Here is a 272,519-nt window from a genome sequence, read left to right as displayed (position 1 = left end):
CTCCACGTCCGGCACTATTGTTAGCCATGTACGCGTCCTTAATGGTGCCCTTGTCGTACTTTGTGGCCCATCTGATGGCAGAAATAGCTTCAGGAGCAAGGTTGGGTTGCAGCGAAAGCACACTTGTAGTCTTCTCTGGGACTGATCCATCTGTTCTGCCACGTCGTGATGCAGCCAACTGCTCATTCTCCTTGACGGCACGCATCTGGGCTGCCTTGGCTTGGATTTTGGCATGGGTCTCCGGGCCGACGTTGGTTTTGCTGCCTCCAAAACTCGGGGCGTTCTTATCACCACGACCGAGAGCATGCTTCCCCACCGACTTACGGCGAGCCATATTCCTGCCGCGCTTGGTCCAGCTAAACAGACCTTTCTTTTCCGCAATATAGGCCCCTTCGTCCGGCTCTGGAGCAGCGCCTGCAATCATTTCCTCCATAACGAGCCAGCTACCGCCTGCGATCTTTGTTTCAATAATGGCGCAACGGCCAAAAGCAGACTTGCGCTCAGACGTTTCCTCAGGAGCCAAGCTGCTCATCCATACCCACCAGAACGCGTTGTCAAGGTCCATCAAGGTAATGCTGGCAAGCTCTCCGGGTTGAAGAGTGGTGGTATTCTCCAATCTTGGACGGTGCGACTGTGAGCTATGCTGTCTGATTTGAGTTTCAATGGGAGGCAGCACCTTGTCAGGCGGGAGGAGGACGCTCGAAGGAGCCTGGTTCTCATCAATGAAGCCCGATGACAGGAAGTCAGCCCAGGATGGAGTCGTGGGGCGGCCAAAGTCGGACCCGGACGCAGGTGTGCTTCGAAGCCCTTGTATTTGCCTGTTCTGAGTTGGGAGGCGGCTATCCTCAATTTGAGGCTCTTCCTCAACAGTGCCTGCGAAGCCTATGTCTTCGAACCGTGACCATGATGCATCACGCAGGCTGGTTGAGTGCTTGACGCTGGATACCTGAGATTCGTTTGCAGCAGAAATAGCGCGCAATACTCGAAGACACTCTTCAGTCAATGCCTGTACCGGATCGTTATAGTCGGAGAATTGTTGCAGGGCTGGATCAGAGTCGCGGTACTGGAAATGGCCAGCACGGCGGAGCAGGGCAAAAGGCGTCGGCGAGACAGTGTCGACCAACATGACCAGCTTATTAGTCTTTGAGACAAGTGTCGGCGGAGTAATCGGTGGGTATTCGGTTTCGTTGAGCAACTTCTCCAGTGATCTAGGAAGCAGAGTGATTCCGGTGAGACCTTCTTCCGGCGTAAGAGACCGCAAATAGGAGAAGAAGAGATGAGTGGTGGCATCGGCGGCCCTGACGAAACTGTGTTAGCTTTCGAACCCTTCTGTTGTTTGCATACGACCTTCGCCTCCGACGTGAGCAGGGCACTTACTTCTGCCAGGCCTTGTAGCCACCATCAAAACCACTGCCCGTATCTTTCTGCTCGAATGCCCACCACGCAGCCATTCGAGGCAATTGACGTCCACCGAAACCATTGGTTTTGCCGTGGGCGGCAATGGCTGCTGTCAACTCAAAGAAATCGAAAATGATGCGTTGGCGAGCTCCGCTTTCCACGCTCAGGGGTATAAATGTCTTGAAAGAATCTCTGGCCATACGTGAATCTGTTGGACCCAGTTACATTTGTGAACGGAATAGATAACTTGCCCACAAGAATTTGTACTTACCACCTTCGCCTATCTTGAATAATTCGTAGGCGTCCCAGCCAACAACGCCACCCGAAATGCGGCTCCAGCACCACTTCAAGACACCCGAGATGACCTGGTGCAGCTGTTAGCTATATCTATATGTGGCATGGGGCACAATCCTATGCTCAACTGACCATTGGCTCGGTCATGCGCAGCTCCTGTGCCAAGATGTCCCCCTTTAAGCCATAGCCGTCGTCGAAGAAGCGTCTCATGAAAGTGCGGACGGCGCTGGGATCGGAGGTGGGCCGGTAGGGGAGGAGTAGAAAGGGGATGTCGAGGCCTATTTTTGAATTGAAGATTGAATTAGCCAATTGCCCATGTGCTATTTTGTCTGTGTCAAGGAATATGGAACCAAATAAAGGCAACCGAAATTCCTAAGCCACAAAAATGATAACCATCATCGCATAGCAAGACTCCGAGTCGAATACACATACCCCGCGCTTTAAGCTCTGCCGTGCAAATATGCAACAGCTCGTGAATTTCCTCTGGCTCAACTGACGGCCGTGTGTAGGCGTCATCCCATTTTGGTTGTTGTGGAAGAGAGTCGGTAAACCCTTGCACGTTATTCCTCTTCTTTCGTAGAACCTCACGGCCTTTGAGGCGAGAGAGAAACCCTGGCATGTCGGGCAAATGAAAGGGGGGTTCCCGAACGAGGGGGGATATAATTTCAACGGCGGCGAGAAGGATATGTGGTGTGCCGCCTCGATTTACCTCGTCCAAACCAGATCGTGCTGTGGTGCAGTGTAGGATGCAGGAATCATGCACAACGGCGAGAAACTGTTGCGATCAGGGGCTGCGAAGTCTGAGAGCTGGTGGAAATCAGAAAACGCTCTCGACCACACACTTGAGCGCAATGGCGGAGGTAGGTAGTGTGGGTTTGCTTAGTGCAGTGCTGGACAACAAAAAATAAAAAGCAAGCCCAGCCGAAATAGAGTCGAGGCCTAATGATGAAACAGACAGATGGACGGTGGTCCAGGTGTGGTCGAAAAGGTAGTTCAACTCGCGCTGCGACGTGTAAGTGGTGATGCGGGGACTGGAGACGGCAAGAGAGCGTCGAGAAAGTTAAAGGGGGGGGGGAGGGGTGTGTGTGGAAAGACGAATGGGACTCAAGACGAGGATGGTCTGCAGCCTAATGACTAGAACAAGTCTGCAGAGGGAAGTGAACTAAACAAGGAAGAAGCACAAAAGAGAATCAAGGCAGTGCCCCCAAACGCAAGGCATCTAAAGTGGCTAGACGGCAAGAAAGGGATTGAAGGGGAAAAGAGAGGAAAAGGCGAGCAGCAGAACAGACAGACACAAGTCGAGACGACATGAGACTGGACGGGGTGAAAGACGGGCGGCGACGACGTGGTGTCAAGTGATGGGTTGGCTGCTGGACCAGATATGACATTTGAGCCGGGTTGGACCATGGCGGTTCAGGGGCCAGAGAAGCACTGGGGAGACGCGAGATGATGATGGCCCTCTCGGTCCATGTCTTCTCCAGTTCACGGCGCCCTGTCGCCTGTTGTCCCAAGATCAAGCACTAATAGACGTGCATCGCCACTGAGCACGGCAGCACGGTTGACGCGACCAGGGGTCGAGTTGATCCCGACCTCGGATTGGCCCACGGCCCCTTTAAGGATAATGGGGGGACCGAAAAGTAAATTACAGTTGAGCTCAAGTGGCTCAGGTGGCTCAGGTGGCTCAGGGCCTCGCTGGGTGTGGCAGCGGGTACCTGCGGGGCGCAATGCAGTGGCGGACGAAGCGAAGTAGCATTACGGAGAACTTCATGTCAACTTGTGCGAGTGTCTGTCTGGCGAGAGACCAGACCAGATGAAGAGGCGCACCCCCACCATCTGCAGCGGCAGAGTTCAACCAGCGGCAGACCCGACTTCCTTCTTCTCGAGGGCTCAGGCCTCGTGCGGCGGTGATACTATTTATTGTACGTACTCCGTACATGCTCCGTATTATGCGTAAAACGTTGCCTGCGTCATCTCATCTGCGTCCGACTGCGAGAGTGTCTGCCAATTTTAGCAGTCCCCGTGCGCCCATCACATTCAATCATGATGTCGAATGTCGACGTTGCCATTTCGCCTCCATCCCCATTCGTCACGGCCAGCGACATCCCCCGACGTGGGATCCAGGAGCGACGCTTCACTCCATGATGAGTACATAACATACAATATGATACACACAAACATAACATTGGACAGTTGATACAGCATCTCTGGTGGTTGCCTGACGCTCGCTGAGCGGACGCCTTGACGCCGTCATCGATTAGGCCCACTTCCCCTTTACGGGACCTGGACGGAGTATTAGGCATTGCTTCTTTGGCTTGCGAGGAGAATTAGAGAATCTGGTGGTGGCTGTCAATGCGCAAGGCCGATTCTGATGACTCGCCTTGGCTGAACCGGGAGCCAGCCGCTCCTTGCGATTAATGCGTACTACTATACGGAGTAAGTGGCTCTTCCACTTCGTCGTCGCTGACGGGTAGTAGTATAGTACATATAGATATATTCCGTAAAGTATGTACGGAGTATTGGTGGCATACCGAGTGATATGCGCTGAATCTGGCCGAAATCTGTCCCCGTTTCACACTCCGATTCTGCCGTTTGTCATATCTCTGCCATCACACAATACCCAACATGATCGTGGAGCCTCTCTACCATATAAACAGTCCATCGCCGCGCTCTGCCCTACACACGCGGAGAGGCCATGGCTGCATCTATCAACGGCCGTCCAGGACCGTACGTCATCTGCTTTACCAAAACCATCTTGCTCACCGTGCCTCAAAACCCATCAATGCCATTGTCGACAAGTCCTGCCAGCGTTCACCGCGTGGTTGTGTCGTACCGCTGCCTTCTGAACCAGACTCCCGTCTACCACCGTTTCTGCCGCCTCGCCGCCATGTGCCCGGTGTACTCAGTAATATTTCATTATTCCGTAGCATTTCCTTGGATGAGGTCTGCCGCCTGAGTACTCCGTAGCAGGTTTTACCAATGATAGGCGGGCGCCCAAGGCGATTGCGGTGTGAGCCGTCCAATGTCTCAAAATTTGGCCAAAAACTACTTTCGCTCCAGCATGCCGGCATGGCATTGGTGGAGACGGAGCTTGTCCAATTCAGGTCTAGCCAGTTTGGCGTCTTTGACCCCTGAGCAGGCTAAACCGGAGATCATCTTTGACGGCCAAACATTCAAATGTCGAACAGGGTCGATAACGCCTTGAACGTGTCAGCTCCGTCTTGCCCTGTGTGCCGCTTCATGCGCTTGACGGCCTGCCAGGTGCTCAAGTAGCCGAATGTATTTGCGACTGTTCATTGCAATAGAAGAGAGCCATCAGTTTGGAACTGCACATCTCATCTCATCGCGTGCCGACCCAGTTGACTTGACTGATGACGTGCAGCTACACGCATGTGACGCCAGGACGACCAGGCACCGGAATAGCATAAGTCAACATCTCTGGACGAAGCTACGGCGCATTTCGGCATCGACGATGCCTAACCCGACATCGAGCCGTTTGCAACAGCGCGTCCTGTCATGAGACTAGTCGCTCTCGTAATGCTCGCACGTTGAAGATGCCAACGCACTTCATGCAGCCCTCTTGATCTGCGTTTGATTGGCCAAGCCATGCGGACTAGACACTGCCGCGCATTAGGCTACGGTTTCGGCTGCAGGTGTGCATAAAGTGACTTCTTGGCTGGTGATAATCCATTGCCTGGACACTTTTGGTTGTAAGTCTGCGTGTAAATGATGAGAAAGACGGAGCGACATTCAAGTGACGCGATACCTCCCTCGGATACGTTGAATTTAAAAAAGGGCATCATAATGATACGCATCGTGGTTTGGTGTTTTAACGAGCGAATGCCCGGTGTGTTGCACTGTGGAAAAGCCTGGCCCATCTGCCTCTTGGAGAGTCCAATGGGCATCTGAAAGGACCATCTCCGACAGTCTTGATGGACCGTTAGGCATGTGTGGAACAATTATTTGATTTCCACCCGCTCGAAAAGTTAAAGCTATGGGTACTTAATACATAATATCCTACAAAGGGTTGGAAATGCCTGGGAACGAGTTTGAACAGAATCGGCCACGGAAGACACATCCCCAGCAACCAGCCAGGCCACTCAGCTGTCCATGCTCCCCATCTCATCAGCGTTGTCTTGTCTACTCTGCCTTCTTTACCTCTTCCTCCGCTAATCGAAGAGCTTCCTCTAGCGCGGCCTCGTCCTCCGAATCCACATCCTCTTCTGTTTTGACCGTCTTGGTAACCTTAACTGCAGTAGATCCATTCACTTCCTTCCTCACCTCAGATTTGACTTCCTCCTTGACTTCCTCCTTGACCGACTTGGTCCCGTTGACAGATGCACCAGCGACCGTGGCTGCAACAGCCTTGGTCGTGACGCCTGGCGACAACGCCCAGTCGATTTCGCCCTCATCGCCATACCGCTTGATAAGCCACTCATTCGCCATCTTGAAGTGACCACAGTCAAAGAACCCCCTAGATGCGCTCAGTGGACTCGGGTGGACGCTCTGTAGAATCAAATGTCGCTGCTTGTCGATTTTCTGTACCCTCTTGCCAGCCGGCGTGCCCCATGCCATGAACACGACTCCCCGAGTACGTTTTTGAGCCACGAGATCAATGATCTTTTGCGTGAAGCGCTCCCAGCCACGGTTCGAATGCGAGTTCGCCTCGTGAGCTCGCACCGTCAAGCAGGTATTCAGCATCAGTACGCCGCGGTCAGCCCACGGTGTAAGCAGACCGCCCCGGTTGGGAGGCGGAACAAACGTAGGATAGTCCTTCTTTAGCGCAATATACATGTTCTTGAGGGAGGGCGGTGCAGGTGTGGGAGGTCGCACGGAGAAGGCCAAGCCGTGTGCTTGCCTATCGTTGTGGTAAGGATCTTGGCCGACGATGACGACCTTGACGTTGTGAAAGGGCGTGTGTCTCGACCTTTGTACAAGACGTTTAGCTCATGGTTGCAAAGATGGAAGCCAAGCAGACACACACACATACCAGGAATATACGTCCTCCTTTGGGGGGAACCACTTCCTCCCAGCATTCGTCTCCCGATCCAAAAACTTCTTCAGCTCCAGAAACTCCTTGCTCGTAATGTCATCCTTGAGAAGCGCCAGCCAGCTGTCGTGTAGCGTGTCAATCTCCAGCTTTAGAAGCTGCTTCTGCTCAGCCGTCAGGCCAGCTAGCCATTTTTGCTTGTCGAACTTGACGGCTGGAGGGGCGGGAGCAGAAGCACCCCCTTTGGCGGGCTTTGGTGCGCTGAAGAAGGAGGCGATGGAGCCGTTGGCCTTGGGTTTCTTGCCGTCGGCTCCATTTGTCAGGGACTCGCCTTTGCGTTTGAGCGTGGACATGGTCTGAAGATGTGTGAGGAGCCGGCGAGCTGGGAGGGCCCGGGCCTGGAGGTGACGACGCAGGGCGATTATGAGAGTCGTTTTCAGCTTAGTTTTGGGTATAAGTAAAATACAATACGGCTTGGAATAGCAGAGACGCAGCCCCGCGTTACATTTGTAGCTTTGGAGGAATTGGATGGATGGATGCTGCAGAGTTGTCGTTTGACATATCGGGACGGAGTTTCTTGCTGCCAGGCGCGTGGGAGACGCGGATTTTCAGGGCTGGAAGTGCCGGTTTACGCGACTGAGACCGTTGGGACCATTTTAAGGCAGGCGGTTGCAGCCCCCGCCAGCTGCAGCCACCGCCACAGGGGGGTTGAGGTGCTGAGAGTGTGGAGATGGGAGTTGGCCAATGAGTGACGCCGGCACCAATGATGTGCCTGGGGCTCAAGGGTCTCGCCGTGCTGTGTGAAGATTTTAATACGCCTTGTGACCTAGGTTTTAGGTTGAGTGATGAGTTTAATTGCGTGCCATGCTTCCCGAGTTTTGTTCCGTAGGAGAATTGATGTGGCGCTAACGTAACAGGGCATCACTGGCTTGGATTGTGAAGTTGTGAATGGCTTTGTGGGGGCGTGGACTTGAGCTTTTGTTGAACGGCGGCACTTTCTCACATGTAACGTTAAAATAACTGGCGGTTTTTCGATAATACTAGTACGGAGTAGTACTATCTTTGAACGAGTGTACTCCGTACATACGGAAAAGAGATGTACATGTAGCTTACTGTCTCGCAGTTGATGGGGTTTGTGACTGGCGGGACTAAAGGCGACAGCATGGTTGCACACAAACCTGTTGAGATTGCGACGTCCAGCTGTGCATGCGTATCGTTTCCCATTCTTTGAATTAAACAAGAAGGCTCAACCATTCTTAAATGCCTGGGTATTCGGGTTAGGTGCATTTGCTCATCGCTCAGTGTCCGCGATCGTGTCCTATTCTGGTGGCAGGTCAGACTATGTATTATGTAAGTTACACCCCGGTGTTGCGCGAAACACAAGCACCATCTGTTGCCGGTCAAAATAATAACCAACTAATCCGTGCTCTGCCCCGCAAATTGCTAAAACATTTGCCAGCAAACTAATCAATTTTCTATTCAATATGCAGAGCTTACACCTCGGCCGCACTTGGCCAGCATGGAACAGTCAGCCTAGAATCTAGCCACAAAGTTGAGGCACGCGATCGGCCAAACCGTGTTAGTCAGCCTTTAAACGAACACCCCGCCTCCGCTGCGAGCCGGCAAGACCCCCCGTCACCCTTCGATCTGATTCGAGGACGGAGACTGGTGTACTACGAGAGAAGTGGACAGCTTGTATTAGCTCTGGACCGACAGCTTCAAGGCCACCTTTTGCCAACGTCAACCATCATCACATCGCCACCTTCCCCAATCCCGTGTTGGACTCGCTATGCTTTGCACCCGATCATCGATTTCTGGCCCATAGCATTTGCCCAACATGAGGAGTTCAGCCATATGGCTTCTCCGTAAGTCGCTCTGCCATTGTGTCCGGTACTGCACTTGCCACCAGTTTGCTCACATGTCTCATTGGCAGTGCTTCCGCAGGCCGCTTTTGTTCTGGGTACGAACGCGCAATATTATAAAGATAATCATGCGGACAATACGCTCTGGAAGGAACCGAAGAACCATGGACTTGGTCCCAATACAGATGTTGAGACGGAGCATGTCCAGCCGCCGGTTCGGCAACCAGGTTGGTCCATGAATCCCCGACACACTTATGCCGACGACTGTTCAAGTAATTGACTCAGCATAGGAGCTGAATTCGTCGACGCTGCGCTATCGCAACTGAATAAAGCGTCGCGATCATCGCAACACCGAAGACAGCAGTCATCCGGCATAGTCGGAACCGTTGTCCGATACATCCTAAACACACTACCTACAGGACCTGCGACGGCCCCCTCACAGGAGCAGCAACAGCAATCAAAGCACGTCGCAACCGGTCCTCTCGCAAAGGCTGTTGATTTGTTGGAAAAAGCCGCACACCAGAATAATTCTGATGCCCTATATCTACTAGCAGAATTGAATTTCTTTGGAAACCACAGCCATACGAGAGACCTTCACGCCGCGTATAATTACTACAACCACCTGGCCAGCTCTTATGGCAACACGACTGCGCAATACATGTTGGGGCTCTTTCATTCAACGGGTCTTGGTGACGTAGTTCCGCGAGATCAGGCCAAGGCCTTGCTTTACTACACATTTGCAGCTCTCCGCGGCGATACTCGCGCCGCCATGGCTACCGCTTTCAGGCATCACATTGGTATTGGGGCTTCAAAGAGCTGTGAAGTAGCGGTTAAATATTACAAGCGCGTAGCCGACAAGGCAATTCAATGGCATCGATCTGGCCCTCCCGGCGGCGTGACCTGGATTTACCAGGGATGGCGAATTGCGGACGACGACGGCGGTGTTTATGGCGAGGGCGCTAGTGCGGCAAGCTCTGGACTGAACGCACGCAAAGTGAGCGTACACTCTGATGCGAACGCGGCCATTAGCGATGTCATCGAATACCTGGACCTCATGTCGCAAAAAGGCGACGTCAAAGCCTCTCTGAATTTGGGGAGAATATTTTATGACGGACAGAGGGGTCTCGAACACGACTATGGCCTTGCAAAGAAATATTTCTTTTTGGTTGCCTCTAGATACTGGAAAAGAGATGGTACGCTTGTGGACAACGCAAAGCCGGGCACCGATAAAATCGCTGCCAAAGCTGCGGGCTTCATCGGTCGCATGTACCTACGAGGAGAGGGCCTGCCACAAAACTTTGAGAGAGCTAAAGTATGGTTTGAGCGAGGGACGAAGCTCAACGACGCCCAGTCGCAGTATGGAATGGGGTTGATATTACTAAACGGCCTAGGTGTCAAGGAGAACGTTAAGCGGGCCTCGGAGCTTTTCCAACTTGCAGCAGCGGCAGACTATGCCCCAGCCCAGGTTGAGATTGGGCGACTGTACCTTGATCAGGGCGAAGCTGAGGACCTGCGAGTGGCAAGCAACTTCTTCGAACTTGCGGCTAGATATGGAAACATCGAAGCCCATTACTATCTGGCGGAGATGATATATAATGGCGTAGGGCGCGAAAAGGCCTGCAATATGGCCTTGGGCTACTACAAAAATGTTGCGGAGAAGGCAGAGCCCCTGGTCTCGTCATGGGCAGATGCAAATGATGCCTATGATGCTGGGGACTATGAAGTTGCTTTCCTTGAATATCTAATGGCAGCTGAACAGGGCTATGAGAGAGCACAAAACAATGTGGCTTACATGTTGGACATGACCGAGTCGGAGAAAAAATCGTTGTGGCTGGGCAAGTCACAGACCGAAGGAACTCTCCTCAATAACCCAAGTCTGGCTCTTATCCACTGGACACGATCGTCGAAACAGGCCAACATCGACTCGTTGGTCAAGATGGGTGACTATTACTTCTATGGTATCGGCACCAAAGCTGATGTCGGCAAGGCCGTGCAGTGCTATACCGGAGCGTCGGAGTACTCGCAAAGTGCCCAAGCCCTGTTCAATCTCGGATGGATGCACGAAAACGGTGTTGGCCTTGAGCAAGACTTCCACTTGGCCAAGAGATTCTATGACCAGGCACTGGAGGTGAATGAGGAGGCATACCTCCCTGTAACGCTGAGCCTCCTGAAGCTTCGAATTCGAAGTGCCTGGAACACGATTACACATGGCGAGGTTCATTCCATCCAGGACGAACCCAGTGAGTATAAATATTGTCCCGCAATCTCCGTCTTCTGTTGGGGCTAACATGTGTCTGCAGGCAAAAGCAAAGACTGGTCACTAGCAGAGTGGATTGCCAACTTTATGAAAGACGACCAATACTATGACGACGAAGCACTGTATGGGGATTACATGGATGATGATACTCTGGATGTCGGGGATGATGACTATCTTGACGCGGGCGGTGTTGTAGAAAGCATCCTCATTGTTGGCATCACCTTTTCTCTGGTATTACTTCTGTGGTATCGACAGAGGATGCAGCAAGCTTACGCACAGGCGGAGGAAGCGAGGCGACAGGGTCAAGGCCAAGGCCAGGGCCAGGGCCAGCAAGCGCAAGCGCAACAACCGATTCCAGGGCCGGCTGGGAATCCCGCGAACCGGTTTGATGGGTTTGGCGGGTGGGCTGCTGGGGGCATGGGCTTATAAATACTTTGGACACGTGTATATAGATTATGACTGGGGCGGGCGTTTGGGCAGCATTTCAGCGATGATTCGATGACATTCGTAGAGAATTCATTGGATGGCCACGAGCCGTCGTACAGACTTTTGCCATTTTGGGAGTGAAACGTATAAGCATGCTGAAATAGGGACATACTTGGTCTCGCAGCCCAGCATTGGTAGGTCCTGTGATGACGGATGATATTGACAGTAGCTGCCGACTTTTCCGAAGCTTCAATGTTCGTTTCACCTTGGCGGACGGATGCCAAGTCGAGTGGCGGATAGATCAATTGATCGTCACTACCCCGTAAGACACCAAACATTCTGGGTATGCGTGTAACGGGACATGTTGAGTGAAGCGCATGAATTCTTCCCAAATCGGTGGACGGCGACAGCCAGGGCTGGCCGAGATGGTGATGACATCAAATTGACGGCCCCAGGGGGCCATGGTGTTGGCAATTATGGACTCGCGATATGCGAGACCACTTGGATAAGCTGCTTCCATTTGCTGCAATCCGTGGCAGTCTGTAATTATAATGCAAAACAAGATGCAATGTGCTGAAGCTCGGATTGAACCTCGGCGTGTCATCAACTGATTCCAAAGCTCTCCGTCTTCCGCGGTCACCCTGCAGTAATACGTCTGGTACCTGCCAAGTACCACGTTGGCCAGACAGGCACGTGGTACGTCAGCACTCCACGCTTCCGTGTTCCAAGGGGCCAATGGGCGGCCGCCCGCTGATGATGCGTCAAAATCTGGGACCCCCAAGTGGCCCGATGCCCCCCCGGATGTCTCTGCATTTGGCACAGCAGCCACGACCTGAATTGCGGCCCGCCCCATCAATTCTGCTGTTGCCAAGGGTGAAACACGACACCTCACACCTCTGTGACTTGGAGTGCCGCAGGACGCAAGAGACGGACAAGAGCCCACACAGCCACCACGGCGTTGTTGTGCTGCCGGTGGCCATTACAATCCCTCCGCTCTGTCTTAAACGGAACCTGGCCATCACTCTTTTTACCCTTTTTGCCATTTCGTCTGGCCCCTTGCGTCGAAACCGTTTATCTACGCCGCACCCTCACTGACGAAAACCCCGGCTCCCTTGATCCAACGACTATATATTTTTTATTCTTCTCGCGCGGGACGCAGCACCCATAGTTGGACACATGGATGAAGCGACGACCATGGCGGTGGCTGCGAGAGATGTGGTTTACGCAAATGGGGACTATTTCTACGTCCCGTGGTGGCATACCAAGGTAAAGCTTCCCGTCACCAGAGCCCAGCGACTTGTCGCGTCATGCTGATTCCCCATATGTACAGACCGGCGTCATTGTGCGATGGGTGATTTTCCTAGTCATCTTCGCGCTCGTCATGGGCTACCTCATAGGAGGATATTACCACGCCAAGGCGCGCATTCGAAAGGGCCTCCAGCCACTGGCTTATCACAGAGTACGCACCCCTCGCCGTGACATGACATGCGCGGGAAGACGAAAAGGACAGTAGTACTGACCCGGTCGCAGTGTCTTGTTAGTCGTCGTTCCTACCAACCGACCTACCAGGAGCAGTGGCCGCAGTATCAATACAGCTACTACCCGCCCCAGCAAAACGGCCAGCAAAACGTCTACCCCATGAACGACATGCCTCTGCCGGCGTATGATCCCAACCGTCCGCCCATGTACTCTGGTCCGCCGGGAGGTTCCAAGGTCGATCCCTCACAGAATAGAACGTCGACGCATAGGATGCCGGAGAATAACCCTGCGCCCGAGTATGCGCCTCCTGCTGGGGCGCCTCCTGCTCGGTAGTTTGGCTTTTCGCCGGACCTGACATACGACTTGTTGTTTTTATTGTGGCTACTGCTGGGTAATAATGCCGGCTTTTGCGGCAGACTTGGAAAGAGAAACGCTGGTAGATTGAATATTCTGGGTGTAGCGTTTGGTTTATGTGCTTTTGCCATCAGCGGATTGGAATATTCGGCATTTATATTGACTAGATTATGGGTTGAATTTCTGAACTGCACGCTAACATTAATCGTTACTAAGAATATATTGTACACAAATAGTATAAGCACCAAAACACCTGGTATCCGATATTAACAAAAAAAAAAAAAGGGAAAAAGATAGACCGGTATCAATCCATGTCCATGGCTTCATCGTCTTCACCGTCGCCGGCATCGGTGATAGTAGTGCTTGCGACACCCATCTGCTCGAGTTTCTGCTTCTCTCTCATTCGCTGCCTCGCCTCTAGAACAGCCCGGCGCACGCTATCCTCCTCTTGCGGCACCGACAACGACGTCGGATCCTTGTACAGGACTAGCTGCATGCCCGCGAGCTCTCCGTCGTTATTTGCTAGGACGTGTTTGGGTATACGAGTCTCGCGAAGGTGTTTCTCGATGTCGGGAAGGAAGACGAGTTTTCCTTCCTCGTCCTCGCTTTCGGAAGAGAGCTCGTCGTCTAAGTTGTAGATGTATACTTTATGTTTAGAATCGTCTAGTTCCATGTGTTCGCAGGGCTGGGAGGTAGCTTGTGTCGCGCATGTTGCGCTGGGTGGATGGGGTGTTTCGACGGGAACATAGAGCTTGTTGCCGGATTGTTCTGTGAGATACCCCCATGTTAGATAGAGCAGGAAAGAAGAATAGAGGGAGTTGACATTGGGCGCATACCTAAATTAAGCAGACTTAAGCGCTTCGAAAGCCGTTCATTGTCCTGCGTCTCTGCTTTCCTCTTGCCTAGGGCCGAGGGGGGTTGCACATGCATGTGCATGGTGGTGTCGCTGGCGGGCGCTGGAGTGCCGACGCCGTCGCCCTGAGGCAGCGAGCCTGTAGTGCGGTTGGCGCCTGGGGCCAGGTGGGCTTCGGTGGACACGGCGAACTGGGGCGGGCCTGGGAGCAGGTGAGATGCTGGGCCCCCCTGAACCATCATCCTGATCTCAAGTGCTGCCTCAACTGTTGGAGCTCGAAAAACGACTTTGCGATTTCTTCACCTCCTCCTACGCAAGCGCGGCGCCGCGTCGCAGAGTCAGATTTGCATCTAAACCACGCGCACGCTCTAGGTCGGCCGGCCGATGTGGAATCTGGTTCTCGGGGACGTGCAAGCAACAACAGGCAGGGTGCTGTGGCAGGTTGCGCCTTGGTGAACCCGGCGAGTTTTACTCGGTACTTTTACGACGTTGCTGGATGGGTTGCGGGAAAGTCGTCTGGATTGGGACGATACCGAGGGTGACGGGGGCTGGGGAGCGTCGGGTCTGAGGAATTGGGCTTGTCGTGAGCGGACCAGCGTCGCGCTGCCTGCGTCTTTGGATCGCCTCGATAACTGACTGACTGACTGACTGGTTGATTGATTGATTGATTGATCGGGCAGATGCGCGCGCTTGGGAGCTGCGGCTTCGGCCTTGGTGGTGGCTGCGGGACTCGAGCTGTTGGACGGATGGTGACTGTGACGGCGACCGCGACGGTGGCGGGTGCAGGCGCTGCCGGTCCCTTTGTACCTTTGGCTCCTTCCGCATCCGCCTTGACTCATTCTTGTAGAAGTTTCTACAAAACCCACCCGCCGCTCTGCCGAGTCCGCACTTTGAGATTCCACACGTTACGCGCGACACGCTCGGCATCACTGCAACATCCCGCCGTTGCAATTTCTGACCAGGACCAGCGCCGATTATCATCTTCGTCCAACATGAGCGAGCTCAAATGGCCGTCTGCGCTGGTGCGCAAGGCCTTTTTTGACTATATGCAGCAGCGGGGTCATACAATAGGTACGCAAAATTGCCCCTCCTTCATGAACCTGGCCCAGACGGCCATCGTCGACGAGGTTTTGCCACACGGTCAAATGCCAGCCAAGGCGAACAAGGAATCGTGTCGAGACGTTTTTTGATTGCTTTTGAATACTTCACTCATATGACGATGTCGCTCGAAAAAACACCATGCTAACCAACGCCATGCAGTGCCTTCTGGTTCTGTCGTTCCCTACGATGACCCCACCTTGCTCTTCACCAACGCGGGCATGAACCAGTTCAAGCCCATCTTCCTCGGCACCATTAACCAGTCCGATCCCATGGCCAACCTCAAGCGTGCTGCCGATACTCAAAAAGTCATTCGTGCGGGCGGTAAGCACAACGATCTCGACGATGTCGGCAAGGACAGCTACCACCACACCTTCTTCGAGATGTTGGGCAACTGGTCCTTTGGCGACTACTTCAAGAAGGAGGCTATTGAGATGGCCTGGGAGATTCTCACAAAGGTCTATGGACTCGACCCCAAACGACTATATGCGACCTACTTCGAGGGTAATAAGGAGCTTGGCCTGCCCCCGGACGACGAGGCCAAGCAGTTATGGTTGGATATCGGCATGCCCGAGGATCAGATCGTTCCTGGAGATATGAAGGACAACTTTTGGGAAATGGGTGACCAGGGTCCTTGCGGTCCTTCCAGTGAGATTCATTACGACAAAATCGGCGGGCGAAATGCGGCGCATATTGTCAACCAGGATGACCCCATGGTCGTGGAGATTTGGAACCTCGTTTTCATGCAGTTTGATCGCCAGAAGGATGGCAGCCTGAAGCCTCTACCCGCAAAGCACATTGACACGGGTATGGGCTTTGAGCGAATGGTTTCCGCGCTCCAGGAGACCGACTCTAACTATGCCACCGACTGTTTCACCCCTCTATTCAAACAGATTCAAGAAGTCACTGGCGTAAGACCGTACTCAGATAAGTACGGCAAGGACGATGCTGATGGTATTGACACCGCCTACCGAGTGATTGCGGATCACATCCGAACTCTTTCCTTTGCGATTACGGACGGTGCCGTTCCCAACAGCGACGGCCGCGGCTACGTTATTCGACGAATTCTCAGAAGAGGAGTGCGATATGCGCGCAAGTACCTTAATGCCGAAATTGGCAGCTTCTTTTCCAAAATCCTTCCTGCTCTCGTTTCTCACATGGGAGATCAGTTCCCCGAGCTCGTTAAGAAGCAGCTGGATATTAAGGAAATTCTTGATGAGGAAGAGGAGGCTTTCGCACGCACACTGGACCGTGGCGAGGCCCAGTTTGAAAAGTATGCAGCAAAGGCGGCCAAGGCCGGTGTTAAGAAGCTTGATGGTGATGTTGTCTGGCGCTTGTACGATACCTTTGGTTTCCCCGTTGATTTGACCCAGATTATGGCTGAGGAGCGTGGCCTTGAGATTGATGAGAGTGAAGTCAGCGTTGCCAAGGAGAAGGCCCGCGAAGCGAGCAAGGCTGTCAAGGCGTCCGTTGATACCTTTGCCAAACTTGATGTTCACCAGATCGCCCAGCTTGACCAGCAAAAAGTTGCTCGAACAGACGACGATGCAAAGTTTGTGAAGGGCGACAGCAAGGGCAAGGTTCAACTTATCTTTGATGGAAAGACCTTCCACAACTCTACCAAAGAGTTGCCAGAAAAGACCGCCATCGGTATCCTGCTGGACAAGACCAATTTCTATGCTGAATCTGGTGGTCAAGTCGCCGACACGGGCCGAATTGTGATTGACGACGTTGTCGAATTCAAGGTCATGGATGTCCAAAACTATGGTGGCTTCATTCTACACAGCGGTTACATCGAGTACGGTGCGTTGTCGTCAGGGGATGAGGTTATTTGCGAGTATGACGAACTTCGCCGTTCTCCCATCCGCAACAACCACACCGGAACGCACGTGCTGAATCACTCCCTGCGAGAGGTTCTCGGCGACGACATCAACCAGAAAGGTTCCTTGGTGGACAATGAGAAGCTGCGTTTCGACTTCTCACACAAGAGCCAGGTCAAGATTGAGGAGCTTCGCAAGATTGAAACCCTCAGTAATGAATACATCCGCCGCAACTCAAAGATCTTTTCTAAAGACGTGGATCTAGATCTCGCGCGCCAGATCGAGGGAGTCCGTGCCGTCTTTGGCGAAACGTACCCCAACCCTGTGAGAGTCGTCTCCATTGGCATGGACGTTGACACCATGCTCAAGGACCCCAAGAAGCAGGAGTGGCGTCAATACAGTGTTGAATTCTGCGGCGGTACCCACGTTGAGCAAACCGGCCTGATTAAGGACCTTATTCTTGTCGAAGAGAGCGGCATTGCCAAGGGAATCCGCCGCATTATTGCGTACACTGGCGAGGCGGCACATCAAGTACAGCGCGAGGCGGCCGAGTTCTCCAAAAAGCTAGATATCCTTGAAGCCATGCCCTTTGGCCCTGCAAAGGATGCCCAAACCAAGGTTGTTTCGCAGGAGCTCAGCCAGCTCGTCATTTCCACCCTCACCAAGGACGAGCTCAACACGCGCTTCCAGAAGATTGCGACGTCTGTCATCGCCGAGCAGAAGAAGCGCCAGAAGGCCGAGGCCGGTGCGGCTGTAGGCTGCGTCATCAAGCACTTTGAGGAGAAGGAGGACGTCGACTATTTCGTCGGCCGTCTCCCCATCAGTGCCAACGCCAAGGCTCTGACAGAAGTGTTCAAGCACTTCCAGGCCAAGGACAAGACCAAGTCGGTGTATATATTCGGAGGTAGTCAGGAGGAAGGTGCCGTCGTGCACGGCGTCTACGTCGGATCCGTAAGTTCTCTTACTCATTCACCTGATGAATTTCATGACTGACTTTTTTCTTTCCCACAGGGCCTTGCATCCAAGGGCGTCACCGCCGAGCAATGGGCGTCGGTGGTATCAGACGTCGTAGGCGGCCGGTCAGGCGGTAAGGAGCCCACGCGCCAGGGCCAGGGCACGAAACCCGAAAACATTGATGATGCGGTCGAAGTCGCAAGGAAATGGCTCGAGGAAAAACTTTAAAGCATTGTATGTAGGTGTTGTTGGTGTAGTTGTTTATGGGAACCATGGGAGCCTATGTATTTAACAACGGCATGGATGGATGGATGACTTGGTACAGGGACATGGTAAATACCAATCAAGATTTATGTGAATTTTTTTTCGTCATGTTTCAATGGGCACCATTCGAAACGATAGAAGAGGTTCTATTTGCCTTGCGTACGTGTCGGGTATACGTCTCGGTCTATGATACATATATACAGCGGTCTATTCACACTAGACGGTAACAAGAACACTAGCATTCTTGTAGTAGGTCAACAGGGGATTCTCGCCACTCCTCGTCTCCGTGTCCTCCACGTATGCCCAGCGACGCATGAAATCGCCGTGGGTCATGACGCGCGTGAGCTTGCCCGTCACGGCGCGGTACATGGCCTCGGTGATGCGAAAGTCTGTGGGGAACAAGATGTCAAAGTAGCCTTGGTGAACCTACGACATGATCAGCACACGGCACGGGATGGGTCCTTCTTTGAAATGATGGCACTGGGCGGTTGTACGTACCAGCGGCGTTGTGACGGGCACCATTTTCCGATGGTACCTCGTCTGCACAACGGGGGCGTTCAACCCCTTCACGGCCTGGGGCAGCCAGTCAAAGTCTGAGGTGAGCAGCTTGTGGGCCGGAAAGTACTTTTCCAGCACGTCGAAGAACTGCATCAGGCGGGTGGGAATGTACTCGGCCTCGGAGAGGTTCGCGGCAAAGGGCATCTTGGTGGACAGCCACTTGAGCGCAGGGTTCGTGGGGTACGGACGCGGATAGTTGCCTCCCGTGGCGGCGTGGCGGACGCGGAAGAAGCGTGCGGCCACGGGGTCCAGGTCGTGGACGTAGAACTCGTAGAAGTCGCCGTCGCCGTCGATGAGCACGTGTCCCTGGAGCGGCTCCTCCGTGGCGACGTCGTACCGGATGCAGTCGTGGGAGAAGTTGTCAAAGACTTCCATGGCGAGGAAGAAGCACGGCGAGGGGACGTACTGGTCCCATTCGAAGATGGAGCGGTTCACAATGTCCACCTTGTCCCTGTGGCCGCGCGACTCGGCCGTCGACAGGAGGTGCTTGTTCTGGAGGGAGGCGAGGTTGGTGGAAATCTCAATGATGTTGTACCGCGTGCGGGCGTACACTTGGGGGTCTACTTCGCGGATGTAGTCGAGGATGTTGAGCATGAGGGTGCCTCTGCCGGCGCCCATTTCGTAGATGAGCAGGTCGTCGTAGGGATAGGTTGTTAGGCGGTAGTTGGTGACGAGGTAGCGGGCAATGGCCTCGCCGTAGTATGGGCGGAAGAGCTCCGTGGGCGTATGCCACAGCTGGCGGGTTGGGTTCTCGCCTTCGACGTCGTCGAGATGGTCTTCGAAGGAGGTGTAGCGGCGGCCGAGCTCGGACTGGAAGGCAAGGTCGTCGCGGAGAGTGGTAAAGTCGAAAGGTTCACCCGGGGAGAAGATGACGGCTTGTTTGGAAAAGTACCCGTATGAAGGGTTGTATAAGCTGTCTAATTCAGAGTTGTTAGAAACGTACGTATATGTCAAGTTGCAGCGGGAAAATACAACGCGTGCTTACCGTCGATAAAGTCACGGAGAAGCATCTTGACTTTTCTCGGCCGCTCCTTGCGCTTCTTCAGCTCCGACATGGAAATGTACGGGTACTGCGCAAACTCCTCCCGTCTGTCTTCGGGCAGGAGGTTTGTTCTCTGCTGCCAGCGACTTTCATTTGATTTCATGCCACGGTCTCGGGAGGCTCGCGTAGCGTACGAACTCGCCTGCTGGTGGTGATGTCGATGCCGGTAGCTGCTTGTGGTGGCCGCAGGGAATCCACGGCGTAATTGCTGCACCCGCGCTTGGCATCCTGCAGAACGATTGCGAAACAGCTGCCGGAAGAGCTGGGCCACGATGGGGGAGTCCATGGCTGGCGAGATGCAGGTTGAGCTCTCGTGATGCTCTCGTGAGGTTTTCCAGGGTTTGTCAATATTCGTTCGTCTCTGGCCGCGAAGAGAGCTCCAAGATTAAGTGGGGCTAAGCGCCTTGTTCCAGCATCTGAGTGGCTGCACTGTGGCCTTCCCACGGAACTCACAAACCTTATGCCAATTCTCATGACATCAGATTTGTTCAAGCACACACAGAAAAATATAATAGAAAAGCAACCTCTCGACTTAAGTCAAGTCCAGGGCGCATTCCCATATATTTGAAATGACTTCATGACCTTCCAGCCATGTCATTAAGTGATCACCCCAAGGCCTACGGCTCTGCAGCCGTTGCATTAGCCTTCGGGGCAGGCATCCTCGTCACACTCGGCTTCAAAGACTTATACCCCGATCTCGAATACCGCTACCAGCACACGCGCCGCCGCTCACAAGCTCGTCCCGGCGACCGCCGACGAAGCAGTCTGTTTTGGGGCCAGCCTCTCAAACTAGAAGACCACGAGTCGCAACCACCGTCACCGAGCCGTGGGGATCCCGGCGCCGGGACCGGCATCGCATCATGTATCGGCAACACGCCGCTCATTGAAATCGAGTCGCTCTCGAGAGCGACCGGGCGCGTCATCCTCGCCAAGGCCGAGTTCCTCAACGGGGCCGGGAACAGCCCCAAGGACCGCGTGGCGCTGAACATGATCCAGGAGGCCGAGAAGGCCGGCCTGCTCGTGCCTCACCGCGGCGACACCATCTACGAGGGCACAGTCGGCAGCACGGGCATCTCGCTGGCCACGCTGGCCCGCGCGAGGGGCTACAAGGCACACATCTGCATGCCCGACGACCAGGCGCTCGAGAAGTCGGACCTGCTTCACCACCTCGGCGCCGCCGTCGAGCGCGTCGCCGTTGCGCCCATCACCAGCCCAGACCACTTTGTCAACCTTGCTCGCCGGCGGGCAGACGCTCACACGGCCAGCTCCGCCGACGGGAGCAGGGGCTTCTTCGCGAACCAGTTTGAGAGCGAGGCCAACTGGCACGCACACCTCAACACGACAGGGCCCGAGATCTGGAGCCAGACGGGCGGCGACCTGGACGCGTTTGTTGCCGGCGCCGGGACGGGAGGCACCATCGCCGGCGTGGCTCGCTACTTGAGGCTCGGTGCCAAGGCGAGCGCCGTGAAGATCGTGCTGGCGGACCCCCAGGGCAGCGGCCTGTTCAACAAGGTCAAGCACGGCGTCATGTACTCCAACACGGAGAAGGAGGGCACCCGCCGGCGGCAACAGGTTGACTCCATGGTGGAGGGGATCGGCATCAACCGCGTGACGGAGAACTTTGAAGCGGGGAGGGATCTGATCGACGACGCGGTCAAGGTGACGGACGAGCAGGCCTGCCGTATGGCGAGGTGGCTAGTTGAGAATGACGGCATATTTGTCGGCAGCAGCAGCAGCGTGAACTGTGTGGCGGCGGTTGTTACGGCCATGGGGCTACCGGAGGGCAGTAAGGTTGTTACGGTGCTTTGCGATTCCGGCACGAGGCATTTAAGTAAGTTTTGGAAGAGGATCAAGGAAATGGGGCTGGAGGATGAGGAAGCTTCGGATCTGTTTGGCGAGCTGGGTATAGCGAGGCAGGAGGAGTGAGAAGACGACATCTTTATTCATAACATGATACCAGGAACCCGACTTGAATAATGCCGTCGGTGTCACTGTAGATTCGGCAACGGCCGCCTTGTAGCACAGCTAGGCATTTGTATAATCTACGCACTGATTGTATCCTCTTAGCAAGAGCAACTCTCCATGCTCACAGGTGCCTGGCCCGGGCTGTTTCTCCGACTTCTCTGGACTATCCTCACCAGAGTGTTGAATCTAGGCCCGCCCGCTCCATCATGTACAAAGAAAAATGTTAAAGAGGGAGAAGGAAAAAGATTACGTCTGAACTGGTGTATAGCAAACCTGTAACTCCCGTCCTAATTATATCGTCGTCTTGCAGACAGCCCAACCCGCACTCCTAAATGCAAACCAACACCCGGAAAACTGTAGAACGATAGAAACGCTGGCCTCTCCTAACCCGTTGTCACCTCACGTGCTTTGCGTCCCCTGGTAGAATAGTAAATATTGTACAGCCAAAGTACGGTTTTCTTTTTCCATGGTTTGTATTTAAGAGAACTAGTCGCAAAATGTCAGCACACAGACGAACCTGACTGGGAGCTTGATCTGCAGCTCGACATACCTTCCACCTGTGGCCGCAATTCATGCACTCGCAAAACGTCGTCATCGGTTCATCCGCGCTTCTGGTCTGAGCCTGCGTGTAGCTGACCTTCTTCATCTTGCAACGGCCACATTCCAAACTATCGCTGATGCTCTTCTCGGCCATGGGGACCTGGGCCCTCTTCATGTTCTCCTTCTCCAGCTCAATCTCCTTCTTGCGCTGGTCTTCGCTCTTGAGTTCTTCGTCGGTCATCTTGGCGAATTTTTCGGGCGATATGTCTCCCGACATGACGCGTTTGCCGAGGTCCTTGTTCGACTTTGTCTTGAGATTCGCAAAGAGAGACCGTATCTTCTTCTTATATCCCTCACCTTCGTCTTCCTTGAATTCGATAAAGACGGCGTGTTCCACAGCAACAGCCCTGGCGATGACATCGTCTGGAGACTCGGTCGACCTATACGCGAGACCATTGTAGATGAGACCAATGCACCTGTCTCGGACGCCCGAGCTGGTTCGCTTGAGCTCAACGCCGTCAGCAGTAAAGCTACGCTTCTCGGGGTCGCCCGTGAAGGCCTTCTTGGCACCGGTGGCAGAGCCTGCCTGCGGGACTGGGGATGAGGCCGGCGCCGCGGCGGGTGAGCCCATCTTTGGCCGCTGCGCCCTTGAGGCCTTCTCTTGTTCGACGAGCTTCTTCCACTTGATGACGAGTTCGGCGGCTGATCGTGCGATTTCCTTGTTGGGGTTTGCTCGAAGCTTTGCGACGAAAACACCGGCCTTTGTAGCCTGTTGAAAGCGACGTTAGAGATCTAGATAGAAAAGGGGGTTTTGAGGACGGCCACAGGGCGGCGGGACAATGTTGGACAAGATGATGTGATGCGCGCGCACGAAGCTCCCGTGGTGTATGAGGTTTGATGTCAGCAAGGCATGACGTCTTGACGAGTCATCCCACGACATGTGCATCCTCCACGGTCTGAACTCGCAAAGCAAGAAAGCGCCGAAAACGTACCCTCAGCATCTCCTCTGTAGGCTTGGCATCCTTCTTAAGTGATTCCAGCAACTTGATGGCGTTCTCGGGCGGTTCATTGGCAGCAACCGACTTGGTCAGCGCTTTTACACGCGACTCGAGCTCTCGTTGATCCATGGCGACTACGACGATGGGCGATGGCAATGCGCGGCGGGGAGCTGTGTGTGGTCGCAACGTGGTCGTTAAGTTTCTTAGGCTCAAAGGTGGCTTTGCTCGCGACCGGAGTTTGGCAGATGGTGCCGTGGGGTGGGAACAAATGTCTTCGGCGTTTGATCGCGTGAGATTCAGGGACTGTGTGTGATGTCTTGACCCTCCTTCGCCCTCCTTCGCCCCGGTGCCACCCCCTTCCCTTGTCCGGCCAGTTGCGTCAATCCGTTACGGCGTTGACGCGACCGACGTTTAGCCGGTCGCTACCGACGTTGTTCGCGGGCTGTGGGGCTACCCGGGAGCATGTACCTTCCTAGTTCAGCTCATGAGCAACGCGTGTAAGTGAAAGAGCAGGCGCACGCACACATACACAAAAAGAAGCCCCCGAGAGTCACGGGATACAGCTTAAACAAAACTCCTGAAACGTGCAGTTTGAGGCTTACATACCAAGGTTGAATGAACAGGCTGCCTTCTCCTCGCTCACACACAAGTCTGTGTAGTCCCGTGGTTACGTCTGCTGCAACAATCCCTCCATTTTCCCCATCGCCTGGGAATATCAGACATGTTCAGAAAGTGTTCTCAATCAGCCGACCTCACCGGTCAAGCCGTATCAGTAGCATATATAGATCCAAGCTTGTCTCCTTTCAACCATGCCTACTCTTCAACCATCCACAGACACAAGACGCTCATACCAGTTTACAAGCTGTCAGCATACAAGCAGACACAAGTTAAACACCTCTACTCTATCAAGAGCTCCAGCATGCTCCGACAGCAACCGAAATGACTGCCTCATCATCTTCAACGTTGAAATTGGAGCATCCAGCCCAAGCGATGTATACAGAATTTTTTCTTAAGTATAGTCCCCAGTATGCAAAGCTCCACAAGATTCGTCAACAAGTAAGATACAGATTTATCCTCATGTCGTATACAGCCCCCTTCTCGCCAGCTAACCGCAGATAGGGATCGAATAATCCAGATGTAGACGAATACTACAAGCTGAAACGTGCTTGGTCAAAGCACAAACTATGGGAAATGCCAGACGACAACTTATGCAAAGAAAGGCAGGACCCCTACCTCAAAATGCGGTGCGAGATGTCTGAGGAACTAGACCAAGACCAAAAAATCTTATCAATCCTCGAAGAAACTCCCCAGCCCTCCGTGCTGGAAACGGGCATGGCAGTCGGCGGTTTCTCACAGCACGTCCTGGACCGCTACCCCCACGCCAGGATCACAGGCATCTCGATCCCAGGCAAGGAGGGAGGGTGCCCGGTTGGCTTTGAAAGCGACAACGTGCACTCGGTGCTCAAGAATGTCGGCACACTAGCCGGGGACGTGGGAGTGTCCGACATCCCCAAGACGCACCAGATGGAAACATCCTTAACCATGGAGAGCGTTCTCCCGGCCGGCGAAGAATACGAACTCATATTCTGCCAGGAACGACCGGTGAGAGAGCCGAGAACCAAAGCAACGCGCAAGAAGGGCAAAAATCGACCCAGGAAGAATAAAAAGATGCCCGGTAAAAGACAGATCTGGAGCAACTCCCCCAAGTATATTCGCATCCTGATGGCCCAGCTCGTCATCGCCATGAAGCATCTGCGGGAGAATGGGACTATTGTTGTGTTGATGCGCAAGGCAGACGATGTACACACATTTTTGCTGCTGGATTCGATTTGGAAGTTTTCGGAAGTCAGCTTATATAAACATCGCCTTTGGCATCAGACAACTTCATCGTTTTACTTGGTTGCCAAGAAGGTTCAGACTCGGAGCGAAAAAGCTGCTGTGGCGATTGAGACATGGAGACAGAAGTGGAGGAATACGTTGGGAGAAGCTGGGGCAGCAGACGGGAGCGCGGAATCTGTCGACGAGGAGGTTCAAGCTGTATCCGAGTTGCTTGAAGACCGGGGCAAATTGCTGATCGAATTGGCTGCCCCGGTTTGGGAAGCTCAAGCAGACGGATTGGAGTCGCTTTTCAAGAGTCTCGCCAAGGGATCGAAGCAGTCGCCGCCTTCGAAGTGTTTGCATGCTAAGAGACTGGCACGCAAACTCAATCCCAACTGGAATCCATTTAGCGTCTTGAACGTCGACTACTAGTTGGACTATGGCAGCAGAGGTGGGAGGTGGGAGGTGGGAGACATTTGAGTAGACAACGTCTTTGCACAGTTCCCCGAAACAGTCTTTACGGAAATATAAAGTATGAAATCTAAAGAGTGTTGGTTAATACACCAATATCTTATCAACTAGTAATACCCTCTTGAGTTTTCAAGTACCTCAAGCGCGGAACAGGATACTACGGGATTGATACGTACGTATAACTATTAACAGGACTCACCTCATCTCGGCCTCAACATGCCGCGTTGTTGAATCCGGCTGATCAAGATAGCTCCCCCATCTATGTGTTCCTCTATAGCCAAGTATCCGCTCATGATCTCCCCCTGCACAGCACGGCATACGCACGTACATCACCCAGCAAAATACTCTTGGACTCCTACTTCACGCCGTTGGGTGCGTCCCAGGTGCCTATACGACATAACAAGTCAGACATCATTCATCGTCGTCAACAACGTCCCTTCTCCTCCTCTTACTCGTCCCCTCACCTGCTGCATCTCCCATATTCGCCCTCAGCTTCTCGACCGCCGCCGCCATCCTCTTGCTCCCCTTGACCTTGTTCGCCCTCGGCGCAAACGCCTCCCTCGCGCCAGCACCCACGCCACCGCCAAAGAACCTCGTGATGTTGCTCTGCGTCCCCTCCACATCGCGCTTGTTCATGTCCCTTATCACGGGGACCAGCACCTCATCCGTCCGCTCCTTGCTCCACCCGATGGTCGCCATGAGAAACCTTCGCAGTCCCTCTAGATCAGGCACGCCCCACTGGAACGGTTCAGCAGAGTCGTCCACCTCGGGGTGCAGATACGCCTCGTGCACGGCTGGGTTGGGGAAGCCCGGCGGCAAGAACAGCTTCGTGGCCTGCGTCTTGCGGAACTTCTTGCGGAACGGCGACGCGGCGTCTGCTTCCTTTGGGCGAGACTGCGACTGCACAGAAGTCCACCATTCGCGGAAGTTCTCCAGGCCCGACTTTCCAGGGAATTCCGACAGGATCTCGACGGCCGTGACGGGTCCCACGCCCGGCAGACCCTCCGTGTAATCGGATCCGAGGAGCTGCGCGAGTGAAATGAGTTGGTCTCGGGAAAGAGACAGTTCCTTTTCCAGATCCTTGCCGATGTAGCACTCTACAAACTTGTTACTGTTAAACATGTTCTTGTACACTCTCGTGCCTCCAAACAGGAACGTGTCAGAGTCATCCGTCACGATGCCATCCACAATGCCTAGCTTGACGAGCTCTGCGCACTGGGCCTCTGCCTCCATGGGAGCCGTGATGTAGGGGATACCAAAGAGTCGGAGGAGGGCTTGGCATTCCGTAACCATGACCTGTGTGACTTCGTCTGCGTCACGGCGGTCCTTCTTTTGTTGGTTACGGAGCTGCCGGAGCTCTTTTTCGTAGTCTTCACGATTTTGTTGAGCCGATTTGTTGTTGAGCTCGCTGGCGAAGCGAGCGTGTTCCTCGGCTTCTTCGGCCATTTGGGCCATGAGCTCTTCATCTTCGGGATCGCTGAATTCTTCGTATTCAATGTCGGCAAAGGGGTCGTCTGCCTCTGTGGCGGGATTGGCAGTGCTTGAGGCTGGGGGATGTACTGACGGGACGTCTTCAAACAGGGGAGATGACGAGTCGTTCTCTGTTGGTTTGCCAGGAGTAGTGATGGTTGGTTCTGCGGGGGGCACATCCTCAAACATTGGTTCTGGGGACTCGGATTTGTTTCCAAGTCCCGGTGAAAGGGAATTTTCGGCGGCCGGAGGAGATTTTACATCTTCAAAAGTTGAATCTGGGGATTCTGCTGGGCTATTCCGCTTGCCTGGGGGCGTTTGCGCCTGTGATTCTTCGGCTGGCACCTGTTTTCCATCTGCCTCATCCGCTACTGGTGTCGGCGAAGGAGGAATCTCTACAATCTGAATATCGCTCCCGTCATCCGACGATGAATCAATCTCAATCATGCGGTCCTGTATCTCCTTCCGTCGAAGGCGCTCTTCCTCTTCTGCCTCCAATTTATCCTCGGCATTTATCTCCCGCTCTGCATCCTGCTGCTTCTTCAACGAATCTCTAATATCCGTGTCGTCAACTAGCCACGGCGGCAATGGTGCCGGCTCATCTCCAACTTGTTTCTCTACTTCAAACCCGCCAGCCATGTCATCTTCAGCATTGTTCTCATGTGCAACGCCAGCTTCAACAATTTTGTTTGTGTCCTTCTGAGCGGGCGGCTTTGAAAACAGCGATGAGCCCCAATCTAGCTTTGGGAATGGAAGTGGTCCGTCAAATGGGTTCTTCTTATTCTCCATGACTGGTTTCGGTTGAGCCCGTTTGGCCATTCGTGACTTGGCCAGCAAAGCCTCCATGTCATCCTCGCTATCACTATCGGTAGTTTTCTTTGCCTCATTGCGCTTGGGAATAGAGGCATTTGCTCTATTGTTCACAATGTGGGCAATCATGGAGCCACCCCTGCCAATAATGGGCCTTGGTGCGTCGACGGCTTTTTGTGTCCATTCAGGTTGATCTATGGGCACATCTTCGAAAAGGTCATCATTCCCAGACTCGTTATCCAGCTCATGTTGGTTTTTGAGGGACATGGCAATTGCGCGATTCAAATCATCTTCTTCCTCAGGATGCAGTCGGTCTTGTGCGGCCGCCTCGAGAATGGGGATGTTTTGGTCGTTACTCTCTCCAACAAATAGTGAGCCTTCCATCTCCTGGTCTTCTTCAAGCTTGTCCTTTCGGTTACCATAATATTGCTGCCGCCGTTCAGCAATCTCTTGCGCAGTTTGTAGGCTTGCAGCTGTGAAACCCGGCCTTGGCTTTGGTAGTCGATTTAATCCCTCGATGGGGACGTCTTCAAAATCGGCGTCGTCATCCTCCTCTGCATCTTGCTCGTTTTTTGTTTGGTAATGAACCTGAATAGCATCCACATCGATTGGCTTATGCGCCTCGCCAATGTCCTTCTCCTTGCTGACGACGCCGAGTGCCCATCCGCCCTCGACACCCTCATTCTTGACCAGAATGTACTCGCGGTCCTTTTCTCCAGCAACACGAGCGTTGACGCCTAGTGTCAAATCTGTGCCAACCATGCCAACCTCATACATCAGCCTTTGGGTAAGATGATTTCTCTCCTTGACACGTTCAATCTGAAACCTCGAGAATGCCATACGATCTGGGAACATGTCATCCAACTGGTCCTTGCTAAGGCCCATTCTCAGCCTGCTTCTCAATCTCGCTGCATTCAAGATATTGTAACGATCAGGAGGCGGCAGGCTCTTGAAAAAATCGCCATCAAAGTCAATCTTGCTGAAGTCATAGAGGTTGATGTCTTCGCCATTGTTAAATTGCCGCGCATACTCTTCCAACTCCTCAATGCTCATGATTCGCGGGTCATCTGATTTGCCCATGGGTGTGATGCCACCTTCAAGCTCGGGAAGATGATAGGCATCCTGTTTATGAAATCGTCGAGATTGCATCTTTTCCTTGTGCGTCATACCAATCTCATCAACGTACGCGATGTTACTGGCATCGGGGATTTCTTCGCGTAGTGCTTCCTCCTCTCTGGCTGCAAAGTCCCCGTCGTCCACTCTCTTTCGCCTCTCCTCTTCCTCGACGGCGACCCGCTGCATCTGCACAGCGAGAAGCTTCCCGGCAGTTCTAACGGCATCTTCCCTTCGGCCCTCACGCCTTCTTTGTCTCCTTTGGATGGTTGCTCTCTTGAGCGCTGGTGCGCCGCCGTCGAAGACGAACACAGGCTGGATGCCAAACCACAGCAGCTTGCAAATGCGGCGGAAGAAGCCGACTACGTGGGAGTTGCGCAGGGCATTGCCTTCTTTGTCTCGGACAGCTTTGAGGAACTGGTAGATCCAGATGGAGGCATCGACAGCGAGGCGCTTGCGATTGAGTGTTGCGAGATTGGTTGGACGCGCACATGGCTGCACAACGGTCCAGAGACCGTTCACACCCATGGCGGCAGGCCTCTGCTAGCAATGGTTGTCTCAGACTAACCTCGGTGTATTGATTGCATGATTTGTGATTTTGAAACAGCCAGCTTTCATGACTACGAGGGAAACGTGGGCACAAGAGGCATGTCTGCGTTGTTGAAATGAAGGGTTGACGGAATTCACGATGACTCGGCACTGGGTGTGAATCTTGAGACTGTGACGCACTTGAGTCGACTTGTGGGTCCTCTACTCCTTGCGGCTCTACGCCTCTTTAGCCTCTTCCAGAGTCCAGATGTCCAGATGTCGACGTCAACCGCCTTCCACGATGCCTCATATGACCATTCGAAGGCTCAGAAAAGCCTCGGCCAAAATTTTTTTAAATAAAAATTGAATCAAATATCATAAATCTTATTATCGAGGATGATATTCGTTTTGCAGATGCCGCAGCCCTAGGCCGGAGGTTTACAGATGCTCGCCACACCATCTGCCAGCCACATGCACAACACCGTACGCTTGAGAGAGATCCATCCCCAACACCATCACCCACCAAGCGCATTCACCCAATATAAATATCGCCGCCAATCGCACGTCTCAGAAACACCTTGTCTAAACAATCGTCAATCACCACACAATACCCTAAAGCCCATCAGCCCAACACCAAACAGCTTATTAAGCCGGAAAGCACAGTGCCCACCTCAACACCAAACGCCCTTCCCCACCAACTCCCTCAACACCGGCCTAAAAAAGCAACAAATATAGATAAAACCACAATGGACAAGTCCCAAGCGCAGGAATACCTCTCCTCGCTCCTCAACCAAAACTTCCGCGTGCACACCACAGACGGCCGCCTCTTCTGGGGCGCCTTCAAATGCACCGACCCGGTACGTCTGCCGCCACACCACGAACCCCGTGCCCACGGCATCCATCCGGGGAGCGCCGTTTCCGCACCGCACCTGCAATGTCTTCTTCGCTCAAGAGTAAAACTGACCAAATCTACGCAAGGACAAAAACATCGTGCTAGCAAACACGTACGAGTACCGCCAGCCCAGCCGCCCCCGGCTGGTGGAAGGTCCGGACGGCACCACCACGGAGGACAGGACGTCGCGCTATCTGGGACTCGTCGTCGTCCCGGGACACCACATAGTCAGGATGGAGCTGGAGGAGTTTGCGAGCCAGGTCAGCGGGCGCCAGGTTATTTGAGGTCAATGTATAGAATGATACCCCCTACTACATACGCATGCCCCCCAATATACCTCCCATCGCAGCAAGGACAATCAGAGTCTATTCACATGACGACATGCGCATAAGCTCAACACTGGGACGTTTGATAATGACAAACACATGGTATTAAGAGTACACTAATAATAGAAACTTCCCCGTAGGATATCCAAGCCATCTAACAAGCAGTCACTCCGTCATCCAAACTTGCCACAAACTCCGTCCTTGGAGCCACAGCCTACCCTGAAATTATTACCGTCATTATCACTACAATCTTGGCGTCTTTTCCAGCTATTACCGAATTGTGGTGACTCCCAAAGAATTGTTCCGTAATTGATTGAGTTCCTATTTTGCGTTTCGTGTTGATTTTGTTGACATGGCGGTGCTGCTTAAGCGGCGAGAGCTTCCTTGGTACGGCCGCGAGCCTCAGCGTTGATATCGCTGCCAACCTCCTCCTCCTCCTCTTCCTCCTCGCTTTCCTCGCCGTGGCGTCCCACCCAAGAGCCACCATCATTCAGAGGAGCGTCCTGTGCAGACAGATCGTGGCCGCCCTCATTTCTGGTCCGAATGTTGTTGCGGCGGCGCTGAGACAGAGTGCGGGAGCGGGTGGAGAGCTTGGAGGAGACGGCGGCGTTGGCCGTAACCCAATTAGTGAGGGCATCCTCACAGTCCTGAATGATGGCCCTACTAGCTTCATATCCGTCGTATGCCTGCCTGGTCTCGCCGGGAGTGACCGGGGTGTCGTCAATGAGCTCAAGGAGGTGCTTTCCGTAGCCGGCAATGATGGCAACTTTTTCGCAATGCTCACGGAGAGCATCAAACTGGTACGTATAGGCAGCCTTGACCTTCTCGCGAGTGATGTTGGAGAGCTGAGCCTCGGCGACGAGCGACTCGGCCTCGGCACGGACAAGCTCCTGCTCCAAGACGACAATCTTGGGTGAATTGGGCTCCTTGTACTTCAGCTGAGCAATCTGGTCGGTGATCTTCTGCTTGCCTGGGAGGGGTTAGCGACAGGCATTTTGTTTTTGGCAGAAAAGTAAAGGAACGCGGTCCTGCTTACGGTCTCGACTAGGCTGAACGGAAGCCTCAATGTTGCGGATGCTCTTCATGGTAATACGATACTGGTCATAGCGGTCGACGTACTGATCCTCCAGCTCGCCAATCTCGTATAGCAATACTCCAAGCTTGTCGGTAACGTCGGAAACGTCTTCATCGCCGCCCTCTCCCCAGATGGACAGTTGTTGCTGGACGCAGCTTGTCAACGCTGCTCAGAGTTGAGAATAGGAGTGGATAAGGACTTACAGCAACCTCCATGCGCTCCTTGGCGACAGTCTCCAAGCTTCGCATCACATTCTTCTCCATCTTGACGAGCTGCGCCAGCTTCTTGGCCAGATCGGGGCCAAAGGCGCCACCTGCATTGCGGCGCAGGGCATGACCTGCATTCGAGCGATCAGTATGGTTGGTCTCGTCGAAGGAATGCGTGAAACTACCACGGCTTCTGTCGTATTGCACGTACCCAAATTACCCTTTCCAAAGAAGCGACCGGATTTGGTGGATGAGGGAGGCGGAGGCGGACTCTACAGAGCGAGAAGTTAGCAATTGATTCTAGGTGTAAGTATCGAGGCACATTGGGGGGGCCGATTGTCATGGACAGATCAGCGTACCTGCAGCTGGGATGCAGTGGGCGCACGGGTGGTGCGCATAGAATAGGTGCGATGCATTTCGGCGGGCGAGGCGGAAGGGCGTTTCGAGTGACCAAGAGTGAATTAGTCGGGCTCAGATGCGGTTCGGAGTGCTGCAGCTAAGCGAATACAAGCAAAATCAGAGGACGATATAAAGTCAAGAGATGGATAGGTATCAAATGGGAGCCAAGATGTGGAGGGCGAGATGGCGATGGGTTATATGGAGCCTGAGGTGGTGGCCAAATGCATGTGGTGTTTTTTTGCGGAGAGCACGAGAGAGAGATCGTCATTGGGGGGGAGACCGAAGCAGGCGGGCTGGAAGCAGGGAGCTGTGGTTTCGTTGGCGACGTCATCGCCTGGATGGGCTCGGCGGTCAAGTGGGGCACCAGCAGACTGGAGCGGACTGAGGCGGCAGGGCGGGTATCAAGGCCAACTGGTGTCGACGGTCTGCTAACTCTGGGTGCTACTAGTGTCACGATTGGCCCCGTTTTGGCATTAATTGATTTGTCCTGGATCAGACGGCTGGCGACTGTTCCAACTACTAGTACCCAACTACTTATCGACTACCGTACGGAGTGACCCAGGTGCCCTCGGTTAGTTGCCGGCTGCCTGTAACTAGTCGAGCAGGTCAATTGTCTTGCGCTGCACCAGGATTAGTGAGTAGCATCAATCGCACCAAACACCAAGGGAGCCTCCGAAACCAAAGGGAAACGCTGAGCCAGGGGTTCCCGGACGCAAAGCCTCCATGTCGCATTTCGCTACATTGGGCGGTGCAGGCATGTCTCAGGCCTTGGATCCCTCGTTGGGCTCGGCATTGAACCCGCTGTTGGCTGCCAAGAACCCAGTTTTGGGATCTCCAACTTTCAATGCCTCTGTGGCTGAAAGACCCGAGACATGGCGACCGGCCCCATCAGCATCATCATCATCATCGTCGTCGTCGTCCCATTCCGGATGCGGAAGAGTAAAACTAACCCCCCTCCAAACGCTTGGATCTCCACGCTTCAGTCTGCGCGTCGTGGTTCCATGACGGAGCTTTCGACATGATGCGCGAAGCAAATCTCCCGTCCTGTCTGTTTCAATTTCCTCGTGCCTTTGGCTTGCAAACCGCCCTTGGCCCTGGCAGCCCGTTTTAGGCGTTCTAGCTCGCCTGGCGACATGGGTTCTGTCCAACGGGGCTGAAAGACTCAAATAAACTTCCGGTCCTGCCGCTACCGTCCGTGGATAGCCATTCTAGGGTTAAAGAGAACAGCCTGCGTAGACCAGGGCACCGCCTGGCCAGGCATCTATGTACTGTACTTAAGTACTTAGTAGTCTGTAGGTAAAGTGCCCAGGTACTTAAGTACTTGAGTAAGAAGTAAGGTGATGCAGAATTATCGACCTGACTTTGAGCTGATGAGCAGCAGCCCCACCATCGACAGCAGGCGTAGATGATTTTTCAAGCATCATACGTCATCACAACTCCCAGAGTCTGTGCTAGGTATAATCACACGACAGCCAGGAAATTTGGATCAAGGCAGAAATCCCAACTTGAGTATCAAAATACATAAATATTATCAACCAAAGGTAAGTAATGCGCCACCTGCGTCTAAGCAGTGCAGGTTGGATTGCGCATGTTGTAAACGGCTGTTTTCTCGTAGCTCGGTTGCGTAAGTATGTACTAAGTAGTTTATCCCAGCCCGTTTGCCCCAGGCTCGACTTTTCGTGGCCTTGTCACTGTCACAACAGATCAACTCCGTATGTGAATGGAGTCAGGCGTTGCGTTAGATGACCCCCACCAGTTGACTGCCAGAAGCTTGTGCCGGCCAATGGCCTAGCGGTCTTCACCAGACCAGACAGTGAGAACTGCCCAACTGCCCAGGCTAGGCTTTACGATAGCGGCTGCTCTGATAGGCCACGTTACCGGCATTCTTTATTACAGTACGTACTTTCCTCCGTGCCAAAACCGCGCGCGCGTCAATTTTGGGCCCCTGTCCGGCCTGCTCCAGCCTGGTCAAGCCTCTTTGGTTCAATCCCCGTCTCAGCGCATTGCCTACGGAGCTCCTGGAGAAAAAGTTGACGCGATCTTCGTCACGATTCGCGTGTCCGTCACCATCACTGTAGCCACACGTCGTACGGATCTCAACCAGGAGACCAGCCCTTTGTCTTTGGTTGGCAATTGGCCTGTTGCTGCAGACCTGGCACGAGCAGCCTCGCATGCCGTTATCTCTGCGAGGGACTTGCCGAGGGTCTTGCGAGTCGCGGCGCGTCAGGGTTGGCCGGCTCTGTCGTTGATGGCATGGGGTCGTCGGCGCCGTACTTGGACGTGCTGAACCAACGGTGTGCTTCCCCTTGGCAGGAATTCCGTCTTCTGGTGCTTGAAACAAAGCGCTGGTCTAAACGGGCAGGCACACACCAGCAGTTGCCGCGACATCTTTAGTCATCGCCGGCGCCAAATCCTACGCTGGCCGACATGTCAACCACGGGCTGGTCGGATATGCACATTCTTCGCGACATCAATGGACAACTGCCACTGGAGTCGGATCGTCCCGAATTTGTGGGAGCCGCAGCAGCCCTTTCGTCCCGTCTCGAAGCCTTTGGCAATCGAAGACCGAGTCACCGCCAATCGAACTTCGGCAGAGCCGCGATCAGCCCGCCGCCACTACGACGACAGCCCGACGCGGCCCCAGGCCATTCTCATCGCACACAACCTCTTCCGACGTCGTTTGGACGTGACTCAGTGTCTTCGGCCTTGAACGGCGTGTGTGACAACTCTTTGGGTGATGATTTCTCAGAGACTGCCTTGAGCATGGCGCGACATACCACACCCCCCCTGCCGCCGCCGCCGTCGTCGCATCTCTCATCAGAAGCGCCTGCCATCAATGGCACGACCCCAAAGGCCCAAACAGACTCCATTGCAGATTGGACGATACCAAAAATCATAAGCCAGCTCAACACCTGCCGACAAGATGTCAAAGAAGGCCATGCGAAGCTCACCGGGTACATCTTGGAGTCTACCAAGGTTACTGAACGCAGGATTCGCCATGGACGCGACCTTTTTGCAAATGTTCGCACTCCTGTTCTTACGGAGAAGAAAAGCACCACCATGCGAATCAAATCCAAGGTAACAGGCCTCGTATTTTTTTGCCTGTCATCCTCGGGCGGACGTGTACTGACCTACCCCGTCATAGCAACATCTCAAGGGAAAGCGAGACCAGCGAGAAGGACACTATACCCCGACATGCACCAAAACGAACAAGGACCGTGTCCCGCCTTACCGATTCCACCACGTCGAAATCAAAAAGAACGTCCTCACTCCCAACACAATGCTGACATTTGTGCCACATCTGCGAGACTTGGAAAGTTCTGAAGAAACCAAGTATAATCTTTGGCTCAAGGAGCTGGAGGACATTGACCTCAAGTCTGGGTTCAAACCTATGAACCGTGAGGACAAGCAGCAGCTGACTATCCAGGGCGAGAGGGCCGCAACTGTGTCGCTGTATTTGGATACTTGGCTAGAAAACATGGCCATCCCTGGCTGCGACAAGTCGGCATTGATCAGCTACATGGCCGCCCGAGAACCGGATTACGCCATCACACCTCAGCAAAAGTCTGACATTTTGAATTCTCACCGCAAAATTGAAAATGTCGTTCCGGGTGCCAACAAGGCAGCGCAAATGTTCACCGATGCCTTTCATCAGGTATTTAAAAACACACAGCCGGCATCAAAACAAATAGAGCTCCGAAGAGTGTTGATGATGGATGAGGCTGTGGACAACATCATGGATTCGAAGCCGATTGCAAAGGACGCCACCAGCCCACAGCTCCACGACGAGGATGAGGACGAGTTGGCCGAGTCCAACTTGGCTACGTATTGCATTTTGGGCTGCCTAATATGTTTCAGTCATTCATGTGACCATGGCGAGTACGACAACAAAAATATGAAGCGCACATTTTCCATATCATCATGCTCACACCTCTCTGACGCCCTGAAGCGGAGACGCAACGGCATGGAACGTGACCGTGCGTCGCCCATCAAACCGTGTCGGCGACAGTGTTACCAGAGAGCTGGTGACCATGTACGCATGCATTTACATCCTCGCCCGTGGCTAGAAGATGAGAGAATCGTTCTACGATCAATTTTTACAACCGCCAGCCACAGCACCTACATGGGGGACCCTATCTGTCTGGCGGCTGAATTTTTGAACCGGCATTGCGATGAAGTGTACACCGAGTTCAAATCAATGGGCATCTCGCTGCCTCAACCGGAACCTCCCGAAGCACCGAGGATAAAGAATCTGTCATGGTACGACCGACGACGAAAGGCCTTGTTGGGAGACTGGCAAGATCACACAACTAGCCATGCCCACCAACGTCGGGAAAATCTGGAACCCTGTTCTCACGAAGGCCCATGTGTGCCAGGAGTGTGTACCTGTGTAGATGCCAATGTCCTTTGCGAAAAGTTTTGCGGGTGCACGGTGGAAAATTGCGCATACAAATTTACTGGGTGTGCTTGCCATTCCCAAGGCAAGACCTGTTTAGATAGCAAGAAGGACAAGCCCTGTATATGTGTGCAGTTGAATCGTGAATGCGATCCTCAACTGTGTGGCTCCTGTGGTGCCCTGGAGCGTGCTGACCCTCTCAACGCGGATGACGCGGAACTTCATGCAACTGGTTGCCAAAACTGCGATTTGCAGAGGGGGGTTGGAAAATCGCTGCTGTTGGGCCGAAGCCAGCTTGATGGCGTTGGGTATGGTCTGTTTACGGCGGAGGACATTGCTCAGGATGAGTTCATCATTGAGTACGTTGGCGAGCTGATTACACATGATGAAGGCGTACGACGTGAGGCCCGCCGAGGCGATGTGTTTGACGAGGAGTCCAATGTGTCGTATGTCTTTACGCTTCTAGAAAACGAAGGCATCTGGGTTGACGCCGCGATATACGGCAACTTGAGTCGCTACATTAACCACGCGTCAGAACATGACAACCGGGGGTGCAATATTACGCCGCGGATTCTTTACGTGAACGGGGAGTATCGGATCAAGTTTACCGCCATGAGAGACATCGAGGCAGGAGAGGAGCTGTTCTTCAACTACGGCGAGAACTTCCCCAATCTGACGAAGAAGCTGTTAGACCACAAGGCGGCAGGCAAGCCAGAAACGAAAAGCAAAGCGGCAAAATCGCGCCGACCCGAGAATCCTGAGACGATTGCCCGCAAGGCCACAAAGGCTGATGACACCAAGCGACGGCCGGGCCGACCGCGAGTGAAGCGAGACTTACCTCCTGGCTTCGCGCTTGAGGCAGTGGATACGGACACGGCGCCGGGGCCTCAATCACGCAAACGCAAGCGGCGACTGCAAGATGATAGCGACGAGGACGACTATGACGGGGTAGTCTCCGTGAAAACAGCGAATGGGGACGGAGGCAGAGGCGGACGCGAGTCGGAGGACCCAGGTTCGGCATCAAGATTACGCAGAAGGGCCCGGACGAGCACGGAAACACCAACAAAGCGGACTGAGCCGCCGAAAAAGACACGAGGCAAGAGAGGCGGAGCACGGCCAGGTAGTGGAAGGCCCAGAAAACACCCACGACCAGTGCCTAAGCCAGCAGCAGCCTCGCAGTCCAGGGGTGACGATGGATCGACTGTAGCTGGCGATGCTGCTCCCAGTCCAGGCGCAGAGGATGATGCAACACCGGCATCCGCATCCGTGTCCGTATCAGCTCCGGTATCGTTGAGGCATGCGAATACACCGGAACCAAAGCGGATCACCAGGAATTCAGAAAAGATGGACATGGAGATTGCGGATAGCGAGGATAACATGTCAACCGCGGCGTTGAGGAGCAGTGGAGCGAAGACGACGGATGTGAGTGCGGCGCGGGAAGACGACGACGATCAAGACGTGGTGATTCGGCAGCGAAGCGATAGAGCGTCGAGGACCAGACGGCCGCCAGCCAAGTTTAGAGATGATGACATTTGGAACTGAGCTACGGAACCGGGTTCATGGAAGGACGGGCGGCGTTTTGTACATTGGCAGTTGGTGGCTGGGAGGCGACGTGGCGCATTTGTACCATGATGAAGAAGACATTTTATCTGAAAGCTAGGTAATTGTGCGAGGAGTCGATGTGAAAATAAAAAACAAGTCTACAAGACTTGATGTGGCGGTTGATGCAATGGTGGGAGTGTGTTGTTATTAAAGTGTGAATTGTTTCGCTCTGTAGTCAGAGTGATACATATTACAAGCATGATGCGAGTGTCATGTCAGCGTAACATCTAATAACACAGTATTAGGCTGTACCAGGCCAAAAAGTAGACTGTTTAAGCATCGTGAAGGGTTAAATGTACCAGCGTAATTGGTGCCGCGCCGCGGCCCGCTAGCCAAGGCAATCTCGCGATAGCCTCAGCCACCGTGATCATGGAAGCAAAACTTTGCCTTGTCACCATGTTTCAACATGAACATTGAAGGTATAACCTGGGCAATTGGGGCGGACCGAGCTGAAGCTCCAGTGGGTCCTCGGGCCAGCAAAACATCAATTGATTGAACATTGAACCCACATGCACATGCAGGTTGCCAGGTTCTGTGGCTTCTGTCCGATTCCCCCGGCCATCCATTGGCCCCAGCAACGAGGCGATGACGTTGTCCCTGGCACATGTCTAGCTAGTTCCATGTCCAGGCCGCACCTCCACCATCACCCACGGCAAGCGCCTGCTTGACCTTGCTCCTCCATCCGGCGGCAAACTGGCCACTTCACAGCCTTCTCGTCATTCCGACGCCATAAATACCCGCGAACTGCAGACACCACCTCTATTGCAATTCTTCTTCAATCCCGTCTCTTGCCTGCCTGCCTGCTCGCACCTGAGTGCCCCCATTACGCCCCAGAATCGCAGCAGATAACACGCCCACCATGACGCTCTACTACTCTCTCGTACGTCCGACGTCGCCGCCCACGCATTCTTGGCTCCAGCTGACACGCGGATAGGTCTTCTTCCTCCTCGTCCTGGAGATGGTGCTCTTTATGCTCCTTCTCATCCCTCTCCCGCACACGGCCAAGCGCAAGGTCTTTACGTACGTTTGTTCCACCTGAAATTGCAGAGCATCCACTGACCTCGCCCGCAGCTTCATCTCCGAAAACCCCATCATCTCCAAGGTCATGTACTGGCTCAAAATCACCTTTGTCTTCATCCTCATCCTGTTCATCGACAGCGTGAACCGCGTGTACCGCGTGCAACTGGAAGTGGTCGCCGCGGGAGAACAGGCGTCCAAGGGAGCGTACGTATACCACGTTGCTTGACTTTTTGACACACCTCGAGAGGGGGGTTCAGCTGATGAGCGCATAACCGCTTTGCAAACCAAACAAACGGGCTAACGTGACTCCGCAAACAGTGCTATTCTGGGCCACGAACGCCTCGAAGTCCAGGCGCGTAAATTCTACTCCCAGCGAAACATGTACCTCTGCGGCTTCACCCTGTTCCTGTCGCTCATCTTGAACCGCACCTACGTCATGATCATTGACAACATCAAGCTGGAGGACAAGGTCCAGGCGTTTGAGAGCAACAAGAACTACAAGGAGAACAAGTCGAGCGAGGTTGCCGAGCTGCAGAAGCGGCTGGCCATGAAGGAGCAGGATTTGCAGACGCTCAAGAAGCAGAGTGAGGGGCTGCACAGGAGCTATGACGAGCTGAGCGACAAGTACGCGGCTACGCAGGTTGACGAGGGGAAGAAGGGGAAATAAATGATGAGTGACGGGGTTGTCAACTGCAAAGAGGGAGGAGAAAAGGGGAGGGAGGGGTTGGTCATCATGTTTGGGCCCAGTGTGAATGGTGAAGTTGTGCCGGGGTGGAGGGAATACGAGGCTGGTGTGATGCGGACGAAAAAAAAAGATGCGGCGTCAATTTATTGATAATTTTACTGCTACTTTGCTTGTTGTTTACGGTCTCGTAACAAGCCTGTCCCGAAGTGCTGTCCAAGTCCAACCTACTTGAATTTCGCACACGTTGTGTGATGCAGAAGCGGCGCATGGACGTGATTTGTTTACGAGTAATACAGAAAGGCTCATTTCACGCTTCGCAACTAACCGAAATTGACAAGCTACATGTACACCTACACTCCCGTTGCTAAACCCAGCACACGTCGACCATGGCAATATAATCACCGTCACTCAGGCCTCAGGCCCTGTGCCTCTTTGATCGCCGCAACCCCGTCTCATCGCCGCCGCCGTCTGTCCGTCGTTTAGGCGCGCTCTGCTTCGTCTCCGCGGCGTCCTTGCCGCCGGCTTTCTTCTTGTCCTTGCGTGCAGCGGCGGCGGCGACCCTCTTCCCAGTTTTGCCGGCGCCCATGAGCCCTTGGGTGTCTGTCCCCGACTTGCCCTTTACCACCACGTACGCGACCTTTTCCACGTCGACCATGCCGACGCCCAGCCTGCGCGCTAGCTCGCCCGCGCGCTGGCGCAGCTGCGCGTACTCGCTGGGCGTGTACCTGATGGGCGCGTCCTTGTTCCCGCCGCGGCAGAGCCAGTAGTACGCCTCGTCGGAGAAGAAGACCACGTTTTCGGGGTCGTGGACGTTGAGCAGGAGGGACGCGGTGGCGGGGCCCACGCCCCTGAGCTTGGTGAGCGCGTCGAGGGCCGCTTGGGCGTGCGTCGACGGGCTGGTCCTGTACTGCGCGACGGCGGATGATATGGTCTGCTGGGCGAGGGGGGCCGGGTTGGAGGAGACGAGGGACATGAGGGTTGGGCGGAATTTTCCGTGGCGTCTGGGGGGAGGAAGGTGGTTAGTTGGTTTGGAGGGACGGCGAGGCGTGAAGATGGATGATGTGAGCGAGATGTGAAGACGTAGGCAGTTGGGATGTGAAGATGGATGATGTGCGCAAGATGTGAAGACGCAGGCAGTTGGGATGTGAAGATGGATGATGTGCGCAAGATGTGAAGACGCAGGCAGTTGGGATGTGAAGATGGATGGTGTGAGCAAGATGTGAAGCAAGACGTGGACAGGACAAGGCGCGGGACCACAGACAGTTTCCACTCAACGAGGCTTTGGACGTCTGCGAGCGTCATTTCCTGGCCTTTCTTGCCGAACAGGACGGGCGCCTTGTCGTAGCGGTAGGCGTCTAGGTCTTTGAGGGTCTTTTGGCCGGGTTTTTGAGCTGGTGGTGAGGTGTTGGTTAGCTGGCTGGGCGGGCGTGCGGGCTGGGCAGGTACGTGCTGCTTTTGGCTGTGGACATGGCGTCTATCAAGGCCGGGTATTCGGCTAGGAGGGCGTCAAATTCGGGCCTGGATATTGTTTCTGCAGAGGGCGACATTGCTGCGATGGGCTGTTGTGGGTGGTGAATCTCGAGATGGTGAAGCTGTGTGTCCACTGTTCAGTCTTCAGGCGGCTTGGGGAAAGTGAGCTGTCAGCGCTTGGATTGTGTTTTGCCGATTGCTGACGGCGCTGCATCCGTGCGTAACGGGGACGAGAGAATAGGTCAGCTGGATTATTATTTCTATTTTGAAGTTGCTCATGCCGCGGATATGTATGTATGTCTCGACTCTCGTGGTTCGCTCATGCGCCGGACTGGGATGACCAATGGCGCCGCGCGCCTCGATGAGCTGCATGAACAAGTCACTGGCGCACGAAAAAAGTGTGGCGGCTACTTTGTATCCACAATGCATCGACGACACCTCGTCTTCACACATCATGGACTCGCAATGTTGAATGGAATCACAGCGTCACAGACCAACAAAGGTGTTTCAGAGGTCGCTGGCTATGACCATCTTTGTTCCCGCAATGGGAGAATGGCCAAGATGTCCTTGCGTTTGTATCCAGGCAGTCATTGTGGCTGGACAGCGCAATGAATCCTCCTCACTTCAACCCCAGCTCTGCCCCTGAAACACCAGAAAAACTGCTACAGATAGACAACTGAACAGCTGGTGTACTGAGATAATCGGGTCTTTATTCCAGGGACGCGTCGTCAGCTAGCGGTGTAATAGGAACAGTAGCAGCTTCAATGGCCTCTAGTGTGCATCTCGACAAGCGGCCCCTTCTTCTCCCCTTCTTCTCTTCATCTCCTGGCTATATAAAGACACCCTTCCCCCCTACCCGACCTCTCGGGAAAGCCCTGCTATCGACCAAAGTCACATTTACAACCCAACATCATACACTACTACAGCACGATATCATACTCCACTAAAGCCCGATTCTATTTCTCCCACTACAACCACTGCTAACAAGAAACAACCATGTGTGAGGACGAATTCTCCCGTTATTGGTGCAACTACTGCCGCAAAGTTATCCCCCCGCTGGAGTGTCGCAAGACTGTTTACTGCAGGCCAGCGTACAGAAAAAAATGCCCGTTTCAAGAGTGCCCAGAGTACAAACAAGTTGTGAAATGGATCACGATGACTTGTACGGATTGCGAGGCGAATATGATCGTGGACGATGGCACCTACAATGTGGTGGACTAATTCTATCCTCCATTTCCCAACCATATACAGACACCCACAGTCCTACTCAAGCTGTTGGACGTCTTGCTGTTGAGCAAACGTCATATATACAGACCCACGACTCAAACGACAACACACCATGACATTTTGCTTCAACTGCCACGAAGCGGCAAAAACGCGCAAGGGCTATGCGACAGACAAAGGAAATCATGGTTGGGGCACGACGCTGTACGCAAACTCTTGAGGAGCCAGACGGTTCGGTGAGGAATGACTGACAGAAGGGAAAGATGGTGATGGATACTCGGATGGGTGAACGGGCGTGCTGGCACATGGTTTTTGATTTGGACTTTTTGGACTTGAGTGTGTTATTGTTTTGTTGAGGGATGTTATTTGTTGATTTTGGGCCATGTTGTCAGTCCAGAACGAGTGTTTCTTGTTTTTTTAGTTGGATTGTTTCGTTTTTCCCCTTGGGTTTTAGTAATGTCATTCGTTTACAGAGATGCTGGTTCTTCTTGTTGTGTCTAGCGTCCCTGATTGTGACGGATCGAGTATGCATGTGGTAAAATTGACGTTGTATCCAACACCTGACTTGTGAGCATTCTTTAAACCGCTGCAATCACTGCTCATCCTGAGAACATGCCCGCTTTGTATTCACAGTCGGACCAACCAAGTTCCGCTCATCTCTTCGAGGACACGTGTGAAGACTGCGACATGTCCTTTGTTCACAAAGAGACCACCAGCTGAACAGCCCACGATTCGGTGACCAGTCTGGTTTACTCATAGCTTTTCAAATATAAATAGCCCACTTGCCGCCCTTTCTGCACAAGTCCCCGGCGGTTCGTCAAGCCCTCACCTCGATCGTTGAAGCACCCCGGCGACTCAATCCCACGACGACATTTCCAATCAGGAGAATACACTACGGTTCGAATCCCAACAGCCGCCGCGACAATCAACATGTGCCAAAGAACCTACAACTACACACAATGCGACATATGCGGTGTCAGGAAACTCATGGAAAAGACTCCCCACGACCAGAAGTGCCCCGATACCCACGTTTTTCTGGACTGTCTAGATTTCAAGATTGAGAAGTTTTATCACATGGAAACGTGTGACTCGTGCCTGAGAAACCCGAAGAGACAGAAGTTGGGAAAAACAAGAGTTTAAAATTGAGGGTTATCGTCAGGGACTCAGGAGCCCTAAGGGGCTTGCAGTAGCCCCGGACCGGATATCAAAGGGGTCAAATTTGCAGCATCCTTCAGTCACCAACTCAATTCTATCATTATCATCATCATTATCAAAAAAAAAAAAAAAAAAAAAAACCAATCAATTGAGGCCCTAAAAAGCCTCCCAAAACATTATCATTTTCCGCTATGCAAATTGCTTCCACAAACTCAACAGGTAATCCACCTCCAGACTATCCACCACGCCTAGAGGAAATAATACGCTAATATTTGGAAAGTACCGTCGACATGCTGTCTACATGCCTCTACGAACCATACAATAGCCGAAATCAAGGTATGCAAAGGGACGAAATGCCAGCCAGTCTTCAAGGTCCAGGGCTGACGAGAACCTGGCTCTTTGCACACCTATAAACAAGCCTACAACCCATGTACTACTACCAACTCGTTCCCGCAAACTCCTTGGATTCTGCTCCATGGACCAACATTCCTCATGTTTCTCCGGTCGTAGCCCTGATATGAGAGCCTGCCGTTTTCGCCGTCCCCCTTTCCATTTCTTCTTCGCATCACAAGAAACTCCCGAGGTCTCACAAGATCAGCGGCGAGTGCCGTCAATGTGGATTCGCCCGATGGCGTTTTACCCGTTCCGTGTACAAGCCCTCCACCCTGTCTGCCGACCGGTGCAGCTTCCGATTCGACAATATCCGGCCCAGGCCGTCTTGGCGCGGACGCCCGTGGACCCATGGTTCGCAGGTTGCGGCTGCTATTCCCGGGGGCCGGGGCCGGGGAGAGACATGAGATGATGAGACCGGTTTCCAAGCTCCGACAACCAAAGCAGCCTAAGCCGCGACGTTGCCCGCCTCATCGGCAAACAACGGCGCCAAAAAGCTAGTCTTGAACCATTGCCTGTCCCTCGGGCCTCGACCACCCCTTAAGAATAAAGTCCCTTTCCAGTCTCAAGGCTGCGAGCACGCGCTCCAGCTGGTACGGCGGTTGCTCGGGGAGGGCCGCCGTTGTTTGTCAATGGAAATTGAGCGTGTCATGATTCTTGAAGCAGAGTTTAAATACTGCCCAAATACGTACCTTTATAAAGGGTAAGCGTAAAAATAAAGTAAAAAAATATAAAAAGTAAAGGGATAAGCGAGGCTAATAAGTAATTGAAGATTTTAGTAATGAATAAAACAAAGTTTTACCAGCCTAGTCTTTTAACCATGTGCTCTCTCTCTCTCTCTTTCTTCTTCTTATTCCTCCTCTTACACTCTCTCCACCCCAGAGCGTATACTTATTAATAAATTAAAACAAGCAAAATTACCAGTAGCAGAACAAAGGAATCAAGTGTTTGTGCAGTGACGATTCACCAAGTCTGAACTTGGCGGACAAGGGGCTGGAGGGGTTTAAATACACGGCCACATGGTATTTCTGTAGGTTTTATCTCTTTCATCTCATGAGACACACCCTGTCACGAGGCATGGCAGAATCATGTAAGCTTACACAGCGGCAAGAGGTGGCATTGTTATTCAGAAATAGCCCTACCCCTTGACAACTAACCACCTCTTCTACCCTGTCTGATAACATATTACTTGGTGCGTAGAAGCTGCTTAAATTCTGCCAAGTGCTCTGTCAGGGCCAGACGCGGCCTGTTGGTCTCCCAGAAGCTCTGCAATCTTGACAGGTCCATCTCCCGCGCCTCGCTCGTGGTTCCATTCACAATAGACACCTTGCCTAAGCCCAGGACTAGCATGTAGAAAGCAATCTCCCTCTCGGTGTAGAAGCGCTCAGCGACACGAGCCACCAGCTCCGAGCTGCGAATCTCTTGGTTGGCCTTTAGCAGACTGAATGCTTGGTAGACGATGCCCGTCTTGTCCAGGTACTCGCGAATGTCGGCATCGTATTCGTTCTCCTCCTGGAATCGGTTCTGTGCAATTTTTGGCTTGACGCTGGCAGCTGCGTAAAGCTTCTCGAGAGCAGCACGACCAGAGTTGGATACGCCCAACACGCCAACCCGCGGCGGGACGAGGCTCTCCATGGCATGCCAGGCGACCGTGTCATCCTGTTCATCCTCGAACGGGGCATGTAGAAGAAGTGCGTCGATGTAGCCGAGTTTTAGGTTCTGGAAGGATTGCTCGATTGACTCGTGCACCTGATTCTCTAAAGGCTGATCGGCATTATAGGGAAGCTTCGACTCGGCGTGCGCCCAGATGGGAGTAAACTTGGTTGTACCTGGATGAAGATGTAATTTTCCCCATTTATCAATGTTTCTTCCATGAGGTCTAGGGGCTTTTCTTTTGGTGCTCTAGCACAAATAGGCCTTCCCTCTTGACGCCCGACTTTCATGCCTCTTCGATAGCAACCCTGATGGAGGGCTCTTCATATGCGGAAGAATAGTTGGCTGAGTCGACACCCCTGAAGCCGTTTTTGAGAGCCAAGGCCTTCAACTCGCCAGTTCGGTCTTCTTGAAACGCCGTGCCATAGATATAGAACGGGTGGACAGTGCCCGTAGAAAGACGCAGAGGGCTGAACGGACCGGTAGACGTCGGTTGCGCAGTTCTTATGTCGTACAATTTGCGACTAAATGCGAGGTAGGAGGTCTGTACGCAACGTGATGCTATTCTAATGGCAGCGCTAGACAGAAATTGAATCGTATATATAAGCCAACGAGTGAGGCTAACAATCAGCTTGCATGGATGATATCATCATGCGTACAGGGTCATGTTCCATGTTGGCGAATGCTCCTGGTGTCTGCCTTTGATCACTGAGCACTTCCTGGGAACAAAAAGCCACTGAGAAAGACTATGTACTCATTGGATAAAGGGAATCGGTCATGATCTGGATTAGGCCGTTTTACAAGTTTCCGTACATCGGACTCAATTCGGCCTCGTACACGGTATCGGGGGTTGAGCCGGTAATGGTGACGACGTTTCCTCCCCTAATACACATGCCACGGGTGTTTTGGAAAAGCTCAATGTTCTTATAGGCCATTTCCTGGTGCGCCTGCTGCCAGATTTAAGTAAACTGACTTTCATCGATGTTGTAGTGTCAAAAATCACCTTCTTCAAGCCAACTGTAAATGAAAGCCCGCCATGCAGCTTGCCATCGTCAGGCACCTCAGTGCGCGGATCTAAGACTAGTAAGAACAAGTATCAATGTGTCAGTCGACTATTTCCCCGGCTGAGTGATTTAGACAGACGCACCATTAGCGAGCGTTTTCTCCCCTCGCCAACCTTTTAGACGCCTTGATAGTAGGGAGCTGATAGAAGTCCAGAGAAGTCCGCCGGAAAAGATTGTTTGTACCACAGTGACAATATTAACTTAAATTGGTGGCATCTCCCATTACAATAGTTCCAACGTGAAGCTGAATTTGCGAGCCAACCTCATGTGTCACGGGGGGAGATATACGACCCAAGTCGTATACTGTATCAGTCTCATGAATCCAAACCTAGTAAGGAGTACTTCCCCTACTCCCAAGTACGCATTCTTGGCTGAGAAGCCCACCAACTAATTAGACTGTCGCTGTTTGCCATTGTTGCTGTTAATAGTATCTTAGATTGCTCCTCCATCGCCAGCATTCACAGATTTAAAGATATCGTAAGAGTAATCATTCCCGAGATCCGGGGCGTAACCGCGGGCGTTTCCAGAGTGGTCCAAGTTGCCATGCCAGAAATTAGAACCGGCACCAGCAACTTTGGAGGTAGCGTTTTGCATGCCTCTTCCAGGCTGACTAGATATTGCTGGGGATGGCGGCCGTCAAGAAAATCATGTCATCTGTCGTGGTCAGAATATCCTGACGTGAAAAATTCGCTCGGGAAAAGCAACGACGAGGATATAATACAAGATGTTGGGACCGTGGTTCTTTGTGTACTTATTCTGTGTTCGGGTCATTCTCATATTTGTTACGGCGTGCTAGAACAGTTGGGCTAGCCAGAACCACAAGCTCCGCGCGTCTTTAACGGAAAATCATGAGTACAGAGGTTTTCTTTCTTCGTAATACATGATAGTCTCCAGATCAAACTCGAAGCGAAGACATTCCACAATGTTCCCCTCCCTGGGGAGCTGATAATAAAGTCTATCCCGAGGTTGAGTTCTTGTCCATTTCTAGGCATGTCATTCGCATCAAAAAGTATCACTATATATCTCTCAAACATTGCGGTTTGTTCTCGATTCTTGAGAATCCGTGTAACTGAGAGAACGCAAGGAAAGCGAGGTGCAGACTGATCCGGTATTTCTTTACATCAATGTAACGCCATGTCGTGCTCCATCACCAGTTAGTTCAGCCTTGATGCCCCTGATCGATCTGCGACATGAGACATGAGACATGTTTCACGAACAACTAGTTACTATTTCGGTATGGCATGGTTGTCAAATTGTCTACCTCCATCTAGTCGGCCAGGCTGATTTGACCTCGTGACAGAACGGCGAGATTGCAACGGCTCACACTCCGAATCGGATCCGCTATGTAGTAGATGTTCGTAGAGATGGCTCAAGACGATGGATCAACCCGATGCTGTGTGGCAATACTTTAAGGTTTAGTCTTGCCGTGATTAGCATATCTCACTGGGCCAGCTTCGTGGCGAAGCAATAATTGCGACATAGACTTGGCGAGAGAATATGAGAATGTTAATTTATTCTCCCAGATTTATACCTTGCAGGGGGGAGCCATGAGTACTCGACCCCTTTGGAGTGGTCCAAGACTTCATTTCTGCAAACCGTAGATCTTCCTCCCGGATCTCCGCGCTCCACCGGCTACAACTGACAAGACGGAAAAATAATGTTCATGACTGACAAACCATCCAGGGAGATACATGTTGACTAATATGCCGGAGATGAAACCTGCTGCGTTGACGGGGCGCTAGAAAGGGAGCCTTGGTATGGGTCTCGTAAAATATATCCGTAGGGCGACGGAGGATGACGATGCCCGGTAGAGTGTAATGCACTGCAACCCTCTGCCGGGATTAAAATGATAAGTGTCGCTACTGCTGGTTCACGAGAAGACCCGACGACGGCACGGGTGGATTCGTGGAGTCCCCAGTTGTTGTAGCAGTACTCCGTACTGGCTGTCGACTTTGACCGTCAATCTGTGATGCAGATGTGTGGAGGTGGCACTTGAGCACCAGCAGCTCAATGGGTGGCCGAAAAGGGCGGACATGGAAGGGCGGAGCAAATTTTCCCACGTCCCTTCAATGTTGGCCTTATCGCCTATCAGCTAGCAGCCATCTCCATCCCACTTGCGCCCACCCAGGCCCTTCTCCCTCCTGCGCATTTCTATTTCGTATTTCGTCGACAACTTCTCGATCCGACTATATTCTGCTGGCCCATCTCATCAAGCACGCAATCCAGAATTCCACACCAGCCCGCCATCTCCCACCCTATCACCGACCTCGCTGGTACTCGCCACACTAGACGTAGAGCCTCGTCGTACCTGTTCAATTTCTCATCGAATCCCGATACTCCGCGCAGTCGTGGCATATTTGGTCCCAGACCCGATTCGCACTCCTACACTTCTTCCGCTTCTACCTACCAAGGTATCCTCGCAAAAATGGGCAACGTATGACAAATACCCAAGTGCTTCGGGTCCCCAACAGCAGGCGTACTAACACATGACGCATAGGGAGCCAAGGCACAACAGAAGCGCGAGCGCAACGCCAAGGACGGCAAAGTCGCCAAGTCGCAGCTCAAAGTTGTATGTCATTGTATTACGCCTTTTCGTTGCCTTGGCAGTGTAAACATGCCTCTTTGCTAACCCCCGTGTTCCCTCCCTCTAGAACCAGCAGGCCATGAACATTCAATGCCAGATCTGCAAGGCCACGTTTCTCTCCACCACCAAGGGCCCTGCGTACGTACCGACACACTCTCTTGCCTTCGACGTTGTATTGATTCCTATACCCTTCAAGTAGTGTTGGACTAATCTTTCCATTTCTTTATGCACAGGCTGCAGGAACATGCTACCAACAAGCATAGTAAGGACATTGGCGACTGCTTCCCCGGAAAGACCCTATAGTCGCCCATGTTGGGCGGTCTTGAGCCCAAGTTTTTGCGTCAACGTTGTACAAGTTGGGTAGGAGTTGGGGGGGCCAGAGGGCATGAGCGAAAAGTTAGACTTGACAGTATTCATTTAGCACCGGCGTCAGCATTGGGGGGGGATGGAGAGGACGGAGCGGGACGTAGCACTGAGTTGTAGACACCGTGACGATTCGTGATGAATTTGTTATACGATATTGACATTCTGCATCTTCTACACATGCGATCAATGAGCCTCAACCGCCTTTGGAGCAACACCAGCAGCGGGCCCCGGTCCGGCAGCACCCTTCTTGGCCGCCGCCGCCGCCGCCGCCGCAGCCTGCTCCTCCCTGATGGCCCTCAGAATATCGGGATACCACCGCTCCCCAACGTCCGGATGGCTCTTGACCCTGTTCCTCAGCGCGGCCTCGCCCAACGTCTTGGCCACGGCCCCCGCCCTAAACGTAAACTCGACGTCGTCAATCCTCCCGCCCGTCCGCTCCATCACCTTGCTCCTCTGCGCCCTCACATCGTCGGGCACCCTCCCGACACCCACCGTCTCCAAGTCGTCAAACTCGGCATCCAGCTTCACCCCCTGGAAGAAGGGAATGGAGTACCTGGCCCCGGACCCCGCAGCCGGCGACAGCACGCGATGCGTGGTGCTCACGCAGACGCCCTGTGTCAACGCCTCCATCCCCTGCCCTATCGCCACGACCAGCGTGCCGTCAATCGGCGGGCAGTCGATCCACTCCCCCTGGACGTTTTGCACCTGCAGGCCCCGGTGGGACGTGGCCTGGAGCAGGTAGCTCGTCAGCATGCTGTCCTTGTGTGGCCCGACTCCCTGGCCTTGGCCGCCCTCTTGCCCCAGCTCCGCCATGTCGGGGTACTTTACGATCTTGAGCTTGTGCTGCTGGTCCTCGTCAAAGTACTTGTTGAAGGCGTCGCCGGGGAGCTTGATGGCCTCGGCGATGAGAGACGTAAAGTAGAGGGAGACGTCGCCCATGCGCTTCATGTAGTCCGTGTACGTGGCCCGGAAGCCGGGCGCGTAGTCTTCAGCCGGCCACTGGTTTGGCGCCAGGAGGTTGTGGTACAGAGGAGCGCCTGGCGACGGGACAGGGTGCTCGGTGGACAAGTCGATCTGCTCGCGGCGGTCGATTTCGCCGGCGGTGATTTCCGCAGAGAGCTGGGAGTACCCGAGGAAGGAGTTTGCGTTTTTCATCTCGATTTTGAGCCTGGCAAGTTTGTTAGCCCGGGGCCACGGCGGCTGCGCTTTTGAACGGGAAGCAGATGAGGTGTGTTTTGTTGAGCTGGGTTTCTGTGTATGGAGGCTGGGGGCGATTGATGAGCACGTACTTCTCTTCTAGAGGCAGGTCAAAGAACCCCTTGCCCTTCTTGATGACATCTTGGAAGAGGTCCTCTGGGATGCCTACGTTCTTGAGATACAAGAAACCCACTTCTAGGAGAGCGTAGCGCAGCTGTTCCAGGAACTCGGGCTTGGTGGCCGGGTCCCGGGCGAGTTGCAGGTCCAGAATGGGAATCGAAGTAAATGACATTGTGGCCTATGCTGCTTTGGACGTGGTCCCGACAGATGGGTATCGTCCAACTCTGACGTTCCTGTATTCCTCCCGGCTCCTTTTTATACCCAGACAGGTAGATCGAGAGCAATGGAGCAGCAAGTTCAACACATGCATGCACAACACTCGATCGCCCTCTCTTGACGTCCCCCAAGCCCCTCCAAGAATGGCGTAATCGCACCAGACGACCAGACCCCTCTGAGAGACGGCCGGGAGACCCGCCAAGTCGTCCGTGGTCCGTGGAGTTCCGCGTCCCCCAGGTGCCACTTTTTGGGCGCCGCTGTCGGATTGGGGCCACATGCAGGCATGGACTGCCGATGCCGAGTTCGGTTCGGTTTCTCGTAGGCTAAATCGTATCACTTCACGCAACCTTAAAACTCACTTTGCATTGACCCCCGGTTCAAATTACACTGTTGTATTGCTGTAGTAATACCCAAAGCTGGCTCTTCCAAAAATGCGCCGTGTACATCTACCGCCGTTGTATATACATCTTGAAACTTGCATCCAGTGATCCCCCCCTCACTGCTCGGCATGGGGCTTTGTGGCCAAAAGTCCTGTCACCTTGTAGAACATGTCCTCGATAGACGGCGCGGCAAAGGCGGGCGTTGCATCGAAGATTTCCGTCAAGAACTGCTGAGGTATCACACTGCCGTAAGCATCGTCGTCGTCGTCGTCGTCGTCACCCATGTCAACATCCTCATCCACTTCCTTTGCATCGGCCATATCATCTTCGCTAGCAACGTCCATTTCATCCGTGGCCAGTACCTCTCCAGTGGTCGGGCCCGCATCGACGGCCCCGGAGAGGCCATCTAGTTGGAGATCATGTAGCGGCTGAAGAGTTGCAATGGACGACGGGTCAGAGCCTTCGGCAATCACCCAGACCTGGGCTGCGTCATCGAGAGCAATGAAACCACTTGCCCCCGGTGCTGACACAAGGCTCACAATCCTATGCGGCGTGCTCCTAACTAGTAAAGGCTCTGGGTCTTCCGGGTCGAAGACACCAATGCTCGATACACCGCCGATAGGGAGAGTGACAGCGAAGTGGCCCGAAGTATGGTCAACGGCAAGTTGATGCAGCTCGGTAACCCCGTAAAGTTTGGGGACAACGATGCCATATTCTAGCTCGTCGGCAACCACGTTATACACTCTCAAGTCGCTGGATAAGACGATAATGAAAGAGCCCAGGGCCTGGATAGATTGAAGCTTGCCATCCCACAGCCCCTCAAGAGTCTTGACGATTTGCCCAGAGGCCACGTCAATAACGTATACAACCCCGGGATCAACAGCCCCAAAAGCGGCAAACAATGTAGAGCCATCTTCTGAAAAGACAACTCTGCCCTGAACCTCGATATGCCGCGTCGGGTTGATAAGGTCCGTGCCATTTTCGATTCCAGTGCCGTCACCAACACCGATAGCTTGAGTGCAGCCCCAAGACACAGCATCCCGGCCGTTTGCGTCCTTGACCGCAACCCCATTTTGCTGGCGATGCCTCGGTCTCCACAGTCGTACGACTCCATCAGATCCAATGCTTGCAAAGCAGCTTGATGTAGGATCAGACGCCAAGTCTAGAACTGATTCTGGGCAAGTGGTGGAATGAGGCGCGTTGATTCTTGACACCAATTCTAATGACTCGGCCCCTTCCCTAACTTCCCAGAATTTTAGGTAAACCTCATGCCTCTCGCGCATAAACTGATGCCTCAGGTCTTGGGAGATGTTTTCCACATCTCTGGGTGCAGGTTTCCACTCATCAACGCTAGCGAGCCACTTGCCATCTCCAGAGAAGTTGATGTTTGTGACGACAGGTTCATCAATTGGGTGTCCTTTGCTGCTGAGGTTAACATCTGTGGGTTGTGTTCGCGCCAGCGCTTGCTTCGAGACACTAGTAAATGATTCCAAATCAAAAGACTGCAACAACGGCATAGAGAGATTTCCTGACAAAGTCTCCTGGCGGCCATTGCTGACACAAACGTAGAGTTTTGAGGGATCCGAAGGTCTGATAGAAGCCGGGATCGGTTGTCGTACGTGTTCCGATACGTTCCACACGCGTCGGACAAGTAAATCCTTCGGTTCTGACACATCGATTGCTGCTGATTGGATTCCGGCAATGTAAGCAGTGGGTTTCATTTCAGCAGTAGATAAAATCATGGCTGAGTTATCATCTAGATGGAGAACGTAGGAAGAGCCAGTTTGCGAGACCACAATGTTCTCAATGCTCCCAGACAGGTGTGGTAGGAAGTCCTTTCTAGACGTGTCAACCTGCCACACAACAAGAACATTCTCGGAACCTCCAGATATAAAATAGTTTCCTGAAACGAGTTAGCAATCGAACCCAAATTGCGATCAGGGAGGGATTTATGTACCGTCTGTTGACCACTTGACTGCATGGACAGCTTTACGGTGCCAGTGATACTTCTGTACTTGAATCCCATCTTTCACAAGCTGGGCTTTCCCAACAGCCCTGACATGAGTCAAAGCATCATGATAAACATAAATGCCTCCTCTAGCGCCTCCAATAATGACATCGACAGCTGTATCCGCCCCCGCTTGGCTTTTTCTGCTCCCTGAAAACCGTGCATGTAGTCTCAGGTCGATGGATGTGATGAGGTCAGGAGAGTCGAAGGAGAAGATTTCGTACTGCAATTGGTCAAGGCTCTCAGCGGTTGCAGAGGCAGTGCCTAGGAATAAGCTATCTTGGAATGCTCCCACGATGACCTGACCGTCTTCACTGGTCTCGAGAATTTGAAGGCCATATCCGGGCTTCTGGAGAGACAAGACGCTGTTGGACTTGCGCTTGCCACCGTTGACTAGTTGGTATGCAATGACTTCCATACGGTTCGATTTTTCTGACTCCGCAACCAAAAGGATCTCTTTGTCCTCAGCAAAAGCAACTGGCACAACTGCCAAGGCTTTCGCAGTTTTGGAAGACGTTTGAAACGCAGGGGACGGGGCGTCTCCTTGAGACCAATTAACACAATAAATGTGTCCATCAGAGCATGCCACCCACACTAACTGAGGGTTGTTTTTTGACAAACGGGTTCCAACAATGTGAGCAGGAATTGAACCCTTCGAGGCTGATGTATCGAGAGTGCTAATTGGAATACGTCGAATGAGCAAGGAGTCGTTGGCGTTATATATTTGAATTGAGGTGTTGTACGTTAGGATGAGATATCTGTCCAAGTGTTAGAGCAGGTTGGGGTATGATTTGAAAGGCATCTCACTGTTCGTCTTTTGTAAGAATGGGATCAATGTCTAGCATCCGGCCGCCCATTGGCTTTGAAACTCGCCAGCCAGCCTCTCCGTCGTCAGACTGCCGAATGACTTGTTGAGGACGAAAAGAGCTCAGTTCTCCTGCCAGGACCTCATGGTTTGATTCTCCCTGCTTTGACTTTTGAGGCGTTGGCGTGTTGTTGCCATTAGCTTTGCTTTCTCGATTCTGCTGTCTGTGTCTCTTCGACGTCGTCTCGCTTTCAGTTATGCCCCTCTTTCTTTTTTTTGTTTTGTCATCTTTAGCCCGAGTGCCCTTAGTTCCAGTCATTGTCACAGATGTTCTCTATCCGACAGATATGGAACGTGCGTGCAAATCGCAGACGAAGAAAAAAAGCTTTGTCGCAACGGGCAATTTTTGGCCGTCGACAAGGTCGGCTTCAGGCCTGCGCTGGCTCAGAAATTTTGGTCCCGCCATTGAACTTTTTGCTGATAAGATAAGGCTTCCGGCAAAACCCCGGCCCAGGCTCTATTTTCTAGTCGCCTCACAAAGCCAATCTCGTCACGATCGCACCTTTCTATCCATCTATCTCCAGACACACTTTGATCTGTCATCAGCTCTCAAAGGAAATTCATCATGATTATTCCTATACGTTGCTTCTCCTGCGGAAAGGTACGCGCATGCGCAAACTCCATATTGCAGTCCACCACTAATGTTTGCAGGTCACGGGGGACCTTTGGGAGCGGTATCTCCAACTCATCGCGGATCCGAGAAAAACTGATGGGTAAGCACATACCGGGCAAATCACTGCTGAAAACAGGAATTCTCTGACACTACTTAACAGTGATGCCATGGACGAACTTGGTTTGAAGCGTTATTGCTGTCGTCGCATGATCATGACCCACGTCGACCTCATCGAGAAACTGCTCAAGTAAGCCAAACTAGCTGGGCTCCTTCAACATCGCAGTTGCTAACTGAATTGCCCTAGATATACACCAGACGGTCGAAACGAGAAGAAGCAACGGCTCAATGAACTGGCATGAGGCTGGATCATTCGCTGTCAATGAGTGCATGGGTCGGCGTTTCTTGGGTCGTTTCTTTTTCTATGTTGATTTGATAACAGATTTGGCGCTGGAGGAGGCCAGGTTATGGCATACCCAAAAGAACTTTGCCTCTTTAGACATTCTGTTTAGGAGATTAAATGCTAGGGGTCTGTTCCCAGCCCCTTTCCTCTTCGAGAGAATCGAGCTCACAAGTTGATTCAAAACTGATTCTACCTAACAACGTTGTCGAATGATGGCATAGATGTGACCTGTGGCCTAGGATGGCTCGTTCCCCGCCTAGGGATGTTATCTACACCTAAATGAAAGGAGCCATGCGACTGCCTGTTTTGCACGTTCTCGTTCCATGTTAGCTCTAGACACGAGTTGTAGCAGAGTACCCTAGGTCGGGCAAAGTCAAGGCATGAAGTGATACCGTCCTATGGCCCAAAGTATTTGAAATAGCACTAATCCACCAACAGATCTCACTCCTGTACACTGATGGCATGCGTTGAGCAAAGCGGCTGTCTATTGCAGCTAATGTAACTTGGTATCAGCTCCTCAGCTTCCGGTAACGCACCAAATCTTTGTCTACCTAGCCAACTCCGGGAATCTACAGCATCCATAGCCCGTCGAAGACGGTGTACTACGAAAACGCCGTGTTTCCGAACCTCAATAACCATTCCAAAACATGCTTATGCCCTCTTTCAATCTCAGATCCAGGGTGCCTCGCGTAGCTGCTTAGAAGATGCTAAATTTAAATCGGAGCTGTATAAAGGTAGGCTTCTGGCGCTAAACAAAGCGTCAATGCTTTCGAAGTGGCTTGCTGATATACCTGAAACCGGTTATCAGGTCGCCAGTAGTGTCGGGCAGGATTTGAGAGTTCAAATTCTACCATGGGCGGCCATATCGCGGCTATGTTGGCCAATAGCTCCCCACTCGGGCAGACTTGGGTCTCTAGAGCTGGCTGTCGTGCAACCAATGCATAGCGCCACGGATTACGGTGCGCTGGCCGCTGTAGGTGTTGTCAAGAACTGCATTCACTCCAGTCAGCTGCGAATAATTGAATTGGAGCTGGATGCACAGCACATGGCTTGCCAGGATGTGGCATCCAAGCGAGCTCTTTAAGCAAGCGTTGGTGGTAAATCTGGGCGAAGACCTTGAGGCCCCAAGTAGCCGTTACACAAGCATCTCGTCATTTTGGAGAAAACAATACTTCTATATCAACAGAAAACGTCGTAGACAAAAGATCCTACCTGGGAGAGACGTACGTACCAAGCCGAAAACGATTCCACGGAGACTGCTCCTTCCCTAGAGCAATTTCAAATATCCCCCCTTGCTGCGCTCCACAGTCTAAATTCTGAGTGTGAAAAGCCTCTTTTCAATTCACTCACCTGCACACAAATTTCAAGCCAACGCCTTTTGACTTTGTCGTTTGCTGAGAAGATATTGCTGCCAAAGTCTAGGCAGCCCCCCAGTCGTGCAGGTGTCGGGCTCCACCTGCCAGGCCTGATTTGATGTTGAAGCCGCCGTGACCAGATCTTCGGGACCAAACTGCCATTGGGATTCGTCCACGACGGTATGCAGTAACTTATCTACCATTGCGCCTTTGACTACTATTTATGTGCTTTTTTAAAGGCCGATGCTAAGACATGGTTCAAGCGGAGCGACCAAGGTCAAAACTACCGATCAAAATGCGCGTTCAGACCAAGCGACGGTGGTGTTGGGTTGGTTGCACAAGCCTTGTGAGAGCTGCTACCTGATGCTGGAAGCTTGAAGGAAGGTCTTCACTGGTGAAGATATCATACAATCCTGACCAGGGTCTTGGCGTGCACTCTGCAAAACAGCCATGTAGGTAAGCAAGAGCGTGCTCACTAGTTACGAATCAAGTTGATCGATTTCAGCTCAAACAAGCCTCCCAAACCGCCTGCCAGTACACACTACCAGAAGATATGCGTCTCGAATCCTTCACGGTATAGCAGGGATACCTGGGATACCTGGGGATACCTGAGGCATGCGCGCGCTGTTCCTGAATGTCTTTCCCATCAGCTGGCCAAAGGCGGGCAAAAACATGCGAGACGATGGAGTCAGTTGCCACGCACACCCTTTCTGGGAGGATGAAAGAGTATCTATCAACGAATTGCGACCTGTCGCCGGAAGCGAGCCGCCAACCCACTCGCCAGAGTTAAGCGCCGAGGCCTGCTGCCCTTCATGCAGCCCCGCGCGTTGGCCGCATCGGGGCTCGTCCCCTCCCTCCACCACGACGAGTAACGCGATATGTGACTGGCTGGAACAAAGAGCTCTGGGCCGTTGCGGCAAGAGGGGACAATGGCGATGAGAGCGCGGACCTGGCTGACGAGGATGGTGCGCTAGATTGGATCGAGAAGGGTCCAGCTGCTTTCTCTGTTCTTGATGGGACAACCCGATTGCTTTCCTGCCGGTTGGGAAACTTTGGTTTTCGTCACGCGTTGGTTGTGGAAACAAGAAGCTCACACCCATTTAGGGGATAGCGCATGCAACTTGAGTACGCCTTTCGCCCTTCCTGGTGTTGCGATTCACATGAACCAACAGCTTTTTCGAGTTGTTGGTTGTTCGGCCAAGCTGGATTGTCTGCCACTAGCTACGACTGTTACTTCGTATTTCTCTCCCCATGACGCCCCGGAGCAAAAGTTTGCAATGCCTTCCTGGTGCTGACAGCTTTGATTTACCGAACAGAGCCTACGACGTGGCTCATTGAGAGACGGAAACCCGCCGGCCAGATCGTCCGGCCCAAGGTAGCTCAGTTCATCATCAAATAAGCCAACGTTATCACCAGGATAACAGCTTCCAACACGAGGCCCCAAGCCCCTCATGTCTGAGTCTGGTTGGATGGCTGCACCTGAGCATCACCAAGACACCCTTTTCAACCTACTCTTTTGCTGGCCACTTTATTAATTCCGGCGGTCCTTGGAGATTGCTCAGGATCTCCCACAACTTTGAGGCTGCTGACACTTGCTTCCACCTCACACCTGGTTTACCTGCCCATTGCACGGACTGAACAGACAGCCTGGCGCTTCCAAAAAGCAACGGCCATCTGCTGCTGTGAGTCGCTATAACACAGAATCTCACAGGGGTGCATTTCAGCCTACTGCAGCCTAGTTGGACGCATACCTATGGGGTCCAATCACCCTTGTCTATCAACCAACCTGACCGTAACCACTCATTGCGCGGAGCCTCTTTAAACCACAGCCGCCCGCCCGTTGCTCCCGACCCTGATCCTCCCAGCCCTCCATCTGGAGGAATATTGTTTCGAACGTCCTGTCGCCGCTTCGATTCTGGAAGTCTGCTAATGAGGTAGGCCGACTATTGCGACCTCGTGGATCACCTCGTCTCAACCACCATTCATGCACCGGTCTAACACAATTCGGCCAGGCATACCTCGCTTCGATTATAGCTCCGCTGTGGTGATCACAGTGTCTGCTTGGAACTGGCTGAACTCGTAGCTTGCCCGGGCATGTTAAAGGTGCACCGCAGGCCTGCGTAACTATCACTGCACCACTTAATTATATTTATGTTTGATAGCCTACACCACTTTTGAGTTTCCTGTCAACCATCGCGCATTTATTGCCATCCGATCATGGCTCTTGAGGCACCTCTCAGATCATCAGCTGGAAACTTGCAATTTCCTTTTAATAAAGAGGGCAACATGTCTATCTCAGCAGAAACTGATGGGCTGCGGTCATCATACAGAACCGTGTAAGTTACTTCCCGAACAGTTGTGGATGACGACTTTTGACTTACTATATTAGCTCTTCTCCTCCGCCTGTAACAGACTCGGCTATGTTGCGGCCAAATTCCGTTAATCGCGTATCTTCAAACTCGATGAACATTCTAAGCCCAAGCGACATTGTAGGACCGTCCCCTGTGACTTCTAATGGGACAGAAACCACTGAGATTGAAGACGACGCTTTAGAAGATGTCGAACAAACACACTATGGAGATATGTCGCAGAGCTCCGAAGTATGTCACCCTGCAAATCGAGCATCGAAGCCCTTTTTAACTTCTGGATAGCTTCTCATGCTCTCCACAAATTTGCCCGAGAATTTTCGGCAGGCAAGTGGTGATGAGGCTGTCTCAGTCATTCATGCACCTGAGAGCTTTGCTAGTTGGGTGGGTGTTTCATTTTCCACGGTTGAGATGTTTCCATTGTTAATATCTTGGTTTTTAAACATCTACCAGACCTCCACAGAGTCCACGGCTCAACAAAGCCAGCCTAGCGATCGGTCCTTCTCCGGGAGAGAGGAGGAAAACTCGGCTGCACTTAGTAGTCCTATGCAAAAGGCAAGTCGACGTGTGCAATAGATGTTGTTAGACGGACAGCTAACTATTTGCTTTCTGTAGCCCATATCACAGCCCCCTCGGCCCCCTATCTCGACGGATGTAAAGCCAGTTCGATACAGTATTGACAGCGCAACTCCCCGAGCCCAGGACCTTCAAGATATGTTAGGTGATGGGAGCCGGTTGAGATCCAGTAGTACTAGTAGCCTCGAAAGTATGTACTCAGGCTCTTTCCGTTGAGATTCTGTGGCTGACAGACTGGTAGAGATCGATGAACAAACTGAGGCCGAAGAGGACGACGACGGCAACGATGACTATTCCGCTGCTCCATTCTTACGGCCTGCTGACGATGAAATTACAGCTCTTAGGGCAGCGCTCAAGGAGTGTTGGACACTCTGCAACACACTGGCTAGCCTTAGTGCAATCCACAGAGCACGAGTGTTCTACAGTTCTGGGACACCCGACGCTCACGAGAAGGCTTGGAAAACTTGCTGGAAGCTTTGCCAGCGTCTTTACGACAACCAAGATGAAGACCTGGCTTCTCACAATGTGAGAATGAACTTGGAACTATGTCGAGACTTTTGTCAAGCTCTTTTTGATGTCCGCCAAAAGAAAGATGAGACTTCGGACTCGGTGCTTCGCGTGAGCTTTGAGCTGAACAATCAGTAAGGTCCTTGTGACAGACCACAACAAATGCTATAGCTGACAAGAGAAATGCAGCCTTTACAGCGCTCAGGATAGTAGGAAGCTACCAGAACCGTTCAGGGAGAGAACTCTCGACTTTTACATCACACTTTGCCATCGCCTGATGAAACAGCGTAGTGAATTAGCAGAAGAGACAGATCATCTCCTAAGCGCGTGCTGGACCTTGGCTGAAATGCTGTTTAGTCTTCGCCAAAATAAGCGAGATGGAAATCCGGTGGATGAGGAATTACTTGGGTCAGCTGTCCAGGCATGCTGGGATCTTTGCGACATTTTCAGAGATGGTTGGACCCAGATTCGCCCTGACAGAAATACCCCAAGGCCAAGTCAGACAAGCTTTTTCCCTCAACAACCTATAGAGCAATCAGGCAGAGAAAGCCGACAGTCAAATCGCTCATCGTTGCACTCCAAAAGGGAAAGTGTTAAAAGCAGCCATCAGGAGGAGCGGCCACGCGAACCGCCACCAGTTCCAGAAACTCCTGTGACCGAGTTTGAAGACACTCCTATCTCTCCAGAAAGTCGATCTCCCCAGATGCCCAACATTATGGTGCTCGGTACCCCCAGCGATACGGGTCTTGGGGGGAGATGGTCGAGCAACACATCCAACATTTCCAGCTATTCGCGGGGTAGTAATCGAACTTCGAGCACAGCAACCACAACTACTGCAACAGAAGATCCTAATATTTCAAGATCAAAGCTGCTTGTTCTCCGAGCGGCCATGAACATAGGATTTAATCGGGACGCTATCCAAGATCCTATGTCCGAGTCCACAGTGCTGCACAAGTTTGTTCAAGGTTTACCTGCAGGCTCCTTCGGCTCCCTATCTAGTCATGCCACGCTCCTGCAGCAGTATAAAAGCTCTGTTCTATCAGACAAATTCCTTCCACGGAACCACGCCTTGCCCGTTCGTGGAAAACGGGTGATGGCTCAGGACATGGCGAAGAGTGTCCTGGCCATGAGCAATAGTTCTCCACGATATGCCTACCTCCGCGACCTTTTCAAGTTTGTCTTTCAATTTGGCGTCGATGAAGCTGAATCACGAAGAAACGTCAGCATCGCCATCTAGAATTTGGGCTACGAGTTAGGAACTTTAAACTTTTTATGACTATATTTCATTGGAGATTACATCCATGTGTTATTTCTTTTCTCATTGGCACTGAATCTTTGTCCAAGCGGAATAGCGCTACAAAAGAGCGAGATGTGGCGCTCAACTGAACTTGTCACATCGCACTAGATACCCCCTTACTTCTACCCTTTTTTTATTTTGGCTCCTTTGCTTTCAACTCTTTTGACTCTGTCACGCCGGATGGGTATGGGAGTTATCGCTGTATAGGCTTATGACGATCAATTTACTTTACTTTAATCAACCTCTTTATCATCATTTTCGGACATACAGTGTTCTGTATTGGTCTCAAGGTCAATATCTAACCGCGTCCGAATTCGGAACTTATTCGAGTTCCCTTTACTTGTAGCAGAGTTCCTCCGATCATGCTGGGGCCATATCCGTTCTCGCGCATCTCGCCCAATTCATCAAAATTCTCACCAAACATTATCTAAGAAACTCCATTTCACTGTTTCGCAAAGATATCATAAAGAAGAAAAACGAAAGAAAAAATCGCTTCTTTAAACCCCAGAGTATCCATTCTTCAGTCGTTGCTAATATATTGTGATCCTCCAGCGGCCATGGTCCAAAGTTGAGACAACAAAAATGAATCAAGAAACAAAGGTCAACGAATATCTCAAAGGGTGAAAGTCGCACGCGCCAAACCCAATTTTTTACCAAGTGCGGCACGCTTCATAATCCCCGCCGCATACCGAAATGCACCAATTCGAACCCGTTCAAGCCCGTTTACTTCTCTTCTGTTCGTCGAGAAACGCCAGGAACAGCCCGGGCTGCGCTGGTCGTGATGAAACCATCCTTGGGGCGTTCATCCTGGAGCCTGTTCTCGTTGCGTGCTTTCCCTTTATGGACAGGCTCGCTGAGCTGAGAAACCGAAGTTGCACGAGTACAGACGGTTGAGGTCGTCGTAGGGCGATCATGATCACAAATATCAGTCTCATATACTTCATCTGAAGAGGCAGTTTTGGCTGTAGGGGCATTCATATTTGTAGCCGGGTGTGCGATTTCGAGAGCCTGGTGAAAGCCGCCCTTGGCTGGGGGAGGGAAGTGAGAAAAAAGATGCAGGTTATTAGTATCAGAGCCATGGACAGATAAACTCTCTATTAACTCTCTGTTCAATCTTTCTCTGCATTCTTTGGATGCCGCATTATCGAGTACGTCGTTGCTGAGTTCCGTCTTTAGCCTGCAGCAAGCATTCGTCTCTGGGACGGCTGCACAGCCAAGCGATATCTGCCGGGCAACTTGATTGTTGACTGGTTGGAGCGATACCGCCGGCTGTATCATATTCGACGCGGGCGTAAAGGGCGAGTGGTTCGCAGGCATTTGGTGCGGTGTATAATTTTGTGTGCCTATAGCTGGGGTGTTATTGAGTCCAAGGAAACCGGGTGTCGAGTTCAAAAGGTCCATGGACGGATGAACCAAGGTGCTGCTGAAGTCCCATGGATTTGGCAATGCGGAGCTCTGGCCATAGCCATCGAAACAACCTTTTGGGCCATGCTGGTAACTGAGGCTGGGGATGTCCAGCTCGCTAGAAGCATGGTGCCCAAAACCACCATTGAAGGAAAAGTTAGTACTCGGGTGATAAAATGGAACCGTGTTTATATTGCCTGGGACGCCGCGTCTTGTGACACCCGACCCATCAGCGTATGGATCGTCTTGGAAAGTGAGGGTGTCAGTGTACATGTTACTGGCTACGCCCTGTGCCATGGGGCTTAGCTGTGTGAAGTGGAAGGAGTTCACCGGTAACTGGTTTACCTGTCCAAGTGCATAGGTATGAACTGGACCACTCGAGCAGAATGTGGGAGTTCGCGCAACCGGAGGGCATGCTGGAAGAACTGGTCCAACAGGAGTAGGAGTGAAAGCCCCATCGCTCGAGAGCATTGTACCATTTCCATATATAGGAAGTGGGCTTGGAAAGGCCGCAGAGTATTCCGGTCGAGAAAAATGATCGGTATAGCTTGCAGAGGAATCGACGCGGGATGTCTTGTAAAGCTTTGGAGGACGACTGGAGGAAGGCTCAAGGTTAGTCTCGGTGCTCCAAGGCATTAGGGCAGACCAACACACTTTCCGGTCAAGCCTTCAACCTCTTCGTCTTCGTCCTTGCCACGCGCACGCTTCTGGCCGGCCACGGAGGTAGTACGGGGGCTGAGGGCTCCAGCTAGGTCACTGCCACCAGGGCCTCCAGACCGAACAACGGGGAGATGAGGAGCCACGATTGGAGATGTTGGGGCCATGATGCTGTTAGTAGCGGCAGCAACACGGAGGTTTGGATCGGCGACGTGTTCAAAAGCTTGGTAGTCGATAGCCAGGACGTCATCAAGTGGCCAGTTATCTGATCCAATCCGCGGGTTCGGTGTTCCAAAGGTGGAGGTGCTGTTGGCAACAGGAGTGCTATGCAAGGGAATCGTTAGCTTCAAGGGGGAGTTCAAGAATGAAACCAACGAGTGCAGCTGTTGAATACGTGATCCATGGCTCTGCAACAATAACTGCACCAGAAATTGCAATGGACACAATACTGCCAAGTGAAATAGAGCTTACCCGAACCGGGGATCTCTGCCATATTTATTCTTCAAATAACGAAGTTGATTGTCAGACAGCTTGCGCTTGAAGCGCTGCTCGAACCTCATGCGAACCCAGGGGGGTGGCATTCCCATGTGAATAGCCTTGAGAACGTAGTGTATCTCGACGTCTTTGTATTGTTGAGAGCCCACCATCTCGATATCAGGTAGATGGATCACGGTTGACGCAAAGGGGGAAACAAGAGATCGAGATGTTGATGCGGCGAGGCGCACAAGCGATCTGGCACAGAGGAAAAAATAAAGCAAACGCAAGCCTTTTGAAAGCACACCGGAGAAAGAATACGGGGGATAGTATATAATAGGGAATAGCAAGGTTATTTCATAGGATGATTTCTTGCGGAAACGTTAGAGACACAAGCGCCTCTGGAAGGGAGAGGGATGAAGAAAATATATAGGTCGGCCAGGTGGCGTCATGGAAAGATGACTTGTTTGCATGCATGCCCTATGGAAACACGCAGACTCACTTGGGATCGGATGCCATCAGAGACCACTTGAAGCCAACCCCAGACGATGATAAGGATGAGCCTGGGTACTGCTGCTGTCGTTGAAAGGGATAGACGCTGGTTGTGCCGGGCGTTGCTGGTTCGAGAAGGCTCTTGCAAGAACGACCAAAAGTGAGTGAAGAGGGAGATCAGGTCGAGCAGATGAGCAGATGAGCATATCTCTTTGGTTTGGTTCGGCGCGAATAATCAGTGTATCGTAAAGCAGGCGACAGGTCGACGATGATGCGACATGTGGCACGAGACCCAACCAAGTCGATGTATTTTAGAGCAGAACGGGGCAGTTGCTTGGTGGTATAATGGCGGAAAGTCGGATGAGCTGCAGATGAGAGACGGCAGGATTCAGGGGAGAAGAAAGCAAAGGGGCGTGGGAGGAAGACGAGAGAAGTTGGGAGAGAGAAAGGTAAAGATCAGGTGGGGACGGTGAAAAGGCGCCGGGGCGAGGAGGAGGAAGAGACAAACAGTCAATATGACAAGCCTAGCACCATACGACTCAAGCTTATATTACCCAATCCAGAGAACAGTTCCTGGACAAGACAAGCGCAGCGTAGAGCCAGGCGTACGGCAGATGACACCGGCTGGCAAAGCTTGGACGGCTCCCCTTTGTCACTGCTGCGTAATTCAGTGACTTGGACGAGTCATACGGGACTACAATCGTCGTTCAGGGTCTTTATGTTTTGTGTTTTCATGTGGCCATTATTCGTCCAATGTTGCCCGTGTCCTCCGCCGGCTTCATGTATCAGCACCTGATGCCATTGCCATGTGCTCTCGATTCTGTAGGGGGCCTCCACAGGAAGTGAAGCCTAATAAAGCATAATAAGAAGCTGCTGCTGCTTACTGTGCACGTATTCGAGCTCTTAGCTTTGTACAAGTCCTCACAATGCCCTGCTCGCCTGACACTCAGAGTCCTCCTCTTGTATGCGCAGCCAAATGTAAGCCGTGGCGAGGAAGTTGTTGCATCCGTGGCCTTCTATAGATAACACTAAATAGCTCGATTGCTCCTTCACTCCCTAAACCGCCAAGCGTCTCGTTTCATTGTGCAAGGCAGAGCCGGCCACCACAGACAACTTCTTCTCCTCTGCACTACACCGTGCCGCAAACTTGAACGTCTACCAACGATGCGCCCACTATTTCATCACAAATGCAACAAGAGGTAGATTACTCCATACTCCTCTTTGATTTTCTTGAAGATTTTCATGCTTCATCTCTTTGTTCCAGTGGCAGGGTTGTCTTGTGAATTTAGATCCTTTCAACGAAGACGCATCATGGCTTAGCCTACCTAGCCTTCAATGTGTTCCCAGCGTCACCAAAATGTTCGACACAAAGGATCAAGCAGTGATTCCAAGGTACGATACTTATAATGATGTTAATTGGACTAGATGAGTGAATCGTTCGAATACGAGCACGACGTATTCTCGTTTCTCTCCACTTCGAAGCGACGAGTCCTAGAATTTGCGGTACTTACCAAATTTGACTACATCTTCAACAGAGCATGGATGCACTTACCGCAGTCAAAATCCATGCAAAAGTGAGAAGAAAGGTTGAGAAAAACATCAGCTGCCTTTCTATTCACTAGCCTGGCATTGTCGTGGATATCGGGACACTCTCTGTTCTGGCTCTGTTCTGGCTCTGTCCTTGCAGAACGTCCTATTGGGTTTGGACAAAGTAGCCAACACACCTTCCTTTGATTCCCGGCTATCTAGATACCTGTGACTTTAAGCTGGTAAGTATTTGGCGTCTATAAGGCGGCACTGTCCGAAATACAGAACTCTTGTCAACAGGTCTAACGGTGTCGCAGCCATATTCGACAAGGAAAATAGCCCTTGTACTGACGGAACGTGAGATAAATCTTGTCGATATAATTTCCAGGTCAATAACTCAACCAAACATAAGCGAGCGAACATATTAAAGTCTCGAAATGACTGTGTTGCCGAAGCCGCGTCGGCAGAGTAAATCCAACAAAGTCGAAAAGGCTCACTTTGACATGGGCTAGAATAGGACCGCGGCTATCATCGAGCTGGGTATCGCTACCAAAAAGACGCTTGAAAGCCCTAGGTCTGGCCCTCTTTCTCCCTGACGTCTTTTCATGAAGACAAGTGAGATAGATACAATTGTTATGACGATTTGCATGGAAATGGCCTTGGCGATCTCACATTTCCAATCATCACCAGCAGTAGTCCACGTCTTCGCTGGACAGCCCGAAAACACCGATCAATAGTACAGACAGAACAGTCAATGTGTAGGTCTCCAAGGGATGAAAAAGTCTGTTCTCTTGATCTAGTGTATTCTTGGCTAAACACCAAGCCGGCGGGGCAATCATGCTCACTTTAGTATAAATAGTGTCAAAGACGAAAAGTCAATGCTTAGAATCCTCTCGATGAGTAAGAAAAATAAAGAGATATCTGAAGGGCAATTCTGTACTACCAGGCTTGCCCCGTGAGCGAGGGAAGATGGAGAAACATTTGCGTGCTAAAGTATTTTCTTACTTGCTCAAATTCCTATACGACAACGTTATAAATTCGACTGACAGCAGTTGACAGACGTCACTGAAGATAATACAAGCCTTGGCCCTCAGGAAATCGTGGGCACCTAGGCTATACAGTCTATCGAGCCAAATTGCCTAGTCCACCAAGATTTTGTAGACAACGATTTGTGACTTTGTGGATACCCAACGAGCAAGCCAGAGCGATTTAGGTGTATTCCTAGTAGTCTGCAATGACAAAATCTCAATGGAGGCAGATATCATAGCGGTAGCTCTTGGCTCATCATGATAATGACCGGTCGGACCAAAGTATGCTACTGGCTTTCATGCCTAGAGCCATTGCCCAGAACTGGCTCATAACGCATCATGCTGTTTCCATGCAAACGTCACATTCAGGGGGCAAAAATAAATGGATGGAGCTTAGGGACTTGATGGTGGCAAAATTACGACATGCGGGAACTCGGAGGACGGTATTCATCGCAGTTGTTTCAGCCGTTGCACATGGCACGCAGTTCCATTTCCGTGCTTCACATACATGTGAATATGCCCGCAAGATGCCTATCACAGGTACCGTGGCAAAAGCATGAGGTCAAAGGGAGGACGTGAGAGGAACAAAGAACAAGCATTGCAAGAAGATTGCGGCCGGGTTGTGGCCTTTGCCCCTTGATTCACAAAAGACGATACGTCCGCTCACGCGCACGGTCAGTCTGTTGTTCAGTCTATGGAAGTATTCGTTATCTTTATGAGCGCGCTGCTTTTCGCATAGTTGCTTCATCCGCACAATGTTGCACATGATTCAGGCTATGAGGTGGCCCAGTGAGCCCAAGGTCAGGCCTTTATGATTGCTTGATGCTCACTAACAAATTTGCTCAGTTGGGCTTGCATCCCATTGAATCATTCCTTTGATGTGAAGCTATACTCTGCACACGGCTCACTTGTTACTGAGGCCCGTCGTCATCACCCCATCATTACTCAGGGAGTTTCTTGGGAAACGCACGGCTATGAGGCCGGTGTATTGGGCGCTTGTGTAGTGTATATGCCGTCTATTCATAAAGGTCCAACTTCACACCAGCGCAGGCATTAAACAGACATGGGTGAGCCGCCGCGTGAAAACACACCCAACCAACATCGGACATGGCCCCCTTCATCGTCGCCGACCCAATCATCCTGGCCGGCCAACTCGTCTTCCTCGACGCAAAACAGGGGAACATCAAGATCGAGCATGGCCTGTCTGAACGCCTCCAGAAGCCTGACCGTCGTGCTGTCGCGCTTAGGGACCATGACGACGGCTCGCGATTCCGTGCCCAGCGCCAGATGTTGGCCGATGGCAGATGCCAGCAGCGCCGGGTGATTGTCGTCATACATGGGGTCTGCGGCCAGGACAATCTACAAAGTCCGTCAGCTACATTCTTCTTCCTCACGGTTCCCCAACGTCGTCACACGCAGCGTCAAACCATACCTTGAACTGGTTCTCCCTCCCAAACAGCTCCTGCTCAACCTCGTCCTCGCCACCACCCCAGGTCAGCGTGCCGACCTTCACCGCTCCCCCCCTCGCCTCCACGACGGCCCTATTCCCATCGACATTGCCCTTCAGGTTCCCCGTGATGGCCGGCAAATCGCTCACGCAGACGCGGGCCTTCCACAGCACGGCGGCCGCCAGGCCCAACAGCCCTGTGCCGGATCCCAACTCCAGCACGGCCGGCGCCTCGTGGCCCAACGACTCGTCAAACAGCCTGAACAGCGACGTGGCAGCCAGCCCGGGCAGCTGCTGCGCGAGAAGATACGACGCCCCCCACGTCTTGAGGCCCAGCGAGTCCCCCGTCAGCGCAGGCTCCCGGATCACCAGCTCAAAGGGCTCGTACGCGCCCACGCTGCCGTCGGCCGCCTCAAACGGCCACCTGCGCACAATGTCGCCCATGGCTGCGCGGCCGCACCGCTCCGACATGCGCCGGGCCGCCAGATCCCACAGCGTCTCCCTCTGCTGCTCGTCGGCGATCCAGCCCAGCGGCGACGACACAATCGTCGATATGTACCGCGTCACGTCGGCCTTGCGCAGCGCACCAGCCGACTCGTGCTCCTGGACGACGGCGGCGCGTCCCGCCCGGCGGTTCCATACAGGCGGTTGGAGGCGAAGCCCTTCGAGGACAGCGAGGAGTGTTTCGTAGGCGGGCTTCTCATAGACCTGGGGCAGGTCATATGAGGCCATTTTCGGTTTTTTGGTTTTTTTCTGGTCCGTCTGTGCTCGTCTCTCGCGAGGCGAGGACGCTCAAAACACAGCCATTGTTGCCGCAGAGTTCGATTCAAATATGTATACCCAGAAACTTTACACGCCAGCGAGCGTGTTTAAAAAAAAAAACCGTAAACTCGCCCGCAAAGAAAAGAAGCGGCAGCAGAGAAAGGTTGATTGCTTCGCCCAGGACCCTGGATTTTCATAAAAGCGGATGTTCCCACGCCCCCTCCCCCTCTCTCACCCCCCACCCCGCCAGCCAACGGGCGTGTGCGGCTCCCAAACGGCCCAGCCGCCCCAACGTCCCACTGGGGACCCTGGCGTGGCGGCTTTTGGCGCTCAGGCTGGCAGCCTGGCCTTGCACTGACGCAGCAGAGCCCGCGAGCCCGGCCGCCCAGGAAGCTCGCCGCCCTGCGGTGGTGCAATTGTGGCGGTGGTTTGTTCTCTGGAAAGTTCCGCGCTTTGAAGACTCTAGAACCATGCCGGCCGTCTTGTCGTCTCTTTTTGTCTCTGCTGTCTCGGGTACCGAGGACCGGGGGCCAACCACCCATGCGCCGAGGTACGTACCCCGTAGTTTAAAAATAATCGTACAACAATGAATGGCCCGTCGGGCAACATTCATGGCATAAACCGGCAATACAAGCGAAATGACCTTTGTTTCTTTTCTTTATTTTTTTTTTTTTTTCGGGGGCGTACTATTATGCTCATATGTATGGTATTTCCGAGTACGGAGGACGTGTACATAATACTATGTATGTACAACCTTTTAAAAGGACGAGTGTTGGCCCACCCAGGTCCTGCGACTCCGTATCGGCGCGGAACCGAGCTTCCGAAACAATTGCAGTCGACACCACGCAGTTGGCCTCGGTGTCGAATCCAGGCCGCAGAACCCAACAGCTTCAATAAATTCGTGAAACAGTCGTGTGAGCACTTGGCTCATTGCGGTATATGGGTCCAACCGCCATTCAGCCGCTCACAGCACCCAGAGGTCACAGACTCATAGTCAATTTGAGTATACTTTTTGTATTCATCATGCCTGTGTCAGGCTGTGGTATCAAAAAACTAAAACCCTCTGCCTAGATAGGCATGGCCCATACGAGGTCTCGTTCACTCCTCTCTCGTCATCTTTGGTAGACTTCCACGTTCCTGTCTCCATCACTGCTTCCGCCACTGTCCTCTGTGTATACGTGCAAAAGGTCCTGGTCCCTGGTCCTTGATGCAAATGCTAATTCCGCTATCCTGTGTACGCCGTTTTTGTCGGTCCAAATAATAAAAGCAAATATGTCAAAAGAGAATAAAAAGATATCGCTCCCTTCCCAGGCCCAACATGCAATGTCATGATAAAAAGAAGAAAAAACAAGTCAAAACCTAAGAGGCATTCAAAAACACTTAATACAATAGCAACAAATCTTCCTCACTCTCGATCTGGAGAGTACTGCTTGTAAATCTCCCGCTTCATGTTTTGCAGTCGGTCTCGCAAATCTAGCAGGCTAGCAAGCTTCTCGTGGGGTGGGTTGTCCAGCGCCGTAATCTCGTAGTGCAACGTCTCATATTGCTGATAGTATGTCTTGAACTTGTGTGCTTTGTTCAAGACATCCGAAGGCACAGCCCGGCGCTTCACCGACATGGGCTTGTCCTCTTTATCTGCCTTTCGCTTCTTGGGCATCGGTAGCTCCTCATCCAAGTCTGATGCATTGGTGGGTGGAGACGAAGCAAGCGGTGACGACTTTGTTGGAGACGTATTGTTCGTGTTTTTGCTTCGGAACGAGGTCGATGCAGCACGGGCTTGCGATTGCTGGCTGCTCTTTGTGGCAAGCGGCCTAGAGCCGGGGGCAGGCAACGGTTGCTTTGGCTTAATCCGCTTTGACAGTGGCGTGCCGGAGCTGGAGCTCGAGTCGGATTCTTCCCTCGGTCGCTTCACAGGTGGCTTCTTGACAGGTTCCCTTGCCGGTGCCGATGGTCTGGTGTTCACAATGACTGTGTCCTTGGCTTTATTTGCTTTAGCTGGGACAGGCTTTGGTTTCATTATTGGTGGCTCATCCCCAGACGAGTCGGAGTTCTCAATGATGGCTGCGGAAAGCTCACGCTTCTCAGTCTTGCGTGCTGGTTTGGCCTTGGTAGGAGATGGCTTTGGTGCGGCTGCCGTAGATTTCGAATTTCCCAATAGCCTCTTAGTCTGGGCCTCCTGAGCCGAGGGCTTGTTTGACTTGGTTCGCGACGAAGTCGAGTTTGAACGAGACATGCTTTCGCCTCCATTCTTGGGCTTATCATTCTCAGCACCGTCCGTGTCATCCTTTGGGCCAGAACCGTCAACTTTAATCTTTGGTGCTGGTTGAGCGGGGCCCTTTGCAAGGTTGGCTTGCAAGCGACTCAAGCACTTCCCCTTCCCTCGTTCTTCCTTGGGCAATAATCGTTGCCACTCTACTTCAGAAGATGATAGTCGCTGCTTGTCATATTGTCGAACGGCGTTGTCAATTGCTGTTTGACGGTCGTCTTGGGAATCGTAATCGTACTTCCAAACATCGAGCTCCTTCCAGCATGACTTTTTCATAGTCCATTTTTTAGAGTCGTTCAAATCAGCCATCTTTTCCAACGTTGGCCGGAAATCTTCTTCCTTGCCAGTCCACTTATTCTTTAAATAGTCGGTCGTTCGATCCATTACCGCCAATTCGTGAACCAGTGTGACTCTTTGCTCTCTTTTTCGTTCCATGACTTGCTGGGAGGCTGACACTTGCGGAGTGAGGTTCGGCGAGCGGGTGGCATTTAGCGCTGGTGAAGTTGTTATTGATTTTGGGGTAGATGTATAATTGGCCAAGGGCTTGACCTTGGACTTGGCCTTGGCAGCACCCTTGCCCGTAGGCAGCTTTTCGACAACGCGAGCGCTTCAATCCCCGTCAGCGCCTGGTCACCAAGGCATCATTGAGAAGGCATTAGAGCCATGTAACTTACCGGTCGCGGGCGGCATCATGGGCTGCCAGCCTATTTTGCAGGGCTTCAATATCTGAATCAAGCCCAGAAGACGCTGAGCCTTTACTAGACAAAGGTTTCTTGCCGACGTCCGTTTCTTTCGTGCTCGACACAGCCTGCTTTTCAGAGACACGAGGTGACTTTGGCTTCCTAAAGACGGATCCCGCATGTGGCAATCGCTCAGCACGACGAGTCGACTCAAAAGGCTTGGTCAGGTAGAGGTCAAAAGGAACTTCCTCCTCGGGGGCCGGTATTCGGTGCGTATTAGGTCCGTAGTGTAACATCTACATCAAGTCTATTAGCATCAAAAATGAATATAATCCGGTGGCAAACTTTGAGTACGGAGTCTCAAAGATGACCTTGTCATACAATAGTCCTTCCTGGCACTTGCCAAGAACGGGCATTGGACGATGCTCCAAGGCACACACAACATGAGCTTTGAGAGGAAGAAAACATACCGGTCGTTTTCCCAACTCCAATTCAAGGTCATCCCCCGTACGGGCACTCCTGATCATCTGCTCCACAACATGATCAGACAGGTTGACGACGAATGCTTGTGGTAGCAGCGAAGAGTCCTGGTCGGCGGAGCCTGCCAGCATCCACCCGCCGTCGGGAACCTTGAGAGAATTCATTGTTGTCGTATGTGGTAGATCAACAACCAAATCCGAAGGGAAGGGTTTTTGATTTTTATGTTGATTTCGTAAGACGTCGGACAGACTGTGCCCTGGTCAAGCGGCGCTAGGCTGCTAGTCGTGGTGGGATGTGAGGCGCAGGTTCGAGGGTTCCAAGTCGATTGATGCCGAAGCAAAGTATAAAGAGGTTAGGCAGGTTCGGCGTAAAGCTTCCTGCAATGAAGCTTGAAAGTATGATTGTTGGCGGCGTAATAGTCAGTTACATGATATGATTCACTCGGCACGTTCTGTTCCTATCGTGATCGTAAATGGTCGTGAATATCAGACGTTCGGGCAGCCGAGACGGAATCAGGCGGCTGACAGAGGCAATTCACTGCCGGCGTCCCCAAAGGGACAGCAATGAGTGGGATGGACACAATGCGAGTGGTTCGGGACGACAAAAGCCAAAACAAAAGTGAGGTATCCAACAACCGCGCAGGGCTCATGAGGCAACACCAACAGAGGGAAGTGAGGAGAAGAAGAGAGGTTATCCTGATGGCGGTTCGAGGCGGGAAGAAGAGGAAGGATGAGGCGAAGGCTGGGTGGACGCTGGCACTGGGCGGCGCTGACACTGACACTGGCACGGGCTTTAGGTGACGGGCGGGCACGGGCAGCTGGATTGGGTTAGGGCTGGAAGTTGGGGAGGACAGGAACAGCTGGTGCTCAGGTGGCCCCTCAGGTGGGCTAGTTGGCTAGCAGCACCAACATTGAAGCTAGGGACGGGGGGACGGGCTGACGGGGACGGGGGACTGTGGATCGTGGACTGGGGATCTCTGGACAGTGGATGGACTGGGGAGAGCAACTTGAGCTGGTGGCCCGGGCTGGCGAGAGCTTGAACCACCTGGATGGATCGATGTTGAGCCATCCAGCAGAAGGCGAGCGAGGGGGGCACTCCTGCCATGCTGTGTATGTCCATATCAGAAGTACTCCGTACCAGACGGGCGTAACCACCTGAGCAGGCAACAAAGGTACCTGATACATGTAAAATAAGTGACCCGGTGCCGACTTGGAGGTACCTGTGTCAGTACCTGGAGGTCAGCGACTCACCATTGAAGCATGGTGCCGTCAACTGGTGCCCTTCGGGCGGCCGATGGCAGAACTGAAGCACCAGGCTTGAACACTGCTGGGGGCGGAGGAGCCGCAGAGGGCGACCCACGGCGTGTGGCAAGGGACATAGTGACCTGGGTCTAAGTACACGCGGACACATGCGTAATGGGTGCTGTACTGAAGTATCGAGGTACATGTGGGAGGTACGCCGGTCGACGACATGTGGGCTGGCCAGGTGGGCATGGGCGTGGCCGTCGACAAAAGGCGTGAGCGAGACATCTCTGTCTGGTGGGACGCGGATGCAGACCAAGCCCGAGACGAAGCCGCCGCAGGCCACACCAACGCCACACGCAGACCAGAATACGCAGCCCTCACGCAGACACGCAGACGCAGATACGCAGATGCAGACATGGAACGGCGAGCATGCTTTGCACGCTCGGGGCACGGAGGACGGCATACGGAGTACGGCAAGCCTACGCAAGAGAGCCCTCCAGGGCAACCCAGTCTGGCATGGCGTGGCGTCGCATCATCTCGCCGAAGGGAAGCAAGGTACAAGGAAGACGTCGAGTCGGGCTCCTTGCACTGGGCTTCACGGCTTCACAACGAACTCATGCTCATTATGCCATTATTCCGTGAGGCGATGCCATACAAGGGCACGTCGAATGTCATTACCCTGGCACCGCAAGGCGATGCCGAAGCCCCCCTTTCGTAAGGCACAAGGCACAAGGCAGCACAACATCGTCAAACGACACACCTCCAGCCTGCGTGTTTGGTATTGGGAAAAGACGCCTCGTACTCTCTTGATCCTGTACAACTCTTCAATCCAGCACCGAGTACGGAGTAGAACTCCAAAAAAAAGTACCCACCCATTCATTCATGTTGGAGCTTCTGACAAGGCAGTTCGTATCAACACCATCCAAGCAATACTATGTTGTTTGCATGGTCGGCCCAATTAACCCCGAGCCACATACTCGTCCGTGTGCGTGCCAACCCTGATAACACTTCAAATGCTCCAAATAACCTCCTCAGTCAGCCTATACTCAACAGCTCGCTGCAGATTCACGGTATAATAAAGACTGGCTTGCCTGCCCGGGTCCTGCAGCGCACACAAATGCGCACGCCGATATCCAATGTTGCATCACCATCCCAACCTGGCACGAGGTTGTACCAGTAATGGAGCCCGCTCCCCGTCACCCAGGACTTATCATCCGTCATCCGTCATCCACACCGTGAGACAAGTCATCCTTTCCGGTCCAGTCATCAACACGACAAAGCGAGACTACCATCCCAAATAGGCCGTCCAGCCAGCCTTCCGAGTCCAGAAGACACACCATTACGCTTTTTGGGTGCTGATGTGGCGTCACCGGCTGGAGTGAATGTGTGTACAATGCTGCGAATGAGGCCTTTGTACGGATTGCCTTCGCCATGAAAGTGCCAGGTTCGCAATTGTCTAGTCCGTGTTCGCCTAGGCTGACAAACTCAAAACCGGAAACCTCAGTTCCCCGTCACCACCATTGGCCCTTGGCCCAGCAACAAGAGAAACACTGTCCGTCCTCCAAGTTCAAGGCCGCCAAGTCCTGATGATGAGTGGAGGGTGGCCGAACCACCCGCCATTGCCCGCCGTTGCCAGTCAGTCCACAACAAGGGAGGCCGAGCCGACTATTATTGTATTATTAAGTTAGTTCATCACCCCAAGGCGCATGTGGGTTCGGGTGTGCGTGGGAGGAGCAGGAATGGATGTACATCCGCAGTACATCCCGCAGCACCTTCAACATTCTTCAGAGTTCAGGGCAGGCTGAGTCCTAGGCAGTGGTGAAGTGAACAGGGGTACTGACGGGCCATAGAACAATGACTCAAGGGACAAGAATAGGCAATCTTGAAGTGCCAGACCTGAATAGATCATGATGATGCCGTCGAGCCCAGCCATGCTAACAACCCAGGCAGGTGTAAAAAGAAAGTCAACAACAGAAGCTTATGCCTCTTCCGCAAGTCTTTGGAGACCACGTCTGAGCAGGGATATGTTTGCGATGCGAGTGTGTCGGGTTGGGCCCAAGCATCACACCAATTGACGTATGTCACTAATTACCCGACAATGCCGCCGCTAGATGAAACAAAAAGAGATATGCCGAGTTGAGATGATGGTATTGTACCTTATGCTAACCAGCTGGGGGGGAGCCTGGCTGCACGTTCAGCCGGAGCTTGTTTTCTATTGCCAGATGCTTAATCGCTTCGCCAGCATGTTCTCATGGACTATGCTTGACGAGGGTGGGTACATGTTTTTCGCTGCGGCAACCCGGATGCAATCATAGGCGATTATGATTATGCCATGATGCATATAATAGGATAAAGGACGAACTTTGCTTCCTCTCTTGCGCAGGAAGACAAACACAAAGCCTGGCACAAGCCCGAGTTTGTCCTCGGCGTGAATAAGCCTTGGCCACCCAGACCGGCGATACGGCCAGGCTTGAGCCTATTTTGGGCTCAAGCCGTGGATCCACAAGGCACTGAGGTCAAATTTATTGTCAAGGACTCGCTTCGGCTGATCTAATATTGTACGGAGTACGATATACCCAGGTAGGTACCTAATATATGTCAACAAGTACAAGCCTTGTACTGTTCATGGCCGAACAGAGGGCAGGACAGTCCGAGCAGACGACCGCAGTACATAATGACTAGAGGCCATATCTCACCACTAGCCCATGCCCGGTGCAATAGTACTTCATCCACCCGGTCGATGCCCCAGCTCGATACTTTGTTGTAATTGCAGCGGTTGAAACTATTGCGGACGGTCTGAATTGTGGCACAACTGGCGGGGTGCCCTTCGTCTTCAACATGAGCCAGATGGCTACGCTGCAGCCAGCCCGTGGGGAGAGCCCATCAGTCGAGTGGGACGGCCTCGCTATAGAACTGGTGCCATACTGTATGTACTCCGTACTACAAGGACGTCCCTGGCCGGGCCTCGCATCCGAACGTGGTTGCGGCTAATTGGCGATGTCGCCGGGCACTAGCACTGGCCGGCCACGTTCATGTTGGAGGCGATCCAATTGCACACTTCATGCACAAGCAAACAATGTCGTTGATACAGCGGTGTGTGTGCATAGAACGCCAGAAATTGCTGCTGGTCTGACAAAGGAAAAGCAGGAACGATTGCTGCGTAGTTGCCCAGAATGCACGTTACCCATACAGTTGTATTGACCGTCGAATATGTACATACAACAGGGCCAAGCTCCACTCAGATCCTGAAGTCGTTGCCGACTGACCATCTGACCCCTTGCAGGAGCTTCGAGCCAGGGCCAACGTTTGTGCCCTTGATCGTAGCCATCACTGGCCGTATTGTTCTGTATTCTAAAATGTACGGAGTATTCATTCATCCAATCGCCTTTTTAGTTCTTATTTCCGTCACAGTCACCACGTCTTTCCACACGTGCGAAACATACTTTACAAATCCGAGTAATGATCCCTTCACCCGACTCTGCACCAACTCTTGGAGGAAACCTCCTTGGCACGCCAATTGGAGCTAGTAGTAGTTAGCCCGATTGCCTGAGGGAGATGTCGAGCAACGCGCCTCGGGGTTTGAAACACATTGACATCCTCCTGGAGAAAGCAAGCACCCAATGTTCACCTTGGCATGCCTGTCTGTTATTAATCCTGCGATAGATTCAGTGCCTGCCCCGCTCTCATCACCCCCCCTCCAGCATCTGTACTCTCTTCGGCTCTTGTTGCGTCAGGTGACAGGTTACTGGGAGGTGTGGGAGCCGACCATATTCGGCTTAGTGTTTTCGCCGCTGTTGCTCAGGGTCGGCTCAGCCATTTGATAGGGGTTTTCCGAGCGAGGGAACTTGGCGCGCTGCTTTATGCAAGTTTGTGCAAGCCCATACGGTAAGTACTTTAATCTAACTAAACCCAGGGTGCAAACAGCCCACCTTCGATCCTTATTTCCTTACCCAGCCAAGCAGGATTGTTAACACAACCACCATTCGCACCACGTCGCTTGTAACTCTTATATGATTCCCCGACTACGATGTAGCGAGTGCGTGCGCGCATGTATTCAGTAATTCATGACTGCATACACCAATTTGAAGTTCCCGCTATATAAATTCTGACTGCATCTGTATCCCTGAATTAGGATAATTGCACCCAAGTCATAGCACTCCTTTTTGCACTCTATAAACCTCCTCCCCGTTCATCAAGGTAGAGAGAGGCCAAGGCAGCGGCTCCTCTATGCGCCCTAAACCAGGGGTTCGCCATGTTGGATCTTGGCCGCGCCATACTTCTCCAGGCGAATCGCCTGGATGGCAATGAAGCCACTGGTGTCCTCTGGGCTGAATCCCTCGAGAGTATCCATACTAGCCTGTTCCTCACTGTATAGGTTGCTGTCCGGCGCAGAGCGGGAAAGGACATGAGCTGCTCCCTTGTATACCATCATGTTGACTGTGCCATTCACATGCTTCTGGCTGTAGATGATGGAGTTTTCGAGGAGCTCACGCTCGGGGGAGAAGTACATGCCTAAGACATTTGTAAGACAGGACCGTCAAGATCATCCAAAGAAGATATACCATTGTAGAGGCACTGGGACCACTCGTTTCCGATCCAGGACATAATTCCGCGAACCTTGGAGTCCACGGTCATACCTTCGAGATCAACGTGGGCTTTGGGTTATTAGCATCATCGATTGAGGGGTAGAAGGGTAGAATTCTCACTTACCTAGACGCAGCACCGTATGGGCTGGGGCATCGTAGCAACCTCGGCTCTTCAATCCGATGAAGCTTGCGATATTGTCAGTACAAGTTCGGGTCTTGGGGGGAGGGGGGCTGATGGTGGCGGCGGGGATGGTAAAATACCGAGATTCGACGAGATCCTGTCGACCGACGCCGTTGGCGCCTGCAATCTCATTGAGCTTCTTGAAGAGTGCGACTGAGTTGGTGTAGGTTTCACCGCCTTCCACATCAAGCTTGACAGGGATGCCAGCCTTGAAGGTGACAGAGAACTTGGTCGGGACATCGGGCGCATCGAGCGGATCTGGGTAGCGCAAGAATTAGCTCGGGAGTCTACCGCGGTGAACCGGAGCCAGTGCAGTATATTACATACCAACAGATTTGGTCCAGACATCCTTGGGCGCAACCATCTCGGGCTTTTCGAGGATGCCCGATTCGGCTGAGGTATGTCTTGTATACTTGTTAGTTTTACTTGAACTCCCTCATGGTAAAGGGAAGAAAGGTGAAGTAGAGGGTAATGAAGGAGAGAAGAGATAGCCGTAAAAAGCAGTATAGTTGAGGAAGACAAAAAGGGAGGCTATCGTCAAGTTGACAAGCCTCGAGAACTCCCTTTCTAGTTTGAAAGACTACTTACGCCAGGTTGGCATCGAGACTCCAGGGAGACTTGGGAGAGGACGAAACTGGGATGTTGTTCTCGGCCGCAAACTTCAGGAGGTCTTGTCGGCCCTGGAAGCGGTTGAAGAACTTCGGCATGCGCCACGGGGCGATGATAGACATAGTAGGATCGAGCGCTCGCCAAGCTAATTCGAACCTAACCTGGCTGGATGAATATTAGCTTCCGTACAATAGTGATGTTTGACCTTGAGTAGATGGTCATCCCATTTCTGTATTTTGACCACTTGATGGAGTTGAGAAACCCGGGCGCCGTGTGGGTCCCGGAAACCTTCAGAGACGGGAGTGAAGCCGATCCCGGAAGGTCATCATTGTTAGCTGCGAAGGTCAGACCGACCGCAGCAACGGCAAAGGCCGAAACTCCATCATTGCTGGCGCAGGCTAGCTGTGGACCTTGACCAAATGCCAGTACTGCTCCTGACCAGCAGCTCTGCCGCTGGCCTAGTATAGCCATACCATCAAGGGGACCAAATATATAAATGGGGTGGCCATCTACCTAGGGCCATGGTTTTTGCAAGAACATACTCATTCTACTCGCAATTAGTAGAGATCCGGTAAAGATTTGGGAGGTAGATTCGACTCACCCCCTTGCCAGTGCAACCGTGGCTGAGAATCTGGCACTTGTACTTCTGGGCGGTGCGGACGAGGGCGCGTGCCAATACTGGCCGGGCAAGACTAGTTCCGAGAAGATATCGGTCCTCGTAAATGGCATTGCATTGGATGCCACGGAAAACAAGTTCCTCAAGGAACTCCTGCTGAAGGTCCTCGATCACCATGCGCTCGGCACCGAGAGCCAGAGCCTTCTTCTCGACGGCGGCCCAGTCCTCGTCCTGGCCGACGTTGCCGAGATAAGCAACCACGGTGTAGCCCTATAAACAGAATACATTAGCGACATGATTTCCAGAGTTTTCCTGTATCCTTCGTCGAGTTGTAATAATAGAAAGACTGGTGCAGTACAGGGTGATAAAACAGAGAGAAAAAACAGCCGACAAGAGCGTTGCTATGCTTCGCAGCCAAAAACACTTGTAAAAAGCAGTATAATGAGAGGAAGAACGATGTAGTATAGGGTGATAAAGGAGAGAGGGAAAATAGCCATGTGAAGCAGAGTTGAAGACAAAAAGTGAGGCTATCGTCAAGTTAACAAGTCTCGAAACAAACCGACCTCAAGGCGAAGATACCGGAGTATGACGGATGTGTCTAGGCCTGTGATGTATTAAAATTCGTCAAAAGATTCGAGGTCGGAGAGCAGAGGTCGGAGAGTGTGGTGGGTGGAGATCAGCGAGGGTAGCGCGCACCTCCAGAGTAGGCACTGGAACAGGTCAGGTCAGCTCAAGTTGCACCATAAAATCAAACATTATATCTCTTACAGGCAGACTCGTTTGTTGTCAGACATCTTGCACGGCGTGGATTAGAAGCGCAGAGAGACGATAGCAGCAGGAGAATGTGGCAGTAGGAGAGAGTTGAAGGGGGAAGATAACATTGAAGCGCTTTAAATTTTCTTGCTTTTCTTGCCAGTAGAGTGACTCAATTCCCCTACCCCACCTTAGTACCTATATAGCTCTTTAGCTGCCGATTGGCTCGTGGAGACTCACTTACCTAGGAAAATTGTATGGCAGAGGAGGCCCCGCGAGCCAGTTGGCAGCTAAAGAGATACTAGGTACACATCCCTCAATGAGGGGCAGCGGGCGGTCGAGTGCACCCAATGCACGCTAAAGGGTAGCTGAAGCACCAGACCCGTTGATACCCTCGCTGTAGCACTACGAGATATCGTCAATAGTGCTACAGCTTCTCTGGCCGCAACCCGCCATAGTGCTACGAGACGTAGGAACTCACATGTGCATTCAATACGCGTTGGCCTTGCGCAGCTGTCCTAGCAACTTGAGGTCAAGACTTCAGCAGATAAGCAATTAGAATGCAGCGAGGATAGCCATGCAGCGAGGATAGCCATGCAGCGAGGATAGCTAAAGTGCTATCAAGCATTGGTAGCGCGCTGCGAATAATAGGCGACCATCAAGAGACATGCAAACCTTCAAATAAAGTCAAGACGTAGAACGGTAGCTGCTCCGTTTTCTGTAAATACGAAATGGTAGATATCATTGGGAGAGAGAAACCGAACCTCGAACGTAGAGATTCGCATCACAACAGCTTTACCCAGCAGAGAATCTGGCAACAATAGAAGTTCTAGGTCAGGTCTAGCTAAAATAGGTAGACCATCACTTTCATCACAAGAGTCAACCGCAAGAGTCAATCGTAGAGTTCAGCAGTACGGATGAACCAAACAGGTCAAGCACAAAGGTCAATCGTAAGGTTTAAATGCACAGGTCAACCACAAAGGCCAACACGGTAGATATTATTAAGAGAGTATTTCCGAGCCTCAAGAGGTCGATTGCACCACAAGACGGTAGATAGTATAAAAAGCTAAAAGTTATGCAGGGTGGCTGAAAATGTACACCGCTCAGGAAGCACAACGCCCCACCGGTATCCTGCTCAGGGTAAAAGCAGCGCTGTTTCGGACTCACTTCGTTCAAGTTCGCGCCAAGGCAAACTCATCTACCAGGTGCAATGGTCTTCTACATGGTCGACAAGTCTCCCGATAGCCCGCCTGCCCGACAGCCCATCTTGACCAGCCAAACAAGTCGGAATTCGACCAGTTTATTACTTGTCATTTTTACTTTGTGCGCCGCACGCGTTGCTAAGAAAAACGCAAAGAGGCGAGTAGACTGCCATAGGCCATTGAAGCCTGGTCTAAGTACCTTGTCACCTATTGAGACCTCATCCCTCACTGAACTCAGGAAATCACTAGACACTGAGCAATACCAGAGAATGCCTTGGGACCACACCTTACATGTCAAGTACCACTGGGGTACCTTTTGCATCTTCAATGGTGTCCTCGTGGGGCATGGTGTGCCCGCAACACCAAGACGATTTCCTGGCAACCTGGCTCTTGGCTCGCATGGTAAGCCTGCACCTAACTGCGGAGTACGGAGTACCAACCAATTAATTACTCTGGAGTCTGGCCAGCCACACCTCTAGTTGGAGCCTGGTATCTTCTCGGTCAGCATACATACATACGATACAATGATGGGACGACACCGCCGTCCTATATACCGTGGAAACCTCCTTAGCTGATCATTTGAGCTCATTTTGAACAAGGTGAAGTTATTGCCCATTACCTTTTTATAACAGAGTCTTGCCCACTCTTGCCCACGAAAACTGGTGACAGTGAAGGGGGTGCTGTCCGCCAAGAAATCAAGGGTCCTACGATCTTCCATTGCCCTGCGTGCCTGAAACGCCCATATGCTCGATCTGGCTGATGTACGGAGTACCTGTCTGAAACACTCCTTTGACGACGCACTGATGAGATGTACGAGACTGCTTGACAGTGACATGGTAATAATCCGGAGTAACCGATGGGGCAAGGAGAATGTCGCCGATTATTCCTTGCTTGTAAACCGTTTCTGAGCATTGCATTCCAAAGTATAACTCTTACTAGCAAGATATACGGGGAAGAGGCTAACAACCTTGGTTATTGCAGGACCGAACAGGGCATTGAGAGACGCGAAATTTCTCAATGCGTCGAATACATTTGCTGCCTCCTGCATACACAAGCAAATAGCCATGTTGTGTTTGTCGGGTCAACGAGGTTCTTCTAAAGGCAGAACGGTTCGGTTTGTCCTGGCGTGGCACTATTCCATAGAAGATATAAGCGCGCGATCACAAAGTTTCGCAACTCGAAGCTTATCCAAGACATGTCGTTTTGCCGCAGCGCCCTGGCGACGTATTTGTTCCACATTCATCTCGCTGTCCGACAAAATGGCCATTGGGGACCCACATGCGCCAATGTTGAAGAGTCTCGAGCATAGACAAGAAAGCGGTAGAGCACTATTGCAAGGAGCTCCTAATTGGCAGCCAACGCCATGTACTAGGGGTTGATACATCTACGAGAGTTTGTCGAGAGGAACAGGAGATGGTGTGGTTTAGCCCACCGCACAACCCTTGAGCCCACGGATAATTAATAATTGGCAGGATGCAGGGTAGTGAGACCTTGGACGAACATCCCGTGAAACAAGAAGCAGAGAACAAGAGGTGTTTCAGCTGGGCTGGAGGGACGAATGTTGCCTGTCATTTGGTCACATTCCGCACCACGCCGCACACCAGGAGCATCGCATCCAATCCCATTTTCCCTGCCAACCTACGGAGTACGGAGCATGATCTACTACTATCACCCTGATAACCGTTCAATCCTCCCATGTAACAAGCGTCTGGTGGCTCCGCTGTGGCTGGGCATTAGCAACTGCCCATGTCAGTGTCTGACGTATGTAAGGACACGAAGTTGTCCATGTCTGCAACAGAAACAAATCTGACGTCTTTTGTTGACCGCATGCAGGTGTCGGAGTCGGGTGCATGTTGGGACACTGACTGTACATTGTACATACAACTGCGGATGGCATGTCGGAGGCATGTCGTAAGTCTGTCCGTCGTGCTTATTGCTTGTCCAGTTGACGGACGCCACACGAGAGAATCCCAACATTTGAACTGTCCGGACGAAGCCGCTGCAGAGTATATGCCAATCGGGTAAGGCGTCCTGCGCTCGACGTCACTAGTGACTGCGAGACACTGCGAAAGAAGACCGGGCAAAGGCGCACCATGTCTGATCACGAATGTCGAAGCAAATCGGTTGTGATCAGATTCGGCACAGGTGCAGCACAAAGCCAGCAATATTCTCGAAGCAAGCAAGGTTAGGGGGGGGGGGGATATGGAGAAGCGAGCATCATCTCACCTCATGGCTGTTGGGTTGGATGCCGGGTAATCGGTCCATTTCACTCGGACGCAGAAGGAAGGCCGGTGCGTGTGCCTGGAACGGCGACCCCATCATGCCGCCAATTCGCCAATTCGTCAAGTCGACAGGTGGCGGCCGGGCTGGCTGTCTTATGCGATGACCGATTTGGAGTTGCACCGCACCACAACTCAACAAGGGCGCCATAGACTAGTACCATCGTGTACGGAGTACTCGGTACTCGGTACAATATACTATCGAATAGGCGGCGGCTAGTTGCGACCCAAGACTCATCGAGGTTTCCCGTTGCAGGCCAGCGGCGGTGTTGCCCTGGTCCTGGAGGCAAAGCAGAGCAGCCATTGGCCCAATCATCAGCACTCGTCTTTTTGGCGGAGGACAGGTACGTGGGTGGCTGGAAGCCAAAGGTTACCTCGCCTCCGCAGCATGTTGGATAGCAGTTGCTTTTTCGGAATTCCTTTTTCGTCGCTTGGGGCGCGTTCCTTGGTTCCAACAGTGCGCAACACTTAGCGCTGTGATTGCTTGCGGCTCACCGTGAATACTCTTATATCCCCATGTATTCATCACAGGGAACACTCTCTGACAGACGAGTACTCTGAACACCTGCCCGGGTGAAGCTGGTGGTGAAAAGGCAACATGGAATGAACCGCTTCATTGTGCCTCTAAACCGGGGGAATATATAACCACACAAAACCACTCATAATACAGAGTACCACGCAACCATTTGCCCATTCTCGTGGGTCACTTTGGCCACCAATTCAATACTGACCAGGGTGTTTCGAATGCAGACGAGTGGCATGTTCTGGTCCGCCACCAATATCATCATGGCAAGCCACACGCTTATCAACAGATAAAGGCCTCCTCAGATGGCCTTGGTTGCTTTCGCCCACCCATCAATTGTCGACCACTTTCTCCCGACAGGAAGGTGGTCGACCAGCCTATCCCGCCGCAGGCCTTCATCGCCAGATGGGTACATATGTACATGTATGCAGTTGGGTTGCCGCATTCGGCTATTGGTGTTGAGGTTTCTCCCAGTACCACCACCCCAGAAGCTTCAAGGGCGGGGGGCCCAAAAAGTGGAACAGGGGGGGGGGGGGGGGATGTGCGAACTGCACAAAGTTGGCCATGCAGAGAGTAGTCTTCTTGGAGCGTGCCATGGAAAGACGTCAATTGTCGATCCAATCTGGAAGGCTGAGGGCCATCCGGACCGTCTTCATACACCCCGCTCTGCCCTCCTCCCAATGAACATGTATATGTACGTGAACCTTGAACCATTCCCATGCCTGTCGTTCCCGGTGGAGCAAAGATTGATAAAAAAAAAAATAAATAAAATAAAAGATCGACCTTGCCACGCTAGGAGCAACGTTGTGAACATGTTATATCGCCCGGGGACAGTTTACTTGTTCCACGGCTACACTTGGGCAAGACGTGGGGTGGAAGCGGGGATAACAGGTTTCGGTTTCCATGGCTGTTCTTTTTTTTTTTTTTCTTTAAAAAAAAGTGATTCATCACGTTTCCTTGTCTTACACCTGGATAATGGACAAAGGCGTTGTATCGATATCCACCTGCGTCAACGCATTCCGTACCGGGTCCGCCCGACATGCATACATAAAGTATATCCATTGTATGTATGTACAGCCATGAGTGTATTTCCCCGCCGGTGGCGAAATACATACATACATACATACAGGCAGTATTTAGATTCTGGCGTTGTGTCGCGGGAGCGGTGTTTCCCGGTTGCGGATACTACTTCTTTACGTATCGATATTTCGTCGACGTCCCGGCCCACTAATAGTCGCACGACGGGCGTATTCGCGCGGATATACGGCGTGGCACGGCGCGGTGATGCAAAATGCAAAAACAGCAACATCAGTCGGTACGAGAAAGCCGCCAAGCGAAATGTCACGCGATTGTCGAGGACGAGATGGCTGCCACGGAGGTTGCGGTTGACAATGTTGTGCATGTGCGGTTAGCTAGGGGTGCATCTGAGATCTGTATGTACATATACGCCGAGGTGTGTGCGGCGCTGGTGGAGCGGGTTGCATCGGGGGCCCGAGGGGACATTCATTAGCTTTCAAATTATGCTCAATGTATGAATCTGTCGAGCACATTCCCACGCGCGCATGGTCATGGTCATGGTCATGTTTGGCATCAACGGCGTGGTGTTGCGTTGGGGACAGGCAATACTGTGGTGAAGGGAGGACGGCGCTGCCGGGCATCCAAGTGTGAAGCGAGATGAAAGATGCCGGCCACGTATAATTCATTCAAAGTTGGCCAACTGATACACGCTGTTGTTCCTGTACGATGGTGTTGAGGGGAACCGGTGGAACTCGGCTTGACATTCATCTTGACGTGGGCATCGCAGCCCGTTATCTCGTCTTGTAATTGAGACAAGACACGATGCAGACCACAAACACGTCGACTCGTGCACAAGGAACAGAGCGAGCACGACAAGACGGACAGGACAGATGGGCGTATCGTGTTGCGTAGTAGGTCGGGCATCAACACCAGACAACCGCAGGGCCGTTGGCAAGACAAGCTCGCAGTATATACTACCAAGACGGGTGTATTCTGCAAGAGCATGGCAAAAATTAGCCAGACTAGCAACAAATTGCACAGCTTCGATTCACGGCCCTCTTGTACAATCCATCTCCCTGACTCATCCTTGGACATGTTTGTTTCTCTGCGCAGCAGCATCGTCAGAGCTTTGGATCTGGCATCGAAGCGTGTCTGGAAATCAGGCACCTGGCAGAATCAGCAGAACTGCGCAACGGCTGATTCACCATTTCCCGCAAAATAAAAACACAGCCCCGACAAAAAAGCAACATGATGGCCGATGACTAGAGACAAGGCAAATGGAATTTTTTTTTTACCCCCTCTTCATAGTACTATCCTGGCGAATTAATCACTGCCCGCGCCGGTTCGACAAGTCCCGCTCCCGACACAAACACACAAGATTTCCCACCGTGGTCGCTTGGCAAATTTCCCGAAACCCCATGGTTCCCTATTCATCGTAGACGCTCGGCGGAGGTGATGGTACTAAAGACGTCCGTCTGGCTAGTAGTAATCGTAGTCGTCGTCGTCGTCGTCGCGTTCACTGTCGTCATTATTGCGTCTTGAAGAGGAGGATGGCACAGTGGCCGAGGTAGAAGTAGATGAAGTGTTTGGTTTCTGCCACAAGTCAGTTGATTTCGCTTCAGGGGGGGGAGCCGTCATGACGAACCGTGGGTGACGAAGCTGCCAAAGTTGCGGCCAACAATGCAGTGCCAAGTCGGGCCCTTTCGCTCGTCAAACTGCGCATCGTTAACAACGGCCGGGTAGGTAGCGCGGCGATGCGGGATTCAAGGGGGTTGGACCAACTGTGCGCTTGATGTGTTGGGCAATGTCCTGTGGTGTTTGTACGTATTAACAAAGATGCGCCCCGGGGGTGATGGACCTTGCTCGGTTGCCTATACTTTTTCAATGGTGAACTTGGACATGGCCTCCTGGGCTACGCGTCGTCAGTATCCCGTGCCAGAGTGCCTTGTTGCGACGTGCCCCCCGACGTACCGACTTCGATCGACTCTTGCTGCATGTCCTCGGTCTGTTTGGCACCCGTCAGCTCGCCGTTCGGCCTCTTGTCGTCGAACGCCCGCTCCTCACCATGTCGGCCGACTTGATCTGGGCTGACGTCGAGTGTTAGCAAGGGTTTCCAACGCCCGGCGCCGCGGGGGATCCGAGGGTCCCATCACTGGGGACGGGCTCGTCGCACCTTCGAGCTTCTCCCGGGGAGCGGGAGTTTCTGCCTGCTTGTCCGCCATTTCGACGCAAGGTGGGGGGATATGTCGCGTCGCGTGTTTTTTTCTTCTTCGTTTTGCGCGTCGTGTTCCTGTGCTAGAGTCTCAGCACTAAATGGCCCTTCGGAAAGTGTGCATGCCCCCTGATTCGGGCGGTTGGAGTCTTGCCATCAGGGAGGCGTGATGCATAGGCCAGGTTTGAGCTTTGGGGACATTGGACCAAGGACTGACCCCTATTTGTGTAATGGGCAGATGCGTTACGGAGTTGCAGTAAAGGGGACACACGCACTGGTCGGTAGCCGCGATGGTCGGGGCGGGATGGCGTTGGATGCTGGATCGTTCGGTCACAGGCGGGATGTCGGTTGTTGTATTCAACGTTGTTGTGTTGGAGATGGCAAGGTCTCGAGCTGGACGGCGCGAGTAAACAAAGCTCCAAGTTGGCTTGAGCCATGTGGGACGAACAGCCGAACATTGAGGAACATTAATCCTGGCAACTCCCGCGTCTCCACACGGGAACTGGGATGGAGTCTGATGGCTTGTATGGGCATCACCGCTATTGATTTTTTTTCTTTTTTCTATTTTCTTCTCCTCTTCAATTATCAGCAACTCCTTCTCATTACAGATTATACAACGCCGCCTAGTTCAGCTCCAACGGGTTTTCCGCGAGGTAGTCCTCCAAACTGTGCAGCTTCCCCCGAGCCTGGCCCGCCGCCCAAGCCACCAGCTCCTCCGTATTCTCGCCGTAGTATCCAAAGTCCTGTATATACAACAGCATATGCACAATGTAATCCCCCATGGCTGGAGGCAAGAACTTCCGAAACGCGTCTTCCGGCAGCTGCCTGTAAGCAACAGTCTTGCCGGTACTCCTGCTAATGATGCCCACGATTTCCTCCATTGTGTACAGCCCCGTGGCCGCACAGAGAGTTTTGCCTTGAAACGCGTCCGGGTTCGCCAAGATCGCAGAGACGTACTTGCCCGTCTCGGTGATGTCTATGAGCGGCAACTTTGTGGCGGGAGAAGCAACGGTGGCGAGCACGTAGGTGCCATCGTCGGTGGCGTTGGGCCGCAGGTTTGTTGCGAAATTCTGCATGAAGGAGCCCGGCGCGAAGAAGGCGCTCTTGACCGGCAGTGTCCGTATGTATTTCTCGACCTGGGTTTTGCAGTCGAAATGCCCTCCCTTGTTATACCTGCCGCCCGAGTTCTCCTTGATGGAGGGCAGCGTGCTGAAGATGAGATACTTTGCGCCCACGGCCACGGCGGCATCGGCGATACGCCGACCCTGCGAAATCTCTCGCTCTTGCAGCATGCTGTCGTAGATGGTGGCGGTGAGAAAGTATACTGTGTGTGCGCCTTGGAGGGCTTTCTCGACCGATGGTGTGTCGTCGGCGTTGCCTGTGACGACCTCGATGTCCTTTTGCAGGAGATGCTGTGCTGCCGCCGTGGATGCGTCGCGGGTTACTGCTCGGATTTTGTATTCCTGGCGAAGAGTCGCATCGTCGAGGACCGAGTTGATGACCGACCCGCCCTGGTTACCTGTGGCCCCGAATACCACGAGGAGTTTGCTCATTGTGTGTATATTGATGATTGAGGGAGAGCCTAATGCCAAGCGAAGTTGATGATGATTTTGCTGGAATCTTGTGTCTGTCCTTTGGGTAGGTATAAACGTTGCATCAGCGTTGGAGCAGTGGCGGTTGCCAGGTTAAATACCGATCTTGACTTTTGCAGGAATAGAGTTCAGCAGCCATAGAAGCGGCCTGTTCCAAGGGCGCGAGTGCCGTCACGGAATTAGGGAAACATTTGCAGCCAGTTACTCCGGTCATCTAAGAATAGACCTTGAGCTAAAGAACGCCAAAAACCTTTGCACCGAGTGGTGTAAGCGGCAACAATGCAGTGAAGCCTGTCAGCCTCGTCCATATGCAAACACACCAAAATTACCGGAACTACCATGACATGGTCCATGCCCATCGTTTCATCGGCCGAAGGTTGTCAGTATATCAACGTTAGAGACTCGAGATGAAGACGGAGTTGAACATGGTGGGTGGAAATAAGGCGGAGTTATCTATCTCCTACGCTAACCCGGTTTCATATTTAAACAAATTGTGTTTGGTTCAACTTAATGTTTGTAAACTGCCCAGCGAGTGGTTTGGTGCCTTTGGCTGCTCTTTCGTCATCCATTGTCGACCGCCTCGGGCCGCGGATTGACAATGGTTGCGGGAAAAGAGCCTGACGGTGCTCATATCCTCCTCTTGTCTTCCGAGGTAGGGGCTTCCCAGGATCAAATCTTGCTCGGTCGGGCCCTCGGCCTGTAAAACCATGGAAACGATGCCCAGCGCGATTTGATGCATTGTATGGTGGAGCGCCCGCGATATCTTCTCAAGGGCAATGTTTGCATACCTATTCGCCATAGTGCGAAGCTCGAGCTTTCTTCATGTAAGGAGACATATAACATATATTCTTCACACCGATACCTGGGAGGCAAGACTGCCAGAACCCGGCTGTGATTTGGTCGGCGTCGACTCAGGAGGAGCCGGTGGTGATGCTTTAATTCTTTGATCGTGGCAATATAGGAGTGAGAACCCTTCCAAGGCAACTCCTGTTCTCTTGTGGTCAGGACGCGATGGCCACACCGACCGTTCTTGATCCCCAGCCGTCTCTCTCCGTTAACTCGTCCACCGAGGACGCCAAGTCCGAGGTGACGGGGTTGTCGATGACCCTTCTGATGGAAAAATGTCGCTTGGATGAGGGAAGAGATTCACCTCGCAAGCCGTAACTGCATGATAGAATGTCCGCCCAGCACCACAAAGCCTGGAGCTCCGTCTATGGGTATTCTCGGTCAAGCCATCAGATCGCGGACAGCACTCAACTTTAATATCGGTCACCGTCATCCTCTTCCGTTGAGGCTACCACCTCTCAGCCCTGGCATATTCCATCTGCTCAAGCTTTTTATAATCCAGTTTGTCTGCCGCCGTAAGAGAGATTTCCGGCAACACAAAGATTCTCCGGGGCATTTCGTGAGGGGGTTAGAGCATCGCCAACGAATGTCTTGATATCCAACTCGTCCAATGCACTTCTTAACGTGCTGGGGATATGATACTCTGCCAGTAGATGGTCGTCACGAAAGAGCATAGCAGCAACTCCAAATTCAGGGATGGCTTTGAGACTAAGCGCTTCCAAGTCGTCGAGGTTAAACCGGAAGCTGTGCAGCTTGATCTGCCGATCTTTGCGGTTAATGCTGGTCTCTCTAAAGGCGCTATCCCAGTTAGCATAGTCGCGCGTTTTGTACATTCTCCTTGTCGGAATGCGCAAGACGGAGTCGGCGAGTAATCGGTTTGCGTTCTCCATGGGCTGATCTATCTATCCATTTAATACTCGGATACCCGCCAGACACAGTTCCCCCACTGCGCCTGGCGATAGCAGACAATGGCTGCGATCGAGTGTATATAACCTGCTAGACGGGTTTGCCTGGCCAAGTCTGGCATCCTCGTTCAGTGCCAGTTGTTTGATTGCTGCGCCAAATGTCGCTTCCGTCGGGCCATCCATGTTGAACAGAAAACAGTTTTTTTCCCACACATCAGGTTCTTCTGAAAGGAGACCAGGCCCTTGCGAGTACATGGCTCCTCGGCCTTGGGCTGGCCAGTGGACCTCAACGTGATGCATATGTTGGCGAGATCATATGGGCGAGCGATATTGTCGGATAGTCTACTCCATCTCTTGTGGCATAAGGACGCGTACGATAATAGGTACCAAGAGCCTCTCCTCATCACCTTGCAGAAGGCAGTTCACTCCGATCTGAACAATAGACCAAACATTGCATATATCCTCTTCGGGAAAATGGGCAGTAGAGACAAGACTTGTAGTCGGCACTGGTCTCAAAAGATCATGTTCAGGGGAACTCTGGAGTGCAAGTCGGTGCGGCTGTTGTCCACTGAGAGAGACTGTTCTCCCTCTTCATAGAGAGAAGCAGGGCAGAACTCTAAGGATTAACGACAGCGTCTTTCAGCGATGACGGTAATAGAAACAATCGCCAAGATAGAGATGTCACCCCTCTGGCACTCTACAGCAACGAGGATCGCGGCCAGAGAGTTGCCGTCCAGCCAGACAAAACTGCCATCTCCTGCGGCGCTCCTAATGTCGCCAGAGCCGAGTCCAAGCACCGTTGATATTGCCTGTACAACCTCAGATATTACGAACCGTCACTGCGGATCTTTGACTCCATGAATGCCAGGGTTGACTCGGTGTTCTTAATCACTTGCTGCCACCGCACAAGTACCGGCCAATACGATTGGAAGAGCACTGTAGGACTTGAAAACCAGGACTTCCCGAGGCTCTCTTGGTTCCTTACTTTAATCCTGCGGGGTGATGTGATATATATTCGCGTATACATATATATGGCAAAAGCCCGGGTCGAGGCCGATGTTGAGCGCATCCCAACGCCGATAATCAAGTTCATGTGTAACTACCCATCAGCGACTAGGTGTTCCACGTGATACTTTCGGGTTGAAAGGAAATTTCGAAATTTGATCCAGCCGTATTGAAGGTGAGTATGGCGGCCTTTATCGCCTATGATCCGGCATGACGCGTGGGATAGCCTCCCGCAGCGAGAGACGCAGCCTTGTGTCTGCAGCGGCATATGGAACGCGTTTCATGAAATATAGTATACCAAAGCCGCAGCTTTGGGTATTCAGTCATTCCCAAGGTCAAACCACGAACAGCCGGAAGAAACACGACAGTGCTCATAAAAATCTATCGGTCTCTGTATACTCCAACACGGTCCGTGTAATGTCGAAAAGCACAAGGTAAGCAACTGCTGCCGAAGTGTCAACGGGATTGACGGGACGATATTGGCAAGTATTCCTTAAGTATGCAGTGTAAAAAGAATCAAGGTCGCATAAAGAAGGGGGAAAGCACGGTGGTCATTCATAAACCGCCTCGCGGTTGAGGTAATTGCCGCACAAAAAAATATGAAGGAACTTCAAGGGACAAAAAGAAACTGCTTGATGAGACTGGGACTCGAACCCAGGAGGATTGCTCCATCAGGAAACTGGTAGTTATTAAGGTGACCTTAACCTGACGCCATAACCAACTCGGCCATCTCACCCGATGTTGTTGTTGGCGACGGGGCTTCTTATCCATTCTCATACAGAGAGCCGGAGCGCACAACCAGCAAAAAAAAAAACGCAGGGCGCCACATTGGAAGGAGGCGCCGGCCATTTGTGGGGTCGTTGCCCTATTGCTACCCATTTCATAGTCCATATCGACTGGGTCGTGATATCGGGGCCAGGAAAAAAAAAATCACGCTTCCAGCCAGCACCAAAGAATAATCTGCAAGTGGATAAATGCCTGCCTAGTAAGTACAAGGTGTAATGCTGTATTATTTTACCAGAAGTTATGTATTTTATTATCATAGTGGTCAAAATATGTGACTATCCTTTCTGCCGGCATGTTTACTAATTTATGGCCAAAATCTCTCAGAAGTAGCAGGTTACGACTGTGATAGTAATTTACAAATAGCCTCATGTATACCGACACTTGAAATATATGGCCAATCGGTATTTTCACGTCCTGAATAACATGCACTGTCAAAAATAAATATTGCTAGTATATACCTACTCATAAGGGCAAGTAGCAAAAAAGTATAAAAAAAACCACCCAGGTGGAAAAATAGATGATGAGACTGGGACTCGAACCCAGGAGGATTGCTCCATCAGGAAGCTGGTGTTAAGGTAACCTTAACCTGACGCCATGACCAACTCGGCCATCTCACCGATGCGATTGATGACTTTCAAAACGTTATTTACTATTATGAGCCACTTCTGCCTATGGTGAATTAGCCGACTTGTTTGTCGAACAATACTATGGAATTCCGTAATTATGCACTAAAAGGCATTATATTTTGGATTATTTCCTCCTTAGGATAGTAATAGAGAAATAGCTTTTTGCTCTGTTTTTTTCTCGTTTTAGTCGGCGTTTATGTGTAGTAATTTATGTGGGTGGTAATATAGCGAAGGGATGAAATCTCACAGGAAATATGCGCTTTGCAGGCAAATCTATCCGCTGTTCCAGAACATCTACGAAAGACCTTTAAGGATATTAAATCCGAGAGAAAAAGAACGAAGCCGCTCCATACTACAATTTGATTACCCACGAACACGCGTAGACACGCTCTTTGTCACGAAGCGATGCCCATCCTTTGAATTTTCGAAAAAAGCAGGTTCCAGGGTAGGTTAGAGTAGAGTGCACATGTAGGACATCTGCATGCACGGACCAAGGGGCAGCACCGATACCCGACCACGATAAGAACGAAACTTTTTTTTTTTGACCCGCTGCTTCGTCTATTCCTCCTCACCATCATCAGGCTGTCTGCGGGCGGACACCAACAGCATGACTTGATACTCAGCCTACCTAACGACATTCTCCTCCTCATAATCACAATCATGTCTACTTCCCGAATTTTTATCAAGGGCCTGCCCCCCAACATCACGGAGGCCGAGTTCCGTAAACATTTCTCCGCCGGAAATCGAGAGATCACGGACGTCAAATTAATCCCCCAGCGCCGGATAGGATATGTGGGCTACAAGAGTGCGCATGACGCAGCTGGCGCTGTCAAATACTTCAACCGATCCTACATTCGCATGTCTAGAATATCAGTCGAGACTGCACGACCCGTAAGCCCCCCTATGTCTCGTGTTGCCTGCCATCCATCGTAATGGTCGCTGATGGAATGTTAGATCTCAGACCTAGCCTCGAGAAAAGGACACAGTGGTTCCTGTAACCTCGGTGCTCCCGAAGATCATACTGCTCCGAGGTCAGCTTCTGATCATGATGTAAACACGAAGAAGCGGAAGCGAGAGGAACAAGAGACTGCTGATCCAAGGCTGCGGGAGTTCCTCCAGGTCATGAGGTCTGGTCGAGAAGGCGCCGTTGCCGATGACTCGAATGCTGCCGTTGGAGCAGATCATGCGTTCAGTCACGGAGAGGTCGCTGTCCCAGAGGGGGAAAGTGATGACGAGTATGAGCAAATCCCGTCGAGAACAGAGAAATCAAGAAGGATAGAGCCCCGCCAGGACAAGTCAGACAACGTTGCTCGACAACCGCCACCAAGGGATGAGAGGACTCCCAAAGATAATATCAAGGAGGCTGGTGAGAACAAGGCTGAAGCAATTGATTCAGAGATGACTGATCAAGGTCCATCGGCAACTGGCGCAACTGACGACGATTGGTTGCGATCTCGGACTAATAGACTGCTGGATCTAGTTGATCCTGATGACCTTGCCTCTGGAGCAGTGCTAAACCCGGTGGATGCTACCACAGAGCAAGACATGGAGAATGACAGATTATCGTCGCATTCCTCCGATGAGGTGACACCTGGCACAACAACTGATGTGGCGACGAGCAAGGAGACTGCGACGGAAGATGCTGTTAGCGCCATCTCTCGCACGTCTCGGCTTTTCGTCCGGAACCTTCCTTACAGCGCCACTGAAGATGATATACGGGAGACATTTGATAAGTTCGGGACACTCCAAGAGGTACGTGGGTAAAATCAAATCCGATCCACTCCACCCGCCATGACTTCCTCCCCGAAAAGGCGCAATGATGAACCCCATGATAGGGACAGCTTATACCTCGGTATATGATGTGAACCTGGGCGAATATTTTAGTAGATGCTTCGATTTCTGAGCCTATATTTTGATTACACACAGCCATGTTGGATGGAGCCTTTGGTTATTTTTGTCCCCACGACACACATGAAAACTAATCTTATTCTTGGTCCAGGTTCATTTGCCATTGACTGCTGCCGGGGCAACAAAGGGCTTTGCTATGGTGCTTTTTACAAATTCATCTGACGCGGTCCGGGCATTCCAGGCACTGGATGGGGTGACCTTTCAAGGGCGTATCCTCCACATCATTCCAGCCGATGCAAAACGGGAGCAGGGGTTGGATGAGTTTGGCATATCTAAGATGCCTCTGAAGAAACAAAACATGATACGTAAGAAAGCAGAGGCAGCTTCCAGCAGCTTCAACTGGAACTCCCTTTACATGAGCCAGGATGCTGTCAACGCCTCTATTGCCAGCCGACTGGGTGTCTCAAAATCCGAGCTGCTTGATCCTACATCGGCTGATGCCGCCATCAAGCAGGCCATTGCAGAGACTACAGTCATCCAAGAGACAAAGGCTTATTTTGCGGCCAATGGGGTGGATCTGGACGCCTTCAAGTCGCAGAGGCGGGGTGATACCACCATCTTGGTAAAGAACTTTCCATTCGGGACTACGATGGAGGAGCTTCGCAAAATGTTTGAGGAGCATGGCCAAGTCCTTAGAGTTCTCATGCCCCCAACGGGCACTATTGCTATTGTCCAGTTCGCACAAGCAAACCATGCAAAGGCCGCTTTCGGTAAGCTTGCATACAGACGAATCAAGGATAGTGTACTTTTCCTGGAGAAGGCGCCCAAGGATTTGCTCAGAGGAGATATCTCGGAGCAGACCAGCCGGGCAACCGATCAGCAGGCAACAGGGGTGCGAAAGTTTACCGTCAGCGACTTGCTGTCAAGCGGTGATAAGGCGGAAGAGGTGGAAACGACGTCTCTGTTTATCCGCAATTTAAACTTTGCCACAACCACTAGCAGGCTGGCTGAGGCTTTCGAGTCTCTCGACGGATTCGTGTCAGCAAGAGTCAAGACGAAAATGGATCCCAAGAAACCAGGCCAAACGCTTAGCATGGGGTTTGGTTTTGCTGAGTTTCGATCTAAGACCCAGGCTCAGGCAGCTCTCAAGGCAATGGATGGGCACGTACTGGATGGTCACACTCTGGGCGTGAAAGCGTCACATAAGGGCCAAGATGCGGCCGAAGAACGACGGCGAGAAGATCGAGCGAAGAAGGCGGCGGCCCAGAGGACCAAGATCGTCATTAAGAACTTGCCTTTCCAAGCCACAAAAAAAGATGTCCGGTCACTGTTCGGGACGTACGGCCAGCTTAGATCTGTCCGCGTTCCGAAAAAGGCAGACTTTACCGCAAGAGGCTTTGCATTTGCCGACTTTGTTACTCCTCGAGAAGCGGAGAACGCGCTAAATGCGCTCAAGGATACTCATCTTCTCGGGCGCCGCCTAGTACTAGATTTTGCAGAGGCCGAGGCGGTTGATGCTGAGGAAGAAATCGAGAAGATGCAGCGCAAAGTAGGGGGCCAAGTCAATAAAGTAGCCCTTCAGCGACTTACAGGCGGAGGGAGGAAAAGGGTCACTATTGGCAACGACGAGGAGGAATTCGACACTTAGTGTAACAAGGAGGCAGAGCAATACTATTTGGCTGCCGCCTGCGGATGCAGCACCGGACAGTACAGCGCCTATAGTTGATCAATTTTCTGCCCTATCGTCACTAGCCCAGGCTTTCTGGGCGGTCTCCCTTGGGAAGGGGCAGTGTGCGCTTCGACGAGCGGCCTGGACGCACGAAATGGCGAGCCTGGCCGACAACAAACATGGCGTGTTGATGAGCCGAGTCGGAGAAACCAAGAATTCGATTTTCGGAGTAGACGGCTGTGAAATTGTCTGTTTGTCTGATGGCAATCTCTTTCGCATACCGGCGGCCGCCTGGACAACACCTCTCTGAAGGTGTGTCTCTCCAAGAGGCCATGACGGGCCTTGGTGTGCTGGACCCGCTCAACCCTCCCTTGCGTCCCAACGCCCTCGATGCAGGCCGCTGCAGACACTTTAGCTACCATGTGCCCGTTGGGTTTTACGACAAGACCTTCATTGGCCGGAGCTCTCGTCTCTTTCGGTCGCAGACATGGGTGCCGACTAAGACCCATCCCCCACTGCCTGGACACCCCAGGCGCCTCCTCCATCCCATCCCCCCCCTGCCTTGCTGGGCGCTGTGTAGATAGATCTTGATATTTAGGTTGAGGGGCGAGAAAAGGATGGGTAGCTCTGTCAACCCTTTGTCAATATGATCCGCTGGAGCTTGTTGTCCTCCACCTATAGGTCTTGGATTTATACAGTCTTAGATCCTCCCGGGAAATAGAGCTTCGTTCCAGTCGAACCCATCACTCTCCTCAGATCATACATTTAGACCACCATTCCACATCCCAAAATTCCTCTCTACATATCTTGTCCTCTCCAACTCGCTCTTCCTCTTCCCACTCCAACTTTGGTTGCCATTGTGCGAGGCATTTTTGCAGCTTCAGCGGGCTTGGTTCTCGTTCGTTGCGTCTCATCGACATTCCTTGTGCCACTCTTTTTTTTGCCTTTGCAGTTACAATGTCTTCACTCTTTCAGCCAAGACCAGTGCTGTCATCACAGCGTTACTCACAGTCACCAGACTATGTTGATACCAGACGTAGTATCCATAATGGCAGACTACCTCTTCGAGAGTCCACTGGCAATGCTCAATCCCACAGCTTTAATGGCTTAGTCTCTTGTTATCAGAATCAGGTGGCCTTAGCACCATCTATGCAAACCACTATTCCTGCTCCCATGGTTCCTTCACAATCCCTCGATTGCCTTTACAGAGTTCCGACTCCTCGTCAACAGGCTCGTTTTCAGAGGAGGCCCAAGACTTCCGTCAATCCCCTCTACTTCTGGCCAGCTTTTCGCCAGTATCGTAACAGGCAGGCTCACAAAGATACCCAAAAGGACAAGGGTGGCGTCTGGCGTCGACCGGAGCTTGAAGATGCCTTCGTCGACTGTAAGTGGTTGCCCTGCTGCTTGATGCAGACTTTGAATTCAGTCCGCTAATAGCCGTCGTCAGCTGTACTGCTCATGCCTCACATGGGCCGCCGCAAGTTCTCCATGGGAGGCAAACTCCACGGCCGCAACATGCTGATCAGCGAGTACATCTTTGTGATTTGCATTGCTCTCTTGGGGAGCAAGGAGATTTTCCGAATCGACAATAGTAATGAAAGCATCGAACAGATGGGACGCAAACAAGTGTCCAGCCATATGCAAGTGGTGAAGAAGTTTTTCGAAGATCTTCGTTGCTGTAAGTTGAGCGTCTTGGCATACATTCTTTGCAAACTGTGCCTGCCTATGGGAGATGAGGGATACTAACCCAGTCGTCGCAGTCCACTTTTTGTTCCCGTCAGAGGAAAAGAAGGAGCCTGGCTCGACAAACTCGGATGACTGCTATGACGAAGAAGAGCAGGAGTCATTCAAGTCGAACCCTGTTCTTACGGCTCTGGCAGAGGGCCGAGTTCCCGATGTCAAACCCAACTATGAGTACTTCTCCCAGCTTCTGGCCTTGCAGTCATCCATCTGCACACGACCGAAGACGTGTGAGATTTTTGTCTCGTCTTCTGATATCAAGATTCGGGATGATGTTGCCTACGATGTTCATGATACCCCCCTGGACCAAGCGTCCTTCCCTCACTTGAATAAGTACACCAACTGTGACGACAGTCCCAACGTCCTTGGCAAGGATGTCCTTTTGCACGAGTACACTCGATCTCTTGACCGAACCACGTCCGCCTGCGCCAAGTCTGTGACCCGGCGATGGCAGCATGATGCCCCTGCCATGTATGAGACTCTCGAGCTTCCCTCTAGAGACGAGGAGTGCTTGCTGCTAGAGATGTGCGCCACTCTGGAATTGCACGAACATGCCAAGTTCCCCTCTGGATCGGAGCTCACGGGGTTTGTCGAGGTTGCTATTACACAGCCTGCTCTGCAGAACCATCGGTGGAAGTGCATCACACGCCTTACGAGACCCGCAGAGCTCCACAGCGATGAGGGCAAGCATGGTGTTTACACGAATGACAGCGGAATCCACCGCCGTGGATGCAGCGATTCCAAGGCGGAGTGCGAGTGCCACACCCGCCCTCGTCAGGATATTCACGTTCCTTTCCCTGCAGTGGAGTGGGCCAGCATTCTTAGCATGGCGGTGCAATATCCCGATGTTGAGCACCAGCGCCTGAAGGAGAAGCGACGCAAGTATGCCGATGGCGACGGCAAGAAGGAACTCGAGAGAGCTGGTAGCAAGCGCAAGCGCTCCGAGGATGAAGGCGACGCTGCCTCGTGGACTCGCCGAGAACCGACTGGCAGCGACTTGATTTGCAAGGTGGCCATGTACCAGGAGCTCTGGTCTTGCGCGCCCGATTCTACGCAGTGGACTCGCCAGGCAATCATCTTTTGGAGATTCAACACGACCAATCAGTGGCACAAGTACAACCCGGTCTTCAAGCCTGCTGGGACTACCTGGCGATGGCTGACTATCAATGACCCAATGTCCCGGTACCATCAGCAAAAGGCGCTGGTCTATCCAACGGCAAACGTCTCTAGAGATGCTCTCATGTCGCCAACTCCCACCATCCACCAGCACTTGACAGCAGCAATGAATGAGACTTTCAACTCTTGGGACCAAGGCAGCAGCGCGCCTCACGTGCCACATGTCCCGCCTCTGCAAACTCCCAACAACAGCATCGGGCTTTTTGATTCATTCTCCAACGGACTAGCCACGCCACCACCAACGGCAACTCTGCCCCCAGCATATCCCACGGGAAATTTTGACAGCCGAAGCGGGAGTTTTGATGCTCGTAGTGCCAGCTTTGATACCAGAAGTGGCTCGTTTGATGGCAACCTGGGGCCGAACAATGGAGTAGCATTCCTCCCAACGACCGGTCCGCCACCGCAACACGAGCGCCAGCCAACAGCCCTTGGCAACAACAACCAGCCTTTCTTCGATGGACAGCAGTCCTTCTCCGAGGTGAAGCCAATCAACACAGCGGTCAACTCTTACATGACTGCCAGCACCTCGCTCGAACTCCCCAACCAGCTCGTCTACGACAACTCTGGCGTGGATACCAGCAACATGCAAGGATGGGACATGTCTGCCCTAGACGGCTGGTCTGCAGCAGCTTCGGCACCAGGCAGCGCCACGGCAGAATGGGGACCAAATACCAAGGTTGAATCCCATGCGGGAGATCATCACGGTGCCATGTGGGCTCCTCCCCATTGGCCCCTATCTGCAGGAGCAGCGCCCAGCTCCCACGAGCGAGGTGCGAGCCCCCGGCCCCTCAAGAGACGGAGAGAGACTATGGACGTTCATGTGCCCGTCACTGCTGGATGGTGATGACGATTGATGTGAAACTAATGTAGGCGCCCTATCTGGCATAGGGACGCATGTGTCACAAGACGTGGTGAAATTTGTATGGAAATGTGTATTAATTTTGGTGTTGGGTGGAACAATTTCGTCATGGGCGCTGGAGGCGTATTCTTACGATAGGATATGGTCTTGTTTCTCTACTAATTATTTTGATGGGATGATGATAATAATACCACATACTTAGACCTTTGAGCTATGAACAATTTTGAAACAAGTCTGTTTTTTTTTTTTTTTTTTCATTTTTTTCATTTTTTTTCATGATAGTACTTGCCCACCCATATGCTGCTTGATGCGAGTGTTTGTTTCGCGGTCATCAAGACAACCAACCAACCCCCGCCGGGCCTGTGACGTATTACGAAACTCGGGAGTTGCCAACTAGGCAGCTTGGCGGGGGAGCATAGGACAAAGTTCAATCCAATATTCGGAACCCCTGCCTTATCTCCACGCCCTCCTAGACAAGGGCACCCTCGAGGCGAGACTATTTTGGTTTACTTTTGTATTCTTCAACAGGTGGAGCGGACGCAGGAACCAGGAACCCGCACAGACAAAGAAAGCCCCTGGGGCCCGTCAAGGGAGGGATGGAGAGGGCTGATGAGCTGCAGTGCGGAGAGAGAGAGAGACATGTCGTGCAGCAGGCGTGACGCGAAACGCGCCGCCACATGCAAGCACTTTACTTTAATTAAGCACTTTGACTAACACGAGCGGCTCTGCCCATGTAAAACGATTGGTGAGCTCTGCCAATATTTTTGTAGTACATGGATTTCAGGAAATACAACAACATGACGCAGTGGACAATGGTGCTGGCGGCAGCAAACAACGGACCGCTGGTGGGTTTGTGGCCAAAAGGCAAGGGGAATGCGGCAGGAAGCAACAATGACGACTGGAATTCTGGGTTCGGGCAGAAATACGGCCCGTTGGAAATTTTGCATTCTTTGTGCGTAGATGGGCATTGTGTTGATGGGGGCGACGCTGAGGAATGCTGGGCTGCCGACGTCGTGGGCGCGCGCGAGGGCGGCGAAAAGGGGGCTGCGAGTGCAGCTGACTATTGGACTTCAGGGCGGGCAAAGGGCTGTGAGCTGCAGTTGCTTGCATTTCAGGGCGCATGTTTCCTTGAGATGGAGTGTATTGGAAAAATGGAATTGTTTGTTTGTTGTTTATTTTTTCGTTGGTGGCAATGCTTGGTGTTTACGGGCCGGGTTGAACGGGTACATGGCATGTTCTGCTAATTCGAGGTATGTAAGTGGCCCTGCCGATACAACCTCGACGCTGCGAGTGGACGGGGTGTTTGGTGAGAGAAGGCGATGTGTGGTTATCGTATCGAGGTCCGATATGAAGACGACAAACGGGTTCATCCTTCGTGTTTAGTTATTACGGCCTTGTTTGGCTGCTTGTTGTGTTGATTTCCAGCGTGGGACTGGGGTTGTCGCTTCGGAGCAGGTATGCGCGGAAATTGGGCGGGTTGGATATATGGATTATTCTCACCGCTAATAAGGCAGGGCTTGAACGTGGTTTGTTTGAATACTGTGTTGACGGACTGGTGGCGAGCAGTCGGGTGACATGGCTACACTCGAGGAAGAACCCTTATTCATCATGGCCCCTCTGGCGAATTCCAGTCATCTGCAGCTTCATGCATAGCCATGACCTCCCTTATAAGTATGCTGGTTAGGCACAGAGCTGCGGGTTTTGTTGGCGTCGCGTCTGGTTTAGCTGTCATTGTGTCCTCGCATATTGTCCAGTTAGCGTATCGAAGGAGCTTCGTCTTTGTGAAAGAAGTGTGTTCAAGCTGTGACTACCAGAGGGAGAAAAGGACCGGATATTTCAAAAGGCGGTGCTTGATTGTTGCTCCGTAATGATAAAGGTCACCATTGTTGCGTTGCACATCTATCCGCACCGCACAAGATATCGTCTTCAGGAACACGGATGCTGCCGTTTCAGATGACTCTCCTGCAGCATGTCGCATGAAGAGCGAAAAGAAAACACAAAGTGACGTTGGTCAAAGGTACGGCCGGCGCTTGCTCTTACACAAGGATTTGCACAAAGAATTGTGTGTGAGCGAGAGCAAGCGGTTTGTGTCGTGCATGTTGTGACAAGGGCGCATGTTTTGTGAAAGGGAAACAATGGGCGAAAGAGAAGGTCGCAGGCATGCGACCCTTTGACAGCACGGCCTGGGATATGGGATGTTTGATGAATACCGGGAGCAGGGGACGAAGAGCAGAGAGAGAAACGGCATGGCAGGCATGACTCCATGAGGGCCAGTTTCACGATCAAGCGCAAGGCCTCGGACGATGGACGAATGACAGCCAGTCGTGGGCCGGCAGAGGCGCCGGTTCGCAACGGTGAACGGCCCACGAGTGCAGCGTTAGGCGCGTGGTGGGGCGGTGTTGGGGTTGGGCGGCACCATTGGATTGGCCAGCGGGTTGTTTGGGCAGGAGCGAGGCAGCTGGTGGTGCAGGCATCGCCTTGAAACATGTGCAGCCTTCGGGTGCGTGCGTCTTGCAGATTTGCAGAACTCTAGCCTTGCTCTTCATGCCCCCTTTGGACCTTTCACCTTTGACCGCGACCTGGCCGCGGCCTGTACGGTCTGCGGCGTGCGGTATTTGCTGTCATCCCAGGCAACGATAGGCCACCGTGCTGCCTCGACTGTTTAGAACCACCATCCGCCCGGCAGACTCTGGCGCAACGGCGATGGCTCGGCCTGTTCGCATCTAACGACCGAACCTGCATGCAGAAAACAGCCTCTCTCCCCATGAAACCTGTGTCTATTTTCTCTTGTTCTGTGCCAAGATGCTGTCCGACCTGCCGACTCTCCGGTCAGGCCATGGCTCCCCCGGTCATTGTCTGTCGTGAACCAACACCGCTTGACTTGGTATACAATAGTCGCCATGGCTCGGTAAAAAGCCCAAGCCGTACGCATCAATGGTGAATGGCCAACTCACCGAGCTCTTCTTCTTCTTTCTCCTAGTCTCCTTGTGTTCTGGTCCGGTGGCTGAGGATTTTCTTGCGGCTTTGCACTTTGACTCTTTGTTTGGCCTTTGGCTTCTCATTCAGTGTTCCCGCCCAGTTCAGGCACAGCGATTGCAATTACTCATTCTCCTCGACCATTGATTCAACAAACAAACCTGCACCATTCGTCAGTCCCAATAGACCATACAACGACAAAGTTTCCCGTTTATTCACATTGCTGCTTGGGCCTTGCACACACCGGGCACACCAGCTGGCTGGTGGATCTGCCAACTGTCAACGGCCTGCTGTTCACTTCAATGTTTTGACAAAAACACCCAGCTCTGAGTCTTGTTCTTTATTCTTCTTCTTGTTTGTTTAGCCCCTTGCTTTTTTTTCTTCTTCAAGTCTTCCTCATCCTGTGTTCAGAGCGCACAATCAACAACGCCGTCCATGACCGTGAGCGCTCAAGTACTTCTTGCCGGCCGCGGGACCTCTTGATTACTTTCGACAACCTCCCATCATTTTGATCGATTTATACCACACCATTTTCGATTCTTACCGCCAGGAAAATAACATTTTGTTTTTTTGGTCGACTATTCTACCTCTGTTTCTTGAAAATTTTCGATTCTCGATTTTCTCCCGGCGAGAAAATATACCTTTGCGAGCATTTCAACAGTTTAGCCCCAGACAGGCAGACTCTCATTTGCATCTAGAGTTGCATCTACTTGGAAAGAAAACACATCTTGGCTCACGCCAGACTTATAGAAAGACACCAAATTCAGGATATACCCCGTTACGTCTCGTTACGTCCCGCCACGTCCCGCCGCGTCAACCACGATGAGAAGCCTCAAGTCTCTTCGCGGCAACCCGTTCCGTCTCGGTTCCTTGCTGGCCCTCGCCTGCTTGACATCTGCCCATTCATGGATCGAGTACGCCTACGTACTTGCCCCCAATGGTACAATGGTCGGAAACATTGGCTACCCACGAGGATACCAGCCTCGTATTACGTCTGGCTGGACCGACAAAATCCCCCAGTGGATACTCCCTGAAAATGGAACGGCATTTTACACCGGTAAAGAAATCTTGAACAAGTACCCCTTTGAACAGAATCCCAAGCAGCCTGTGCTTGAAGCCGCCCCCGGAGACCATATCGCCCTCCTGCACCTCGAAAACGGGCATGTTACCTTGCCCCAGACTCAGGCCAACAAGCCTAAGAACCGAGGCACCATCTACCTTTACGGCACCAGCGAGCCCAGTGAAAACGAGAAACTGTTTGACGTCCATCTCCTCTGGAACAAGGATGGCACTGGTGGTAATCAGAAAGGAGTCCTTCTTGCAACTAGAAACTACGACGATGGTCGGTGCTTCCAGCCTAACACTGCGGACATTACGAACCAGCGCGTCGCCGAGTGGAAAGACAACGGGGCCCAGAACTCACAGGAGTTGTTGTGCCACTCTGATTTGAAGCTTCCCGACAACTTGAAGCCCGGCAGCTTTTACACCATCTACTGGTACTGGGACTGGCCGGCCCTGAACCCAGACAAGATTAACATGGACAAGACTGCGGATGGACGTTTTCCATGGGCCGGGTCGTTTATGCGCGGCGACAAGGTTCCCAATGGGTGGACCATGGATACCATTCGCCGCAATGAGAGCTACAGTAGTGTGATTGATATCAAGATTGTCGAGAAACCAAAGGGGTTTGCGGGCAAGGATGCCGGAAAGGAGGAGTGGGTGTCTAAGCAGAATGTTTACTCCATGGGTGTCCAGGACCAGATGGCCAACAACTTCCAGGTCAATGTTGACGGTCTTGAGAATAGCGGCACGGGCTCTGCACCCACTTCTGCGCCTGCTTCTGCTCCCGCCTCTGCTCCCGCCCCGACCGGTAGTTCACCTGCTGCGAGTTCCGACGCTGGCGGCGTTGCTACCGTCACGCAATATGTCACTGTGCCTCCTACCACGCTCATCACCACCGTCTTCAAGACTGTCGGTGGTGGCTACAAAAAGGTCCGCCGATCTGAGCCGGCCCCGGAGCAATCGATGCTCAGGCTTACGAATCACGGAACCGATGAAGCCCCTTTCACCACTGCCTCTCCGACAGGCACTCCAGACCAGTCTGCCGCTAAGCAAGTGTCCTCGGCAGCGCCGTATGACCGGCGCCGAGCCAGATGGTTCTAAGCCTAAAGGGGTCACTACAAATCTTGGCTTGGGTAAGGATACAAGGTTATGGGTAGATTGACTGGGTGGTACATTGCAAGTTCGCTTGTATATATTGGTACCTTTTTTTTTTTTTTTTTTTTACATATCGTTGACAACACGAAGTTGGGGAGATGGAGGAGACGTGTCGGGGCTGGGCCCAGTCAGCGATAGATAGGGATGCGATCTGAAATACATTCGGTTGAGAAATGTGTGTCCTGCTCGTCGTCTTGACGTTGTACATCCGACGTAGATGATGGTAAAACGAATCCCAGATGCTTATTTCCCAGCAACGGAGCCCAAACGTAGACTTTGCTCAACTAGTACCTTTTGCCCAAAAAAAGACACACACATTGCAATGGATGATACACAGCGCCTATAGTCCCAAGTCCAGCAACTCTTACATCTCTCCACACTGGGCAATCACCACGTCCATGTTCGGCACGTCCTTGCCCTTGTACCCCGTCTTGGTGTGCTCCATCTTCCGGACGACCTCGATGCCATCGACGACCTTGCCAAACACGACGTGTTTGCCGTCGAGGAACGGCGTGGGCACCGTGGTGATGAAGAACTGGGACCCGTTGGAGTTGGGGCCGGCGTTCTGCGGCACAGCGCGAGTCAGACGGATGATTGTGCGAGAAGATAAAACCGACGACATCAAATCAAAACAAGCACGTATATGACACTGACATGAGGATGTTCTTTTCAAGAGGCATTTGGGTGAAAAAGAAAAGGGGCAAGTATACGTACGGCCATGGACAAGAGGCCAGGCTGGTCATGGCGCAGCTTGAAGTTCTCGTCCTCGAATGCCTTTAGGCCCCATATACATGTTGATCCCGTGCCGTCGCCTTTGAGGAAATCGCCGCCTTGGCACATGAAGTTGGGGATCTGGCGAGTTAGCCAGTATGCTCGTGTGAAGGAGTCTCAAAAAAAAAGAAAAAGAAAGGGAGGGGAAGAGAAAGACATACGATGCGGTGGAATTTGGAGCCCTTGTAGCCCTGGGGTTTGCCCTGGGCGTCTTTGGACTCGCCGGTGCAGAACTGGCGAAAGTTCTCGGCCGTTTTGGGCACCACGTCTTTGAAGAGCTCGAATGTGATGCGGCCGAGGGGCTCGCCTGCCGGGTGCTTAGTATGATGGGCTGTCTGGTGGGCAAACGGCGTTGGAGGATGGATGTGCGTGAGGTGCCGCGCCTTCACTTGCGTGTCGCTAGATGGCACGGCGGCTCTCGGATTTCATCTTGGAGAATGATGGCCCTTTATCCCGGGATACTCACCTCCCAGCGTCATGTCAAAGAAGACCCTTGGTGCGGTCAGTTCAGATTCAGGAGGCTTTTACGCGCGGCGACTGAAGGGTTTCCGGAGCACTTACAGGGGGTTCCCTGAGGCGGGTAGCTGTGTCGGCGGCATGGCTGTCGGCCGCTTTGCCTGTCGAGTAGATGCTGTGACTGGTGAGGCGTGAGTACCGCTGGTGAGGCTCCATGTCGTTTGTGAAGCGGCGCTGGGTTTCTGAGGTTGGACTAAAGCGGACTAGCGTCGAAGCGCCGGCCGTTCTTTTGCGGACATGGAGATAATCTTCTAGAACCCACACTTGGTTCAACTTTGTCTGCCAACTTGATGGTCCACCAATCTTGTATAGTAATAGTGTTTACAAATCACTCTGGACTTTTTGCGACTGTACATCTCCGAGGTTCTTGGCAAAATGTTGTATCGAGACGTACGCTGTCTGCTTACGCCTGTGTGGCGTTGAGCTCATGACAAGGCCACACCCCCCCCTTCTCTCAGAAGGTGCCTCCCATCATCGATGCATCCATCGAGCACATCGTCAGAAATGATAGCCCGGCTTGAGCGCAGCCTGAATGGGACGTGGTGGTTTCCAGCTGGTCAGCCATGTCGTCCGAACAAGATACAGCCAGGTCCAGGAGCAGTCTAGCTCCAAGTGATGGGCACATCTATCGGCAACGATACGCATTCGCAGCGCTGAGGCGGCGGGGCAAAGAAACTTTAAGCCATTTTCGACAATACCATGACAGCATGTCAGAATGGCCTTGCTACTTCTGGCCCCGATCGGAGCTAGGGATTGTTTCTTGAAGTGGTAGTGTGCGAGGCTCGCGTGGCGTCTTGCATTTCTTAGTCGGCTCTGGCTACTCCGTATGGGATTGTACGGGTGGAGGCGAAGAAGGATTCCAACTCGACGGCCATGACTACATGTCGTGCGCCCTACGAGGTAAAATGAGGGTCCATGTAGGGCGTATACTCTGACCTGGAGAGACACATCTGGCTAGAGACCATGTGCGGGTGAAGTTGCTCTCACAAGCCAAAGTCGGCTGCGTCTCCGGAGAATCGAAGCAGCAACAATGGCCTGCTACACGTTGTGGCCAGTCAGGACGTTGAAGCCTGTGAGAGTAATAGTGACAACCATGTTGGGAACGGAACCCGTCATGAGTCTGCCCGTGTCAGCGTCCCATGTCTTCTTGAAGAGTCGGATGAAGATGCTAAAATCTTTGAATTTTCTGAGAATCGTAGCTTGCACGCTCCTGAAAGACTCTCAAATAGCTCCATAAAGAATGTAATGGGTTTCTAGAAGAACAGGATGCTGCCTCTGTATAGCAAACTGCGACTTACATCCCTAGACAGGGTGGCAGTGACGAGTGCTTTTCCAAAGCTCACAACCATGTGGGACATTGAAATGGAAACAAATTTGTTTCATAAAGGATAATTCAAGATAGTGGCAAGATCAAATATCCGAATTACGTGCCACGTTAGCAAGACCTGGAGTTGCAATCGAGGGACCTGTCAGACACTTGCCTGAAGAGGTTTGTCAATCAAGGGATAAAGTGCCTGGATAAAGCCTTTTCCTTTCACAATTCTGTCCAGATTCTTATCTAAATTGGTCTTATTGAGTCTCGTTTGGACATTTGTCTATCCATGAGCTTCCAACCGCGATCGAGGGACGGCTTCTTGTGGTTTCCTGCGTCTGAACCTGACCCAAGCCCCTTGCTCAAGACATCTTTGAACTCGCCCACCAAAGTTACAATATCGTTGCACGTTCCCTATAAGCTGTATGCCAAACATCTCTCTGTCCCTCCAATAGTTCCGCCTCTCCCAAGTTCCCCGGTAGTCCTCAAGCTCAAGTGATCCTGACTGAGTGGCGCCATGCAACTGTCCTCTCAACTGTCTGAGACTGACTGGAGGTAATTGAATGGTTTCGTATTTTCCCGGTAAACTATTGCACACAAAAGCAGGCCATTTTGTCTGCAAAGCAGTGTTTCTGTCTGCCCGAATCGCAAGAGGGAATCCTCCTTGATCCCGAGACGAGAAGAAGACCCATCTGATGCAGCACCAAGAACAAAACTCTCCCGTCTTATCGGTGTCACATTGCTTCCTTTGCACCAGCAAGACAATAACACTCGCTCAATCGATTCAGTTCCACTCTGCAGGGACATCTATATGTCGCCTTAGACTTGCAGGAGTTATGCCCGGTTGAATACTAGACCAAGTCACCCGCTGGTGTGAGCAAACCCCTGAGCTACCCCAAGGCCCTGCAGGCTCGGAGACAGTTGAAGCCAATACCTATCAGCTAAACCTTGGAAAACGAGGCGTTGAACAGCCGGGTGGTCATGTCGTTCAACCCACCGCCTGAGTATTTTATTTCTGGCATCACGAGAACTTGTAGGTATAGGAGAAGCTTTGCTTATGCCTAACCTGCTTCAGATCAGGGGATTTATTTGGCCAGCGAGCCGGCTGTTTCTGCAGGAACCGAACTCCCATCATGGGGACCAAGAGTACCGGCAGACGGTGAGTCGGCTCTCTTGCAACTTCTAAAATGACTGCCTCGTTGATTCCGACTCAACCAGAGTTGTGAAGACAGTAATCCTTGGTAGACGAACTAGATAGATAGGGGTCTATCCAGCTTATATCTCTTGCTGGCTCAACTATGACTTGACAAATAGGTCAACTTTGGCGTTGAAGAAGATCAAGGGGCCACTGATTGGTTGTGTGTGCATTTCGAGCCAAGAAATTGCTCATCTAGGTGATGCTGCTGTGGCTAGAAGAGGATTTGTGAGGCCCCGCGAGACAATTTTCCGAGTTATCCTGCCAGAGACTATCAGTTTGCAGTCATAGCCTGGAGTAGAAGGACTTGTGAATAAATCTGTTGGCTGGCAGATATGAACTCAACATTTGTGCATTAGATGCCTCAAATTAACAAAGGGTCAAGGCTCCAAGCTAGAGCCGAGGGATAGCCGTACGCCGAACTTTCTCTTGTTCAAACTTGAAGCCGGGGAAGTATACATCATACGACTCTGTTGAACAACTGATACTGCACTGATAAACAATGCCTACGTACAATGACCACGATAGAATAGTAGCATCATTGTCCTTGGTATGGCAGTCTCTCGATTAATGGGGTCGGGATTGAGTGTTGAGCGGGTTCAACTTGATCATATCAGCAACAAGGCATCCATCCCAACATCCCGCGTCATCAGCTTATTGTACAGGATGTTGTCCACTACATTCATATCGCAGCCCTGATTAATCCCATGCTCGGCACCGACCCGAGCAGGCAGTGAGGCTGACTGAATCTGGCAAGTAGCAAGACTTGAAAGCTGCATTGCCATCTCTGTGAAGAGGTTATGGAAACCAAGTCAGATGCTGAGTTGCTCTATACTCTCTAGGGAGGTTTGAGTCTTCGACGAAGGGATCTATAAGCAGACTCAATCGACACATATAACTAAGCTTCACCACCCACCATTTCTACGAACGAGAGGTGATTGCAAATGAGTGCCAGAAGCTTAGTTGCTACATTCCATCCAAGACAAGCATGAGTCTTAAGAGGTTCAATTGGACCTACAAGTAGCGAGGCATCTGGATCACCCTACACATATAACCCATTCCCAAATTAACAGCAACTCATGCCCCCAAGACTATGCCCATGTTTACAGTTGAACTTGCCCCCCAAAGCACTCGATAGCGAACTTCATCCATTCTATTGTTTCAAATGTAGCGGAGAGGTCATGTTTACAAAATCCATGTTGCACTGGTACACCAGCATAAAGAGCAATTCCCACCTCGCTACCCGGATTGGCCATGCCGTAAACTCAATCAACATGAACAACAGGTTCAATCACCGTTCATCACCCCAGCCACTATCCAAAACGGCTGTGTTACCTTCCTGGTGTTCCGCAGCGCCAGTCACGTGGAGTATGGCTTTGGTATGGCTGCATGTGGTGTCGTGAGATGGCAAGGGTGGCGTTATACATTTTGTGAGCGAGCCCTCAGAGTGCACTGCCGATTCTGCCGAGGACAAATTACAGATAAAAGTCTATTTGAGCAGGACGCGAGGGCGCTGATGACCCTCGGCACTTGGCGGCACATCAAACGGATGGGTTTAGCAATGGTATAAGTCGCACGGCGTAGTAAAATTGATAAGAGGTGCGTTTGCTTGAAACGCCATGACGCGTCTCGGCCAAAGTCTATCCGTTTCGGGGTTCAGAGAAAGATTCTTCATATTCCATGCCCTTGGTGGTTTGCGAAAAGAAACAAGGCTGTTACTCATTGTCTGCTGTTTCCACGGCTTACACGGCAAAGCTTGGAACAAGTGTGGCTGAGGCGCAGGTTCCTGATGACAATGATACGACTGTTTTCTACTCCGTACAGTGAGGGCTTTTGTTGGACAGGGCTGTGCAGTGGATGGTTTTGCGACTTGAATAGACATCTACCTTGGTAGATAGATGCCAAGTAGCTGGCGCAAATGCCAAGATTGGAAACGGTCAGATGGTGAGGAGTCGTGTAGGTAGAATCAAGGTTTCTACACAGCCATGAGGGGATGTGATGGGAAGAAGCGGGGACGAAGCAACTGGTTGGGTAAGGCGGGCTTTGATGTGCCATACCACGAATGGTGATGAATTGATAATGAAGCTTGAGAGGGTTGAGAACTTGGTGTGCGCTCATGCCGTGCTCGGGGAGGCTATGCTTGAGCTTGTGTGTCAAAGGCTGAATACGCAAATGTCCAATGTCCGATGCGCTCGATACAAGGCTCTGATGACTGGAATTCGGGCATCGGTGTGTATTGGTTGACACCTCTGCGGCTCAATTCTAAGGCGTTTCGCAGTTGTACGCCTTGACTTGTCGACTTTATGTCTTGATCTTACCTTTGTACCACAGCACAACCTTTGGTCTCGCGGCTTATACATGCGGCTGGGCACAATCCGCATTCGCTTGATACACAGTCAGCTGGGCCTTGTATACGACTGCCACTTTTGTCGCCCTCGAAAGATGAACCAGACATCCCACACCCGGTTCCGAACCCGGTTGCCAAAAGGTAGTAATCTGTACGGAACATGTGTCCGTGTCAATCGGTATCCCGGCATGCAAAAAAACGTCGTCACACAACAGTTGTCGAGCCAGTCAGTTTGCACAACGGCAAATAGTCGAAATGTTTAATTAACTTCTCTGCCTTTCCTGCTCGTACAATGTCCATGGAAGCTTTCATCGGGGCAACTCCGGCGGCTGCGGCAGCGCCACAAACAAACTGGCATTGAGTCTGAGACTTTGGACTGGGAAGTCGTCAGTCGGAGCGCGTTGAATTACACTGTCGCGGGACATTTGGAACAGCGCTTGCCGTTTCGAATGGACATTTGGAATATTTAATCCCACATCAGGCTATTGAGCCAACTAGCCTGTGCATAGCCCGTCGTCGTCATTTGATTGTCAGATGTGCTCAGCCGCATGGCCAACCGCCGAACTCGAACGGGGCGACGGGGACATGATAAATGGCCACTTCGATATCGATGCTCGGGACAGTAGGCGGCTTGAGGAAAGACACTGTGGGGTGTGTAGAAGCAGTCTTCAACTCGACTTGTTTGCTGAATTCGAGCGAGCCTGAAGTGAACGAATGTTGGCTAAGCCACGCTCACAAGGCGAGTTGGCATCCACTATTATGCAAGCGTCAGGGCCACGATGCAGCCAAAACGTTGTAATCGAGTGTCCCTGATGAGCGAGGTCCACAAATTTGAAGCCACGACGACCAGCACACAACCGTGTTCCTGTTTGTGCGCTTGCGTCCGAAACCTTGCTCCAGCTGTTCGCTTCCTTCTCAAGTGACAAGGGTCGAGGGCCGAGCTGTGACACTCGTGAGATTCTGAGACAGGTCAAAGCCCAGCTGCAGTAGTGGCGGATAGCGATGTGGTTCAAGCTCATCGTTCTAGTATGTACAACGCGGACAGCGGAACAGGCAAACAGTTGGAGCATTTGATCTATGGCTCGCGGGCGGGCGGGCCGGCCTCAAAGACAGGATGCAGATTGCGATGCGATGCGATGCGATGCAGTGCGTCTTGTGGGTTCCCGACACCAGGAGCATGTGCCCATTCGATATTGTGGCGGACATGACAGCATCTGGAAACAACCGAACCCCCAGCCCATTGCACTGGAACGCGCACTGCTCTCAGCTTCACCTCAGCCGTTCCGCTCGTGAGAAGACAAGCTGTGTTGTAGACCATGTCTCACCTAAACGGCAAGTAGCTCAAAGTTTTGTCCTAAAAGCAGGGACCGCGGGAAAACACAACAGGCTCGTCAACCACAGGGCCACAGCCAGTGAGAAAAGCCCTAGCGTTTTGAGCCGCCCTGGCGTGAGATCCAGCCACTTTTTCCAGAATTCGGCCTGCCCGGAGTTGAGGTGTTAGGCATTGCGAAGCTTGAAGGGGGAAAACAGGGACCTCGGGAAGATCAGACGGTTGGGGCAGAAAATTTGAGTTTGCCGTGGCCGATTGCGATGTAACAAGAGTTGATTAGAATTTGACGACAAGGTTGAATTAGAAAAAAATAGACAATAAAAAGGACGGGACAATTGACGAAAATGGCTCCCTTGGAGTCTATGACGATACAAACTCAAGTGGTTAAGATAAGGACAAGGCAAAGATCACGGCTACTTCGGAAAGGCGGATGCGTCAATTGACTCTGGCGCCCATTTGCCGTGGTGCGATGGCGGCAAGACGGTGCAGGCGGCGACATCATTTTGGCAAGAACGAACTACTAGTAGTTACCCGTTGGCAACTAAGTGGACTAGCCACTTACTCGGTACTCGTTTGGGAAAGGGTAACTTGGGGGTTAGAGATTGTAAGTGAATTAATTGACTTGGTGTACCCAAGTGGCCAAGCAAGTTGAGAGAAGGTCTGCCTTTCACGATGTGCATGGACAATGGCAGAATTGATGCATTGACGTATCGTTGGTAATAGCCGTCGGAGGAGGGCAATCTGGTGGCCAGTCCGAGTCATGGGTCTGCTCTCGGACGCTGACGAAATCTGACGATGCTACTCCGTAGAGTGCCTCCACACGCTTGAGCAGGTACGTGGGTACTTGGATTGATACCCCAGATGTTACGTCAGGCTCAAGTGTGATGAATCTGATGATGGAGGCAACTCGCTGGCCTTGGAGCGGAACGCGGCTTCGTTTCACCACTCTGTCCTCGTGTGAAGATAGCCGCCTCAAGTATGTTTCGATAGACGCAGGGGATCTCCGCGTGCAGTCATTACATCATGAGGTAAATTGCTTGCCAGCTGCTCGCATAGTACTATGTGAAACCCCGTCGGCGCCTTCAACGTTCGTGCAGAACACCAACACCTCGCCTCTATTAGTATATCGTGAGGCTAGTGCCAAGCCGTCTCGAAGGCCTCGTCGACCGACCGGAATGATTCTGGAATACCAGTGACATTCGTTATTCCCCGTCTTGGAACGGTGATTCACGTCCGTCCTTATAAGCCGGCCAGATGCAGTCCGGCTTACTGAATAACGCACCACCTCGAGACTTGACAGTTGAAACATTGATATTTTCGTAATACGCCAAATACCAGCACAGCTGGGCTCATGCATGCAGCTTGCCTTTGCCCCCCTCCAAGACAAGGGATGAGGTGATAGACGAGCGCTCAAGGGTGCACATGAGGTGCGCGAGTCGCAGCGGCCAATCAAACGTGCCGGCTGCCAGGACGCTCCCTGTCACTGGCTGTACCCAACCGGACCGGAGGTGCATGCCAATCACCCCGTACTCACAACTCGAGTGCGGAGTATTTATACGTACTAGACCTTCTCCCAGGACCCACGAGGGTGATACATGTCTTTGGAACGGGCGGTACTTGCCTTCTTTCACAGAAGAGAGGGCGGCAGCCGACGGCCCAGGCGTGAGGGGTTGTTTCAGTCATGTACCCGGCCCAGCGTGCGAATGTACCTGCCGTGGACTGGCGTGCCTCATCTTGGAGGTGCGGTACCCCCGGGGCCACAGTGCCATCACAGTGTGTCGACCCGTCCACTCTCTGTGCCCCAGATGGTGCCCCAGACGCAGCACATGTGCAGCGCCGCAGTGCACATGCACTTGAGCCCAGTCCAGCCGGCCGGCGGCCCCCTGCAACATCACTTGCAAGTCCGGTTTAATTTTGAGACGTTGAGACTGGGCCAGCTAGGTTCAGTGCTGGCCGGTGAACCCCATCCGAGGCCGTCATTGATCCCTCATATCCCTCACGCCCGACCCGCACACTGTCGTATACCGCAGGCCATACGGAGTATATTAGTTGGATACGCAAACTGAACGTGTCTGGTTGGAAGAGACCGGACTGGCTGGCGCGGCTCAATCGATGTTCCGTCGCAGAGACACACACCGGCTGACTCGCCCGAAGCCGTTTTTGCAACAGGCGACTACGGCCTACTGGTCCGAGTACCCGCGCTACCGCGCTGCACCAGTTGACATTGGGGCCTCCCCCAGCCTGCCAACTGCCTGGACGCAGGGTGTGCCAGCCCTTGGCTTTTGCCTCCGCTTCGCCTCTCCTCCTGTCTTTGCCCATATACCCACTTGCACTCCCGGCTCAGTCCCGACATTGAAACTCCAAAGCCTCTCTTTTCACTCTCTCATACGCCCCATCAACCATCGCCGTTGCACGTCTGCATCCGCAACGTCGCGACGTTAAACCGTTGGATGCTTGCCGTCCCTCACCTCGCCTGCCGTGCGATTGATTGATCCCTCGTTTTCCCTCACTCGTAGAGCGGGCGACTGGACCCCGTCTCTCCTGGCCGCACTACCAGGTGCCGTTTCTCCTCTCGTCTGGTGTACGCCGCAGACGCCGTACTAAACTTTGGGATTCGCCCGCTTCTTGCAACCGCCGGAAATAGGACCTGGGGTGCCTTGAAGGAAACCCCTCGGTTGGCCTTGTTTGTCGGCTTATATACTCCATGCCGCACTAGAATCCCGTCCCTTTGCGCAGACGTTCGAGATTGCCCTCGGCCGACTCTCCGCTCAATCGTCACCATGGCTGTCATCGACCAGATACTGGGCGAGGCTGCGCTTCTCGTTGCAAGACAAGTGTCGGATGTGCCAACCGCAACACCGTCACCGACCGAATCACCAACGTCTAGCGTTACCCCTCCAGCTACCACTTCGCCTGCCAAGAACGACAATTCAGGTAATGGAGGATCTAGTTCTCCCCTCCTCTTCTTCGTTGCCCTTGGCTTTGGTGTGGTCTTTACAAATCTTTGGTAAGAAGTTTCCGGAGCTGGCGAAATGGCGTACAATATCTGTCTTTTTTTTTTTGTTTCCTTGTTACCAATTTACACTCTGTCTGGGTAACGCTGGAGCGTCTTACAAGATGGCCTGTGCTTACATTACCTCAGGATCATCGTTGGTGTCAAGTATTGCTTCCGATACAACGCTCGCAACCGAGCCAGAGTGACCAACGAAGAGGGAGAACCCATCACTCTCGAGACCGTCCACCGGCCGCGCAGACGTCGCGAGAAGAAACTGATGACTATGGACGAAGTAAACGAAAAATTCCCCATGATGAAGTACAAAACCTGGGTATCAGAACGGGCCAGGGAGGGTTTGCCGACTGCCGGAGGTGTCTCTGTCCCGCCAAGCCGAGCAAATAGTATCCGTGATGCCGACGGTGTTCTCCCCGATGTCGCAATTGTTAAAAGCCACGTCTCGACTGAAGCCCATACTATTGATGAGTCCGAATTTGCTACAGCCGCCGACGTGAACAAGCGAGACGACGAGAAGAAGGCCAAGCCCGAGTCAGAACAGGCTGGCGAGACGGCACAGACCTCCAGCGCACAAGAAGACGGGCCTGTTCCGCTTCGTAGAATGTCTACTGAAGAAGATGATGACGAGCACATTGACGCTGCCTTACCGCCTGAATGTCTGACGGCGCCTGGTGATTCATGTGCTATTTGTATTGATACTCTGGAAGACGATGACGACGTCAGAGGGCTTACCTGTGGCCACGCTTTCCATGCTGTTTGTGTCGATCCTTGGCTGACCAGCAGGCGAGCCTGCTGTCCTCTTTGCAAGGCTGATTATTACACGCCGAAGCCTCGCCCCAATCAGGAAGGCGATGCCAGTGCCAACAATGGCAATGGCCTAGATCCTCGAAACAACACCCGCCTCAACCTGCCAAGCGGTCTGCGGTCGGCTTGGTTCCGCAGCAGTACTGGATCATCTCGAGACACTTCTTTTATGCGTGGCGGCCGTGACGGCAGATCACGGGGCAGATCATCCCGGACACAATCGAGCCCGCAGGAGCGCGGCACAACCACCACAACGCCTGCCGAATCTAATCGTGGCGGCATATTATCATCCATCCGCTCGGCCTTGCCATTTGGTCGGCAAAGGAATCAGCAGTCTGCGACATCTCCCGCGACCACCGCAAATGTAACACCGGCACAACTAGAATCTGGCACTCGTCAAGCTGCTAGCTAGTGATGCGGACTGGGTGTCATACTGGGTTTACTAACATGGAGCATTTCGTGCCCACACGATTAGGAAAAATTGGCCACCCCGATTACACATATATCACATTTGGCGCCCCTTGGGACAAATTGATAATTACGGCTTTCAAAGCAATGTTGTTTGGTATTTCGTATGGTTCCACAATACTGCGTACCGTACTACGCAAGCCGCGGCGACCTGTTCCTAACTGTGTATACGGTTTTCTTTTGTAGCCTCTTCCGGGAAACTGACTACTAGCTTTGTTAGCTACGCGAGGGGGAGTTTGGGAAGAATTTCATGGACGAGCCTCCAATGATGCGACGCAGTATTTTTCGTTGAGATGAACGATGGTGGAATGTCTCGACTGGTTGAGAGAGATGGCCGTATCTTGTTGCATGACGGCGCTGGGATCACATGGACTCTTTATTTAATTGTTTATTGGAGCGGCGGAGTTGGTCGGTTATATATGGCATATTTGGTGGCTGTACATGGTCAATAGCAGTAAATGTTAGAGTATACTTTTTTTTTTGGGTCTGTAATGTATCTTGGGTGAAGTACTCATCAATCCCCCAGGATTGGCTATTCTGGCAGTTTCCGCCACTGACCCAGTGTACATTTGTTCCCGGCTCATGTAACTCGTCGAATGGTATCCAGCACGTCGTGTCGTCGGTCCTGTAACCCATTTGTATAAATACAGCTGAATATCATAAAAAGGAACCCTTTTGAAACCTGCCCCCGAAATTGGCACTCTTGTTTATCAACTCCCTCCTCGCCTTCTCGCCTATCTTGCCCCCGACAGCCATGTCCTTTTCCCGATCAAACGCCCTCTTGCTGGGGTCGTCGTCGTCGTCGTCGTCGTGGGCCGCTCGGCCGTTCTTGGCGCCGTCATCCCTTCTTTTGCGCGAGTGCTCGTCGTACAGGCTCTTGCCGCGGTGGGCATCTATCGTCGCGGCGATTTTGCGGTCACGCTCCTCCTGGTGCTTGGTGCGCTGGGAGGCACTGCCTCCGTCGGCGCTTGCTTCCGTTGTGCGGCCTAGCAGCGCGTCTCTTTGGCGCTTGAGCTTCTCCTCTGGCGTCTCTGTCCATATTGATGACGGGGCCGAGGATGTGGTTGCTGGCTTGGATGTGAATTTGCGGTTGCGCATGCGCGTCGGGTCGCGCTCCGTGTAGCCACTTGAGGAGGGGGGCGCGAGCATCCATGTGTCTCTTTGGGGGGCTGGGTCTGTTGCCGGCAGGCTGGGGCCGATGGTTGGCCGTTTGGAGGTTGCTGTTGGGAGGCTTGGGCCGTAGGAGTCTGAGTCGGAGGAGTCTGAGTCTGCGGGGAGGGAGGTCGAGTCTGGTTTTGCGGGAGGGCAGGGCTTGATTGGGGCTGTGGTTGTTGATGGCGGCGCGGGGGGGCCGAAGGACGAGTCGGAGTTGGAGTCGGAGAGGTCGATCTCGTCGGCGTTGTTGCTGGCGCGGGCTTGTTTTGCGGGTGGCAATGAGGTGTGCTTGGGTGGTGAGGAGGACCGTTTGCGCTTGGGTGGTGAGGTAGGTAGTTGGGGGCCTATGGAGGGCATTTTTATGGGCAGGAGGTTTGAGTTGTGGGAGATGTAGGTTCGGTGGTGATGGAGTTGTAAGTTGTAAGTGGAGGTTGTATGAGGTTGAGGTTGCTGAATAGAGTTGTGGGTCTGTGGATCCCCAGGGCCTATTATAAGCCGCGAGTATTCCGTAAGTGAAGGCGCTGGGGAAACTATATACTTTAAGTGAGTAACATAAATGAGCTACCAGACCTGACTTTATATTTTGTCATGAGCCCTGTGGTGGTTACTTAAGAGGAAGGTGTCCATATCCCACGCCGAGAAGCATAGTCGCACCGAGCGACCAGTTAACAATGCCTACAATCGCGAGCTTTGTTTTCGTCGCGTATTCCAAGCACAGTGGGCCAATCAGTCAAGTGAGATTTTAAGTGACATTAACGCCGTCAAGCGTGAATACAGTATGGGATCCATGATGAATAAGCAGGAAAAATGGTCATGTGCGGTTGACAGCTGTGAATGTAAGTGACCAAGTGAAATATCGACCTGCATATGATCAATCTTATTGCGGCCGGAAGGCCAAGGTCTGCCAATACCTACGCCCAACCAACAAACCTGCAGGCATCGTCCAAACGCGGGCCGTACACGAATAGAGAACTCAGGGCAAATCAGTTGGAGCCGTAAGTGAGCTCACTGAGCGGCGGTGCAAAGCATCGTGATCCCGGTTTTATAACAGCTGGCATCTCTAGTTTCAATCTAAGCTGCACGAGTGTCAACATCAAGGTTTTAAAAGCCTTCATACCAATCCAACGAGCTCACAGCTTCATAACCACGTGAACATATCCTCAATCAAGTACCGACCTCCATTGTTCAATTCGGCTCACAACTAGCTACCCTCGTGATTCCCCAACTCGTGTTGGCTGTAGCTATCCATTCGGATGCCTGATCAGAGCCAAAATTCCAGCCATCTCTAGCCAACCTTGGAAGAATAAAGCTCTAGAACAATCTGCATGTCCTCGTTGATCCGGCCAAAAGCATTTTGACTCTGGGTATCCGTCATCACGGGGAGACATGCCGTGCTTAATGCCAAAAAGCCGGCCTTAAGGCTCTCTATCGCAGCAACGACCATTGGCTTGACAGATGGTTGAGACATGTCAACTTTGTGCTTGACTTCAATAGCGATTTCGAGATATGTATCTATGCTCTTACAAAGAGCTTGAGCTGCTTGCTGTCTCTCTTTGACTGTAGCGGCGTCGGGGGGGCTGATCGTGACGGGGGGTTTAACAGTAGTAAGTGCTTTGGTAATGGCATCCGCCTCGGAGACGAGGGGTACGCAACTCTCATAATCACCTGGCCAAGCTGTAATGCCTTGATTGAGCTTGTCGTAATCGTGGGTAATGATATCCAGAGAAGCTGCCAAACGGTCAGCCGCGAAGACGGAAGCCGCGAGAGTGACGAGGCATAGTAGCTTGAGCTGCATATTGCGGAAATGGAGTTGGTGCGTGTTGTATGTGTTTTGGTACGAGTGTATAGTTGTGTTATAGAAAGACTGGATAAAGACTCATATGTACGGGAAGTTTGAGCTCTTTTATATTTCTGAAATTACCCCCAAGTTCTGGTTGAGTACACAGAGCTGAACTTGATGATCTCCTTGTCATATGTGCCCATAGTGCCTCGCATGGACGCCGTCGCATGACTGTCTTACTTGCTGTTTGTTTCAGACACCGCATGCTGGGCGGGAAAACAAGCCACCACAGGACGTACGTGGTTGGCAATGGGCTCTGTTAGCCTATAAATGTGTCGGCATATTCTGTTCTAGGCCGTTCGGTACAAGAGGTGCTGGTAACGCGAGACGTACAACACATGAAGTGACACGACATGATGGAGGGGACGAAATCGTGATGCTTATTTGGACTCCTCCGTTGATTGAGCGTTAACGTATTAGTTAGAACCACTAGTCGCACAGTTAGATATACGTAAAATACGATGCGTGCAGCCAGCTTGAACCTCTAAGGAAGGCACTGCTCGTTGTTTTGGCTCAATGACGGACTAGCTGCTGCTCCTCACTTTACGTTGGTTTAGCCGTTGCTACCCAGAGTATCTGTTCTCTGACTTGGAGTGCTTTGCCAGATGAGAAAGCCGGTCAAAGCCATGCAAGAGAGTGAGTCAAATGAACCGCTGCCATCACAGCAGTCCATTTCTTTGTTTGCCGCTTCCCAAGCCACTCTCACATGGCCTGTTCGTTGCAGAAAAGGCTGAGACGCTCAATTTTGTCTCGGAGTCTCGGCCCTCTGGAAAATAATCTGTCTTGATTCAACCATGTTATCAAGTTGAAATATTGATATCTAGCAGTATCAGACATAGACTTGCAAGTTAGTATTAGTTACGCAAACTTTATAGTAAAAAGCTATGGACTTTCCTTGAACTAACAGTTTAGCGTATCCAAATACGTCAAGTATATTCTGTAGTCTATATTCCCTATCTTCATGTATTACTTGACAATGAGCCGCGGGATAATCACGCCACGGGGCGGTTTGGCTTATCCACATTGAGCCAAGACGACATAATTTGAGGAGTATCACATGAGGCTTTGTTTTTGCCTAAATACCACCCTTGTCTCGGGCTGGATTCTCGCCGGTCAGATAAGTGCGGCCAATTGGGCAATGTCGTCAAGCCGATACCGCATTACAATACGGAGTAGGCAGCACTCTTGCCGTCGGGACTTGGAAATGCATACTAGTAGGAAGCTCGGCATAGAACATGCGTATTATTAACGTGAGAAATCATGGGATCGCGACTCACCGTCTAGGTTGCATTGCTCCAATACACATGCATGTTTCACTCCAGCTATGGAAGGCTCGATAAGGATATAACAACGTCTCCACGGAGCACCGAGAGCTAGGATTCTAGTATACTATGTACAGTCTATAATATTGCGTTAGCCGTTGGCATCCAGGTTCAAGGTCAAACTGACATCTTATCATTACAAATTTACAATACAACCCCTTGGAAAACTCACTATAGGCTTTGGGGGATGAGCGTTTCCACATGCGAGTGAACTATCAATCCATAATTGATTCCTCACTCCGTAATTCCCAGCAAAATACTCGTCTAGCAAAGGCACTCTAAGCACCCTAGCCCGCCGCCTTGAACGGCTATCCGGCCCTCATCCTTAAGTTAAAAAATATCAAGTGGAAAAGGAATCCACTTGGTTGCCAACGGGTACACGGCTTATGGAGAAGTTTATGAGACACTGTCTCTGCCGAGTGTCCTTGTAGCCGTGACTAGCAGAATGAAAAGCCACTATCTCAGAGTATTGGCTGTATGCCGGTCCGTGTCTCTGAAATTCGGGGGAGTTGGCGGGCCGCCTGCCGCTTATTGTAACATCTTGTTTCAATTGAGATCAATCTTATTCGCCTTCTGTCGGCTTGATCCCCTGAATACCTTGATACCATTCTTCGCCACAATTTCCATCACATTGTGCCGGCTTTTGGTTGTCTGTCTCGGTATGTGAAGACGAGATGGGACCGATGAGTCAATACCACTCTGGCTGGATAGGCCAGGGTCGAAACTTCAGTACAACTCCAAGACAGTCGTGCCTGTCATTTATGGAAAGTTTGAAGGCATATGGCCAAATAGGAATAGAGACGTGTTCGTCCATTTGTACGGAGTAATATAACTCACTATGCTGACCGTTTACGGAGTACCCCATAGCTGGCGAAGAATTGAGTCCTACTTGAGAAAAAGCTGCCATTTTGTTCAAACTTCGGGGAGGGTACTGAGTTGCATTCATGCAATCGATGCCTGATAAATCAACGATCGACCCCCGGTAGGCTTCATCATTATCCTTAGCCTGAAGCCAGAACCGTGCAACTATTCCCAGTTTGCTATCGAGTTGCTCGAGCCGGGTACAAGCGCAGAAGTCAAAACTGCAGAGAACTTGGGTAGGGAGTTCTTTATGGACATGGCTAGCCCTAACGGAAAAAATACCTACAGCCCCATGTCACGACGGGCGTTGGATTGAACCGTTGAGCCATGGAGCAAATAGACGCAGCAATAGCCGCCCTTGACGAATGCCCCGATACCCAGCTTCAAGTATGCCCTTTTGGTCCTGATGTTACTGAACCAAACATCAATTATGGGAATTAGTTTTGGCGTTGGAAAATTTACGCATGTAATGCCGCAGCTTAGGGTGATTGCTGTTATCCTGACTTTGAACATGCAAGCAAAATGCGCCGATTATTGTATAAAATATGCTAAGAAAAATACTACTTATAGATTAGTATATAACTCCACAATGACGTGCAGCTGGCAGACCGTGTTCATTCTTTTCGCTGCTTTTTTTTTCGAACCACCAATCTTGCTAGCTTCTGACGCATCGTGATGCGTTCATGGTGTATGACGCAATATTACGAGAATCCAGCCCGTCTACCATCAAAGCAGCCGTGATGGCATTGGCGGACCTACTAAGGAAGTACGAAGTAGTCAGACTCTGATGAGCGTTGGGAAACAGGACAAAGAAACAAAGGGCCAAAGAGTGGAAAAAGGAATCTCGTCGTTTGCGACCACCGCTGCATTTGTGAACGCATGCGGGGGGTGTTGGCCGTGCATAACGTTGACATGACACAGCGGCAGGAACCACCAACGGAACATTTGAAACGTTATTCGATGCAAGGTTCAGGCGGCCGTTGGCTGCACGCTTGCGCCGGGAAATCCCCGGCCCGCTGGGGGCCCCTTGAAGCTCCCAAGTGACCCAACCGCCCGCCAGTTACGTCCCGCCCACATGTCTCCAAGGCTGGAGGCTGGAGACTGGAGCTGCCATCAGCAACACAACGCCATGCCTCTCGTACATACACATTCAGTTGCAAAGCAGACACGGCACGACCTGACACCCTGATCTGCCACTCTGGACTTTTCTATTGCAGCTTCACCCGTGCTCTGCGAACCAAATTACTGCCCCGCGAAGCAGTCCGCACCTATCTCCGATCCTAAGAGTAAAGCTCCAGCCTGTCGCAAACCCAAACCATGTGATGGAAACCACACTACAATGTCCGATCCAGAAGTCACATCTCCCCTTGGAGACAGCAACTCCAGTGGCGAGCAGGAAACAGCACCTGGGCACGATGTAGACTCCGATATCCCCCACCTCGAGGAGCAGGAGATGGGCAATGGCACCGAGTTGCACCATGTCGACCATCGCCGAGACCTGCTGGAGAAGGAGGCAAATGCTTCCGAGGTGAGCTCGATTGATGCAAGTTTGGTAGACTCGCTGCCACGGCGAGCTGGCAGTCCCGTCGACTCTGTTACCTCCGGTCGGGGAGGTTCCATCCAGGTACGCGAAGCTGCATAGTTTTGATTCTTCATTTAGCAGTTGGCTAACATTGTAAAAGGGCTCGTTTATGTCGTCACCAGGCAGTAGTGTTCTACCTTCAGTAGCTTCAAGAGCCGGCCTGAGTAGCCCATCGCCATCATTCAGGCCGTTCGATCGTCGATTTCAATCCCGCATATCCTCGTCCTCGTCCAACACACCACGACCATTGTCGCCCGCCTTCCTATCACCGCACAGTCGAAACGCCTCTCTTAGCTCCAACTTTTTCCTAGATCAAAACGAAACCGATACGCCGTCGCCGCCGTGGGAAGTTGTACGATGGACCAGATTACGGAAAATGAATGCCCAAGCATTCTCAGAAGCTGGTCGTCGGAACTTTGGATCCCCGACTTCACTGGCGGTATCCGCGTCCATAGTTTTGGGCACCTCCAAGGGTATAATACTAATATTTGATTTTAATCAAAATCTTAAAATGATAATAGGGCCGGGAACCAAAGGTACGCTCTTCTTTGCGTTGCCCAATATTGACGTCACATTGCTGATAACAACTAGCTGTCGAGTCTGGGGCAATCACGGCTATCGCTATATCAGCGGATCACACCACTGTTGCTGGAGGGCATGCTAATGGGAATATCTTTACCTGGGACACCGGAAGAGCATCACGGCCTTTTCTCACCATCCCGCACTTGGATGAGACACAAGCGGAAAACAGGACAACTGACGGACACGTTCCCAATGCAGCCGTGGTACACCTTGGCTTTCTTGGTACGCGGCACACAGCTCTCGTGTCAGCGGATGACCGTGGAATGGCCTTCTCGCATCTCGCAACCCGAGGCACCGGCGCGCTCGGCCGAACAGTGAAAACTACCCGAATCTTGGGCCGCTATCCGAATGCCCCTGCACCTGCCGGGAAATCGATCAAGCCCAGCACCGTGCTCGGTTTTGCTCCCTTGCCCCTTGGAAACGTCGAGCAAGCGACAGATAGCATGGGACTTACCGCTATACTTACGCCATATCTTCTCGTGGTCGTTTCGACTACCCCTGTTGCCCAGACGCAACACAAGTCAGCTCGACCAAAGGATGTTCCAGCACATAGCGCCATGACCGGCTGCCTTGCATGGTTCCCTGCTGTCAAGCTAAAAACTCCCGATAACCACACTCGGAGCGATATTTCCAGGGTAAAACTTGTCTACTGTTGGTCAAACGTATTGACTATTCTTGATGTTGAAGAGATATACGGAGAGGATGCAGATCAGCCTCCTTCGCTAAAGTTCAAGGCACGAAGCAGATGGAAGTGTGAAGAGGCCATCGCCGCGGTGCAGTGGCTAGGTCGATCTGTTTTGGCTGTGCTGACCATCTCCCAACGTCTCATCATACTGGAGGACAGGAGCATGCGCATGACAGAGGCGTTTGACTTGCTACAGAAACACATATATCATAAAGATCTTTTTTCGAAACAACTTCACACTCTTGTGGAACAACTGGATGAGGAGGATACAACTATGCATGGAGTGGTGGCTGATGCCTTTTATATGAGCTTCAAAGCCTACAAGGGGCGGATGTTTGTGCTTGGCTTCAACGAAGTTTCTATAGGGGCTCTGTCGAACTGGGCCGATCGTCTCATTGCCATGATGGAGAATGGAGACTACATCGGCGCAATCAAGCTGGCGACTTCTTATTATACTGGTGACGCCGATAAACTTACGGTTGGCCTTCCAGAGGACGCAGCACTGCGACATGTGATGGTCCAAGACAAGATAATGGAGATAATGTCAGCTTCCCTGAAATACGTCTTCGCCCAACGGCAGAAACAGGGTAAGCAAGATGACGACGCAGATCATTTGAGAGAGCTGGCAGAGACTTGTTTCGCAGCGTCTCAAGCTATTGAAGCTTCAGATTTCTTATTTGAAGACATGTACGAATGGTACAGCGACGGGGATGTTGGTGGAATCTTCCTGGAGACACTTGAACCCTACATCTTGGAGGGAACAATCACGGTCGTTCCGCCGACGGTTGTTAAAGATATGGTTAGTCATTACGTTACGAAGGGGTGGGAAGGCCGACTCGAAGAAATGATATGCCATATGCAAACGGCAACTTTGGACCTTGATCAGATCACAGTGCTGTGTAAGCAGCATGGTCTGTATGATGCCTTGACTTATGTTTGGAACCAAGGGCTCAATGATTACATCACGCCAATGATCGACCTACTGGGCCTCTTGGTGCCACTAGTGACGAATGGAACAAACAATGGCATAATCGAAGACGATTATTTCAGCGTCAATGCTCTGAAAATATTTCCATATCTCTCATATACACTCACAGGCAGAGTGTATCCCAATGGGGAATTGATGGATGAGGAAACGGCGGACAAAGCAAAGGCAGAAATTTATTGGTTCTTCTTTTCTGGCACAACAATAGAATGGCCCAGAGGAAGTAAGAAAGAATTCATCACACGGCCTGGTGACGAGTCAGAGCCTGCTTTCCCTTACCTGAGAATGATTCTCAAATTTGACGCCCCAAGCTTTCTCAGCGCCCTCAATGAAGCCTTTGAGGACTCCTTCTTGAACGATTCTCCAGAGAATCAAGTTAACGGAGGATCACGCATGGATATGCCTGAGGAGCAGATTTTCGGTACGACAATCAATCGTCAGTACGTGGTGTCGATTCTGCTTGATGTGATGAACCCAGATGAGTTCGCTCCGGAAGATACCATCTATCTCGACATGTTCATCGCTCGAAATCTGCCAAAATTTCAACAGTATCTACTGTTCTCTGGCTCTACCCTTTCAAAAGTCCTCACAGGGCTTTGTGCTTATCCCGGCGACGATCTTGCAGAGGATGCACAGCTAAGCGCCGAATATCTGCTTTCTGTTTATCAACCGCCAGATATGCCATCGTTCATGCTCCAGTTCAAGAAGGCCGGCTTTTACCGAATTCTCAAGCGCGTGTTTCGTACGGAGAAACAGTATGGGAAGCTGATTGCCACCTATTTTGAGGACCACGACGACCGAGAGTCTGTATTTGAATGCATCGCACAATGTCTTCGCCCGCAAAAGGGACTCGACGTTCGACAGGCAGAGGAGGTACAGCAGGTTATCGAACAGCACGCGAGAGACTTGCTTGAAATTAGTCCCGAGCAAACCGCCCAGACGCTTGCGAGACAACCAACCGCGGTCCACAGGCATATAATTGATTCTGTCACAGACGATGCGGCATTGCAACATGCGTATTTGAGAGCACTCATAGAGCCAAGAAAATCAGGCGATGATGAAGGCGACATCAAGGATCAGGAGCTTACCGAGCGTTATGTACAGCTCATGTGTAAATTCAACCCATCGCACGTTTCTGATTTTGTTGAAGCCATGCGTCCAACCGATCTGCGTCTCGAGAAACTGCTTCCAACTATGGAGGAAAACGGTGTTGTTGACGCAGCAGTCGTTCTGATGGCTCGCGATGGCCAAGTTAATCAAGCAATGGACCGGCTGATCAAGCACTTATTCACGTTGGAATCAGCACTACAGGGCCTTCTGACCGAAGCCAATGACTCCGCGTATGATGTGGATGTTGACACGTCAACAGTGGAGATGCTTGAAAGTTTGCAAAAGTATGTCCATGTTGGTATTTGGCTCTGTCAGGGCCAGACAAAGACATCAAAGAAAGTGAATGCCGTCAAAAAGGGAAAGACACTTGCCAAAGACAGCTTATCTGAAGATGAAGCATTGTGGCTTGGCTTGATTGACGCATGTGTACAGATCACGAAACGACTGTCTCCGATTATTCTTGAGCAGGCTCAGAGCTCAGTGTTGAAGGATGACAAGTCGTTGGCGCTTCTTCGTTCGCTGGTTCAACACACGTTCACGTCACTGCTCACAGCGACCTCTAGTCCAATCCGCGTTCAAACCGGGTCGAATTTGTTGTCGAATGCAGGCAATAATCTCTCTTTTCTAAAAATACTGAGGGCGTTCCTTGCTAATGCAGCAGCATCATCACCAAACCTAGCGGATCTTCGGAGTGTGTTGTCATCAATTTTTGCAGCGTATGCATATGAAGAGTCAATTTTACGGCTGTCAAACAGGCTCCTGGAGCGAAACCTGTTTGTAAACGTGAACCAGTCGGTACAGTTGAGACAGCGCGGGTGGCGACCTCGAGGCTCAACGTGCGAAGCTTGCGGCCGCCGAGTTTGGGGTCCTGGGGTGGCCGGCGGCTCTGTTTTCGAGGCTTGGGAGGACAAGCAGGCAGTGGAAGATGATTTACGAAAGCAGAGAAAGATACGTATTGCAGAGAAGGCCAAAGGCAAAGTGGGCGAGTCGGATGGCAAGGACAAGGGAAAGAGTCTGGCAGTCCGGCCATCCAGCATGCTCATCGAGTCGGACACAGCGGTGGCAGGCAAAGAGGCTCCCCTTGGACGGCTTGTTGTTCTAGCCTGCCGGCATATCTATCACCAAAGCTGTCTGGAATCATTGCAGGAGAAGCAGGAGAATGGAGTTGGTGGACGGGAGCGCGAGTACAAGTGTCCCATTGACGGGTGAAGAATCATGAATGTAACATAGATGCATGACGGCGACGCAGCGATGCATTTGCTGACCATTTTGGATGAAACTTTGCGGCACAATTATATTTTATCAATAATGTTTGTTTCCTCACTGATTATGAATGTCTCTGTGTATGTGAGCGAGTTGCTTTTGGGCAACCGGGTGACTTGGCCAACTCGACGGGCGAATCCAAGATTCATTCCCCACATTCTTCGACTTGCAAACATCGACGCAGCGCCACGACCACGGCACCCTCTTCGACAGAAACAAAACACACGCAGCACGGCGCAGTTGCGCCAGTTGCGCCAACTAGGCCCGCCATGGCCATGTCCATCTCATCCGGCGAAGACGAAGATTACCTATCCGACGGCCTCTCATCCGGCTCCAGCTCCGACCGCGACTCTCCCCCCCGACCTCTCTCCCAAATCTACTTTGCTCCCCCCTTCTACGGCCGGCCGCCAACGCCTCTGCCTCCCTCGCCATCACTCACGTCCCTCCTCAGGCCGTCCCGACCAACGACTCCGGACCCGTCCGACGATGAAAACATTGCGCCCGTGCCCCGGGCGGCGCCCAAGGTCCCCACGTACGAATACTACGGCTTCGTCCTGTACCTCTTCAGCAGCCTCACGTTCCTAATGTACCTGCTCTGGGCGTACGTTCCCGCGCCGTTCCTGCACGCCCTGGGGATCAAGTACTACCCCGACCGGTGGTGGGCGCTGGCGGTGCCGGCCTTCCTGGTCATGACGCTGGGATACATATACGTGGCGCTGGCGGCGTACAATACGGAGATTCTGACGGTGCCCATGAGCAGCGTGGAGACGATTGTCGACGGCGCGGGCAAGCCGGCGGTGATTGATTCCAAGGGCAGAATCAGGGGGAGCGGGAAGAGGGAGAGGAAGTGTGATGCCAGCGGGAGGTTGAGGTGGAGGGAGATTTGGAATGAGGGGACGGATGCGGTGATGGATATCCCGCTGGCGGGTGTGTGCGAGATTTTATACGGCGAGGGGAGGGAGGATTTCGATCAAGAGGATTGATTGATTGATTGGTTTTGCATTGGAGCGGATATGAGGCCATCGGTGACGTTTGCTCTGGCGTTTGGGTGTTTTGAGAATGGCTGCGGCTCTGGAGAATAGCGGACTGTACACTACTCTACGAATCATATAGCTTGAGACGCAATGATAGCATAGGCGTCGTGATAATACTCGTGCAGACACAAACTCTGGGGCCGAGGGGAGTTACCAACATGCCTACTCGTTGGCAACTATGTAGTCGCTGACGGATAGTTATTACACGGAGTGCTGCTCATGGCATCAATTGCCCAGCCAAGTGGTGACCTCTGGAGTCTGGACCCACACCCCACCACAGCCTTGCAGCAAGGCTATAAATATGCAGTCACAAAATTTCGTGCTCAACTCCAAAAAAGTTCGTACGCTTGACCTCAAAAGGCCATCCACGCATTTTGTCGCACCACCACCGCTCATTGAGCCGTATTGCTCGCTCGGGTGCACAGCCGCCATGGATATCCTCAAAACCTCGTCCCGCGGGACTAAAAAGACTTCCAAGGGCTCCGGGCTCAATGCCAGCAACGCTCAGCTCCCCTCTGCGGGCACCAAGACCAACCCTCAGCTATACCACGATGAAATCCGTGGCATGAAAAAAAGGAAACGTGGCGCCGTGCAGGCCGAGAACCCGGTGCCTACAGAACTTCCTGTTGTCGACTTCTTCGCGCCCAAGCCAGAAGCCACAGAGAATCAAAAGGCTGAAACCAAAAAGAGCCGGCGAGAACCTAGTCCGCCGCCTGTGGCTGCCAAAAAATTGACCGAGGACGAATGCCGACAACTTTTGCGATCGCATCGCCTCAAGATCACACTGCTCTCAAAGCACGAAGAGCAGAACAAGGTGAAGAAGTCAAAGAAGAAGAAGAAGTCGGTCATTGAGGGGAAAAAGGACGACAAGAAGCAGTTATTTCCTCAGCCCCTGGAGTCCTTTGGCCACCTTCGCACTACATATGGGATATCCCGTCAAATTGCGGAGAATCTTGTTCAGCAGAGCTATCGTCTTCCTACAGAAGTGCAAATGGGTAGTCTCCCGTTACTGCTTCGCCCCGAAGTTGCCCTCGGCAACGAGGAGAACTTGGATCATGGTGTTGATTTCCTGGCTGTTGCGCCCACGGGCAGCGGCAAGACAGTCAGCTTTCTCATCCCCACAATCAACAGCATCATACGGAGACGAGCGCAAGCAGACATACAGGGTGTCCATGAGCTCGAGGCTGTAATTGTCGCACCGACAAGAGAGTTGGTTCATCAGATTGTCAATGAGGGAAGAAAGCTTGTGCAAGGAACCCGTGTTAAGATTGTGGCTATGAGGAAGACTACACAACTCTCTGCAGAGGAGCAGGTCCTGGCAGACGATAGCTCGGATGACGAGCTCGATGGGGAGGACGATGAGGAATCAGAGTCCGACGATGATAAGAAGCATAGGACGGGGACATCCAAACCCCATCCTCTTACAAAGACTGACATCTTGGTTACAACGCCAGCATTGCTACTGAACTTTTTGACGGCTGGACCTAGCGGCTCGCAAAAGGTTTTGCCGACAGTCAGGGAGCTTATTCTTGACGAGGCAGACGTTCTCCTGGACCCGTTGTTCAGAGAGAAAACGCTGAGTCTGTGGACGGCTTGCACCAACTCCGGACTTCGACTGTCGTTCTGGTCTGCGACAATGGGCTCAAACATTGAAGCTCTAGTCACCGAAAAGTTGAAGGACAGGGCAGAAGCCCTGGGTATTACACCAAAGCCCTTTATCCGTCTCGTAGTAGGCTTGAAGGACACCGCTGTGCCAAATGTCGTGCACAAGCTCACGTACGCGGCCAGCGAGCAGGGCAAGCTCCTTGCCCTGCGGCAACTTCTACACCCAGCGGGCAGCGACGGCTCCGAACAGCCACTACGGCCTCCGTTCTTGGTCTTCACGCAAACAATCGACAGAGCCATGGCCCTCCACGAAGAACTCAAGTACGACATCCCCCTGGAAGCCGGCGGCCCGTCCAGAATCGCAGCCCTACACAGCGCCCTCGCCGACTCGGCCCGGTCATCCATCATGCGCAAGTTCCGCGCGGGGGAAATCTGGGTCCTCATCACCACCGACGTCCTGGCCCGCGGCGTGGACTTTGCCGGCGTCAACGGCGTGGTCAACTACGACGTCCCCGGCTCGGCAGCCGCCTACGTCCACCGTGCCGGACGAACCGGACGGGCTGGTCGCGCGGGCGGCATCGCCGTAACGCTCTACACAAAGGAAGACATCCCGTTTGTCAAGACGGTGGCCAACGTCATCGCCGTGAGCGACAAGCAGGCTGGCAGGACGGGCGACCAGGCAGGCGTGCAGAAATGGCTGCTGGACGCGCTGCCGAATGTGGGCAAGGACGACAGAAAGAAGCTCAAGCAGAGGGGCGTCGAGTCGCGGAGGAGTGGGAGCGGGAGCAAGGCCAAGATTACCTCAAAAAGCGGCTATGAGCGGAGGAAAGAGAACAACAGACGGGGGGCGATGGATGCGAATAAGAGGCGGCGCGTGGACGGCGGTGCTCGAGACGACGCTGAATGGGACGGGCTCGGGGATTAGATTGTGCTTCGCGATACCGCCGTTGCGGGATGAGCGTGTGCTGCATCGGCAAGTCTATCAAGAGGCATGTGTTCAACTCGCACCGACAGGCAACAAGCTCCGAATAGCAGCCGTGATAATATCAAGTTTTCTCCGTACCGAGCACTAATCGCCCACCACATGTCAACTAGTCAGTCCTACGTACTGCTATTTTCCGGTCCATTTCATATCGGCCTGCAAACTATTAGCCCTGGTCTGGTACGATAGTAATATACCCATATTTCATATATCTCACAGTGCTGCCCTGTGCATTCCTTGTAAAATAAAACAGGCCCGTTATGAGCACAATAGCGGACCGGTGTGGCTGGAACGTAATTACGCTGTGCCGCGCAATATTAACAGGAGGAGGCATTCATTACCCCGATGCTCTTGGCAGGTCCACCTTGAGCTTGACGATCTCTTTCCGAGGGAGATGAGATTGGGGGGTTTAAAAGTGACGAGACTTGGCAGAGCTCTTGGCCATTAAAGAGGCGGAGGGTCAGAAACGCCATGGCATTTAATGGCGAGCCAATATAACTAGAATTCGTCGGGGGAAAGCCAAGTTGGGCATCGGCCCTGAGTGATTTGGCTTGCGTCGATGCTAAAGTGGAATTCTCCTTGCGTTATCTACTAGACTTCAAATTCGGACAATTTTCACCCCTTCGTAGTTCACCAAGCGCTTTGGCCGCAGTATACGTCCATGACTATCCACGCTGGGAGTCTTGACGTTTATTTCACCACTGCCTTGTATGCTCCGTCTACGCCGTTGAATCCACTGTTTCGGGTCATTATACTGTCGGCTATCAATAACCTTTCACTGATATGCATGTCCGCTGATTGCCGTGTCTAATAGTCTCCTGTCCAATGGAGCCATGGCACAAATCTATTTTATGACAGCGCATTAGCATTTGTCAACTTGGCATTGTGCTTCCTAAACAGCCTGTCGTAAGTCTCAACTTTTTGTCAGTGACAGAGACTGTTCATGAGAGTCATGCTGACTTTTCGTTTTCAGTCAGTATATGCACTTAAAGTGATATTCTTGGTCTCGATACACTGGCCCTCTAACTTTTTGCCAAGGTTTGCCCACGCCTTGTCCATGTCTTCTCCTACTGTTGGCCCCAGGCGAGATGTTCGTACTGATTTCCCTCTGGGCTATCTGCCATTGTATCCGCCGCCAAGAAGCAGACTACTTTAGTTTCTCCATTGGTCTCATCGGTGGCCTCGTTCATGAGGTTCTCCTTTGCGGTCTTGGATATTGTTCTCTGGGAGCCGGGCAGACCCGTTGGCTAGGATCTCGGCCTTCATATACTCAGGCTTGCCTCTGTTACTGGCACTTACGACCATCAGGTGCTATCGCGCTCTGATTGGGAGGGTGAGGAGTCACGCGGCATTGCGCTCACAGGCTCATAACTACTAGCTTTCCCGCCCGAAACGACAGAAAACGCTGAGCCTCTGGATGGACTGTCTTCAGCCGGGTTGTACCGAAACCTGAGCTTCGTTTTGCCAAGGTGTGTTGAAAGCGGCTCCGCCCCTGTTGTCTCTCCCCTAGTTACCACAGCGTCTAGTTCCTCATTTCGTGTGGTGCGTAGGATTGTGGAGAAATTCGACTTGTACGATCTGGACGACGCCGCGATACAAACAAGACCGATTATCACAACGACTAATGTTACAAAAATACCGGTCCCGTATGCGGCGTAAAGATTGCGGGGATTGTATGAGTACTCATTTAGGGGAGACTCGGAGGTAATGTTCCCGATTGGGCTACCCGTTTCATCATTTCTGCATTTCGCCGCTGATGCTTAGCACAATGTCGTCTCGAGGCGGGGAGTTCATTCTACTAAGAACTTACAGGAAGTCTCCAACACTGAAAAGGCTCAAGCTGATGTTGGTTACAAGTTGTTCCATGGCCTCCACCATAGTAAGATTTGTCTTGTGTGGCGATTGTGGTTCTATTGGGACAAGTTTCAGAGCCGAGTGTCGCAAGTGTTGCATTTCGTAAGTCTGGGTAAGGACGGTGGACAGGATTTGCGTTCGTGACGGCCACATAACGCCGAAACGTGATGATTGTATCCATCCCATCAGTAAGGCACCTAACGCATCCATAACAGCTACGTAGGGAACATCAGGCGTTCCGTTGGCGTAATACATTAGCTTGTTATCTGCATTGGCTCTGCTGACAGGATTAAGTCTCGTCATGTTGCGAACTGTGGTGGTTTGTTGACCGTTACTGAATTTCCACTCCACATCGTAGGATGAGTTATATAGTCCACATTGAATCGTCCGATTCGCGTATCCCTGGACTATCGGAAACCCGACATAAAACCAGCAAGGAGATCTAGGGTCTTCAAGACCGTCAACAGTGGCCAACATGGCAGACCCAGCCTTATCGAGGATTGCTTGCAAACCGAGAAGAGTTCTGAGTTTCCAGTCGTCTGTTTCGTTTTTTCTTAAAACCAGCGGATGCTGAGGAACGAAGCTAAAGAAAGATTTCTCCGTGCTACCCGCTCCAAAATTTGGCTCGGTAAGATTCAGGAAGAGTTTGTCAAATGCAGCGTGAAACTCGGGGCCTCCCCCCATTGGCCGGCATGATAACGAAGGAGCGTGAAAACTGGTAGAAAATGAGCTATTTGGATAGGGTGCTTTCATGGGAATGATTGAGCCCTGGGAAGCGACTGATGACACCAATCGGGAGACAGCGATCGAAGGGGCTTCGTATCCAGCCATGCCGTCCCCTCCCCATATAGAAAAGGTCTGCGGGTCGCTAAAGTTCAAGGTGGGTAGATGAAGGCGATGTATTGTTTTGTTGGACTCTGAGGACGGTTGAACCGTAAGTGCTGCTGGGGTGAATACGGCAACAATGGGTAAAGCCCTGGAGCATTCGAGTCCATTATTAGTAAATCGAAGAATGTCTTAACGGCTAACGAGCGCGCCATGTATCAAGGGTAGCTAGAGACGAGTTGAAAAGAGATATATCTCGTCGTAGAACCTACCATAAGACACTAGCAACCGCAACCAATCCAAGTCCCTTTCGCCACAGCTCCAAACTGAGAAAGTCCCAAGCATTGGTGGCAACGCCAAACATGGCATCTATCCCTTCTAACGTGGAATTGCGTGATGCCAACGTTGTCCAAAGAAGTTGCGTGTACGCAAATCCCACAGCTGCCGTCAGGAACGCTTTCACTAGAAATGCCATGCCAGTTCCAATGCGAATGTTCCATTCCTGTTGGGTGCTGCTTTGAACAATCCGGGAATCCAAGGAGGCGTAGAAAAAGTGATGGCCGAGGGCAAAGGCTATGCCACATATGAGACTCCCGATCATCAGGCTTGGCACCAGCCAGTGTGGCCTAGACATGGAGGCCGTCATGTTGAGAACAAGATGCGCCTACAGTGCGGTGTTTCCGTGACCCCATAGACGTAGCGGTAGCAAGCGGAAAAATCAACTGGGAGGTTTGAATATACATCACCGTTGATGTGCTGACATGTCTGGTCGGACGAACCCCAGGGTCTAGTTCGGCGCGGTCAAACACCCGCGCATAGCGCCTCCTCCTCCCAGGCATTTAGGTAATGACTGATCGCCGAGTGCGATGGCCGTAAGGCAACACAAGATGGAAAATTGAAACATTGGCTGCTGGTTGGGCTTGTGCCGCTCAGCCCTAGACAACACATGCTGGCCTGCATGTGGTTGAAGAACAATGATCCACACCTTCCACAAGGGTAAAACGGAAAGTCTTCCAGTTTGATGGTGACAGGTACGGTCGCACATTAGCTAAGCTCCGCACGATGCTGCCAAATTGGATTTTTGCGTTTTTGCGTTTTTGCGTTTTTCCGATTTTCCGATTTTCCGATTTTTACGTTTTTTACAAAAAGGCACTACAAAATAGGAATATTCTTAACCGCTTTTTATAAGAAAAGCGCCATAGTAAATATAATCACTAGAGGCACGCGATAAAAATACACTATTTTTTACGCTGCCAAAAACGCTGCCAAAAACGCTGCACAAGGCCTTTAGCTGTACAGGGCCTTTGGCTGCACCGGGCCTTTGCCTACACAGCGTTTTTAGCAGAATAAAAAATAGTATATTTTTATCGCGTGCCTCTAGTGATTATATTTACTATAGTGCTTTTCTTATAAAAAGCATTATGGGTTGAGAATATTCCTGCTTTTAGGCCTTTTTGCGGAAAATCGTAAAATCGTAAAAACGCAAAAATCGATTTGGCAGCATCGTGCGGAGCTTAGCTAATATGCCACCGTATGACAGGTCTGAGCGCTTAAGCATCGAGGGCGGCTCTGCCCACAGCCACATAGCCAATCTCCATGTGGCGGACGAACGGCTGTACATGTATGATGTGTCGGCTCGGCTCGAACCCAACTTGGTAAAGGATAGACGGCGTGATGAGAGCTGAATTCATGTTAGACTCCACGGGGCGGTCGAGAGAAAACAATACATACCTAGTTGCACTTCCAGCCACCTGAAGTATAGTCTATGGTAGAATATATCTGCCCGCTGAAAGGTATACACTAGCATACTGTGGTATACCATAATATAAAGCACGATAGACAGGCACTTGATCTGGTGTACTTTTTGCCTCCCACTGTATGCATTCCTTTGGTTGGGGCCTTTGGCTCTTTCGTTCGCTCCTGCCCACATGACATGACACGACATGACATAACCTGCCTTGTCTTGACTTGAACACAGAAACCCGAAACCACACCAACACGTGCTCTTTGAAAGCTGCACGCTGCATGCGATAACCGCACCCCTTCAGCATCACCACCGTCACCATCACCGCCTTGATCGCATCTTTTCTACTTTACTATAGTGGCAAACGAGCAACCCAATTTTAACGCACTCAGTCAGCACCGGGAGTCTGCCGCGGCTGAATTTGGGCATTTTTCATTTCGGGTTTGGATTTGAACGACAGACATGTGATGACGAGCACGTTGAATAATCGGGTCCTGTTGATACTGCTCTTGAAGTGTGGTGAACTGGGCTCTTGGTTGGTCAAAACCGTCATTGACACTGGTAGCAGGTTGTCGAATTGGTTCTCAGAACGATCGAACAGCTGGGCTTCAACGACGGGCGCAACGAGAATATTGTGTCCAACAACCAAGCGCCTAAATCGACAAGAGGCTGACCTGATCGTCTGCTCACTTCACTAGACTTACCCCGAGAGGGTTCGCGTAAGGAGAGGAAACTGGTGCTAGCACAAGTTTTCTGCTAATCAGAAACTCGGATTTCAACCCCAACGGGGATTATCTGCCGAGTTGCTTGCCAACCAACCAACCAACTCGCCAACGTCTTGACGACTCTCGCCTCTCGCCTCGGGAATTGGAAGCAGGCACGAGCTGTCAGCCCCCTTTTCCTCGCCCAGACGAACTACCTAGGTAGTACGGAGTAATAGTACGTACTAGCACTTAGGGGCTTGGGTCGGCCTTCTTCTTGGCGGCTGTGGAGCGTTTATCAAGCATGCATTCCTCCCGGTGGATGGTCATCAATGGCCCTACCGTCTGTGGCGGGATACCAAGTGCACTAATATACTACAGTATATTGTGATATAGAGCGTGTTAGCCAGTTACCTGACCTGGTTCAATACCAGAATTTTTGCCTCCCACTGTAGACCCTCAGGTGACAAGGGGCAGTTATACCCCAACCACTGTTTTATGAGCCGCCCGGTATAAAGCAGGGGTGTATACAACCAATAAACTGAAAGGATGGTAGTAGAACGATGGGGGCATGAAATTCCCTCTTTTTTTGGCAATTCTTCCACAGGGTTGAATAACGAATACCGCAAATTGGAGTTGAACCCCTGTTCACGGCTTCCTCGTCAGGTCACGGCCTGGTGGTTGATAAAACAGGGGCTGGAGTGTAGCATGTAAAACTCACAAGATCCCTTGCCCTCGTCTCCTCCTCCCGTATGTTCCTGGTGATATTTTCGTCTTTTCTGGAATTCTTGTCAATCCATTCAGTTTTGCCCTTTTGGTGAGAGGGCACATTCGCAATCTTCACCTGCCACTCCCTTTTTTTTTTTTTTTTTTGCCTTGGCGAATCCCCTCATTCTCTTCATACTAGACTGAGTCCTTTTATTTAGACGTGTTCTAGAATGATTGTTCTGGAATTCAGCTAGTGAGACCCTTTGAATTTCCCATTACATATAAGACATCAAAGGTATTGTTCGTCTCAAACTGGATGGCACGCTCATAAACACTGATAGCTTCCAGGTAAAATGAAGTACACTGCTTCCGTGCTACTGGCCTCTGCAGGCTTAGCCACTGCCCTCATTCAGCAATGCAGCAGTCGCGAGGCCGTCGACGAAGGCGGCAACTGGTTCTGTGGTGCCGTGGACCAGATCCTCTACGAAGGGATCCAAGGCAAAGGCAGTTTCAAGGCAGTAACCGAAATGAGCGATGCCGGAGAATGTCTTCAAAAAGATCAGTCCTACCGCGGACCATTGGCTCCATTGGACCAAGATGTAAGTCCCATCACCGCATTGCCGACTTCTCTTAAAGACCTGGCACACAAGTTGCATTCAAGAACAACGTTCTAACACTTCAAAGCTCTCTGTTCATTTCCGAGGACCTCTTGAACTCAGGCAATTCGCCGTCTACAACCTCGCTTCAAACCAGAAGCGCAACCAGATCGATCTTGAAGTCGGCGTTGATAAATCTGGCCCCGAGACATCCAAGATCTCGGCACGACATAGACACGGCCACCGGTTTTTACACCGTGCTCAGCGGGACAAGCGAGGTGACATCGTAACTGCTACCATCAACGGCAAGGTTGTGACATGGGAGAACGACTACTTTGGTCCTACTGCCGCACCCAACCCTGTCCCGGCCCCGGCTCCCAAGGTCCAGGCCGGCGCAGGCGCTGCTGCTGTGAAGGATAAGGATGCTGATGCCGATACCACTGCTACTACGAGCAAGAAGCCTGCTGACAAGAAGCCCACCGACAAGAAGCCCAGCGGCAAGCCTGCCCCCTCGGGATCTGACTGGGATCGTGTGGCTTATTACAACGCTGTGAAGCAAGTTTCCGAGAACATCGTCTTCATGGGCAACCACGGCGGCCAGGGTTCCGGGGTTTTCGACACGTACGTTGACCACTCTCGACACCAAGCCTCTCACCCACCCCATACACGACTTCCCTTTTTGATAACCGTCCCGGAAAACCTACTAATTATAAACCTCTAGTGTCTGGGGCCTTTCCCTCTCGTATCTCAACTCCACCGGCACCGGCGGCGCCTCGTCCCCGGAAATCCTCGAAAACATCCTGATCCCCTCCAACACAGAATTCTCCATCTTCTCGGCGGAAAAGTGCGACGGCAGCTGCGGCTTCTCGCGCGTCCCCTCGATCGCGTACAAGGGCTTCGGCGGCGCCAACAAGGTCTTCCTCTTCGAGTTCAAGATGCCCTCGGACGGGACGCGCTGCCCGGCCGGCACGCGGCCCGGGTCCCCCGGCTGCGCGAACCCCGACATGCCCGCCGTCTGGGCCCTCAACGCCGCCATCCCCCGCGCCGCCCAGTACAAGGGGTGCTCGTGCTGGGGCACCGGCTGCGGCGAGCTCGACATCTTCGAGGTCCTGGCCCCCGGGGACTCCAAGTGCAAGAGCACCTTCCACATGGCCAACGGCGCGGGCAGCTCGGATTACTTCAAGAGGCCGACGGACGAGTACATCAAGGTGGCTACCGTTTTCCACGAAGAGACGGCCAGTGTATCGATTAAGAAGCTGTCGGACGATGTGGACTTTGCAAAGGGCCTCGATGACGAGACTGTGCTGTCGTGGTTGAACAGGCCGACGGATGACAAGGCGCTCAAGCTGAGCAGCTTGTTCCAGCTGTCGAGCTGAGTGAAATGCTGGTGGATATGCAGGAAATTCTTGTAGGACAGAAGAGCAGTTTCTTTTTTGAATATAGCTAGATGTGACCTTTTTTCTTTCTTTTTTTTTTTTTTTTTTTTTTTGGAAACATCCGTTCTCGGGTAGCGCTTAGGAGGTGGGAAAGGCCAGCGTAATCTTTCTGTTCTTGTACATCATTCAATCTGTCAATTTGGCTTGCTGAATCTAGGCATTGCACACACCGACGTGACCCTTGCAAAACCGCTCAACACAGGGGGTCTATATGAAATGCGGATCAGCACAACGCGGCCTTGCTTTTCTATCAAATATTGTACAGAAATAGTAATACAAATAGGGCCCAGGTTTTTCATACGTGGTACAAGTCCTATACACTCCTATCAGTAGCCTTCTCATCTGTCGACAAGCCAACTACATTTCGCAACGTCCCAAAACTCAGACAATCGCTAATCCGATTTGCTCCTGAAAACAACATCACCAACCGCTCAACACCACATCCCCATCCCCCTGTGGGCGGCAAACCAAAGTCCAAGGCCTTCACGTAACTCTGATCTAGCGGGGACCCTTCCCATTCATCCATCTCCGCTTCTTCTGCGAGTGTAGGTTCCCGCTCCCCGGCTGCTTCTTCGAACCCGACTTCGCCATTGGGCTTATTCACGAGGGTACGGTGAAAGGCAAGTTTGCGCTTCTGCTCTTCGGGATCATTTTCTTCTTCGTACATGTTTGCCAGTTCACGGCCGCCGACGAAAAGTTCTGCGCGGGCAGACACCAGTTGATACGTTTTTGGGCATAGAAAACCTTTGGCCAGTGGTGACATGCAGGCCGGGTGGTTGGTTATGAAGATGGGTTCGTGGAATGACATGGGTTCTAAATATACGGCTGCGAGGCGGTCGAGGAGTTTGGGGAGGGAGTTGGGTACTTCGCCGGGGACGGTAATTCCAGCAAGTTTCAGGACAGCGAGAAGCTCTGGTAGCGCATCGTCACTGGACAGCTTAGGGAAGCGGATTCCCATAGCTTCTTCGAGGCCGGGGATGAATTCAATCTGCCTAAAGGGTCGGACGAATCGGCTCAAGTCGATTGGTGGGAGGGTGGTTAGCTGGGTTGAAATGAGTTCCTGCGTGTGTTTGGCGAGTCCGAACAAGAGTTCTTCTGTCTCTTTTATGAGGTCCGCCAAGTTGGTGTAGGCGCTGTAGAACTCGCACATCGTAAACTCTGGGTTGTGCGTGGCATCGACGCCTTCGTTGCGAAAGGCGGGACCAATCTCAAACACCTTGTCAACACCCCCAACAACAAGACGCTTCAGCCAAAGTTCTGGTGCAATACGTAAAGCCAGATCCTTTTTCCGAAATTCAGTGGCCTGGGTGACGAAAGGCCGAGCAACCGCCCCCCCAGCATTTTCAGCCAAAATTGGGGTTTGGAATTCCAAGAAGCGTTTTGAATGGAAGTGGTCTCTCATGAACTTTGTGATTTCGGCTCGCAACCTCAGCACGTCAACCACTTCTCTGTTCACGAGCATGTCGACGTGACGGTCTGCCATTCTCGCCTTGGGGTCGGTGAGCTTTTCAGGTATCTGCTCCATCGACGGAGACAGAAGCTCTGGGAGCTGGATAGCTTGGAGGGTCGGCTCTCCAGCCTTTGTACGAGTTGCATTACCAATTACCGCTACAGACCTTGTCAGCCAAAAGTGGGAGGTCAAGGATTGGTACAATGGGAGTCCTACAGATGTGATCGCCAACTTGGATCAAGTTTTTAAACAGGGAAAACTTTTGTATGCGGCCATGCTTCTCTGACACACATTTATTCTTGTTGATCATGATTTGCACTTTCTGGAATTCGTTCACGATGTCGAGGAAGATGAGGGATTTGCCGACTACACGCTTTGAACGGACACGACCTGATAACGTCACTTCTTCACTGGGCGCTTGCTCATCGAAGTCCTCAAGAAACTCTGGCACACTCTTCCGAGTTGTGGAAGATTCTAGTCGAGGATACGGATCAGCGTACAGTGGATCCTCACTCTGTTGGTCTTCGCGAAGCCCATCTCGCCGGTGCTGCTTGAACGGCGACAAGCTTTCGCTACTATCCTGAGCACCCGTAAACCTCGATGCCTTCTTAACCGACTCTGAGAAGAGCCTGCGGGCTCCTGCTCGGAAGTGTGTCGTCTCCAAAGATAAAGAGCAACTTATCCGAATCGACGGACTGGTGCTCGTTGCAGAACATCGCTGCGAGATGGCAGACGACCGGCGAGCCAGTCGGAGGCACGCAGATGGTCTCATCGTGCCTGTTGATTAAGATGTTAGCTTCCAATAGTCGCGTCAATTGGTCAAAAATAGAGCAGGCCACGAGAAGTTTGTCTTGTCAGGTGATGGCATTGTATAATCACGCACGGCCGAAGCCATGTCAATCGCAGCGGTTCTGAAGCGAAATTGCGAATTCATCATGAAGAAAAAAGTGATTGGATTCCAGAGTGCAGAGACCGGAGTGCATACTTACATTCATAGCCATCGCTTGGAACAATTGCCCCAGTAGTGGGAGCTCGTAAAACTGCACGAAGAGAAAATTGGGAAAAAGGATTGCGGTTGCTGTCCAATTTTCATTTTGGGTGTCGGACTCTCCCCTGTTGGCGTTTACTTAAGTAAGCAACAGCCCCGCCAGTCAGAGGCTAGCTTGCTGGAGCAAGCCAGAGGACGGACCAGGCACAGCAGCGCAGAGCCTTGCATTTGGCACCACCGAGCTCAAGCCAATTGAGTCCAGAGCCTGCAACTTTTAACCATCCTCCGCATACATCCTCCATCTCGCATCCTCTCCCAGGCCACGCGCATCATCTCAACCCATTGGCCATCCTGCTGCATTTTCGCGACAAGCTCGGAGATAGAATCATGGCCCAGCAGCCTTTGTCCACGTCGGCAGTCCCCACCGACATTTACGGTGGAGGTACGCAGAAAACCGTTCAACCGTCTTCCTCGCGATAGTGCGTCGCGAACCATCCTGCGAATGCAAATGCTAACATAGAAATCGTGCAGATGAGGTATCTGCCCTCGTTCTCGACCCCGGCTACTGCAACACTCGCGCAGGCTTCGCCGGCGAAGATGTGCCCAAATCCGTCCTGCCCTCGTTCTACGGTCACGTCACTGGCGAACCTCAACGCGACCTCTTTGGTGACGAATACATCATCCCCCGCGCCGATTTTGAGATCCGCAACTACATGAACCGAGACAGCGTCGTAGAAGACTGGGATGTTGCGCCTAAGATCTGGGAGAACATGCTCATCAAGCGCTTGCAACCGGAGCACCAAACGCTGCCCTCGAAAAACGGATTGAACGACGACGTCAAGGAGCAGGATGGCGAGGGAGATATAGCCATGGATGAAGCTGAAAACCAAGAAAAGCCTCTTCAGGAGAATCCCATTTTGATGACAGAGGCACCATGGAACACGCCTAAGTCGCGGGAAAAGGCCATCGAGATCATTATGGAGAACTGGGGGTGCCCTGCCTTCTGGCTGAGCCGCACCCCGGTGCTGTCTGCCTTCGCGGCTGGCAAGGCTACTGCCCTGGTCATCGATGTGGGTGGTGCCAACACCTCCGTCACCGCGATTCACGATGGCATGGTTCTGAAGCGATCCATCCAGCGTTCTCCAGCGGGTGGCCTTTGGCTGTCATCTCAGATTCGCAACATGTGGGAAACATCTGAGCCCAAGGTCCAACTGACACCGACATACATGGTCGAGAACAAGTCCCCCGTCGATGCCTTAGCACCTGCCCAAGCTCGATTACGGGAATTTCCCTTTCAGATTACTGATTCTTTCCGCGCCTACGAAGAAGAACGGGTCCTTACCGAGTTCAAGGAGTCTGTTGTTGAGGTCTGGCGCGGGCCAGGCCGATACAGCGCCCCAAATAACGAGGACTACATCAAGACACAGCCAGGTCGTGTCTTCGAAATGCCCGACGGCTACAATCAAATGTGGCGCGAGCAGCGCTTCAAGGTCACCGAAGGCCTTTGGGATGAGAATGCCGGATACCCTGTTCCGGAGGCAGAACGGCTCACCAAGGCCCAAACGATCCCCGAACTCATCCGCGCCTCCCTGGGTGCTGTGGATGTCGACCTGCGCGGCAATCTACTCGCCAACGTTGTCGTCACCGGCAGCACCAGCTTAATCAACGGCTTCAACGATCGCCTGAGCAACGAACTAACAGCCATGTACCCCGGACTGAAGGTGAAGATCCACGCCGCCGGTCTTTCGAGCGAGCGACGATTCGGTGCCTGGATTGGCGGCAGTATTTTGGCCAGTTTGGGAACTTTCCACCAAATGTGGATCTCGAGAAAGGAGTATGAGGAGAACGGTGCTGGTGTCGTTGAGAAACGGTGCAAGTAGACAAAAAAAGGAGGCGTGGAAAGGTGAAGAATCAACGGCGGCGTTGGCGATAGAGTATTCAATTTGGCGTACGGAGTCAAGAGGAAGGTGCGCTTTTTTTTTGTAACGGGACGATTGGGAAACTCAAGTGTAGTATGTAGGCGAGTCGCAATGATTTGAATATGCCACTCATCCTGTCCATGATGGTCGTGAATCCAACTTCTCCCGTCTACGCTCAGCATTATAAACGCTCTACTGTATAACTTGTATCCCCTCTCACCAGTGACCCTACTTATACTTTATCCCTAGTCACCACATCCCTCGGGCTCCTCCTCTTCCTCCTCCTCTTCCTCCTTGCTCTCGGCAGCCTCCCTCTCTGCCCTCCTCATCTTCACCCACGCCCCCAGCTCACCCCATATCCTCTCCTTCTCGGCCGGCGCCAAGGTCGCCGCCAAACCGCTCGTGCTCGACGCAACAAACACCCTCGCGCCGGCCCATGACCCCTCCACGGCGCCCATGTTCTCCTCCTCATCCTGCCACCCGTACCTGAACTGCTTGCCTACGTTCGACCCGTGCCGCACCCGCCATATGCTCTCCCATATGCTCTTCCCCACGACGCACATGCTCTCGGGCCGGTACGTCCTCGCCTTCTGCTCCAGCAGGGCGACGCCGTCGTCCATCTCGGCCTTGCTGAGCTCCGAGCCGTTGCGCGTAGGTCGAGCCACGATGTTGGTCAGCCCAAGCGAGTACAGGGCCGGCATGTCCCGGTCCTCCTCGGCGTAGCACCGCCGCGGCGTGACGCCGCTGGAGTACATGAGCTTCCAGAAGAGGTTGGATGGGTGGTTGTATGCGTGGCCGGTCATGGCGGTCCGTATGCCCGGGTTGAGGCCGACGAAGAGCACGAGGAGGTTGTGGGCGATGGCGTCTGGGAGTAGCGGGAGGTGGGCGTATGTTGAGGGCGGTGCGTAGCCTGTTGCCTGCCGGGCGCGTTTCTTCTTCGCTGGCGATGATTTTGGCGGCGATGATGACGTGCGCTTCCGTGGGGATGGGGACGGGGTTTGAGATTCATCTTGGGCTTTGGTTTGGAAGGGGGTTGAGGCCGCGCGAGGAGGGTTGCGGCGCGTTGGTTCGGCGGTGGTGTATTTGAAGGCGTCTAGTTGGAGGCGGCCTTGGAAGGTCGCTGGCTTGCGGCCTCGATCGTCCGTCATGGCTGGTGTTGGGCGAGTATATAAATGTTTGCTGGTGTTGCGTTTTCGAGGGGAGGGGAGGTGAAGACGCAGTGAATCTGTGACAAGGTGGCGGATGGAGTGTGTGGCTCTCGATGAAGTTTTACAACCATGTCTCCGTGTTACTTTTGTGCGTTGTTCCTTTATCGTATGTATTAGTACTATTTGATTATGTATTTCTCTTTGCACATATTGAATCAATCTTACGAATACAAGAAATCTATGGTGCATTTCTACAGCTTTTGCCATGTTTCATTCACGCATGGCTGAGATGCCATGTATGCCTGGCCGTGCGGCTGAACTAGATGTTCCCACGTCCCGACACGGCAATATATCTGCCTCAAACTCAATGGCCCTTCCTATCCTCGAGACTGCCAGATCTTGCATCATGCATTTTCTGCTGCTTGTAGGCTCTACTTTTTAAGCTGCAGTTTTGAAAGGACGGAATTGTACGGGGGACGTGGGTAGCTAGCTGATTAGATGAGCAATAATAGTGAGTGAGTGGTCGATTGAGGCCGGTAATCGGAGAATCTATTAACTTGCAAATCCCGTCGTTGAGAATTCAGCCTTATTTACGGTTTACATATTTCTAAATCACCCGAGGAGTTAACCAATACACGTAAAAGGTACGTTTACGTTTTACAGGAGTGCTTGAATAGACGGAAATATAATTCATTATAAATCACGTATAAAAAAATTAAATTCAATAAATAATAAGGGGATAAGTGAACCGGCCAAGTAATTCATATTTACATGATTTAATTTACTAGACCGGTCGGTCCCTGATCCACTTGAGCACCCTGACCAGACTAAATGATATCGCCAGTCGGCTAGTGGAGGAGCTCTTTCAGCTCTTCCCACACTTGAGACGTCACTGGGCCTTTATGAGAGTGTGCATGAGAGATGCCGCCCCTTGGTATGGCCCAAGAACCAATACGAAGATGAGACCAGGCTGCGCATCTGTGGAAGGGTGGTGCGGGTCGATGAGAAAATCTCAAGGTATGACGGCCGATAGGCTTGAGCATACAAAGCTATTTTCAGCATCGTTCCTGACGGGGGCAGCTGCGCCTCCTTGAGAACAACGACATCAGCCTCGCAGCCTCCACTGATGGCGGCACAAACCTTGACAGCACAATAATCCAAGTAAAGTTGGTTGTGGCTCCACCGAGCTCTCAGGTGCCTGAACTCCCCTGGAGCCGATCACCCCGTCGCCCCGTACGCAATTCGCGGCTCGGACTAGTACTGCACGACGTGAGTAGGGACTCTGGATACGAGAAGCACTGGGCAACGGGGTGCTTCCATTGTTGCTGCCGGGCCATCAAACAGTGGTCAATGCTGTACAACACGTTTGCATGAATCCGAGGACAGACATGGGCTCGTGGCCGTTGTTTGGAATTCCGAAGACTCACAATCGTCAACTGCTCTTGTAATACTCGGTACAAATAGTTTGGGCACCACGGCAGGCACCAATGGCGGCATCTGGATCTGCAGCCTCCACCTGCAACAAATTAGGCCAGGCCAGGCCAGACAGTTGCTGCCCCGCCACTGGCCTGAGAACCCTTGACAAGGGCTAGCTTGTGCAGGCTCCCAAATGCCTTGGCTGGGACGTTGCGCACTACCGTATGTACATGCACAACCTAGACCCACTCCGGACGTATGAGCGGAGGAGCCCTTGTAGTCGACGTCAGCCCGCTTGACTACTGCTGGTCCGTTGCCCGTTGCCCGTTGACTGTCCAGACTGGATCAACACGCATGCCTTTGGAGTGTTTACCGACCACAGCTGTGTCCTACCCTTTTCAAAACCTCTCTATTGTTGAGTTTCAAAAATATTTACTTATAATCACCGCCATCTCTCCGCCCTCCTTGACGTGTGTCGCCCCTACCTTTTCTTCTCCTTGCCCCCCAGACTCAACGCCATTTAGATACGAGACCCCTCCTACCTCCCTCCCTCCCTTTAATCTCACCCACCACTCTAATCTTTTGCTGGAGCCATTCTTGTCTTGTTTCTTCAAAACATTGACCCAACGACGCACCGTTAGAACTCAATTCCTCCATCCACATCCTCCAGCATGGACAAGGTCAAGAAAATGCTCAACGTTGGCTTCGAGGCCGATGCCGCCAAGCCATCAGAACCTTCCGCAGAGGCCTATGCCCAGCTCAAGGCCGAGTACACCAAAGCCGGCCAGGACCATGTTTTCACCTTCTACGACTCTCTGAGCACCGAAGACAAGGCTGCTTTGTACAACCAGCTATCAGGCTTCAACCCTGTCTACATCAACGAAATCACCAAACGAGCCCTTGGTGAGACCAAGTCAGACACCCCCGATACCCTCGAGCCCCTCCCCGAATCCGCTCAAGCCAGTATCCTCGATTCGAGTGCCGATGACATCAACAAGTGGTACAGCTCCGGCTTGGACCTCATTGGCAAGAACAAGGTGGCTGTGGTTCTCATGGCTGGTGGCCAGGGAACTCGATTGGGCAGCTCAGCGCCCAAGGGTTGCTACGACATTGGGCTACCCTCGCACAAGAGCTTGTTCCAGATCCAGGCTGAGAGAATCCGCAAGATTCAGGAGCTTGCTGCCAAGAATGCCGGCACTGGGTCCGTCGTTGTTCCCTGGTACGTCATGACCAGCGGCCCAACCCACAAGCCAACCGAGGCCTTCTTCGAGGAGAACAAGTACTTTGGCCTAGATGCCGCCAACGTCAAGATCTTTGACCAAGGAGTCCTGCCCTGCATTTCCAACGAGGGCAAGATTCTTCTTGAGAGCAAGGGCAAGGTTGCTGTAGCCCCCGATGGCAACGGCGGTATCTACCAGGCCTTGATTGTCTCTGGCGTTCTTGACGACATGCGAAAGCGCGGCATTGAGCACATTCATGCTTATTGCGTCGACAACTGTCTTGTCAAAGTGGCTGATCCCGTCTTCATCGGCTTCTCATCCTCCCTGAACGTCGACATCGCCACCAAGGTCGTTCGTAAGCGCGACGCTACCGAGTCCGTCGGTCTCATTCTCTCTAAGAATGGCAAGCCCGACGTTGTTGAGTATTCCGAGATTGACAAGGCTACCGCTGCAGCAGAGGATCCCAAGCACCCTGGCGTCCTCAAGTTCCGAGCTGCCAACATTGTTAATCACTACTATTCTTTCCGCTTCCTCGAATCCATTCCCCAGTGGGCTCACAAGCTGCCCCACCACATTGCTCGAAAGAAGATTCCTCACGCAGACACCAAGTCGGGCGAGACGGTCAAGCCTGAGACCCCCAACGGCATCAAGCTTGAGCAGTTTGTTTTTGATGTCTTCCCTATGCTGCCTCTGAATAAGTTTGCGTGCATGGAGGTCCGTCGTGAGGACGAATTCTCGCCTTTGAAGAATGCCCGCGGAACGGGTCAAGACGACCCCGACACCAGCAAGGCCGATATTATGGGCCAAGGTCAGCGGTGGGCTGCTGCTGCTGGAGCTACTGTTGTGGCCGACGGCGGCGTTGAGATCTCGCCTTTAATCAGCTACGTAAGTCAATCACGTTGTTTCGTCCCCGGGCCGTGTGAATGCATATGCTAACAACACCTTGGCAGGGTGGCGAAGGTCTCGAGAAGCTCAGCGGCACCACTATTACTGCTCCTGCCGTGCTGGAGCGAGAATAAAAGTGTTTTTGTTTGGGACAAGACAAGGAAATGGGTTTGGCGTGGATTGCGAGGGCGTTTATTGTGAGGGTCACACTAGCAGTAGATGAGAAACGGATATTGAAACAGGGATTTACACAGGGTTGCATAGTTCCATGCAGGGACGCATTCGTGTATGCATACAAGGATATAATATGTTGGAAGCGAAGTAATTACCTCTTGGCGCGTCGTAATGGCTACTGTGCTTGTTGCGCAATATAATTCATATACACAACGTGAATGCCGTTGCTATATGTATTATTCTCCATGTGTGCCATGATCAAAGTTGCAGGGATGGCTCTGCAATGTCTCCCAGTTTTTGACTTGCTGGCTACGCGCAAGGTTCTATATACCTAGTTTATCAACTTTTTAGTTTTTTTTAAATGTTTTAATTAATATAAATAATCATGCAAGCAGCACATCAGGCAACATGATGTATTAGCCGTACCTAGGCCAGGGACCCGTAATAAACCATGTACTAATACACCATAAACAATATCACGATGTGTTAAGCACGAATAAGATTAGCGACTTATCGCGGCACGCCAGTAACACCTCTATTTATTTGTCTCTCTCCATCACCTCTATCTCTTGTGATATCAAGAGCCCTGTTACAACTGCACGTTAACATTAGCGAACCAACGCAACCACTCGCAGGTCGTCGCCACTGCAAAATGAATTGCGAGTAGTGTCGTTGGTTCGTCGACGTCAACTTACAATTGCAACAGGGCTCTTGATATTGGGAGAGACAGATGTTTTATATATTTGATATTATGCACACTTCTAACGGATTTTCTAACATGTACTCTATACTCTATGCCCGAAATCTAGTCCTGCTCGCTAATAAACTTTTCGGCCTCGAGGGCAGCCATGCACCCCGTACCTAGAGCAATTTTTAGCCGCCCGCTCGTGACACCAAAAGGGCCAAGAAATGAAGGAAAGAGGGAAAGCTCACCTGCGCTAGTAATAGCCTGTCTATATCTCTTGTCCTGCACATCGCCGGCGGCATAGACGCCCTCGATGCTGGTCATGGTGGTGCCAGGCTTGGTGATGATGTAGCCGTCGGCGTCCATGTCCACCTGGCCCTTGACCAGGGCGGTGGCGGGATCGTGGCCAATGGCGTAGAACAGGCCGTTGGCCTCGACGACCTCCTCCTTGCCGGTGACGGTGTCCCGGACGACGAGGTGGCTCATGAGCTTGTCGGCGCCGCCGCGGACCTCGGTGGCCACGGTGTTGAAGCGCACCGTGACCTTTTCGTTCTTGAGCAGGCGCGTGGCCATGGCCTTGCTGGCGCGCAGGACGTCGCGGCGCACGAGGACGGTGACGTGGCTGCCGTACTTTGTGAGGAAGGTGGCCTCCTCGGCGGCCGAGTCACCTCCGCCGATCACGTACAGCTGCTTGTTGCGGAAGAGCGGGAGGGCGCCGTCGCACACGGCGCACGCCGAGATGCCGTTTTGCCAGTACGTCTGCTCGCCGGGGAGGTTCATGCGGCGCGCCGAGGCGCCGGTGGCGATGATGACGGCGTCGGCCGTGTGCGTCTCGTCGGGCGAGAACTCGGTGCTGTACTTGAACGGGCGGCTGCTGAGGTCTAGCTTTGTGACGGTGTCGGTGACGATTTCGGTGCCGAAGCGTTCGGATTGCGCGCGCATGTTGTCCTGGGACCGAGGGTTAGGCGTCTTGTGCCTTCCGCTGTGACAGTGTTTTCACATGCAACACAAGATTGGGACGTTAGGACGTACCATTAGCTCCTGGCCCATGATGCCCTTGGGGAAGCCGGGGAAGTTTTCAATCTCGGTCGTGGTCGTCAATTGGCCGCCTGCCGCGATGCCGTTGGCCATGAAGCCCTCGTAGAGAACGGCTGCAGCCAATTTAGTCTGTGGTTTTCCCGTGTCGGGACAGAGAGACGGTCCAACTCACGCTTCAGCTCTGCTCTGCCCAGATAGACGGCGGCAGTATGGGCCGCTGGCCCCGAGCCAATAACTATTTTTTTATTCTCTCGTCAGCACTCGTCGCGAATCAAGTATAATGTCGCAACTTTGTGGTAGGAAATCACACGTACTGACAACTTTGCTGTGCATCTTGCGAACGCCTACTTCCTGGGCCCCAGAACGAGTTTGTTGAAACGCTGCGGCTGCCGCAATGGATAGCCCAGCACTGGAGCGCAAAGTCCGCCGGAAAGTTGAGGCGAACAGTTTGGCGGTATTGATGGGGAGATTGAGCGTTTTATAAGTGCAACAACACCCGAAGCCTGCACGCTATGCTCTTGGTTGTCGGAAATGTCGCGATTCGTGGTGGGGTGTCGATGGTTGCGAGAATCAAGCACGAGAGGGGCTCCGGCGTTGGCTAGGAAGGACCAGCTGGGATTAGGCATCAATGATGTGAATCGGCGTTTGGTTTGGAGCATCGCGCAGAGACTTACAGAGTGGTTGAGTGGGTATTTCTGTCTTTCGGCGTTTGGCAGGTGTTGATTCCAATAAGTGACTGACTTTTTGCGGGACGAGGTGGCGCGTGGTGGTGGAATCAGGGGACCTTGTGGGCGCTGGGCGAAATTCCAAATGCTTCTTCGGCCCCTGGCGTCATCGGAAGTCGCCAGCTTGAGTCAAGTGGCGTGACGATTAGATAAGCTGCCGTGAACCTGGATAGGACACACTTGACATTAAAGAAAATACCAGTCATCTCGAAGACGACGAGTACATGGTTGTGATTTTATTCATTTCGCCATTCTTGGAGCCTGGAATACTCCTTTCGGCCACACGGCAAGGACATTGCTTCTGCCATGTTTCCTACATCACCACCAACATCTGCCTAAGTATTCAGTAACGGCAGGATTATTCAAGGCGATGGCAAGCCAAGGTGGTACCAGGTGACAATACAAGTCCACAGTCACAAGCCCGGCAATCACATAGATTGTTCCGCACTTTACATATGGGTGCTTGTATCCAGGCTTTTGTTCCCACTGTTCATTAACACCGATGCTCCGAATAACGAATTCGTATCTCCTTTCCTATCCAGGCCGCGGTGACGACACAGCTCACCACGTCCTTCAATGCCGAGAAAACTGCTCCGTGCCCCATCCAACTCCCGCATCTGACCTAGGAAAAGGCAGCAGTGCTCGTCTTTATTTACACGCCTCCCGTCTAGACCGGAAACTACCTTCCCCCATCGTCAGCACTCCCCTTCCCAAACCTCGCCCCCAAACCTCCAATATCCCTCTTGAAGAACTTTCCAAAATTCCTCAGGTTCTCATTAATAGTGGCCTTCTCCGTACTCTGCGTAGTGTTTCCGATATCCCTGGCCGCACTCAGAAGCTTTTCTCCTAAAAAGCCCGCGTCGAACCTTGCCCCAGAGGCAGCGGTCAGTGCCGCCCCGGGATTCATCCCGGCAATGCCAGCGCCACTTCCCATGCCTGCCGTCGTCATGAGGGGTGTTAGCAGAGGGGAGCTCTGGACGAGCTTCTCATTGGAACTGCCGTCGCGGTGGATGCCAAATAGCTCGATGAGGTGGGACTGGTCTTGCTTGCGGATGCCCTTGAGGTCGAGTATCTTTTTAAAGTTTGTGTCGGAGCGGTCGCCGATGTGGATGAGGTAGGCTTGGACAAGGCCCTCGGGGGGCGAAGGGCGGACTTGGAGGGTTTTGAGGAGAGGATCCATGCGGTTCATGGAGTGTTCGACGCGGCGGACGAAGCTCGAGGGGGGTGCTTGCTGCGTTGGTGACGAGGGGTTGTGGTGGGAGAGGAGGTTGCCGAAGGATTTGGTGAGTGCGTACTTGTCTACGAGCATCTGTTGGACGTTAGTGACTGTGTGCTTGCACGCTTGCTGCCGTCCGCGAAGCCTACCTGTTGCGCGCCAACCTCTGAAATAGGCCGGCATACCACAATGTTATTGATGTAAGCCGAGGCCATGTGCTCGACCAGGTTATCGCAAAACGCCCTTGCGTACTGCTGCTTGCCCACCAGGCCCAGTATCTCTTCCGTCTTCGTGTTGACGTGCTTCACCAACTCGCCCACATACGTGCTCTGATCGCCTGCCGTGTCCATTGTACTCCAGTTTGTATTCTTCATCTCACGCCACGTCCCCTCGCATTCCAACTCAACAAGATGTACCAATGCCAACACAGCCGCGCTAGCCACTCCCAGGAAAGCATCAGCTTGCGACGAGAGATCCACCTTTGGCACGAGTTCGTTATCGATGCGCTTCTTTATATTCTCCTCCAGCTGGCCCGTGTTGATGTACCAAAAGTCGGCAGTGTTGAGCACCAGAATAGCATTGTGTAGTGACGGACCGTGAGATCCCCCGGCTTGAAGGATATGCAGCAGGACTTGCTGCGCGTATTCATCCAAGTACTTGGACAAGACTTTGGACAGGTCTAGTAGTCTATCACTAGTCGACAACTTGGCACATTGCGACAGAGTCAGCTTGTAGAAGTGGAAAAGCTCAATGGCGGACGGGATAATCCCCTGAGGAGAAAACTCCTCATCGGCAGGAATAAGCGGTTGGTTGCGATACTTTGGCATCAAGGACGCCAGCTGCTTATCCTGCGAGTCAACCCACAAGCTCAGGTACGGTTCGAAAGCGACAGAGATGAGCCCGTTGAAGTTGTGCGTCTTTTCCTCGGTCGAGCTCAGAGTATCAATGCTCGCCCTCGGCCCATCCGAGAACTTCTTCTCAAGACTCTGCTCAAAGTCCAGAGTTTCCTGCAGGCATCTCAGCAGCAAGTTGACGTCAACCTTGCCCCCGTCCCCACGTCGCATGCTCCTCTCCAAAATGCCCTTGAAGTCATCCCGTGTACCGTCGCAAAAGGCCGTTGTTAGCAACTCCCCCACATGCCAGTGTGACGGGAAAATAGCCGCGTGCTCATCCTCGTACGTCTTCACCATGCGCTTAAACCACGCATATCTCCGCCCAATGTTATCCAGATTCCCGGCCTCGTCGTTCCCACGGAAAACCTGCCGATACTCTCTCAGCTCCGTGTTCACGTACCAGGTGATGATTCTCGACTTGGCCGAGTCTCCCAACGCATCTATGACCAAGCAGGCTTCGACAAGCATGCTCCTCTTCGTTGCCACTTCTCCCTTGACAAAAGTCATTTCAAAGTCCTCGCACACCTGCTCGAGCAGTTCCCTCTGGAGCTCGGATACTTCGCGGCTCAACGTGGCAATTTGCTCTATGCTTCTGTAACTGTTAAAGTGCTTCATCAACTGAATCACGGCCTGCAAAAGACCAGCGCACTCTCGATATTGCCGGGTTTTAGCAAGTCCGCGAAGTTGTTCATACGCCGTCGTGAGCATCTGCAAGCGTTTGAGTGCTGTCATACTAAGCGTCAGGTTACGCTTCGTGCCGTCAAGACGCTTGATTTCCGCCGTCATGGACGTAATGTTCTGCTCCGTCTCAATCGCTCGTGATCGCACCGTTTCTATTTTCCGGAAAAGCTCCGCCAGCTCTGTCTGCGCCGACTGCATCCGCTCTAGACTTGAGTCCGGCTTGTACGCTTGTTCGAGTTCGAGGCTATTGATTTCGCTGGACAATGCGTTTTGGTGGGCTTTGAGAGTTTGTGAAACTTGACTTATTGATGATACGGTAGACGGGTGTGAGAACAGCATATTCAGATGTTCCATTGGATCGTAGTCCACTGCTTTTTTTAAACAAAAAAAAAATCGTGGCCGTGGTTAGCTTGGTGGGATTGACTGAGCATTGTTTGCGATAGAAATGGGGAGCTCCTTACCCGCACCCAGAGCCGGAGCTCCAGATGTGCTTTTATTCAACGGGACTGGCATAGTGCTTGCTCGGTCAGATGAGCAAGTGTACGGAGTAGTAATTCGGAAATACAGAGGTCAAGGCCTATCCTGCGTTCTGCAAGCTGGCATTCTCCACAGGTCAAGTCACTCGGGCATCTTGGAGATGTTGCAACCTCATCGCATGTCCATGTCCGTGTCCGTGTCAGCGACATCGAAAAGCGGGTCTGACTGCCGGCAGAGCCAGGGGCTTTTCTGTGCGCCGTACCAAGTAACTAGTACTACGGAGTACTTGGTAGTCCTATTCACATCGCACCAGACTCGTCAACATTCAGTCCCGTCCTCTCGCAATATGCGTCTTGGGTTTCGTTCTTTCTGGCCTGGGCTGTACTATACTTACTCCCTTGCAATTGAGTAGTGCGCCTCTTGTGCTATTGTCCGAACCTAGGCATGGCACTAGGCACATCACTCAAGAAGATTGAAACCAGCATTCATCTCATCATGCCAATGCTACTTTGTATTCAATGTAACCCGCTAATCCAGAGTATAATCATAATCCGCTTTTGACTATCGCCAGTCCTCTTCGGGGGCCCGTTCTATTTCCAAGCTCTCCTTGTCCTTAGCCGGGGCGTCCTTACCCTTCTTACGCATAGAGAAGCGCCAGGAGCTCATTCGTCCTTCCTTGCTGTCTTTCGACTTTGATGGACCAAGAGATGGGCTGCTGGTCATGCTGTCAAAACTGCGCCCTAAGGGCGTGCCGTCTTCGCCAAGGTCATCTACGTTGCCGATGCTCATCCGTTGTTCGGCGGATGCATTCCTGTCCGAGTTGGACGTGCTTCCCGGGCCTTTCTTAAAAAGCCCAGACTCTTTGCCAAGCCTAGAGGAAAGACTGAACTTGCTAGAGCTACCTTTGCGGAATAATTTCCGAACTACATTATCTGAATCTTTCGCATTTGATGTTGACACAGAGTTCATATCTGACGGTGTGTTGGACTGCGTCAGGTCTAGTTGCAACGATTCGTGAGACTCCGAGACCGACGTGCCCGTGTGAAAAGAGTATGTGTCCCTGGAAATCCGAGAATCAGAGGGCGAGTCATCGTGACTCTCGGGGAAGTCAGTGAATGGTGTTGTGAGCTCTTTGCCTTTGCCCTTGTCTTCCCTGGACTTGTCTTTGCCTCCGTCCTTGTCCTTATCCTTACGGAAGATGTTGCCCATGAATGTGGGAGCTGTGGGGTTCAAACGCTGGCTCATGAGAGACTTGGACGATGCTGCAGGTGGACGGGATCCGATTACACCAACTTGGCTGGGTGATGTGTGGGGATCTCGCAGGTCACTCTCCTCCAAGATCTCGTCGTCTGCAGACGCCAACGTAGTCGTGAGAGCAGTAGTTGAACCGTGCAAAGAAGGCCTTCTTGACCCGCCTCGACTCGGCGACCAAAACCTACTGTTCTTCAAGCTGGTGGCTGCGTCTCCAGGGGCTCCCCAAATGGATGCGCTGTCAGTAGAAGGGCGAGGATGATCGACGGAAGTAATAGAAGGTGGCCTAGAAAGGTCTTGCTCTCGGTCCGAGATGGCGGAAATTCGAGACCCCTTCAAGGAATTGACCCGGCGGGCAGAGAAGTAGTTTAAGCTTCCCGATGCATTGTCTTGGCCAGCAGAATTTCTGTTGTTGTTGTTGTTAACACTCCAGGGCCACAACCTCCGGCGAAAGTCCAAGGTCTCGCCATCCTCCGTGCCGCGAGGAAATGATTGACTCTGGCCTATCTTGAGACTGCCAATTGGGGGTCCTTCTTCGTCAGACGTCTTTGGGGCCTTACTTCTTAGAGCAAAAGGCGAAAAGAAGGCTGAGAGTCGGTGACTGCTGGCGGGTGCGGGCGCTGGAGGTGATTGAGGCATATTTAATGAAATTCGATCACCCGAGTCCACATAATGAGGGTAAGGCAAATTATTCGCAGATCCGTGGGGACTTGAGAAGACATGAAAAGACGGCGCCGAAGAGACTGGTGATTGCGGGCCCTCCTCTTCGACCACAATAGATTGAGGCAGAAGACGATTATGAGATTCCTTGACATCCTCAGACTCCTCAGCGTCGTCAAAGATGTTTGACGGCAGAAGAGTCTGGGCAGACGGACTCAGCGGACCAGTAGCAGCCTTGAGCTCGGCTTCTGATTGCACCTCGATCTGATTGTTCCCCGACATGTCCATGAAAAGGCCAGGTCCAAATGTGGGAGCACCAAACGATGCATTGCCTTGAAGATGTGGTTCAGCGTGGGCCAAAGGAGGTGATGATACCGGGGTACCACCCAAGCCAGGTCCCGGAAAGCTCAGGCGCTTGGCACCTTGAGATGCCATAGCTGGGTCGTAATCCATCGCCGTGGACGGTGATTGAGTATAGAAATTCAGACCAGCCTGTTGTTGCTGAAAAGCCAGCTGGTCGGCGAGAGCCCGAATTTGCTGGTCTAGAGTGTGACCGAGCTTAGTCCCAGCAACAAGACGGTTATGTAGATCTTGCCTCTTCATCTCCCACTCTGTCTTGATCCGCTCATCCTCCTCTTTCCATTGCTCGTCGTTGGCGTCGGGAAGCTGCTCTCGGGTTGCTTTGAGATCCTGTAGCTGTTTGCCCTTTTGAGCGAGCTCGGCCTCAAGACCGGCGCACTTTTCTTGTAGTGACGCCACTTGGGCATCGAGACCTTTGACATCATGATCCCGTTTTTGTTCTAATTCCATTTTCTGCGTTTTAAACCCTTCGCGCTCCTTCCTCATTCTCTCCACTTCTTTCTCGAACTTGGAAATGCTGTCCTTAACTTTTGATTTCTTCGTTTCTTTTTCTTTCAACTGCTGCTCCATCTTCGCTCGCTCCTTTTCTGCGGCTCTCATTTGCTCCATGGTTGTCCGCATCATGGCTTTAAGCTGCGTGGTGCACTCCTCCTTCTCCCTGAGGGCTTGTCTCTTCCTGTCCCTCTCCCTTTTCAGTTCATCTTCTTGTTGCAAAGCCTCGGCCTGTTCCTTGGCGGCTAATTGGACAATATCGTCTATTTCCTTTCGAATGGCTTCGAACTTCTCATTTAGCTCGGCCAGTGACATTTCTGGCTCGTTCGATGCTGTAGACTTGGCTTGTGCCTGGTCTGTGCTTGCTACCGACGGAGAATGTCGTCTATTAAGGGTGTTTCGCCGCTGGCCAGAAACTCCTGCCGCAAGATCTCTGGAGGAGCCCGTGACTCCATCATTCACGGGTGTAGCCTCGACGGTCGGATAGGGGAATCCAGGCCCATCGGAATCATCGGTATCGTCGGTGTTCGCACGTGAGAGGCCAGGATCCACGAAACTGGTAGGCAATCGAGAGTTTCCCAATTGAGGTCGACCATCTTTACCAAAAGTTCGTAGCCTGATGATAGTACTGTTGGATCGAAAGTTGTTTGGACTAACCGCTATAACCCTGATGTTGTAAAAATGATTGGGTCTCAGGCCGGTAATTGTTATTGCCTTCTCATTACCGGCTACTTCATCCACTACTCAAGTCTCGGTTAGCATCTTTGAATGGATGGACACGGCGTGTTCCACCAAGCAGTGTTGGGGGTGAATGAGGTTTTCCCACCATCAACGCCATTGACCTGTATTAAGAGTTTCTGAACCGGGCGCTGGGAGGCAGTTCGTGCATCCCACGTCAAATATGCCGAGTCGGATCGAATTCCAGCAAGGCAGACATCTGGGGGTGGCGGGATGTCAAGGCCGAGAATATTGACGAGCTCGGGAATGGGTTTCCAAAGTGTCTGAAAAGCGCGATGAACCAGCCTAGCAGATGGGAGAGGAAAAGCCGTTAGCCCTTTTGAACACGAGAAGGGTACAGCTACGACACAAAGCGATTTGGCTGTCGGCGGCGGACCTGGTCTGGCCAGGTGGTCGCGAATCGGCATAGCAAACAAGGCTGGGGGAAGGGCTTTTTCAACTCACCAGATGACAGCCCCTAGAGTCAGCCCCATCTTGAAGCGCGCAGCCGGCGAGGCATTGATGACAGCATCGTGAGCAAAAAAATAAATGCGATACATTACGGCGCGGCCATCGAGGCGTAGAAGGAGAGCGGTGACGATTGCGTAGAGAAGGGTTCTGGAGCCGGACAGGTATCTACGACACAAGCCAAGCGTGAGGAAGGTGACCAAGAGCGTGATCAAGGACAAGGGCTCCCATGTCATATTCTCAGCCCTCCTAGCTCTGCTGAGAGGAGGCGAGAAGATCCAGATCGCAAAGACTAAGAATTAATACCTGGCCGAGGGTGTGGTGGTGAGGCGGCCGGCAGTTGGGGAATAAAGGTGGAGGGCAAAAAAGGAAAATCGTCGTCGGTAAAGGACGTATGACTTGGACAAGACAAGGCCCATGATGTGGAGAGCGATGCAGTGTTTGGAGCAGCAGTTTGACCTGCCGCGGAAGGAGCTAGAGAGTGGCAATTGACTATGACTGGACAGCGAGGTGCAGCCTGTTGCGAAAGTACGTACAAGTGCTGTTACCTGTAGTAAAGTCTGGTAAGCGGGTTTGGCGGGCAGGCCAAATGATTGGGGCACATTGAGCATTGAAGCCGGGGGGGCATATGTGAGGACGTTGAGCCGGCCACTGTGGCACTTGACCCAAGACTGCCCTGCACCTTGCCAAACATGCATGCGCGCTGGGAACGGTCAAGTACTCCTCCTTACTGGACCGTTTTAACGGCAGCGGGCAACCAGGTGCCCTCGCAGCAATGCCTGGTACCTAAAGTACTTAAGTACTTAAGTACCTAATAACATTGAAGCCAATACTTGCTACTAAGTAGGATAAGTACCTTAGGTATTTTAGGTAGGCCCTTCACGTACTAATCGGCGGAATTGATTGGCTGGCAGCCATGCTCGGCAGTGGCTCGACTAAAGAATGCCTGGTGCATCTGTGTGCACGAGGTTTTCGCAGGCAAGTTACTACTATCCAGCTTGCCCAGACGAACTCGGGCAACAGGGCCATGTGGCTGGCTTGCAGCTATTCTGGCATCAATTGACATGTCTGCAGGGTTTGCCACGGCAGGCACTCCGTCGCAACCTCAGACCAAGGCATGGGCATGGCCGCAGCTAATTGTCGAGAATGTCAATACTGTCCCTCGGTTGCAGTGAATAAACAACAGCAACGACGCTAAACATTGAGCCAACGTTGTTGGCCGATGGCCTGATCTCTGCTGCAGATCGACCTCACATTAGCGTCGCCTTGGCTTTCCGCTCCCTTGTCGAGATCAATCAGAAAGACAGCCCTGTTGCCAGCCACCCTGGAGGATGGAATCCATGCAACCGACTCAGGCGCCACCGAGGCATTGAGGATTTTCAATGTCCCTGCCTTGGGCCCAGGTTGACAACGGGAGCACATGACGGTGTACTGCATGCCGCGGCTCGGCGTCGTGCGCAATGCCAAGTCGTCGTCACTTGATGGGGATTGTGGCCATCCCGCGCCATGTCCACGTATTAATGACCATTTACGGAGTAGCTTAGCAAAAAGGCCGTCCCGAGGACAGGAAAAAAAAAAGCTGGGGCAAATTTCTTTACGGGGCTATAGCGGCCGGAGCAGCCTTCTGGACTGGGCAAGGACAACCTGGTCGCATTGAAAACTCGTAGTAGTGGTTGTCGGCCTGACTGGTTCACGATGGGAGCCATGACGCATGGCATAGGCCTCAATTGATGGTGCTGGGAAGAGTTTGGCGGCAGGGCGAACTGATTCCAGCGCCGAAGCAGAGTCCTGCAGCACAATGGAGTGACTATAATCCAGCACTAGCGCTCCGGACGGAAGACTTGGGAGGTACCTTGGTACCAGGGTGGAAGCACATGATACAATGACGGAGGAGCCCGCACGAGCACAATCCGTTGAACGTACCAACCAAGTCATTACTCCGACTAACCAGTTGACATGCACTATCCACCTCCGGCCGCCGCGACCCGGCTCTGGCTTGGCGTTGATGGGAAAGCCAACGGGTCTGTCTTTCTTTGTTGAACAGATTCGACCAAACTGCCCAACAACCACCGACTCGCCATCCAATCCTTCGTTTTACAATCTGCTCGTCTACCTGTTCCCTGGTCGTCTATTGCTTCAATTTCTCTATCCCGTCAGCGCATAGCCCTCTCTGATTCGCATCGTATTTGCTCCCCTGCATCTCTGGCTCGACGATAAGCCTTCCCTATCAGCTGCTCCCGCCACCCAATGTCACTCGCTCGTTAGCGTCATCGCCTGCTCTTCCCAAGCTCGAACCCGGCCGGCCCAACACAAATACCAAAACACCGTTGTCAACAGCTTCCCAACCCAAACCGCAGTGGTTTTGGCCAAAAAAACGCATCATAATTGCGGAAAGTCCATTCGCGCGCCTTGGTTCTGTCGTTGCGCCCGCTCCTGAGATCACCTTTCCCACCAACGTTGGGCCCCTCTCTCACCAAACTTGACCCGACTTCTTCCCAGGCCAGCGGTTGGCATCGACGCACAACACGCCGCTAGGTATTCAAGGCGTGACCAGGCCGCAGCCGGGAACCATGCAATACGTTCGAAATCTCAGCGACTCAGTCTCGACAGCATGGAACTCCATCAACCCTGCCACGCTTAGCGGTGCTATTGATGTCATCGTTGTCCAGCATGAAGATGGCTCTCTCACTTGCTCGCCCTTTCACGTGCGATTCGGCAAGTTTTCGCTACTGCGACCGTCTGAGAAGAAAGTCGAGTTCAAGGTCAATGGCCTCAAACAGGAGTACTCCATGAAGCTCGGGGAAGGCGGCGAGGCCTTTTTTGTCTTTGAGACTACTGAAAACGTCCCTGCATCGCTCCAAACGTCTCCGCTCGTTTCTCCGGTCAGCAGTCCCGGACTGGGTCCTGAGGAAGCGCCTGCCGGACTCAATGATCCCGATATTCTTGAACTTGATCAAGAACTGAGCAACTCAACTCGGCCACCAGCCGCTGTACTGCAAACTCAGCCTGACGAAAATGGTTAGCTTTCCTGTTTTGCTCTCAATATGACATTCCCCTGTAGTGTTTGCAAGTTGCTAAGTGTGAAATTAGGCATGATGACTCCGCTATCGGCCTCACCAAATATGTCAAAGCCGCGTCCGATGTCTGGTGATTGGACCTCGTCCTTGACCCGGCCACACAGTGACGACGTGCTCAGGCAGTCTGCAAGAGCTGTCAATCGTGATGATGAAGACGAGTCTAGAGATCCCAACGAATCCGAAAGATCACACAGCCCTCCACCTTTGGGAATGGAGCGGGCTAGAACTCTAGCCAAGGAGCTGTCTGCTGTAAACATACCTAGCCGCGTCACCGAAACCGGAGACCTCATGCTCGATATGACTGGTTTCAAGAGCAGCGAAGAGGACATGCTCCAGGCAGAGATCCTCGCTAGGAAGATTCTGTCTGAGGAGCTTGAGGGCAACTACGATATTGGCTCTCTTTTCGGCTTTGACGAGGAAGGCAATTTGTGGATCTACAGCAGTGAAGAGGCGAAGCAGGCGGCCATGAATAAAACGATTGAGTCGTCGCTCAAGGCCCATCGCCATAACACGGCCGCCGATGCCGTCTCTGATCCAGGATATCACAGCGACGGCAGCGATGTTACGACGAGCCCCCATGTTCCATCACACCGACGATCAGAGTCCGACGCTGGTCCATCAGGATTGCAGACTCCTCCTCGGACCCCTCCTGGATATGCTTCAAACCCAAATGTCAACTACGCCAAGACTCTGCGCTTGACTAGCGATCAACTGAAGGCACTGGACCTGAAGCCAGGGGAGAACTCTATGAGCTTCACTGTCAATCGCGCAACTTGCGCCGCAAGCATGTACTTGTGGAATCATGAAACTCCAGTCGTCATCTCCGACATTGATGGAACCATCACCAAGTCAGATGCCCTCGGTCATGTGCTAAACATGATTGGCCGCGACTGGACACACACGGGTATTGCCAAGCTGTATAGCGATATTGCTCAAAACGGATACAATATCATGTATTTGACAAGTCGGTCCGTTGGACAGTCTGATACAACTAGAGCGTATGTCAATGGCATCGTTCAAGACGGATGCAGGATGCCCCATGGCCCTACAATCTTGTCGCCGGATCGCACTATGGCAGCTCTGCGGCGAGAAGTTTATTTGCGCCAGCCGCACGTATTCAAAATGGCTACTCTTCGAGACATCAGCAGCCTATACGGACCAGATCATAATCCGTTTTACGCTGGGTTCGGCAACCGTCTGACGGATCAGATTTCTTACCGAACTGTAAATGTACCCAGAACCAGAATTTTTACTATCAATTCCAACTCTGAGGTGTCTCTGGATCTTTTAAGCCTCAATAAGCTGAAGATGAGCTATGTCAACATTAACGAGGTTGTCGACCACTACTTCCCTCCCGTCGCTACACTAGTGAAGGGTGGCGGAGAAGACTACACCGACTTTAAATATTGGCGCGACGAGCCCCTTGAGCTTGACGAATTCTCGGCCAGCGACAGCGAAGAACTAGATGTGCCTGGAGACAATGAAAGCACATACACCGTCGACGATGACGAAGAGATTGGCGACGGCCTTGTCGACAGCTACATCTCACGCGAGTCGATAGACGAAAGCGTGGATGACGATAATGTCGAAAATGACGAGGAGTACGATGAGGACGATGAAGAGGGCGAATACGAAGAAGACGACGCTGGGTCTGACGATGAAGCCCAGCTTGTTGATCACATGGCCAGGTCCATGATTTCCAGCAAGGGCGTCGAAGAGGACATCGGCGCAGAACTAATCACGGGGGTTGGTCACTTATCTCAAGAGAAAAAGACAAAATAGGATAAAACTTAAGGCTAAAAATGGGAGTAGTTGAGCGGCAACGGCGTTGCGATCGAATCACAGGAAGTATACGTTGAAGAGCCCGTCGAGATTCGGCCCACACCTACACCCACACCTGAACGAGCATATTAGGAGGAAGCATTTTTTTTTCCGCGGTGAAGTATACTCTAGCATAACGAGTCTTTTGTATCTCCGAAAGTACCTGCGGCGGGTAAGGGGGGGGAGAAGGGGCGATCACAAGGCGCATTCTGTTAGGAGGTGCGCTGAATATTCATTGATGGCATTGGAGTGGACGCATGGCATAGCGCGGGCGTTGAGGATGACATTGTTTGGTGTTGCGAATAGAAATTTTGAATTGTAGCATGAATAGCAAAGCATCATTTTCACTTATCGCATGAACGTCATTTGTAGTTTGCAGGTTGCCCTGATAAATTCACCCCCTTCACCCTGATCCTCATTGTCCATTTAGCTTATCTAATACCTGCCCATGTACACAAAGAAACCACATCCTATATAGCTTACTCTTTTCAACGCTTAATGTTTTATGATTCACTGTCCATTCATGTGCTTGATGCGAATCTCCACTGCCCTCCTGTGAGCTTCCAACTCTTCCACCTTGGCTAGCTGCATGACGGCTGAGCCGACGTTCTTGAGACCCTCGGCGGTGAGGCTAGAGCAAGTGATGTGTTTCATGAAGGAGGCGAGGTTTACGCCGGAGTATTGCTTGGCGAAGCCATAGGTGGCTAATTCATGTCAGTGGGATGTCAAAGCCTTGCGTGTCCAAGGGAAGAGGAAAACTTACGGAGAGAGTGGTTCACGCCGGCTGAGTAGTCGCCGACGCTTTCAGGGGTCCATTCGCCGATAAAGACGCTGCCGGCATTCATGACCTGGTCTACGCACTTTGCAGCATCCTTGATCTGCAGAATTAGATGTTCGGGGGCGTATTCGTTGCTGATGCGCATGGCTTCCTGGATGGTGTTGACTTGCACGGTGACAGAGTGGGCAATGGAGCCACGGACAATGTCGACGCGAGGGAGGGCAGTGGCCTGATTGTGGACCTCGTCGTCAATGGCCTTGAGCTGCTGCTCGTTCAGGTCAACGGCAATGAGAATGACCTGGCTGTCGACGCCATGTTCCGCTTGGGAGAGCAGGTCAGACGCGACAAACGCGGGATTGGCGTCCTTGTCAGCAATGACGAGAACTTCAGACGGACCAGCAGGCATGTCGATGCTCACGCCGGCGTTTGTGTCATTGCTGACGTGCATCTTGGCGGCTGTGACGAACTGGTTGCCAGGGCCGAGGATCTTGTCGACTTTGCTGACGCTCTCGGTGCCGTAGGCCATGGCGGCCACGGCTTGAGCTCCGCCAGCGAGGACGATGCTCTCAGCGCCGACTTTGTGCGCGACGTAGACAATCTCAGGGGTGATGCTGCCGTCTGCGCGTGGCGGTGAGGCCAAGACGAGCTTCTTGCAACCGGCGACCTTAGCGGGAACGCCGAGCATAAGAGCGGTGCTGGGGAGGACGGCCGTGCCGCCGGGGATGTAGAGGCCGACCCGTTCGATGGGGCGAGAGAAGCGACCGCAGACGACGCCGGGCATGGTCTCGACTTGGAGAGGCTTATCTTCCTTTTGAGCAGCGTGAAACTTCTTGATGTTCTCGTAAGAGGTGTCGATGGCCTTGATAGTCTCCGGATCGAGCTTCATGAGTTCCGGGGGGAATGGAGCTTTGATAACTGGCGAGGTGAGAGAAGTGGCCTTCTCAAACCTGTGAGTGTACGATAGCAAGGCCTTGTCACCATTCTTGCGAACATCGTCGATGATGGGAGTGACAATTTTGAGGATAGCCTCGGGGGATTTCTGAGATGGACGCTGGAGCGCCTTGAGCAGCTCGGCCTCTGAAACCGTGGCAGAGTTGATTCGCTGCATGGTGATTCTACCGTCGGCAGACTTCTCAGCCAGGGCAGCCTTGGGCACAGCAGCTTCAGTCTTGATGCCCTCCTTCTCTGCCCATTTGCCTTTGGCATTGCCCGGTCGTCTGGTAACCTTGAGACTCTTCGCGTCCAAGTTGGCCTCAATGTCAGCCAATGTGGCACCGGCGCCAATGGCCTTGGTCAAAGCAAAGTAGATAAGATCAGCAGCCTCAAAAGCAACATCTTGTGGAGTCTTGGCATCACATAGCTCCTCAGCCTCTTCCATGATCTTGGCCCGAAGCAGCTTCTCATCAGAGAAGAGACGGGCGGTGTAGGACCCTTCGGGGGCAGACTTCTTTCTTGAAATGAGCGTCTGCTCCAGGGCAGGGATGCCATTCAGGTTTCCAAAACACCCAAACTGCTGGAGATGGCAGAATCGGCCAGTCTGCTTGACAACAAACTTCAAGGTGTCATTGTCGCAGTCCAACCCTACTCGGACGAGATCCTGAGTGTCTCCTGAAGTGGCACCCTTGACCCAGAGCCCTCTCTTGCGGCTTTGGTAAACGCCGGTCTGCGTTTTCAGTGCTTCAAGAATGCTTTCCTCGCTGGTATAAGCAAGACCAAGAGCTACACCAGCCTCATCGGTGACGACAGTAGGAATGAGACCATCCTGGCGGTCGGATTTCCAGTATTTCGCGATAACCTTGGAGACTAGGAGCTTTCCTGCGGCAGACTTATCCGTCGTCAGACCGGTAGAAGGGAGAATAGGAATGGCATTGGCCTTCTGTGCGGCCTCGATGAACTTCTCGAGAGGTGCTCCATCGGTGGGAAGCAGGTAGAGGTTCTTGACCTTGGCAGATTGAGCTGCCTCGATGAAGTTCTCCGACTCGGGAGTTGAGAGATCAAAGTTCCTGACCAGTAATCCGTGTTCTGAAGCTGAAGAGATGTCCGGCTTGCTAACGACCGGAAGCACTCTGTCTCCGAAATCGGTGTAATGAGACAAGGCATCTGGAGCGACGAATACTTTGCGCGCCCCGCGATCCAGTAGGGCGATGACATCGTCTTGTGATTCCAGAGAAGTAGCGTCCAGATGAGCATGGAATTCGTAACTGTGACGATTGAAGAAGCGTAAGAGCTTATCTTGAATCTTTGGCGTTGCCTGCAGGAAGGGATTGCCCAAGAGCGACACTTCCTCGCGGGTCAAACCGTCGAGGTTGGCCAGGCCCGGCGGGACGGCAACGCTGACGAGGAACGGCAAGGGCAGCTCCGTCTCCATTGCGAAATGCGATTCCTGGATCAATGGGGAACTGGTGGAATGTAGTTCCAAACAGGTCGCCAAGAAATATAGAATTCAATTGGGAGAATGAAAGATCGCAAGCGCAAGTGACTCAACATGGAGGATCCCCAAAAAGATCATGGTGGGGCTGGGCTACACTGCGACTTTTTGCCCCTCCATTAGTTGGCGACGGAATTGGATTGACGAAAAAAAAGTGGCAGCAGCATCGTTGTGAGACGCTGGGTGCAGCTGCAGTTTGACAACATTGGCCAGGCCGTTCCTCCCGCCCCTGAAGACGCTGGCGCACAACACTCTAAGCTGCTGAGGTCACCAATGGCCACCCGCTGACCACGCCATTGACCTCGGCGTAATTGGCCCCCGTGCCACCCCGGATTAACAAGTAACCGGCAGGCATCTTTCAACAGCAACCACCGTCTCTGGCGTGTCTCGCGCTCTCCAATTCGAAACTCTCGCGAGTTGCATCATTAGTTGCAGCTTCTGCATTCAGTCGCTGTGGCCCAAGACTGAACGCATCTCGCGCACCACAGGCCACAATTTGGTATATCCTCTTGTATGCGCCATCCATAGCATCGCCGTGTCCTCACCCTGCGGCACTTGCTGCGCAACTCAGCGTTGCAAGCCGAAGCGCACCACCTTCTACTTCTACGTCAACCGGACGTCCGAATACCTCGCCATGGCTTCCAGCCAACCTCAGACCAACGGAGTCACGGCCCCGGCCAATACATCATCACAAACCGCGCCAAACACACAATCCACCACGGCTGCGCCTGCTGGCGCCCCGCAAACTCCAGCTCAACCTCCCGGTGCCTCGGACCCCCGACCTCGCGATGCGCGATTGATCGAACTCCTCCTCACCTCGCAAGGAGTCACCGCATACGAACAACGCGTTCCGCTACTCCTCCTCGACTTTGCATATCGACACACATCCTCAATCCTTAGCGACGCGTTGCACCTCTCTGGCGACCCGTACGTCACCCAAGCTGGGTCGAAACCTTCCGCAGCCTCGGGCGCATCAGCGCTTGCTGCAGGGGATGCGCCCATCACAGCAAATGGCGTTAAGCTCGCTATCGGTGCCCGCCTAGGGTACCAATTCCGCGGAGGAAGCAGCGGAGGCGGCATCAGCAAAGATTACATGCAGGAACTGGCCAGAGAACGGAACAAAGTTGCCTTGCCAAGAATAGTCCCCAACGAATGGGGTGTTCGACTACCGAGCGAGCGGTTTGTTCTTAGTGGGACGAGCTGGGGCCTCAAAGACATGTGGGATGAAGCCGGGGATGATGACGAGGAAGAGGAACAGGGCGGCGACGCCATGGAAGGGATTGAGGCACCGGAGCCGGAAGATGTTGGTGGCGATGGAGTCGAGGGGGGTACTGTTGATGATGTCTTTGGAGATGATGTCGATCAAGAGATGGCCGAGTAAACACCGTTTCTGGTGCCATATCCATTGATGTTTTGGCCCTGTTTAGTGGTCTATACCTATTTGCATTGGTAACTGGGCCTTGGTTGGTGGCGTTTGCGGCGTTTGGCGATGAATTAGAGCTCACCGGCTAACATATGCCTGTCGAGTGGGAAATGCAACTTCTTCAACCCGAAATATCGTTGGTGCATCTTGACTGTTTCTGCTTTGTAGACTGCCTAGGGAATCAATACGGGGCGAGTGAAACCTACTTCTACCTATCCCTTGTCTATGGGCAAATTTGATGACCTTGACATGGGGAAACCAACTCATGCATAATAATCTATGCTGAGTCGTATGTTTATCGGAAAGCGAAGGGGCATCATGGACTTTGGCCGCGGAATACCATTACTCCTTCATGGCATATAATATTCAGCGCTTTGGTTCCTTTCCATATATCCTGGTCCAGTGCATGAATTAATTTTTTTTCCTCTCCTTGTTATCGAAACACCAACAGGGACCCTGTTATTGACATAATGCAGCGCCTGGCATTGTTCACTGGCTTTTACCAAACACGACAGTTATGTCTTCTAAGCGAGCATTCAGACTACAACAATACCACTGGCATTTCAATATCGTCGATATAGCACTATTTCTGCCCCCGCCAAACAGCCTTGTTTAAGAGCAATCGCTAGGAGCGGATACAACAGTTCCCTACTCTTCAACATCTCAACTCCCTGATTATGCCCAATTCTACTGTAGACGAAGTGGATACCTGCTTATCTCTTGGGTTGGACTCAAGTAACTCCAGAGTACAATGTGAGGTTGGAGGTCGGTATGTGACTGGGGTAGTTGTACAGAAGCAACGCTCTCGAGGAGTTTTGGAATAGAAAGTCTCGTCTGCACAGACTTTGTTCATCTGGATACGTGAAGTGTTGATTTCGCGTTCTTCCTTGTGTATTCAGTCCATGGGGCGAAATAGCAGGATGTGATGCAGGATTGACCTTGTCACACATAAACATGATTGTGATGCAAATCAATACATATCACCTACACACAGAAATTTACAAATACATTCCAAGCAATGAAAATTACTCCGACAGCAGCCTTTGCGTAGCTTCCTGAAGAGGAGGAGCACCTGAGAGCGAAGTAAGGTGAAAATAGTTGCAGTACTGGAACATGTTTACAAGACAAATAAAACACCAGATTTTAGTACCCCCGATTCTGACAACTACGGTATGTGAACAAGTAGATAACTTTATGGTACACTAGGCCTTTGGTGAAAACGGTATCTCTTACACTCTATACCCGAGTCTCGCTTTTGCCAACCCTGCCGGCCCGACACTACCTTAAAACTTTGGCTTCATAGTGTTCCGTAGTCTCTGGTAGTCAAACAATGCTTCAATGTTTCCAACGGCGCTGATGGCAATGTCCTTGTCCCACAGCTTGCGGTTGGCAAAGTCCATGACCTCTTTCTCCGTGATGGCATCGATTCTGCGCTCAATCTCCCCGGGCATCATGCGGCGGCCAGTGGTGATGAGCTGGCGGCCAATGTCCTCGGCAACGGCCGTGGTGCCGTCAAGTGATAGGAGTATGGAGGCCTTAAGCTGAGCCTTGGCGCGCTCAACCTCAGCCTCGCCGACGTTGGTGCACAGGCGCATCCACTCACGCATGGTGAAGTGGACGAGATCGTCGAGGCGGGTGATGTTGTCGGTGGTCAGATAGATACCCCACAGACTAAACCATTCTTGTTAGCTACAATTCTGCCCAACCCTGCTTGAAGGGGCACTCAGTCTTACCCAGTATCACTGTAGCTGGTGGAGAAGCTCATGAAGTTGTTAGCCAGCTCGTGTCGGTGGACGAGACCACTGAGCTTGCTACCCTGGTTGGGAGCGTTACCCATGGCCTTGTCATAATTGCCGACAATAGCCTGGGTGACCAGAGCAGTGAAGTAGTCGTCAGAGCTCCAGCTAACACCCTCAACAGCCAAGGCAACGTTGGCAGTGCCCATGGTATCATCACGGACACGAACATCTGAGCCAATGAAGTCGGCCTTCTGCTTAGAAAGAAGGTAGGCCTGGTTCTCAGGGCTCTTGGCGGGGAGGCCGGCGAAGTGCTTCTCGGCCAACTCAACGAGCTGCTCGTGAGGAATGCCACCAGCACCGACGAGGACCATACGGTCGGCGGTGTAGTTGTTCTTGATGTAGCTGGTGAGCTCGGTTCGGGTGATGTCGCGGATGTTCTGGCGAGGGCCAAGGATGGTGCGGCCCAGTGGCTGGTGCTGGAAAGCAGTGGCATGCAAGTGGTCGAAGACGACCTCTTCAACCTGCTTCTCAACTTCCTCGGACTCACGAAGGATGACATCACGCTCGCGCTCGATGGCAGACTCCTCGAGCTTCGAGTTCTGCAGAATATCGGACAGGATGTCGACGCACTGAGGAACATCGGAGTTGAAGGCCTTGGCAAAGTAGACGGTGTTCTCACGCTATTGGTCGTGTTAGTTGTCCGGCATTCCGGCGTCTCCTTGTAGAGGTTGCATCCACGTACAGAGGTGTAGGCGTTGAGGTGGCCGCCCATATTCTCAATCTCGAGCTCCAATTGCTGCTGCGATCGCTTGGCAGTGCCCTAGATACGTGGTTAATATTTTTGACGGCCAATTGCGCCTCGGCGGTGATTGTTGCTGGTGTACCTTGAAGGCCAGATGTTCGAGGAAGTGTGCGGTGCCGTTGTTCTCGTCAGTCTCGGCGCGGGAACCGGCGTCAATCCAGACACCAACAGTCGAGGTCTGGGCCCATGGCGAGTGCTCAGTAGCGACCTAGTGTTCCCGTGTCAGTAGCAAGGCCATGCAAGGCAAATCGCGGCCAATTGAGCCCGGGTGAATGGTACGCACGGTCAGGCCGTTCTTGAGTGTTGTCGTTTGAGTTTTGCCGACGCTGGAAGGAGTCGCGAAGCCGCGACGAAGAGAACCGGCGGCCGACAGACCAGCACGGCTTCGCAGGCCCTGCGAGAGGTTCAAAGCTAGTCTGCGAGACGCCATGGGGGAGGATTGGGTGGCTCGGAGGTGGTTTGAGTGGTTTGATGAAATCTTTCGATCTCGCTCGGCTAGAAGCTTTCCTGAGATAATTTGTGGCCTGAAGCACCAGGCGTCCATTTGCATTCCGACCAACTCCGAGGCTCAGCCCCATGGTCAAGGAGAGGACACGGGGCCAATCAAACCGCCGCATTAGTAACCTAGTCCCCATCCCTTTTCGACCAGGGCCATGTTCCTCCAACATTTGCGTCAAGCATGTGTTGAAGATCATCAATACAAGGCCTCCTTAGCCAGCTATGCTTATGATTGCATTGCATCTTGATCATAGCTTCAATACATTATGCCGCGCCCCTCCCCCCTGCTTTTATACGCTTGATCTCTCATCCTTATCTTCGAGTCCTCTGCCCAGGCGTGCACTACTTCCGTCAAATGTCAAATGTGTGCCAGGTCTTCCCAAAACATATTCCAACCTCTAGATTATATTTCCAATCCAAAATTTTAATTGCAGCAGAACCGGCCTTCACTTCCTTCACCGTTTCCAAAGTCACTGAACAGGAATAATGAGCTTGTCATATGTGTTGCCCAAATTGCGGCAAAACCGGCCCAACGCCTGACGATGGCAATCGAAGCACATATATACGCTAACATGTCGTAGTATATTTTAGTGCATAGTGCGATAGCCAGGTACCTGCTCTGGTTGACTCTTTCCTCTTTCTGCACCCCCACCGCAACATTGGCCCTGGAGCATTTGCTGGCGGGGAAATCCATCAATTGGTCGTCACCACCAAGAGGACTCTACCCATACACTGAGTGCGACATACAGTACAGAAAACGATAGGACATTATATGTTGTATACAAACATACATGTAAGCTGTTGGGAACTTGTCAATTCCTTAGCCCAGCGACAATTATGAAGGCCCTGGTTCAAAGTTATCCCCCCCTCGGTCAAGTCACCGTCGTCCAGGACAGCACAGTCGTACTAACATCGGTATTGGAAATATCCAACAGTCGAGCGGAAGAAGAATGGGATGTTGCGCTTTGGATTTCTGTAGACAGCGGGCGCTGGAGTGAGATACGTCTGACCAGGCTGGGGCATGGCGCTGAACCACCTGTGCTCAGCAAAAAGCCACAGTCGTCCTCGTTCCTATATTTCCGTTGTTCATTTTCGCTTCACAAATTTGCAAATTTCACCTTTAAGTTCCGACGAGCAAATGACGAATCGTGGAAATGGGTTCGTGAAGAGGAGGGGTCGAATGATGGTATCATCATTCTATCGACATCTCCCACCTCGTCTCCCGACGATTCAAGGCCATGTATCCCGGACTTGGACACGGAATGGAACATCTCATCTCACGTTAGTCAGTCCCCTGGCACGCAACTATGGTCACTTAGTTGTTCCTTGCCTGCCTCTGTAGGGGAGAACTCGACATTTAGAGATATTACCATCGGTACGCCGTGGGGCTCATTTATAAGGTAGGCAATTTCCATTTGCGAGGCAGTATGAAGTCGAGCCGTATACTGGGAAGGTTTTAGCACTTGTAGAATCACAACTGTACATTGATGGTGTCGATGTTGCTAATAAGATGTAGATGGTTTGCTCTCGTCCGTCACAAGGCAGCCTGGCTGGGCCCTCGACATGGCAGATCTCGTTTCTCTCCAGATCAGGACACAATCTTGGGTTGTTTTCTAAGCCATCATGGCAAGACCATGGCAATACTCGCCGTGAGTGGCGTAGGCAGTGTAACAACAACTATTCGGGATGATGGCCACGGTGTGGTCGCTGTTCACGTATGCAGGGGCCCGCTTTCGTTATCTTTGGTATTATGATTAATGGTTGCAGGCCAGAAACGATTCTGCGTCGTCGGAAACAACTGTGGTTCTGATCTCGGAAGGGATCGATTTCGACCACGCGGTTGCCTCCGTCATGTACCATGCAAGAACGATGGTATCAGAGACATATGGCGTGTCACAAAACCATAACAATAGTCGAGAAAAATGGGATTCAAAAGCTATAACTGGGTGGAAGCCGGAATGGCAAGATGGTTTAGGATTCTGTATGTTGTCCCCGTCGTATAGAATGCATCCTCCCACGTTAACCCACAAACCGGCACTTGGAATTCTTTGGGACAGCAGCTTTCTGAGACAAAAGTTCTCAACGCGATAGAAGAGCTTGCTAGGAACAAGATTCAAATAACGAATCTCATTATCGATGACAACTGGCAGTCTCTGGATCGCATTGGAAGTGATCAGTCACAGTATGGATGGTCCGAGTTTGAAGCAGACCGCAACGCTTTCCCCAGCGGTCTGAGAAGTGTGGTAGCACAAATTCGAAACTTGCACCCAGCTCTTCAGAATATCATCGTATGGCATGCCATGCTGGGATACTGGGGCGGCATCTCACCCAATGGGCTTATTGCGAAGACTTACAGCACAATCAAGGTAGCCCAAGAGGGTGAAAACAGCCATCCGCTGACCATTGTTGGCAAACCGGATGTATCGCGGTTATACAACGACTTTTACAGATTCTTGGCTGAGTCGGGAATTGATGGTGTCAAAGCTGATGCACAAGTCATGATCGACATGTTGAAAGATGCACCAGATCGTCGAGATCTGATATCTACCTACCTCGACGTCTGGTCCAAGACCTCGGAAGAGTATTTTGGTGGCAAAACCATATCATGTATGTCCCAATTTCCATACTCTCTCTTCCACTCTCAATTACCCCGAAGTAGAGGAGAGTTTTCTGTCAGAAACTCGGATGATTTCTTCCCAGATGTTCCACGGTCACATCCGTGGCATATCTGGGCCAACGCACACAATGCCATCGTCACTCAGTTTCTGAACGCGGTTCCGGATTGGGACATGTTCCAAACTGTGCACAGCTACGCAGAGTTTCATGCCGCAGCACGATGTGTAAGTGGCAGCCCAATTTACATCACAGATATCCCAGGCATGCACAACATGCATCTGATCAAGCAAATGACTGCTACTACGCCACTTGGTCAGACGGTGGTTCTTAGACCGAGTGTCCTGGGCAAATCAATGTGTGCCTATGCCGGATATGAGGACGGTTTGCTTCTGAAAATTGGCAGCTACAATGGTAAGTCTCCAGATCTGTACAAACTGTCCACTATGCGCTGATGATGAACAGGGGCATCCCAGACGGGCACTGGCATTCTTGGCATTTTCAATGTTTCAACAAGGCACCTCACCGAAATTATTCCTCTGGGGCTTTTTCCAGGAGTGTTTCAAGGAGGAAAATACGCCGTTCGATCACATACAACAGGACAGACTTCGGCGCCGATGACAACGGGCGCCCCAGACTCAGTAATTGCTGCATCGATAAATGAGGCAGGATATGAGATTTTATGCGCTTTCCCGCTGGCACAATTTAAGAGTGGTCGATATGGCAATGGATACGCTGGTGCCGTTGGCTTGGTTGGTAAGATGACTGGCTGTGCTGCAATGACATACAGCAGTGTAGTTCAACGGGATTCTGGCACAGTCATCGTGACCTGCAACTTGAAAGCGTTGGGTACCCTAGGTGAGTTAAAGCCCTCCATTTCGGAGTAAATCGCATATGCTGACATGGCTGAGTAGGTGTGTACATTTCTACGCTTCCGCGCTTGAACATTGAAGACGACTTCATGGTAGCAATTGAGGACCTGCCTGTCCGGTTCGAGACGGTAAGTAGAAGTGAAGATGATGAGCGAATTTTTGAAATTGATGTTGAAAGAGCTTGGGAAGAGGTCGCGGTGAGCACTATGCAACGAGGTGAAGTGCAGATTAAAGTGAGCTTCCAGCCTTGATTTGGTGGCGGCTTGTTTCGAGGTGTTGATGTCAAGAAGGGCGAGAATTGGAAATGGGGCACTAAGTGGCAATCATATAAATGAATACTGGAGTGTCACGGAGGATTCTGCGCAAATGCAGACGTGAACCGGTCGTTCCTCGTCCAACTTCATGTAATAAACCAGGCGTAATAGAGCTGGTCGCAGCCAAGAAACACGGTGTGTTTGTGTGTCAAGGTCGCGTCAAAGTCGGGAGTGACATCAGGAAGGGGCACCCCACCTGCCAGCAACTGCCCCGCTTCAGGAAAAAAAAAGGTTCTGGCGCATCCATCCACGCACCAAATGTGCGGTCCAGTGTGTTTAGCCACCTGGGAAAGCTCCGCTCCTGCAGGGTCCCTACACCAAAAAGTATAAGAAAAAAAATTTCGGCCTACCTCATTTCTCTCTCTTTGGCCTTCTTCTTTCCTACGGGAAGAAGCGCCGTATCAACCTCAACCAGTCGATTCAGTAGATCCTCGCCAGTTCTTCTACTTCGACTCTTACGTCTTCGACCTCGTTCTTTTCTTGCCCCCAGCCATTTGTGTGTTGCATTCGCAATGGCTGCTCTCGACGCCTTCGGCACCGGCAAGGTGCTTGACCACACCACCGCCCTCGATGTGCTCAAGGAATACAAGACTGCCGATGGTCTCGATATCCACGAGCTCATGGATACTACCAAGCACGGCGGTCTTACGTACAATGACTTCCTGCTGATGCCTGGCTACATTGGCTTCCCTGCCTCCGAGGTAACACTCGACTCCGCCATCACCAAGCGCATCACTCTCAAGACTCCCTTCGTGTCTTCCCCCATGGACACTGTCACGGAGCACGAGATGGCTATCCATATGGCTCTCCAGGGAGGTCTGGGTGTCATTCACCACAACTGCTCTCCCGATGCTCAGGCCGACATGGTCCGTAAGGTGAAGCGATATGAAAATGGCTTCATCCTGGACCCTGTAGTCATCGGCCGCAACACGACTGTTGGCGAAGCAAAGGCCCTCAAAGAGAAGTGGGGATTCGGCGGCTTCCCTGTCACTGGTAAGTTGATAATCTACATTCTACCGCTTGCTTGTCACCCAATACGCCATTACACTGCAACATGATTATTACCCAATCAATTTATAACTTTCGTTCCACCGCAAAGACTTCACGTCATGAGGAGAAGAATACTATGACCACTGCACACATTTTGTTGCCCGTTATGATGAACCATGTGCTTAGGACCAGTGGCTAACATCATTGGGCACAGAGGACGGCAAGCTTGGCTCCAAGCTCCTCGGTATTGTTACCAACCGAGACCTTCAGTTCGAGGACGAAACCGATGCTACCGTCGCTAATGTCATGGTGACTGACCTGGTGACTGCCCCCAACGGCGTCACTCTGGTCGAGGCCAACAAGATTCTGGCCAAGTCAAAGAAGGGCAAGCTGCCCATCGTTGACAAGGACTTCAATCTTGTCTCTATGATTTCCCGATCCGATTTGACCAAGAATCAGCACTTCCCTTTGGCATCTAAGCTGCCCGACAGCAAGCAGCTTCTTTGCGCCGCTGCTATTGGTACTCGCCCTGAAGACAAGATCCGCTTGCAGAAGCTTGTCGAAGCTGGTCTTGACGTTGTCATTCTGGACAGCTCTCAGGGCAACAGCATGTACCAGATTGAAATGATCAAGTGGTGCAAGAAGGAGTTCCCTGGCCTCGATGTCATTGGTGGCAACGTTGTTACTCGCGAGCAGGCTGCCTCTCTCATTGCTGCTGGTGCTGATGGCCTCCGAATTGGTATGGGCAGTGGCTCTGCCTGCATTACCCAGGAGGTCATGGCTGTCGGTCGACCTCAGGCCGCGGCCGTCTACTCTGTCAGCAGCTTTGCTGCCCGCTTCGGCGTGCCTTGCATTGCTGATGGTGGTGTTCAGAACGTTGGACACATCGTCAAGGGCCTTGCCCTCGGTGCTTCAACTGTCATGATGGGAGGTCTCTTGGCTGGTACCACTGAGTCTCCCGGTACCTCGTTTGTCTCTCGCGAGGGTAAGCTTGTCAAGGCTTACCGCGGCATGGGCAGCATCGATGCTATGCAGGACAAGAAGGCTGGCGGCGGCGGTAAGGACAGCCAGAAGAGCAACGCTGGTACTGCGCGATATTTCTCCGAGGGCGACAGCGTGCTGGTTGCCCAGGGCGTTTCGGGATCCGTTGCTCACAGAGGGTTCGTTGCCACACTCATCCCCTTGTCCTTATTAGAACATGCTAACTGACGTCTTCAATAGTTCTATCAACAAATTTGTTCCCTACCTGGCCGCCGGTCTCAAGCACTCCATGCAGGATTGCGGCATGAAGAGCCTGGCAGAGCTCCACCAAGGTGCTGCCAACGGTACAGTTCGCTTCGAGCTCCGCACTTCCAGTGCGCAGTTGGAGGGTAATGTGAACATGGAGGCATATGAAAAGAAGCTTTATGCTTAAACGGATATGAGTTTAAAGAGACATGATTATTGAATAGTGATGGGACGGGCAAACAAAAGAAGTCAATTGGGTGTCGAATTCCGCTTCAAATGATTTATAGGAGTTTGAGCTTTTTTTGGATATGGAGTAGCATTGGTAGAACCTGACAGGCGGCTAATTGAGTAGTTGTCCTGTCGGATATGATTTCTCGGAACCAGCATAAATGTCAATAATTTTTTGATTCCCCCTAAATCTGATGCTGCACTACGGTGACGAGTCATGCCAGATGGTTCTAGACGAACGATGCAGAAAATTATGCTTGGATTAGGGAAACTGGGCGCAGCTAACAAAGAGCGCAGGGTATTGAATACATGTGTAAAATAAACCAGACGAACGCACTCCAAGCAATACGAAAGAACGACTATAAGTCAGTATGAGCCAACCCAAAGCTGCTTCGACCGAGCTCTCATGCTTCATTCCAATCCATTTGTCTCGCCGTCTCCTTCCCCCTTACCGTTCCTGCCTATGATGCCGATGCCCCTTATGTTCCTGGGCGTCCTGGACACCGCTATGCCTAGGCATCTGCATGCCCTGCGTCTGACCCTGGTATCCCTGGGGGTCGGGGGGGTAGTGGCCGGCTCGCAGGGCGACTTCGCGGTCTTGCTGGATGAGCGCGCAGCACCTGCAGAAGTAGGACGTCTTGAAGTCAGACGAGGCATCGCCCTCGATGCCGTATTTCTCACGAATCCGGGTACGCGTGGCCGTGTTGTAGCTTAATTACGCACGTCAGTATTTGCCCTTTTCCCCCCTTGGGTCATGGTGAAAAGCGCAGTGCGGCAGTGGCCATGGATGGTGATGGGACTTACAGCCATGTCCTCGGCATGCAGCACCAGACCATGCACTCGTGGTTCAGAAGCTCGTGAGACTGCAGCGACGGGTCGTGCATACGTTGCATCGTCTTCCCGTGGACTAGTTCACTGCGCCGTTAGTTCTCTTCTTGGTTTTTCCCCGCGGGCCGGTGAGGTTCTCACGTACGCACGCTTGGCAAGCAGCAGCCTAGCAGGCACGCTTTCATGTCGCCGCAGCAGTCGAACAGGCCGAACTGCCACTGTGAGCTGTGGGGGTCGAGGTGTGCATTATTCTGGTGTTGGTCAGGGTGTTGCGGTGCAGATTGTTGCTGCTGTTGGGTGTGATGCTGCTTTGGCTCCATGTTGATGCTCAAACGGTACTAAATAATGATGTTGATGGGTGTAATTTGCAACTGCGATTGTCGTGTGTAAAAGTATGTACCTATGTATGCATGTCGCAGCGAGAAGAACGGGTCTTTTCTTCTTCTAGCTCTCTTATAATATTATTGCATTACGGTTATTCAAACGCATCTCGTCTAGCCGGCTGTTCTTTCAGTCATAGAATGTAGAGCACGCCCGAACCAGCCCAACCAGGTAAATATTGAAGGTGAGCAGCTGGTTCGAGCTTCCTGCATTTGATGCGGAAGCCGCGGAGACGGCAGGTGTTGGAATGCGGCCCTGCGAACGTGGCTGCCTCTTTTGTTTGTTGCGGCAGACCGAGTTTATGCAATAGTTCATGTGGAAGCCTGCTTTCTTGTCCTCGGTACCTCAATTAGCAGCAGTTGCCAAATGACAGTCAGACTTTGCCGGTCGTTCATGAGGAGGCCATGGAGCTGCCACGTCCGTCGTCGAGTCGTGGGCCTCGTGGCTGATACATTGGCAAGATGCAATCAAACGACAGCAAAAAGCCAGGTGCTCGCGTAGCATGGCCCAAGTCTGGAACAAGTTCATTCATACTTACACGGTCCCTCTCCTCTTATTGCGACAAACACCATCGGGGCCCTGTGTGACCAAAAGATGTCACTGAGCAGACTCAGTGCAACAACACCACAATCATATCTCATCCATCACCACCTGCCACAGGCTTCTTCCTCCTCCCCCTCTTCACCCTCCGACTCATAATCACGTAATCCGCCGCGATCAGCTTCCCCCTCAACCTCCTCTCCCTCGGCGAATTCTCGTCCACGTCGAACCCAAGCCGTTCGTAAAACCGCCTGGCACGCTCGTTCCTCACAAAGCACGTCAGCATGACCTTGTCAATGCCTTCTGCCCGCTCAGCTACCTCTGTCAAGTATCCCATCAACTGGCTGCCCAAACCCGTCCTACATTGTCCAAAGTCAAACAAATTAGCTCACTTGTCGCCACCAAATATTGTACTCATTGTAGCATACGCACCCTTTTACTTCCTCCGTCAGATGAATCTCATAGCAATACACCACCGGCTCGCCATTCTCCCATGTCGGCATGAGCGAGGTGAATCCGCAAATCTCTTCCCCGCGCCGGACCAGTATGTACCGCAGATCAGGAGACCGCATCTCCTCCTTTTTGGCAGACGGGTGCCATCCCTGCAGCGACAGGCGATAGTCCCGGCCGCTCGTTTGGTCCACGATGCCAAAGCACTTGTCGACTTGGGCCTCTGTCAGCCGCGCCGCCTGAAGGAGGGTTATGGCATATCTGGTTTTGGACACGGGGTGCGTCCATTCACAAGGTCTGGTAGGCAAAGACGAAAAAAAAGAAAAATCTTAGCTTCGTAAATTCTCATCGTGGTACATTCGGCTGGATGTAAAATACAGTAATGGCACATAATCCTTGACAAAGACGTCGTCCGGCTTGGCGTTGGCCGCCTCCACAGGGTCGGCGGTTTCGCCAGCATTCCGTGCCGGTGTGTCGCCGTTTGCCCCGAGTCGGGACATGTTTCCTTCAACAAGAAAACGAGGACGGTTCCCCCGGGCAGCTATTTCCCGTTCATCAGAAACTCGCACGCGGTTGCGAGAATGCTCGAATTGGGCAGCGTAATCCCGCCCATGTCAAGCTACGCGACAGCCGAGGTTCTCCCGTTGCCTGCAAAACCACACCAAGCGCAGCATCAGACCTACACAACCTCCCCCAATCCCCCAAACCGCAAACACAATCCGTCATTTCATCCCCATGAGATAGCCAATGAAATACCCCGCGTTCCTACGCATCCGCGGCTATGCCACCCGCCGCCGAGGCAAGCTCAACGCCCTGAGCCTCGATCACGTACGATCCCCCCCCCCATGACGAGTCTACTCACTCTCCCAAAACACAAGCTCCACGAAAAAGAACAGCGCTGACACGCACCGCAAAGTTCCTCCAAAGAGCAAGAGTGCTCTCCTTCTACAGGACGATCCTCCGCGGCACACGCCAGATCCAGGACCCGCGCACCAAAAGCGAGACAAGGAAATTCGTCCGCGACGAATTCGAAAGACACCGCGGCGTCACAGACATTGTAAGTTCCCGCGTATTCCTCTTGTTCCTCCCCCAATGCGGGCGGGTACTAACCATGCAGTCGCATATACGATATCTCCTATCAACAGGCAAGACAGAGTGGGAGAGTATGGAGAGATATATAGGGGGTATGTAGAGGTGTCAAGTGTAAAGCGTAAAGCGTAAAGTGTAAAGTACAAGTCCAAGAGCTGCCATGCCGCCGGTGTATTCTATTCCGAACCCATTCTCCCCCGCCAGTAATGTACAAAATCCTCGCCTTCTGCCTTCTGCCGTCTCCCCCCTTCCCCACGTCTCATTCAAGCAATATACACACAAAAGAGGGTAGGTAGCCAAGTACCCAGGCCCCTTCGTCGCCCCAATTCTCAATTCTTCACGTCGGCCCAACTCTCGCTCGCTCGCTCCCTCTCTCGGTCAAGCTCAACTCTGCCGCTGCTTGTGTCGCGGGTTCGCCTTGCAGATTATGTACAAGTACCCGTTATGTCTCTTGCCGGCCTTGCGCCGAACAACCTGCGTGTTGTAACCCGTCAGTTTATCAGAGCCCATCTTCCAAATCTTGGTCTCGATCCCGTCCCTCAGAGAGACCAGACAAGCCACACGAGAATGCTGACTTTGCAATGCTCGCACCGCTTCTTCACCGAGCTGTGAACCTTCATCCCCCTCGTCTGTTGTACTTGCTGCAACGCCCTTCCACCACCAATCCTGCCCAAACTGGCCCCGAACGCTGGCGCCCATGTCGTCGCGCTGCAGAGATTGCCGATGAGAGCCGGGACAGATGGCCTCGAGGTAATCGTTCGTGCCGAAAGCGCAAAGGTGCGCAGTAAAAAGGCCATTGTGGCTGTTTGAGTGCTGAATTGCAGTTTGAGAGTTGCAACCGGGACGACGTTCCGCAGCTCTTCCAAAAGTCGCGTATCACGTGACTGGGAACCAGGGCAAAACATGCTTGCAAAGCAACATCGTGTATTTCGTCTTAATGTGTACCTATCTAGGAGCTAGTTGAATGAGCTTCCCGCTCAGCTATCCATTGTATTAAATAATCTTTGTTCATGCCACTTGCTCTTTCCAGGTCTGTCGCCATTGTCTGTCTCCATAGCCTGTTCTCGTAATAGGCCATCATCTCTGCCAGCTAACACCACGTTTTATGATCCATCTCAACGCACACAGACTCTGATAGTCCCTGGTCCTTCAATGCTGTTTGACCATTCCAAGCTTGATAAAGAGACCTTACCAAAACGCATCATCACGCTCAGTGAGGTTGCATTGTTTGCCAGCTGGCTTCTCCACGGCTCCCCAGCCCTTCATTGTCAGGCCCACATGAAACATTATCGCAGACTTAATGTCATAGCTCGGTATGCCTGCCACCGTATCACCAGATGGCTGTAGCTCCTCAGCGGTGTCTGGCATGCCGCCATCAAACCTTGACCTCAAAAAGGATTTCTTCCCCTTGCCTTCTTCATCTTGTTCCGCAACGCATCGAACGGCCCTACAATAAACATCGAGGTTGTTACAATTAGTGGAAAAGTGTTTCCAAGCCTGTCTACTATTCAGGAGATCGGCTAGAGTGGGCAAGTTTGCCAGCGAGTCCCAGTGTATTTTGTTGTCTCGTATCAGGTCCAACATCACCTGGCGCGTGTACATGACGCCTTCCCTGTCCACCGTCGTATGATTGGTGTCGGGTCGTACCGATATAGTTGATTGTAGCTTTATAATGCCCTTTGCAGTTTGTGGCATGGGCGCATCGTGGTTGAAGTTCAAACCATTCCAATTGGGATACAGCGTATTCAAAGCTTGTTTTTTATGGCCCTTGAGGTGGTCCTCCTCCTCGTCAAGCCATCTCTGCAAATTGCAGCCGGCGCAGACTCGTGAGTGAGGCTGCATTTGTCTAGCCGTAGTCGAGTAGAACTCCTCCAAAGTTTCATAGCCACACGATGAGCAGAACACTAGATTCTTTGCCATGATGGACATGTAACCTTCCTGCCGGTCGGACTCCATGCGACGGCATAAGCCAAGTCGCACAGGCTTCAGAAGATCGTAAATCACCCTCTTCTTTGATCGTTCGTCCTTCACCTCCATATACCGGTGAAGAGCGTCCAGGAACGTGGGAACAGCGAGGGGAGGGCCCGGAACTCGGCGAAGATACTCGCAAAATGCCTTATCCTCGTCAAACAAAAGGCCAAGCTTCATCCTCTTTGCTTTCATGAAAGCCTTGAGGATAATGTTAAAGAAGCCTCGCTGTACGACGTCCAGCTTATGCGGACCCCAGGTCAAGCCATAAGTGGCCGAATTGGCAGACTGGAAGGGTGTGCCATGGTTGTATCGAGGATAAAAGTCAAGGGCCGCAATCTCGGGCAATCCAGCTTCTCGGCGTTTATAATTTATCTCGTAGATTAGGTCTATGAGGCACAAAACATCACCGAAGTGAATAAGTGGGCAGTCATAGATACCGATCATGCGTACATTTGGGCATTCTCGCAGAATGACAGCAATCATGCGTCGGTCCAAGAGAGGGATCTTTTCGAAGTACAAGACTTGTAGTACAGTCTTTTGCTCGGATATATGCATCACTGTACGCATGTAAGAAGTGAGAATAGCAAAATTAACAGTGAGTAGGATAATCCTTACGCATTTTTCTTAATCGGCTTGCAGAAAATATCACTGGTGGTTGGAATAACTGGTTTTGGGGGTTCGAGATGAACTGGCTACTGCCCCATACATCTCTGGTTTCTCGGATATGTTCAACGGCGGACACGATGTCGTCAGCCATAAAATCCGGTATAATCTTGCGGCCTTCTCGCTTCTGCTTGTCTGCCTTGCTGCGGTAGATTGTGCCTTTAATGTGGCCGTGAATCAAATAGGTTGAGAAGTAAATCTCTCTTTCGTACTTCATAGCTTCTCTACACCAGCTAGAGAGGCTGTTTGACGTATCCATGCCGTAGGGATCAAGGTCATTGGACATGTTTAATTCTCCGATTGTACACTCTGGGGCGACAACAAGCAATACTCCGGAGCTGCCATCTGTTCTCAAGGAGGCTGCATTGAAGTCCCAAATTTTCTGTCGGAATGGTTAATAAGATTCGTGACCTACCAGCGAGAACTACTTACGGCACTATTTGCAGCGGCCTTCCACGTGGTCGACGATGTGATGGCGGTATTCAATACCGACTTCCACCCCTGCTGAAATAGAATGTTTGCGATTTCTCCACCAACATCAATGGTGTTCAGCATAGTAGCTAGCATGTTATCGCCCGTGTCGGCGGGCTTCTTTGCTGCACGAACATATTTGGACTCGTAGCGCAATAAAAGCATCGCCTAAGACAATGTTAGCACGATACAAAAATTCGGGCTATGCCATCTCACCGTAGTTAAGTATCGAGGAGTGGTAAAAGAGCTGTTGTAGAAGTCTCCCATTTTCCCCATGAATTCCTCGCGGGTCGGCCTTTTGATGAGTTGCTGAGCTCTAGCAATCCATGCCTTTTCAACCTCATCTGGTGTTTTAGACGTCACTGAGGGGTGAAAACCTTCTTTAAGAAGTCTCTGTTGGGATTTCTCCATGTCGTAGTCTTCCGGGACTATCTTATTTTAGTGTTCTCTGTGTTATTTCACTCTCAACTCGGGGAACATACCGTCATTACTGTCTGGAGAAGGATCCACCCTCTTGTTTTTGTTTTTGTTTTTGTTCTTATTCCTCCCCATGGTGCTTTTTCGCCTTTGTTGTATCGTAGCTGGTGTTTTCTGTTACAACCTGGTCCAAGGTTTCAAGAGATACGGGCGGGCAAGTCGGAGGGATCTTTTGTACTCTGAGGAGCCGAGCCACTACTGTGCATGTTGGTGAGCGACTCGGCTATTTTTATTTTCTTTTGTCTCTTTGCCATGATGACACGAAATAAAGGCCATGGGGGAATCCAAAACGTTCAACGAGTTGCCGCCTCCGTGTCTCACAGATGAGAAGTAAAGAATCGAGAAAGTTGATGTGTGAGATGAGATTCGATGGCAATAGTATGCCAAGACCCAAATAGAGGCAAAGAGGAAGAAAACTTTTGTGGAGAAAGAACAGAAAAACACCTACCTGTTGTTACAGCTGCGTCTTGTACTGTCGAGGGTCTTGCCTTCCCTGAATTATGTCGAGGTGTTGCTCCTTAAGAAAGCTGGACTAGCTTCGGGGGTTTTCTAGAAGCCAACCGCAACAAAAAGAACCGACAAGATCAACTCGGATGCTTTAAGATGTATTAAAGAATGTAAAATGTTAAAGAGAAGGGGTGAAATGATTAAAGATGGATTTAGGAACGTAGAATGTTAAAGAAGAGAAAAGGGCGAAGTTCTGTCGTGGAGGAAGGGACTATTAAATGCTCTTGCAAGCAGAGTGCTTAACTTTCCGTCCAAGATTAAAGATTAGGCCGGCTGTGAGTCACTCACGACTATGGATGCATACAAAGGAAGTTGAAATTTTTTTTTTTTAGATGCCAGGCTGCCACGAGGCCGTACGGAGACTAGATAATTAGCCAGCAGTGGTTCTGCTCGAGCAAGTCTTGCCAGGTCTAGTTTTCATCTAGGAGGAGGCTAGGAGGAGGCTATGAGGAGGACGGTTTCGTGGCTTCTGAGAAACATAACCATCAACTTGGTCTCTTACCTTGAATAAGGAGCCGAGTACATCGCCCAGTCCGACTTGATGTGAGGAAAAGCCATGCATGTATTCCGTGTTTGGTCTGTCTTGGTGCTTCTACTCCAGCCACTTGTGCAGGATTCCCAAGACGGCGTCCCAAACCACTGTAAAGAGGACCGTCACTGCCAGCCTTAATGGTTATATCCATAATACGGGTGCAAGCTATTTTAATTCGTCGTGATAATGTGTAGACGATGGGTTGACTGCGACGCCTCACGTCGTGTCTATGTTTTGGCCAATAACCATCCCTATTAGAGAATATGCATGCTACATTTATGCCCGTGGCAATATGAGGGCCGAGAAATACAAGTGCATCCAAATTCGTCTTTCAATATAAATTTAAAGAACTTCCAGGAGCCGGTGGTTCATTGGTTGCGAGCACTACAGGTGCCGGAGCGTGTTCAAAAGCATTAGCGGTCGACAGAGCCGAGAAGCTAAGAGATTTCCAGCTGGCACGAATTCGTCTTATTTTCACACCTGCCCACTTTGAGAACAATGAAGTCATATTCATTTAAAATGGCTCTGTTATGGGAGCTCGTGTTGAAGGCACGTGGCAAGGTCGTGCATATACATCTTGTTAGCAGCCCCTCTGATAGCCGCGGGAAGTCATTGGTACTGTGGATGGAATATGTATAGCCATTCGAAGAGTATGGAATAATGAGATTGATCCATTCAGCAACACAAGACCACGCTATTTCCTACTAATTTTTTATTGAAAAGAAAACAGGCAAAAAAAAAAAAAAACTTGCATTCAGTACAATTCAACTTCCTTTACACGGAAGCTACCCTATACTGTTCCCGCCATGTAGACTGATAGTCGATACCCTAACCATAGATGAATGGCCATGAGCAAAAGGTGATGATGTAATGTCGTTCCTCTCGGCAATTCGGTACCCAATGAAAACCTTCTCACCTTGGAATAGCACGTTTGTCTCAGATGAAAAGATCTCATCCACGAGGTGTGACCGCCTCCACAAGCCCGTGCGGATTGCATCAACATAAGAGGCCGGACAGTTTTCGGCGTAACCAACTACTAATCGATGGCGACTCCGGGCTAATCTTCCCAATGACACAGAGGACGGCCCTTTGTTCTTTGCTTTCGGGTCTTGCGCCTTTCCGTGACTCGGTCATGCAATTCGAGGGTAGCCACGTGTCGTAGAAGCACCCTAAAACATAGTAAGCATTCCTTCCTCTGGGCCCGACTTGGAAAAATCAAGACGTTTCTGCCACGTTTTCCCCGCCGCCGTCAAACGAAGACCGATACGGAGTCTAGGGTCAAGAGTCATGATTGGAGTGCTGTGACGTGAGATGCTTGTATATGCATTACATATGCAGGTGATATCCTTGCTGGCCTAGTATGACGTCGTTTTCCTCGCAACCAATCGCCCAAACGGCGGTCGCCTTACCAATACGGGTACGGAGCAACGAATCTCGCAAACCAGTCCGAGTAGTAGTCGTTTTGTCGCTTTTTGGTATTATTCTCGTCTGGCCCCCCACTCTGACCTGACGCATCTGTAGTGGTGGGTAAGGTTGTGTGTGGCGCGCCAATTTGGATGCTCTTGGTGGTGTGTTTGACAAGGTTCAAGTGTTCCTGTGACATGACAAACTGTACCATCATCGGTCGATCCCCAGCAACTCTGTCGCAACACCTCGACACCAAGCCCAAAAATGTCATAATATTGCCAATATCGCATACCCTCAAGGCTATGCCTTTTGTATCCTAGCTTATTCCCGTAGATAAGCTTCGCCCGCTGTACTTGGCCGATAGCGCGCCAGTTTGGTGCCTTATATAATCGTGTATAGGGTCGCGGTTTGGGGGCGGCATCATCAGGGACTACCCGCGCTGCCAATACACAGATGCAGTCCGGTGTATCAATCATGATCGTTTATTGTCTGTAACTGAGCGGCGTGCTTTGGCAGGATGAGATCAAGTTCGGTGGTGCCAAAGGTCGAACTTGCCATGAAGGCGTATGCTGGTATCATTCTCACTTTCCAAACGATCCGTAGCCGCACACGTGTTGAAGCAAGCACGAAACGTTATATTCTCTTACTAGATTCCTTTAAGCGTCTGGCAGAATTTCGGCCGCTGGAATACTGCGAATAATCCATGATTCTTTAACGTGCGTTCCAATGTCTCAGTACAGGCCCCTAAGAAAGGGAGACGCCATGCTTCAGAGGCCAAATTGAAGCCAGAAAAGGGAACAGCAACAGCCCCGCTCATCCAGGTCGATGGCCTATCTTCACAATAAAAATTCCATGTTTGATGTTGACTCGAAGGGTGGCGGGTAGCCACGCTCAAAGACCCGACATACATAACTGATGCTCCCCACTCCACATTGAGCAAGGCACTGCCTGAATTACCTTTTGGGCTGTTCGGGGGACGCTTCCAATCTTCAGCTGGCTGAATACCTGTGTCTGGACTTCGGGACGGTCTATCCTCATTGGTGAAGCATGCGTTGCTCTAGCACTGTCTGAGAAGTCATCATGAGGTCTTTAACCAAGAATTTATGCGAGGCTCTGGGTACATTATCCAGCCGACCTCCATCTCGTGGCGTCGAAATCATGCAAGGAATACAAACAAGCAGGAAGAGGAAAGTAGCGGAGCTGGATCTTCTAATTGTTGTGCTTTGGCGGTAACCTGGATCAAGGGATGCATGTCGCTGCCCGCAAACCAAGGCACCAGATACATGATGAGTGGAAGCCCGAAGGGGTCAACGTAATAAATGGCAGCGGCATTCGCGCCAACTGTCTCGGCTCGGGGAGAGAAGCATTAGGATGCGCCTCCCCTTGACACGCTGTGTCTGAGCGCCGGCCGATAGTAGTTGTCGCCCGTCTTTTTGGTATTTGGGTTCCGCCAGGTCGCACGTAAATGAAATACTAGCACAATGTTGCGCTAAACGGGTTGAGTCACATGGGCTCTGGTGACCGACAATGCGAGTGGGCTTGGCCGCCTGGTTGTTCTCCTGCAATCTGGGCTTCATGTCTGCAGCTGGTGGTGTGAGCAGGCAGATCATGGCGTCGCTGGCTCATTGCTTGTAGCCAAAGAAAGCGCCTCAACTATCCGTTGTTGAACAGAAGCACCGTCTCTCAGGTGTTATCCAATCCTCGAATCGAAGCCTATGGATATGGGTTCTACTATTCGGGTCGAGCCATCGTAGGCATATAACAGACAGAGGAACGTCATTCCATGCAGATGTGAGCCCACCGTCATCAGGAACCACCATCATGTTGTTACAAAGGGTGGAGCAGAGCATTGCGCAACATGGCACTTGACAGACTGATGGGCGACTTGTCGCCAACGCATTATACTCCGTACCTCTGTAACATGTCGGCAAGTGTGATGGCGCCTTGTCGATGCCAGGGAGCTCTGCAGGCCGAGAACGGCTTGGCCGGCATCAAGGAAGGTCGGTACTTGAGTGGATGCCAAGGTGGTTGACTGAAGCGCCAGTGCTGTGGGATTCCATAATTGGCCGCCGCGGTAACCTACACTGCTGCATGAGAAAGTATGAAGAGACCTGGTAATGCATCAGTGGGAGTAGTTTGAGTGGGTACGACCACCATCTCGTGTTTGCAGGTGTGGATATGACGTTCCCGCTGCAGCATGACCCGTGACAAGTTTGATGAGCGTCAACGTCAGGGCAACGCACGTCTTCAGCCGTCCAACTGAGGTCCTGTCCTACCACAAATAAGGCGGCAAGACGGGAGGATTCATGAATGCATACGGTTCCCCCCTGGCCACCGTTTCAACACGAGGGGAGGCTCCAAGTAATACTACTAGTAGTAGTGAATGTCGGCCTGGCTGGCATTTCCCCTGGATCGCGTAATCGCAAAAATTTCTTTCCTTCTTTGACGGTCCTAATACAACTTAAATGGATGATCCACAAGGAGATCCAGGTTGAAATTCGATGGGCCATTTCTGCGGCTTGGTTGCCAGGACGTGGAGTCAGGGGCCCCTGCACGCTAGATTGTATGTATGTATGTATGTATGGAGTACAATGTGCAGATGGCCTTGATGCCTTGACAAAAAAATACCGGCAAGACTGTGTTTCGTATCTATGTACGTACATAGTATATTGTATGAAACACAAGGTGCCATTGGCTGTTGTGAGCCTGGCTGAGAACGGAGGAGCGCTACTCTGTATTCAAAAGACGTGTTGCTAATGCCCCGGCAGCGACGAAGGATTTGTGCCATGGCAAAGGAGTGTAATCAAGTTATGTAGACGTGACGAGCGGCACCAATTCATTAAATCAGGTACAGACAGCATGGCGGTCAGAGCCAAATCTCCGGACGGTGTGGTTCAGTTGAGCAAAAGCCATCTCGAAGCCGTTCGCCCTTGACCTGGCTTGGTGTTTCATGGCAAGGGGGGTTGTGTGTGAATGTTGCAACGCTGGTGAGAAGGGTCAAGTCGGTGTCTGGAACCGGCAGCTGATCCTCAGGCCTGTTGTACGGCGTATTGACAAGCCACAGGCGCTGTTGGAATGGCGTTGTAATACGGAGTAGATTGAATGCTCTGCTCTGCTCTGCTCTGCTCTGCGCTGCGCTGGGCCACAGGAGCGGCTCGGCTCAGAGGCTCAGAGGCCTGGAACCCCTGGTATCGGTGAACATGATATCCGAGACTATTCATGATGGTGGCGGACATTTTTGATTTTTTTTTTGCTTCGTCGGCCTAGAGGAAAGTCCGGCCGCTACGCCGGGTTGCGATGTTGCGTGTTGTCCGCACGGTAAGTCAGCGCATTCGCTCAGGTTCAACATGGTGAAGAGAAAATGTAATCACTTACGAGATGGCATCCATTTTTGGCTGGTGACTGTTCCATCGCTTTCTCACAAACGCCAACTGCCCGGTTGTCGACTGGTGGTGCAGCATTTTTGGCCACCTGAACTGGTGGTCTAGCGCAGGTGTGTCGATGGACCCGCAATTTCGTCCCACTTCGCTTAAAGCACGGGGCGGGCACAGGGACCTGACACCCCGATACCCTAACACCCTGACAGCCTAAGTAATAACACGATGGCAAGGTACGGAGCACTTGGCCATGCACGATCAATTACTACTACTCCGTACAGTACGGAGTAATGTTTACAAGTGTACATTGTACATAGGCACTTGCACACCGGCCGCGGGTACACTCCGTTCGGGCCAAAGTCAAGCTCAAGACTCTGGGCTACTGAAGCTTGGCACTGAGCTTTGTTGGAAGGGATGGACCGGATGGGCCTGATGGGGCCGATGCACCTGGCACGTCGAACGAGAGAGAGCAAATGGACTGATGGGCGAGCAGTTGGACGGGAAACCTTGGGATGACCATGTAAAAGGGAAATTTAGCACCAAAAACAACATTGCACATGCTCAAACGGGTGGGGGTTCCAAGGCGCAATTCAAGGGCAGGCAAGAGCATCCGCACGTCGACGCGACGCAAGCTATTTCGTACTGTATGTACGCCAGGAACGAGACGAGAAGCAATAAAACTGCGATACGGCAAGGGTTCCTCCGTACGGAGTACTCCCGTGCCATTATTCTGCTCTCCGCATGTACGCTGTGCTTCGTACGGAGTACTAGTACTACTCCGTAGCTGGAATGGAAAAAAGGGAGGGCGTTTGAGCCTGCAGTTCAAAAACGTGCGCCGTGCGTCCACGACAGGCACTCTGCAGACAATGTCGGTGTCCTTGCAGAGCATGCGTGCACCGGTTCTGATACGGAAGCCCTTTGTGCAGCCAGTACTCCGTACTATTAGTAGTACTCCGTTCTCCGGGAAGTAGCCTGGTGTTTGCTCAATTGGCATGGCTTGCCTTGCCTGATACACGCCCTGGTTTAGTGGGCGAAATTTGCTTGATCCATAGCCAAAGGCTGACCGAGATGAGCTGCCCATGGAGTTGCAACAGACATTTGGTGCACACTCCAACGCTTGTAATAATTATAGCATGACATGCTCGTCGATTCGCTTCGTGAGAATGGTAGTATTAAGGCCATCAGGCACGTAGCCAATTACCAGGGACTGCCAGGTTCATTGCCACGTCCGCTGTTGTATAGGAGCAAGGCCTTCCTACTCCGTGCTCCGTATTGTACTGTATACAACAATTATATTGCGAGTGGGGAGGAGCCGAAATCATGTAGTGACTCAAACGTACAATTTGCATCGTCGGCCGCAACGCCATGTTGGGGCGACAAAAGGCTGCAAGTGCTAGAGGTGGTAAAAAGGTTTGCTGGACATCCAATAGGTCGTAAGTCGCAAGTAGTCACAGTGAATTGCTTTGGTTGGGAGTCGGTAATGAAGCGCGAATCCCTTGATGATCAGCCGGCGGCTCTGGGGTGAAGCAACGCCCATGGCCCATGTCTGACCGCCTTATCAGTGTTAGGTACTAGATAGCACTCCTATTCTGGGCTCCTTGTAAATGGAAATACATATCGCCCATGGTTTTGCCCTGCTCGAGTGGATTGGATGTGCATTGGACTGGCTGTCTGAGCGGGTGGTGAGTGGCGGATGGCGACGAATGACGGAAGGGTGGTTGAATGAAGCTGATCAGCCATGGGCCATCATGGGCCACCATGATCAAAATCAAGCACCAAGTATGGAGTACGTACTCCGTAGCATCACGCCAATATCAGCGTGGTTCGCCCCTCGATCATCGCCCCTCGAACTGCTCCAACAGAGGCTTGACCGGGGCCTCTTGTCATTTCGCCTTGGTATCAAATCCTCAAGTCGAGCGTCGATGCCACTGTATGTGCATCAACGGGCAGGCAGGCACCTAAGGCTGCAAATATTTGAACAATGAAACACTGACAATAAAAAGGACTGGATTGGTAGAGTGTGTACGGCGTACTGGTGCCTCGAATGACCGCTGGGAAACCTCTGCAAGTATGTCTCGTTTGTGCCAGCGTTCTGGAGCTCTTGAGATGTTGGACGCCTCCTTCAAGCTCGCCCGGGAAGCATCGGTTCCACTTGTTTCTTATTGTTCTCACCCTCGCCGTGAACTGAGCAAAACCGGGCCCCCTTCAACCCACCTTTTCGCGTCCCTCACGTACCTCAGCCCTCTCGGCCCTCTTTTGCGCACGCCCCCTTCCCTTCACGGTTGACTCCTCAACCTTCTTTGACCTGACTTTCTCGACCAAATAAGTACCCCAACCTGTCCCTCGTCCAAATTTGCCCTCTCTTCTTCTCTTTCTTCTGCCACATCTCAGCTTGTACTCCATCAACTGCTGTACCCCAAAAGCTGCTTTCTGGATCCATTTTCCTTTTATACCATCTCGTCTTTGTTTGTTGTGATACCCATCCACTTGAGATACCCCCCTTTTTTTTTAATCATCCAGAATGGCCGAGGAACAGAAGCCCGTTGTCGAGCTCCCCAAGGAGGAGACCGCTCCCGCCCCTGCTATTGAAACCGCCGAGGCTGCTCCCGCTGCTGTTGTCGAGGATAAGCCCGCCGAAGAAACTAAGCCCGCGGAAGAGACGGGGGTCAAGACGGACGACAAGCCTGCCGAGGAGGTGAAGCCTGTTGAGGAAGGACACCTGGGACACAAGGCTCAGGGTGCCAGCTTCCCGAAGTAAGTTGCAGAGCTCGTGTGAAGCTCTGTTTGAGTGAGCTTCGGGAGAAGACCCGTTCTAACATTGTTTAGAAACCTCATTCCGACCAAGGAGTTTTTCTTTTTCGGGTCTGACTCTTTCGAGCCCAAGGCCCTGTCTTCCTATTTGAAGGGCGAGAAGAACATTGAGCACGCTCACCACAACATTTCTTGGGCTTCCCACACTGGTAAAGGTCTCTTGTTCATTGGTGATAAGAAGGCGCCATCTAATGTCATCAATTTGGTATGTGGTTTGATGAAGATGGACGAAGCGCCCCCCAGAATGCTAACCCAGGGACCAGGCCGACACCACTGAACCTGAAACTGATGGCTCCAACAAATTCCACTTCACCCACAAGGGCAATAAACACAGCTTCAAGGCTGTCACTACAGCCGAGCGTGACAATTGGGTTGCCCAACTCAAAGCCAAGATCGCCGAGGCCAAGGAGCTGGTTGCTTCTGTAACCGAATCTGAGGCTTACAAGAATGCGCTTGAGAGCTTCAAGCCCAAGGCCGCTGCTCCCAAGGAGGAGAAGCCCGAGGAGGGAGCCAAGGCTGAGGAAGCCGCAAAGCCCGAAGAAGCTTCCCCCGCTGAGGGTGAAGCTGTCGCCGCCACTGAGGACAAGCCTGCCGAGGAGCCCAAGCGTCGCTCTGCAAGCCGCAAGCGCGCTTCCATCTTCGGATTCGGGAAGAAGGAATCTACAAAGGAGAAGAAGGAAGAGTCAAAGGCTGAAGAGGTCGTTGCCCCTGAGGCCGCTGAGGCCGCCGTTGAGGCCGATGCTCCCAAGACGGAGGAAACCCCAGCTGTCGAGGGAGAGGCCGCCGCTGCTACAGAAGAAAAGCCAGCTATTTCTAAACGCAACAGCATCTTTGGCAACGTCTTCGGAAAGAAAGAAAAGAAGGTCGCCGATAAGCCTGCTGAGAGTGCTGTTCAACATGACAGCGAGCCTGCCGCTGATACAGCCGCTCCAGTGATTCCTCCTGTGGCATCTAATGCTCCTCTTTTCCAAGAGTCTAACGCCGCAGTCGAAAACACAGAGGCTGCCGCTACCAACGGTGCCGAAACTGCCAAGAAGGATATCAAGGAGAAGCGAAAGTCTTCTCTTCCTTTCAACTTTGGCAAGCGTGAGAAGTCTCCTTCGCCTGCCGAGGGTGAGGAAAAGGCCGAAAAGAGCGGCATTAGTGCTTTCTCCAAGCTCCGCGCCACCATCAAGGGCAAGTCTGGTGCAAAGACTGAGGAGAAGCCTGCTGAGGAGGCAGTCAAGGAAGAGGCCACCACTGCTGAGGCTGCGGCTACCACTGAAGAGCCCGCCGCTACCTCCGCTGCTGAGCCCGCCAAGGCTGCTGAGACCGAAGCTGAGAGTAAACCTGAGAATGTCGCCACTGCCACTCCCGCTGTCACTGCTGCTGCCTAGAGGGCATGCGGACGTGATGGCTACGACTTGAAGAAACCTTGAAGGAAATGAGCAAAAAACAACTTTTCTCTTATGAAAGGGTGGGAATGGAAGGTTTCCGCATTTCTTCACAAGATACCAAAGATACCCTGTCAAGACTGCTTTCGTTGATACCACTTTCCATATTGTTTGTTTTATTGTCTATGGACAAATCCGATGATGTTCGTCAAAAAAAAAAAGAAGAAAAACATGACATCAAGGCTCTAACTTAGTATACTGCATTCGCTGTTTCGTTCGATACCCGGGGAGGAGAGATAGTAATACTAATAATACAACGGTTGTATGTTGATTTGTGTATATCTTAGTCTTCCTGATGCCCACGTGTGAAATGGTCTCATATCTTGAAATACTAAGATTGAGTTTATTTTTGGCTACTGTCCATTGTCTTAATCATAATTGGTACAGGCATCCATGATAAGTCAGTGTCTATAAACATTATCATGACAACCTCTTTTAGGTTTACCTCCTAGCCGTGCAATATGGTCGTGTTGCATTTTGTAGATTCATGTCAGATATCCAGTACAGGAGCGCTTCCTAGGACCATGTCTACTGGTAGCTGGTAAATTATACGACTCGCAACCACACTTGCCATACCTGTATCGATGCGATCAACGCCTTCAGCTTTGATGGCTACGTACATGAGTATCACGCACGTGGCTAGGTGCTTAGGGTCAAATGGGGTATATTCAGTTCGTCAAACGATGCATGCATACGCATGTTGTCGTCTGTGCAATTGTATGCTTTATCAACCATCATTTTCCAAAAATATCAACAAAATCAACGCTACAACCATGTTCGCCAACAATGCAAGCCTGCCCGTGTATATGCAATGACCCAATCTCTCATCCATGTCCTTTATTCTACTTGCCGTCGTGCCGAATGTTGCCAAGTCCCTGAATCGAAAGGAAACCCCACAAAGAAACCCATGTATCCCCGTACGTAAGGTATGGTGGGACTTGTAAAGATGAACAAGATACTACTAACAGAAATGTTGGCTGCTTTGTTTGCCTTGGCCCATCGATGCTTCTCCAAACCCACCTGGTCTGGATCGTGTCCGTCGCTCTTATTCCCGTTGTTAACCGGTCGCTGAACATCTCAATGCTATTTTCGAAAGTAGAAGGAAAGCAAATATTATCCAACAAAATAGGCCGGAAATCAGTCAAGAAAATAGACACCAGGTCTAGATGTTGCCTCGTAACATGCCCGCAACAATAGCAGAGTGACAAAGTTTTGATATGCCGTGTTTTATCGCTGGTTGGACCATGTATGGAATAGGATGAGCCCACGGCTTCCCACGTTCTGCCACGTCTATAGGCTGACTTGCATATTCTGGCTCCAATTATGCATCGCTGCTGAACGAAAGATTCTTGTACTTGCTGACGAGCTCCTCAATCTTTGGAAGAAGCTCCGGGATGCGGAAAGGCTTAGATATAACGTCATCCTTTTATTTGATTAGCATAAAAAATAAGGTCAATCTTGAGTTTTGATCGTAACTCACAATGCCAGCGGCTTTAGCGCTCTCAATTTGCTCAGGTCGTGCATAAGCCGTAACTGCTATGATTGGAATATGTGCAACGATAGTGCCCTCTCTCTCTAGTTCACGAATCTTCCTTGCACACGTCATTCCATCCATTACCGGCATTTCCAAATCCATAAGAATTACAGAAATGTCGACTCCATCTTGTTCCTGTCCTGCCCAGAACCTGGATTTCTGGAGAGTCTGCAGGGCTTCAAAGCCATGATTTGCGACAAACGTATTATTTCCACAATGTCGCAGTTGTCTTTGCAAGACTTTTTGATTTACGATATTGTCTTCGACAATAAGAACGTCAAAAGGAGATCGGTTCCCCGAAGCGGAACTGCTTCGGAGGAGAGAGCGATCGTTGAGCTTTGGTGCAGTCTCTGGAACTGGTAGAGGCGAAGCAGGAGGAGGAACAATAACCTTGCGTCCAATTTTGAATGGCGAGATGCGATCGTGCTTAGCGGGAGGATGGACACATTTTCGACATTGAACGTAGAAGTTGAACTTGCTGCCCACGCCTGCCTTTGACGAGACACCGATCTGGCCCCCTTGCATCTCAGTCAGTATCCTAGAAATGAAGAGTCCAAGTCCAGATCCGCCATATTGAACGTGAGTTCGTGGTGTCGCCTGCTGGAACCGCTGGAACAAGAGCTTCATTTCCTCTTCCGCCAAGCCTGGCCCAGTATCTTCCACAGAGCAGTGTATATGGATCACGTCGCCTGTGCCCCATTCTGCTTCGTTGGTGATATCCATACTTGGAGCTCGTTGATTGCTAATTCGGCTGAAGTACGATACTCCAGTACTGGTGACCTCTGATATGTCTCTGGATGCGCTAACCTTTACAATTATACAGCGGCGCTCACGGCCTTGTGTAAATTTGATTGCATTAGTCATGAGATTAATCAAAACCTGGTTTAACCTGGAAGGATCCAACTTTGCCCACGCAACATTATGGCGTTCGAAGCTGTCATCAACATTGAATTCAAACTCGATATCATGAGCGACCAATTCAGGCTCAAACATTTTCAGTGTTGATTGTACGAGTTTGATGGGTTGCACGTCCGCAGGAGCAACGGCCAGTAGGTTGGAATCCAGCTTCGAAAGGGTCAAGACGTCATCCACTATGCGCTTCTGATGACTGGCACAGAGATTGATGGTGTTGGCCGCATCTAAGCAGCCCTCTAGCAAATTCTCAAGCTCATTCTTGTCTTTATGTACTGTAAAAGCAGAAATATTATTTGCAATTTGATCGGCGCATTGGAGAATAGCTGACAATGGATTCCGCATTTCGTGACTCGTAATATCGATGAAGTTTTCTTGTTGTCTCTTTAGCTCCACGGCCTCTTCTCTCCGCTCGTTCTGAACCTTTTCTGCCCATTTCTGTGACGAGATATCCGTAATACAGCCGAAAATAGACTTCAATGCTCCATCTAGTGTCTTCTCCGGAAATGCACTCATCAATACCCATGTGTCGATTGTGTTGCAGCCACTTTGCTGTGAGCACTTAAATCGAAACTCGAGGGAAATGGTCACCTTCTCCTTAACCAGTTGAGACCATGCAGCTTCTAGAGCAGGTCTGTCTTCGTCTCGAACACTATCCATCCAACCGCTCTCAGCGTCTTGCAAGCGGGTGTGTCTAGAAATCTGCCACCACATGTCGTTGCAATAGTTGATGGACCCAACGGCATCAGCAATAAACATACCGACTGGGGCGAACTCAGCCATGCGAGTGAATCGATACTCGCTTTCGTTTGCCTCCTGCGTTCTTTGAATCAACTGTTTTGAAAGTTCTTGCCTGTCGAGAGCTGCAAGGCGTGCTGCGCGTTGACCTCGTTTAATTTCTTCCTCGAACAATACCACTGACGCCATGGATGTTGCGAGCTGTCTGGAGAGAAGGTCCACAAAAAGTTTGTAGTCTTCGTCGTATGGCCGCCTGGGATTTGTTCCCATAACAATGAACCCGGCGATGGCTTTTGTAGTGGTAGGCACAACAGGTAAGACAACAACCGTTGAGCATGGATCAGGAAAACCTCGGCATTGAAGCCCTTCGAGCAGACGTTTCGGCAGATTTCCAGCTTCCTCGGAAAGAACGACCGGCGCACCGCCCATCGCCATACATTGACGCATATAGGGGGCAAAGCCTTCATCAGATGACTTGAGATCCAAGGATGGCGGTGCAGCCACGTGTCCATCAGGGACACCGGGAGACCCTTCTAATGCGAGTTGCGACGGCGGTAACAGACTGCCCGAGTGAAGCGAGGATACTTCACTCTCATATTCCTCTCGTACCGAGTAGATGATGCTAAACGGTATGTCGAACTCATTATACTCTAAGCCGAGCTGCACCTGGGGCCAAAACCCTGTCACAGTCGTGGCCGTGGCTACCCTTTCACCCATCTCGCGGAGCGTGAGCATGCGTCTCTCGTTGATTGTCCGACGGGTGTTTTCGAAACAAGGGTTGTACAACCCAACCACTTCGCCATCATTGCCAATTAGCGGGATAAGTGCCCAGGAAAAGAACGTTTCCTCGAGGAACCTATTACGTTTAATGAATAACCGATTATCGTGTTTCATTGTCGACTGTCCTGACTTCCAGGCATTATCAAAGATGGGCTCCATTTCCTCCCAAATTTCAGGCCATCCATCGGCAAAATTCATTCCCATCAAATCCGGATGCTTCTTCCCGGCCAAGGAAATGTAGGCTTCATTGTATATTATCACCATATCCGAGCCCCAGTACATGGCTGCAGGGTGTGGGCTGGCCATGACCAGACTAGACATCGTTCTAAGATCAGGTGGCCAGTAAGTCATGGACCCGAGGGCGGTGGAAGTCCAATCTCGTGTTTTCGCAAATTTGATATGATCGGGAAGATTGTCATGCAGTGGTATCACAGTCCAGTCAAAGGACGGCTTGGTTGGTTGCACTTGTTGCAGAACCTGATTTGTGAATTCATCCGGATGATTCAAGGGTGCTGCGGCGTCATCTAGTTTTGTCTGGATAGCATCTATGAGTTGTTCATCTCCTTGAGCACCAGGAACAGCATCACCGAAGTAGTCTGAAGGGCCAACAGGGCCAACAGAGCCAACCACAGGCGTGACCGGCATAGGTTGGGAGACAATAGAAGTGTTCGTCGGAATGGGGATGGAATCGTTTGAAATCGGTGCGGCAGAACTCGGCCTAGTAGTTGAGTGGCCAGCACGAGTGACATTGCCGCTGACGAAGCGAAATCGTTGGCGAACGGTAACATAAGTCCAATTAATACCGCCATACACGTGAAATATCGACGTTGGTTCCTGACTGGCTCGGCTGCTGGGTGACGATGTCGCCCAGGATGCAAACCGCTCAAAGTTGGCCACGTCCATGGTTTCAGCAGGTTCCATACCGACAAGTTCAGCTATATCTCGCGATGAACGTAACGAGGCGTTGCCGTATAAAATATGTAGAGAGGGTTGGTTAGGAGGAGTGTTTGCTGGGGTTAGCGTGTCGATGAGAAATGTTGGCCTGCTATCCTGTTCTACTAGTTCCATGGCCCCGATGCTTTGGATAAGCTGCAAGTTTGGTGATGCAATTCGAAGCTCTGGGCTCAAAGCCGGGGCCGACATGTCGACTGACGAGCCCAGACTAGGCGGCGTACTGCCAGACATGGCCGATGTCACCGGTTTAACATTCGCATGAGGTAGCTTCACGGTTGTGACGGCGCTCGATGGCTCTTCCCGAGTTCTCGAAAGCATACTGGCACTAACATCAGGTGATGAGCCCGTCGGCCGTCCCAGTCGTCTTGACGGGGTATGTGAGAAGAAGAGGGGAGAAAATGGGCCGTCACGATTTGTCGTAGGCACAGCAGGACGAGACGCGGCGGGAGGGATTTCAAACCGCCTAGGAGGTGAGGCGCCAGTCCGAGGCTTTTTGAAAGATGCGGGTTCCATTGCGGCGTCTTGCTCTTGGGAATCAAAAGAGTGACGCTTTCCAGCAGGGTATGAGCGTAAATACTCAGCACGAGACGCTGGATTGACGGAGCTTTGAGATTGGTAGCTTAAGGCAAGTGAAGCCTTGGCTAGCCATGAACCTGTTGTTGTATTGGATCTATGGAGGTTGGCCGGTGGCGCAGAGCGGCCGTGACGCTCAGCAGGCCGTCCCCATGATCTGGAGATTCTTGATGAGTGCCGCCTTGGATGATCTAGGTGGCCGTAACGAGCCTCGGAAGAAGATGAAGCGAAGTGAGAGGCTCCCAGAACGGGCGGATTGTCAGTGAGGCGCGAGTCTCTCACTGAAGTGTCGCATGGAGACGATGGATAAGTGTCAGAGGTAGAGTCAAGTGAAGATGGAGAAACTGCGCCTGGGCAGGACACGGAAGGTTCTTCTCTCTCCTGCATCAAGGCGCCGGAGGTACTTCCGACACGGGCAACCGGGTGGGAATTCAGTAGGCACTCGGTAAGAGAGCCAGAATGTGCGAGCAGAAATACAAGACAAGACGTAACTGGCAAGGTATATGTAGATTGGCGTTGATGGGTTGGCCGACGACGACCCAAGGACCACCGTCTCGGCTGCGAGGACAGTGGATATCGAAGCCCAGCACCTTGCTTCGCTGGTGTGGCCTGTAGGGCCTGGGCCTGGGCCAAGGCCTGGGCCTTTGCTCGACTTTGGACAAGATGCAAAACCTGGGCTGCTGCGTAGCTTGGTGAAGATCGAGATTCGAGAAGAGTGGATTCGGATCAGAGAGGTGGATAATGACCAGGGAACCGCAACGGGTTGGCGTAGCTTGGAGCTTGACAGCAAGCAAGTGTGATGCCGCTACAACCCAAGCTGACGCACCGTCGAGGAAATATACACTGGGAGTAAACAGCTTTCACATGGAACCGGAGAATCGATGTGACGGGTTGATTAGGCACGAGACATGGACCGAGAAGAAGAGTAGTGTGAGGTGGACGAGTGACAAGTACTAACCACCAACACCAACACAAAGCATGGACGAGATTATGAGATTCAACGATTGCCGAGTATGGGCAGTGTGTCAATAGTCAGCTGCGGATGGCGCCGTGTGCTTGATAATGGCCTTGCGACTCCTTCTGAGCCTGACAATCGGCAAAATTGTATTTTGTTGGTATCAATGAGAAGGATATAGCAGAGGGAGGGAAATGTGGTGCAAGTTAGACGGCAGGAAGGAGCAAAGAGCAACATGGGCAAAGACAGCAACACCCTCAATTCCGGACAGGTGGCCACATGCATCTGTTACAAGTACGACCTGAGGTGGGACGGGAGACTACCTAGACCTAGGTACCTTTTACCCAGTGACCGTGTGTGCCAAACGGCGTAATTTAGAGTCAAAAGATGGCGCCTGTAAATGGGACGGCGGATGTTGATGACAGAAAGAGCCGTTGTTCAGTCACTCCGCACCGAGTACTCCGTACTAGATCAAGATTGATCTCGATGTTCCAGGGCAACGCGGCCTCGGGACACTTATGCTTGAGCATAGTACTAGTATTGCCATCCTTGAGACAGGTACGGCGCATCGGGACGGGACATAAAACGAAGGCACTCTTATGGAAGGCACTGCCGACCGAATTACCCACTTGGGTAGGTGGTGTACGTGGGTTTGCGGCTTTGGTGTTTCGTATCTCAGATCTTTGCTCCGTCGGCACGACAAAACATCCAAGTCATTACATGCACATCAACCCGTCGACACGAGGACTCCAACTTTGCAAGAGCAACGCTGGCTACTTCGCCGTGCCCCGCCAACGGCACCGCCTGGGAAAGTACGATCCTACACAGTAACGCGCGATTCACCCGACTCTTCTAAATTCCTGCCCTTGACCTTTGCCGTCCGCGAACCTTACCCAAGTAGGCTTGGCACGGCAGCCGCATCAAAGCACATGGCAATTGATATTGCGCTCGCCGTACGGAGTACGGAGTGCTGCTTTCATTCTGAGCGTTCTCGTCTGAGCTTTACATATCTCCACGGTATCGAGTTGCGGGTTTCAGGGTGGTGACACAAGCCGCGTCTGCTTTCACCTGCAACTAGTACAACGCAATTTGAGCCTCGTCCGGACAATTGATTCACGGTACCACAAAGTCCAGGGCATGGAGTTTCAATGACACCTTCAGCCACTCTAGATTTAATCTTGACGGTTATGCACGAGCAATGGAAGAGCTACACACGTTACGCTATAGCGGGTGGTGTTCACAACGTCCACGCATTCGCAGTGATTCGCAGTGTGTCACCTGTCGACACTGTCTGGCTCTTGTGACGCCAAGATCCCCTGGCCGTCAACCCTGCTGCCGGCGTCATGGCCACGGCACACACATCCCACCGAAACGTGTTAGGATGTTGTCTCCACTGCTGCTGTCCGTAGAACAGTCCAGACCCTTTGCAAATTGACCGCCGCGACATGGGGCATCTGCAGTGTCCCGCAAGAAGTTCACGTTTTGCGTTTGTTGATGGCGGAATCATAGTGACGGAACTGTCGATGTCAGACCGACAATGCCAACCAGTAGATCAACATGAGGTGATGCAGCCCGATCATGTCGCAGCATTTGCAAAATTGCGACCACTGACCGGTTCCTCTGTCGTCATACGGAGTATAATACCTGGGTAGGCAGAAAACCACAAAATGTACCGAGTACGTAGTATGTATTTCCAGCCCGCGTTTGTCATTACAGTCGAGACTGAATCGAGTCACTCACTTATGCCACTACGTCATTCCTCACAAAGTGGCCAGTCCTGTAACTCATTATTCCACTCCAGTTTCTCAGCAATGCCGATGGCTACACCTTGGTTCAGAGCAGTTGTATTGCGACTTGTCTGATACGCGAAACGAGGAGTTCTCCGAGTAGGTTTGAAAATCTGAAAACCAGCCTCCACCAGCAGGTCATGGTTGTTGATTGTTTTATAGGGTCCGGTCAAAGGGCTAATATATATATTAATCTATTGGTAAATCATGACCATGGTTGCCTTTCAAGCAACATCTTGGCGACCCGCTACCTAGAAACCCATGGATAGTTGAGCTCATCCAGCACAGCGATAGCTATGAGTTTTTGGCTCTCGACATGTCGTCAGGTTGTCAAACCAGCCATTCTTCTTCCGCCCCCGCTTTTTTAGCTGTCGGCAGGACCAACCGAACAGATTGCCCTTTCCATCCATGCGAGACTGGAAGACACCAGACAGATGCCAGATCACAATTTTGTTCTGCACGTCGCCGCATTCATGAGACGATATGGCGAGCAAGGCACTCGACTCGTCCAACGATAAAGAGCATTCTGCCGCTGAGATGGCCCAAAACCCTCGACATGTGCCTTCTCCCACAAACATTGGAGCCCCTCACGCGCCAGCACACCCGGATCTGTGTCGGCGGCATCTCCCGACACCCCATTGGCTGACGCACACATCACCAACAGCCCACAGAGCCAATCGTCAACGACATGCAGTTGCGGGCGCTTAGAGACCCCTGGGCCCTGGGCTTGCGCCACTTCATTGGCCACGATAGATGTGATGCTGGGTGCATGGCTCCTCGCACAGAAGCCCACCATCAAATCACCAACATCTCTCGCCGGGTCCCTGACAGGTCGCTAGAGGGTCGCTTGATGGTGGTCAGTGAGAAGGCCTGAGGCCTTTAAACGGGTTGGCCCCCAGTCTGAATGCTCGGTCTTTGGCGTAGAGGGGCTCCGACCTGTTCAATGCCTTCTTGACGACGGCAAACAAGACAAAGGGAAGGGACGAAACAAATCGAAACAAACCGTTGACCATCTCGTCTTGCGGATGCGGCCGGCTCGCAGTTGCTCAATCCCGCCGGACTGTGTCGCACCAACATCGAGATAACCCGCTGAGGAAGCGTCCCCGAGACCCCTCCAATTTGAATTCTCGCGCAGAAAAAAACTCCAAAGATCAAACTCTTGGACACGAAAGACGTCGACATACTGCATGATCCAGAATGAAGCTAACGGTGTTCACGTCGCGAAAGCCGCACTCATATCAAATTTTACGCCGAGTATGGCCCCGAGTGGCTAGAAAAGCTACATCATGGCTCATGCCTATTGAGCTCATCGGCCTGGTACCGATACTCGTCATTTTTGGCATTGCGCAGCCAGACATGTACAGAACAGACATGTGGCGGATTGGATTCGAGAATAAGCTCAACTCCAACCCCAATATGATTCTGTATGCATACGCCAACTACAGACCATTACCTACCGTTCCGCTCATTTGGTCACAAACGTACGTAACATGTCGAGATTCCCTCGCGGTGGCCAGTAGGTGAACCAAGGTTTCAAAAAAAAAAAGCTAACAAGTCAAATCTTTCTATCAGACTTACCGATTTCAATGTCGCGATTTCCGTCATCTCACTCTTCTTCCTCCTTTCCAAGCTCATTTCGCACATAATGAAGTTGTGGTACCCCATTGTGGCCGTTTTTATCAACTCGGCTCTTGTTGCACTTTATACTGTCAGCACATACGGCCAGATTGGACCAGATTACGCTGATGCGCGATATCCTTCCCCGGCAGCGTGGTATTTTCGGCAGGGATGCGGACTTGCCCAGAGGTATGGCAAGTACAGAGCTTGCCAGGTTGCTCAGGGGTCGTTGTTCATCACACTCTTCATGCTGTAAGTGTGTGTGCCGCAGTTATAGTTGCGGGTTCTTCGATAACAGACAGAAACCTAACCATATTTTGCAGTGTCGTTTATGTCTTAAACTTGGGCTTCGCCTTGTATGCCATGTGGCCTAATCCAATGAATGACGTGGACGAGGACGACGAAGATCGAGAGTCGACTAGTTCTGATCCCAAGGAACGCAGTACCTGGGAGATGCAGAGCATGAAATCGCCGGTGTCTATGCGCGAGTCGCCATTTACTCCAAGGACACAGGCCTTCCATACTCTGGACAGGCAGCTTCCACTGCGACAGCAGAAGCAAGGTCAACAATATGCTTAAAGACTAGCGAGAGAGGAAGTCTCGGGGAGATAAAGACTGAGCAAGGCATGAAAACGTAGCTAATTGATAGGGATGTGTTTGGGATAATTGGCGCAAAGGACATAATATTCGGACAGCTTGGATGTGTTTTTCTACCATGGCAATTTTTCCGAGTCGTGGACACTTTTCGTCTTTAAGTGACGACAACACGCAGTCTTTTTAAATCCACTGGATGCAGGGGCATATCTTTTGTTCGTGAATCATTGTGTAGGCCCGTGGGACACGGAGCTGTTGGATGATTAGTCGGAAATCAAGGATTGCATTCGTTGTTACTCTTGCCTCAAGCTGCGAGTTAACAGGCAGTACGGAGTATTGTTTCTCCTCGCCAATTCGTGACGCATGGCGGCAGCAGAAAGCCCGTGTTGGCCCTGCCTATCTCTACAGGGCTAAATCATGTGGTAAGTGGTGTGGTAACTTGACTGCGCAAAATGGGACTCGAGGCTTAACCCAACTTGCATCACCAACCACCAGTCTCCGATGCTCCCCTGGATCAATCAACCCACCACCAAAAAGTATGTACATACGTACTTGACATGTACGTAACAGCTTCCCCCAGCGCCACCAAACGGCATCGTGACCGCACCTCCGCGGCACCGACCCCACCGGCGTCCGTGGACCGCGAGCCATGGCGGCTCCGACTTCGCGTGAGCCGGTCCGAACGTTGAAGAGCCAGCACTGAGGCCAGCGGGTAAATGGCACTGTGCACTGTGCCGTGAGACAAAAACCATCTACTTGGGTACTGCGGAATGCTGGCTGGATTGACGCCGCTTGGTCATTTTTGTGCATTCAATGTTGGCCCAGTAGCGCCTGTTGAGTCTTGACACGCAATTACTAGTACTGTAGGTACCTACCTACTTAAGTAGTAAGTAAGGTACCTAGGTACTCAAGTACCTGATTGATATTCCCCCAGCTTTCCCCGCATATTCACAGTGTGTCGACCCCGGCCCGACAGAACCAGTAATTTCCACGCCCCTGCTCACATAGCTTCCCCAACTGGTTTCCCACCGTCATTGGCTTTTCTTTCTTCTACACTTACACTTACACTTACATTTACGCTTGATCAAAATCCCAAGCGCTTCAAGGGCCTACGGCTTGGACAGGACACAGACTCAGTGACCAAAAGCTACACCGGGCCTCGTGGACTTTCTTCTCTGCTGCTGCTGTTAGAAGCTGGTGAGCTCCTGACAGACAGACGGAGCTCATTCGTGGCCGGTCCCCCCCCAATGGCGTTGCTGCAGAGAATCGCGGCTCCGACGTCCAAGTTGCGCTTTTCCCCGAGTATTTCATTGATTCTTGCTAGGCGGGCGTCTACGATGCCTCCTCAGGTACGAATACATTGTTGGCGGCTATGACGTAACGGAAACCTTGTATAGTAACCGTGCCGTGCAGTTGAGAGATCCGTCGTTGCTGAAGCAGAATGTTGCTTATATCAATGGCGAATGGAGGGCTGCCACGTCTGGCAAGACATTCAACGTCAATGGTATGCATTTCTTCATGCCCCTTTTTGCGCTGTTGTGCGAGTAACCGAGTTTCTGATGATGCCCATGTATGTAGATCCGTCCACGGGCACCTTGATTGGTACCTGCGCCGAGTGCGACGCGCAAGACACCAAGCTGGCCATCAAGGCTGCTGCCGATGCTTTCCCTGCCTTTCGCAGCCTGACGGGCCGTGAGCGTGCCAAGATGCTTCGCAAGTGGTACGACTTGATGGTGGAGAATGCTGATGATATCGCCAAGCTCATCACCTGGGAGAACGGAAAGCCCGTTGCCGAGGCCAAAGGCGAGGCTGCCTATGCTGCCAACTTTTTCGAGTGGTTCAGCGAGGAAGCTCCCCGGACCTATGGCGATACTATTCCTGCCACTGTACCTGGCAACAGGGTATGGACGGTTAAGGAACCTGTTGGCGTGTGTGGGCTGATTACCCCGTAAGAACCCCCTGCGTGCTGGTTTTTTCTGCTCTGTAATGACGAGTGGAATAGATGGAATTTTCCTGCTGCCATGATCACTCGAAAGGTCGCCCCTGCACTGGCTGCTGGCTGCACAGTCGTTTGCAAAGCTCCCGGCGAGACTCCCTACACTGCACTGGCTGTCGCTGAACTTGGTCACCGGGCAGGTATCCCCAAGGGCGTCGTCAACGTCATTACCACCCTCTCCAACACCCCAGAAATCGGCGAGGTTCTCACCACCGACCCCGCCGTCAAGAAGGTGTCATTCACCGGCTCTACAGGTGTGGGCAAGCTCCTCATGAAGCAGTCGTCTGGCACCCTCAAGAAGCTATCTATGGAGCTCGGTGGTAACGCCCCCTTCATCGTTTTCGACGACGCTGACCTCGACACTGCCGTCGCTGGCGCCATTGCTTCCAAGTTCCGCGGCACCGGCCAAACCTGTGTTTGCGCCAACCGAATCTACGTCCAGGAGGGCGTCTACGACGAATTCGTCAAGAAGTTTACGGAAAAGGTGAATGCTTTCAAAGTCGGAAATGGTTTCGAAGCCGGCACAACCCACGGACCCCTCATCCACGACCGCGCCGTCAGCAAGGTCGAGGCTCACATCAAGGACGCCCAGTCAAAAGGTGGCAAGGTTATCGCTGGCGGTCAAAAAATGCCCGATCTGGGGGCCAACTTCTTCCAGCCAACTGTTATCCGTGACATGACACCCGACATGGCCATGGCTACAGAGGAGACTTTTGGCCCCGTCGCTGGACTGTTCCCATTCAAGACGGAAGCCGAGGTTGTCGAGATGGCGAACAAGGTCGAGGTTGGTCTTGCTGGATATTTCTTCTCACGGGACCTTCACCGCGTTTACCGGATAGCCGAGGCGCTGGAAGTCGGCATGGTTGGCGTCAACACGGGCATCATCTCCGATCCTGCGTCTCCATTTGGCGGTGTCAAGGAGAGTGGTTTCGGTCGTGAGGGCTCCAAGTATGGTATTGCCGAGTACCAGGTTACCAAGATGATTACCTTTGGAGGAATGGGATCGCCGTTACAGAGTTAGATGGAGTGAGTGAAGCTCGGAAAAGATTGGCGAAAATGTAAAATGCCTCCGACGGCCAAAGGATCGCTAAGCACGAGAAAATATGGAGCTGTGAATTACGTGGTAGTTGATGATTGTGTAGCATTTTATGGTAACTCAACACGCTGTTGTCGGTGAAAAGGTTGGCCTAACCAAAAGATTCACGTCATTGAGATTTATGAATTGCCATACGTCAATGCAGGCCTTGTATAAGATGTACAGTGAGGACCAAAATGTGAGAGACCGTGACCGAGAAGGCGAGAGCTGAGACAACACAAGAACTCGGGTTGCAATGAACAAGTGCATTGCCAAGAATAAGATATAGCTGGTGAAAGGGGAAACGAAGAATGGCGATCTAATAGATGCCTACCTCTAGGTACCCAGGATATAGAAGAGTTTGCAAATACCCCGAATCGAGTCAATATCAAGGTAGCCTGGTATCACGGCGGGCGGGTTGAACCAGACGTTGCTGAAGGGTGCTAAGAAGGGACAACCGGGTATCAGCAATAAAGAGGCTGGGAATGTCAGCGGACTGAAAAGCCAAAATTCACGTCAAATTCAACATCCTTGAAACAAAACAGTCTCAAGTCGTACCCATGGGCTCAGCGACTCCTTTATCCTTATTGAGGCCTGTCTCTTCCTACACCTCTGTTTCTGGATATAAAAGAGGGGCTAGTATACTAGAAAAAGTGGTTTATCTAACTTAGTATTTGATAATAATAATATGTAACTTATTAGTCTATAGAGCTACTAAAAGACCAAGGTTATTGTCTCAAAGTTCCTTTAGGTCTCCTGGCTGCCCAGAACTACACGTATATAATAGTAAATAAAATTTTCTCTGCCATCCTTTCGTCCGTATAGTGTAGTGGTTTATCACGCTTGTCTTACAAATATTTCGATATTATAGGACACAAGAGGTCCCAGGTTCGATCCCTGGTGTGGACATTACTTTTTATTTTTGCTATTAAACCTTGAGCGTTCTATCCTTCCTTTTGCTGCGTGTTTAGACTGGTTTTCAGTGTTGACAAGTCAAGTCGGCATGCGTATGTCCATAGGGAAGCAACTGCCTACCTGGTATGTAGGCAAGTATAGCGAGGCCTGATTTTAATCATACTAATCGGGTTAGCACAATTTTTATAGTGCTTCAACAAGCCTCGACTTGTAATTCCGTTTTAAAAGACGTTTAATAAAAATGTATGGAAAGCATCCTATTTGATTTTATACCTTCTGCATATTTAGGTATAAATACAAGGAGGAGGGGAGGTTGCGCCGGTTTGCGAATTGGCGGCTAAACAAGTCTGTCTGGCGACTGCACCCAGCAACTGCACAACAGGTTGTGCGCATTCAGGAGGATCGACGTGCAACGCACCTTCCCAACATGATTACATCAATTGATGTCACAAGAACCGGCTATTCCAACGCCATACCGTCCGGCACGTGCAAAAGAATTGCGCCCGGGAACATAAACCGGAAGCTGCCAGAGCTCCGCTGGACCTCCGCTTATCTTATCGCAAAACACCAACCTCAGCTCCATCCCTCGTCAACACCACAAGCAACCACAACCTCACTATAACTCATGATGGCACTCCCAAGCCCAGCTCAGCTGCTCCTCCGACGAGCAGTCCGCCTCACAGTCTCAATTGAAGCGTAAGCCTCCCTCCTCCCCAACCGACAACGCCTCTAACACACAACGCCGCCAGAAAACCCATCCTGACGAGACGCCCATTCCACGCCTCGGTGCCGGTGCTGAAGAAACGCAAAATCGCAGCAGCAAGCAACTCGCCCCCACGCGCGCAAGCTCCGCCTTCGCCCTCCCCTTCGTCGCCGTCTCCGAACCCCGAAGACCCGCTCGACTTCTCCTCGCTCGTGGCCTCGCTCGCCCCCCAAGACACGCACTACAAGTCGGCGCTCCAGACGATCCTCCACGGCGGACGGTTCAACCCGTCGGCGCTGGGCGCGCTCCCCATCACAATCAAGTCCGCCTCGGGCGAGGCGTCGACGTTCCCGCTCCGCGAGCTGGCGCAGGTGGTGCCGCGGACCAACCGCACCATCTCGCTCCTCGTCAACGACAGGGAGTACATCAAGCCCATCATGAGCGCGGTCCAGTCCAGCCGCGAGTTCAACCAGCAGCCGCAGCGGTCCGACGACAACGACCTCGAGCTGCTGCTCAGGGTGGAGCTGGAGAGGAGGGAGGAGCTGGTGCGGCGCGTCAAGGAGACGACGCACGCGTGGAGGGACAAGGTGCGCCAGGCGAGGACCAGGCACGACAAGGTGCTCAAGGGGTGGCAGAAGGACGGGACCGTGCTCAAGGACGTCGTGCGGAGGGCCGAGAGGGAGCTGCAGAAGCTGCAGGACGGCAAGATGAAGGAGATTGACGGCGAGGAGAGTGCTGCCATCAAGGGGCTGGACCGGAACTAGGAGCCCGACGCCGCGGGACGTGTACGATTGTATGTACTCTACTGTATACATATAGATGTGGACGATTGTGGAAGCCTTGCAGTTTTGTGATGAGAAGCCGTATTAAGCTACGCGGGACAGCTGGTAAAAATGCTTCCAGCCCAATGATTTATAATACACTGATGTACAGTCGAGATGGGAACTCAGCTCATGCCGTGGCCGCGGCCTTCTTCTCCCCCTTCTTGCCAGCGCCCTTGCCCACCAGCGAGTTCAACTTGTTCTCAAAGCTCTCCACATCCTTGCCCGTGTACGTCTCGGCCCTCAAATGCCAGTTCCTCGCGACGCCCACGGGCCCTTCCCTAAACACCATCTTCTCATGCTCGCCGCGCACAGCCTTGTCCAAGACGACGCTCCGCACACTCTCCCCCGCATCGCGGATAATCTCGCCCTCGCCCTCGCCCCCGCCCTCGGCTCTCTTCTCCTGGAGATAGCGCTCCGCAGCCTCCCTCGCCTTGGCGTCGGCAAAGAACCGCAGCCCCTCGCTCTCCAAGTCCTCCGCGTAGCTACGGGCCTGCAGGTCCTGCGGCACGCCCACGGGGTCCGCCGTCCCCAGCGCGCTCAGGCTCCCCAGCACGGTGGCCCGCCTCCCCGCGGCGCTCGAGGGCGTGGCCGGCGCAAAGGGCGCCAGCGACCCCATCGTCAGGCGCGGCGCGTACGCCGTCGCCGCCCCGAACCGCATGTCCCTGTCGAACTGCTCCTCGTACGGGTCCATGGCCTCAAACGGGTCCTGGCGCCTGCCGAGCCTCTTCTGCTTGTCCTTGTCGTCGTCCCGGCCCCTGGCCGCGCCCCTGGCCGCTCCTCGCCCGCGCCCGCCTCGCCCGCCGCGGAGGGCAGATCCCCTCCCGCCAGAGGGCCGGGAGAACCTGTTCCCGGCGGGCGGCTGCGCGCGATGCGGCTGCCCCTGCGACGGCACGGCGCCGACCTGCCCTCCTCCTCCTCTCCCGCGGAAGCCGCCGCGTCCTCGCGACAGGCCCTTGGGCAGGCTCTTGACGTCAATGACCTTGGGGCCAGATCCGGCCGGCGGTTGTGCAGCCTGCCGCTGGCCAGAGGAGCCGCCGCCTCTGGAGCTACCCCTTGATCCTCCGCGACCCCTTTTCACGAGGGAACTGATTTCGCTGGCGGCGTCTCTCGTTCGTTGGCGGACCGACGGCTGTGATGGGGGAGTCGGCGTGGAGGCTTCGTCTGCCGCGAGCGATTGGGATGTGGAAAAGTCGCGAAAGTAGTTTTTCAGTGCGTACCCGGTTCGCTGGACCTCGGGCCTTGCTCGGGCGCACACCGAGCGGAGGGCTAGGGGGTTCATGGTCGCTTGGGTGTGTTTGCGTTATGGGGAGGGTGGTGTCTTGGAGATGGTCACGGAGAGAGGGAGCTTGATGCTCAGGGACAATTTTCTGCGCGGTTGCCCGATTAGGTAAGCGGTCAAGTGTGCCCATACCTCTAGACGCAATAGGGTAGCTGTTCATGAGCGCATCTTTGTTTTCATCAACGCAGGCGAAGCAGGCAAATTTATGTGAATTCATATCCATGTATATTATGAGGCTGCTGTTGGATCATCTAATTACAAACATCATGTGAGACTTGAGCAACGTCCAACTCCAAACTCCTCACTGCGAGCAGCGCTTCTTGCAAAGGCCAACCACCGCGGACTCCACCTCTTTCATGTAAATGCGACCATTGCCTGTCCCATCGTCAGGCAAATACCAAATGGATAAAAATCGTACAACAAAGGGCCGGGTTGCAGGGCCTCCTATTCCTCCACCACCCCGAAAAAAAAATATAAACAATGGTCTAATTGTCATGGTCAAAGTCTGGACCCCATCTCCATTCATTCGGTTCTCGTATCAATCGCACACTTCAAAAGCCGGGGACCCAGCTCGTGCTCGCTCGGGATCATCGAAATTAAACACGGAGGCTGACAAAATCAAGGCAAGAGAAAACCCGGACCGTTCCAGATCCGAGGCCCAAAGCCTTATTATCAAACGCCAGAATAGAGGCAAGTGGACGCCGCCCACTGTATGGATATTACTCCCACATATAAGGATAGCCCGCTTCTCTTGTCGACTCAATTTTACGACCGTTTCTCATGCGGCTGTCGGGCCATAGGTAACTGTGTGTCGATCTCAGAACACAGCAGAATACTGGACACCCAACTAATGCGCCAATGTATGTTAAGCAGTCCATCCCCTTTGTTGAAATATGCAAGGCACAATGGCACACATTGATTTTACGTCCATGGTCAAGGGACGATTACACACTTTGAGGCTGTACGCTGGCGGGCTGTTGAAGAATTAGCCGAGTGCTTTTCTTGTTAAAAAAAAGGAGAGGGATAAACAAATACTTACAGGACTGTTGAGCATCTGCTGTCGCTTGTTACGTCCCTTTTTGATGTGGCTCTTGAGAGCGCTTGAATCCAACGGTTTCAGGAGCTCAAAACTGCAAAGTAGCTCAGAAGACACAGACATGACTGCTCCCCAATTATCGAATTCGCCACAGTACTGCAGAATCTAGTTAGTACATCGCCAACAATACACATGCAAAGCCAAAAGTGCCAACTCACATTTGGCGCACTAAACACGGTAACCAAGACCCTGTCATTGAAAAATTCATAGCCGTCTTCAACAACCATGTGTGCTCGGCATATGAGGTCAAAATCGTGTACGGCCAGAAACTCAGTAATGACGCGTTTGCCGAAACAATAACTGACGCCTCTCTCATTTGCTTCCCAATCCTGTTCCATGTCTGCGGGGTCAGACCACAGCAAATCGTTGAGCAAACCGTAGTCGGGAACATCGGTCGGCCGAGCAATATTTCGAATGTCGTCCATGTGACTGAGAGCGGGTGAAAGCCCACCATGCACGCAGAAAATTTTGCCCGCTACAATGGCCGCGATGGGCAGCGTGTTGAAGCAATCGATAAAGGTCTTCCAAATCTTGACATTGCACCGCCGTTTACACTCATCATAGAACCCATACACTCGTGTCACATTGGCGCACTCGTGGTTCCCGCGGAGCAAAAAGAAATTTTCGGGGAACTTGAGCTTGTAGCAGAGCAGCAGCAGGATGGTCTCTAGCGACATCTTGCCGCGGTCGACGTAGTCTCCCAGGAAGAGGTAGTTTGCCATAGGCGGAAAGCCACACATTTCAAACATGCGGATGAGATCCGTATATTGGCCGTGGACATCTCCAACAATCTTGACCGGCGCATCGAGTTCCAGCAATGCTGGTTGCGAGAGAAAAACTTCGCGAGCCCGCTGGCAAATGGCCACAATTTCTGCATTCTTCAGACACGCGCTCTTGGTCACCTTGCCGGCGTAGCCTGCGTCCAGAAGCCTCTTAATGTAGTCGTCAAGGTCCATATCCTTAATCTCCGACATGGCCATGTTGCCGTTAGATTCAACCTTGGTCGTAGAGTCCATGGAAGGTGAGTTCTGAATGTTGTTGACCGTGCTGTCTCGCTTCACTAGAATCGGCTGTCCCGGTGATAGCATGTGTGCAGTGGCACTGGCGTTGCTTGCAGTGGGAGGCTGGTCGGACACATGGTCGACTTCGCCCGAGGCCTGGGCGGCAGCGACGTCGTGAGCAGCGCCCTTTGCGCTCGACAATACGGGAGACGGGGGCGGCTGATGCTCAAAGATGGCCGGGTCGGCCGACGACAAATCTGTAGAGTTGTGCTTCAAGCTGGGCAGGTCACCGCGGCTGTTTCTAGAAGCGCTGGAACGACCGCTGCGGCCGGACCGAACTGACGCAGCATCAAGCGCCTTTTCGCTATTGGACTCGCCGTTAGGAAGCAAAGCGGAATTCCTGGGGCTGTCGGTGTTGTTTACGGACTTGCTGCTGCTGCTTCCCGGAATCTTGGATCGGAGCGAGCGGAAGGATCGAGACGATTCCTTGGTATCGGACCTGCTCATGGAGGGATAAGACTGTAGATGGCCATCTGAGCCGGAGCCCTTGGCCGTGGAGGAACCGTTGCCTTCTTTGGAGGCCTGGTTACCCATCGCGCGGGGGGTGGTTTGGCGACGGAGTCGTTGAGGATGCTGAGGCGGCGATGGCGATGGCGACGGTGGCGATTGCTCGAGATGTCGAGATGTCGAGAGGGTCTCCAGCTGGGATGAGCCGGTCGCAGCTACGGTTGCGGTGACGAGTCTGGTGTCTCAAGTGTCGCGTGGCAGCGTGGGGTCAGGCTGGTGCGCCTAGTCTCAGTTGCCGACCGTTTTGAGTCTGGAACCGATGCGGGTTCTGAATGTTTGAAAAGTCGTATTGAGGCGCACGGTATGTCGCTCGTGCACGGGCAGAGTTGGAGCGGGATAGGTTTGGAAGAATGGATGCTAGGAAAGCGATGGCGTATGAATGTCTGTATGAATTTTTTTTTTTTTGCCCCCCAACTTCTCTGGGGTTGGGTGACTGAGCCTAGGGGGGGTGGAACAGTCGTCCAAGAACAGAGAAGACGGCAGATGGAGGAATGGTGAATGCCTCCGTCTTGAAGCAGTTTCCAGGCGAAGGCCTCGGCGGTTATGATGAAGGGCGAGACGAGTGACCGAAAAACCTGGGCGCGGAGTGTCGGGCGTGATGACGTCGGTCAGTGGTGTTTGGCGAGGATTGAGGCGTCAATTCCCTGCCAGGGCCAACGAACGGGTCTACAGATGCAGTGGACGGCGCCGGTGGGAGGGAACACAGCTTCGAGGCCTGACCACGATAGTATTATTAGCAACTGGATCCAAATCGGCAATGTTGGACGCGACGGGAGGAGAAAATGGAGATGCAGATGCAGATGCTGGTGCTGGTGCCGATGCTGATGCTGATGCTGATGCAAAACTGGAGCCGCAGCCGGCTGCGCCTTTGCCCTCGCCCTCCAGACGGCGTCGGCGATACGGCCTTAAAATCGCCTTAAAATCGAACCAGACGCGCCAGGCCACACAGAGCAGGGAGCTCCAGAGCCAACGTTGAACGGCCAGGGCGGAGGCGGCGGACTCACGGATATCGCATGCAGAGTGGTCCTTGCCGACTGCGCCAGTTCCAGTGCTTTGCATGAACCGGCAGAGCGACGACGATGGCAAGGAGAGACAGGGTGAATCAAGATGCAGAACAGATGTGTATGGAGGTGCGCTGGGCGAGACAAGGCCGAGAGCGACTGGCACCGCAGGCGCATGCCAGAGCCAGGGCAGCAAGCTATGGAGGCTGCAGGCGCAAATGCAGGGCACAGATGACATCGGATTGATTCAATCTTCAATGTTACCTGCTCGAGCGTCCAAGGCGTCCGAGTCCAAGTCGCGACAAAGTCGCCCGAGGAGAGGAGTGGCAGAGACAGGCTAGAAATGCAACGAGCTCCGAGGGGATACCATGACGAGATGAGGAAAAAGGGCCTTACCCGCAGATCCAGAAACGGATGAGAGTGTCTCGGACAATTAAAAAAAAAAAGTCTGCTTGCGCTGGTGTGTCCAACGGTGATGACAATGACGGGCAGCGACGGAGGGCGATGGCTGGCCTTTTGCTGTTCTTCTTTTCCCCGACTTGATACAATTGCGGAGCGAGAGAATGTCGCCCCAGGCCCCGAGTCTGGTGTGTGTGTCTGGACCTCGAACGGGGTCGCCAAGACCAGATGGATGCGAGGATCTTACAAGCCCCCAAGAGCGTGGCGAGTTCAGTGGTGGGAGCGCTGCTTCGAGATGTCGATGCTCTCGAGTGGCCGGGCAAGTCCGTTGGCGGCGACTCGAGCCAAGCTTTCCGCTGGAGCTTTTTCAGAGTTATCTATCTTGGCGCCTCGTTACCCCAGCCCGATCAGAATTGGCGCTAGGCTTGGCTCGTTGCGTATTGGCGCGCAGTGTGCACCAGCGAGTTTCAGAGTTGCTTGCGGCTGCGGTTGCGGATGTCAGTGTGCTATTGATTGGTCTTGACTCTTGATGGAGCCAAGGTGAGCCAAGGTGAGCCGAGGTGACCAGGTAGGTGGGTGGTGGTTGCGTGCTGGCGTGCTTTTTCTGGCCGGAGCCGGAATGGAGCTACTACTAGTACTCAAGAGCGAAAGACGGCCCCTTGTATTTTAAGACAGCTACAGCCGACGGATGAGAGCAGGACACAGAAAAGCAAGAGTCAATGACGAGCACAATGCGTAGCCGTTTGGTGGGTGGGTGCGCCGACACGCCGGCGATATATATCTGCCAATCTCGACGCTCGAGGCTTTGCGGGAAAAGGTGTTGGCTGTTGCGACCCGGCGCCTCAACTCCCCAACGCGATAGAGTTGCTTACCTGCAGCAAAAAGGGTAGGGATATGCTCTGGAGGAAATCTCTTGGTCGGGATTGGCCTGGCCTGCGTGAAGCTCGTTGGACCGACTGCACAACTCTAACCACGCCGGTCTGCGGATTGAGGTGCTCAGCTGATCAAGGACGACCCAGAGAGGAAGCTAGTGGCGCGGATAAGATGAGAGGCCAAATTACACAAAATGGCTAGCGGAGATGAATTGGGATTTTGAACTCTTAAGAGGGGGAACCTCTTTTTGAAGAGTGTTTTTTTTTTTTGGACAGATACCCCAACAAGATGTTAAATATAGGGAGGAGGGAGACGCAGAATGAAAAAGAACAAGACTTCCCCGCCAGATTGTAGACTAAAATGTAGATTCTGGGCCGACATCTCAAGCTGAACTCGTGGACCCTCCAACGGGGACCCAAATTGGACCCAAGTTGGACCCGAACGGGAAGCCGGGTATGGGTATGTCTGGCGGCGGCCTGGCATCCGGGACATTGAAGGATCGTCTCGCGAAGCACTGTCATAAAGCCCCATGTAAAACCTGGCGCTTTGCCTGCCATGCTTAAGCATCTGAAGCCATCATTGATCTCTGCAGACCCAGGCTGATTTGAGTACCAGACAAGTAGAGTGGGTGTATGTACCTCATAACCAACTGGGTGTTGGCTGCAGGCCAGTCTACAAAGTATTGGTTGGCTGGCCTGGTCAAGTTCTTGAAATTAAGGTTTCAGCACTGAGTACTCCTTCCCAGTGCCAACATTGAATCAACCAAAGTACCTGTGCTGCTTTGGTAGGGACCAGTTGACATCAAGTACTAGTAATTCTAGGCACCTCGACGGTATATACCAATGATTCTTCATCCCAGGTCCAACATCCTACGTCGGCAATGGAACCATCACCAACATCCTACTACCCCTTACCAGATCTGCTCCGTGCGTAGCAGTCCATCGACAACCCTCGAATGCTAAGCATGCAGCGCAGCCTCTCCCCAGCTTCGGCATCGTTTCAATATTCCATGTTCCCTGCATCATGACCTGCGCCTCCGCCCGCACAGCATCTCACGGCAGCTCTCGCCGCCTCCACCCGCCACACCGAACACACAATGCGTGCCGAGTACAATGTGCACCTTGTCCGCCTGCAGTCGCGCCGTCCCTGTCACCGATACTTTCCGTTGCTCCCGTGGTCCAGTCATCCAAACCTCATCCTGTTGGCAGGAAAATGGCCAACTGGACAAGCATTGATTCAAACTAGTCGCATTTAAACGCATGTTTCTGCTCGAGCTTGAAGCCGACATCAACGCCACAAACAGACACTTGCAGACCCGAGCACACAATAGTCACATGCCATTTCCAGTTCTCGTTGAAATAAAGCGACTGGTCTATTTCTGCTTCTTTCTTACCCGTCTCCTTCCGTTGTTGGTCCGAAATGAGTCAGCCGAAATATAAAAATCCAGTTTGTTCGGCGGTTACTCAGGTATTAAGATTAGATACCTGTTGGGCTCCAATATGAACACCCAAGGACGGTGGGGTTATTGGGTTGTTGACGCTTCTTTTCATCACCTGCCCCCCTATACGGAGTCATTCATATTATGATTGTAGCAACCCTGTAGATTGGTGTGCCACGCATATGTATAGACTTGAAAACCAGGGTTTGGATCCCGCGTCAACCTCTCCATCATCGCTACTTAGCCCATCATCACATCTGACTGGTTTAGGACAATCGACACCGACCTTGCCCTTGGGGCTCAACGGGAAACAAACGGAGTGAGGACAACATTGTTATCTCTTCCTGAGCTCTTTTCCCACGTTGTGTTTTCGCACCTCCGGGCATGAGCCATCACGGCCCCCACACCGGCCCCGATGAGGGTTGTATCTGACGGTGGCTTTTTTCTAACTTCCGTTGTTGGCTGGATAGCTTCGCCGGCTCTGCCCCCCCCTGCTGTCCACTCATAAGCCTGAGGATGCAGACACTTCAACTTTAAGTGCTTGTGTTGCCTGCACTGAATAAGACCACCGTAGCATCGTGCACGATGCTATCGAGCCGGTCTATACGTCCAAGCGACGCCAAATACAAATCCTAGGGAGACACCTTGCTTTTCGTACGACAAACACCGAAGAACGGAATATAATGTCAGCCGAAAAAACTATCCCGAATTCATAGTCTGAATCTTTCTTTTCTGACAGCGTTCTCTGACATGTTATGATAGTGCCCGGAAGCACCATAGCATGCCGTGTTTGCCGTCGCCTCCGATAGCCTAGGTTGGGAAGCTTTTTGTTTCTAAATGTCTTGGATGCTCCTGGTCCCTTGTACTAATTGCTACAGGGCACTGATATCGCCATGTCCCACACAAACAATGACACGGTCACATCCAATGCAACGATAAGTTCTGTCATCGTGATCCTGACGTTTCCGGAATTCGTTAAGAAGCCAGGTGATATCTCCAAAGCGGCTAATGTCTAAAGTTGGGATAGCCGGAATGGTTGACAACAACATCTGTCGTGCGATCACGAACCAAGACACTCACTGTACTCTGTCGAGAACCGTAGGAAGCAGATGTAAACGGCTATTCGGACAAGCTTGAATTGGTCGAGTCAAACGAAGGACACGGTGCACTCGGCAGTCGTAGCAAAATGACGGTGAAGGACCAGGCCGCGTAGAGTGGGAGATGATGCCCAGCAAAGACCCAAGATTCGCGTCCCGTGCCGCACGACCTTATTTTCATAAACATGGTTGAAGAACACCAGATTACGGCAATCGAATCTGCGACAAAGTATTCGATATGTACTCACACCCCCCGCAGGCTCAATGACGGACTGCGACACCGTTTTTTTCTTGGTGCCAAGCTTTTCCGGTCTAAGACACAAGATCCCTGAAGAAATTCAGATTCCTCATTATGTAGTAAAGGACGAGTCGACACAGAATCACACACGGGAGGGTTGTTGGTTTAAGGATTTTTGAAAGAAAAATGCCGGGGTCATCAAGGGACGTGCTCACCAGAGGGATGCCCAACGCCTTTTTTTTTTTTTCGTAACCGATTTCACCCCAACTAGACCAGGCCTTGCATTCGTTGAAACTTCTCGTGCAACTGTCTGTCCACGACACCGAGCATGCTTGGTGAGGCATCGTATGTGCATGTCGCACAGCTCAAGCAAGGGTCTCTTCATGTCCCTAGATGTAGGCGGTCTAATTCTCTCAGAAGTAATCACTGCACCCAGGTAACCTAGGCAATTTTGCGATGCCAAGAACTCTCATCAGTGGCGCAGCAATCGAAACATCTCGCGAGCCTCGAAGAAAAACACTGGCGAGTCCTGGATACAGCGCCATCATGTTGATGGTGAAGGGTCACACGCCTTCGAGTTACTTAGCCTAGCTGGCCCTTGGTGACGATGCTTTGTAAATCTGTACTTCCTAGATCGAAGGGCCATGACGAGGCTCTCGCTGTCGCCAAGACTCTGGATTGTGGCCGAGTACCGGACACCAGATGGTGTTTCGGTGCACGCGTAGAGCACTCCGCAATTTGCGTCGCAAGTCTTTATGCATCATGATCTGACAAAGCTGGTTTGGAGCTTGAAAAGGATTGACTCTTTCTTGGCAGCGACAAGCGTTATCAGGCGGTTCCTGTCTGGGGAAGCTTGGCACTATTGGCTCGCAACGGGCCTGGTGTTGCACGTTGTGTCATCTGGCCCCGCGATGGTGTCCTCAAAGCCGACTGGACTGGGCTGGTCGGTGGGAGGAGGGCTACTTGATCAGTCAGCAGCCAACGTCGATTTTGCACTTGCCAAGTAACCTCATGTGCACATACATGCACGAAATTGTGGCCTGGGGCACTCGTACCGTACCGTCTGCCACCAGACTTGTGTCGCACGCCTGGCCTGCTGTGGTGGCAGCCACAGGATTTGTCACAGAGCCTCATGGTGGCAACGACTTCTAAATTTGGGATTCTGCCCAAACTAGTGGAGGCTGTGCCCGAACCTTCGCAACACATGCAGCCAGCAGCCCGCAGCCAGCCTTCTCAGCAATCCCAATGAATTGTTTTTGCAAAAAGCGGGATTTGCTGGCAAGAGACGCACCAGGCACACACTGATTCGCTCTTGGGCCGTTTGCCATGGTCTCGCAAGCACCGCTTTGCTCCGTGCGACACCGGCAATGCCATCTACATATCCGGAGGACGGAAGCGGCATGAGCAATGAACCCTCTTTGATCACGGTGAGTGACTGCTCGAGCAACACAGCATGCAGCTGATATGGCCAATTCTGAATGGCTGGATTTCTTCTTACTGCGACTGATAAACATGAAGTCGGAGTTCTTGTAATGCAGCATTCATCCGTTGTCACAGCGACTGTGCTCCGACTACACATCTGCCAAGCACTTCGAAACACTGACACAGAGATGGAGTGCTGCTGATCGAGGCTGATCAGTGCATGTGGTCCAATGTTCGTCCACCCTGCTCCTGGATGGCCACAGACGTGTTGCGCGTCGTCATCCACACAGCAAGGATTCCATCATGCGTGGCTGGGCAAACGACGTTGCGCCCTCGTGTTTTATTCTGTTTTTGTGGAAAGGGAGAAGAAATTCGTTCGGTGATTGTCCCTCTTGCTGGACTTTTCTGCTGACGCCTGGTAGTTGTAGATTCACGTCGCGGGGAGTACATGCGCAATAAACTCAAGAACCATCTCGGAGGAACATGCCGCAGCATCTCCATGACCAAATTTTACCCCGATTCGGAATCATCGATAATTGGAGGAGGCTGAAGTGAACTCGCAGCAGCACGCCGAGTGAAAAGCTGCCTTACCTGGTCCGTGAGGACAGCTCTGCGGCGGGACACTGGTTCGAAATTTCCCTCGTTAACATGGGTAGGTGAGGAGTAGCGTCTCTCCGTGTTATGAGCGACTCATCATGGCGCCACTCCTCGGCCCTCCCTCAAGGCGCAGAGTGCAAAACGTTTTGACACAGCTCCAGGGCCTCCCTGGTCTTTGGCATCAGCCATGAATGCCGAAAACCTCACCGACCCGCATATCGGGCTTGGAACCATGCTGGCGTGATGCTGTGTGGTTGCTGCGCCCGAATGTGGTGGGCAGCACAGCATTAATTCGAGGCCACCCGCTGCTCCGCTCTTTTTGCTCTGTATGGACGGTGTCATACTTGACTCTGTACGGAGTACTGCTGTTCTTTTTTTGTTGCTTGTCGGTCTGCGCCACTCCACGTTTCGTAGGGTCGACGGGCCCAACCTTGCGCCGCCATGTCAGCACCGGCACCAGGCAGCTCGGATGGCCACGACTCGTTTATATAAACACCACTGGTCCGGCAACAGACTGCCCACCTTGTACTTTTCATCATCTTGCCGTATTTTGCGTCCGTTACGTCTGGTATTTCCAACCCTTCGCTAGCGTCGCCCAAGCATATTTTACACGTCGACGACTCCCAACAGTCATCATCCGCCCGCCTGCCAGGTGTGACATCACGGGCGTCGATCGAGTATTCCACAGGAAAGTCACAAATACCCGCACACACGCACGCCCAACACCGCAACTATGGGCGTTGGCCGATTCATTTGCGTCGGCTTGCCGCTGGCTCTGACAATCGCCTCTCTTGTCGCTCTTCTCATTGCCACACTCTCCGGTGTCGCTCACAATCAATTATGGATGTTCCGCGTGGATGTTACAGATATGAGCATCAGCCCAGCCGACCTTGTCAGCATTACAAACTCACTTGGCATCAACCCCCGCGCCGACAAGACTGGCAACATTACCGCTGCCGACCTTGGCCTGGCCAACGTATACGAAATCGATCTCTGGGGCTACTGCTATACCGACAGCGACAACAAGCGCCAGTGCACAAAAGCCCAGTTTGACTGGGCCAACAGTGCTCTCAACACTACATATATCGAGAACCTAGGCAAGTCTGCGGGTGTCCAGGGTTTCAAACTTCCAGACGAGGTCAAGGGCGCTTTGAAAACTTTCCGCACTGTCGCCAAATGGACCGAAGTTGCTTTCATTGTTGCACTCCTCGCACTCGGCATCCAGTTGGCGGTTGGCATCTTCGCCATGTGTTCCCGCGTTGCGTCATGCCTGACCTGGCTTGTTTCCGGCCTTACCTCCATCCTGGTTGGCGTTGCTGCCGGTCTTTCCACTGCCACGGCTTCCATCGTTGTCGGCGCTATCAAGGGCTCCAACAAACTCTACGGCATCAAAGCCGACATTGGCACCCGATTCCTCGCCACCGTTTGGATCGCCACGGCTTTCGCCCTCGGCGCCGGCTTCTTCTGGATTTTCACCATCTGCTGCTGCAAACCCGAGCACCGTCGCAGTGGTGGCAAGCGAAATCTGGATTCTGATGACGAGAAGCTCATTCCCAATGGTGGTGCCTATCGCCCTCTTTCCCACAACTACGAGATGACCAGCGGTCACAACAATGGCGGCTACTACAACCCCAACCAGAACCAAGGTGGATACTCATCTGGTCCCCGGCATCCTTCTGGCCACGGCCGAACTGATCTCGCCTATGAACCTTACTCTCATCGGGCCTAAGTTACAATAGATATGAGAAATTTGTCTTTTCCTTTTGTTTTGAAACGAGCTGGAGCGAAGAATTATTTGTGTGGTCATATTCTGAGGTTAGGCATTGTTCCCGGCGTTTGGATTGTCTACGATGGGGGCTTTTGGTTGTAGTCTGATCAGAGGCGCTCCCGAATTAGTCCCTAGGACATATGGTATAGAATAGTAAGGGATAAGATTATGAATAAACGCTTCAGTTTAAGTTACATTCTAAATATGCCTGGCACTGAATGTTTTTTCTGTTGTACTCATTTACACAATGTTTTTGTTCGTGACGAATGCTAAGCCCACACAATGGTATCGCGCACCAACCAAACCCTCAAAATTTTTGGCCCACCGCCTTCATTCGCCGTAGCATATCACCGTATTCTTCAATCCGGCAACCAACTACTTTGATGCACTCATGAGGAAATATCTTGATTTAGACTTGCATTTACTTCCTATGGCTTCCTAATTCACGCAATTGATCGCAATGGCTCAAGCGTCATCTACCGTACCTGCCCCCATCCCCCCGCCATTGCCTAGGTTTCTTACCACTTGATACTGACCGGGATACAGTCCAATAGATCTATCAAGCTCAAACGGGAGGTCTCTCAAGTGCCCATCACTTCCGTTGGCTTATACACCACACTATCGGGCAAAGTGTACATAATAGCTGGCGAGGATGGTGATTTGACTGTGTATGATGGCCCTCCCACCGACACAGAGGAACCCATCCATCGGATATGCGTGTTTGAAGACCAGCCCATTCATGGTATTCGCGTCCACAAGGATGAAACGTCCTCCGCTGTCGCAATTCTCCTCTGGGGAGCTTCATACGTCGCTCTCCTCGACGGGACGCCCCTCGACGACGGGAACCAGCCTCTTCTTCTGGCAACCACCTCCGCACCAGACTGGATCTACGACGCAGCCATATCCCCGTGGGACTCGTCCATTGCGGCTTTGGCGACCGCTCACAATGAAGTCGTTCCAATGACGTATCACCCTGACACCCGCGCCCTCACCACGGGCGACGTAACCTCTCCCTCGAGACCGATGCTCTACGCCTCCCATCTACGATGGATATCGCCCACGGACGTCCTGGTGGCAGCAGGAACGGTATTCGGCAACGTCATCGTATGGAAGTACCACGCGGAAACTGCCTCTCACACCATGCTTTTTGTGCTCCGTGGCCACGAGGGATCCATCTACGGGGTAGACATTTCTCCAGAGCTGGCGCTGCCGAATGGCTCGACGGCTCGTCTCCTCGCCAGCTGCAGCGATGACAGGACAATAAGAGTGTGGGATATAAGCAACCATGAGGGACCGCATGAATCTACGCTGGACTGTGTTACGGAAACCGGCTTCAAAGCTGCCGAGCGCTACGACGAGGTGCAGGCCGCCTGTGTAGACGGACAAGTCGTCCCTGTTGCGGTGGCAATGGGCCACGCCTCGCGCATCTGGGGCGTCAAGTTCGGCGTCGACGAGGGACACGTCGTCCGGGATGGTCGGCTGCCCATGTATTCCTTTGGGGAGGACTCTACCGCCCAGCGGTGGGAATTGTCCCTCGGCCCGTCGCTGTCGGGCACGATTTCCCACCGGCAGACGCATTCGCTTCACGACGGCAAACATCTCTGGGCGCGGGCGCTGGATATCCGGAATGGATGGATTCGCATCGCTACCGGCGGCGCAGATGGCAGAATTAGCTTCATTGAGGAGGCGGCTGCTGTTGAAGAGGCCGGCGCCCAGCTGACTACGATAGATGTACCGCATCTGTTACAGTCGCCGTCGGATTCGGCTAGTGCTCGTGAAATGATAAGTCGGTACGACTTTATTCTCGACGACACCATGCTCGCCATCACCAATGCCGGTAGATTGTTTTTGGGTTCATTGTCCGGACCCCAAACGTGGGAAGAGGTCAGTGTTGGTCAAGATGTCGCGCCGGACCTGAAGTCGTGCTATGTCCTGCGGAAAATCGGCCACGGCGCAGCAGTAATAGGAACCACCAGTGGTAGAATTTTCTTCTTCCAGACTCGCCAAGTGAGGCCGGTGGGGAGCGTTCCGGGGCGAATCGTGGAAATCAACCACCTCGCAAGCACCGCCGACACCATCGAGCTGCTGGTTCACCTCCACGGGTCCCCGGCATCGCGGTACTTGACCCTCTCGCCCGCAGGAGACCTTCTTTCAGAGCACCAAATCGCAGGTTTAGACGCCCGGTTCGTCGCCATATCCGCCACAAGATTGGATGATCTGCTCCTAGTCGGCTCCCGCCACGGATGGATGTCTATCCTCGTTCAAAGAGACGACACATGGCACCCGATTCTGGATTTAGCAACACGCAGCCGCGACGCAATCACATCCATCGTTCCCCTCCCGCCTAGCCGGAACCCCTCGTCAGACTCACGACACATCCTCGTCACCAGCCGCGACGCCAAATACAGAATATACCAAATTCGACGGACCGACGCCGCCAATGCTGCCCTAGCCCTTGCCCTTGTACACGAGACGAGCCCCCCCTTTGGGCCCATGATAGAAGGGGCGTGGTTCTTAAACACACCCACACCGGAACTTCTTCTCTACGGATTCAGAAGTAGAGACTTTGTAATCTGGAACGAATCTACGAGGGAAGAAGTCGCCTCGATCAACTGCGGCGGCGCCCACCGCACATTTCGTCTCAACTACAGCGCGGAGCAACCGGAACTATACAGATTCGCGTATACCCGGACATCCAAGCTATCCATCTACTCACAGGCTCGCGTGCCGCATCGTACTGTAAAGTCCGGCACGCACGGTCGTGAGATTCGCGCGCTGAGCTCGAACATGCGGTATGTTGCATCTGGGGCAGAAGATACCTCGATCAGGATATGGGAGTACGTTGCTGTGGATGAGAAGAAAGGAAGGGGGGGAGCGATGCGGTATTTGGCATGTTTAAAGGCCCATATCACGGGAATCCAGAAACTGCACTGGTTTGAAGACGACTATCTTCTTAGTAGTGCTGGGAATGAGGAGTTTTTCGTGTGGCGCGTTCGGACCCTGGATTCTGCGTATGCGGGCCTTGCTGTCGTTTGTGAGGGGAGGTTTGCGGACAAGAGTCCGACCAGGGATTTGCGCATCATGGGTTTCGATGTTTCGAGGGCGGTGGATGGACAGAGGATGGCCATTACGCTGGCCTTTTCTAATTCAACGCTCAAGACGTATGAGTATGGCGCAGATGGTAGCTTCAAGTTGTTCGCGACTGGACTCTATACCGGCGCATGTATCACGCAATTGAGGCATCTTGGCCAGATGGATGAACAACTTTGGATGTTGACGGCGTCTACGGATGGGCACATGGCCTTGTGGAAGACCATAGCAGCATCATCTGCCTTGGGCAGCCTCACGCTGCAGGCTGCTGCTCAATTACACCAGAGTAGCATCAAAAGCCTTGATATGGTCAGACGGAACGGCATCTTTCATATACTAACGGGAGGTGATGATAACGGCCTTGGATTCACAGAAGTTGCCGAGGTCCGGGACGATGCTGGTCATACGGAGTACCGGTTTGCTGGTCGTGGAATCGTTCGCGGCGCTCACGCGGCATCAGTCAACGGTGTTGCACTGCTGGCACAGGGTCAAGATGACGGCAGAGACGGCCTCGTCGTAAGCGTCAGCAACGACCAGCGTATCAAGATTTGGCGAATCGCGAAGAGCAATCCGCAAAGGGTTACACTGGCGAGTTGCATCAGCAGCGGTGTGGCAGATCCCGGTGATGTTGCGGTTGTCGATCAAGGGAGCTCACGGCAGGTGATCCTGGGCGGGATTGGAGTCGAGGCATGGAGTGTTGTGCAGTGAACGACATCTGAGACAGGGTGAAGATTAAGTGGCAGCCATTGAAGTGATGAGTTATGCCGTGGTGTTTGGCCGACTTCACGTTGTTGCCGCTGATGGCCATCCATCCTCCGTTCGCAACGGGAGGAGCAGGCTGTAAGTCTCGGCGATACACGGAGTACATTAGGGTTCTAAAGCGAATGGCGGCAAACCCGAATACAAAGCTCCAATACGGATTAGAGATAAATGTCTTGGACAGTTCGAGAGGCAACCGCCTTGTATGACGGCAGCGAGAACGTAAGCGAGAGTGAAGTCACATATCACACGTCCCAGACGCTACACACGACCCAAGTTGTACCAGATTCAAAAAAGAGTTTGCAAGGACAATGTACCAGCCCGTGGTCGAGTGATTTCGGGCTCGCCATGCTCGAGTAGAAGCTCCAATGGCCAAGTTGGCTCTGTCTGTTGAAAGCAGATACTTGCGTGCCTGCAAGCTACCAGATACCTACTTAAGTACCTAGACAGTAAGGCAGTAGGCAGGTAGTCGATGTGGACAAGTATACACGTCACAGAGTACAAGTACCACTATCAACGAGGCTTTGCTGTGGCTATACGAGCTGGTAGCCGAAATGGCTGACTTGGCAGCAACGGAAGCAGACTCTGCTGACGGCTTGAGTCATTGGAATTTGGATATTCGGTACGTCTTAACATGAAACATGACACCCTGAGGGTTCCTGGTATCGGTAAAGCCTTCGATGCATGACTTTATGCCGGAGTGATCTGCGGATCTGCAGCGCATCAATGATGGGACTGGAGGTGGCGGAAACGGGCATCCCTTAATGAAAACCCTTTTATAAAAAAGTGTTGTGGGAATAAAAATAACTTATAATTTTAAAAAGTGCATTGTATTTCTTTTAATTAAATTTCATATGATCAAAAAGTGCTTACCTAAGTAGTATTATAAAAGAGTAGGGCCAGCAACGGCACTTTAATTACGGGAAGATGGTTTGTCTGATGGAAGGAGTCAGTCACGGTTCCTGCCAAGGCGCAGAAAACAATGCGGTTTCGGACAAGACGCCGTCATTGGCGAGCTGATGTCCGCGCTAGCCCAACACAGCGCATTCACAGCACATGCACAGAGGCCAAGCCACATCTCTGGAAGGAGCGGGCCCCGGCACCATCGACCCCTGCCTGCCCTGCGCGCCCTGCTTGCCATGCTGAGTGTGCCTGGCGGCCAACCACCCGATCTCAGCGGACCAACATTCCAATCCTCCCCCGCGCGCCAATCCATTTGCAGCCCAGGCTAGCACATGTGCATGTATGTACAACCTACTGTACTTAGCACGTCCGTTTGCGCGAGATTCAGTCGTCACATCTCCAGGTTGGCGCCCCGGCAGCACTGCCCTCTCACGACTCACGAAGCACTTGTATTTTCTGTGCTTCATTGTGCCTTGCGAAATGCGCAACCCTGTCGTCTAGTCGTCTGCGTGGAACGCAGAGCCCCGCAATCCCCGTCCTTGTCCGAGCTTTTCACTCGACAGCCTCCATCGTGAGAGAGCACATCGTGGATCCTCGCCTGCCGGCGCTGCATGCGAAGGACGCAGCGACCCCGGTCCAAATACTATCTGCACCACCAGCTGGGTTTTGCCTTGGCCGCTCGGCCTCCCGTCCGCTGCTCCAAGTTGTCCAAGTGTCTGCACATAAGTATGTACGATCGGATCCTCCCAGGCTCGCGGCTCTCACCCCGCAAGCTTGTTCAGAAAGATCGACACTCACTCCTTCCTCGCTTTGACCTCCTCGGTTGCACAGTCGTTCCCCCGACTTTGGGTAGATTTTCCATTGTTTGTCTGGCAACTTTGCCTGCCCGTCTTTATATCCGGTTCCTTTCAGCCCTCACTTCGAAACTCGGTTCCCTCTAGCAAAAAAGCGAGCCGCCAAAAAAAAACTTTTTCCATATCAGACACTGCATCTTTTGACGCATTTCACATTTCATCGACAAATCATTCTTCTCTGCATATCAGCAACCATGAAGTTTCAATCTCTTCTAGCAGCTACCATTATGTCCTCGCCTGTTATGATTGCTATTGCAGCCCCCGTTGGTCCTTTGGGTCCATGCCCAGACGTAAGTACCTAGGTCAATACTTTCCTCCGGTTGAACTTAAGTCTCCTAATGCGTTCTCCAGTCAAAGATTGATGCTATCCTCATCGGCCGAATGAAACCTGAGGAATGTTGTTCATATGGAATATGCAAGGGCGATGTGGTCATCTCCGTCGGGGAGTAGGTACTACAAACCAAAATCAGTCAAAACCGTCGACGGCACCGAGCAGACACTCGAATTTTCTTTATCGTTTCTAGCATTCACCGGCGTTTGATACAAAAGACCTTGACTTTTTTTCTGGAATTGGAGCAACTGGACGACTCGGTTGGGCTCAGCCACAAGCTACGGAACAGGACTGACAGAGTACCCGTCTATTTTTTTGTGTTTTATTTTCTTTCACTGTACGGAAACCTGGGGTATGCATTGGTGCAGAATATTGCAATTTTACGAATGTTATGAATAAGGGTCACAGGCTACACTGGGCTGCTCTTCAATGAGCTCTATAAGCATCACCTACAAGAGGCAATAGTTTCAGGACTGAGATCAACTCGTAGCGAGTTGACCTGGTCATTAGGTAGAATCAACGTGCGGTCCTTCTATGAATCGAACGGACTCGTTGAATACGAACTGTCAACATGAAACTCTGGCATATCTTGGGCCCTCTCTGTGACTCCAGCCAAGCTTTGCACATTGGTTGGTACCCATCCAAAATTCGGAACATGCCTGTTTAGCCCAGTAGTCTCCAGTCTCTCCACCTCTGGCCCAGCATCGGAGCCATTTCGCAAACGGGTTAGAGATCCCTGCACAAGACGACTCGTTCGTAATATGTACTAGTGCTATCAGGTTGCATCAGGAGGAATAGTAGCACTAGTAGCGGCTTTTTATCCAGCGATGGAGATTGTACAAGAATGAGGTCATTGGTCTTGGCGGACTCCCGTCCGTCGGTGATGCGTGTTGGCAGCACCGAATACGATCTTAATGGTAAAGCGTATCCGAGGCCTGCCCCCCTGGTCGAGAATGCGGGAAAGGGTATATTCTGAGTTGGAATTATTGAATGCATCGAGAGCACAGAGCAGGAAGATGGATTGTGGACTGAGCCGACACGTAATGGGACCCATGCCTTTTGCTTTGTAGCCGGTGGGAGGAGCGTTCCCCTGGATGTGGAGGCATTCATTCTCTGCCATGCTCAGCTGCATGACACGGCGGGAGAGTGCCACGTACAAGATATCACCGTGTGGGTTGAAATACGGCCTCGCTTTCCCTCAACAGTCAGCTTCGGGAGGGCGCCCGGCTGACGGCTGACGGGCTTGGAGGTTTCCCAGAGGATGGGATTGTGTGGATAGGAATGCGATTATTGATCTCGGTTGGCCAGGGGTGTTCATTTCCTGCGCTTACGGATACGGATGATGGCTGGGTGCGAGTTGGCTTGCCTTGGCTTGGTTCGGGCGTTGCCGAGTGTGGTGGGTGGTGTTGGCTGGGCGGCTGGGCTGGTGCCAAGGCACAAGGGAGGGGACTCGAGGGACCATGGTGCCCATGGACTGACTTTGTAGGTGAGGTGAATTTGCCCGGACTCGGAATTAATAAGCAAGTCGTTGATATCTGTTTCCATCCCATGTGCTGCCCGCTTTGCGAATCACGACATGTATGTACTGTATGTGAGTAGTAAGTGCCCTCGAAGGCGAAATAGGTACTAGTGTGATGGATCTCTCTCTACTTAGGTTAGAAAAACCAAGGTACTAGGCACCCAGCAGCTAAACGGCAATGGCCACGACGAGACCAAGTTCTGCCGTTTCGTTGGGTGAGCCGCTCGTTTTCCCTACATGTACGTACGCCTTTTACATGATTGTGTGCCTTAGGTAGGTACTTGGCCGATACAGGCTTCTTGTAAATGTGACCAAAGCGGCCCAAACTGGACATCGAAACACGATTCGATCCCAGCTCTGTCAAACCAAGCACTTAAGGATTTCCCTCAGTATAATAGTTTGCAGCCTTGAATACTCCTACTCGTAATATTGAGTAAGTAGTCCACCTTGTACATCTACGTCATCAACGGGATAGAATCTCCCCAACTCCAGCTCAGCGCCACATACTGTTCAAGCGAGCCGTTGCGGTGGACAAGCTGGGCTCTTCGTCGATGAGTCTCACTGGCGACTTGACTGCTTGGCTCTTTTCACAATAGGCATAATGGGTCATCCAATCGTCAACAAGACGCCGTATCAGTGTGCAGTCGGCATATATCCAGGTCAAGTAGAAGACGTCTTGTGCTATCCTTGCAACTGTCCAGATCCCCAGGGCTGCAAATGAATGGTTACATTTGCTTGTCTCAAGCCCAGGGTTCCCTTACAGGCCTTCGCAAATTTATCCAGCCTTAGGGTACTCGCGTCTGTAGGCCTAGCATCTCCTCCCTCTGGTTCTCGTGACTCACAATCAATACCAGATCTCGCTGCGAGTGCGAGAAGAGATTATTCGCTTGTTACCAGGGCAAAAAAGTGTTCCTGTATGCGATGCGCGGAGCGGGGCCAGTATTTGCCCAGATTTGTAGCGTAGCTGGGAAATTGCCTGTACAAGAAGCCTTCTTTTTTCTGGTCTAAAGGAACCGCGAGGAAGTTGATCTGTAAAGAGCAGTCGAGCATCTGGGTTATCTTCAAAATCTCGGCAGCAACGACCAAAGGCATCCGTCGCATCACCATGGCAGTCTTTCTCAACGCCAACGAGAGCAGCTATGATGTTCCAGTTCCTAAGGCTTGAGTTAACGCTTTACGAAAAGAGATATACGGCTCGATGAGCGCGGCACTTCAGCACATCCATGGACAGTACAGTCTCTCCTCTTTCATCTTGTGCAAGAATAGAAAATTCCTTACTTTGTCGTGTCGAATGTTGCTAGCTGACCAGAGACAGCGGTTGCGGAGGTCGTGGAACTCGGAATCGAGGGTATACACCTTCTCCAGCAAAAATGTGCTGTATCGTCTCGGCCACTAGGGGTTGTGGCCTGTATAGGTGTAAAATGACGATTATCCATGGTCACGTAAGGATGTGACTATATCGACATCCCTACTCGTGGCTGCTATATGTAACGTTGCCCATCAGATGTTATACTTGACAAAAGCATCGCCCCCAAGTTCAATGAAGATCTGTGAGTCATTCCATATCATTTATACAGAGTACCGCACCGCAATATGGAGTGTCGTCTGGCCTGCAGAGTCCGTCCCACATGCGTTTATGTCTATGTACACCAGGTTGGCGAGACCGCATCGATGCCTAGTATAGTCTATGCACCCTACTCCTACTTTTACACCTTGACACATTAGCTGATGATACATTGTAATCTAGGAGGACTCACCACAAACTCTTTGATGTGTCAGGCACCACTTCGGTCATTGTCCAATACTTGTGTTTTGCCATCTACTCCGAATGCATCGATCAGGAGGTCCAAGACTACGCAACAAAGCAATAGTATATCGTGCGCAGTATTCCAAAACAAAGGACCGTGCTTGCATATAGTTAGCAAAGGCAAGCATATTTTGCCGGAAGATGTGTCCTGTATGATTTGCTGGCAGGCATTGATCGTAGAAGAGGTATATAACCGCGCCTATGGGCTTGCAAGATTGGACAAAACTCTTCGCGTCATCTGAGTGCATCTGCACGCTGGTTCACCCTTTCTCGTCACATGTATGATAGACCCTTACGACACTTCCGATCTCGGCTAGTTCTGGACCAATGGACAGGCTGTTGGACCCTTCGATCGGGTGCATCTACCTCCGCAGTACTGCTATGCAACGCTTAGAGGCGCGGCGGTAGAATATCCCATTGGAGCGGCTATAACGATATAAAGAGGTCCATATCCCAAGAACTGGAAATTTATCAATATAGATGAATGCCAATCATGTTGCCTGTTCCGAAAAAGTGCCAGAGGTTCCATTGCAAAAGACGCAGAATTTGTGCTCAAGCGGACACTACCCCATTTCCCCATGCGTTCCCTGTCGACCGGTCCTGCAGATAGGCCCAATTCGAACGACGGGATGGATGGGGTCTCGCCGGGTGGTGTTCCAAACCTGTCGACCTGTCGTGGCTTGTTGCACAACATGGCTGAACTGCCGTTGTTTCCACGACAGCTTCCTCTCCGACTGCGATATGCGGCACGGATTCCTCGAGAAGCAGGAAAAGGGGTCTCGTGACGGCCGGGTCGCATCCGTGTCTTGCAACTGGTCAAGACGTGACGAATGATCTTATTCCCTTTGGTTCAGATCGGAGCTGTCATTGAGCTGTGATTGGCGCGGTAGCTGGAACTCTGCTGTAGTAGTTGGCTCGAGGTTCCTCCATGTCGAGAGCACGAGCACACAGCTGGCTGGTGGGTTGCACCTTCTCCACGCAGATTTGAGGGGCTCCACCGAGGCGTGGCACTTCAACCCGCTTCAACTTCGAGCGGGGAGGACCGGCGATTTGCCCGAGCTTCACTCTGGTGCTGCAAAGGTGAGCGAGGGCTTGCCGCTAAGGCGCCTCCTCGGAAATGCTGTTCTACATCGATGTTCGTCTTTGCATGTTCTCGTCTTGTGCCGGCAGGGTGCTTCAGGCGAGTATAAGAGCCAGGCGCTTGCTTCACCCTTGAGCCACACGCAGTCTGTTTCAATACCCATCCATTCCCTTCGAATAGTAGTCCATTTTGCCTACCAAGATGCCCCCCGCAGCCGCCGGCCTTTCTCTGAAGCCAAATATTGGTGTTTATACGAATCCAAAGCATGACTTGTGGATTAGCGAGGCCGAGCCTACTGCTGAGAGTGTTTCCGCGGGCTCGGATTTGAAACCCGGTGAAGTGACAATTGCTATTCGAAGCACCGGTATTTGCGGGTGAGTTTGCATTTCTTCCGCCTCCTTTGTATCGCTTCACAGAAAACGTGCGTCCTGACCACATGGAACTAGCTCTGATGTTCACTTTTGGCACGCTGGCTGTATCGGCCCCATGATTGTGGAAGGAGACCACATCCTGGGTCATGAATCTGCTGGCGACGTCATCGCAGTGCACCCATCCGTCACAAGCTTGAAGGTTGGAGACCGTGTGGCAGTTGAGCCCAACATCATCTGCAATGCTTGCGAGCCCTGCTTGACAGGGCACTACAACGGCTGCGAGAATGTCGCCTTCTTGTCCACTCCCCCCGTGCCGGGGCTTTTACGCCGATATGTCAACCACCCGGCTGTGTGGTGCCACAAGATTGGCGACATGTCGTATGAGAACGGCTCACTTCTTGAGCCCTTGAGTGTAGCTCTTGCCGGCATGCAACGAGCCAAGATGCAGCTCGGAGACGCAGTCCTGGTCTGTGGTGCCGGCCCAATCGGACTGGTCACTTTACTGTGTTGCGCTGCCGGTGGCGCTAGCCCCCTCGTTATCACTGACATATCAGAGAGCAGACTCGCTTTTGCCAAGGAGCTCTGCCCGCGCGTAATTACTCACAAGATCGAACCCGGCTCCGCTGAGGACACGGCAAAGGCCATTGTAAAAGCATTTAACGGAGTTGAGCCTGCCCTGACCATGGAGTGCACCGGTGTCGAAAGCAGCATCAGCGCTGCCATCTGGGCGACCAAGTTTGGCGGCAAGGTGTTCATCATTGGTGTTGGAAAGAACGAAATCAACATTCCATTCATGCGCGCCAGCGTGCGTGAAGTCGACATTCAGCTGCAATACCGGTACAGCAACACTTGGCCTCGAGCCATTCGCCTGGTGGAAAGCGGTGTCATTGATTTGTCGAGGTTGGTGACGCATAGGTTCCCCCTTGAAGACGCCTTGAAGGCCTTTGAGACGTCGGCAGACCCGAAGAGCGGGGCTATCAAGGTACAGATTCAGAGTTTTGACTAGAACCGCCGTTGATGAAACTATTTGCATCGATTGTAAAGTAGAGAGTGGTGTATTCCGAAGTGAAGGTGAATTCCCAAATGGGAGCGTATATGGGTGTAAGGGACTGGCGTACAGGAGATGTAGCATGAGAACTTGAAAAAAAATACGTTTTGGTGTGTGAATGAATGCGGAGCAGGACAAATTGTGTTTACGCTGACAGATAACAACGCTTTTGGTGGCTCAGAAGGCTGGCAACAGAGAACCCTGGGCTAATTAGCAGCATTACAATACCACCACCTGGCTAATGATGTAAGTTTTTATATCCATAAGCCTAGAATCCATAACGGAGTTCTCCGTGCATTCACGTGGCAAAGAACCAAACAACCCCGAAGATACAACATCAACTGTCAAGGTTATGAGAAAAGACTTACAGGACCAGAAGCACAGATAAGATAACTCCCAGAACATATTACCAGTCATCAGTAGACGGTAAAACCCCGTCTTTGACACCGCCGTGGGTTTTACCAGCCCTCTGACAGGCTGATCAATCCCCAGTGCCGGACATATTGCCAACGCACAAGCAACCATGTCCACAGAAATCCTGGTCTCGCACGTATTACATATATCTCCAGATTGTTTGTTGCAGAAGACTCTGTCAAGTCCCCCTCGACAACACCCACCACTCTGCGGTCCGCTTCTGGAACGTGGCACAAGAACCAGTCAGATGAAACCCATCGCCACCTCCTCCCACAATCGTAAAACGGCACGTTGCGTGCCGCCCACGTCCCGCTGTATATGTAGGTAGTCCGTTCACCGCTGCGATCACGCGCTCTCAAGGCCCACGGGTAGTCCCAAGACAAAACAACCTTATAGTTGTCGGAAGTCAGCCGAGTGATGTAGCTCAGCTTGACCGCCGCAAACCCGAAGTTTTCGAAGACAGGAGCATTGGGGGAAACCGCTTCCATTGGCTTGGACGTTTTGGCTCTCTACAAGCACGGGGCCGAATCTAGTGGTGCGGCGATATTTCCTATCCCATAATGACGGTCATATTACTGTGAGCGGCACTTTGGACGGTAGTGACGACGGAGAAGGTTTTAATGCTGTTATGCGTGGTTTTGCGAGGGGAGACGAGGGCGAATTCCGCTACGGCCGGAGACAAGATTGCCAGCACGCTTGCTGTTGATGAGAAGATGGCGGCATACTGGGTAATTTTTCACCTTGAACCAATGCTGGTCCTTTTTTTTTTCAAAGCTATGATAGCATTAGTGTTTCAGAGGTATCTGCATGCTTGTTCTTTTGCTGGGGGTGATTGTATGATTACACGGTGCTAGGAATGATATGGATGATAACATAGCCGAGGCCATCATAACGCATTCATTCGCACCAGACCAACTGCGTGCGGCTAGAGAAGAGCCTTTCGTTTTGTGCACAAGCTGTATTGTGAAAGACGTTGTGATTGCTGCGGATACGATGCACATTACGCCCATTCATCAAGACACAACAAAGTTGCAGGCTGTGAGCTGGATGGGACAAGATCGAGTTGGCATGGCGTACTTCCCTTTCGTATAACAGAATATATTGAATTAAAAATAGAATATCATTCGAATCGCGAATCCCACAGTACCAATGTACAATGAGTAGAAACGCGCGTTCTCGGGCTTTGATACCGACAAAGTCAACTATTTGCTTGAGCCACGACGCTCAGGAGTCGGGATTCAGGAACATGTGCCTGGCCAAGACGTATCCGAAAACAGCCTAGCGCCGACCAACCACGAACCATCCAATCCAATCGGCCAAGGAAACCACCTCACGAATTCTCCCGAGCTTTTTTTCTCTCTCAGCCAGAAACAGCCGACTACGAACGCCCCAAACCGCCGTCAATTGCTCCCGCAGCGCATCAATCCGCACCGGAAGGTATCTCGTCGTCTCATCCCCGACTCTGCGAGCAAGCCCTCTCGTCTCTCGTCTCTCCCGACCGCGCCGCACCGCACCGCACAAACCGACACACCATGGCCATGTCGCTCGCTCGCCCCATGATCCGCTCGCCGGCTCTGCGGATGGCATCTCGCCGCTTCGAGAGCACCGCTGCCAGCAAGGCCAGCGAAGCCGCCAAGGACACCGCCTCCAAGGCCCAGCAGGGCTTATCACGCGTCACCAGCGCCGCCGGTCCCGCCATTGCCGGCGCTGCCAGAGGCGTAGGCAATGCTCTGGGCAAGATTGGCGGCCGTACCGGACGTCTGATTGCCTTTGTTGAGCGTGAGTGTTTCGCCTCTTCAGCGCATCGTTTTTTCCACGAGCACCGTCAGGGCGATGCCATTGGGTGTTTGTTTCGATGCTAACGTCTTTGCTAGGCCAAACCCCCTTCGTTGTCTACTACTCCAAGGTCGGCGCCGAGGTTGCCAAGCTGGTCTTCCAGGGCCAGAAGATGAGCCCTCCGTACGTAGCCATGCATCCTCCCCCCCTCTGCCCAAGCAAGCCATTGAGCGTAGCCCCCTAACATTGAATGCGATGCAGCTCCGTGGCCACTTTCCAAAACACCTACCAGACCCTCTGGCGATCCTTCCAGCGAGGCACCCTCTTCCAGACACCCCAGAACATCCTCCAGCAGGCCCGCAACCTCAGCAACGCCCAGCTCGCCACCGCCGGTGTCGTTGCCGCCGAGTGCCTCGGTTTCTTCACCGTCGGTGAGATGATTGGCCGCTTCAAGATTGTCGGATACCACGGCGAGACCGCCTCGCACCATTAAGCAAAGCACGTCTGCGTGGTGACGAACAACAAACTGGGGAGGGGGTCCGACAGTCTTCCCTTTAGCATGCAGCTAGGGGAGGATCAGGAAAGATGGGTATATGAGCGCAAAAAGAAGCCGAGATAGAGATGGACGGGGGGAATAAAATAGACGTGAGGATAATTCGTTGGTCGAGGCTGCCTTTTCTTGTCCCTGTAGATAGGACGAACAGTTTGGGCGCGTCCGTTTTCATTTGCTGCCCGGCCTTGGGGACTCCGACGGCAGCGACAAACACCAATGTGTTTGAAGCTTTTTTCTTTTGTCATATTGTACATCAGACGCATTATCATTACCACGGCGGTTTCCGTCCGGCGTGGCAATCAACAGGAACTGACATGATGATATCAAGGACATGTGTCTTGCTGTGGCTGTATCATCCGCGGATTCACTCGAGTTCCCGTAGCAGTGGTGACATGTTGATGCGGCGTCTGGCAACTACTTAGACACGGCTCCAAGAGACCATGCGCTGCGGCCACCACATTGAACATTTCCTAGTAGCACAGCAACCTGTAGCCGTATTCTGGAAGATACTAGGTGCCTTGAATACCTACCAGGTACCCGTTGGCAACTAAGTGGACTCAAGTGCTACTTACTTAAAAGTGGTAAGACCACTTAGTTGCTGACGGGTAAACAAGACAGTCGATATACGGCGCCACCCGAATACGGAGTACTGACTAAGGCACCTAGTACATATCACTACTTAGTACTTAGTAGGTAAGTACTTAACGTTACCGTCCAAACCAACGGGCCAGGCCGCTCATTGGCAGACTACATTAAGTACTTCCTACTTTGAGTACTTAAGCATGTATATCAGAAAAAAGTAACCTTTCATCAAAACGGACCGGCATCACTCAAGACGTAAAATCAAACATTGGCCCCGTCAAGCCTTGTACAACCCCCAAACACGATCCAAACTGTCGTGCCGTGGCTGGAATGTGTCCACCATGGTATGGTGGACGGGCGCTGAAGCCCGACAATTATATGTGCGCTATTAAAGCCTCTACGCCTACTCCCGACAACACGACGCAGCGTTTAAACTCGTCACACTTGTGCCCGGCCGTCCTCCATATACCACGGCCATCCAGCAACGGAAACTTTTCAATCAAAGTGAGCTCTGGGCAAGCTCCCATCGGCATTGGCATCTCGGCACTTGATCAGCCGCAGACGCCGCACATGACGCATCCAACGCACAAAACGAGGCCAATGGTTCATGTCTGTCTCAACACCCGTCGTACACGAGGCTCGGTGCTGACATTACTGCTCCCTTATTATGTCCTTGTCTGCAGCCCGTTGCTGGCTTCTGACCCTGGTCGAGCAGCGGGCGTGCACCCCAGCTTTTCCATTGTACCACCAGACGGCATAAGGCGAACCAACTAGCATCCATGTAACTACAAACTCTGTACATTTTTGTGCAAGTAATGACTACATAACTTGCGAAACTTCCTGCTCCGTCGTCCGGCGCCTTAAAGCCATTTGGCTGGGCCTGGCGGCAAATGGAATTGACCCCTCCGGTAACCCTCTTGAAGCCAGGGATAACCGATCAAACTCCCAAACATTCAACATAGACCCACCGTCGCAACGCCTGCAACCCTGCAACCCTACCATCGTAATGCTACATCCAGTCTTGGGCCCGAAATCACATCCGCTTTGCCTGTACACTGCCCCTCCCTTGTCCTTATTATCGTTCCGGCTCTAGAATCTACCGTCCAACAGACACGTGCGCCCAAAATACCGGCCAAGAAAATCAAAAACAAAAAAAAAAAAAGATGCCAGTCGAGCGTGCGAAGTGAACGCCCACGAGATTAGTCGCGCTTTGTACACTTTTGACAATGAATCAATGTGGCAATTCTTGCATTTGCCCTTCTTTGTCTTTATTCCGTGCTCCTGCCGCTTTGTGTCTGGGTTGAGGCTCTGACTCGGTCCTCTGGATTCCAGGGTATTCATGGTTGTTCTCCCGTGCGGCCATCTTTCCCGCAGACCCGGGAGACATATGTTACTTCAAAGTAGCGCTTTGCGCCCCTTTGCGTCCTCTTCGTTGAGTATTACGGGACGTTTGATGCTCTTCTTCAATGTCACACGGTCAAGACTTGGACAAAGGTATCGGACTACAAAGGTTACACAGTAACAAGGAAGGTATCACGAGAGCCCGGAGTCGGACTTTAGCGAGGGCTGCCTCAGACCTCTAGGGCTCTCCGACTTCTTGGATTTATAGAGACCTCTGACCCCTCAAGGCTTTTTAAAAAACCAAGGACCTTCGATACTTCAAAGTCGATTATTAAATTGATATATAAACCATCCCTTCCAAGCCCAGTCATGCTGCCCTTGTCACATTCAACTAAAGTCTCAAATTTCATGCCACACTTAACGAGAGTGCTCCTAAAACACCTGGATTGTCGGCACCAGATACATGTATTTGGCGTTTAGTCGCAGCGAGTCTAGGCAGCCTGCTCTAGTCTGCTCCCAAAAGTAACCAACAAAAGCACGTGCTAGAATTCGCTCTCCAAAGCCGTCCACAGGCTTCTACCAGCCCGCACATTGAAGAAAGTAGTATTGGTAGCTCATGTGCCCGTAATATTTGCTTGTTCGTTGATAGCTGCCTTGCGGGCTTTGCAAACCGACTCTCGTTCCGGGGGCGGGGGCCTGCTGGTAGCCATATCATGATAGAGGCGTAATTTGAACAATACAATAAGATTATGGACAAAAATAGCGGGGGAAAGGGTATCATATGCGGCACACACTGCTGTTGATCACTTGCTTGACTGGGATCTGTACAGGTACCCTTCACCCAAGGTCCGCCCATAGTTCCTTATTAATAATAACAATAAAATAAAGAATGGCCGAAATAAATACGTTGAAACAAAAATGGGCCTCGGAATATTCATTTCGTGACATATGAAGCAAGTATCTGTAATTGCAATTGCTGTAGTGTATGCTACTTTGTGTTTCGTTGTATGAAGTTTCGACGAAAGGCTGCTTTATGCAGCTCCCTCGTTTACATCTGCTCCTATAAAGGTCCTAAACAACTCGGGGTAATCAAAACTTTGGTTGTGTGATGCCGTAATGCCAACTTGGTTAATTGGATGGTTTTCGTGCCAACCAAATATGCCTGGGTAAAATGTTGATTAGTATCGTCTCGGCTTGCCTCTTTGTCAATGTATTAACAGAGAACTTACGCATTAAAGTAGGTGCGAAGGCGCATCTCCAAACTCTCATAGATGGCTCTCTCACATATGCCACGAACTTCATCCTCCCTCATGCCCAACCCTATTATCATAGGCCACAAGCTCATGCCTTCGACCCCACGAGTAAAGCACATGTTGAGCCATCTCGCACCCTCCCGCTTATAATATTCGGGCATCCAGGGTGACATGTAAAGACGAATAGTTTTCTCCTCGACATTGGTAAATCCAACATCCTCAATTGTCTGTCGAATCGCAGCTCCATCGATTCTGCCATTGCGGCCCAACGTTTCTAACCCTGTCATATAAAGGTTTGACCACTCCTCGAGAGCCGATGGCGAGTCTGGCATGCCGTTTCCCTCTTTATCTACATCATTTTCATCCCAACGAGGCACCCATTCGATCTCAACATGCTCTAGATACCCCGACCCAGGGAGCAGGTGACTGCAACATTGTGAGTTATACCGAGCAGAGAACTAGGGGTTATGAGGAAATGGTTTTCTTTTCTTACTTGTATATGTTGCGGTAAATTTGCGGCCACAGGACAGTGTGGATGCTCCCAAAAAGCATTCGAATATGCACTAAATCGCAACGTGTCATCAAAGAGTCCCAACATGGATCCTCAATGTCAAACTGTACAGCCGTCATCCCAATGGGAAGGCTTCTCCAGGTTAGCTGTGAGACTGCCATAGTATAAAGGTTGGTACGTACTATTGGGGCTGAAATTTATGAAGGTCTACAGTCATGATCTCCGACTGCCGACCGGTTCTGCTATATGATTAGGACATAGAAAATTCTAATAGAAGCACCTAACTGACCTTTCCGCAACATGAACGGCCCATATACCACTTCCAGTGCCTAGATCCATGATTCGAAGAGGCCGGTTTTCGGCCAGCGGAGCGAGATAAAGTTCATCTTGTTGGACAACCAGGAACAATTTGTGAATCATATCCAATCTGCTACTCTCTTCCTAAATAATCGAGTTAGGAATTAAGGAGTAAATATATGAGTACGAGACAGCTAACATACCTTATCAATCGGAAATAGATATTTCCCAGGTCGCCATGATGCATAATATCGTCCATACCGTACAAAGTAGTCTCCTTCTTTAGCTCCATCGCATCTGCAAAGGTATTGTTAGTTATAGTCACCTTACTGAAAGCATCAAGAGTTTTGAGGGGCATACGGATTGTGGGACATCTTGCCCTCGTTGCCCGAGCAGAGCTGGCCCCTGAGACAACGCGAGAGTCCGGCGGGAGGCACTGAGACGTAATTTTTGGTTGGAGTCCCAGGGTTCGACGGGGAGACTTGGTTGCGGTTTAACTGTTGTCGATAACTTGGTTTCGTGATCTGACGAGTCGTCTTACAGCACTATAACCCAAATGTTAGAGACATCATCAAGGTAAAAAGGCAAGGAACTGTTCAAGCCGAGAGTAATGACAACGTATGGGAGATAAGTAGAAAAGAAGACTGCCTCTAACATGTCCATGAGAGAGACCATGACTTCTAGAGTAAAGACATATAACAGGATTATCTGCATCGGGCTGGGAAAGCGAACTGAAGGAATTCTACTCGCAGCTTGATTCTTGATGACGCGGCAAGCAAGGAGGAGGAAAGAGTGACAACATAGCAGATGGTGTGAGGGAGAATGTCCTGTGCATGAGAGTCCCCACAGGACATGAGGTGCAAAGTCAAGGGTTTGGGAGGACGAGATGCTTGACTCCGACAGAGAGTCTTTGCCAACGCATCTGCATCAAAAGGCGCTCAATACTGAGTTTGAGTTCGAAATGATACAGCAAATCGGGCTCGGTGGGTTCAAGAGAGAAGCAAGTGTGCGGGAATGTAAGGATGGGAGCTGGAACAAGAAGTACAAAACCACTTACATGAATATAACAATGTTGACGACTCCAATTGGAGTGAAGCCCACTCAATAGACGAGTGTTAGACTGAACTGATAGAAATGAAGCAAGTGAGAGACTTGCGCGGCACAAATGGCCGAGTGCGAGGAGAGGCCTGTAAATCTGTTGGGATTCCTACTTAGACGATACAACGGCGACTTCTCCGCTAATGAAGCCGCCTGGTTCGCTTTCCTCTCCTCAACGAGTATGCGACACGGGTTGCTTTGTTTTGGTGTGTCCTCATGTAGCTGTAGCCAGGGATGCGAGGTGTTCCGAGAGAGACCAAAATATCGTGGAGGTGATGACCCCCAGAACAATTGTTCCAGTGCAGGACACGGGATTGGTATGAAGGAGGGCTTGTCTTGTCTGCCAAGGTCGGCAATCAATGTGCAGAGAGATTTTCCAAGCACGGAGCTAAAAGGCGGAACAGACAAACAAGAAGATAGGGACAACGAGAGAGGCGTCGAAGGCCGCAAGGGGCAGAGTAGCGGGTTATGGGATATGGGTTGTGTATGTGTGTTGGTAGAATAAACCCGTAGGTGAAAAGAGTTTGTGAAGTTGTGATGGTGAAGAGAACCAGAAAAAATAAAGTAGAAACCGGCCGGGGATGACGCCTTTTAATATCGGTTGGTGAGGTTTGAGCGGCAGTCTGTTGTGTCGTCAGGGCGCGAGAGGTGTGCGTGAGAGACGAAGAGGCGTGTGTGTTTTGTGGTTGATGCAGATGTGTGCGCTCAATGTGTGTGGTTACCTGAAGACGAGGCCAAGTTCAAGTTGGGTTCGGCCAGAGGCCAGACATACCTGCCTAGGAAAACAGACTTTGACAACAACAGACAGGCATAGGGTCCAGATAACTTGCGGAGTCCCGGAGAGCCAGAATCCTACTCGGGCAGAGTCCCGACCAGTCGACCTCTTGTGTCGCCGGGTTTGGAGTGAAGGCAGCTCCTGTTCACTCGAGGTACTCAAGCTGTCGGTCCTGGGAAGGGCGGCGAAGCGCAGCGAAGGGCACCCCCAGGCCTTCACCTGGCGGGCACTTGGCGGATTGGCAGTGGCAGCCGGCGGCTGACGCCAACTGTGGAAGGCGCACTCTGGCCTTGCCCACGCACCTGCCGATATCAATAACTGCGCCTGCAGTTTTGCGCTTGGCGGGCGCCGCTGCTAGAACGAAGCACGAGCTCGCTTTTGCAAGTGGGTGTGTGGGCAAACGACAGACATTGAGCATCACGCTCGACGGCGAGCGGCCGGGTGGGCAAGTGTGTACACTAGGTTCAAAAGTTATCATGGAGTTGTTCGAAGTAGGGAAGCTACAACAGCTGCAAGAATTTTGCCGTTGGTGGCCAGCGGTGCTGATATTATGCTCCAGTGCTGCACTGGGCTTGAACATGCGCGCGTGGATCTGACACGGCACCCGGGCTTGGGCTGCCCAAGTCGGCCAACGTACCTAATGTACAAGTCTCGAGGTCGAGGGCTTGTCTGGCGGGCATCGGGCGCGTCATTGGACTTGGCTCGACATGGCATGAACAAGAACGCCTCGCTTGGTATGGTCGTCAGTGGCGGCTCGCCTTGGGCGTGTCCAGAGTGAGTGCTCCAGTACCTACAAACCTAAGGTACTTGGTAGGCAGTTCTCTGCCTGAAAAGCATGCCACGGCAAGTAGAGCGAGAATAGGGCATGGAGCATGGTGCACTTGATAGTATCTGGAGCTGGAAACACACCACATGAACTTACCTCCCTAGGTACCAAGGTACGGAGTAGCTTATGCATATACGGAGTATGGAGCTTGACATGGACCCCTACAAGGAACTTGGCGGTGGTGCGCCGTTGGGTCAGATGTCAACTTCAAGTTGGCGCCATCCACCGACAACGGCAGACCACGCGACCATAGTCACACCTCCGAGACCCTTACTTACCTAGGTATCCATGGACGGGTGTGCGTAGACCGAAGTGGTGAACAAACGAGCCAACAGTCGCAACAACATTGAACCCAACAACAACGCGAGATGCGGCCGGTAAATTTGTAGAGGCCACGACGATTGAACAGGCAAAGATTGGCACATGTGCAGGTTGAACTCACGCTAGGGTCGAGGCAAAGTTCAACTGGAGTGCAGCACCCACGCTCAGTACGCATGGTGCCAGTTCTCGGGAAATCGAAAACTGAACAGAGCAGATATCAAAGATATCAAATCAATTCTGAGAGCCAACCGCCCATCCATTCCTAACGCAGCTGGGTACCCAGGAGAGTACTCTGTGCAATGCCCAACTCTCTTGAACTCGACACCGGGACAGGCGACAGGCGACAGCCGATAGACGACAGACGACAGACATGGGAGACCAAGCAACCAACAAGAAGTAGCTTTATTAGACCAAGCATTGGAATTCGGCCATGGCCCAAGTTTCTCAAGCACGTCAAGTGCGAGATTAGACAGCATTGGCCAGCAATTGACCAACTTGGTGTATAGACGACTGTCTGCGTACGATGCCTAGTTGTAAAACTTGTAACATGCGACGACGCCATGTAGCTCTCGACGGCAGATCTCCCCGTATGTATGTACGTGTCCGAAGCTCCATGTCAATGTCAATGTCGCAGCGTGATCCCTTGACAGTTGGTTTGCCAGCCACCCGATGCCTCGACGCGGTTTCTCACCCTTGGAATTGGGTTCTTCTGGGATCTTGAGGCTGGACCGAACCATCCCTGGTGGATAATATCCGGTGCCCATTTGGCCCCCAAGGTCCAAGTGCCCTGTTGCAAAATACATTAGTACTTGACGTATTACTACTAATACCTCTGTGCTCCGCTTCGTTGTCAAAGGCGGTCTTGACTCTTGAGCAACCCCTGCAAGATTGGAGAAGAAAAGCAAACCATCCTCGCTTGCCCGCGTTCCCGCCCGCCCGCCTGCTCAGGAGACCCTGGTCTTATCCCCTGCTCATTATCGCCTTGTCGCCTGTCGACCTGTCGCTGTGTGCAAGGCACCGGACGCCTCATCACACAGCTAGCTTGTCCCCCCTGCTCCCAGATGTGCTCTTAAAAAATTGCCGCCTCCGTCACGCCCGCGTTTGGGCTCGCGTCAAGGCAATGGAAAGCTTACTGGAGGCCACCGAGTGGTAGGGCATGAATTGCAACTTGCTTCAAATTCTCTTAGCCGCTATTTGTTGCCGAAGGTCCCAAACCGATGCAACCCACTCGACGTTGGATGTTTGTTGAGCGGACACTTTTATTAGCTAGCCCTAGAGTGGACAACGAGCTCGAATTCATAACGCATGTTTGTGTTGTCTGCCAGGTACTTGGCTGGTCTCCTAGCTTCCCTATGAGGTCAATACTGTGCATAAGAAGCATGTCGAGAGTAGAACATGACGTGTGCCTGCCCACTGTCCATCTGTGAATTCTGGTCGAGTGGCGTGTCTATTGCAGAGTGCCGCTAATTGGAGGCTTGCAGCAGAAGAGATTACTATCAACGATATTATTGATGAGGTGGGGGATCCAAGCTTAGTTCGCACAGACCCTGGAGTCATGCAAGAAAGCATGGGATGTCGTGTAATGGCTAGGCAGGATGGTAAAAACACCAGGGCGGAGGACAGAAACCTGAGAGCTAATGGAAGTTGTCGTCTAGGGGGCCCTACAGTCTGGAAGCTGCGAGAGCATCGCCGCTTTGGTAAGGCTTCTCCGTGACCCTAGCGTTAAATTTCGGAATGCAACTTGACTTACGGAGTACTCACAGCAAGGTGCTTAAGTGTCAGAAGCATCATACTCGATAAACGAGTCTGCAAAGTCTAGTGGGCCGCTCCCGTGACCGAGGTGTTGTTGTGACTGTGATGCCGCGACTGTCGCCGCGACTGCCAGGAACATTGAATCATGATGCAATCAATGCCTAGCGGCTGCCTTTGCCCTACATACGTAGCCAGCGTGCAGGCAACATGCGCCCCATCTCACGCCCCGCACCCCCGTTCTTCACCCTCTCTAACCTCATGTCTCCTGCATCCGTATCGATCTTTTATTCCAGAATGCGCCTAGCAATATCACCCTGGGCTCTGCACGCCTGTGAAAACTCATGTATGTATGTACCCCCCGCTGTTGTGCCACCCCAAAACCCTCTGGAGGTTTTCGAACGGTGTACTCCGTACCGCAATCTCATCTGCTGCGCCATGAACCCGACTTGCTGACTTGCTTGGTAGGCTCTGGGCCATAATCTCGGGCTCTGAAGTGCCGCCACGTCTGACACGGGTCACAGAAAAAGATTTCTGTATGGTTATTGCACAATGCTATTCAGTCGTATACCCAACTTCGATATTGCGAGCACCATCGGTGGCGCGCGGCAGGGCAGACGCCATCGCACTGTGCTATCGACGCCACCAACCATCAACACATGGTGTGTATGTAGGCTGGGACTGGGTATGGGCGCTTCCTCCACAGCCTTGCTAATGCGCTGGGTGTTCCAAGTAACGAATGTTTGGTGGGCGAGGGAGGATAGGCTTGTGCTATCGGGGCCTCTCGATTTACACGGTTCACTGTGATAGGGAGCCAATCACTCATCCACCAGAAGACGGCTTGGGAGAGTCCGGACCACCCGCCGATCAGTACCATCCGCGCCATGCGAACCCGTGGCAGGCCCGCGGAATAGTACATATGTCTTGCCCAATAGTCTTCAACATCAGCATCAACCCAAAGATTGGTCCAATGTGACCCGTAGCGGGAACGGTAAAGGGCCGCTGCCGCCGGCCCCCACTGAGCTATTGGGCCGGTCTTTTGGAGGACGACACCGGCAGGTATGCGATACACTTACTCGAGCATCTGTCACGATTGGGGTTGATTGCACGGCAGCCGGACTTAACATACATAAGCAATATCAGTCACGGATCACACTGGCTTGCTATTGCAGTGCTCCTGAGCCGGTTTTTTTTCTCTGCGTGACAACACACTAATATGGGAGCGAATAGATGAAGACCAAAACCTCATTATTAAACTTCCTTTTTTGCCTGGTGGTATGGAGGGAGGCGTTCAACAGGGAACGCGAGTGACGATTGCACTAACGTTCATGACTTTTTTTTGGCGACCCTCTCGGGGTGAGGGATCCAGGCCATCACATACTAGGCGCGGCCAAATTTGGACCGACGTAACCGTCTATCTATCGCTCACAAAAGTAGATCACTGTGAAACAGAGGTGCGCAAAGAACTATGCTGCAATATGTTCAGCTTGCATCCGAGCCCCTTCATTACGATGAGACTATCCGTATGTTTTTGGCAAACATATGGTGCCACTAATAACTCATGTCAGTGCCACTTGCGTCGCGTATTGGCTCAGGCGAAGGAGGCCTTCAACGTTGGTCAGTGGGATGTCCCCGGTGTTTGTAAATTGCAGGCTCACTTGACGTTGGCTAGCCCCAAAACTATATACTAGTACCGCTGATGATAGCCACAAATGGTTTGTTGGTGGTTGTCCTTGCCGTCGTTATTATTACTAGTATTGTTATTTATTATTTACAAAGGTCGAGAGCCAACGCTCCTAGGGAGATGTGTGTATGTATGATACTGGTTGATGTTAGTCCATCCTGGTCTGCGATCCGCCGCTTTGTTCCACAATGGCGCGCGGCAACACCCTCGCACAAGCATCCCTAAAAACCACACCCGAGCGGTTGAGCCAACTCCACATCCGTCCATGTCATATGTACTGTAGTTCCCCAACATGTAAATTGATATTGCTAGCCACGGTGCTTTCTTTCGGACACGGATACTGGATGTTCTGATGTTGGGGTACGGAGTTAATGAGTGTCGCACGTTACGGAGGTACAACACAAAATAGTGTGGTGTGGCCTTGCCCTTCTTTCGGTGCAATAGCGCGCTCCGGTACCCACCCAGTCGGGTACTTAAGTACCTACTAGCAGGCAAGCTCGGCAACTATTTCATATTCGGAAGGAACGTTCGAATCCATGGCTCCACCTCGCTCCTGGGCCAGTAACCTGTCGTGCTTTTTTTGTGTGAGAAATTGCAGCTCTCGGCCAGGTGACTTCAATATTCAACTCCGTCCTGTGCAATTGCTATTTGATCTTTCAATTCCAACCTGGTACCGCTCATTTTCGTACTTCTGTCACCTTACTGACGTCCGGCAGCGCGCCTTCATCTTGCAATGCAACAGTTGGCTACCTGTTATCTTCGTACTGAAAGAAGCCTACCCGAGGACGTGGCCAGAACAGAGATCCCAGGTATGGCTGCAGACACCCCGACCCTGGTCCAAAAAGGTCCGCCATGGCGACTTTCCAATGACACCCTTCCACATTGTGCATCGTTAGGTAGAATGGTCGCGGACGAGGTCATGCAGGTCAGGTTTTAGTGCTCAACAATACTGCCATTCGCTATTGGCATGTGTGCCGAACAGCGCAATTCTCGTGTGTTTGACGCCCATTTTGGAGGCCCTGAAACAACCCAAAACTTGACCACTATCTACGCCCGGCCAACGACCAAATCCGTCCTGGGAGAAAATGGTAACCACCACAGGTGCACGCAGCACCGAGAGAGAGGCAATACGCCGATCCATTTCACAGTTACATCTATGCCAGGGCGTTATTCCCCGCCGAATTCTGTGCGGCCTTGTCTTGAAGACCGGCTGAATAGTACTTCGGTCAACTTTGAGACGCATCAAGCGGCACACCTCCGTCCTCTCCGCATCTTCACTGCGCCATGTGATTCGTTCCCATCTATCTGGGATTGGGTTACACCTGATGCAGACGAAGGAAGCACACCTGCCAAGATACTACCACCTTCCCTTACACCGCTCAATGGGCGGTTTGGTGGCTGCGCTGATAATGTTCCACAATATGTCCTCAGAAGATCTTGCCGAGACACGTCGACTATGTACCTGCTTCCGCACTGGTTGAAATCAGTGCCAGCGCTCACCCGGTAGGTTGCCATGAAGCTGACAGTACGTGTCGAGAAATTCGTAACATGCTGAGTTTCTATCCCTCTGTCAGACCAGCGGCTTTTGGCCATATTGCTAACCTTCAACAGCTTGCTCGGCACACAACTATCAGTACGAGACGATCAGATAAGTAGTAGCTCTGTTTTCTTAAGCCACGGAATACATCAATAAGTCAATCACCTAATGTATATACCGGATACATGCTATCGTCGGCGGCTGTTGCAGCCAGAAATTCGCCAAGATTGAACAGAGTATTGCTTCACCTCCCCTCTCTGATATTTAGACAGATGGCAATTCACCTACCTCGTTTTCCCCAGATCCTATGAAAAACATGCAGCTAGGCCAGGCCATGTAGTGTAAGGCACCCCCGAGGGGAGGGGGGGTAGTACAGACCACTCGGTGCAGCACACGTTATCTGTCGGTGGACCTTACAACCCAGTCCGGATATCTAGATTTAAGTCTTCTTGTCCAATTCCCAGGGGGAGAGCTCGAATGAAAGACAGAGCTAGAGAAATTATTTCTAAAAATCGGCATTGCCTGCCTGTGCCTCCGCCGATGTACCCTGGCCTAACATACCGACAGAGTACAAGGGCTCCCGTTCGTCTGGTACGCCATGTATGTGCCAATACTAGCTCGAGCCTCTGAGGAGACTGGCTACATCGAAAACTTTACAAGGAGCTTGGCGAGTGCGGGCCGAGGACTGCATAATACAAATGTTGCAGGTTCGCGCAGAGTGAGGGCCTCGACATTGGTATTCAGAAGTTCCAACCTCTGAGCCCTGCCGGGTCCCATCCGTTGGGTCCATATGAAAATCTTTGGGACACCTGATTTATTATCAGCTTTGAAGGAAGTAATATGCGACCACATTGTTTTCGTTGGCTTCGGTCTTACAGGAAGGCTGCCGATTAGCAATTTACGGCCTCAATCTACTCCACACCGGCAGTGCGCAATATTCTCGGCGTGTATGTGGCAGTGTATTGCGATTGGAGAATATATTGCCAAAACAAATAGTCAAACGGCTTCCTACGTGCCTCCCTGTAATGACGAGTTGGTTATCAAGTGGTGATCATAGGGCGAGTGTGGGCAGGCAGTGCACGCAGGTATGTGAATCATTGTGTAGCATTTCAGAATGTCCCAGCCCGGAAACCACGGTACCTACCCGACAGAAGTTGTGCGTGGACTAGCTCTGTATACTTGCATCAAAGACTACCCAGAACATGAAACGGGTGTCTTACTAGGCCAACCCCCTCTTGAGATTGTATGGTTGAGTTTCTTAGAGTATCAGGGCCAATGCTCTTCTGCTTTTATACAAGTTCAGCAGAAGCCGGAGGACAATTGCAAGGGGAGTCAACCAGGATGGTTCAATGGCAAATTCCGGCCAAATAGAAAACGTGTGACTGTTTCTTGTCGCGTGCAGGTATTGGGAAGCGACAGTTTCTGGAGACATGCGGTCAAGAAGAGAGAGTTGATTAAGCTGGTTTTGTGAGTGTCAGCCTTTATCACCCATGTCACAAAACATCGCTCTCAGGTTCAGCTTCACCCCTGATCTCTTATAGCAAACCCTTGAATACGGATAATCTTTGACGTCACCCTAACACAGAAGATATTAGAGAGTGCCGGGATTATGCGTGCAAGGGTAGGTCGTTTCCCGTGCTAATATCGAGCTTACACGACAATGATGACGTACGGGAACGCCCATAGCAATTCAACCCATTCAGGCACACACCTAGGTATAAGGAATTAACGATCTTGCACTGGGGATATGCGTGCACATAAACCCTTTTACCGCCTTTTCCTTTCGAGCGGACGCATAGCAAGTAGATATGTACGTTTGCGATGACCACACCGATGTTTCATTCCGTTGCCCCCCGACGATTGAATCAGCCATGGCAGGACTCCCAATCCCAGCCTAACGGACGCAAAATTCGCTGCACCACTAACTTATGGCGGGAAGGAGAGGAGAAAAGGTGTGTCACCAATGAAAAACGTACATACGTGTTGTGTGCCGGCGATGGACGTCTGCCAAGATGGTCAGGTAGGGAATACTGATCGAAACAAATCACCTGTCACCCGGACTGCAGTTCTCTCCGCACTGCAGGTTCCGATGACCCTTCAGTGCTGGACGAAACAGGGAGGGGGAGCCGGGGATGGAAGCAATGGCAAATGAAGGACACACGACAGGCGGCTGACGGCAATGTGGTTTTAAACTGAGAAAGCAAGGCTGTCCAAGCGTTGTCGTCGTTTCTTCCTCGTGCATGGCCGCTTCTAAGACGATAAAACAACTCACCGGCAGTTTTTGTGTAACATCCCGCCGCCTTCCATTGGCTGAACCGTTCTGTCGGGACAACGTGTGGGGGGTGTAAGGAGTTGGATGAAATTGCGGACGCAGTCACAGCCAGCTGCGTGGCTGTACTTTGTGCTGGGACGGGATCAGCTTCTTGAGTACGGGGTAGAGTTGAAGCCAGCTGGCCGTCCATGCGGTCCCCCTACGCCCTCTTTTCGTCAGTCTAGCATCTGTCCACATGACACATGCAGACGAGGGAAACGAGTGAAATCAACAGGGGGGAGGGGGAGGGGAGATACGGAACGCAGCCCGCAAGCATTCACCATGACTTAGCAGCTCCGGAAATGTCAGTTCGAAATTATTACACATCAGCTTGTGCGGCCTGGATATGCCTCAAAGTCGGCCAGTTCTCGCCTCTAGCATGCCACGACACGATTCGGCTCGCATGACCCAGCCGCATTAGGACCGCTACCTGACCAATATCCGGACAGCCCTCGTCTTACAAACATTGCGGCGGGCAAACGGATACCTCTAGTGTTCCGTCTCAGGCATCACCGCTCGTTTTCTGCACGGCACGTTTAATTGCTACCAAAAGTGCCTTCCTGACGCGGCGAGCTTTCAAGCGCGACAAGCGGCGCCTGTTGCGCTTATCTGTCTGTATGCGACGGCTGCAAATTGGCCATTCTGCCGCGCAGGCCATGACCCCCTTTCCCCCGCATCGTACATGTGTTGTGATAACACGGCGGGAGTACTCCGTATTGGCTGTTGGGTCGTGAAAAGCGGCATCAGGGAGAACTTGATTGGAGTTGCGGCTAGTTGTGGTACCACTGGTGCATATATCCTATGCATGTTGGTTCGACCGTAGGATTACCGTGACGAGTCGCCGGTGAAAGGTTGGCGAAAAGAAAATGATGAAAAGTATCCTTGCAGCGTCAAGAAGGGGTGGTCCGTCCGTTGAAAGCGCTTACACCCTCCCAATCAGATACACTTCACACGGTGAAGATGTTGGCAATATCTCCTTTTTCAATTCGATTTACTAGGTCTACTGTACAAATGTAACGAAACGCCCCCACTAGTATCAAATTTGTCATGTTTCATCCCGTCTGAGGCGTGAAGGTATCGTCACCAATTCCGGCTCACCTGTCGTGACTGCCCCCGATATGCGTCATTCTGAATAGCCGCCTTTGCCGCACCGTTTCCCAGAGGAATAACAGCGGTAGGTGGGTGGATAATATGTACGGTTGTGGGTGGACAGAATCTACCACTCATACTCGCCAGTTGCTTTGTGGAAGACGTATTCCTTGCCATTGACAGTGAGCACCCCGTCTTTCAGAGTGCATTTCCTGCAGGTTGTCAGCATTGACTCGTGTTGCCGCGTGTATGTAACACCCAGATGTTGGTGTGGTACTGTAGGGTGAGCAACGAAAAAAAAAAAAAAAGACATACCACTTGTTCTTGACTCGTTGGACCTTGTCATACATGCATAGCATAATGTGACCCAGTCCCTCGTCATCCACTTCATCGTCATCATGCTCATCCTCAGGATCATCGAGATCGGAGTTGATGGCGTCTTCGTCGTCAATGTCGTCGTCGTCGTCTCCTCCGTCGTACCCTACAATCCCCCTTCTTTTCCTTGAAGCAGACGTAGCAGTGTGTTTGGTTGCTTCTTTCAGAGGAAGCATGAGGCCGCCGCCTTCCATGGACTTTGCCCTAGCTGCAATTTGGGAGTGAAGCATGCGGTCGATTTCGACGCGGCCGAGCTCGTTGAGAGTGCCTTCGGCATTTCGCTGCATCAGAATACCTTCATAATCCTCGTCAACATCACCAGGACCATCGGTCTGACCGTTGGAGATACTTGATTGGCCGGCACCGGGCTGTTGGCCTTGTTGTTGTTGCTGCTGCTGCTGAGGCTGTTGCTGTTGCTGACCTTGGATAGCATTGATGGAGCCCGCAGCCCGCATGCCATACTGAAGCTGGAGCTGCTGGGCAGCTCTGCTAGCCGCAACGCTGGATTTATCTAGACCGTTGTAGTTGGGCAAGGCTGGCATGGCTGTTGCCGTGCCGGGTTCTTGCTTGATGTTCGCCTCCTGCTTAACGATGCCGGGCTCAGACTTGATGCCGTTTGGCCCTGTAGCTCCGGGGGCACCTGTAGCATTGGGCAATGATATGATTGGTGAGAACTGCGCCTGGGTCGTGTTGCTCTGGGGAGCGGGCTGTGGTTGAGCTGCGGGTGCTGGAGCAGGTGGTGGTGGCTCAGGCTTCGGATCCCAAGGGAACCGAGCCACGTCGAGCTGAGAAAGCTTTTGTTGCCATCCCTAATAGGGCATGTTAGCTAAATCAATCAAACAAATCTGAGATCTCGGAGTTTCGATGGGCCGCAAGACGAGATGAGGGAGAGATGATGGCAGGTTAGGCTGCGGTGAGAGGATAGCGAGAGTAGGTCTATAAATAAAGCCAGAAAAGCTTCCTGGGCTGGGATATTCATGGGATTCAGCAGCATTGCCATCTTCATGCAGGCCCCAACAGAAGACGGCGCCTCTCAACTATTCACCCAAGTCGTGGGAGCGTGTAAGTCGTCCCCGTACGCCGTTCCGACACCCGGGGACCCGATATGGGGCGGCACGTGACTTGCTGGGGGGGGCATGGTGACGATGGTGCCTAGGCAGAGTTGCGGCCAGATCAGGCACACCAGGCGGAGCGGGCAGTGATGCCAACAGCTGAGCAGGGGGGCGGGGAGCTTAAAAGGCCCATATAGCGCTGGACTGCCCGCCTCCTCTCGCCCGCTTCTTGGTCCCCAGAGTGACTGCCATCCGTCCTGCCGCCACTCCAGCCATGGATGCGCAATCGCACTCGCTCTGCTGCAGCACTCCTGGCTTCGCAATTCCATCCGAGAAATCCTGGACCACCACGGAATCCGGATTGATGGCTTCTGTCGGGGTGCACAGCTCCCGCAAAGGGCTTGCGGCTGTTCGCCTCCCATGGTGCATCCTCGTTGCAACCGCCCCGAAGCAAATCATCTGAAGGGGGAACCGGACAGCCGGAGAGCAACTTCTTACCTGACGCAGCTCCTCTAGAACATTCTCCTCCACGCCGCTCTCTTCAAAGTCCACCCGCGAACTGTTGATGACTTCATCGATGATGGTCTGGTAGACGGTTCCGACCGCCTGGTTCGACATGATGGCCTTCTGTCGCAGCCGTAGCGTGCCCGTACGACACTGGAATCCGGTGAACCTGAGCACAGCTCCTAAATCCCGTCGCCGACTTCAAATGCTGTCGAGGACTAGTCGCAACCTGTTTCGCCGCGTCGGGGTGTCGAGAATGTACAAAGGCCGATTGTCTGTCACTGGCCGCGGTCGAGTGCAGATGGAAATCTCCCAGCCTTGCAGTGGCGCCCAAATCGTCGAGACTTCACGGTCCTTATTGCCTGTAATTATGCGTCTGCGTTTGCGACGGCGGGCTATCGTGCTTTTGCCTGTATGTTCGAAATTGATACAAGGGTTTCGGTGCCGTTCGCTGTATCCTGGCCCGTGGTGTGCAGTGGTGAGAGATGGGCTGTGGTAGGTGGATTTCGACGACTTAGGCCCCTCCACAATCCCCCGGCGCTTAGTAATCAGTCGCCCACATTAGTGCTGGAGGCAGGCTCCATACACATTTGGTCCGGTGCGCCTGAACGGAGCAGGAAGATGGAGGCCATGTCATACTGGTATATATCATTTTACGTGCTGGGCTTAGGTTTGTTACGTCGCATCAGGGCGGCAACCGCTGCGCTGTCTCGGTCACTCAAGATTGGGCTTCGAATAGGATGATGCGTAATGAGTTTGGTCGCTGACGCCCCTCCGTTCATAAGGGCACCTGCAACCGAACTCAGTGACTCGGGCCGACGTAGAAATGCTCCTCAATCCAACCCAACCAAACCAGCGATACCGCCAGCATACAAGTATGGACTACTGGCAAATGCTATCATGTGTTACCTCATACTGCTGATCCCACAGGCACATTCAGACAAGGGCGCGACATACTAACCAAACAATTACAATTTAAAACTTCCAAGTCCAAGCACTAATCATCACCAAACTCTGTCTGCTGCCCAAAATTCATATATACACTTGTAACCCAAGATACACGCCGTCAACGTCAAGTCGTCACTCGTATGTAGACCTTCCCATTCTGCTTCATTCGTGCGTGGAGAAGCGCTTTCGTGCCACGTGCTGAAAAGAGTACAAAACAAACTCCAGAGCGCCGCGCTTACAATTTGACCACCCACGCCAAAGTCAACTAGTGAATGAAACAGCTCTCATACCTACCGTTTGACAAGTTACTATTCATGTGACGTTCTATTTACCGAATGGTCATATGCTTGGCCATATCAGCCTTGCCGGAGGCTCCAGAGCCACCGATGCCAGAGGTCGTGCCGGCTCTCTTCTCAAACACCTTCCAAAATTTCAAGCTTTCGTCAGCAGCAGCCGTGGCCAGCATTTGACCATCTGGGCTCAGGCAGCTGTGAAGAACACGACTCTCATGAGCAGGTATCTCGACGTTGCGAACAAGAGTAGGATAGCTCCAGATGCTGAGGGAGTTGTCTGGGAAGCCGCTGGAGCTGACAATCTCTCGGTAATGAGGGCTCCATCGAAGAGATGTCACCTGAGAGCCTGTATCAATGCTGTTGACTCGAGCACCTGATGTGGAGTTCCAGAAGTGGATATGACGGTCGTAAGAACCACCGCCAGTAGCTAGCAGGTTCATGTTCCATGGGCACCAGGCAAGAGCCTTGACGGCGGCCTTGTGGTTGGTCTTGGTGAACTTGGGAACAGACAACGAGCGGGCATCCCAGATGGACACGAGATTGTCGTTGCCGCCAGTAGCGAGTTGAGCACCATCTGAACGCCATTCCAGGCCGCAAACCTCGGAAGTGTGTGAGACGAGCTCAGCAACCTTGTGCTCAGCAATACGGACGTCGTGGTTGAACACCAGGCCGCTGCGGGCACCGGTAGAGAGCAGATGCTTGCTCCATCCCATGACACCAACACGGGTATCGTGGCCAAACATACTGCGGATTTTTTGTCCCTCGGAAACATCCCAAATTTGAACCTCACCGCTTCCAAGACCAACACCAACATAGGCACCATCATCAGACCACTTAACACTACTGACGTAAGTGTCTGCAGGACTCTCCAAAAGGCAGCTCACACTGCCTTCGTCAGCAGACCAGACATAGACACTGCGCTCAAGACCGATAGCAACCTGGTTTCCAGAACTCCAGTCGAGCAAGTTAAGGTAATAATCATCAATGAGCCCAGGAGCGTCAAGAACACGCTCAGGGGCAGTAGCGATGCGCCGTCGTAGCTGAGCAGAGCTGGCTCCATTTGGCTTGAGAGGTCTGTTATACTGTTGACGAAGATCAATCGGCTTAGATGACTCGGGGGGTGCGGGCTTGAACTCGAGAATTCGAGTGTTGAGCTTGACTCCGCACGCACTAGCCAAGGAGTCTTGGTAGGCAACAGTGTTGGGAGAAGGACGAGAGTAGTTATCCGCTTCTTCATCATTGATGCTAAGGCCCTCCAGCGCGGCCGCCGCATCATCGGCTGCAGAGGATAGGACCGAGGAGCTATCTGCTTGGGTGGTCTTTGGCCGCTGACGGTCACTTCGCGGCAGCTTGCTGGAACCGGCATTAGCAATGGCCGAGCTGGCGCCCCTGTTAGGAATAAAGCGGTCGCCACCATAGTTGATAGTGGCCTTGGCGGGCTTTTGTCGCAAAGGGGCTTTCCTTGACTTGGCACTGCCGGGCGTCCTTAGACCAGTTCCAGTGAGAGTAAAGTCAGATACACCAAGCTCAAGAGCTTTGCGAGGCGTAGAAACGGTACGGGCAATGTTGGACTTCGGAGACTCGCGATGGGGATTCTTCGAGGAGGAGCGAGCCAAGTGCGCCGTGAGGTTCCCCCCGTAGGTCGATTTGGTATGCTTGTCGGGAGTAAACGGTGACGAGTTCACGCCATTGCCTGACTGTCGAGGGGAGGGGGTAAGAGGGATCCGCCCGCCGGCGGTACGGGTAGAGAAGAGACCCTTGTGGGATTTGATAGGCGTTGATATAGTTACAGTAGCCATGATATCAGACGATATTGTGCGTTGACTGCGTTGGAGATGTCTTTACGTGCATCCACTGACACCTGCCAGCGGGTTTTCAGACGAGTTCCAAGAGACTCTAGCTAAAGGTTCCTGGGTCAATCCGTATTTTTATGTCGGTATTCGATATCCGATGACTGTAACTATGCCTTCACGAAGATCTGGCAAAATGGGTGGGTGGGTCGAAGAGCTGGCGGCAAGTCATACGATCGAGTGGACGAGTTGTAGTTGTTCCAAGTTGATGAGTTGTACAAGGCTGATTGTCTGGTAATTTTTTTCTATGATTTTTTTTTTTTTTTGGGTTTTGATACACTTGACTTTTAGCGAAGCAAAAGAGCTTCGTAAAATAAGAGAGCAGAATGATGTCAAGGGGTATCGGATGAAGGATGTGCGTGGTTTGTAGAGCAAGAAAGGTGGTAATGAGGATGTCATTCACCGATTCCTTTTATTTACTTTGGGCCCCACTACAGGTCTGTCCAGGCAACGGGAGCCAGGAAACGGATAATATAACCTCCGCATCGAGTCCTGGCCAGTTTGGGCACTACGCCTCTTTTGGTCAAATATCCCTGCAATTGTCTGGGGCAGGGGCAGGGGGTAAAAACAAGTCTAGCCCAAAGTGTTCCATAGTGGGGTTGGAGAGTCTCCGACCAAGAAGCAAAAATTAGCCGCCCTGGAATCTGCTCCATTTTCCAACTTGAACACCTCTGTGGATAGTCCAAGCGTTCGGCTTTCTGGCATCACTGTTCACCGGTTGTGTGTGTCCTTCACTTCACAGTCTCATTGTTCGTTTGCGAATCCCCCGTTTCTTTCTTGTCCATTCGTCAGCATCGAAACTCACCTATTTAACAGGTCTGTTGCCTTCTTTGCGGCTGAGATGACTTGATCGAGCGGCGTCAGCGAGGTCCATGAGCATGGCGCAACCTTTAACTCCCGGTCACGCGCCGGCATCATCCATCTTTGGTGGCCCAGCAGCCCATGCCGGGGCCCCAATCCATCCAAATTCTGCTATCACCAGCTTGACATTGTCAGGAACGCCATCAATGAATGCTGCCCCAATCCCGACTCCGACCTCTGCAGCCTCATCGTCGAACAACACCTACATCATGCCAAACTCCCCGGCCAGGACCCGGCCTGTCGCGGATGGATACCGTCCAAAAATCACACGCACTTTGGGCCAACGGCCTGCCTGCTTAGTGAATGCATCTGTGACATACTGTGGGAATAATCAAATATATGCCTTTGGCGGATTTGACCAGTACACAGATGAAGTATATAACCATGTGCTTCGCCTGGACCTCATAAGTCACCAGTGGAGCTTGGTCGACAACTACGGTGATATTCCTGGCGTAAGAATGGGTACGGGACTGCCCCGACCGATTTGTGTGCTCGGATTCCCAAGCTAACTCATCTCATTAGGCCATACAGCCACTTTATATCAAGGCGACAAGCTCCTAGTCTTCGGCGGCGAAAACGAGCATCGAACGTACCTCTCCGATCTCATCGTCTTCGACCTCAAAACTGCTCACTGGACTCAGCCACAAGTATTCGGCCCTATTCCCAAAGGCCGAGCCAGACACGCCGCCGTTTTGCATGAGGACAAGCTCTTCATCATTGGTGGCATTACCGGTCAGAACAATTATGTTCTAGATGACATCTGCTATCTTGATCTCAGGACTTTTACCTGGTCCAAGGCATGGCGATTCGTCGGCCGGTTCGATCACTCCGCTTATATTTGGAATGACCGCGTTTGGGTGTTTGGAGGTCTGAGCGAGGATATGGACAAGATCAGTGACCTGTGGTGGTTAGATCTGAAAGGGTGTCCAGAATTCGATCCTCGACCGCACATAGGTGTGTTTGACCGCAACTCTGCGGCAAGTAGAACAAGCGGTTCTCCTCGCCCACCTTACACAATGGCACCTGCTCCGGTCGTTGGTTCATCTGGCTATGCTGCAAACTCGAGAACTGCGCAGGTAAACCCGCCATCATTTCAGTTGAAGACCTACGCCCCGATGGCTCCAGGAACTATATCCGCGGTAAAATTCATGTTCGGACAGGCACTCCCATCTCAAGGCTCTGGAATTCACTATCATCAGTATGCCTCTGGCACCCTACTCGATTTTGTAACACCAGCAGCCACTATCAGTCCAAGAGAGTGTTCGTTGTCGGTCTTAGATCTGAATACTCTGAGATGGCAGAAGTTAGCCGAGGGCCGAGAAATATTTAAATCTGGATATAGGTGGCACTACTGTACCATGAATGAGGATGGCACCAAGGCGTGGCTTCTTGGTTGTCCGACTGATCTGGCCTCGACTGATATGGGTACAAATGGATACGAAGAGTATCTCAGGTAAGAACTTCTCGTTGTGAGCCAAGTATAACCCATCCGGCCACTAACTTCATTGCAGTGATATCATGGAGATTGATTTGCGAAGATACGGCTTCCTCGGTAACCATATGACTCCAGAGCCTCGAGCTGCATCACGGCCACTAGCTCATTCAAGGGCATTTGACCAGCCATCAAAAGGATTAGGTGGCGACCTTGCCAAGCTTTTCAACCAACCGCCGGAATCCGGAAGTGGCACAGATTTCATAATCACTGCACTTGCTGAAGATTATGAAGATGACGACGTTCTCAGCTCTGGCTTGTTTCGCTCCAAGTCTTCATCACGGGACGAAAATTGGCTTGCGTCAGATGCCCCAACATCACAGCCAATACATGTTCACAAGCTCATCTTGCAAGCACGCTGGCCTCACTTTGCACGGCTATACAACGCCCAAATGGCGGAATTCCATACCAAAAAAATGCACATCCCCGAGCCATACTCGGTAGTAAAGGCCTTTCTCCTTTACCTCTACACGGACAGCATTCATGGAACGCTTGAGGCCGATAGTGACGCCACGACGGATCTCTCGGACGTGGCTGGTCTTCTAGTCATGTCCAACATTTATAACATCCCTCATCTAAGATTGCTCTGTGTCAACCGACTTGCCAAAGAGATGGACGTCGAAAATGCATGCGTCATCTGGTACTGCTCAGGCTTGGCTAGTGAGGAGTGGCTGCGTAAGCGTGCAGCTATGTATTGCATGACTCACTGGGGGCGCATCGTTCGCACCCAAGGCTTCCTTCGGCTCCCTCGCTCTGCGCTTGTTGAGCTTTCACAAGAAATCGACATGGAGGGCCGCGTAGTTGCCGGCGAAGACTTGGAGTGGGGCGGCATGAATGCGAGGTACGGAGACGGGAGCCACGGTGGCCGGAAGGGGAGCATCAGCAGCAACCATCAGATGGTGGAATCTGATGCCGACGATGATGAGGGCATGGAAACCAACTAATGGTCATGATGCACTGATGGCTCCTGCAACTGAGCTAGCCAATGAGTTATAATGAATCGGAAATTACGGGAACACGCCAGTGGATGACGTCAATGTCTATCATTAGAGGATCAGTGATATCGGCGGCAACAGCAGCACTCTTGATATCGGAGACTGTGCTACTTGTGATTTCAGCCTTGTCGTGGCTGGGAACTTGCTTTACATGACCGTTTTGTGCTTTGGATGGTGCATTGTTGGGCGTTGGGGGATGGTTGCTTGTGCATTGTTCGACTGATTATGCGGGTTCAATAGACTTTTATTTATAGCATGACTTGACTTGAAACCATTACCAAGGGCTCCGTGCGTTTCAAACTCCAATAGTCTTGACCGTACAGAAAGAGAGCATGTACTATTCTTTGCGAGGCAATGGCCACAGGCCTAGCAAGGTGCCAGTGTCATGTATACATCATGACGTACTGCGACATGTCGGCACACACTTGATAATAGACGTGCATACTAGACTGCATCAACCACCTCCCTGCGAGGACAGGTAGCACCTTCATGTCCCGTTTGGCATGCCACGAATGGAACTCAGAAACGGGTTGAATGCTCTTCCAACATGCTCACAACAAATACTACAGCGTCACAGGAATCTCCACATTCACAGTCGAGGGTGAACAGAATAGTTACTGGGCCGGTGGCAGCATCCATTCTATTCATTGATAGACGTTGTTATAGTAAACCAATTTTTCCCTTGCAGTTTTCTCTATAAGAATCCAGTTTTAACTTTTTACCAAATAACAAGCAGTTGGGGGTGTATGTAGAACTCCAGATTTCCCTATTCACAAGCCCAGCGAGCTGCCGAGGTGTTGCATGAAAAGCCAACATAAATAATCAACAAATGAAATCAACACAGACTAAAAAGAAGCGGCTGAAGCCTTGCCGTGAACAAAGACGCATATAGAGTGGTGATATCGGAACCAGGACAAGGCACAGAAAAGAGACGCGTATCAGAGGCGCATAAACAACTGGGTAGACCAGCAAAGGCATCCCAAAACCAAAAATCTCCGTGATTTCATGTCTCCAAAATCATACAAGCAGCACCGAGGAAGAACTCTTGTCAAACTTGAGTCTCCCTTCTCGTCTGCTTTATAAAACTCGTAACAATTCATCGACAGACCCCACTATATTGTGTCGGTTATGTCACCAACGGGCCTTTCGTCTTGTCTTCGTCATTTCGCTCGACGATGGGAATCAGACGTGGAAGAGAAGGCGACGACGGGGTGAGCCGTTATGAGAACCAGTATAATTCATCGGTAACATTTTCCCGCCAAAGATGGCGGGGTAGCCGCCGGGTATCATTGTGCTAGTAGACGACAGGAAAAGAAAACTGGCCACCCCAAAAGCACAAGGCACTCTGGCGTTATTAGACTGAATTGGCTGCCCATGCGGGCAGAGCGCTCAGCCGACCGCGTTGGTGAATCGGGGTAATAAGTGTCGATATAACCCCAAGAAAGATCAAGTCGGGTATCTAAACAGACTCTGCCTGAACTTCGGTAATTACCAGAATCAGGATATACTGCAACGCCGTCGCAATGCGCCAAGGCGGGGTGGTAAAGAAAAACGATGACGCAATAGGTGTAGAAGAGGCTCGGAAAATAACTTTTCGGGGGGGGAGGTAACATGAACTCGTGTCGGTGATCCAATGTTTAATAGTACAGGGCGGGTGAAGCCCTGCCTATCGTATTGACATGGAGGTTTTTTATGGCACATGAACGTGGTGTTCCTCCCGTTGCTGGTGTTGGGCATGGGAGCCAACAACTAGCTGGCTCCCACAGTATGTATGAAGGTCCTGCCTCTCTCTTATTGCATCATTTGGTCTTCCCCAATACCTGGTAGACTCAAGCCTGCAGCAAGTGCCTGAAGCTTAAACTCTGGGTTACAAGGCAGGGAGTGCGATTTATGCTAACGAAGCAATTAGACGACGACACATCCCAAGTTTGAAAATGCTGATTTCATAGTAACTCACATATTTCAGTCCGTTCAAGTTCTTATAGCGTTTGCCACAAGTTTCACAGTTGAAGGGCTTTTCTTTTTCCATGCCCATTGTTCCTGGGTATGGCGCACTCGTTTCTGGGTTTACAATCGAAAACGTTCCGTCGCCGTTCTCGTGCAACTGTTGCGTTTGATGGCCGTGCGCCTTGTGATATCTGGTTTTAAAAAAGAATCTAGGTTAGCTACCGTATATCGCAGATGTGACCTCACTGGAGTGAAACACCCACTTTAATCCATTTTGGTTCTTGTAGGCTTTTTCGCAGCCAATAACTGGACATTTAAACGGTTTGTGTTCCTCGGGCATCATCATACTTTGAAGCCTTTGCAAGAGAACTTTGTTGCTTTGAGGGTCTGCAAATTGACCCTGGGCCAGGCCGAGCTGAGCAAGTTGGGCCTGAATACTCCGATTGCCTTGGGGGAAAGCGCCATTTGGGCTGAATAGGTGCTTGCCGGGATCGTTAATGCAGAAGTTGGAGTCGTTGCCGTTTGCAAAGTTTCCGTCGCCGAGATCAGTCGAACCAGTGCCACCCATGGGCATCCCGGGCAGGTCCTCGTCCATGTCATCCATGTCTCCAGCTGGTTGGTTTGGATGCTGAGGCATCTGTTGCGTAGTTGCAAGAGTTGGAGTGTTGACAGAGGACACGGTCGGGTTGTTCTGGAGGCCAAAGCTAGCAGCAGCTGGCGTAGGTGGCTGGGAAGTGCGAAGACCCTGAGTAAGCCCGGAGGTATTCATATTAAGTCGTGGTCGCTGCTGTTGTCCAAATAGTTGTCTTGTCTGGTGCATCTTATTGCTGTCATCCAGCTCCATAGTACCGATCGTATCGTCCATTTCCATATCCGCGACAGCCTCCATATCCTCATTGAGGTTGGTAGCCAAAGCAGGATTCATCTGACCACCACTTATGCCGGTCCCAATGCTACCCATGGAAAGGCCTGAACCAGGAGAAAGTGGTTGGCCGGTCGGTTGTGAAGGGCCCGGTTGACTTGACCCGGTCGGTGTCGTCCGTGAACTGGACATATTGGAGGCGCCTTGCATGCCAAACTGGGAAAAAGCAGTATTTCTCGAGTTATTGGAGCTGGCCTGAGTATGGGCTTCTTCGTAATGTTGCAGTAGGTCGTGCAGGTTGGGTAAAATCTTGCCACAACAGGTGAAGTCTCTCATGAAATTGGCTTCCAACTTTGGAAGGTAAGACGATGAATGAAACGAAGAGGACTGAGGAATGCCGCCGCCAAATGGATTAGGCGAAGTACCCTGCATCATAACACTAGTTCGCGATGGTGTCAGCATTTAAACATCAAGGTACGATGTACCGCTCCTTGCGTCGTCCAAAAAGTACCACAGGTGCCTGAGCTGATAAATGGTATGAAGGGTGAGGGGGTAGGTACATGAGGGGCGATGTCGAACATTCGCAACAGCAATCCCGAGTAGCCAGTTGCCGCAGTACGTCCCATGCCGGAAATACTGAGGCAATAGAAGGAAACCAGGTCGCTACTGTGAAGCGACAGAACAATGAAGTGTCGATGATTGGGACAGGGACGCATGGCAGGGACAGACTTACTCGTCACGAACAAAACTACCAAATGACATGCCACCCCAGCTCATGCCACCCATAAGACTGCCAGCAAGAGACTCTCGGCGGTTGCGGTTGACATTATCTCGGTTCTGGTTATTCACGGAAATGGGTTTCGGGCCAGCGCTGACGAAGGAGTCCCGCCGGCTGCGGCCCATGGCGCCAGCGTCGAGGGCGCCCGAAGTCATGGTTGAAGCGTCGCAGTCGTCGGTGGCGTGAGTGATTTCGTCTGGATTAGTGATGGAAGTGGTATCGGTCAAGGTGGAAGAAACAGTCGTGTCTGAAGGGGATGTGTCGATGGGAGACGGCCTCGAGGAGTAGGCGCTGGCGTTAACGACGGATGTGGCACGGGTGCTTTGGGAAGATCTTGGGAAGAAAAGGTCGGGAGGAGTAGTTTCCGCTTGAGGCGACAGTGACGGGGACTGCGGCTGGGTCTGCGACTCTGATGAGAAGGCCGACAGGCCAGGCTTGGAGTCAGCTTGGGTGTGGGCATTAGAGTGGGTGGAGGCGACGGCCGCGGAATAGGCAGCGAGGTCGCTGGAGCTGGCCCAGGTGGTGGCGTCGGCGTTGGCATTGGCGTGGGCCATGGGGCTATTGGCGCTTGCCATGGCGCTGGATCCAGAAGTGGCATGGCAGCTCGGCGCAGGCAACGTGGGCGAGATGCTCCTCGGCTGCCGCTCGTCCCTGGCGCTCTGAAACCATTGCAAGGCGGACAACATGGCCGCCGACAGCTCGAGGTTCGTCGTACACTCCTGTTCGAAGGGTACCCCGGTGCCGTCTTGTTCCTTGGTCTGTTTTGTCGGTCGATTCGTATTTTCGAACTTCAGCGTGTCCGGCTGGTCAGGTAAGGGAGCCCTGGCGTCAAGTTTGGCGCATGGTAGCCACGAGAGCTCGGAAAGCAAGACAAGGCGCAGAACGGTGAATCTGCATCTGGCGGCAGAGTGGTATGGAGTGCGTCCAAGGCAGTTCAGGGAAGGTAGGATGGCTCCTCGTGCGGTTTATTAATGGTCCCAGCGCTGCGACATGGTGCAGGCGGTATGACTAGAGAACAATGATGCGGCTGGGCCAGATACCCAAGCACGTATGGATACTTGTCGTGGTGGTGGTGGTGTCGTGCAGATATCAGTGGCCGTCGTTATGATCCGAGCAACAAGGTTGGCATGCGCCGAAAGGAGTCCCATGCATAGATCTGGGCAAACGTCCCCAGATGTATGGAGTATTTATCCTGCCATGACTTGGACTGCACGCTTCGTTGACGGGTGCTGTTTGCATTAAAGTTGCGCGGTGGGCCGCCGGTCAACCTTCCCTCTCTGCCTCGTCGCGCGAAGCGTGTAAGTCGGTTGGGCGTGACGCCGCGTCGAGGGGGATGCGAATGGGCCACTGATACAACCGCGAGTGACATCAACTACCTACAAGGCAGTTGGCCGGTGCCACAGATGACGACTGTGACCTCTCAGTTGGAGGCAATTTGACCAGCCAGCACCGTGGCTGTCTGGCAGAGGGTGGGCACAAGGTGGCCAGTGAATGAGTCAGGGCAGATCTCTGGAACCTCTCGGCATCGGGTGCAGTGGAGAAGGCTATAATGTCTGGTCGTATTGTACTATTGACGGTGCAGTGTGTTATTGTATTGTTAGAGGGAAGCATCGGACGGATGGGACCAGCGCGTATGGGCACGATAAGTCGGAGCCGACGGGGTGGGATTGGATGAGGAACCGATACCGAGTATACCAGTCTCCTCTTGGGCCTTTGCAACACGTACCAGAGCAGAAGAGTATGGCATGCTACGCCGAGCAAAGGCGGAACAAATCGACACGGATACAATATTTGGACGTGGTGGTGATAAAATGCCAAGGCTGGGGTGGTTGCTGGTTCCGGACGGGCGTATCGAGACGTCAGCCAGGATGGAAGGCCAACTAATAAGCACTAGTACACAGTACGGAAAGGGACCTGCGCTAACTACTTGAGTAGCTTGTCGCCATTATGCGAGATGAGGTCTTTCCAAGTGTTGCTGCGAGCGCCAACTTCGTGTGATGAGTCCAAGTGCGAAGGGGAGTCTCATGGCCAGGGTACTTAGTAAGGATCAAGGGTTCAGAGGGGAAAGGCTCACATTCATGGGAAATGTCCATCTCCCGTTGTCACTTCGCAGTATATAGTACTACTACAGTGTTGTACTACTTGCAATAAGCTGTCAGGTGTCACGCGAGCCGTCGTCCCTTCCCTATCAACATGTGGTGTTTTTATTAGTAGTAGTACTGGCAGAAGCCAGGCGCGGTGCGCGATTTCAGCTGCCAAGCAACCTCCCTCAAGCCCTCAAGTACCTGACCAGGTGGGTACCTCCTGAATTACCTTAAGTACCTACCTAGGTACCTAGGTAGGTACTTAAGTAGGTAGGTAGGTAGCTGGCTTCAAGGCTCGCAAGCACCAGACTCATTCAGATCAGACACGCGGGGTTCTATTGACAACTTCTAAACCAAGGAGGCGTCAAGTGAACGCGTGCACTTCAAGTGAGCTCGTCGCAGAAAGAACAATGTATTCATTCACCCCATAGGCATAGGCGCAGATCATTTGAGTGGGGTGGAACCGACTCCAGGAGATGAGGTACGTCAGTAGATACAGCAAATCGTGCCTTCCACGGCTTCAAGGCCATGCATTGCCCGAGTCTCCCAAGTACATGCATAAAGTATGTATCGAGTTCAGCCCATCTAGTACGAACTATTCCCAGCCCTGGTCTATAATAGCCTCTACTTCAGTTACTAATTAGATGCGCTCGGCTGCAGCAAGCACAGGCTCTCATCGGTATGTTCGCTCAATAATATTGCACGTCAAACTTTCCATAGTCTTGGATCCAACTCTCCATCGCCCCCGCACAAGATACATACCTAGGTAGTAGTACCTACTATGGATTGATACCCTGACCAGTCAGTTTCCGTACGGAGTTCGCGGCCAGGGATAAAGTTAGATTCTCGACTCGCAGGCGTCGCGACATCGCTTGTCGCTTCTCAGGGGGATAGTGCCTTGGATATCTACGCGGATGGGTCGGCGGACAAAGGAAAAGCCACAGAGCCATGCATCTACTAGTCCTAGTGGTCAAAGAACAAGCTTACATGGGATTGCACACCGCTGACTTGCATCGGTCCATGTAGATCACTCTGCCATGCGTCTTTGTCCTATTGACAGCATACGTACACTGGTCTGTGTGTACGTGAGGCTGGGCTGGCTGGGCAGCCAGGCGACAGAGTCACTCGCTTGTTCGCTACTCCGTACTCTGTACTCTGTATACAGTGTTTCCGATATGATGGCCAACCATCTGGCAATCAGGGGAAACCCTGCCTTTCATTCACGGGGCGTTTCATTTCAGAACGGCGGTGACGTCTGGTTCGCACACAAAGAGACGCACTTGACGGGGCTCGCACACCGCAGATCTATGTGCTACGTCAAGGCGGCAACAGCGGCGGTTAACTCGACATTTTCGTGGTGTTTTGCTCCCGCATCCGCAGGAGACAACCGCGTCTCATGCATTGCATTTGAGACGGTGGCTCAGCAGTCACCTGCCAGTACAAACATTTCTCATACCGACTTTCAGTACTCCATACATGCTCCGTACTGTAGTTTATTATCCAGCCGCCACTGACCTGAGACATGGATGAGGCTCCGAGATTCGATTACCCGCCAGACATAAGTTCAACCTCATACACCAGGGTTCGTTGTCTGGCCGGAAATTGGTTCATCACTGCATCCTCCGCTCTCCTACCAAGATATATGTGAACCCCTGGCAGAAACATTGAGCTTTATTGTCAGCCTTCACCTCCCCACGATCAACAGTTTCCTACGCATCTGGTGCTCCAAGTGTCTGGGGTGTCCTCGTGTCCCATCGCTACACACGCCTGTGCATTTGCTCGTTCTCCAGAGTTCTTGGTACTATAAGGAGGATGATATTGGGTCCATACATTATACTACATGCTTTGGCACCAACGCCAAGATTATGACAGCCTCCACCTGCAATGAATATTACAAGCAGCATCCATCACAGGAGATGTGACCCTCCAAACCACTGGATAGTGGACCCTATGAATTTCTATTACTATCTGGTACGGAGTAGTGCTACCAGTTAGCATCGGCCGGTTCCCTTAACCTACCGCAAACATGTGGCATAGCCGGAAGCCCGAGTCATACGCCTGCACTGGGTTTCGGAAACAGCGCCATCGTCAAGAGTCACTTGGCCGACCTCTTCTCTCGGGTCACTACCACAATATCCATGGGCTCGCGCTGGGCCTCCATTCGCAGCGCAATAACACTGGGCGCACTCACAGATCACACTCGACGTCGATCGGGAAACATTCCGTGGGCCCCAAACTCCATTGTTGGTTGAGATGCTACTCTGTGGCGGTTGCACCACTGCATCATCCATCACTTGGCAATTGGACTTCCCGGTCCACCATGCCCTTGCAGTTCCAATCTGCTTCTTTACATATACTACATACTACCTTTATAATGTTAGAACAGGTGCATATGGATGTTTTTGGGACTCCAGGAGTTTGGTGCAGACACTTACTCCTGCGTTCACCGCAACCAACGCACGAACTATCCACTCAGCCGGCCGGCATTACCAGTCCCCTGCTGATAGCAACAGCGGACAAAACACCGATATCCGCGCTCTTTTGACTATCAGACATGGTGACAGTCGATTTGGGGACCACGACAATAATTGTCACTTTTATGTTGCGGAAGATTGTAGTACATGCCGTAGCCTGGCTTCACTGTCCAGTCCACAAGTGACGATCTGGGCAACTCAGTCACAAAGCTATCCTCGGCTCGGGGATAAATTCGCCTTAGTGTTTGCCATGATTATACAGCCAGCTTCTTGGTCTAGGCTTGTGCCTCGTGGCGGCATCTCGCCAGATTTGTTGTCCCCGTAGCGGAGCTGTCAGGAACATTGAACACAATGGGAACATTTGAACCCTGTGCAATCAACTGCTCCGTAGGCCCATCGCCCAGTAATGGAACAAATGGATCCCTTCCAGAGCAAGTAAGTGGATGCCCTGGACTGCTCGGTGCCACCGAGTCACTGGTGGATATTGTCTCGTAACCGTGGCGGGTCAACTCGGTACAAGTTTGCTGACTTGCCGGCCGGCTTCTAGGAATGAGAACTTGGCAAATGCAGGGACTAGTCGACTAGGCGTACATACGTACATGTGGTAAGTTACCTAATATCCGCATCCTGCATGTGTAGGACCGCGAAACGGACGGATTATGTGGGCTCAAAAGTGTTTCCAGCGCTCGTCTGTTCGTCCGTTGGTTCCGCGCTCCTTTCCAACTACTCCATGGATAATAAACAGTTCATGGAACGCCGAAACGAAGGGGCTCTGATGTGCCATCGGTCGTCTCAAAACGTGGCAAGCCTGCAAGGGACAAGCCGCACAAACCGTGGTTTGACGATGATGGCTTTCCTGGTAGCGAAGAACAATCACACATGTTCCTAGTGAATACTATTAATGCTGCTTATATGAGACACACGAAGGACCTGTACGAACAGGGGTATTTCTTCTGGTCAAGGATCATCACTGTCATGCTGCGTACGGCGTACTCTGTGCAGTGCGTTGTACGATATCGCAGCAAGCAAGTAAGGGCCTTGACAAAACCAGCCTCAGCGGATGCTATAAGACGCAAGCTATTGTAAGCGATCCTTGCTCATGCGACGGGCCGATGCTTGAGATACAAAATCCTAACTCGCTCGGGCCTTTTGCATCATCCGCTTGACAGCATGTCCACAGATCTCCAGGGTCAACAATTATGGATGTGATGCATTTGGACTAGTACAATACAATACAGAGTGCAATACTGTGTGCACATGGGTAATTTAATCATCGTCTTGATGTCATGCTGGGTGTGATGAATGCAAAGTGGCCACAGTCTCGCTCTTGGTCGCGCATCTTGGCTTGTAGGCCAAGATCAAGAACTACCTCCCAGGTAGGTAGACATGATTGGTCAAGTAGACGTAGATTTCAAGATTCAGGCTGTTGAAGCCATCTATCGGTACCTGACCGAAATCCCCGAGAATACGGCAAGTGGGAACTTCGTCTGTGTCCAGGCCGGCGGCCCTGCAGTTCCTGCAGCGGACTTGATATTCGATGTGCGTAGTACTAGTAATTCCAAGGCGTACATAGTGCATACAAAACAAGACTGCCGAGAAGCCTCCCGCGTTCCGCGACTCATTGATTCGACAGGCGACTTGGCATTTTCATCCTTTTCCCAGGAACAGCTAGACCCGGACAGGTTAGAAATCGGTATCCATCAACCAT

General features: G+C 52.1%; 74 protein-coding genes across 74 annotated transcripts in view; 35 read left to right on the top strand and 39 right to left on the bottom strand.

Moving 5' to 3' along the window:
- Positions 1-2,311, bottom strand: part of MAA_00664 (uncharacterized protein) — a gene marked incomplete at both ends in the record, with an annotated part of 3,429 nt that extends 1,118 nt beyond the window's left edge. The window contains 5 exons of the mRNA XM_007818662.2: positions 1-1,298; positions 1,378-1,606; positions 1,670-1,763; positions 1,825-1,970; positions 2,125-2,311. The exon at positions 1-1,298 is cut by the window's left edge and continues 960 nt beyond it. Of these exons, the coding sequence (XP_007816853.2) occupies positions 1-1,298; positions 1,378-1,606; positions 1,670-1,763; positions 1,825-1,970; positions 2,125-2,311 (1,954 nt within the window). The remainder of the gene's footprint in view (positions 1,299-1,377; positions 1,607-1,669; positions 1,764-1,824; positions 1,971-2,124) is intronic.
- A 3,518-nt stretch (positions 2,312-5,829) lies between these two features.
- Positions 5,830-7,032, bottom strand: MAA_00665 (Uracil-DNA glycosylase, active site protein; the record flags this gene model as incomplete). Its single annotated transcript, XM_007818663.1, has 2 exons — positions 5,830-6,616; positions 6,680-7,032. The coding sequence occupies 2 exons, from the start codon at positions 7,030-7,032 to the stop codon at positions 5,830-5,832; spliced, it is 1,140 nt and encodes a 379-aa protein (XP_007816854.1).
- Positions 7,033-8,516: 1,484 nt separating this feature from the next.
- MAA_00666 (ER membrane protein) lies at positions 8,517-11,227 on the top strand (the record flags this gene model as incomplete). Its single annotated transcript, XM_007818664.2, has 4 exons — positions 8,517-8,544; positions 8,613-8,768; positions 8,832-10,781; positions 10,842-11,227. The coding sequence occupies 4 exons, from the start codon at positions 8,517-8,519 to the stop codon at positions 11,225-11,227; spliced, it is 2,520 nt and encodes an 839-aa protein (XP_007816855.2).
- Positions 11,228-12,418: 1,191 nt separating this feature from the next.
- Positions 12,419-13,036, top strand: MAA_00667 (Chitin synthesis regulation, Congo red resistance, RCR protein; the record flags this gene model as incomplete). Its single annotated transcript, XM_007818665.2, has 3 exons — positions 12,419-12,490; positions 12,555-12,683; positions 12,755-13,036. 3 exons carry the CDS (start codon positions 12,419-12,421, stop codon positions 13,034-13,036), a joined length of 483 nt encoding a protein of 160 aa, XP_007816856.2.
- A 325-nt stretch (positions 13,037-13,361) lies between these two features.
- MAA_00668 (uncharacterized protein) lies at positions 13,362-14,152 on the bottom strand (the record flags this gene model as incomplete). Its single annotated transcript, XM_007818666.1, has 2 exons — positions 13,362-13,825; positions 13,894-14,152. 2 exons carry the CDS (start codon positions 14,150-14,152, stop codon positions 13,362-13,364), a joined length of 723 nt encoding a protein of 240 aa, XP_007816857.1.
- A 750-nt stretch (positions 14,153-14,902) lies between these two features.
- On the top strand, positions 14,903-18,010 carry MAA_00669 (alanyl-tRNA synthetase; the record flags this gene model as incomplete). Its single annotated transcript, XM_007818667.1, has 3 exons — positions 14,903-14,981; positions 15,171-17,779; positions 17,840-18,010. 3 exons carry the CDS (start codon positions 14,903-14,905, stop codon positions 18,008-18,010), a joined length of 2,859 nt encoding a protein of 952 aa, XP_007816858.1.
- A 252-nt stretch (positions 18,011-18,262) lies between these two features.
- Positions 18,263-19,932, bottom strand: MAA_00670 (uncharacterized protein; the record flags this gene model as incomplete). The annotated part of the gene is made up of 3 exons (XM_007818668.1): positions 18,263-18,472; positions 18,545-19,521; positions 19,590-19,932. The coding sequence occupies 3 exons, from the start codon at positions 19,930-19,932 to the stop codon at positions 18,263-18,265; spliced, it is 1,530 nt and encodes a 509-aa protein (XP_007816859.1).
- A 305-nt stretch (positions 19,933-20,237) lies between these two features.
- MAA_00671 (Cysteine synthase/cystathionine beta-synthase P-phosphate-binding site) lies at positions 20,238-21,572 on the top strand (the record flags this gene model as incomplete). Its single annotated transcript, XM_007818669.1, has 1 exon — positions 20,238-21,572. One exon carries the CDS (start codon positions 20,238-20,240, stop codon positions 21,570-21,572), a length of 1,335 nt encoding a protein of 444 aa, XP_007816860.1.
- A 516-nt stretch (positions 21,573-22,088) lies between these two features.
- MAA_00672 (Transcription elongation factor S-II, central domain protein) lies at positions 22,089-23,278 on the bottom strand (the record flags this gene model as incomplete). The annotated part of the gene is made up of 3 exons (XM_007818670.1): positions 22,089-22,097; positions 22,162-22,920; positions 23,144-23,278. The coding sequence occupies 3 exons, from the start codon at positions 23,276-23,278 to the stop codon at positions 22,089-22,091; spliced, it is 903 nt and encodes a 300-aa protein (XP_007816861.1).
- Positions 23,279-24,340: 1,062 nt separating this feature from the next.
- Positions 24,341-25,399, top strand: MAA_00673 (FtsJ-like methyltransferase family protein; the record flags this gene model as incomplete). Its single annotated transcript, XM_007818671.2, has 1 exon — positions 24,341-25,399. The coding sequence occupies one exon, from the start codon at positions 24,341-24,343 to the stop codon at positions 25,397-25,399; it is 1,059 nt and encodes a 352-aa protein (XP_007816862.2).
- A 450-nt stretch (positions 25,400-25,849) lies between these two features.
- MAA_00674 (DNA excision repair protein Rad2) lies at positions 25,850-29,359 on the bottom strand (the record flags this gene model as incomplete). The annotated part of the gene is made up of 1 exon (XM_007818672.2): positions 25,850-29,359. The coding sequence occupies one exon, from the start codon at positions 29,357-29,359 to the stop codon at positions 25,850-25,852; it is 3,510 nt and encodes a 1,169-aa protein (XP_007816863.2).
- Positions 29,360-30,105: 746 nt separating this feature from the next.
- On the top strand, positions 30,106-30,535 carry MAA_00675 (LSM domain-containing protein; the record flags this gene model as incomplete). Its single annotated transcript, XM_007818673.2, has 2 exons — positions 30,106-30,216; positions 30,338-30,535. 2 exons carry the CDS (start codon positions 30,106-30,108, stop codon positions 30,533-30,535), a joined length of 309 nt encoding a protein of 102 aa, XP_007816864.2.
- Positions 30,536-30,942: 407 nt separating this feature from the next.
- On the bottom strand, positions 30,943-32,274 carry MAA_00676 (uncharacterized protein; the record flags this gene model as incomplete). Its single annotated transcript, XM_007818674.1, has 5 exons — positions 30,943-31,547; positions 31,614-31,797; positions 31,856-31,989; positions 32,070-32,130; positions 32,218-32,274. The coding sequence occupies 5 exons, from the start codon at positions 32,272-32,274 to the stop codon at positions 30,943-30,945; spliced, it is 1,041 nt and encodes a 346-aa protein (XP_007816865.1).
- A 2,410-nt stretch (positions 32,275-34,684) lies between these two features.
- MAA_00677 (SET domain containing protein) lies at positions 34,685-38,195 on the top strand (the record flags this gene model as incomplete). The annotated part of the gene is made up of 2 exons (XM_007818675.1): positions 34,685-35,335; positions 35,403-38,195. 2 exons carry the CDS (start codon positions 34,685-34,687, stop codon positions 38,193-38,195), a joined length of 3,444 nt encoding a protein of 1,147 aa, XP_007816866.1.
- Positions 38,196-39,114: 919 nt separating this feature from the next.
- MAA_00678 (B-cell receptor-associated 31-like protein) lies at positions 39,115-39,942 on the top strand (the record flags this gene model as incomplete). The annotated part of the gene is made up of 4 exons (XM_007818676.1): positions 39,115-39,135; positions 39,190-39,275; positions 39,327-39,479; positions 39,594-39,942. The coding sequence occupies 4 exons, from the start codon at positions 39,115-39,117 to the stop codon at positions 39,940-39,942; spliced, it is 609 nt and encodes a 202-aa protein (XP_007816867.1).
- A 433-nt stretch (positions 39,943-40,375) lies between these two features.
- On the bottom strand, positions 40,376-40,933 carry MAA_00679 (ADA HAT complex component 1; the record flags this gene model as incomplete). Its single annotated transcript, XM_007818677.1, has 1 exon — positions 40,376-40,933. One exon carries the CDS (start codon positions 40,931-40,933, stop codon positions 40,376-40,378), a length of 558 nt encoding a protein of 185 aa, XP_007816868.1.
- Positions 40,934-45,384: 4,451 nt separating this feature from the next.
- MAA_00680 (NADP-dependent oxidoreductase domain protein) lies at positions 45,385-46,526 on the bottom strand (the record flags this gene model as incomplete). The annotated part of the gene is made up of 3 exons (XM_007818678.2): positions 45,385-46,101; positions 46,160-46,396; positions 46,512-46,526. 3 exons carry the CDS (start codon positions 46,524-46,526, stop codon positions 45,385-45,387), a joined length of 969 nt encoding a protein of 322 aa, XP_007816869.2.
- A 3,523-nt stretch (positions 46,527-50,049) lies between these two features.
- Positions 50,050-51,355, bottom strand: MAA_00681 (Oxoglutarate/iron-dependent oxygenase; the record flags this gene model as incomplete). The annotated part of the gene is made up of 2 exons (XM_007818679.1): positions 50,050-51,034; positions 51,156-51,355. The coding sequence occupies 2 exons, from the start codon at positions 51,353-51,355 to the stop codon at positions 50,050-50,052; spliced, it is 1,185 nt and encodes a 394-aa protein (XP_007816870.1).
- A 540-nt stretch (positions 51,356-51,895) lies between these two features.
- MAA_00682 (WD domain containing protein) lies at positions 51,896-54,911 on the bottom strand (the record flags this gene model as incomplete). The annotated part of the gene is made up of 3 exons (XM_007818680.1): positions 51,896-53,682; positions 53,737-54,545; positions 54,595-54,911. 3 exons carry the CDS (start codon positions 54,909-54,911, stop codon positions 51,896-51,898), a joined length of 2,913 nt encoding a protein of 970 aa, XP_007816871.1.
- A 306-nt stretch (positions 54,912-55,217) lies between these two features.
- MAA_00683 (RNA polymerase, subunit N/RPB10) lies at positions 55,218-55,624 on the top strand (the record flags this gene model as incomplete). The annotated part of the gene is made up of 4 exons (XM_007818681.1): positions 55,218-55,253; positions 55,304-55,365; positions 55,426-55,512; positions 55,570-55,624. The coding sequence occupies 4 exons, from the start codon at positions 55,218-55,220 to the stop codon at positions 55,622-55,624; spliced, it is 240 nt and encodes a 79-aa protein (XP_007816872.1).
- Positions 55,625-59,306: 3,682 nt separating this feature from the next.
- Positions 59,307-61,706, top strand: MAA_00684 (uncharacterized protein; the record flags this gene model as incomplete). Its single annotated transcript, XM_007818682.2, has 6 exons — positions 59,307-59,356; positions 59,410-59,620; positions 59,672-59,953; positions 60,002-60,152; positions 60,204-60,603; positions 60,659-61,706. The coding sequence occupies 6 exons, from the start codon at positions 59,307-59,309 to the stop codon at positions 61,704-61,706; spliced, it is 2,142 nt and encodes a 713-aa protein (XP_007816873.2).
- A 783-nt stretch (positions 61,707-62,489) lies between these two features.
- On the bottom strand, positions 62,490-64,474 carry MAA_00685 (uncharacterized protein; the record flags this gene model as incomplete). The annotated part of the gene is made up of 3 exons (XM_007818683.1): positions 62,490-63,765; positions 63,825-64,133; positions 64,299-64,474. The coding sequence occupies 3 exons, from the start codon at positions 64,472-64,474 to the stop codon at positions 62,490-62,492; spliced, it is 1,761 nt and encodes a 586-aa protein (XP_007816874.1).
- Positions 64,475-68,401: 3,927 nt separating this feature from the next.
- MAA_00686 (S-adenosylmethionine-dependent methyltransferase-like protein) lies at positions 68,402-69,527 on the bottom strand (the record flags this gene model as incomplete). The annotated part of the gene is made up of 2 exons (XM_007818684.1): positions 68,402-68,707; positions 68,781-69,527. The coding sequence occupies 2 exons, from the start codon at positions 69,525-69,527 to the stop codon at positions 68,402-68,404; spliced, it is 1,053 nt and encodes a 350-aa protein (XP_007816875.1).
- A 1,435-nt stretch (positions 69,528-70,962) lies between these two features.
- On the bottom strand, positions 70,963-73,147 carry MAA_00687 (com1; the record flags this gene model as incomplete). The annotated part of the gene is made up of 3 exons (XM_007818685.1): positions 70,963-72,430; positions 72,498-72,799; positions 72,974-73,147. The coding sequence occupies 3 exons, from the start codon at positions 73,145-73,147 to the stop codon at positions 70,963-70,965; spliced, it is 1,944 nt and encodes a 647-aa protein (XP_007816876.1).
- Positions 73,148-74,453: 1,306 nt separating this feature from the next.
- Positions 74,454-74,945, top strand: MAA_00688 (uncharacterized protein; the record flags this gene model as incomplete). Its single annotated transcript, XM_007818686.1, has 1 exon — positions 74,454-74,945. One exon carries the CDS (start codon positions 74,454-74,456, stop codon positions 74,943-74,945), a length of 492 nt encoding a protein of 163 aa, XP_007816877.1.
- Positions 74,946-78,461: 3,516 nt separating this feature from the next.
- Positions 78,462-81,013, bottom strand: MAA_00689 (Argininosuccinate synthase; the record flags this gene model as incomplete). Its single annotated transcript, XM_007818687.1, has 11 exons — positions 78,462-78,739; positions 78,790-78,882; positions 78,938-79,252; positions 79,322-79,398; positions 79,583-79,768; positions 79,845-80,061; positions 80,117-80,150; positions 80,205-80,489; positions 80,783-80,823; positions 80,916-80,929; positions 80,988-81,013. The coding sequence occupies 11 exons, from the start codon at positions 81,011-81,013 to the stop codon at positions 78,462-78,464; spliced, it is 1,566 nt and encodes a 521-aa protein (XP_007816878.1).
- A 7,815-nt stretch (positions 81,014-88,828) lies between these two features.
- On the bottom strand, positions 88,829-89,758 carry MAA_00691 (hscarg dehydrogenase; the record flags this gene model as incomplete). Its single annotated transcript, XM_007818689.1, has 1 exon — positions 88,829-89,758. The coding sequence occupies one exon, from the start codon at positions 89,756-89,758 to the stop codon at positions 88,829-88,831; it is 930 nt and encodes a 309-aa protein (XP_007816880.1).
- Positions 89,759-91,134: 1,376 nt separating this feature from the next.
- MAA_00692 (uncharacterized protein) lies at positions 91,135-91,533 on the bottom strand (the record flags this gene model as incomplete). Its single annotated transcript, XM_007818690.1, has 1 exon — positions 91,135-91,533. One exon carries the CDS (start codon positions 91,531-91,533, stop codon positions 91,135-91,137), a length of 399 nt encoding a protein of 132 aa, XP_007816881.1.
- A 3,092-nt stretch (positions 91,534-94,625) lies between these two features.
- Positions 94,626-97,461, top strand: MAA_00693 (RNA recognition motif domain protein; the record flags this gene model as incomplete). Its single annotated transcript, XM_007818691.1, has 3 exons — positions 94,626-94,856; positions 94,920-95,717; positions 95,965-97,461. The coding sequence occupies 3 exons, from the start codon at positions 94,626-94,628 to the stop codon at positions 97,459-97,461; spliced, it is 2,526 nt and encodes an 841-aa protein (XP_007816882.1).
- Positions 97,462-98,439: 978 nt separating this feature from the next.
- Positions 98,440-101,242, top strand: MAA_00694 (transcription factor AbaA; the record flags this gene model as incomplete). The annotated part of the gene is made up of 3 exons (XM_007818692.2): positions 98,440-98,866; positions 98,930-99,160; positions 99,243-101,242. The coding sequence occupies 3 exons, from the start codon at positions 98,440-98,442 to the stop codon at positions 101,240-101,242; spliced, it is 2,658 nt and encodes an 885-aa protein (XP_007816883.2).
- A 3,813-nt stretch (positions 101,243-105,055) lies between these two features.
- On the top strand, positions 105,056-106,396 carry MAA_00695 (uncharacterized protein; the record flags this gene model as incomplete). Its single annotated transcript, XM_007818693.1, has 1 exon — positions 105,056-106,396. The coding sequence occupies one exon, from the start codon at positions 105,056-105,058 to the stop codon at positions 106,394-106,396; it is 1,341 nt and encodes a 446-aa protein (XP_007816884.1).
- Positions 106,397-106,814: 418 nt separating this feature from the next.
- MAA_00696 (Peptidyl-prolyl cis-trans isomerase, cyclophilin-type) lies at positions 106,815-107,820 on the bottom strand (the record flags this gene model as incomplete). Its single annotated transcript, XM_007818694.1, has 5 exons — positions 106,815-107,015; positions 107,165-107,302; positions 107,383-107,528; positions 107,688-107,713; positions 107,783-107,820. 5 exons carry the CDS (start codon positions 107,818-107,820, stop codon positions 106,815-106,817), a joined length of 549 nt encoding a protein of 182 aa, XP_007816885.1.
- Positions 107,821-116,701: 8,881 nt separating this feature from the next.
- MAA_00697 (zinc finger domain-containing protein) lies at positions 116,702-118,147 on the top strand (the record flags this gene model as incomplete). Its single annotated transcript, XM_007818695.1, has 2 exons — positions 116,702-116,928; positions 117,064-118,147. 2 exons carry the CDS (start codon positions 116,702-116,704, stop codon positions 118,145-118,147), a joined length of 1,311 nt encoding a protein of 436 aa, XP_007816886.1.
- A 713-nt stretch (positions 118,148-118,860) lies between these two features.
- Positions 118,861-119,715, bottom strand: MAA_00698 (uncharacterized protein; the record flags this gene model as incomplete). The annotated part of the gene is made up of 1 exon (XM_007818696.1): positions 118,861-119,715. The coding sequence occupies one exon, from the start codon at positions 119,713-119,715 to the stop codon at positions 118,861-118,863; it is 855 nt and encodes a 284-aa protein (XP_007816887.1).
- A 928-nt stretch (positions 119,716-120,643) lies between these two features.
- MAA_00699 (Cell wall galactomannoprotein) lies at positions 120,644-121,153 on the bottom strand (the record flags this gene model as incomplete). The annotated part of the gene is made up of 1 exon (XM_007818697.1): positions 120,644-121,153. The coding sequence occupies one exon, from the start codon at positions 121,151-121,153 to the stop codon at positions 120,644-120,646; it is 510 nt and encodes a 169-aa protein (XP_007816888.1).
- A 3,567-nt stretch (positions 121,154-124,720) lies between these two features.
- MAA_00700 (golgi complex component) lies at positions 124,721-129,534 on the top strand (the record flags this gene model as incomplete). The annotated part of the gene is made up of 3 exons (XM_007818698.2): positions 124,721-125,005; positions 125,064-125,499; positions 125,555-129,534. 3 exons carry the CDS (start codon positions 124,721-124,723, stop codon positions 129,532-129,534), a joined length of 4,701 nt encoding a protein of 1,566 aa, XP_007816889.2.
- Positions 129,535-129,857: 323 nt separating this feature from the next.
- On the top strand, positions 129,858-130,571 carry MAA_00701 (subunit P of phosphatidylinositol N-acetylglucosaminyltransferase; the record flags this gene model as incomplete). Its single annotated transcript, XM_007818699.1, has 1 exon — positions 129,858-130,571. One exon carries the CDS (start codon positions 129,858-129,860, stop codon positions 130,569-130,571), a length of 714 nt encoding a protein of 237 aa, XP_007816890.1.
- A 481-nt stretch (positions 130,572-131,052) lies between these two features.
- Positions 131,053-133,152, top strand: MAA_00702 (DEAD-like helicase; the record flags this gene model as incomplete). The annotated part of the gene is made up of 1 exon (XM_007818700.1): positions 131,053-133,152. The coding sequence occupies one exon, from the start codon at positions 131,053-131,055 to the stop codon at positions 133,150-133,152; it is 2,100 nt and encodes a 699-aa protein (XP_007816891.1).
- Positions 133,153-135,015: 1,863 nt separating this feature from the next.
- On the bottom strand, positions 135,016-136,534 carry MAA_00703 (Formylmethionine deformylase-like protein; the record flags this gene model as incomplete). The annotated part of the gene is made up of 2 exons (XM_007818701.1): positions 135,016-136,039; positions 136,161-136,534. 2 exons carry the CDS (start codon positions 136,532-136,534, stop codon positions 135,016-135,018), a joined length of 1,398 nt encoding a protein of 465 aa, XP_007816892.1.
- Positions 136,535-139,394: 2,860 nt separating this feature from the next.
- On the top strand, positions 139,395-141,013 carry MAA_00704 (TOS1 protein; the record flags this gene model as incomplete). The annotated part of the gene is made up of 3 exons (XM_007818702.1): positions 139,395-139,640; positions 139,726-140,258; positions 140,359-141,013. 3 exons carry the CDS (start codon positions 139,395-139,397, stop codon positions 141,011-141,013), a joined length of 1,434 nt encoding a protein of 477 aa, XP_007816893.1.
- A 373-nt stretch (positions 141,014-141,386) lies between these two features.
- On the bottom strand, positions 141,387-143,295 carry MAA_00705 (Aspartyl-tRNA synthetase; the record flags this gene model as incomplete). The annotated part of the gene is made up of 2 exons (XM_007818703.1): positions 141,387-142,681; positions 142,740-143,295. The coding sequence occupies 2 exons, from the start codon at positions 143,293-143,295 to the stop codon at positions 141,387-141,389; spliced, it is 1,851 nt and encodes a 616-aa protein (XP_007816894.1).
- A 603-nt stretch (positions 143,296-143,898) lies between these two features.
- Positions 143,899-145,391, top strand: MAA_00706 (Actin-related protein, ARP4 class; the record flags this gene model as incomplete). The annotated part of the gene is made up of 2 exons (XM_007818704.1): positions 143,899-143,953; positions 144,043-145,391. 2 exons carry the CDS (start codon positions 143,899-143,901, stop codon positions 145,389-145,391), a joined length of 1,404 nt encoding a protein of 467 aa, XP_007816895.1.
- A 284-nt stretch (positions 145,392-145,675) lies between these two features.
- Positions 145,676-146,578, bottom strand: MAA_00707 (DNA glycosylase, G/T mismatch; the record flags this gene model as incomplete). The annotated part of the gene is made up of 1 exon (XM_007818705.1): positions 145,676-146,578. The coding sequence occupies one exon, from the start codon at positions 146,576-146,578 to the stop codon at positions 145,676-145,678; it is 903 nt and encodes a 300-aa protein (XP_007816896.1).
- Positions 146,579-148,665: 2,087 nt separating this feature from the next.
- Positions 148,666-150,233, top strand: MAA_00708 (UTP-glucose-1-phosphate uridylyltransferase; the record flags this gene model as incomplete). The annotated part of the gene is made up of 2 exons (XM_007818706.1): positions 148,666-150,099; positions 150,165-150,233. 2 exons carry the CDS (start codon positions 148,666-148,668, stop codon positions 150,231-150,233), a joined length of 1,503 nt encoding a protein of 500 aa, XP_007816897.1.
- Positions 150,234-151,078: 845 nt separating this feature from the next.
- On the bottom strand, positions 151,079-152,329 carry MAA_00709 (thioredoxin reductase; the record flags this gene model as incomplete). Its single annotated transcript, XM_007818707.1, has 5 exons — positions 151,079-151,134; positions 151,207-151,906; positions 151,991-152,109; positions 152,169-152,231; positions 152,311-152,329. 5 exons carry the CDS (start codon positions 152,327-152,329, stop codon positions 151,079-151,081), a joined length of 957 nt encoding a protein of 318 aa, XP_007816898.1.
- Positions 152,330-153,400: 1,071 nt separating this feature from the next.
- On the bottom strand, positions 153,401-155,850 carry MAA_00710 (Golgi-associated retrograde protein complex component; the record flags this gene model as incomplete). The annotated part of the gene is made up of 2 exons (XM_007818708.1): positions 153,401-154,030; positions 154,087-155,850. The coding sequence occupies 2 exons, from the start codon at positions 155,848-155,850 to the stop codon at positions 153,401-153,403; spliced, it is 2,394 nt and encodes a 797-aa protein (XP_007816899.1).
- Positions 155,851-156,549: 699 nt separating this feature from the next.
- On the bottom strand, positions 156,550-160,172 carry MAA_00711 (Fibronectin type III domain protein; the record flags this gene model as incomplete). The annotated part of the gene is made up of 3 exons (XM_007818709.2): positions 156,550-159,491; positions 159,578-159,774; positions 159,934-160,172. The coding sequence occupies 3 exons, from the start codon at positions 160,170-160,172 to the stop codon at positions 156,550-156,552; spliced, it is 3,378 nt and encodes a 1,125-aa protein (XP_007816900.2).
- Positions 160,173-162,506: 2,334 nt separating this feature from the next.
- Positions 162,507-164,927, top strand: MAA_00712 (nuclear elongation and deformation protein 1; the record flags this gene model as incomplete). The annotated part of the gene is made up of 3 exons (XM_007818710.1): positions 162,507-162,954; positions 163,027-164,759; positions 164,826-164,927. The coding sequence occupies 3 exons, from the start codon at positions 162,507-162,509 to the stop codon at positions 164,925-164,927; spliced, it is 2,283 nt and encodes a 760-aa protein (XP_007816901.1).
- A 417-nt stretch (positions 164,928-165,344) lies between these two features.
- On the bottom strand, positions 165,345-167,980 carry MAA_00713 (histidinol dehydrogenase; the record flags this gene model as incomplete). Its single annotated transcript, XM_007818711.1, has 2 exons — positions 165,345-165,538; positions 165,598-167,980. 2 exons carry the CDS (start codon positions 167,978-167,980, stop codon positions 165,345-165,347), a joined length of 2,577 nt encoding a protein of 858 aa, XP_007816902.1.
- Positions 167,981-168,674: 694 nt separating this feature from the next.
- Positions 168,675-169,421, top strand: MAA_00714 (transcription initiation factor TFIID, 31kD subunit; the record flags this gene model as incomplete). Its single annotated transcript, XM_007818712.1, has 1 exon — positions 168,675-169,421. The coding sequence occupies one exon, from the start codon at positions 168,675-168,677 to the stop codon at positions 169,419-169,421; it is 747 nt and encodes a 248-aa protein (XP_007816903.1).
- Positions 169,422-170,746: 1,325 nt separating this feature from the next.
- On the bottom strand, positions 170,747-172,548 carry MAA_00715 (mitochondrial processing peptidase beta subunit; the record flags this gene model as incomplete). The annotated part of the gene is made up of 5 exons (XM_007818713.2): positions 170,747-171,134; positions 171,197-171,882; positions 171,945-172,022; positions 172,087-172,212; positions 172,288-172,548. 5 exons carry the CDS (start codon positions 172,546-172,548, stop codon positions 170,747-170,749), a joined length of 1,539 nt encoding a protein of 512 aa, XP_007816904.2.
- Positions 172,549-173,339: 791 nt separating this feature from the next.
- Positions 173,340-176,238, top strand: MAA_00716 (glycoside hydrolase family 36 protein; the record flags this gene model as incomplete). Its single annotated transcript, XM_007818714.2, has 7 exons — positions 173,340-173,902; positions 174,019-174,217; positions 174,270-174,471; positions 174,506-174,520; positions 174,579-175,529; positions 175,581-175,973; positions 176,030-176,238. 7 exons carry the CDS (start codon positions 173,340-173,342, stop codon positions 176,236-176,238), a joined length of 2,532 nt encoding a protein of 843 aa, XP_007816905.2.
- Positions 176,239-176,813: 575 nt separating this feature from the next.
- On the top strand, positions 176,814-178,705 carry MAA_00717 (imp dehydrogenase; the record flags this gene model as incomplete). The annotated part of the gene is made up of 3 exons (XM_007818715.1): positions 176,814-177,294; positions 177,506-178,451; positions 178,513-178,705. 3 exons carry the CDS (start codon positions 176,814-176,816, stop codon positions 178,703-178,705), a joined length of 1,620 nt encoding a protein of 539 aa, XP_007816906.1.
- A 489-nt stretch (positions 178,706-179,194) lies between these two features.
- On the bottom strand, positions 179,195-179,894 carry MAA_00718 (putative protein family Cys-rich; the record flags this gene model as incomplete). The annotated part of the gene is made up of 3 exons (XM_007818716.2): positions 179,195-179,456; positions 179,551-179,653; positions 179,720-179,894. The coding sequence occupies 3 exons, from the start codon at positions 179,892-179,894 to the stop codon at positions 179,195-179,197; spliced, it is 540 nt and encodes a 179-aa protein (XP_007816907.2).
- A 698-nt stretch (positions 179,895-180,592) lies between these two features.
- On the bottom strand, positions 180,593-181,445 carry MAA_00719 (GCN5-related N-acetyltransferase (GNAT) domain protein; the record flags this gene model as incomplete). The annotated part of the gene is made up of 3 exons (XM_007818717.1): positions 180,593-180,854; positions 180,928-181,242; positions 181,303-181,445. 3 exons carry the CDS (start codon positions 181,443-181,445, stop codon positions 180,593-180,595), a joined length of 720 nt encoding a protein of 239 aa, XP_007816908.1.
- Positions 181,446-182,418: 973 nt separating this feature from the next.
- MAA_00720 (Ribosomal protein L36) lies at positions 182,419-185,691 on the bottom strand (the record flags this gene model as incomplete). The annotated part of the gene is made up of 6 exons (XM_007818718.1): positions 182,419-182,836; positions 183,227-184,562; positions 184,621-185,050; positions 185,101-185,307; positions 185,356-185,567; positions 185,622-185,691. The coding sequence occupies 6 exons, from the start codon at positions 185,689-185,691 to the stop codon at positions 182,419-182,421; spliced, it is 2,673 nt and encodes an 890-aa protein (XP_007816909.1).
- Positions 185,692-191,091: 5,400 nt separating this feature from the next.
- MAA_11400 (NCS1 nucleoside transporter family protein) lies at positions 191,092-191,298 on the bottom strand (the record flags this gene model as incomplete). The annotated part of the gene is made up of 1 exon (XM_011413394.1): positions 191,092-191,298. One exon carries the CDS (start codon positions 191,296-191,298, stop codon positions 191,092-191,094), a length of 207 nt encoding a protein of 68 aa, XP_011411696.1.
- A 2,662-nt stretch (positions 191,299-193,960) lies between these two features.
- On the top strand, positions 193,961-195,626 carry MAA_00721 (immunogenic protein; the record flags this gene model as incomplete). The annotated part of the gene is made up of 3 exons (XM_007818719.1): positions 193,961-194,193; positions 194,266-194,455; positions 194,514-195,626. 3 exons carry the CDS (start codon positions 193,961-193,963, stop codon positions 195,624-195,626), a joined length of 1,536 nt encoding a protein of 511 aa, XP_007816910.1.
- Positions 195,627-197,004: 1,378 nt separating this feature from the next.
- MAA_00722 (ATPase-like, ATP-binding domain protein) lies at positions 197,005-201,561 on the bottom strand (the record flags this gene model as incomplete). Its single annotated transcript, XM_007818720.2, has 2 exons — positions 197,005-197,106; positions 197,164-201,561. The coding sequence occupies 2 exons, from the start codon at positions 201,559-201,561 to the stop codon at positions 197,005-197,007; spliced, it is 4,500 nt and encodes a 1,499-aa protein (XP_007816911.2).
- Positions 201,562-205,113: 3,552 nt separating this feature from the next.
- Positions 205,114-206,112, top strand: MAA_00723 (uncharacterized protein; the record flags this gene model as incomplete). The annotated part of the gene is made up of 3 exons (XM_007818721.1): positions 205,114-205,397; positions 205,489-205,785; positions 205,857-206,112. The coding sequence occupies 3 exons, from the start codon at positions 205,114-205,116 to the stop codon at positions 206,110-206,112; spliced, it is 837 nt and encodes a 278-aa protein (XP_007816912.1).
- Positions 206,113-207,464: 1,352 nt separating this feature from the next.
- On the top strand, positions 207,465-209,144 carry MAA_00724 (succinate semialdehyde dehydrogenase; the record flags this gene model as incomplete). Its single annotated transcript, XM_007818722.1, has 4 exons — positions 207,465-207,476; positions 207,541-207,631; positions 207,706-208,075; positions 208,130-209,144. 4 exons carry the CDS (start codon positions 207,465-207,467, stop codon positions 209,142-209,144), a joined length of 1,488 nt encoding a protein of 495 aa, XP_007816913.1.
- A 1,597-nt stretch (positions 209,145-210,741) lies between these two features.
- Positions 210,742-211,580, top strand: MAA_00725 (Ribosome recycling factor domain protein; the record flags this gene model as incomplete). The annotated part of the gene is made up of 2 exons (XM_007818723.1): positions 210,742-210,809; positions 210,863-211,580. 2 exons carry the CDS (start codon positions 210,742-210,744, stop codon positions 211,578-211,580), a joined length of 786 nt encoding a protein of 261 aa, XP_007816914.1.
- Positions 211,581-211,767: 187 nt separating this feature from the next.
- MAA_00726 (uncharacterized protein) lies at positions 211,768-212,919 on the bottom strand (the record flags this gene model as incomplete). Its single annotated transcript, XM_007818724.2, has 1 exon — positions 211,768-212,919. One exon carries the CDS (start codon positions 212,917-212,919, stop codon positions 211,768-211,770), a length of 1,152 nt encoding a protein of 383 aa, XP_007816915.2.
- A 944-nt stretch (positions 212,920-213,863) lies between these two features.
- Positions 213,864-215,610, bottom strand: MAA_00727 (serine/threonine-protein phosphatase PP-Z; the record flags this gene model as incomplete). The annotated part of the gene is made up of 3 exons (XM_007818725.2): positions 213,864-213,893; positions 213,959-214,111; positions 214,174-215,610. 3 exons carry the CDS (start codon positions 215,608-215,610, stop codon positions 213,864-213,866), a joined length of 1,620 nt encoding a protein of 539 aa, XP_007816916.2.
- A 7,771-nt stretch (positions 215,611-223,381) lies between these two features.
- On the top strand, positions 223,382-224,377 carry MAA_00728 (SUR7 protein; the record flags this gene model as incomplete). Its single annotated transcript, XM_007818726.1, has 1 exon — positions 223,382-224,377. The coding sequence occupies one exon, from the start codon at positions 223,382-223,384 to the stop codon at positions 224,375-224,377; it is 996 nt and encodes a 331-aa protein (XP_007816917.1).
- A 499-nt stretch (positions 224,378-224,876) lies between these two features.
- MAA_00729 (WD domain containing protein) lies at positions 224,877-228,214 on the top strand (the record flags this gene model as incomplete). Its single annotated transcript, XM_007818727.1, has 2 exons — positions 224,877-224,897; positions 224,963-228,214. The coding sequence occupies 2 exons, from the start codon at positions 224,877-224,879 to the stop codon at positions 228,212-228,214; spliced, it is 3,273 nt and encodes a 1,090-aa protein (XP_007816918.1).
- Positions 228,215-230,216: 2,002 nt separating this feature from the next.
- Positions 230,217-230,472, top strand: MAA_00730 (uncharacterized protein; the record flags this gene model as incomplete). Its single annotated transcript, XM_007818728.1, has 2 exons — positions 230,217-230,312; positions 230,374-230,472. 2 exons carry the CDS (start codon positions 230,217-230,219, stop codon positions 230,470-230,472), a joined length of 195 nt encoding a protein of 64 aa, XP_007816919.1.
- Positions 230,473-234,961: 4,489 nt separating this feature from the next.
- MAA_00731 (L-arabinitol 4-dehydrogenase) lies at positions 234,962-236,137 on the top strand (the record flags this gene model as incomplete). The annotated part of the gene is made up of 2 exons (XM_007818729.1): positions 234,962-235,134; positions 235,207-236,137. 2 exons carry the CDS (start codon positions 234,962-234,964, stop codon positions 236,135-236,137), a joined length of 1,104 nt encoding a protein of 367 aa, XP_007816920.1.
- Positions 236,138-238,125: 1,988 nt separating this feature from the next.
- On the top strand, positions 238,126-238,862 carry MAA_00732 (mitochondrial F1F0-ATP synthase, subunit G; the record flags this gene model as incomplete). Its single annotated transcript, XM_007818730.1, has 3 exons — positions 238,126-238,372; positions 238,468-238,552; positions 238,631-238,862. 3 exons carry the CDS (start codon positions 238,126-238,128, stop codon positions 238,860-238,862), a joined length of 564 nt encoding a protein of 187 aa, XP_007816921.1.
- A 3,208-nt stretch (positions 238,863-242,070) lies between these two features.
- MAA_00733 (methyl transferase) lies at positions 242,071-243,280 on the bottom strand (the record flags this gene model as incomplete). Its single annotated transcript, XM_007818731.2, has 5 exons — positions 242,071-242,524; positions 242,792-242,851; positions 242,899-243,050; positions 243,110-243,203; positions 243,267-243,280. The coding sequence occupies 5 exons, from the start codon at positions 243,278-243,280 to the stop codon at positions 242,071-242,073; spliced, it is 774 nt and encodes a 257-aa protein (XP_007816922.2).
- Positions 243,281-254,423: 11,143 nt separating this feature from the next.
- Positions 254,424-256,341, bottom strand: MAA_00734 (Transcription factor IIA, alpha/beta subunit; the record flags this gene model as incomplete). Its single annotated transcript, XM_007818732.1, has 3 exons — positions 254,424-254,508; positions 254,612-255,480; positions 256,222-256,341. The coding sequence occupies 3 exons, from the start codon at positions 256,339-256,341 to the stop codon at positions 254,424-254,426; spliced, it is 1,074 nt and encodes a 357-aa protein (XP_007816923.1).
- Positions 256,342-257,503: 1,162 nt separating this feature from the next.
- On the bottom strand, positions 257,504-259,267 carry MAA_00735 (WD-repeat containing protein slp1; the record flags this gene model as incomplete). Its single annotated transcript, XM_007818733.1, has 1 exon — positions 257,504-259,267. One exon carries the CDS (start codon positions 259,265-259,267, stop codon positions 257,504-257,506), a length of 1,764 nt encoding a protein of 587 aa, XP_007816924.1.
- A 929-nt stretch (positions 259,268-260,196) lies between these two features.
- MAA_00736 (kelch domain-containing protein) lies at positions 260,197-262,615 on the top strand (the record flags this gene model as incomplete). The annotated part of the gene is made up of 3 exons (XM_007818734.2): positions 260,197-260,641; positions 260,702-261,632; positions 261,691-262,615. The coding sequence occupies 3 exons, from the start codon at positions 260,197-260,199 to the stop codon at positions 262,613-262,615; spliced, it is 2,301 nt and encodes a 766-aa protein (XP_007816925.2).
- A 1,842-nt stretch (positions 262,616-264,457) lies between these two features.
- Positions 264,458-266,939, bottom strand: MAA_00737 (zinc finger domain-containing protein-type/integrase, DNA-binding protein; the record flags this gene model as incomplete). Its single annotated transcript, XM_007818735.2, has 4 exons — positions 264,458-264,559; positions 264,624-264,804; positions 264,877-265,914; positions 266,209-266,939. The coding sequence occupies 4 exons, from the start codon at positions 266,937-266,939 to the stop codon at positions 264,458-264,460; spliced, it is 2,052 nt and encodes a 683-aa protein (XP_007816926.2).
- Positions 266,940-272,519: the final 5,580 nt, after the last annotated feature.

This window comes from Metarhizium robertsii (assembly GCF_000187425.2).
Source record: "Metarhizium robertsii ARSEF 23 chromosome Unknown MAA_Scf_7, whole genome shotgun sequence".
In the NCBI taxonomy this organism is placed as follows: domain Eukaryota; kingdom Fungi; phylum Ascomycota; class Sordariomycetes; order Hypocreales; family Clavicipitaceae; genus Metarhizium; species Metarhizium robertsii.
Note: the sequence above shows the minus strand (reverse complement) of the source record. Positions and strands in the feature narration are given on the sequence as shown.